This window comes from Leiobunum rupestre, chromosome 4, assembly GCF_980474605.1.
Source record: "Leiobunum rupestre chromosome 4, qqLeiRupe1.1.hap1, whole genome shotgun sequence".
NCBI classification, from domain to species: Eukaryota; Metazoa; Arthropoda; class Arachnida; order Opiliones; family Sclerosomatidae; genus Leiobunum; species Leiobunum rupestre.
Window position 1 is genome coordinate 41,316,414 of NC_143387.1, and position 288,358 is coordinate 41,604,771.

Genomic DNA, 288,358 nt, shown 5'->3' on the forward strand with positions numbered 1-288,358 from the left:
AGGGGGGGGGGGTTAGACACGGAAACCCTCCCCTTGTCTACGCCACTGAACCAGATAGTTTAAACCGAAACTAATCTGAGTTCATCGTAAACTGAGCAGATTTTAGATGCCTTATTTATCGATTTTATATATCCACCGATTTAATTCCTTTCGAAATTTGCTTTCCCCGAAGATTGTGCATTTCATCATAACTGTGATAACGTCCCGAGAATACTCCTTATATCCAGTGATGCCAGATCGAGAGAAATTTCCAACATCCAGGGAAATTTAGACCTGTAAAAGTCGAAAAAGGGAAAAGGGAAATCAGGTCGAAATTTAGGGAAATTCGAGACGGGGATAATTTTAAAGCGTAGCTATTAAAAATTCACAAGATCTGACAAAATTTATTAAATACAATAAAATTAGAAACTGATAGGATTTTAGACTTTGATCGAATTTGATTGAGTTAGCACCCTTTCAGTCTTAATTTGGTATTTTATTTAAGCCTTCGCAAAAGGCCTAAACTGAAAAATCAAACAATATTAGAAATAAATTGTGGGTATAAACCGTATAAAGTCCGATTTGGGAATATAGTTGTAGCTTTTTATTTTCTATTCGTGACCGAAAACTATCTCTGCGCCCTCTTTTGTTCGCCATTGAAACCTAGATAGGTAGCGGCTAAAGCAGACGCTATTAGTTTTTCCTCATCGTAATTCGTAAATTTGACTTTATAAATAATGATATTTGCATTTTAATATCATTTTTGCATCGTTTGCTTATATTTTGATAAGTTTATTTAAGAAAAAACGTTCTTATGAATTTTTAATTGGTCTGTAGCAGACGCTAGATCATACGCGCAATATCGTAGACGCTAGCGCCGTTAAGCCACCTATACTCGAATACTAGGTTCCTACAGGGATAATTATTTTCAAAACAATGAAAACCACTTTTCCCAGGATTACTTATGTAATTTTTATGTAAATAGTAATGTTTCTCGGGTTTTGGAAAACTAGGGAATATTTGGTCCGGAGAGGGAAATTTTAACGCGGTGAAAGGAAAATCTCAATTTTGCGATCTGGCATCATTGCTCAGAAGGAAAACCAAGAAGCAGAATCTCCTGACCGTATAATTCCTACGTTAGAAAGTCAGAAAGTGGCGAGGCTACTGTTTTAATCGGACCTCTTAAAAGCGAAGCGACGAATGGAACTCTTCTCGACATTCAAAATTTATTTATTAAAGATACGGAGAGCCGTTTCTATAGCGACCGCGAAACGAGTAACCTCAAAAGCCATTTTCCTTTCGAAAAATTAAAAAAAGGCGTGTGTTTTGAGATAAGTCTATAACGGCATTTTTCATGAAAGCCGCTAAGTTCTCGGGTCGCTCGGTTCCGCGCCGACCCCCTAAAATTTGCTTACGAAAGCGTATTATATCGGTATTTATAATAATATATGCCGGCGGTTCTGGAACTTTAATCGGCGCGACTTGGGCCATCAACTCGCAACGTCGGATTCAAATTTCTCCGATTAAATCGGCAAACCCGCTGGACGACACGGGGCCTCCGACTTGGGTAGGTTTCGATGACCAAAGGAGAGTACGGATGACTGATATTAATGTCCTACTAATTGCGCAGGGGCTCCTCGCGGGATGACCATTTGGGTTTCGACTAGAATCGAATTTCAAGCGGTACGCGTCCCTCCGCCGTAATTGCCAATGCACCCTGTCCGACGGCCAGAGGAGAGGCGGCTTCGATTTAATTATCGCTAGACCCTTTACTTCTCTGACGCCGCAAACCGCGCTTAATTGTAAATAAATGATATTAAGGCTGTAATTTAGTCTGTCTAACGCAACGTACGCTGCTATAGCCTACCTTTTATTGGTCGCTGTTAGACGCGTCTCTGTGGCGCCATTTCAATAGTACCATACGGAACGTAATCACTTCTAAGTATGCCTCCATAGATAAAAATTTCAAAGAGACCTTGTCTCACACGAATAATTATGATATTATTTTATGCTAGCGCCTATAGATCCTAAAAGAAATTGATTTGAAAAACTTCAACGGTTACATTGCAAAACTAGGAACTACTTTATAACAAGTTGAACAAGATATAAATAGAGTTCATGCTAGCGTCTAATAGTGAACCGTAAATGGAAAGTAAAAGGTACGTGTGACGCGGGAACAAGTGGACGCAAAACGGCGCCGTATAGCCCGTAATGAAGTCTGTCTCGTGAATAACTCTCACATTGTCAGTAAAACTTTTGCATGTGAAGAATATTAAGTGTCACACTTATGTAATAATATTATACACTTATGGTGTTTCCAATAGGATTCTCATTTAGGCAACACGACGTTTGGTTTATTTCACGCTTTGACTTGTTGTAAATTACATTATTTGCCAATATTTCACTTACTATTTCAATCAAATCGTTTCTGTAACTTTAAAGGCCAAAACCGACTTAAACTTTCATCATCCGACCAATCATATTCTGGGATTTTTACAGCATCATTTCCACCAACCTCGTTACTTATATATATATATATATGGTGCTATATAGCGCTTGTTTCAGATCGATATAGTTTTTTATTTTGACTTTATTATTTATGGCGCCTGAGTTTAAGTGTTTTCGGGTCTTATTTCCCAAGCTACCCATAGAAGTTTCACTACGATGTCGGAGAAGGCTTCAAATCGGAAAAATGTACAAGTTTAGGTGAAAATGCCCAAAGGCGATACCAGGATATAATATATTTACAAGATATATCTTTACTTGAACTTTAGGTGCACTTTCGTAAGTAAAATCTTGTAGGCATCAGTAAACCCCATATAGGTTTTCCCGCAAACATAATTTACGTTTTTATACGTCTTTAGGACTGGGTTCACACCATCGCTTGAAACCAGGTTTCATGACCAGTTCCTCTAAATTTCATCAGTGGTATTTTTGAGCAGGGAACTTTCTTGTCCTAGATTTACCCGCCAGCAGGTGGGGGGATAAAAACGGGCCATGCCCCCCCCTTTGATGAGCTTTGATTGCCCTAATGAAGGTATAAAGTTCCACCACCTTTAGACTATTTATGAAAAATGTCTGTGGCCTCCCATGAATTTGATTTGAGAACAAGAGGTAGGTATTCAATTTCGAACTGGAACCTTACTTAAGTTTTTATCAATTCACCATTTCATTGGTTAACACTAGGTGGTTTCGTTTCGCTTGTTCCGGGATTTCGGAGTAGGGTAAGAAGAGAAAGGCTATGACGTCATTTTACTCCGATTTTGTGGTGGCGAATAGTTTGAGTAGTAGTAGTAAAAACTTTTTTCCAAAATGGCTGCCTGTGGCCTTTTTAGCAGATAAATTCTGAGTAGCAGACGACCAAATCCGATTTACACCTCCTTTTCAGAAGGAGTAAAAAGAGTAGCCCTAATACTCCGGAACAAGCGAATAGTATTTTACGGGGAAGAGTAATTCTCATCCACGGAACAGGCGAATAAAACGTTTTATTTTAAAAAGAGTAACCTTTTAGACCGAGAACAGGCGAAAAGAAACCACCTACTGGCAATCAAACCGACTTAAAGTAGATTAAACTTTTGATTTGATCATGGCTTAAGAGTAGGCTAGGACAAGGCATAAGGAGTGAAACCCAACTCTCAAGCTCACCCGACCTGGAGAAGGGGACATGGTGGAAACAATTTCCAACAACGTTGTGAACTCCCAAATGTTTTACTAATTTGCGACCCCGATTTCTCGTCCCCCTAAGCGCTAAAGTACGGTCAAAGCGGATATCAATGTAACCCTCGTCTAAGTTCGACCGTTTCCCCTCCGTGGTCTTCTATAAGCGAGAGCTGGGCCCCTGAGACTAAAGTTTCCGCGTGTCACCAGCAGGCGAGCTTATGTTGGCTGCTTAATGACGCCTCTGGGCCAATCGGCGCGTAATTGGCGGGACTAGAGGCGAACGAAAGCCGAAATTGATCGACGTTAGCCGAAGTTAGGGTCGAGGTGCGGGGGCAAAAACGGTGGTATAAATTGATTATCCCCGTACGGGCCGCGACAATGACATTCGCCATCAGCCAAATACCATTGTCTAATTTTATGTCATATCTATTGATCGCTCTGTTTACCCCTCTGTTTGCGCGGCCTTGTCTAATCAAGCCATTTCGCTCCGCGAGACGCGAACAACTTTTGGATGGCGAAACCCGTTCCCAACCGCCTTCTTCATCGCAAACGCGACAGTTTTGAAATTTAATTAAAAATAACGCGTTTATTTTCAATTGACGAGCGTCGTTGACGACGCACCGAATGCGTACTGTTTAAATAGAAAGATAAAACCCCACAAAAGCCGTTGCAAGATTGTAAGTTATCAACGGTTTGTACCAGGTATAAGCGCTTTAGATGAGAGAGTCCCAGCTTAGACCAACAAGGCGAACAAGATCGCTCTCCAACACGCGTGTGAGAAAGGTAAATCTAAATGTCGTGATTTAGAGCTATAAAGGGCGGAAACTCGGCCATTTCCCGTTCCTTAGCGTCATCTTCCCCCGGTAGAGTTGTTTGTTTTCACCAGTGACCGGTTTTTTATCACGCGAAAGAACTGGTCACACGCACACACCTTTATGTATTTTTCACTCACTTTCCTGCAAAATACGTTCGCCGCTTCGCATAGAGACTTGCCAAGATTGACCATAAATTGTACCAAGAGATTGTACGGGATATTAACTGTATAATTAACATTTTATCAGCTCGGATATTGGTTAGTGCAAATTGAAATATTATAAGGGCCACACCGCCTTTGAGAAATCTTGTTAAAAATCGAGTAGCTCCTCCCCTTCCGTACCTCGTGATAGCGTATCTGACCAATCAAATTCGGGAGCTCCCCGGGAGCTTTCAAACGTGGGTGTGACCCTTTAATTTTATAAACAACTACACTTTCTAAATCGACCTTTCCACTTGACAAATCACGTTCGCTATCATCTCGGCACGAACTCTTGATTAGATTCGAGATTGTCAATGCCCAAATTCGAATTTACCAAAATAACGGATTAAAGTACGCGAAATTTACTAATTATCGGGGCCTGTTTAGCGAAAGATTGGTTTCTCGAGATAACTCGGCCTTAATCTATTACGAGTCTCAAAGTGAGGGTTTACGAGAAATAGTAATAAAACGGAGGCACCCTCGCCGCGATATTCGCTGTCCTTCCAACAAGATTAAACGCGACATCAGTCGCTATTCGCGCTAAGTAGAAAATCGAGTCACTGGCATCTCGGCGGCCTTCCTCAATCCGCAGTCGCGATCTCTCAATCTCCGCTGTTTATTAAGGTTCGAGTAAATTTAGGGGAGATAGGCCTTTTACCGATATATTTTGCCGCGTAAACGTAATCGAGAAAGAGTTATTAGGCTATTCGTTTAGCCTTCTGACACGATTACCTAAGATGTTTACCCTGTAGGAACGGTTAGAGGCGTTCGAAAAACCTTCGCTGATAATATGGCTGGATAAAAGGCTAGAAGACGTAACCGCTTGGTTTACCTAACGCGTTGTAGGTAAATAAACACGGCTATCTCCGGCAGGGGTCGAGCCCGGTCGACCAACCCGTAATTAAGGGCGCGAGATTTTCAGCAGTGCAGCGGCGTCTGCTCTAGATCAATCCGGCTCTTTCGCCTTGTCGGAAACTAAGTTTAGCAACGACGCGTTCTTTAATGAGACTTCCCTTTGGTGTCTTAGGCTTTTGGCCGACACCATGAGTTTGTTAAAAAAAAAAGAGACTTCCCGCGTTCACTCTCGCTGGCGAGGAAAAGCGATTACAAAAGGTGCGCAAATACGTACAACCAAAAGTAGCATAAGACCCAAAAGTGTGTCAGCTGTACCTTCGCGCCTATTAAAATTTCTAGTGAGACCTAGTCACACTATAGACTACATAACCTACTAGTTGGAATAGTACTTGCAAACTTTTTATTTAGTCTATAGTCTGGCGCGATTTTCTCTTTTCGATTTACTCGCCCGTTGACATACGTTCTAAAACGCCTCACTCGGTGGCGCTGGAGTACCTCGATTTTGATGACGTATTTTCCGACCCCCCTTCCTTTCCATTTTTACTTTGCGACAAACTCTCATTAGCTACTATACCGTTCTGACACACTTTTCGGTCTTATACTACTTTTGGTACAACGAACTAGAATCGCGGGAAAACAAGAAGATAAAATGAAAGCGTTGTACTCAAATTTAAATGAAATCGGGATCAAAACAGACAATAAAAGTCACGGGTTGCTGAAAAGCGGAAAACGAACCCAAATGGCTGAATTAAAAATGGTTTTAGGTTATCACGTAATTTAGAATTTTATTTAAGCCCGAGGAATTAAAAAAAAACATATTTGTTTAGGCATAGAGTGCCATTTGTGAATGAAAATGTTGTTAAGGAAAAAACATCATAAAATAAAGATTTTAAATTACCGCGCAGTATTTTGGAGGTACTTTTACCGTACTTATTTTTAAACTTAAGGCTTTAAACGCGTTTTGTGTGGGATTTCTCGTTGTTAACCTGAAGAGCTCTAAGAGACTTTTAGAACATAATTTTTAGAACGGAGATGGCGTCATTTAATTAATTCCTTCTCTCACGAGCTATGCCTTCTACACGGGGCGAGACTTCAACTTATGGGGACCAGTGGCGTAGCTGAGAACTCAGAGGCGATAAAACGACGATATAGATTTAACTAGGGTAAATACGCCAGGACGCGACGATGGGCATTGTATTAGGCTTACCGGATAATTTTTGTTTTGACGCTCACCGTCATGGCGTTTTTACCTTGGTGAAAACAAAGATAATATAACTACGTACCCTAGATTGGAAATCAAGCTCCTTGCACGTAATGCAGGCTCTTACCAAAGATAATTTAAACTCGTACCCTAGATTCGAAATCCATCTCTCTCGCGCGTTGCCGATAGCGTTTACCCACTTCCCGCCGGAACTCAGAAAAAAATTCGCTCCATGGTTTGCGCCGAGCCACAACCGATGGAGCCCGATTTTTCTGAGGTCACGTGCCGGAAAAGGGTAAACGTTTCGTAACAAAAACGTCAATGGGAGAGCTCTCAGTATTCGAATCTAGGGTACGAGTTTAAATTATTTTTGCTCTTACTGAGTTCCCAGCGGAAGTCGGAAAAAAATGCCTCCATAGAGCCGCTGCTGGCAGGGCTACCGACATCTAGTTAAAAAGTTTTAGTGAAAATTGCGCCGTGGTTTTTGACTTGCGGTATTCAAGATACCAGATATTTTTGCGTTATATTGTTTTAAAACAACAATGGATCATGCCTGTAGCTCTAAAAAAATTCTAAACGAAAGAAAACTAAAGGTGAGTATTATAATTTTGGGTTATCTATTGAAATTCCTTATTTCTCACCCTGCTATGGAGCCCGATTTTTCCGACTTCCGGCGCGAACTCAGTAAAAGCAAAGATAATATAACTACGTCACTCACGAGAAAACGGGCTATCGAGAAACGCCGAGATTTCTAATCTAGGGTACGTAGTTATATTATCTTTGGTGAAAATCAGACATCGCTTACTTCCGGGCGAACAGAATACAATTTCTGCTATTTTTCCAATTATTAATTTACCAAGAATCTAAGGGGACTCACTGTACCTGGTTTTGTCACGATGGTTATGGCCTTAATTATGTAGGAAGCTTGCTGCTGTACGTTAACTGATTCTATCAAGTTTAAGAATTCTTCAAGAGAATGACCACTAGAGGACTTAATATGGAAAGAAGTTTTCCGTTTCACTCTCGCAACCAAGTTTGCCCGAAATCAGCTAAAATTACCAGTATTTTCCTTGTGAGAAGATAGTGTCCTTAAATTTGGGTAAATGGTGTACTCTGGCATGTAAATTCGTATGCTGATTCAAATTGAGTTTACCAATGTAACCAAATGACACTTTTACAATCATTGAGTTACATTAAATGCCCCCGATATAAAATGCTTTCCACCAATACTAGTGTATATTAATTTTTACTTTGTGGAGTAATTTGAGCGCTGGGTATTTGAATTTTCCAAAATTCAAGCGTTTTATTACCGAGCTGAAATTTAACCCGAGAAAAATTTACTCAGAACTGAACCGAGCTAAGAAATTAAACAACTTGCGATCTCGATCCGTTGATCTGTTGAAATCGGTCAATGGAACACGAGAAAATTGACGGGAGCAGATACAAGCAGGCAAGTAGAACACAAAATTTTGATCGGGGCTATCTCGAGCGGTCGGGAACAGTCAAATGGAAAACACTAAGAAAGGGCTATCAGAAAAATCAAATCTCCCGCGCTTAAATAATGACAAAACACTATCAATACTTGTATTTTAAGTAACATGATCTATATAAAAAATTAAGTTCCCAAGGAACGACAACTCTTCGCTACTCGTTGCTAGCCTTTGGAACTAACAGGTAATTATTCTTCACATACTTTGCGAAATAATGATGAATAGGCGCTTAAATAAAAACATCTTCAAGGAAATCGTCAAGAAGTAATATATCAGAGAGCCAGGACCAGCATCCTGCAAGTTACTGTTTATTTGGTGCTTGTTGAAATAATGAAAACATTTCACATATAAACAGAATGTCTTGTTTTTGCTAAGTCTTAATATTTCCAAAAAAGCTACCTTGTTAAAAGGAAACACTTATTGCATACCGTACAGGTGAAAAGTTTCCATTATTTCAACTAACACTATATAAACAGTAACTAGCGGGTCCTGGCTCTAGGAAATACTACTTCGTGGAAATTTCCTTGAAGTGTGTTATTGAAGCGTCTATTGGAACCTTAAATTTTCTTTAATAAACGTTAAAATTTGGAGACACAAATTCGTATTTTCTAAATATTTCCGCGTGGATTACTTTTTTTAACGGTGTAAAGTGTAAATATTGTATATAATAAATATTAATTTACTTATAAAAAACCATATTACTTCCTTTTGAAAATTTATGATCTACTTTTATCCGCACAATTTTACTTCGGCGACAACAAGTGTACATGTTTCAACTAAATAACATTGGCAGGATAGCGCGATGGACCATTCTACTTCCGCTTCAATTAAAAAAATGAAGAATAATTCGCTCAGGGGATTATATTATAAGGAAAGTTTCTTTACACATACACGAAGAGTAAACAAGGCATTGCGCCTTTCTATATGTTATTTTTTTGGCTCGCTTGTGTGTTGGGTTCGCGGAGGATGGTGCCTTCCGCAGACGGCGACGTGAACCGAACTCATAGGTGACGGTCGAACCAAATATAGCTCCCTCTTCTCTTTTTCTCTCGGAGAAAATAGGGCCATAGCACCCATCTATCATCAAGTCGGAAATGTTTCGGCAAAAATCTCCTTTATTATATAGAAGTCCGCAATATCCCAGATTATAGATTGCCCACCTAGCTGCCAGAACTCCTCTGAGAAATTCGCTTTCACTGTCTACGCAACCCGGTCGTTAAGCTCCGACGCGCTGGTGGGAATACTCACGACTAGATTGTAGGACGCTTAAGACGGCTACAGAATCGTTTGGATATCAGTAGTTTCCCGCTCTACTCTACGAAATAGGGCTGGAAACAAAATTCCAGAATATGATTGGTCGACCCCGCTATCACGAGGTATGGGAGAGAAGAACCTACATAAAATTTGACTAGTTTTTGAAAGATTGTCCTCTCTTATCCTTGTCTGACCACGTCTGGCAAAATCTGGCTAGATGTTGCTTTTACGGACGTCGAGTACTGCATCCCAAAGACTACAGTTAAAGCTTTCTTCATGGAATAGTCTTTTAAATCGTCCTTGTATTGTGTAACTGCGATTATTTAGACACTAGTGATTTAAAATGTCAGATTACCACCTTTAGGCTCAGTGGCCCAGCAACAATATTTGGCGCCCAGGGCCACGGCCAACTTAGATCCACTGCTACTCGCACTACTCTAGTGCGAGTAGCAGTGGATCTAAGTTGGCCGTGCCAGGGCAAAATACTAAAATTTGCACCCCCCATCGCGCATGAATCATTATCAGTTATGAAAATAAGTGTACTTTTCTAAATATTAAACTTTTTAATTACCATGGTATTATATAATTATAAATAATAAAACATAGTCTCCAATTCATAAAATAGTTTATACCATGAGATTTCTCCAGTTTTATTATTTATAATTGTACTTTTCTAGTTTGAACAATAAAGATTTTAATATATAATCAAGAATGTATTTAATGGGTTCGTACAAAATTTCAGGAATTAAATTCCCTGACATTTCCAGGTTTTCCCTGAATAAATTGCCAAATTTCCCTGACCATTTTGGTAGAATAAATTTATGTTTTGAGGTAAAATCTTGAAAAATGTTAATTATGTATTTTTAATACATTTTTCAAAAATTTATTTGCCGGACTTGTTTTTGAGGTCATTTTAAAATTCCCTTACCTTTTGGAAACATTTTCCAATTCCCTGACTTTTCCAGGTTTCCCAGGTCGTGTACGAACCCTGTTATTTATACCTATGGAGAATGTCTATGTCGAGACGGTTTTTAGCCTCTCCCTCAATCCACCCGTTGGTCCCCCCAGTACGCTCCTCCGCTTAAAATAAAACGAATAGTCCCGGTATTTCATTGGCTGCTTAAAATTACGTCACCTAACGCGATGGAAATCAAACGCCGGTGACGTTTTGTCTTTCCCCCCGGGTGAGACGGGGGAAAGGCGTTCAACGTGCCCGGCGATTGTCTCAACATAATCATTCTTCCTAAATATAAATAAATACATTCTTGATATAATCCAACAAAGGCATTTATCGCTACGTAATATGGCTAAATGATAATAAAATTTAAACAACATTGAAATTTTTTAAAACACCTTTCTCAGCTTTATTAAAAATATTCATGTAGGTGAAGTCTTGAGAACTTTATTTAAAAGTACACAAGATTACTAACAAGTTAAGTCAAAAAGAAAAGTAGATATTATACATAATATTGAGTAAACAGCTTGTATTTCTCTTAAGCATTGGCACACCGGTTTCATTTGAACAAATTTTATTTTGAAGTTTCAAATATTAATGTGAAATATTTCAGTGTTTATTATACCCACAAATTTGGAAAAATGCATAAAAAGTAAAATTTAAAACTTTAGTTTAGGTATTATTTAAAAAATCTCAAAACTCTCTGAGAATTCTCAATAATTTCATATCTCTTGGCATGAGTGTTACGCGTTAAAAACATGTCAGATACCCGCAAATTTGGAAAAATGCATAAAAAGTAACATTTAAAACTTTAGTTTAGGTATTATTTAAAAAATCTCAAAACCCTCTGAGAATTCTCAATAATTTCATATCTCTTGGCATGAGTGTTACACGTTTTGCGTGTAAAGTAAGCAAATAGGATTCCTCCAAAAACTGTACTAAAAATGCTTCAGCACCCTCTTGTAGGGCGAGTAAAGAGACTCCTGTAAATCGCAAAGGCTGATCACTAATATTTTGTGCAATTTCCCTTACAAGGCGAGAAAATGGTAACTTGGCTATTAAGTGCTCAGTTGACTTTTGATATTTTCTTATTTCTTGTAATGCCCTTACGTTATTGCGAACAGGAATAGATTTCCTACTCTTTCTTCTGGAACTGTTGATCTTTGAAGTATTAGTAGGCTTGTTCTCGGTTTCATTGGTCAAAGGTAATTGTTGTTGAGTTGGTTGTCTCGCAATTTTCTTAACCATTCTTTCACTTAATTCACTTGAAACAGTTCCTTTTGCGGCAGTCCCTTTCATACCTGTAGGGTTTTTAAGGCTTATCTCCCGAGGTTGTTGAGAAACAATAACTGTTCCCTTTTTGCGTTCTGTTTCATTAAGTTTAAGACTTTTAATTCGATTTTGTTCAATTGGTTGAGACTCAGCTGCTAATTGATTAATTCTTGGTGACATTCTTATTTGTGGGTTTGAGTGCGTTTTTCCAACATTTGCTTTTTGCATTATTGGTTGTAGTTTTGTATGCAACAAATCTTCCCCGGATGAGTTTCTCAGGATTATTTGCTTCTGACGATTTATCTTTTCAGGCACATTTGATTTTGCTTTTTCTTTATTGGTTCCATCCCTTACATGCTCATCAGCTTTTTGTTTGTTCAAATCAGATTCACCAGCACGGTAGATGCGATGTGATGGTTCCACCTTTTTCTTCTTTGGTGATGGTTCAATTGCTACAGTATCTGCATCACTGTCTTCTTCATCTTGATGTTTGGGAAGTGGTTTTTTCTTGAGAACATTTGCAGATTTACCTTTTTTAGGGGCAATCAAAACATCCCCACTGTTAACTACAGAGAGTCGCGTAGTGCTTCGTTTAGCTAAAATCCCTTTCGTAAACGATTTTTTTACACCTTTTTCTTTATTAGTAATCAAATTTGAGGTATTCTGAAGAACTTCGACAATTGGTTTAGTTGGAAATTTTTGATGGTCAGTCAATGGGGAAAAAGTAGTTGAAATGGGTGAAATTCCCAGTTTAAGTCCAGGAAAACTTTTTAAACCAGATGGTGTACTGTTAAATGGAAAAATAGATTTGTCTGACTGTTTTACAAGTCTGATTTGTGGATCAGATGAGGATCCTGATGAGGAAGAGTGTGAGGATTCATCATCCTGGATCAAGCTCAAATATGTTCTAGAACGACTGAAAGATTTCTGGCTTTTTTTGCCAGTATTTCGCTCTACAGTGTACTCCATATTCTTAATGAATTGTCACATCAAAGTTATATAATATTTCGTATCTGAAAAATATCTGAGATATACAATAGGATTTTGAAAAGTTCAACTGATAAAACTTTCTCACCATAAATTCCCGCTTTATTTATTTAACATTGTTATAAGCAGACTACGCAGGTTTATCACCATGGACTAATGATAAAAAAAATGGATCACGTTTTGACCGAAATGAGTACGTGGTAGCCCTTAGCACCACAGACAGTAACCTTGGACTAATTAACACAGGGACGTTTCGGTGTAACTGAAATAGCTCTTTATATAAAATGCGAGAGCTCACGTGATTACGTTAGATTCATCGTGCAGTTAAAGTTAGAGAGCGCGCGCATATTTTTGTTTTTGTTGAGTTCGCACGAAAACGCACAAGACCCTCTACACGGAAATATTAGGAAGCGCGCGCTCCAAAAAATAACACTTTTTATACATGTATGCGTGTATATTATTTTATAGAAAGAGCTATTCCCAGCAAGCGCGCGACCCGGTTAGCCTCATTCTTCTATCGGGAAAAATATGCGTAACAGTTACTGCGCAAGTGCGGAGGTGTCACACGGAGTGGCCATGCTAAAAATTTCAAATCTTGAACGTAAGCTACGTCACCTCGTAGCTATTAAAGATATTATTTCTTATTCGGCAGACCGCTTAAAAATTGACAGGCGAATGCCAACAGAGGACACTACCTAACAGGGTCGCTCCGTGTGACACCTTCGCGCTTGCGCAGAGTAAGTAACTCATTTTTTCGCCAGTAGAGAGATGACCCTAAGTGTGGTTTACGTTTTAGGGAAGTCGAAATGTCCCTGTGTTAATTAGACCAAGCAGTAACCAACGTCTGAACTCATGGAAATTAAAATATCTATTTATACTATTCACGACCGAAACGAGTCTAGGTGGCGTAAAGGCGCTAACTTCTAAGATGTAAATCATGTAACGCCTATGATTAGCGTCTGCTGCAGATCAATTAAAAAGTCATCAGAGCGATTTTCCCAAAAATAAACTTATCAAAATATAAGCAAACAATGCAAAAATTACATTAAAATGCAAGTATCATTATTTATAAAGTCAAATTTAAGAAAAACGATGAGGAAAAACTAATAGCGTCTGCTTTAGCCTCTACCTATCTAGGTTTCAATGGCGGACCAAAGGGGACGTAGCGACTAGAAAATATAACGCAAACTAGAGTAATTTTAGATTTGGTAGTTCCTTCGAAAATAGTTTTAGAGATTTTATATCTATAGAGTGTTGTCGTCTGAAACCCTGCGACGTCACCATTGTAATTTGCCTATTGATAAAAAACGGTAACTGTCATGGCGGCCACTATTAACACTACAGCTGTGACGTTACAAGTTTTCAAAATCGTATCAGACGACAACACTCTATTATTATGTTTTCGGAGAAACCTGCACCATTACGCCACCTAGCGTTTCGGTAGTGAATTTCATCGTCTGAAACGTAAGATTAATTATTTCCAACAGCTAAGTTGTTCGTAGGCTCTCCATTTTTATAGACGGAATAAGTATTTCCATAAAATATTGTAGCTGACGTATTTGTGTTAATTTCATGATTGTTAAAGTTGTGAGCACACGCATTTTTCAATTTTAGTTAGCGCATTCAAAACCGGCCGAGCACTTTCACAATAATAAATTAAGAAGCCAACCATGCCGGCACGGCTTTAGAGGGTAGCCATAGAGCCTGGGCCCATCGAATTCGAATTTATTTTTACTTAAACCATTTAGCCAGTGCCGTTTTAAGACCTTCATAAATCTTGGGCACTAAGATCTTTGTATGCCTTATTTCTAAGAATACATTTTATAATTAAATTTTTTCATCAGTGGCGTAGCCAGGATTTTGTTTCGGGGGGGGGGGCACACCATTGAAAATAAAGTAAAAAAATAAAAATATTTGTACGTACGCCCATACGTTTCGGGGGGGGGGGATATGCCCCCTGTGCCCCCCTGGCTACGCCACTGTTTTTCATACTCATAACCTTTCAAACCTTTGAAAGCCCGGGGAACAGTGCCCATTGGATAAAACAGCCTTGAATTTAGCTCCATCGACCATCAACTTAGGATCTCTGAAACCGTGAAAAAATACAACAAAGATGATTACGCCTTTCTGATCATAGACAGCTTCGAGCTAACAGGGACTTTTTACAGTACGCTGTTTATAATGCTAAATGCGAGATATCGGCGTTATACCGTTTTGTGCCTTTCAACTAATTTTAAACATAAATTCTTTATATTCTACGCGCTTCGTGACATAGCTGCACGGGCTCCACTCAATAGGCGTTTCAATAAATGCCGCTCTCTTTTTCTTTCCTCCTATACGCATGCGCGCGAGTCACTGAATAAAATAATAACATGTTAATCAGAGATCCTTTTGGCTGTGTTCAGTTACTCTAAAAAAGTTCAGCGCTGAGCTCAACGGTCAGCGGATTTTACTGAACGGGTTTTTTGACTACGGGCTTTGAGACCACGTTACCCGTCCGTTGAGCAACGAAATCATCAGCTGTAAGAGCAGGTTTTTCCGTTGCTCAACGGTCACGTGACGCCGCTAAAGACCTACGTCACATTAGCAACGGTTTCAACGAAAATAATTTTTCAGATACTTCGTTGAGAGTTATTGAACACAGCCATAGCTACGCTAAGGGAGATATGCAAATTTTTCGCGAGGCCATAGACCCGTATCAGGGCTGTGTTAAGTAACTCTCAACGAAGTATCTGAAAAAAAAATTATTTGAGACCGTTGCTAACGTAAATTTTGTAAAATATCGTCTGTTGCGGTGTCTACAGCTAGCCTTACTCCGTGCTGCGACGGAAAAACGTGGTCTTACAGCCGATGGCTTTGTTCATTCGTTGCTCAACGGACGGGCAACATGAAGTTAAAACAAAACACGCGTTCAGTAAAAACCGCTGACCGTTGAGCTCAGCGCTGAGTGTTTTTTAGAGTTACTGAACATAGCCCGTCGCGCCATCTAGCGGAATACCGTAAAAAAAAACAGAAACACGTGATCATTTACGGGGAAAAAATGTTTTTACTCCCTGTCATTGAGGCGTTGCCGTAGCAAAGGGAAAAGGGGGTAAACACTGTACGCGATTTTACCATTTCTCTAGAGTAGTGTTTCATATCTCCCTTATAGGATCTCTGGTGTTTATGTTAGTTTTATTTGTAAGGTTAAAGTTGATAGCGCGCACATTTTTTCTTTCAGGAGGCGCGTGCGAAATTGAAGGAGCCCTTCTATATTGAAATTATATTAATATTTTTAATATAACGCTTTTACAAGTATGTCCTGGCTCTATGTATTACTATTTCTAGGCAAATCGTTGAACAAGTTTTATTTAAGCGTCTATTTTGAGATTAAGCGCGAGACACTTCATTTTTCTTTAACACATGAGTTTCAAGTTTGAATACCTAAATATCTAAAAACAATTGAGAACGAGCTCCAACTAAAACTATTTCGTTTGATATAATAGCTGGGCCGAGATTAAGTTTTCCCAAATTTATGAAACTCGCCGAGAGTCCAGTGAAGTATTTTAGTTACTGAGACGAGCATGAGCTCCATCTTTCTGCAGGAATTTATCTTTAAAATTTCAAATTGCAGGTGTGAGTTATCTAAATTGGCCGCTTGAATGTGTTTCGAGCCGAATTTTGCCGGTAGTGAGTTTGAAATTATCTAGTTACACCCTAGAAGCACATGCTGGTCCAAAATTGGTCGGTAAATGGTCATAGTTGGCAGCCGACCAAATGCCTACGTTTGTTAAAGTCCATTTTTAGTCGGTAAATGGTAGGAATTTGGACGCATGGTGATGGTTGGCAGCCGACCAAATACCTACGGTTGTTAAAGTAAATTTCTAGTCGGTAAATGGTAGGAAGTTGGACGCATGGTGATGGTGGGCAGCCGACCAAATGCCAACGTTTGTTAAAGTCCATTTCTAGTCGGTAACTGGTAGGAATTTGGACGCATGGTGATGGTCGGCAGCCGACCAAATGCCTACGCTGCTAAAGTTCATTTCTATTCGGTAACTGGTAGGAATTTGGACGCATGGTGATGGTTGGCAGCCGACCAAATACCTACGGTTGTTAAAGTAAATTTCTATTCGGTAACTGGTAGGAATTTGGACGCATGGTGATGGTTGGCAGCCGACCAAATACCTACGGTTGTTAAAGTAAATTTCTAGTCGGTAAATGGTAGGAAGTTGGATGCATGATGATGGTCGGCAGCCGACCAAATGCCTACGCTTGTTAAAGTCCATTTCTAGTCGGTAACTGGTAGGAATTTGGACGCATGGTGATGGTTGGCAGCCGACCAAATACCTACGGTTGTTAAAGTAAATTTCTAGTCGGTAAATGGTAGGAAGTTGGATGCATGATGATGGTCGGCAGCCGACCAAATGCCGACGCTTGTTAAAGTCCATTTCTAGTCGGTAGGTGGTAGGAAGTTGGACGCATGCTGATGGTTGGCAGCCACTCAAATGCCTACGTTTGTTAAAGTCCATTTCTAGTCGGTAGGTGGTAGGAAGTTGGACGCATGGTGATGGTTGGCAGCCGCTCAAATGCCTACGCTTGTTAAAGTCCATTTCTAGTTGGTATGTGGTAGGAAGTTGGTTGCATGAAGATGGTCGGCAGCCGACCAAATGCCTACGCTTGTTAAAGTCCATTACTAGTCGGTAGGTGGTAGGAAGTTGGACGCATGGTGATGGTTGGCAGCCGACCAAATATCTACGGTTGTTAAAGTAAATTTCTAGTCGGTAAATGGTAGGAAGTTGGATGCATGATGATGGTCGGCAGCCGACCAAATGCCGACGCTTGTTAAAGTCCATTTCTAGTCGGTAACTGGTAGGAATTTGGACGCATGGTGATGGTCGGCAGCCGACCAAATACCTACGGTTGTTAAAGTAAATTTCTAGTCGGTAACTGGTAGGAATTTGGACGCATGGTGATGGTTGGCAGCCGACCAAATACCTACGGTTGTTAAAGTAAATTTCTATTCGGTAACTGGTAGGAATTTGGACGCATGGTGATGGTTGGCAGCCGACCAAATACCTACGGTTGTTAAAGTAAATTTCTAGTCGGTAAATGGTAGGAAGTTGGATGCATGATGATGGTCGGCAGCCGACCAAATGCCTACGCTTGTTAAAGTCCATTTCTAGTCGGTAACTGGTAGGAATTTGGACGCATGGTGATGGTTGGCAGCCGACCAAATACCTACGGTTGTTAAAGTAAATTTCTAGTCGGTAAATGGTAGGAAGTTGGATGCATGATGATGGTCGGCAGCCGACCAAATGCCGACGCTTGTTAAAGTCCATTTCTAGTCGGTAGGTGGTAGGAAGTTGGACGCATGCTGATGGTTGGCAGCCGCTCAAATGCCTACGCTTGTTAAAGTCCATTTCTAGTTGGTATGTGGTAGGAAGTTGGTTGCATGAAGATGGTCGGCAGCCGACCAAATGCCTACGCTTGTTAAAGTCCATTACTAGTCGGTAGGTGGTAGGAAGTTGGACGCATGGTGATGGTTGGCAGCCGACCAAATACCTACGGTTGTTAAAGTAAATTTCTAGTCGGTAAATGGTAGGAAGTTGGATGCATGATGATGGTCGGCAGCCGACCAAATGCCGACGCTTGTTAAAGTCCATTTCTAGTCGGTAACTGGTAGGAATTTGGACGCATGGTGATGGTTGGCAGCCGACCAAATACCTACGGTTGTTAAAGTAAATTTCTAGTCGGTAAATGGTAGGAAGTTGGATGCATGATGATGGTCGGCAGCCGACCAAATGCCGACGCTTGTTAAAGTCCATTTCTAGTCGGTAAGTGGTAGGAAGTTGGACGCATGGTGATGGTTAGCAGCCACTCAAATGCCTACGCTTGTTAAAGTCAATTTCTAGTCGGTAACTGGTAGGAATTTGGACGCATGGTGATGGTTGGCAGCCGACCAAATACCTACGGTTGTTAAAGTCCATTTCTAGTCGGTAAGTGGTAGGAAGTTGGACGCATGGTGATGGTTGGCAGCCACTCAAATGCCTACGCTTGTTAAAGTCCATTTCTAGTCGGTAACTGGTAGGAATTTGGACGCATGGTGATGGTTGGCAGCCGACCAAATACCTACGGTTGTTAAAGTAAATTTCTAGTCGGTAGGTGGTAGGAAGTTGGACGCATGGTGATGGTTGGCAGCCGCTCAAATGCCTACGCTTGTTAAAGTCCATTTCTAGTTGGTATGTGGTAGGAAGTTGGTTGCATGAAGATGGTCGGCAGCCGACCAAATGCCTACGCTTGTTAAAGTACATTACTAGTCGGTAGGTGGTAGGAAGTTGGACGCATGGTGATGGTTGGCAGCCGACCAAATACCTACGGTTGTTAAAGTAAATTTCTAGTCGGCAAATGGTAGGAAGTTGGATGCATGATGATGGTCGGCAGCCGACCAAATGCCGACGCTTGTTAAAGTCCATTTCTAGTCGGTAACTGGTAGGAATTTGGACGCATGGTGATGGTTGGCAGCCGACCAAATACCTACGGTTGTTAAAGTAAATTTATAGTCGGTAAATGGTAGGAAGTTGGATGCATGATGATGGTCGGCAGCCGACCAAATGCCGACGCTTGTTAAAGTCCATTTCTAGTCGGTAAGTGGTAGGAAGTTGGACGCATGGTGATGGTTGGCAGCCACTCAAATGCCTACGCTTGTTAAAGTCCATTTCAAGTCGGTAACTGGTAGGAATTTGGACGCATGGTGATGGTTGGCAGCCGACCAAATACCTACGGTTGTTAAAGTAAATTTCTAGTCGGTAGGTGGTAGGAAGTTGGGCGCATGGTGATGGTTGGCAGCCGCTCAAATGCCTACGCTTGTTAAAGTCCATTTCTAGTCGGTAGGTGGTAGGAAGTTGGACGCATGGTGATGGTTGGCAGCCGCTCAAATGCCTACGCTTGTTAAAGTCCATTTCTAGTTGGTATGTGGTAGGAAGTTGGTTGCATGAAGATGGTCGGCAGCCGACCAAATGCCTACGCTTGTTAAAGTCCATTACTAGTCGGTAGGTGGTAGGAAGTTGGACGCATGGTGATGGTTGGCAGCCGCTCAAATGCCTACGTTTGTTAAAGTCTATTTCTAGTCGGTAAATGGTAGGAAGTAGGACGCATGATGATGGTCAGCAGCCGAAAGGCCTACGTTTATGAAAGGTCCATTTGTAGTCGGGAAATGGTTCAATTAGGTCAAATATTTCTTAATCTGTCATGTTCGATAAATGGGTCTTAGATAGAAAATATGGGATCGTACCTACCTTGACCCAACGCACACTTGGTTATACATAAATAAATAAGTAATTTTTTAAATATACTATTACTAAATAAAAAACATATAAGTTTTGAATACCGCCATTTTTAGGCTTAATGCGTATTTTGCCGCAGTAGTTTCGTTTACGCCGCTTGCTCGTAGGCAAATACTATGGTTACGCAACAGACGAAATTTTTGGAGTACTATATGATTGGCTGAATTTGAGCTCTGACTCCTATTGAATGACCAGTAGAAAAATTTAAATCCGGGTAACAGAATTGCTAGTTGTTTTTCTGATTTATTTCTGGTGAAGAAACGATTTAGTAAGAAAAAATGTATGAGTAAGGCTTAGGGGTATTATGCTACTCATGATAATATGAGCAAAAAAGTATTATTATTATAATTTTCCGCGCTATTATAAATAAATGTAACAATTATCAATTAAATATAGTATGTTTCAAAATATTACGATTTATCTTGCTTTAAAGGGGCTCCAAAGTTCGGTGGCAAAAAAGAAAAGAAAATTGAGCATGCTTTTCATTCCCACCAACCCCTCACTCCGCCTTGGTAGAGTCAACCGTAAATTTCGCACTTTACTGACTTTACACACATTTTGCCACCGAACTTTAGAGCCCCTTTAATTACAGTTTTTGGACGGTTTTCATACAATAGTTGGTGGGTAAGCTCTTCCTAAGCTGGCAACACTGCTGAGAGGAGAAAGATAACTAGCTAGAGCCCTGGCAAAATACAAGTTGGGAGGGGAGAAGGGAAAGTATGCCTTGGGGAGGGAAGGAAGTTAAAACACAAATAACGCCTCGTAGTGAGGAACGGAGGAACTCAGTAGCACTGGTCAAAGTTGGTGTATTTTTTGATTTTTCGTCGTTCTGCGGAGATGCTATCGTCATCTACCTACGATATAATACCATAGACTAAAAAAGATCCAGAAAGGCAACAATAAATAGTCTTTTATGTGGTCGATCTCGAGTCGAGCATTCATTAAACGTTTAGCATATGAAAGTACCGGGATTGTCACACTTTTGGTAATTATGTCACTTAATTTTGGCAAAGCGTATATACAGGGAACCCGTATTGTGGGAATTAGGCTGAGAAATAAGGAACTTTTTTAAACTGGACCTGTGGCCAGTAGAGCCTAGGTAGTTTAATTAAAAAACTGTCCACTTACCAATTTTAACCTTCAAAATCAGGCTTTCATAATTTATGGTCAAATTATCTATTCTTGACCCACCCGAGGGAAAAACTTAGAATTAATGAAGTGGTCACCAGGGCCACTAACACCCCAAGCATTTAATTTTTAAACTGGCCCAGCTAATTTTTAAACTGGCGATAGGCCTATGATAGTGCCTTATTTCTCACACTGGTGGGAATACAGTTTTCCATTCCAGGATACGGATAATTCATATTCCTAGGTCTAAGAAACGATAAATCCAGAACATGACCTTTATTGTTTCTTAGCCCATACTTAAAACGAGTCGAATCCCCAAAATTGTCTTTGTGAAAGTGAGCTCTAGCCAAGTTGAAAAGACTTTTACATAAAAGTACGAGGTGAGCCCGAGCTAAGTCATTACGGACATCTATGTTTCGTGATACTTTAGTGAAACGATGGTGGCGCATTTGTTTTATACTTTAGGAAGGTCCCATTACGCTACAATATTTTTAATATCTTTTGAGATGATTTGCTGTAGTTACTAATTTTGTGGATGTGCAGCCCTCTGGGTATTTTTATTGTAAACCTTAAGGCGAAATTTATTTCGTAAAATTTTAATACGCATCATTTTGATTGAAAGAAAATAGGTAAAAATATTTATTTATGATTATAAACTGATTTTGTAGTAGTAGTTCAGCTATTTTTTTAAGAATTATGAGTAGTTTTATTTTCTAAAGATACCAGACATCTTAAGGCTGGTTCACACTGGCAGTGTTTTCCTGATTTTCTCTATTTTCTCGTTTTACCACCTTTTCCCGTTGTTCTGGCGCACGGGAAAACGACTGTACACACGGAAAATATTTAACGGGTTTTCCCCCGTCAGCGCTGCCGGTAAACGAGAAAACGGAGAATTTTTTTTTGAAATATCTCTACTTTATTTTCCCGGTTTTTGAAGCTCTTTGAGTTCGACTAATCAGCGAGCGTTTCGCTGTCACGTGATATAAGGAGCGATTTTGAAAGTCTTTAAAAGTAGGCTTAAGAATTTTTGCGTCTACCACGTGACGACATAACGCTCGCTAACTGGTCGAGCCCAACGACCCTCAAAAAAAGGTTATCCGTTTTCTCGTTCCCCGGCAGCGCTCGCTGTGATAAAATCCGGCAAATTTTGTCTGTGTGTACAGTCGTGTTCCTGCGCGCCAGAACCACGGGAAAAGGTGGTAAAACTAGAGCCACCTACACTCGTTTCGGTGGCATTAAGGCAAAGCTAGTGCCATCTAAATTTATAAAATGTAACTTGATACTTTGAATTTGTGTGTTTGACTCGGTATTGGATTTTTCAGTTGATTGAGTGGTTCATTAAAAAAGCTTATTGAATGCGTAGAGCAAGCAAACATTAAACATAACATATTTTTACATTTCTTGTATGTTTCTATAAGTCTATAATAATTTTCAATTGGGAAATATTTACCGAGAGTTGTTCAACCAGCGACATGCAGCGATTTTCACAGGAAGAAAATCTCCTTCTATCACTAGTATGAACGAATTTCAAATTTCACGGAAGCTAAGGATAATTAGTGCTAATTACGTTGAAGAAAAGTCGTAACACGTGTTAGTAGACTATTTTTTTATTTAGTTCATACTCCCTTTAAGGATAAACCCAGCGAATGTGACAATTTATGTCAAGTTTGCCTGTTGTTTGGTTTCTTGTAGAAAGTTAATTTTTTATAACATGTGTTCTCGAATTTATTCAGAACAATGGTTTTGATTGGCCTCATAGTTAGTGTTTAATAAATCTTAAACTTGACGAACCATCTCAAAATCATGAACTTTTGAAATTTTAAAAATACACTGCTTTCAACAGAAGATAGATTCAAAAATGGACTTTCTACATCCGTGTTTCTTTTAAATCTTTTATTTTGATAACCAATGAGCTTCTTCTGATAAAGATTAAAACTTGTAGATCTACCTTATTTCATATATATGTGGGTGTTGGTAAATGATTGTGTTAATTTTCAACTCATTCGTACATGGAAATTTTTTTTATATGATATATATTAATATATTTAGTTTCAAATAACCTCAATTATTTCAGTTCGTTGCAATATGGATAATTTACTTTTCTCGTTTTAATGGCTTCCGCAGGAATCCATACCTCTACTTGGAATGCTTATCCTGCCGTATCGCGTATGGTAAGATCACTCTGACGGCTTTGGCCCCGCCTACGAGATAAAAAAAATCCCCTCTCACGTTGTTGCTTGTTAATTTAACATAGTGACGTCAAAAAAACCGTCAGCCACATCGAGACGAAAATCTGCGATAAGCATTCCCAGTAGAAGTTTGGATTCTTGGCTTCCGAGATATCTAATGGTCAATTTTTGGGGGCTCTTGGTTGCCCAAATTGATTTTTCAACCAAGAAGGTTTTTCATCTCATTGATGTAGCATCCCAATCCTGTAGCTTTGACTGTACAAAAGTGATTGCGTAATCAATTACAGACTTTGCACTACCAGAGGCTGTACTCACTGTAATCGGTGTACAGAAATTCAGGAAGTGGTTAGACCCTCGGGTTAACCTTACGTTAGATTTTAGAATTTTTTACGTAAATAACTATGATGAGTCGGTATTTGATATTTCCAAGACGTCACGGGGACGTTTGGTTAACTCACCCAAAAATGTATGTTCTTCGATAATTTCTAATATTCTAGGAGCAACAAACACAGCACCCCATACAAGGAGAACGCAACCCGTCAAAAGTCGTGCATTTTCTTGCGTACATTTTTCATTGGCTAGACGCTTTAGCGCCTGCTGCCGTCGGAAGGGGAAAATTCGGAAATTGTCATCCCCCCGCCCGTAAAACGTTCAGCGTAAACGCTCGTCCAATGAAATTTGTACACAGCACTGTGTTAGCGTGTTTAAAGGCTAGCTGCGTTCTCCTTGTGTTTGTTGCCCCTAGGCTGTAATAACTATTAAGCCAAATAAGCGCGTGCTTAGGGGGCACCTCAGACATTTTCATTTACCAGATTTGCCATGGTGCAAAACAGAAGATGTACAACTAAATGAAGTTCAGATTTATATGACAAAAATAACTTCTGTCTAGTTAGCTGTAAATTTAACTATTTAGTTGGTTACAAAAGAGCAAATGAGGTAAGAGAGCTTCTATTCAAGCTAAGGCCAATCTTAATTATTTTGGCCTGGTGACATCTGTATACTGAAAACGTAACTAAGAACAAATCCGAATACAGATAGTGCCAGAGACCCGTAGCCAGCCGGGCCCCCTCAAAAATAATTTGTGCCCCTAGAAAAATATCAAAGTAAGTAAACAAAATCAATAAAAAATATCCTATTCACATATTATATTAAGTTAAGTCAAACAGTTCAAACTATATTATTTACTTTGGTGTACCTTGCTTTATTATATTAAAGTTGAAAGTTTTTAGCTGTAGCAGAAACAGTAATATGGCACGTAATCGAGTAGAAATATTGATTGAACTATACTAACTAAGATTAATTTTCCGTAGTACTGTAGTCTGTATGATACTGTACGGTGTCGTCGTGTATTCAGCTTTACCCAAGTATACCAACTGCAGCTTGTTTCCCTTTATTCCCTCCTTCTAGTGACGTTCAATGGTTCACAACAATAGAACGTTTTCAATTGGTTCTCAAGTCCAAGCATGGATAAATGTGTGGTAAAAATTAAGACCAAACTAATCTGATTGGAAATTCAACTTCGATTTACCTATTATATAAATTTAATTTTTATCTATTTAAACCACGTGTTCCAATGTCAAACGCCAGTTTGGCCCGTGTGAACCTATAAGCTCATTTTAAAGTAGTCATAGCCTCATAGGTCTTAGGAAATAAATTAATTTTTAAGTGTGCCCCCTTAGGAATTTTTCGGCCCCCTCGACTCAAAAATCTTGTAGTGCCAGACTCGGACTGCCGGCTACAACCGCATGGTAGCAACTAATGAAACCGCTACTCCTGTTGGCTCTATTTCTTCCAAGATTTACAGGTGGAAACAGTAGCGTAGCCAGGATTTTAGTTCGGGGCGGGGGGTGTACACAATTGAGGAATAAAAATGTAGAATTCTGAAGGTAGCGTCGTAAGTCGCGCATACACTTAAGCCTCGGTCACACTAGAGCTTAAAACCCAGTTTAAATCGGTTTGAATGCCAGTTTTGACCGCCGACGATAATTCTTGGTTCACACGTGCGAAATCGCTTCACTCCCATTCGCTTATAACCAAAGGCTTAACGTCATTTCAAATTATGACCAGAATTTTGATAATACTAAGGTGTAGGTGCCAAATAATTAGTTAATCATGTTTACTATGGATACTGTATTATTATTGGACATTATTTCGAATTTTATTCCCATTATATTTGAAAATACGAGTAATTTTACTTCCTCGCTTTGTCGTTTTGAAAGCGATTCTAAGCGAACCGACTTGGACGAGTTGCTTCCCGAACCAACACGAAGCGATTTCTCACGTTGGTTTTGAAAACTAGTTATCTAAAACGAAGCGATTTTAGGGGTAAGTGTGAAGCTCGCTTTATAGTTTCATGGTAACATTATTTAACACGATCACGCGTGATCGTACGAAGCGATATTGGGAAAGCTCAACCGCCCTCGCCATGTGACGTTCGTGGGGAGGTGACGACGACGAAAGATCCCCCAGTGGTGGTGTTGTTCGGGAAACCTGTCAGAGTCGCGGGTTTTCGGATGGATATTTATACCCGCGACTGGAGACAGAAGCGATCGAGCCTCTCGCTGGGGACCCGAAAATAAAAATATCCCCGAACGCTGGAAGAATATCACGTACGCAATGTGCGGAATGATAGGCGGAAAAGCACTGGCGGGTAGATAATGCCCGAGCAGCTTCCAAAGAGCGACCTCTGGGGAGAGATTCTGACGGCGAAAAGTCATCGTTTTCGAGAGTGGTTAAACGCGACTGTACAACGACAAAAGCCGAAGGACATTCCGCTAAAAGTACAAAATAGAGTAGGCTTACGGTGGTAAATTGTTTCTGTCTCCGAAAAAGTGAATTCGCGTCACTTTGGGCCATCGAAAACGTCGGGATGCGCGCGATTACATTGTCGTTTAGAATCTTCGAATTCTTCCGTCTTCGCGGAGAATTGTTCGCGCTAATAAATGTCTTTCGAAATATTTCGGACTTACTACACGCTTCGAATACCGCCGCCATTTTGTTACTATTTCGTGGTTGTTCCGCTGGAAAATTGTGAAATTAAATCAATAGACATACCCGTTTGTATAATTTTCGAAGATCACGAGCTACGAGGAACGGTTTCAATTTCGTGTTTCGACAAACATGGTTCGCGCAGTTTTTAATATTTCTGGTACGTTGCTTCTAGAGTAATAATAATAATCAGCTAAACTAAAACCCTTGGCACCACCCTTGGCCCAAGTCATCAAGCGATTTTTAATGGCTTTAATTCAGGTGGCCGGGTTACAACGCGGAGGAGTGTGGTTGCCAGCCCTTTACGCCACGCGAATCTCACAATTACACTTCAAGCAAACTCAACGCTTGAATAACTCCGAGTTAACCTCAGTAAGTTTTGATGGAAAGGGGAAACCGATAAACTCGAGGGAAAATTCCTTTAACTAGTGGAGAGATAACTTTAAAACTCAACACAGTGCCATAAGCTGGGATCGAATCCAGCTCCTTTCGCTGCCTGCCGAAAGTGCTAACCACGACGCCACCACCACAGATGTTTTGCTAACCTATTACTAATTCCAATTCCAACTAGCTGCTCTCGGATAATATCACAACTTCATTTCATATTGCGGACAAATACGTTACAACACAATATGATGTGCGCAAGCGCAGTCACTGACAAAACAAATAGTATCAAATTTCGAAAAACTGACCTAGATGGCGCCGCTATAAATAGTGAAGCTAAGTACTTGGTGTCGCCTAGGGTGTCGCTTTGGTCGATTTCTGAAAATTAGAGTGGCCAGGTATAAGTGACGTCACGCAGGCCAAACGGAAATGACACTAGCCCCCCCCTTCCCGTCAATTTTAGCCAATTCTAAGGCAAATTTTCACAAAATAGAGTGGAAATTTATAGAAACGCGAATTTTCGGTCAAATACTTACTATATATAAACATTGACAAAACCGAAACAAGTATAATTTTTGTTTTAAGCAGAATTGCGGCTTGATATTAGGATAGTCACGCGAAATCCTTACGCTCTGGACCGAGGGGCTGATCACTCCGCGTAATCGGTGTACAGAGCCGTACCTTTGACTGTACTAATGGGACTACGCGTAATCTTTGAAGTCCCTGCCTTTGGCAGTGGTAGTCTAAGCGTAATCTGGTGTACAGACTTTCTAAGAGTGGTTAGCCCCTCGCTCTGGACTTCCGTGATGCCGCTATCGCCTCGTTGTCATTCAGTTTACACATTTGACGGTATAACCAGAGATCCTGGCAGTTATAGAGATGCGAAACTCCGTCGAAAACCTGACAAAAAATGCAAGCATCAGCGCCGCCCTTCGGCCGGAAGGAAGCGCCCGTTTCAAGCCGAGAGACGCAAAAATTGTAAACAACGGTAACAATCCTAGGATCTCTGCGATTACTCCCCACGTACAGGCGTCGCTGCGATCGGCAAAAATTTGAAAAAAACTGGTTTGCTTAGGGTATAGGGAGTTTCGCATCTCTATAACTGCCAGGATCTCTGGTATAACTATTCCCTAGACCGCTGGGCAGTCGCTTTTCGGTGGAAGCCACAAAAACAAGTAAAAAAATCCGCCTCTCACCTAAACTTTTTTTTCTTGCCGCGAAGCACTTTGAAAAGGAGCCCAATTGGGCGGTTTCCCACCCATCTGGCAACTCTGCTGGCAACCTCCAGTGGCGAGAGTCGAACGGAATACTTATTTTCATAAAATTATTGGTCACTCTCTCCAAGGATCCTATATGTTAGAAGGATATGAGGCGAGGGGCGAAAAATGGCAGCGCTGTCGGTGGGTCATGCGCGATAGAGAATCCGTCTTTAGATTCCGTCAAGGACAAAACATGGAGGAAGCACCGCCAAAATTTGTCCTTGAGGGAATAGAAACAAGACGTCCCACGGGCTGGCCGGAGGGCTACCTATCCTTCTAACATCCTTGCTCTCTAGTTCCTTGCGGAACATTGCTGCCAGAACATTGATAGCTTTAAATGCTGAAAAAAGCTCAGCTGCCATTTGTTGGAAATTCGTAGACGTTTTCGCGTTTTAAACGCGGTATCCGTGTGAATATCGAATTTAAACCTTCTACTGGCATAGTTGATAACTTCTAAGCTCCTCCCCTTGCCCCTACACTATAAATTTGATCCGGATACATTCCCATTAATCCGCGCTTGGTACTGGTAATCTTTTACGAGATAAGTATAAGGGAAGCGCGTGTTTTTAAAACCCTCGTACAAAATTCAGTAGTAGATTCCCATGGTTCCATAAGACATTTTTCGGATTTGGCCACGGAATCAGTAGCATCTACAATGAGAAATAACGTGTAGTCAATGTCATCAATCACCAAATTGTTTTGGCGTTCTACTAATTATTTCTAATTACTTACGAAACGGAAAGCAACGAAACTTTATAATTGGGTATTTTAAACGTAAGCGCTTCGTTTAAGGGGGAAGACTATAGTAAAAGCCTCTTTTTCGTTCAAGCTGAACGTTTTAGTTTTAACAATTACACAATCGAATTATATTTTTATTAATAGGCTGAACCTTCCTCTAGTGCTCAAAATAATTTTGATAATTCTAATATTAATAGCGAGATATAAGGCTATAACTAAAGGGTAGTTTGGGCGCTTGCCCAACATGTTTAGCTCCGGGGGGTCCGAACTAAAACGTAATAATTAAATAACTTTGAAATTTAAAATTGTCAAAATTATTTTAAGCACTAAACAAGAGGCTGTTCTACACATAAATATTAATTTTATAAGTTAAAACACAAAAATAAAACCATTCAGCTTGAAATAGGGCGAAACTAGACAATGGCCACTGTAGTCTTAATCCCCCTTAATAACAAAATTAAAGGCGGTAACGAATAATTTGCAACTTACTCTTTAAATGGGCGAATCTCTTGCGAATGTGATTAAATATAAATGTGTACTTTTTATTGATATCTATTTTCCTTGTTTTACAGATGCATTGGTAATTGATCAAACTCTTCATCGACCAAAGCCAATGAAACTGCATAAACCACATCGGTAAGTCAATTTCAATGATTCATATTATCCTTGGATAAATAGATTTAGACCAAACACGACGGTTTAAACTAAATATCACAGTGATATATCATGTAACCATGAGGCCATAATAATTATACTTATTAATAATAATTAATAATTTTTTATTTAAATATTTTACTGGGAACTATTCACAGAAATAAAATCGCCTCCTAGTGATGAATAGGAATACTTATGGATAAGATTATAAACAATTAGATATAGCGTGTTTGTTTTAAATATTTAAATATTCGCAATATTTTGCTATTTGGTAAATTATTCGACTCACTATTTGATATTTGATCGCTTAAACTGTTATTATTTCTCCCATAAAAATTCTTTATTATTAATAAATATTAATTAATCTCGGACAATTGACACATTACCTCTACATTATGAGGTCTAGTAAGTTTTCTTACCTGTTTTGTATTCTAACATGGCGGTGCGAAATTAATTCTGAGATCGACTCAAAGTATAGTTCACAATGTCACTACCGTGTTGCGCTATTTTAATATTTTTTACTGTTACTGTAAAAAAATTCTAAAACATTCACCCAAGTGTCATACTTACTGTCTATTATGTTGCTTAAGATTTAATTGACATTATTATTTTATTTAATATAATGTAATGTAATGTAACGTAATCTAATGTAATATAATAAAAATTCAGACTGGTTACCGAATTCTCATGAAGGATTTGAGGTAATGATCAATTAAATGATCATTGTGGTCCAGTAAGACAAATATAAAAAACCAATGAATTTTGTTTTCGTTACAATTATACACGTAACCATTGTAAAATATTGAAAAATTGAAACGACGATTGCTGTGCCACAGAACGAGTAACCAGCGAAATAGCTTTTCTAAGAACTAAAGACCAATATTAGAAAACTGTCTACCTTTTCGAATATTCGAATATTTGATCAGAAAAAAACAGATATTCTCAAACTTTCTGAAATATTCGATTTGGTATCCGGTAAAATTATTTGGTGCTAGCAAATATTTCGAAGACATTCAGTTCCTAAGCAAAGCTATTTAATTCGATCGGTGGCTATTTCATTATTCTAGGACAACACCATATGTCAGAACTAAAATCACAATTGATTCCTTTTCTGAGCATTACATTATAGTACGGGTAAAAGAGGCCCAAAAAGAGCTCTCCAGCGGCAAAATTCGTCCCAACTTGCAATGTGGCCTAAAAATTATATTTTGATGTCTACTTTAAGGATCCGATGAGTCCGCAACGATGCGGGGTGGACAACACAGTTTTTGGGGGGCAAGGGGGGCAGGAGGGGGCAGTTGCCCCAAAATTTGCTTTCACCGAATTGAGCCGTGTTTGGTATTGTTCCCGGTGTTACATTTCACCCTGAGTCGAATGCGACCAACCACATGCCCGTAAGATGAACCATTTCCGAGTTATGGCCGAATTTGTACTGAATCGCGTGGTGTTTTCTCTAATATGAAAAAAAATCCCCAAATGTTAAATTTAGCAATCCGGTAAAGTTGGGTATCGTTTCTGTACTATGTTTTAACGTTGAGTCGAATGAGACACGCCGCGGATCGCTGGGACTACTAGTTTTGGAGGTATGACCAAACGTACACTAAACAAAGGTTTTTTTTCGGAATTTCACTAAATGTTGAAAACCATTTGGCCAGGACCAACCATACTTTCGGATCGTACGTATTATTTTGTGCCGAATCGAATGAGACGAACCGCAATTCCGTAGGATGAATAGTTACCGAGCTATAACAAAATATGTGCGAACCATAAATGGTGTTTTTTTCAAAAAGTTCGAAAATATTCATTTAAATCCCACCCGTGTCTACAAAGTTCTCCCCGGACGACCACAATGTATTCATCTTTCATACTACTAACAAGGAGAGTACCCGAGGTGTTTATTGCCGAGTTTGTTCAAAGTCGGGCGTAATGTAGACCTATATGAAATATGAAATTTCCCAAAAGGAGACGTTGCACTACCCATTCGATTTTCTATGGCAACCGAAAATGTTTTTGATCACTTAAAACAATAAAATCTCCATTTACGAAAATTTGGAAAAATTTTGAAAATCACGAAAGTAGAAGGAAAGTGAGGTCGACACTCCGATCCCGGGGTCGGGGTCAGGTTCGGGATCGGGGTCCGGGATTTAAGGGGTGAAATGAGGGTAAAATAATCGAAAAGTCAATGTATTTAGGGTATTTCTCGCGACGATTTGTTTTCCCGTATATCAACATATTGTGTCCAGGCCAACTTGTTCATTTATCTACGCTTATCTCGAAAGATACTTGAACGTATATCTTATCAAGCTTTATCGTACGGAATAAGTTGAAATGATGTAAAAATTGATAACCTAGGCGACGCGTGCGCAGATTACCCCGGGGGACGCGGTTAATTTGAATTTAAGAGTGTTTTGACGTCATTGAATATTCGTTGTTAAAGTAGAATGGAAATATTTTTAAACTTCATTTTAATATCATTGTAGTACGCTTGACACTTGAACCAATCTCACGAGTATTTCTTAAAACGAATATCTCGATCGCGTTTTATCGTACGAAATAAGTGGAAATTATGTAAGTTGTATGATTAATAACCTAGGCAGGAAGATAGCGCGCGCGTGCGCGGATTACCTGGGAGGCGCGGATTGCCCGGGCGCGCGGTTAATTTGAATTTAAAACATGGATTCCCTCTCCGAAATAATTCATGTACCCAAAATTGGACCGCAAGTTTTTTTCTTTTAGGGGAATCTCTATGGGAGTTTAACATTACAATAAAGCTAATAGGTCCAGTTTGGGGTACTTTTGGTCCGAAATGGGGTACATAGGGCCGAAAATGGTGACTTTGGTCGTTTTAAGGGTACTTTTGGTCTATTTTGGTCCATTTTTGGGTACATCAGAAAAGCAGTTGGAAAAACGAAGAGCCTTATTTTTTTTTCCACCCATCTCCAAACTCCAAAAATTTATTGCTTTAATTTATTTATCGCTTCCGTAGGTATAAAATAAGATAAAAACCACTTACCTATATTTTAATTACGGTAAATTAAAAATACTTAATTAGTGTACTAAGTTACGTTTAAAAGAACCTTTTGTAACAATTCCAATATGTAAATATAGGTATAAGGATTGAAAAAATACTTAAAGTGGTTTTACTGATAAACTCTAAAGGAATTTAACTTTAAAGGGTATCTTAGATTATTGTTTTTAATTTTATTCAAGTTGAAAACGTATTAAGAGTCCTTCAAAGTACTATAAAAGGATTTTATTTACGAACTTAATTCATATTTTCTTCAAACTTTCAATTCGCTTTTATTACTATTTAAATACGGTAAAATATAATTCTTATACACAAATATAGTCAGAAAGATACTATAAAACACTAAAATTAAAATTAAATTAAATTTGTGTGGATAAGATTTGTAAATATCATTTTGAAACTAATAACTTTCACGCTTTATTTAAGTCAAGCCAATAAAAACAATTACCTATATTTTAAATACGGTAAAATATAAATACATTTCCGATATGTAAATAGGTAGAATAACACTATGAAAAGTTCCTTTTTCTTCTTTTAATACGACAACACACAACTCTGATACGCAAATATATAAAGAAAATATAAAAAAAAATGACTCTACGTTCGATACGTTAAAATACATTTCCGATACACACAAATATAGATAAAGAAATACTATAAAATGTAAAAAGGTAGAAAAATACTACACATTAACCATTATGAATTTAAGCTTACAACATCCTTCACGTATAGAGCATAACATATATGTTCAGAGTTAACTTGTTTCCTCGTTATCTTTATCGCATGTGTTTTAAATAGCGTATGGAATAAGTTAAGAATGTACTGAAATGGTGTATGTTTAAACCTCGTAGAATAAAGAGTAAAACATATGTTCAGAGTCGGCTTGATTACTAAAGCGAATAACACAGAGACGTTTCAGGTGTAGTCACGTAGGAAGAAAAATACTACAACACTCTCTATACTCTACATTCAACACGTTAAAATATACTTCCGAAATGCCAATATAGGTAGTAAAATACTACAAAATCTCTATACTTTACCTTCAATACGTTAAATTACATTCCAATATGTAAATATAGGAGGAAAAATACTACAAAAGCCTCTTTTCTTGGCGTTCAATATGTTAAAATAGATTTCTGAAATGCAAATGTAGGTAGTAAATACTACAAAATCTCTATACTCTACCTTCAATACGTTGAATTACATTCCAATATGTAAATATAGGAGGAAAAATACTACAAAAGCCTCTTTTCTTGGCGTTCAATATGTTAAAATAGATTTCTGAAATGCAAATATAGGTAGTAAATACAACAAAAGCCTCTTTTCTTGGCGTTCAATATGTTAAAATAGATTTCTGAAATGCAAATATAGGTTGTAATTACTACAAAAGCCTCTTACTCTACGTTCAATACGTTAAATTAATGATATGCCTCCGATCGAATCGTTTTTTTTCCTATTTAAATTAGAATTGCTTCTAGTGTTCGGCAGTCGATTAATTATTATCCACAAATTTTCCGATTTATTTAAAAAACGTTGGTAAAAAGAATATCATTTTAACTTATTTAATTGTTTTTTTTACCCAACCAAGCATTTATTTGAATAAAAGTGGTATTTATTTAAATAACCAATAGTTAAATAAAAATTGTTAAATGTTTAAATAATCGAAAGTGAACAAGCCTATTTATTAAATAAAACAAACAGACTTTAGAGTTGATAAGATTTGTAAATATCATTTGAAACTAATAATTTTCACGCTTTATTTAAGTCAAGCAATTAAATTTTTAAAAATGAAAGAAGTTAAACAATATAAAAATTTGTAAATATTGTAAATATTTTTAGGTAATAAAGAAATTAAGAAATGTTTTAATTAAAATATCTTTCATTTTCTACTACATTTTTAAAAATGAAAGAAGTTTAACAATATAATTATTCTAATATAATTTCAAAATCAGGTATTATTTAAAGTACAAATGCATAATTTAGTGAAGCAATTCTTATTTAAATACTTTTATTTAATTAATTTGTGTATCTGAAATGTATTTATTGAAAAATAAGTGGGTTTTACTATTTATCACGGTTTTTTATATATATATATATATATATATTGGAATTGTTACAAAAGGTTCTTTTAAACGTAACTTAGTACATTAATTTATTTTGGAAGTTCAAAACGTATTAAGAGCCCTTCAGAGTACTATAAAAGGATTTCATTTACAAACTAAATTAATATTTTCTTCAAACTTTCAATTGGTTATAATTTGAATTTAAATGAAAACATCATGGATTATAGGTGCGTAATCTACTATTAGACCGAACGGTTTAAAAAATACTTAAAGTAAGTGGTTTAACTGATAAACTAAAGGAATTTAACTTTAAAGGGTATCTTAGATTATTGTTTTTAATATTATTCAAGTTCAAAACGTATAAAGAGTACTTCAAAGTAATTTAAAAGAATTTTATTTACGAACTAAATCCATATTTTAGAAGTTAGTTTGTATGAAATACTTACTAATACCTGAAAAATGGACTTTAGAGTTGAAAAGATTTGTAAATATCATTTGAAACTAATAATTTTCACGCTTTATTTAAGTCAAGCAATTACATTTTTAAAAATGAAAGAAGTCAAACAATATAAAAATTTGTAAATATTGTAAATATTTTTAGGTAATAAAGAAATTAAGAAATGTTTTAATTAAAATATCTTTCATTTTCTACTACATTTTTAAAAATGAAAGAAGTTTAACAATATAATTATTCTAATATAATTTCAAAATCAGGTATTATTTAAAGTACAAATGCATAATTTAGTGAAGCAATTCTTATTTAAATACTTTTATTTAATTAATTTGTGTATCTGAAATGTATTAATTGAAAAATAAGTGGGTTTTACTATTTATCACGGTTTTTTATATATATATATATATTGGAATTGTTACAAAAGGTTCTTTTAAACGTAACTTAGTACATTAATTTATTTTGGAAGTTCAAAACGTATTAAGAGCCCTTCAGAGTACTATAAAAGGATTTCATTTACAAACTAAATTAATATTTTCTTCAAACTTTCAATTGGTTATAATTTGAATTTAAATGAAAACATCATGGATTATAGGTGCGTAATCTACTATTAGACCGAACTAATTAAAAAAAATACTTAAAGTAAGTGGTTTTACTGATCAACTCTAAAGGAATTTTGGAATTTTCTAGAATAGCAAAGTAAAACTAAAACGTAAACCAAGTTTAAAACGAAACTAATAACTGGGAGAAAGGTTGAAATAAGTAATTTTTTTTTGATTTTTCGTTTTTTAATTTTTGAGTTCCCTATATTATTATAAACTAAATTAAATATAATTTTTGAAAATTTGTGATAAAAGATCTGCTCCTTCGTGTTTTACATATATTTAAAAACTCGAGATTTTAATGAATTGTTTTCAAAGCATGAAAAATATAGCAGATCCTTTGATTTTAATTGTAGTTAGTATTTACTTATTAAAAAAGTCGCTAGCTGACTTGGAGCTGGTGTAGTTAAATTTTAAAAATGTGTATTTTAAATTTTGTTTGTAAAAGTTTTTTTTGAAAAAGTTTAGTATTATAGTTTAAATTTATTAAATAAAATAAAATATAAATTATACATTTGGTTTAGTATTTTACTATTGCAAGTAAAATTAATAGTAATTTCAATTACTTTTTTAGTTTTTTTTTGACAAATATGCAAACTATTTAGTTATTTCAAAAACAAATACGTCGAATTATTTGGTATTCGAAATACTATTGGTTAGTTTTTATATATTTAATTTTATTTTTCAGAACAATTTCTCTTTGTCTAGCTTCTTCTAACTTTAATTTAGATGGCCTTAAAGCCAAGTATTTAACAAATTTTGTAACCAAGTAGATGGAGCTTTAAACAATTTTTCTGTCATGTAGTCCGCCCCATTTCACATTTCAGACGTCGACGGAGGCTCGGGGCACCATCAGGGCGAGGGCAGTTCCATACTGGGCTATTTGACCATCAAAATGACCAAATACACGTATATTTGAACATTTCCTTGACTACATGACTGAAAAATTGTTTAAAGCTCCATCTACTTGATTACAAAATTTGTTAAATACTTGGCTTTAAGGCCATCTAAATTAAAGTTAGAAGAAGCTAGACAAAGAGAAATTGTTCTGAAAAATAAAATTAAATATATAAAAACTAACCAATAGTATTTCGAATACCAAATAATTCGACGTATTTGTTTTTGAAATAACTAAATAGTTTGCATATTTGTCAAAAAAAAAACTAAAAAAGTAATTGAAATTACTATTAATTTTACTTGCAATAGTAAAATACTAAACCAAATGTATAATTTATATTTTATTTTATTTAATAAATTTAAACTATAATACTAAACTTTTTCAAAAAAAACTTTTACAAACAAAATTTAAAATACACATTTTAAAAATTTAACTACACCAGCTCCAAGTCAGCTAGCGACTTTTTTTTAAGTAACTACTAACTACAATTAAAATCAAAGGATCTGCTATATTTTTCATGCTTTGAAAACAATTCATTAAAATCTCGAGTTTTTAAATATATGTAAAACACGAAGGAGCAGATCTTTTATCACAAATTTTCAAAAATTATATTTAATTTAGTTTATAATAATATAGGGAACTCAAAAATTAAAAAACGAAAAATAAAAAAAAATTACTTATTTCAACCTTTCTCCCAGTTATTAGTTTCGTTTTAAACTTGGTTTACGTTTTAGTTTTACTTTGCTATTCCAGAAAATTCCAAAATTCCTTTAGAGTTTATCAGTAAAACCACTTACTTTAAGTATTTTTTTTAATTAGTTCGGTCTAATAGTAGATTACGCACCTATAATCCATGATGTTTTCATTTAAATTCAAATTATAACCAATTGAAAGTTTGAAGAAAATATTAATTTAGTTTGTAAATGAAATCCTTTTATAGTACCCAGTTATTTTTCAATTAATACATTTCAGATACACAAATTAATTAAATAAAAGTATTTAAATAAGAATTGCTTCACTAAATTATGCATTTGTACTTTAAATAATACCTGATTTTGAAATTATATTAGAATAATTATAATGTTAAACTTCTTTCATTTTTAAAAATGTAGTAGAAAATGAAAGATATTTTAATTAAAACATTTCTTAATTTCTTTATTACCTAAAAATATTTACAATATTTACAAATTTTTATATTGTTTAACTTCTTTCATTTTGAAAAATGTAATTGCTTGACTTAAATAAAGCGTGAAAATTATTAGTTTCAAATGATATTTACAAATCTTATCAACTCTAAAGTCTGTTTGTTTTATTTAAAAAATAGGCTTGTTCACTTTCGATTATTTAAACATTTAACAATTTTTATTTAACTATTGGTTATTTAAATAAATACCACTTTTATTCAAATAAATGCTTGGTTGGGTAAAAAACACAATTAAATAAGTTAAAATGATATTCTTTTTACCAACGTTTTTTAAATAAATCGGAAAATTTGTGGATAATAATTAATCGACTGCCGAACACTAGAAGCAATTCTAATTTAAATGCGTATATTTAAATAGGAAAAAATGAACGATTCGATCGGAGGCATATCATTAATTTAACGTATTGAACGTAGAGTAAGAGGCTTTTGTAGTAATTACTACCTATATTTGCATTTCAGAAATCTATTTTAACATATTGAACGCCAAGAAAAGAGGCTTTTGTAGTATTTTTCCTCCTATATTTACATATTGGAATGTAATTTAACGTATTGAAGGTAAAGTATAGAGATTTTGTAGTATTTTACTACCTATATTGGCATTTTGGAAGTATATTTTAACGTGTTGAATGTAGAGTATAGAGAGTGTTGTAGTATTTTTCTTCCTACGTGACTACACCTGAAACGTCTCTGTGTTATTCGCTTTAGTAATCAAGCCGACTCTGAACATATGTTTTACTCTTTATTCTACGAGGTTTAAACATACACCATTTCAGTACATTCTTAACTTATTCCATACGCTATTTAAAACACATGCGATAAAGATAACGAGGAAACAAGTTAACTCTGAACATATATGTTATGCTCTATACGTGAAGGATGTTGTAAGCTTAAATTCATAATGGTTAATGTGTAGTATTTTTCTACCTTTTTACATTTTATAGTATTTCTTTATCTATATTTGTGTGTATCGGAAATGTATTTTAACGTATCGAACGTAGAGTCATTTTTTTTATATTTTCTTTATATATTTGCGTATCAGAGTTGTGTGTTGTCGTATTAAAAGAAGAAAAAGGAACTTTTCATAGTGTTATTCTACCTATTTACATATCGGAAATGTATTTATATTTTACCGTATTTAAAATATAGGTAATTGTTTTTATTGGCTTGACTTAAATAAAGCGTGAAAGTTATTAGTTTCAAAATGATATTTACAAATCTTATCCACACAAATTTAATTTAATTTTAATTTTAGTGTTTTATAGTATCTTTCTGACTATATTTGTGTATAAGAATTATATTTTACCGTATTTAAATAGTAATAAAAGCGAATTGAAAGTTTGAAGAAAATATGAATTAAGTTCGTAAATAAAATCCTTTTATAGTACTTTGAAGGACTCTTAATACGTTTTCAACTTGAATAAAATTAAAAACAATAATCTAAGATACCCTTTAAAGTTAAATTCCTTTAGAGTTTATCAGTAAAACCACTTTAAGTATTTTTTCAATCCTTATACCTATATTTACATATTGGAATTGTTACAAAAGGTTCTTTTAAACGTAACTTAGTACACTAATTAAGTATTTTTAATTTACCGTAATTAAAATATAGGTAAGTGGTTTTTATCTTATTTTATACCTACGGAAGCGATAAATAAATTAAAGCAATAAATTTTTGGAGTTTGGAGATGGGTGGAAAAAAAAATTATGCTCTTCGTTTTTCCAACTGCTTTTCTGATGTACCCAAAAATGGACCAAAATAGACCAAAAGTACCCTTAAAACGACCAAAGTCACCATTTTCGGCCCTATGTACCCCATTTCGGACCAAAGGTACCCCAAACTGGACCTATTAGCTTTATTGTAATGTTAAACTCCCATAGAGATTCCCCTAAAAGAAAAAAACTTGCGGTCCAATTTTGGGTACATGAATTATTTCGGAGAGGGAATCCATGTTTTAAATTCAAATTAACCGCGCGCCCGGGCAATCCGCGCCTCCCAGGTAATCCGCGCACGCGCGCGCTATCTTCCTGCCTAGGTTATTAATCATACAACTTACATAATTTCCACTTATTTCGTACGATAAAACGCGATCGAGATATTCGTTTTAAGAAATACTCGTGAGATTGGTTCAAGTGTCAAGCGTACTACAATGATATTAAAATGAAGTTTAAAAATATTTCCATTCTACTTTAACAACGAATATTCAATGACGTCAAAACACTCTTAAATTCAAATTAACCGCGTCCCCCGGGGTAATCTGCGCACGCGTCGCGTAGGTTATCAATTTTTACATCATTTCAACTTATTCCGTACGATAAAGCTTGATAAGATATACGTTCAAGTATCTTTCGAGATAAGCGTAGATAAATGAACAAGTTGGCCTGGACACAATATGTTGATATACGGGAAAACAAATCGTCGCGAGAAATACCCTAAATACATTGACTTTTCGATGATTTTACCCTCATTTCACCCCTTAAATCCCGGACCCCGATCCCGAACCTGACCCCGACCCCGGGATCGGAGTGTCGACCTCACTTTCCTTCTACTCACGAAATGTGTAATTTGGACCACATTTAGGTAAATTTCATCAAGTTTGGGTAAATTGAAACATTTTTAGGGTAAATTTGTAACAAATTTTGGGTAAAATAAGGAAAAAATCTTATTTTGGTTGTAAGTGGTCAAAAACATTTTCGGTTGCCATGGCAAATCGAATGGGTAGTGCAACGTCTCCTTTTGGGAAATTTCATATCTCATATAGGTCTACTTTACGGCCGACTTTGAACTAAATCGGCAATAAACAACTCGGGTACTCTCCTTGTAAGTGCTGAATCGAATGAGACCAACAGCAGCGCCGTGGAATGAATAGATAAAGAGTGATGACGGAATTTACATTAGATAATTGACATTTAATCCTCAAACAGGTTCTGAAAATGTTTTTTTCTTTTTTTAATTTATTTATAATTTATTTTTAAACATCATTGTATTCGATTCTATTTATATCAATAAACTGAATTGAATTGAATTGAATTGAATTGATTAATGTTTACTACCAAAAGCATATGTGACGTTGCAAGACGTTATATTGATATTCTTTAGTCGCGCCATCTTCATTTTAAACGTTTCTACTTGAATTTTTTACTGCCCCAAAAAATGCCATAGAAATTTCAGATATATTATTTATTATTATTATTTATTCATTCTATTTAGTTGTATTGTCTGATGCAAATGTCAACTAAGTAAAAATGTGTTCGATTGTACCTGTTTTTAAACATATCTTCATCATTTCTTGTAGCAAACACACAACAATGATGTTAAAAATTAACTTAAAAAATGAAAAAACACATTTTCAGAACCTCTTTGAGGATTAAATGTCAATTATCTAATGTAAATTCCGTCATCACTCGTTATCTATTCAATCCACGGCGCTGCGGTTGGTCTCATTCGATTCAGCACTTAGTAGTATGTAAGATGAATACATTGTGGCCGTCCGGGGAGAAATTTGTAGACACGGGTGGAGGTTTAAATGAATATTTTCGAACTTTTTGAAAAAAACACCATTTATGGTTCGAACATATTTTGTTATAGCTCGGAAACTATTCATCCTATGGAATTGCGGTTGGTCTCATTCGATTCGGCTCGAAATAATACGTACGACCCGAAAGTATGGCTGGTCCTGGCCAAATGGTTGATATACCTTTTCAACGTTTAGTGAAATTCTTAAAAAAAAACCTTTGTTTAGTGTACTTTTGGTCATACCCCCGAAAATAGTAGTCCCAGCGATCCGCGGCGTGTCTCATTCGACTCAACGTTAAAACATACTACAGAAACGATACCCAACTTTACCGGATTGCTAAATTTAACATTTGGGGATTTTATTTTCATATTAGAGAAAAAACCACGCGATTCAGTACAAATTCGGCCATAACTCGGAAACGGTTCATCTTACGGGCATGTGGTTGGTCGCATTCGACTCAGGGTGAAATGTACCATTCGGAACAACACCAAACACGGCTCAATTCGGTGAAAGCAAATTTAGGGGGCAACTGCCCCCTCCTGCCCCCCTTGCCCCCCCAAAAACTGTGTTGTCCACCCCGCATCGTTGCGGACTCATCGGATCCTTAAAGTAGACATCAAAATATAATTTTTAGGCCACATTGCAAGTTGGGACGAATTTTGCCGGTGAGCTACCCTCTTTTACCCGTACTATTACTTTCAACAAGATGGGGGTGTACCCTAAATTGGTCTATAGCGAATTTGGATACATTTCCAGAAATGATTGGTTGAATAGAAATAGGTATTTTCGGTCATAAACAAATATCCAAATGTATTCGCGATAAAGGCGAATGTTTTCAATGGACGTTGGTGAACCTTTTAAGTAACGTAGTGTACTTACGCGAAGATAAACCACTATATAAATAAACAGGCCAGGAAAAAATGAGAGAGTCTCCTTATAGGGTAGTTTCTCCGTAAAAGGAAGCCCGTAACGCTTATAAAGTCTGTTGATTCTTCGTATTCAAGCCACGTTGGAAACCTTTTTAAGGGTGTCTTTCTTCGCTACGAATACCCCGGGCTTCTTTCGCTTTTTCAGGAATCCTTCTCATTGCTTATTTCTTATTTTCCCTCCATTTTCTAGCGTCTATTTAAGAGTATACCGTGTTTTCTATTTTGCACTCGCAATATTTTAGTCTATTTACGTTTTACACTATTATAACTGTAAGTAACGTAATAATGAATTAACGATAAGCGAAAATTATCACCAAACTGATTTTCAGTTTGTCCGCAATCAGGGTTAGTAGTGAATAAAAGTGCTCGACGATAAATATACTATTAGCAAAGACGAGGTCGTATCCAGGATTTCCTTTCGGTAGGGTTTAATCTCCGCATCTCCTTCGAAAAACGGTTTGGTAAGACAAGTTGCCTTAAAACAATAATAAGTGGTTTCTTTTCGCCTGTTCTCGGACTGAAAGTGTACTCTTTTTACCCTAAAACGTTTTATTCGCCTGTTCCGGGGATGAGAATTACTCCGGCCCATAATCTATTCGCTTGTTCCGGAGTATTAGGTCTACTCTTTTTACTCCTTCTGGAAAGGAGGTGTAAAGGAGTAAATGGGACTTTGTCGTCTGCTAGCCAGAATTTATCCGCTAAAAAGGCCACAGGCAGCCATTTTGGAAGAACGTTTTTACTCAGACTCAAACTATTCGTCATCACAGAATAGTAGTAAAATGACGTCATAGCCTTACTCTTCTTACTCTACTCCGAAATCCTGGAACCCCCTATCAAGTGGCATACTTACGGTTATTATATTACTTCTACTATAGCTATCAGCATAAGTTACATAATTTTCAAAAATTCCCACCGAACGGAGTTTCAGAGTCATTGCGCAATCTAGGTTTAGTTCTCAGCACAGAGTCCCCTAGTGTCCAAATATGCATAAAGCGAAATATACCAAGGATGATATCACGCTACTCAGTTCGAGTGCGAATCCAAGTTGGAGCTTGCCGAGAACGTCAGTGTCGAAAAAAGGTTCGGTCAGGAAATTAGCGTTAAAACAATAGGAAGTGTCATACTTATCATTGGTTTAAATGGGAGTATTTGCGGCGTTTCGTGTAAATCATTCTGTTCCTGATCTAGTGATATAGTGTTTTCCATTTGACTGCTCTCGAGCGCTCTAGATCGCTCTGATCAACATTGCGTGTTCCATTTCCCGCTCTCGGGTGCGCCGAGATCACCCGAAACGGATCTGCTGTTTTCGACAGATCAACGGATCGAGATCGAGATCGGAGCAAATTTTTGCGTGTTCCTTTTAGATTTTTTGGTAAAATGGCAGACCAAGACGCGAAAATTCTAATTACTAGCAGACGAAAAACCAAAAAGCGCGGGAATATAATAATAATAATAATAATATTATATTGCAGAACACATAATATGGTTATTTTACATTTTGAGGGCATAGCGACTTTTATATTAATGTAATGTTCCATTTGCGGTTTTACTCTAGTCAAAGATAATTTGAACTCGTACCCTAGATTTGAAAACTGAGAGCTTTCCCATTGACGGTTTTGTTATGAAGCGTTTACCTTTTTCCGGCACGTGACCTCAGAAAAATCGGGCTCCATCGGTTGCGGTAAGGCGCAAACCATGGAGCGATTTTTTCTGAGTTCCGGCGGGAAGTGGGTAAACGCTATCGGCAACGCGCGAGAGAGTGATTTCGAATCTAGGGTACGAGTTTAAATTATCTTTGCTCTAGTCGATTGGGGCGAGGTCTATGACGTCAGAGACAAATTCGGAGTGAATCTCGAGCAATCAAATGGAAAACGCTATACGTAAAAGTGTACTTCGAGTGTAGAAAAAATAGCGCCCTCTGGTTTAATAGCTGTCAGTGAAGTGCACGAAGAAATAGCAGACGACATTTATATTTAAACGTGTCTATCCCGAAACCTTCAGCAGACAGCTTCCACGCATTCGATTAAAAATCCGGCTGGTAGGTGGCGGTACTTCTGATCGAAATTGAAACTACGCGAGAGGCCATAGAAAAGGAACGCGTTCGATTGGTCTTAATTGATTGGGTTGGCTAGGCTTACAAAATAACAGTTCTTCGAACTAATTTGCGCTTAATGTTGTTGATTCTTCGAGTAGTCGCTTAAATTGGAAATCTTTCTTTAATGAATTCTACTTAGATAGTTTTCCTTCAGTACTTTAGTATTCCTTAATAATAATAACCGGTATATTTGGCATTAATTATTTACATAAAGAGTAAGCGTTGAGTTTTTCTTCGAATTTAGGTAGAGAGTTTGCACCGCATTTTTCTTGGAAACGAATCGAGCGTAGATAATTTCTCTGGGATGCGTTTTAAAAGAAATATAATTTTTCAAAACCATTAAGTATTTAGAACGCGTCAAGTTTTAAACTACATATATGATTAACTCGATCAAACTTAAACTAATTTCAAATCAGATTATAATTATAGTACGTTGATCTCTAATTTGGCGCGATTTAAAGGATTCTTCAACGCGTTCAATTCTTGTTCCTGATCATTGTTCCATTTCGTTTCCTTGTATTCCGGAGCTGAGATTTCTTCTGGCGCGTTCACTGGGGGATTCTAATGAGCATTTTAATGGAAAATAGTCCCTAATTATTTCCCGAGCGTCAATTCCCCCCATTTTTACTACGACTAAATATAAATAACCATTTCCGATGTAATATATTTCACTATATAAGTAATTTTTAAATTGACCGGGAATATCCTATTTCGTAATAAACGGTTCGCGACTGAATTGATCAACTGGATTTCTACTCTCGGAATATCCAGTAAACCATTGAATTAAGTATGCCGTTTATTTAAACTTACGAATGGAAACGGATTATTTTTTAACTTATTTTTTGTTTTAAATTATAAATATTTTAAATAGTAATAAAATAATAATGGAGATGAAACTAAGCTTTTAGTGAAATTGAAATTTTTAAATAGTAAACGGGTGTTTATTTGAATTTTTGACGTTCTTGGCAAGGTCCGGTTTGGGGTTTTCCAAAACTCAAGTCGGGTCAGTTCTTCACCGATTCTAGTTCAAATCCAACTCGTTCGATTTTTAAATCGATGATCATTTTAATCAGAACAGCCAACATTCGCTATTCGAAATAATCTAATCCGTCCAATCCAATTTGTCAAAATCAGATCAAACCGTTCAATAAATTTGAACGCAAAGTTTTCAAACCACAAAATTTATATTTTTAAATATGGGAATATCGCAAGTGTTTCACAAGCTTTTTTATAGGTGATAAAAAGTGCAGATGCGTCCGGGTTGGCTGGATTAAACCACACTGGTTGGTTTAAACCATGGTTTAAGCCAAGTTATTTTTTTTTAAAAAACCAATGGTTTTTTAATAATTTGTTTTTATTAATTAACTAAAAATTATTCCAAAATGTTTTACATTATCTTACCGAAATTATTACATTTCCAAAACATTAACAAGGTGACCACATTACCTATATTTTCAATAATTTCTTATAAATTCCTTAGGTTTCCTCGTGCAGTTTATAACCCGAATTCATTCCATCGTCGTGTACCTTTCTTCATCCTATATTTCACTTTATTTTAGCTACTGTTTTTCGATAAGAATCCTTATTTTTGCGTATGGTTTTTTTTACTATATTTTTCTTTAATTCGCTTGAAAATTTAATATTTTTTCTATAACATTTTCGAGGCACTTTCCTGGTCACCCTGCATTTATACAAAATCCAAATTGAAAATAAAACTAAAACTTCGTTCTGGTGAGACTTGTAAATAAAACGAAACCAAAACTAAAACTTTGTTCTGGTGAGACTTGTAAATAAAACGAAACCAAAACTAAAACTTCGTTCTGGTGAGACTTGTAAATAAAACGAAACCAAAACTAAAACTTTGTTCTGGTGAGACTTGTAAATAAAACGAAACCAAAACTAAAACTTTGTTCTGGTGAGACTTGTAAATAAAACGAAACCAAAACTAAAACTTCGTTCTGGTGAGACTTGTAAATAAAACGAAACCAAAACTAAAACTTTGTTCTGGTGAGACTTGTAAATAAAACGAAACCAAAACTAAAACTTTGTTCTGGTGAGACTTGTAAATAAAACGAATCCAAAACTAAAACTTTGTTCTGGTCACATGAGACTTGTACAATATTACTCATTAATTTTAGTTGATTTGTAATATGTATGCACGGTTAAACAAAAGCGAAAATAGACTAAAAGTAAAATAAAGCAGTGTTTAAAAAACGTTTTTTGGGGTTACCCCTAATAATGGAAATTTAAATGATTTAAAAAAGGGGGGAATATGTATAATGCGCGTGTGCATCGAAATTATAAAATAGACAGGTTTTAAAATTGTGAAATTTTATATCAGTTGAAAAAGAGCCACGAGCTTTAATTAAAGTTCTATAATTTGAAATTAATGTGAATTTCTTCTTTTATAAATTTACTAACTTATCATTGGACCTCGTACCACCTCTAAACCAAAACTTGTACCACCTCCTTCCAACCCAAAACAAATCCACTCCTTTAAAGTTATAAATCAAAATCCTTAACCTTAACCAATCTAATCCTTTTCAAGTTCTAGTTAAAACGTCTATACTTCTTTGCTTTAGAGTGACGGAGTGGTTAGCACAAGAGAAGCCGGGTTCGATCCCTGCTTGTGGCACTGCGTTGAGTTTGCGAGTTATCTCCCCACTACTTAAAGGGGTTTTCCCACGAGTTCTTCGGTTTCCCCTTCCCATCAACACTTGCCGAGGTTAACGGTAATTAGTGAGTGTAGGGAGCTATTGGCTCATGTGGCACGAAGGGCTTTCCACTACCCCCCTTGGCAATTTAACCCGACCATCTGAAATAATGGCATTAAAAGTCGCTCGATGACTTGATCATTATTATTATTGTTCTTTTTCTTGAGGACAAGATCGTGGCCGTTTTGGGATTAACGTTAAGTCGGTTTACGATATCACCACTATCCTTGCCTTGCTTGCAAATTCTTTGTCAAATATGGAAAAAGATTCTGGTTCATCGAAGATCAGATTCAATGGCGAAAATACATTCAATATGGCGAACCGCTATATATCGATGTTCTCGAGGACGTTTTTTCACTGGAACAGTGAAAAGCGCTCTTTACTTTATGGATTTCCCATAAAATACCGGCGCTCCAAATATATACCTGTGGATCCCAATATTCTTCATTTGCAACTTTGCCCTTAGAAGGCATCATTTTGAAAAGATGCCCTTAATAGAGTAAAATCCGTTTACACGCTGATACTCGGCGTGTAAACAAATTCCAGGTTGGCGTCTCAAGAACCTTTTTACCGCGCGACCCTCGCCGTCCATAATTGAATCCAAATGGCCGAGCGCCGAGCGCTACCATTCGTTTATTCCTCGCGCAACTTTCACTCGACGTCATCGTCTCTATGGCTTTGGCTTGGTGAAGCCCCGCCTTCGAGCCGTGGCCGCCATCCGGGCCAAATGACTCGCGAAACCTTCCTATAAAAAGCGTACTGATTCGGGGGAAAAAATAGGCAGGCGTCCGTAGTACGAGCTCCTCGTGTCCGCCATCGACTGCGGAAAAGGAAAAACAAGAACTTATATCAAAACTCGAGACGAAGCTGAGATATAGCTTAATCGATCTAAAACACCCTCCCATATTCCTCTAATCGGTCATTTTTACTAGGCAGTAAAGTCCGGCTCCACACCACTAACGTCAACCCCGTTATCTTTATTCCAAGATAGACTGACGTCGTCTTCCGGCAATCTGACAGGGGCATTAGACCTACCGATTTATCGTGGGATCCGGAACCGGTTAGGTCCCATTGTCGCTGCATTGTGATACTGACTAAGCCACCACGACCTGAAATCTCCGCGCAACCCCTTAATGTAATAAAAGCGAGCCGTAGAGAATATATATATTTTTAATATTCTCAGCTTTTTACGAGCGCAGATTTCTGGGAACCTAGCTGAAACCTTCCCTCCCCTGGGAACGTAGCTACTCCGTGAAGCCTTCGCTCAGCCAAAAGGAAATTCGGAAAAAGAAGTGGCTCCAACGGACCAACTTTGAAGATAAGATTTTTTTGTGGCAAATTTTCACGGCCTTCCTCACTTTTTTTTATTCGTTCAATTTAAGTAATTTTCAATTAAGAAGAGTGACTGTTACGAGTAAACGAGCTATTTTTTAGACATATTTTGCCAGAAAGCGCTCTATTTTTTTGATTATTTTGTCCGCTTCGCTAGAGGCTAATTATATTTTTCTTTGATATAATGATTGCGCTCCGATTATAAAACTGATTCTGTTTTGGGCATCAAAGTTGAATATTTCAATTCAATATCTAACGTTGATTTTGTTCCTTAAAAACTGAACTTTTTTTAATAAGATGAATGAACTCTTTCCCTGGCATTGTCTTCGAAAATGTATCGATCTCGTTCAATCAATAATTTTGTTCCCAGTAATAGGCGTTTACCACGCTTTTCTCCTCCTTTCAAAATCCGATTTTCCCGCGTATTTTTAAACCTTATAGAGAATGGGCAGTCAAAATTATTTAGATTTGGTTTCGATTTCTCGTCGAAATGGGGAAATTAGAGCCGCGGTTGCAGCGGTTTTTCTTCCGGCAAACATGAGGGTGCTGTTCACACGAATACATTTTTCTTTCTACTTATCGGCGGGAGGTGGTTAAAACTATTGTGTTATGAAATGATTATTTTATATCAAATTTATAAATAGTCAGATTTTATTTTAGGCATCGAGGTTAGGAAATATAGCGCCATCTGCCTAAATATCCGTCAACTAAATACGTGAAAAAATAGCAGACGAATTTTGAATTTCTTTTATCTTACATCATACACAGGTGTCGTTTGTTAATTTAAACTTTCTTTAGTTTAATTAACCCTCTTATATAAATAATAATTGGTGTAAATATTTTCGGACTAATGATTTTAAAAGACAAAATTAAGTAATTTGTTTGTAAAGTAGCACAATGTTAATTGCCTTTGAAATTAGAGAGAAAGTTAAATATTATATTTTTGATGCATGACTGGTTGGTCATTGTCTTAACAGGGTAATTTTATTTGTCATATGTGTGCAACGCAATTGTCATAGATGCAACGCAATCGTCATAGATGCAACGCAATCGTCATAAATGCAACGCAATTGTCGTAGCTGTAACTCAAATGTCGTAGCTGTAACTTAATTGTCGTAGGTGTAACGCAATTGTCACAAACGTAACGCAATTGTCACAAATGTAACGTAACTGTCATAGGTAAATTACCTTTCTAACTGTATAAATAATGTAAAATTATAATTAAGCTATATACCTTGATCTTAGGAAACTTCAAAGAAGGTAAAATATATTGGGATGGCAATTTGAGAAACCGAGTTAGGTACAGAATTCCATTTGAGTCGCTGGAAGGGGTGCTTTGCCCTGCCCGCTACTTTCACTCCCAAACAATCCTTTTTGGAGGTCTGCGGAGTGAGAGATCTACGCAAAATGTGAAAACGATTTGTTTTTAATTCGAGTATTTGACCTTGAGTTTGGTATCCGAGGGACACGATCTGATCTTCTTTTAATACGATTCTCTGGCGCGCGTGATTGTCCCTTCCTCCTGGCCAAGGACGAGGTTTATAGGTCCAAACTGGAAATTATAGCGGATAGACGCTATTGTTCTGGGCTCGTCGGCTGGGCCCGGCCACGAGCCCAGCCGACGAGCCCCCCTATTTCTCAATTTCCTTTCGCGGGCCAGTCTCAATTTCAATTGCCATTCTAGCGTAAAAAAGCAATTTGTGCCACTTTCCAGCCGATGTCGCGGACCTTCGCCAGAATCAGAGATAGAGTGCGCTGCCAATTTCGGTTGTCATTTCCTAATAGATAGCGCGAGAATGAAAGAAAAGAGAAGGCAACTTAGGACCCCCTTCAATTTCCAATACTCGAAACGGCTATTTCTTTATTCGGCTTTCAAATCGATCCCGTTTCTTTTCCCCGTTCCTCAAATCCAGCCTATTTAGAAAAGTTGGTTTTTATCATGGTATATCGATATTATTTTATTTGTAAAATACCGCGTTAATCTTCAAAGTGTGCTTAGTGGTTAAATTAATTAGACGGATGATGTATTTATTTATGAATAGGGCCGGGTGACCTATATTTCCTATATTTTCCTATATTTTTAATGCCTTCCTATATATTCCTTTATTTTAAGGGGGAAAAATACAGTAAAAACCTCTTTTTCGTTCAAGCTGAACGTTTCTGTTTTAACAATTACATCATTGAATTATATTTTTCTTATTAGGCTGAACTTTCCTCTAGTGCTTAAAATAATTTTGATAATTCTAATATTAATAGTTAACGAGATATAAGGTCCTAACTAAAGGATAGTTTGGGCGCTTGCCCAACTTGTTTAGCTCCGGGGGTCCGAAATAAAACGTAATAACTTAATTTCTTTTAAATTTAAAATTGTCAAAATTATTTTAATCACTAAACAAGATTCTGTTCTACACATAAATATTAATATTATAAGTTAAAATACAAAATTAAAAGAGTTCAGCTTGAAATAGCGCGAAAGTAGACCATGGCCTCTGTAGTCTTCCCCCCTTAACCTATTTCCTATAATTTCACGGTTTTTTTAAAAGGAAAGAACTTTTTATACGTGTCATAGAACATCTGGTGAAACACTACCACTTTCGAACCAAATCTTAAAATGTGCGGGCTTTGTAAATCCGCTGGGTGATCCAATAATGCAAGAAACAGTACAAACAAAAAATTAACAATATTCTAGCTTATTCGAGCCAAAGTATACCGACATAAAATAATTACCTTATTATTTTTCCTATATTTTCCTATTTAGTGTCCTATATTTTCTTATAATTCGCCTATTTTATTCGTTATATTTTCCTATAATTCACCTCTAAAATTCTTATTTTTTCTATAACATTTTCAAAGCCTTTCCCTAGTCACCCTGATAGGGATAATGACTACGTTGGGTGACTTAAGTTTTAGGGAACCAATGAGATAATTTGATTTAATTATATAGATTGAATTTTTTCTAAGCACGACAAGATCTCAAATTGATAATTTTACTCGACCAACTTGTTTCTTTGTAAATGCAAGGTTTTAAACTAAATATTATGAGCGTTATCCCAATCAGAACATTTTACACATGAAAAACAATAAAGATACATGCAACTAAAAGTGAAAAATACTATTTTTAGGTGAAAATTAGCCGTTTTTCTATGTAACCAAGATAAATTTCATATAGGGGGTTTCTTGTCACCTGTTCTCGGACTAAAAGTGTACTCTTTTTACCCTAAAACGTTTTATTCGCCTGATCCGGGGATGAGAATTACTCGGGCCTACATACTATTCGCTTGTTCTGGGGTATTGTAAGGCTACTCTTTATACTCCTACTGAAAAGGAGGCGTAAAGGATTTTGTCGTCTGCTAGTTAAAATTTATCTGCTGAAAAGGCCACAGGCAGCCATTTTGGAAAAACGTTTTTACTACTACTACTCAAACCATTCGCCACCACAGAATCGGAGTAAAATGACGTCATAGCCTTTCTCTTCTTACCCTACTCCGAAATCCCGGAACAAGCGAAAAGAAACCACCTATTACTAATTGATACTTTTGAACTAGTACCTACTTTTTTATATGAAAATCCATAATTACCAAAAGTTTGTCAATCGGACCTATTTCTTAATGAATGTTAAGAGCGAAATACAAGTTGGGAGGGGAGAAGGGAAAGTATGCCTTGGGGAGGGAAGGAAGTTAAAACCAACAAATAACGCCTCGTAGTGAGGAACGGAGTAACTCAGTAGCACTGGTCAAAGTTGGTGTATTTTGGATTTTTCGTCGTTCTGCGGGGATGCTATAGTCATCTACCTACGATATAATACCATAGACTAAAAAAAGATCCAGAAAGGCAACAATAAATAGTCTTTTATGTGGTCGATCTCAAGTCGAGCATTCATTAAACCTTTAGCATATGAAGTACAGGGATTGTCACACTTTTGGTAATTATGTCACTTAATTTTGGCAAAGCGTATATACAGGGAACCCGTATTGTGGGAATCAGGCTGAGAAATAAGGAACTTTTTTAAACTGGACCCGTGGCCAGTAGAACCTAGGTAGTTTAATTAAAAAACTGCCCACTGGCCACTTACCAATTTTAACCTTCAAAATCAGGCTTTCATAATTTATGGTCAAATTATCTAGCATATGAAGTACAGGGATTGTCACACTTTTGGTAATAATGTCACTTTTGCTATTACTTATATCAAACTTTTTAATTCCAAAATAAATATCTATAATGGATTTCTCCGATATTTACCTTTAGTATAAGTATATAGTAATCGGAGTACATGAAATATAAGAGAAAAGTGTAAGTCTGAGCCTCGTTCAATTCCCTTTTATCTCCGCAGCAAATTACGGAGCTTTTTTACATCCTATTCGAGAGGGCTTCTCGGTGTCTTGGGATTGCCTTGTATAAATTGTATTTGGAGAAACAAAAAGACACCGGCCCCGAAAAATGGAGATACCCTCCACGGGGGAACGGCTGAGAAAAAATCGGGAGAGGGGGGTGGGGGGGTTCCTATTTATCTTAAGCCTGTTTCGCTCCCTGTAGGTTTTCGCTAATATCTCGGCCTTTTCCGTTTGATATTGTTCCTAACATTTTCTTTCCCGAATCCATTGTGTCGAAGCTCTTTTAGATTCCCCTTTTTATTTCGCTGGTTTCGTTCGCTCACCTTCTCGTAAGATGGCGCGTTTTAATGGAATGATGGACCAAGAATCAACAGGGGACTCGCTGTTCAGGCTTTAAAAGCACGCTTGAATACTGGGAATTGGAAAAATCAAGGATAATTTTAGTTCAATGTCGACAAACTTGGCGTCACTCAAGTCAATTTCCGGCGTAGTTTCGTCACGGCCAACTTTGATCACGCGCTGTTCGCGCTACAGTGGCCAAAGACTATATAACGCTTCGCTTACTAGACAGGCGTGTTCTATGGCTCAACTTGCATACCGATTGTGGCTCCATCTCGACGCTGGCCCAAAATTTCCCCTAGCTTGAGCTGTGTTACTAGTGGCGCCTCTAGCCGCGGGTCCAAATATTACCCCAGCTTTTACAGTGCTACAGAGGTGTTAACAGGTTTTTCCTAGGAACACGCCTGTCTAGTAAGCGAAGCGTTATATAGTCTTTGACAGTGGCCGACCCATTCGTTGAAGTTTCTATGTTAACCTATGAGCAAAAGATGTGTATGGTTTGAGCGTCCGTAGCGGAATATAATTTTTAGAATAGTTTTTGCATTGAAGCCAATATAAAAACGAGTGTGGCCCTGAACTCCTACAGGTTATAGTACAGTTTATAGGGGGAAATTTTGTGCTCACGGAATTTCGAAGAATGGGTTGGCCGCTGTAGCGTGAGATTTCAAAGTTGGCCGTGGTTTCGTAGAGAAGCTGGAGCGTTCACGTTCAATTTTGACAAAATGGCGCCATTGTGGACGGTTAAATGATTAGTAAATTATAGACCTTTTATTTTTGAAATTGGTTCTTTAAAAGTTTAAGTAATGGTAATTAACCATTGTGTTAAGTAAAAACAACCAGTTAGCCGCGTATGACTGTAGTTTTTTAATCAAATTCACTGGAATCCATTTCATTTCTAAACTCAAAAAAATTAATGAACTAAGCCTAAATATATACTTTATTGACATTTTAAGTGCTCAATGTTAACAGCAAGGTGCAAATATGGTGGCAAGCATAGTGATTACCAACCAACAAAACTTTGTTACAAATAGAGTTTAAATAACAAAATTTGTGATTATTTGGTTCGGCGCCAGAGCCCAGAAAACCCGGGATAAGACTAAGTTTATCGTAGTGATAGTTGAACAGAATTCTAGAGGCGCTTCAAAGCGGCTGATGTACCTCAGTAAGCCTTCAGATTTAGGCCACGCTTAATCGTGTAAAAATATAATAATAATAATTATAATAATATTTATTTCGCAAAGAAAAGGAAACCCTGCAGGCAACCACGGAGGCAAGGCTAGTGCTCGGAATTGTTTATTCATTATCCACAAATTTTTCGATTTATTTAAATAACGTTGGTAAAAAGAATATCATTTTAACTTATTTAATTATGTTTTTTACGCAACCAAACATTTATTTGAATAAAAGTGGCATTTATTTAAATAATTGTTTGTTTTATTTAAATAATAGGTGTTGAATAAATTTAATGTTTATCTTATTTTAATTAAGAGTATAATTAATTGCTTAACAATTAATATTAATTTCATAAATGTATAATGGAATTTGGTTTAAAATCGGTTGTGGAAATTTTGTATCATGTATTTTGTATTTTTTTCTTTCAAATGTATTTTCCCATTGTGTTTACTTCAATATCCGGCCGAGAGAAATTCCATCTTTGGTGACCAGTATGAATTCCCCCCTTTCTCGAATCCTCAGCAGCGACGGAAAGTTTTGGGCTTTCTGGTTTAGAACTGGTTTCGGGAAAGCCGAGGCGCCGCTCGAGTTGGGCTTTTTACTCGTCTGGATATTGAGCCCCTAAAAAGGGGGAGTGTATTTTTTGGTTACTGTCTCTTGGATATCATCACGAGTGGCTGTACCCTTGAAAGTTCGCGAACCCTTCTCGGAATTTGCTTGTACGCGGTACTTTCCCTTCAGTTTTTTTGTACAGTCGCGATTTGTAGTTAATACTAATTTTCTTCATTAATAAAGTTGTTATTTTATTAATCCTCGTATCCCCTTATTACGTCGACTTAATATTTCGCACTCACTCGCCCTACCACGTATACCCGAACCCAGTAATTTGAATTTGCCCCTTTAGATGTTTCAGTCCATCTAAAGTATAGTCTAAGGCTCTCCCACCCTGCTATTTCGGCGCTTTATTCCACAATAGGCTTATTCACTTTCGATTATTTAAACATTTTACAATTTTTATTCAACTATTGGTTATTTAAATAAATATTATTTAAATATCGCCGAGCTTATTTTATTCATGGATAAAAATTAATCGTAATCCGAGCACTAGGCAAGGCCTATACGTGGTGGTTACCAGGGAACAGTGAGTCCCCTTGGATTCTTGGTCCATGGTGGAATGGGAATGAAGAAAAAAACCGGTTGAGGAATACGCGTTATAGAGAGGGAGAGAGAGAGAAGCTATCTGGGATTACTGACCGTTAGAAAGTATAAAGTAAAGAACGAACTAAGTGTAAAACGTACGTTGTTTTAAAACTATCGTTTTATGCCGAAACAAAGAAATAATTGTACGCTTCCCCTCGCGTTTCGTTTTATTTTAAAAATGGAATTGGTCGGAAGCGATGTATGGCGTTCCCTGTCTGTCCGTCTGTCTGTCCGTCTGTCAATTCCACGTTTTAAGCAATTTTGGTTTTGCAAAGTTGGTGTTTTTTTAAATATGGATTTGATTTTAAAACGTTTTTATTTTATTGATTTTTAAACTTCTAATGTCATTTTGACCCGCTTTGAATATTTAATAAAAATTGCTATGGAATGGACTATTTTATAAAGTAACTTGGTGTTATTGTTCTATCATTCTTACTCTGGCATTTTAAGGTTCTTATTCGCCCATGAGCGTCTCAATTCATTTATAGAAAAGATTACAAAACTTTGCAATGCATTTATTTAAAATTTTAGTCCAAAATTTGCTGGGGAATAAAGTGTCCTTTAAAATATAGTGTTACTATGATGACATTACGCGTAAAATTTACTTGATCGGAGTGGAAGTTGAGAGCCATTTAGCACCTTCATTTTTAGTTTGAACAAAATTATTCTTTATCAGGTTACCGCCCACTTTTTAGGTTTTATCTAGTGCCATCTGGCGACCAAATACCGCACGAATCATATTATAGTTTACTAAAGTATACTACGTAACCGGAATGGCAGAAAACAGAGTTTTCAATCGGTAAACACATTAGTACTCGAAACGGGGACATTTCTAATCCCGTCCGAGGGCGTTACTTCCATAGGAGACCACGCCCTTCGTCCCGTTGCCCCTCCCTCTCGGACCACAACCCCGCCTTGTTTATCAACTTTTAATTCTAATCGCGCGACGCCTTGTTCCGTCGCGCTGTTTGGGGGTGTGTAAGAGGGGGTAGGGTGGGAAGTGAGGCCTTGTGGCATCAACGCGCCCGTAATAGGAGAAACGCTTGGAGTCCCAGCCAGAGCCTTCATCTTTGAAGGCCGGGGCTCGTGTTTTTGATAATGGTATTTCCGTGTTCCTTGGCCTTTGGACCGTGGAGACAATAGAGGGTCTCTCTTTCGCCCACCCACGCCCAACAAGCCACCAGTCTTTTAGCTTTCTGGCGCCTCCGCTGAATTCGCCCTTTTAACGGCCGGCTCTTTCTTAAGACCATCGCCTCACTCGACCCCCCCCGCACTACCTCCCCCTCGCGGCCTTTTTAATTCCCACCTCGACGAAAAATTTCCTTCTCAAAACTTTGTTTGACTTTTGAATGAACACGAGTAGTGTGGGAATAAAAAAACTCCTAAAATAATGCCTCATAAAGTGTACTTTTGCTTCTTTTTTAGGTAACTTTTTAGCTTAAGCTGGAACGTGTTTCGAAAAGCCTGTTTTTATAAGCGGTCTTCTTAAATTGTAGTTATTGGTAGTAGCGTAGGTCAAACGCCTGTAGAAGTGTTCCGCACTCAGTACGGTCGTGTACAGGGTAAAGCTAAAATAAGGGGAATGGTCTAGTAGTGCCATCTGTCTCGATGTAATTCATTTTCATATATATATACCGTCTTTATTTTGAAAAAAAAATTTACGGCACTTGTACATTCGAATAGCGAGAATGAAAAAATAAAAAATAAAATAAAATAAAACTAAAGACCACGGTATGTACAATAAACAGTTTTATTAAAAAACTAGACGACTACCTTATTTTTATTCACGTCTTTTTACATTGTTTTATTTATATCTATTTTCTGCAGTGTGTGTTCGTGGATTTTTAGAAAATTTGTTTTATTTTAATTATAATTAATAATTTATATTCTAAAACGACGAGCCAATCATTCGAATAATATGATTCAATCGTTCTAAACGTGATAGAATCTGATTTAATCGTTCTAATCGTGATACCATCTGATTTAATCATTCTAATCGTGATACCATCTGATTTAATCGTTCTAATCGTGATACCATCTGATTTAATCGTTCTAAACGTGATATAATCTGATTTAATCGTTCTAATCGTGATATAATATGATTTAATCGTTCTAATCGTGATATAATCTGATTTAATCGTTCTAATCGTGATAAAATCTGATTTAATCGTTCTAATCGTTATAAAATCTGATTTAATCGTTCTAATCGTGATACAATCTGATTTAATCGTGATACCATCTGATTTAATCGTTCTAATCATGATACCATCTGATATAATCGTTCTAATCGTGATACCATCTGATTTAATCGTTCTAATCGTGATACCATCTGATTTAATCGTTCTAAACGTGATATAATCTGATTTAATCGTTCTAATCGTGATATAATATGATTTAATCGTTCTAATCGTGATATAATCTGATTTAATCGTTGTAATCGTGATACAATCTGATTTAATCGTTCTAATCGTGATACCATCTGACTTAATCGTTCTAATCGTGATACCATCTGACTTAATCGTTCTAATCGTGATATAATCTGATTTAATCGTTCTAATCGTGATATAATATGATTTAATCGTTCTAATCGTGATATAATCTGATTTAATCGTTGTAATCGTTATACCATTTGATTTAATCGTTCTAATCGTGATACCATCTGACTTAATCGTTCTAATCGTGATATAATCTGATTTAATCGTTCTAATCGTGATATAATATGATTTAATCGTTCTAATCGTGATATAATCTGATTTAATCGTTCTAATCGTGATACCATCTGATTTAATCGTTCTAATCGTGATACCATCTGATTTAATCGTTTTAAACGTGATATAATCTGATTTAATCGTTCTAATCGTGATATAATATGATTTAATCGTTCTAATCGTGATATAATCTGATTTAATCGTTGTAATCGTGATACAATCTGATTTAATCGTTCTAATCGTGATACAATCCGATTTAATCGTTCTAATCGTGATACCATCTGACTTAATCGTTCTAATCGTGATATAATCTGATTTAATCGTTCTAATCGTGATATAATCTGATTTAATCGTTCTAATCGTGATACAATCTGATTTAATAATTCTATTCGTGAAATAATCTGATTTAATCGTTCTAATCGTGATACCATCTGATTTAATCGTTCTAATCGTGATACCATCTGATTTAATCGTTCTAATCGTGATACCATCTGATTTAATCGTTCTAAACGTGATATAATATGATTTAATCGTTCTAATCGTGATATAATATGATTTAATCGTTCTAATCGTGATAAAATCTGATTTAATCGTTCTAATCGTTATAAAATCTGATTTAATCGTTCTAATCGTGATACAATCTGATTTAATCGTGATACCATCTGATTTAATCGTTCTAATCATGATACCATCTGATATAATCGTTCTAATCGTGATACCATCTGATTTAATCGTTCTAATCGTGATACCATCTGATTTAATCGTTTTAAACGTGATATAATCTGATTTAATCGTTCTAATCGTGATATAATATGATTTAATCGTTCTAATCGTGATATAATCTGATTTAATCGTTGTAATCGTTATACCATTTGATTTAATCGTTCTAATCGTGATACCATCTGACTTAATCGTTCTAATCGTGATATAATCTGATTTAATCGTTCTAATCGTGATATAATATGATTTAATCGTTCTAATCGTGATATAATCTGATTTAATCGTTGTAATCGTGATACAATCTGATTTAATCGTTCTAATCGTGATACAATCCGATTTAATCGTTCTAATCGTGATACCATCTGACTTAATCGTTCTAATCGTGATATAATCTGATTTAATCGTTCTAATCGTGATATAATCTGATTTAATCGTTCTAATCGTGATACAATCTGATTTAATAATTCTATTCGTGAAATAATCTGATTTAATCGTTCTAATCGTGATATAATATGATTTAATCGTTCTAATCGTGATACAATCTGATTTAATCGTTCTAATCGTGATACAATCTGATTTAATAATTCTATTCGTGAAATAATCTGATTTAATCGTTCTAATCGTGATACAATCTGATTTAATAATTCTATTCGTGAAATAATCTGATTTAATCGTTCTAATCGTGAGATAATATGATTTAATCGTTCTAATCGTGATATAATATGATTTAATCGTTCTAATCGTGATATAATCTGATTTAACCGTTCTAATCGTGATACCATCTGATTTAATCGTTCTAATCGTGATACCATCTGATTTAATCGTTCTAATCGTGATACCATCTGATTTAATCGTTCTAATCGTGATACCATCTGATTTAATCGTTCTAAACGTGATATAATATGATTTAATCGTTCTAATCGTGATATAATATGATTTAATCGTTCTAATCGTGATAAAATCTGATTTAATCGTTCTAATCGTTATAAAATCTGATTTAATCGTTCTAATCGTGATACAATCTGATTTAATCGTGATACCATCTGATTTAATCGTTCTAATCATGATACCATCTGATATAATCGTTCTAATCGTGATACCATCTGATTTAATCGTTCTAATCGTGATACCATCTGATTTAATCGTTTTAAACGTGATATAATCTGATTTAATCGTTCTAATCGTGATATAATATGATTTAATCGTTCTAATCGTGATATAATCTGATTTAATCGTTGTAATCGTGATACAATCTGATTTAATCGTTCTAATCGTGATACAATCCGATTTAATCGTTCTAATCGTGATACCATCTGACTTAATCGTTCTAATCGTGATATAATCTGATTTAATCGTTCTAATCGTGATATAATCTGATTTAATCGTTCTAATCGTGATACAATCTGATTTAATAATTCTATTCGTGAAATAATCTGATTTAATCGTTCTAATCGTGATACCATCTGATTTAATCGTTCTAATCGTGATACCATCTGATTTAATCGTTCTAATCGTGATACCATCTGATTTAATCGTTCTAAACGTGATATAATATGATTTAATCGTTCTAATCGTGATATAATATGATTTAATCGTTCTAATCGTGATAAAATCTGATTTAATCGTTCTAATCGTTATAAAATCTGATTTAATCGTTCTAATCGTGATACAATCTGATTTAATCGTGATACCATCTGATTTAATCGTTCTAATCATGATACCATCTGATATAATCGTTCTAATCGTGATACCATCTGATTTAATCGTTCTAATCGTGATACCATCTGATTTAATCGTTTTAAACGTGATATAATCTGATTTAATCGTTCTAATCGTGATATAATATGATTTAATCGTTCTAATCGTGATATAATCTGATTTAATCGTTGTAATCGTGATACAATCTGATTTAATCGTTCTAATCGTGATACCATCTGACTTAATCGTTCTAATCGTGATACCATCTGACTTAATCGTTCTAATCGTGATATAATCTGATTTAATCGTTCTAATCGTGATATAATATGATTTAATCGTTCTAATCGTGATATAATCTGATTTAATCGTTGTAATCGTGATACCATTTGATTTAATCGTTCTAATCGTGATACCATCTGACTTAATCGTTCTAATCGTGATATAATCTGATTTAATCGTTCTAATCGTGATATAATATGATTTAATCGTTCTAATCGTGATATAATCTGATTTAATCGTTGTAATCGTGATACAATCTGATTTAATCGTTCTAATCGTGATACAATCCGATTTAATCGTTCTAATCGTGATACCATCTGACTTAATCGTTCTAATCGTGATATAATCTGATTTAATCGTTCTAATCGTGATATAATCTGATTTAATCGTTCTAATCGTGATACAATCTGATTTAATAATTCTATTCGTGAAATAATCTGATTTAATCGTTCTAATCGTGATATAATATGATTTAATCGTTCTAATCGTGATACAATCTGATTTAATCGTTCTAATCGTGATACAATCTGATTTAATAATTCTATTCGTGAAATAATCTGATTTAATCGTTCTAATCGTGATACAATCTGATTTAATAATTCTATTCGTGAAATAATCTGATTTAATCGTTCTAATCGTGAGATAATATGATTTAATCGTTCTAATCGTGATACAATCTGATTTAATCGTTCTAATCGTGATACAATCTGATTTAATAATTCTATTCGTGAAATAATCTGATTTAATCGTTCTAATCGTGATACAATCTGATTTAATAATTTTATTGGTGAAATAATCTGATTTAATCGTTCTAATCGTGATACAATCTGATTTAATAATTCTATTCGTGAAATAATCTGATTTAATCGTTCTAATCGTGAGATAATATGATTTAATCGTTCTAATCGTGATAAAATCTGATTTAATCGTTCTAATCGTGATATAATATGATTTAATCGTTCTAATCGTGATAAAATCTGATTTAATCGTTCTAATCGTGATATAACATGATTTAATCGTTCTAATCGTTATATAATATGATTTAATCGTTCTAATCGTGATAAAATCTGATTTAATCGTTCTAATCGTGAGATAATATGATTTAATCGTTCTAATCGTGATAAAATCTGATTTAATCGTTCTAATCGTGATATAATATGATTTAATCGTTCTAATCGTGATAAAATCTGATTTAATCGTTCTAATCGTGATATAACATGATTTAATCGTTCTAATCGTGATATAATATGATTTAATCGTTCTAATCGTGATACAATCTGATTTAATCGTTGTAATCGTGAGATAATATGATTTAATCGTTCTAATCGTGATACCATTTGATTTAATCGTTATAATCATGATACAATCTGATTTAATCGTTCTAATTGTGATAAAATCTGATTTAATCGTTCTAATCGTGATATAAACTGATTTAATCTTTTGAGGGTGTCATAATAATCGTGAAAGTGATCTGTCTCTCGTCCTTAACTGAATCCCTCTCAAATTACTCCTTATTATCTTTTAATAGTAAATATTTCATTTGATGATCAATCCCCGCATGGTAAACCAGATTGCGACTAGTGAAACAAAAACGGCGATCGTGGAATGTCGTTACGATAAAGTAAAGGTCTTTTATATTGGGATCTAAAGCCAGGGAGATCCACGCTCATTTTTATTTACATTGAACTGGCTTCGATGTTAAAATACGAAGTACATAGAACCGCGAGATAAAATTGTGATTTAGCGGCCAGCATTCATCGAGAGTCGCTTCTAGCAATAGGCGCTATAAATAGCCTCCAATTATCAACCTATGCCTTAATCGGCGCTACTCCCCCCCCCCCCCACTCTTCGCTCGAAAGCGACTAATTCCGTTATGGATTTTGACGGGCAAGCGCTAATCTCTAATCGAACTGTTTCCCCCCAAACCCTCCGGCATTACCTATAGCATAGCTCTATTACGAAACATATTAAGAATAATAAGGCCTTTAGAATTTTGCCTTATCTAAGCGTCCCATTCATTAAAACTCTCTCTATTCAACGGCTGAGACTTACTCTAGAGCTCCGCAAACGCCATCTTTCTATAAAATGGTAAATAGTCACGCGGAATTGCGGACGAATTTAGTTTTTAAAGCTTAGAGATTTTCCGAAACTAAACTTCCATCTCACGATTACCCCCGGCGATATTTTTGGTGTTTCGTTTGTAAGTCACGTACGGTTTTTATATTTGTTAAGGTTTAACGAGGAAAATGTGTACTTCCACCTAGGAGCAACAAACACAAGCCTTTAAACTAGACCCCTACGCCGCGAAAATGTTTCGGCGGCGGCGAGCCGGTCAATTTTAGGCGGCGGCGGCGTGAGCCGGCTTTTCTTTATAAATGTAAAATATTTTTATACTAGAAAGTAGAAATCAACCTACCTGTGGTCCTGCTCCTGGTTTAATTTATTCCGAGTATAGGCTTATTTTATTTACGCTAGTTTAGAATATAATTAACAGCATATGTTACATAATTACTCGTAAGTATGCCACTGAACCTTTATCCCATTAAAAAATCTTCACTAACGGTTTGTTTCACCACGAACCAGTAAAAAGGTGGATTACGTTAGATTTTAACCTTTTTATTCATCCTAGTAATTTTGGGAGTCACACTATTGGCTACTGACATATGTATTTAAGCCAATGGAAAACCTCTAAATTGATATCGAATTTTTTGTGTCGGAATTTTAGTCAGCCCAATCTAGGAGGATGGAAGTTATTAGGAACATCATGGTTCAATTAATGATATCATTATTTGGAAAAACGACTGCTAATTAAATAAATACACGTTGTCTGGACTACCAATCAAATAAAAAGGTGGTGTCTGCTTAGAGGAACTCTAGCTCGGTCCTGCCACTAGCGGCGAAAATTTCTTATCTTATCCCCACTAGTGTCTGGACTACCAATCAAATAAAAAGGTGGTGTCTGCTTAGAGGAACTCTAGCTCGGCCCTGCCACTAGCAGCGAAAATTTCTTCTCTTATCCCCACTAGTGTCTGGACTACCAATCAAATAAAAAGGTGGTGTCTGCTTAGAGGAACTCTAGCTCGGTCCTGCCACTAGCGGCGAAAATGTCTTCTCTTATCCCCACTAGTGTCTGGACTACCAATCAAATAAAAAGGTGGTGTCTGCTTAGAGGAACTCTAGCTCGGTCCTGCCACTAGCGGCGAAAATTTCTTCTCTTATCCCCACTAGTGTCTGGACTACCAATCAAATAAAAAGGTGGTGTCTGCTTAGAGGACCTCTAGTTCGGTCCTGCCACTAGCGGCGAAAATTTCTTCTCTTATCCCCACTAGACGAAATTATTTTTTTATCAAAATGTAACGTTCATTAAAACCCGAGAGCTCCGCCACTTCAAGGAATCATGTACAGGCCCTGTTTTCCCTATTCCGAATCACACGAATCTGGCCGGAATCCTAATTTTTTCCGGAACTAAAGAATCATTTTCGGTTCTGGAATCATAACCGAATCATGGAATCTTACAGGGTTTCAAATTCGAATCATTAAATCTTCTCAGGAATCTGGAATCATACCAGAATCGTGGAATCACCTGGGGAATCAAACTCTAGTGCAGATGGAATCTTTTCCGGTGAATCATGGAGGATATGAATCAGAATCGCGCCCGCTCGATCGCGCTGCTTCGTCTATTTTTTCTTTTGTTTGCTACGTAGTTTACAAATCCATAACGAGGTCGGTGTGGGGATGGGGCGTTAGCCTTCCAAGGCCGGTGGGGGTGGAGGTAGTGTCATTTTAAAGGGATGCGCAACCTAATTTGCAGAGAAATAGTAAAATTTGGGTGTAGTGGGAAAACGTAGTAAACGCTGATGCTGGTGGAGGGATACAAAACATCATTATCAGACTAATAATTTCAAATGCTGCAACGCAGGTTACGGATCCCTTGAAATACAAAATATTGCATTTTCCGTTCCCTTTAAAAATAAACAAATAAATAACTATAATCAGAATCAAGTAAGAGTATGAGGGATCAATTAGGAAATACGGAATTTACGTAAAATTGTGATTATTTGGAATCTTAGCAAAATCTCGAAATCAAGCAGAATTAACGGTTTTTTGAAGGATTCCACGAAATCAAAGGTGAAATCAGAAAAATCAATTTGGATTACGAAAGAATCAGAATGGAATCATGGAATCAAGGCGAAATCACGGAATCAAATGGAATAAATGATTTTTGGAATCAACGAGAATCAACTCTAAGATTCCTTGATTCCGAATCTTGTACGCTTTTTACACACAATCCTAAGGATTTGTGTGTATTATTCTCACGTACAGTGTAGCCGATGCCGATGCCGCCGATGCGGCCGTGTCGCGCATAACTCTTCAACGGTTAGGGCTAGAAGAGTCAATGATATCTCGTTCGAATGTACATACATCGCCATTGATAGCCTTTCAAATCGGAGCCCTAGAAGTTGGGCATTGCCCAATTTACTATTTTCGGTGGTTTCGCTTTATGTGGTAGATATTTTATATAAAATTAAGTTACGTTAAAAACTTATTATTGGATAGGTTAGGATTCAGCGGACGTACAACTTCGGTTATATCAGTAAATATTAAATTTAAGTATAGTTTTCAGGGTAATTTACGGGACCCCAATTTTCGAGGTTTTATATTTTGGTCTAAAAATCGACATACAGTTCCTTAATTTAAGTCTTGTTTTCATGAAAGTTATATCTTTGAATAGCTGTACTTTACATATAACCTAGAGTTGCAAATACGTTCCTTAATTTTAATTCTAAGTAAGGGTTTTTGTTCAGCGTATACGGACCCCCGCAATTTCCAACATTGTAAATCCGCGTGTTTATAGAGGTCTACGCGCCCGTTTCCCTCTAGCGTTTTTCAAAGCCGTTCAGAGTGCGCCGCGCTTTCAACGTATGACTAGAAGTAACAATTAAGTATGACACTGATCGACCTAGTTTTCGGCGTATGACCAGAAGTAATAAGTGTGACACTCAACGTAATAAATAAGTGTGATCAGAAGTAACAAATAAGTATAAAACGTATTGAACTAGTCTTTGTCGTATAACCAGAATAAATAAGTGTGACACTCAACGGCTGACTAGTAGTAACAAATAAGTGTGATCAGAAGTAAAAAATAAGAGTGACACTGATCGAAGGAATCTTCGATGCTTTCAAAGTATGACTAGAAGCATAAGTAACATAATACCCCTAAGTATGACACTTGTAGCCTTGCTCATGCATTTTTTATTACTACATCCTTTTTTCACTAACGATAAATCAGAAAAACGACTAGCAACTCTGTAACACGGAAGTTTAATACTCTTTGGGATTTGATTTTTTTTATTGGTCATCGAAAAGGAGTCAGAGTTCAAATTTAGCCAATCATATAGCGCTACAAAATATTATGAGGTACGAAATGTAAGAAATAAAATGGCCGTTATGGTAGTCGTCTTATTAGGCCTAACTCTATCGGAAAATTATACCTAAATACTAAATATTATTAGGGTCATTTTCAAAGTTTGAACAGAAAAAAATATTTTTATTGCGTAATTAGCAATTGAAAAAGTTATTCCAGAAGTTTGAAAAAGGTTAATTCTTACATTTTAATTCATCAATTCATTTTTATTTTGATCACAGCAGACAAAACCCGGCATTCATCCAGGTACAAAATACAAGTATATTCAAATTATAATAGTAAAAATCTACAGTATTTGGTGCGTAACATTGATAAACATCAATGAGATTGATCTTCTCAATATACTACACTAGTGATCCACAAATTTCGAGTTGTTGGTGAATTTCTAATATAATACCATTTGCCCGATATAAAGATTTAATATTGTTGGGGAAAATACATACAATTTCTTTAATTTCTTCCGTTGTTAAAGTTTCCGTGGCGAAAACGAAATTAGTGCGGCTATACGACTTAAGCCTAAAAATAACTTTTCAAAACCGCAGGAATCACGTTCCCGGAAGTTGGGTTAAATTAGTTCATGCCGCCGCTACCGAGTGCGTCACTGTGAAGAAAGGATGTAGTAGAACATTTTCCTAATGTCATACTTAGGGGTATTATGTTACTTATGCTAGAAGTAACAAATAAGTGTAAATACAATTATGTGTGGCCGTGGATATATATTGGCTGTGATACCGGCGTTGCAGGTTGCTGTGAATAGCTCAAACAAACTTAACACATTGGAAGGATTGTGTGTATTCTGACCGTGGCGTCCGTCTTGTTTCTTAAGTGGCGGACCCCTCACTAAACCCTAACATAATTTCATAAAACAAATTATTGTAGCAGCCGAAGAAGCCAAGATTGTACGTTCTTTTATTTCCAAAATATGACCGTAGATGGATCTACGTGTCTCAATTGAAGGGTGGCAAACAAGCAATTTTATCGACGTGTTAACACGTGGTAATCACGCCCCTTTATTAAATAGAAACCGGAAATCTAACTAGCGTTGTGTAGCGCCATCTTTAGTGTATTCGGAGTAAATATCTTCCTCGTTCAATCATTGAGTTCAATCATTTTATTTATTTACAAAGTAAACCAAGTTACAATTTGCATTTAAATATAATAAGATAAATTTAAGTTTTTGTTAGTTAGCGTTACGCAAAATATCAATCAATTTGGCAGAAAAGAAAAGACATTCAATGTTTAGAAATCCATAAGAACAGATAAAACAATAAACAATTTAAATGAAATAAATCTTTTAAAAAAAAAACAAAATTTTGGCTTGAAATTAGCTTTTATTTGGTCTTAAACCAATATTTTGAAAGTTCTATGTTTCTTTAAAGTCTCCTACTTTTCTATGAACCAATAAATATACCAAATCGAATGAAATATATTTGTTATTCATCTATTTATTTATACGGATAATGTTATTCCCGCGAAACACGTACCTTGATAAGCTCCCGTTGATTTTTCGAAAACATAAAAGATCGTTGTTAACTGTGTTCATTTTATACAAATTAGACGTACACTTATGTCCTAAGAGATATATTGTATTCTTATGAAAACCTTTTTTGGAGGGGTTTGAAAGTCACCGTGCAATATGACAAGGTCTTTAAACAAAGTACTATCAATATGATTTAAAAACGAATCCATTTATTTAGAACAACAAAAAAATCCGAAGAGGAAGAAATTTTCATTCATCAAGCGTAGAATCTTCTTCAATAGCCCGAAGATAATTCATTTAAATTAATACTCCTTAAATTTGGGCCATCAGTTTTCCGTCTTTTAAAAAAGGGGTAGAGCTGTTTCTTTTTCGGTTTTATCGGAGTAAGATGGTAACTTATGGGCGCAAACAATATCTTTGGGGGTTATTTATATTAATACAGAAGCCTATTATGAAATGGGTTCCCGAAAAAGAAAAACTATTTATTAAGAACCTGAGAGCCTTTAAGGCCTCGGCGGCGTCCGCCTGTAGGGCTCCGCTTAGTGCCCACCCACCCACGCTCCGTTGAGCTGCCCACACGTTTCTTTATGACCCTAATAATTCAATCTACGCTTTCTAAGAAGAACCTTCGGGGTAACCAAGATGCCCCACTTTTTTGTTTATCAAAGCAACGAAACACCTTATATAAGTAAACAATGCGTGGCGGTAATGGCTTTGGTTAATTCATATTTACGGCGAATACAGTTTCCTATTCCAAATAGTCATTTATCCGCTAAAAGGTTCGCCCCAAACTTTCTAAATTCAAATTTATATTAGACCGGCAGATGGTAAATATGTAAGGATCACTTTCCTCAATGAATTCGGTTAATACGCGTGTAGCTTTACAAATTATGAGCTGGTATTCTTGTAGAATCTTGCAGTGGCGTCGCCAGACCCTATTTGGGTGGCCATGGCCCCTCCAAATTCCAAATCCCCCCCCCCCAAAATGTTTGCAAATGCCGTATGGCGTAGCTCCCCCAACTGCAAAAGAATGTATAGACTACTAAGATAATACTTTCGTATCGATCTAGCAGCACATCTTCGGTGGCGTACCTAGAACCTTTGACGCTCGGGCCGGATCACGTATTTGTTAAAAACGGTAAAACTATGATACTATTTTTAACTATTTACTGGCTAACTTGTGCATAGTACTCAATTAACAAATAATCACACCACTGTTGCGCAATAATACCTTTATTAAGAAACGCCACAACGGTGCAACGTAACCATTACTAAAATCGCAATTTTTCGTAATTGAATGAACAATGCCGCCCATAGAAAATCCCGGCCGGGGCGGACTGCCCCTCTAGGTACGCCACTGCTTATCTTATTCTATCGGAAATCAATCTGCAGTCGGGTTGTTGTTAAGACCAGCGTAGATTCTGCCTCGCATTTTGTAGTCGAATGGTCCCTTGACGAATGACCCGTGTCTAGATATTCCGCTTTTTGTAAGGTGCAAAAAAGAGTGCCAAGGAAAAGGTGGACAGACCATAACAGCAACTCCTTGAGACCTTTAAGAACAACGGATGAACTCTTTACACTTCTTGGCGTAAAAACACGGGCCATTAGTGGCAGAATAAATGATATTTCTGGGATTAAGGACGTTTGATCTATAGGACAACCTGGAAAGACGTATAGCGGACATTTATTTGAATTAAAATTTCCATTCGCTCCTCCCGCGTTAACCCCCTCCCACACCCCTTCGCAACGCGGATATCTTAGCAACGGGAAAAGTCTCCGTTGGCCCTCTCAGAATTTTTCAATCGTCGCGTTTCTTATAAGCAGTAATGGGTTTTTAAATAGCCCCGGCGAAACAGCCCCGTCTTAGAAATTCCCTTTTAGAAGAGTAGACGGTCCTTTTACCGCGGGTGGGAACTCTTTAAGTTGATGGCCAAGGATTTCTCGCTTAATTATTTTCATTTCCAAATATTAATATTAAAATGTCTTGTCGAATTTTTATCGATTCTTCGAAAGAGTTCGAACGAAAGCTCGATAATGCTACGTCTCGTTTTCACGTTAGTTTCTTACCAGGAGAGCCTTAGATATGATCAACTCACCCGTCTGCAGGATCGTGCTTACAAAAAAAGAGTATCGGGAAACGAATGGTCGTCTAGCGTGAGCCTTTGACACGATATTTGGCACTCGTGTAAAGTCAGATTATTATAATTGCGCCGCGAAACACTTGTTCGCACGCTTCACTCGCTTTTATCCATTGTTACGGGTTTATCACCAAACTTGTCGAGGCCGGTAATGACCTTGATTTTTTGAAGCGCCTAAATCGATTGACGCGAAAAAATTCACGTTCTATAAAAACGTAAATTTGATTCGCGCTTAGCATTCGTACCTAACTTCACTTAAAACCATAAAGGCACACGTATTGTTCTGGAAATTTCGGGGTAATATTTTAAACATTCGAAATTATTAGTTTCAATTGCATTCTCCAAATAATTTGGTTATGGTTTGAAATTTTAACTCCTTCCGCGTTGAGTTTGCAAGTTCTCTCTTCACTGGTTTAAGTAGTTTTCCCCCGAGTTCTTCGGTTCCCCTTTCCATCAAAACTTGTAGAGGTTAACGGTTATAGTAAGTGTAGGGAGCTGTTGGCTCGCGTGGCATGAAGGGCTGGCCACCCCCCTCCTACGCGTTGTAACCCGACCACCTGTTTAAAGGCATTAAAATGTCGCTCGATGGTACCTTGGGTATTAGCCTAGCTTATTATTTTTTATTACCTTTGTAAATTCTATCAACGGAAATTATATTTTAATTTATGCTAGAATATATTGTGGAATATCTTTAATTGAAATAAATATTACATTTTTACCGTTATGGGCGGTTTTAGTGAATTTTGGTGGTGTATTAGATTTTGAAACGCGCTTTGACAGATCATAAAATAAAAATTAACACACTGTACCATCTTTGATGATACTAAGTACGATTATTTTAGTTTTCATTTGCCCAATTAAGTCCAACTGATAAAGGGGAAATGAGTTACAGTTTCTGATAACATTTAATAAAAGTATGTGAATGTTTCAACGATAAATGTTATTTTGTTTTTGAGCTATCAGGTACACTTTCCAGTAAATAGTTTCTAAAAATAGTGTAACGGTGTTCGTATCAGCGGCGGCGATCGGAAAACATTTCTGTGGGGGCACGGACCAGTATTTTTTTATCCAAAAATTCATATACTTAAAACTCAAGCAGGAAATGTACAGCTCTAAATTTTTAAGAGTATGTATATTTTTTAAAAGTGTTCTTTCTAATATCTCATCCGTCATTGAATACATTGATAATAAAAGTTAAGTCGATATCTTTAGAAAAATATCTGTGTACATGGATAGATAATTAAGCCTTTCTTGACCACATACTTTACGAAGGTATTTTAGGTAAAATAGGGTACACGATGCGGCGATTTTCTGTTTGGACGAATCTATCGAAATCAATTTTACGGTTATATCATCTTAATGTTACTCGCGTCTAATATCCAAGGCATCACCTTAGGCCTAAGTCATCAAGCGTTTTTTAAAGCCATTAAAAAGACTGAATTCGGACCTAAATAAAGGCAGTGAGATTATAAATATTCCCTGATTACTATTTTTCCTCAATTTTATTTCTGTGGGGGCTATGCCCTCGTTTGTTTTTCCCTGTGGGGGCTAGAGCCCCAGAGCCCCCACGGGATCGCCGTCACTGGTTCGTATGGTCAGTTTCTGCCATATTTACCACTTTTAATTTCAATTTATTGAGTGATTTCAAAGTTAATGACGATTTGGTTTCAAAATATCAGAATGTAGCTGTTTCGTAGCTAACTACGATTTTACGTTTTTATAAGAAACATTGATTTTTCCGGTCGTCGAGGTTATAAGGGACAAAAATCGTTGATCCCTATAGTTATCGGGGTCGAGTTTACCGTAAGACCGATCAAAAATCATCATGACAATCCCGAAATCCCACCCTAACCGCTCGGCTCTAAAATCTCGAAACCGACGGTAAAAGTACCTCGAAACCGGTTTTAAAATCATAGATCCGCATCAAACGCTTACTATTCGAGTTGAAAATTCATTTGAAATTCAGTCGAAAATCCTAAATCCATCTCGATCGGCTCGGTATCGTCTCGAGTTCTTCTTATCTAGCCCAATACGTCAAAGATCCGCTAGATGGATTGGCTCGTGAGACGTATTATTTTGCAAATAGCCACCTGTCAGAGAGCACTACCGCCGCCCAGCGGATTTCCAATGACAGAAATAACCTCATTGAAAGGCATTCTGCCCGACGCTCTTTTCGGAAAAATAAAAGCATATTTTTGAATTTTCGCCTCGCGCGCTGAAAATGGAGCTTCAATAAAACACTTTTCTGTCTTCCACCACGTCAAAACTGGATCACTGAACAAAATATTTTCGGTTGGTCGGTTAGCAGATCAGTATGGCTAGCCAAACTACAATCCATACTTGAGTCGAACTAACAAGTAAGTCAATTCGATTTGACCTTGTAGACCGTTGTCTACGTTATTAGGAAGAGATTCTTTGATTAATTTCGGAAAATTTAAAAGGCGTTATCATAAATTCTGCACGTCTTGTTCAACTTGTTAAAATGTTCCACGCGCTCTATAATATTTTAGCGTAAAAGGCTCGCGCATTTTTTTTAAATCACGGAGCACGCGCAAAATCGCTCGACCCGGTTTACGGAAAAAAATATCAAGACGCGCTTGGAACCTTGTAACAAGTTTAATAATACATAAATAGAGTTTATGTCTGCTAGGAGCAACAAACACAACACCCCACACAAGGAAAACGCAACCCGTCCAAAGTCGTGCATTTTCTTGTGTACATTTTTTCATTGGTTAGACGCTTTAGTGCGTGCTGCCGTCGGAAGGGGAAAATTCGTAAATTGTCTTCCCCCCCGCCCGTAAAACGTTCAGCGCAAAGGCTCATGACGCTCGTCCAATGAAATTCGTACACAACCCTTCGTTAGCGTGTTTAAAGAGAAGCTGCGTTCTCCTTGTGTTTGTTCCTCCTAGATGGCAGCGGCCACTAGGAGCGGCCACTAGGTTCTCTCGTATCTGGACCTCGTTGTCTAGGCAACCACGAATTTTCTAGTTTCAAGAGTTAAAACGGGAAAAAAATATGGCGTTGCAAAGTGCAAACTGTGGTTTTAGATAATTTGGGATGTGGTTTTCTCTTTTTTTAGCTTCATTAATAAAGAAGTTTTGTCTCGACAGACGCTCGGCATAGCGTCACTATTGCCCTATTAAAAACCAACCATTATTTGTGACAAGGACTAAATAGCGCGTCAAGGTCCTACCAAAAGTCAATATAAATTCGTACAAAAAGTCTCACTCGTGCTTGAATCATTATTAATTTTTATTATAAATTATCAATACTAAAATTAACAACCGTGGAATTTGGCGAATTTTGGAGAAATAACTTCGAGGGACTATTTTTCTTCTGTGTAAGTTGGTTTCAACTATGGCGGGAAAGCTGTATTTATCCGCCAGGAGGGAGACGCGTTTTGGGGAGCGGAGCGGTAGAAATATGACATTACGAAAGCTACAGCCAGAGCGAGACTTTTTGTACGAAGTCCTATTGACTTTTGGTCCCACGTATTAATACTTGATACCCAATTGCTGACTAGGCTTTTATTGAAGCGCCTATTAGAAGAAATTGGCTTTTCTGTAGATGTAGAAGTATCCGAATGATTTTGACGGCACTGTCGAGTGAGTACAAAGCAAGCTTAGCCTTTCTATAATATACAAAAAAACAACAGGAATGTTTTCCGATAAATTAAAAAAAAATGAATCAATGCTAATGAAGTTTAAGTAAGAAGAAAAGGCCTAACACGACCCGAACTGTCAATAACGCGGCGCGCTCAATATTCTGGAAAAGAAAAAGAAATCGAATTTAAGCTCTTTATCTCGGCGTAGATTAACCAGAGACTCGCGGTCAACTGCGGCTTTCTAGCGTCATGGGTACGTGGAATCCACCACGTGCTACTACCATTGAGTTGGGAATAATACTGCTAGAATTACAATTACGATTTCGTTTGCCATGGTTACGCGGGACCTGTTCTCTGTTCTGATAAGACTGTACGAAATTCATCTTTACAATTAGGCGGTAGCGCCATCTATATTTTGTAAAGTTATATGGCTAAAAATAAATAATTATTAGCTAACTCACCGTAACTTGAGTTAAAAAGGATCGTGTTGACATAATAAAATTATTTTTAAACAACTTCAAAGGTTTGTTTGTTACGAGTAATCATACATTTCAATTTCGCATCAGATTCGCGAAAAAATTAAATTGCAATATAGCTGCCACTACTAGAGACAGATGCCGCCACGGTAGAACGATATAGTTGATAGTCTCCTTATTGAACGAAATTGGTCCCACGCCAGCCAGATTTAGTTGTACCTCTATTTATTCCCAACTCAATGGCTACTACCATGAATGTTTTCATTTCAACCCTGAATATTGAACTCTTTCTACCATTCTGGAGTTACAAAAATAAAGGAGGGTGGGGAAACATAATTTCCAAAAAAGTCCCTAGATGTCGCTCTCCCGAGGCAAACGAACGCGGGAATTTCGAATTTCTGGGTAGTGTACAGCAACGGCCAACTTTGACACTCGCGCGATAGCGGCCAACCCATTCGCCGAAATTCCACGAACAATGATTTTGGCGCTATAAACCATGAACCTAGTGATATTTTTGTTCGTAGGTTAACATAGAAACTTCAATGAATGGGTTGGTCGCTATTGCGCGAGTGTCAAAGTTGGCCGTGGTACAGCAAAATAGAATAGGTGTTTCTATAAAATACGGGAGGTCACGTGTAAATGTTTTTTCTACGTCACTAGCTAAAGTTATTGAAGATAGAGAGTCGATAAAGATTTTGGTATTTGAAGTCGACGTGCGAAACGCGCGTGCCAATAAAGCACTAAAAAGCTTAAGCTCGTGACGCGGGAAAGAACATTTTATACATTTAAGTTTTTTATTGATTTATTTTATAGAAACACCTATTAGGTCCATTATCATCTATCGACAAGGCTTAGTTAAAAAAATTATGCCTAGACTATACAATTCTTAAGAAAATTTCGTTAGATAGCTAATAATGAATAATCCTGCTGTAACAAGTATTTATTCCTCAAATTTATACTAAATTATGGGAAATATAATTCTTAAATACCTGATAATTTCTTAGGCTATAATTTCCAACTGCGCCATATAGGAGATATAAAATACGGTAGGTCACGTGCTTAAGTTAGTTTTATTGCACGTGCTATTTTTTATTGAAGAAACCACGTGCAAAATTGCACAGCGCGTGCTAACAAAATACCACCGCGATCGTAGAAATAGAAATGAGACTAGAACCACTGCGCTAACCGGCAAGGCATGAAATAAGCACAGGACACTGGACATTGTCCGATAAATTTTGCATATGTCCGATAACTTTTTCAAAATCTTAGGGGGGTCATTGGATTACTTATTCAATAAACTGGGAATGTTTTTTTCTACAAAATAAAAAAAATGGAAAATTATTAGACAATGTCCGATAAAATTTTTTAAATTTAATTTCTTATTTCCTGCCCTGCTAACCGGTAATCTCAAGGAAAACGGGCAGGCTAGAAGGCTGCCATGAGAGTGGAATCGCTACGCAGGAGTGTGCCATCTATTAAAAAAATTTGAACTTTAAATTTTTTAAAATAGATGGCGTGCTCACACAAAGAATACTGGCGATTCCACTCTCATGGCAGCCTTCTAACTCGTACATCTCACCACAATCTAATCACGCTTCTAGTCTCATTTCTATTTCTATGTTCGCGATATGATTTTAACCACGTGGTCGCCAAAGAAAACCGCAACAGAGAGACACCTAACGGAGAATAGGTGCAGATTGAAAATGTCATATAAAAAAACCCCATGTTCTGCATTTCCAGGCGTAGTATTTAGAAGGCAGTGATCCGGGGTTAGGATGGCCGGTGCCTTTTTGCGTTTTACTTAATCACTTGAGCCAATCTGGAGACAGGCGTTTGTCGTTGACTCGATCCACAAAACGTTTCCAGGATTGCGCGATTTACCCGGCGAAAAAAATTACTCCTGTACTTTTACAAAATTACTCGATAATCATAATTAAAGGAATTTATTAATAACATTCTTACCTATTTTCTTTCAATCAAAATGATGTGTATTAAAATTTTAGGAACTAAATTTGGCGCTAAGCCTTGGCACGTAAATCTAGTCAATTAAGTTTCAAAACGTTGCGGCGCGTAACCAACGTCATAATAGCTAGGCCCCTCTCATCCTAGCGACTGAGGCTAGACTACCTAATACAGTTTCATATTCCTGGCTGAAACGAATACGTTATTCAACGTGATGTTTTTTCTCAATATGAATTTACCATCCAAAAATATGTGTAACGTATAACGAACATCCGCTCTTAAAAGTCTCTTTCGACACACTCAGCTGAAAAGGCGTAAAAATCACTCCTCGGGAAGTTGGCCTAAGTCTGTTTATCTATATTTGCTCGTAAAATCTGTCTGTCGCTCGCGGGGCCATAAAATAAAGATATAAAGTTTAATAATCCATTATTAACAGGATTCTCTGGTTTCTCTCTATCATTGAAAAGTTTTAGCCTCTTATGGCGATTACAGCATCGTATTTATAAGCTCTACGCCGCCAGCATATCCTAGAGTCGACTCTAGCGAGCGCCATCTATAAAGTTGTAATAACAATGTTTTATTTTCTTCTCGAGCCGCCTGCCAAAATCTACTTAGTCTTTTAGCTAAGTGACAGACCGTAATGCCAGAAGAAAAGTTCTCAGACTGCTATACTCCCCATGTTGGAGGCGTTTTCCTTATGAAGTTACATTTTGAACTCGAATTTGAAATTTTGCGCGCTCCTGGACCGAAAAAAAAAAGTTTTGGTTTTTATGAAACTATTTTTTATACATAGAAATAGCTATACCCATAAATTCCCTAGTGCAATTTATCGCGTAAAAAGACGGGGATGGAAAATAGCTTTTATTTGACTCGATTTTCTCATCATTTTCATTTGGAAAACGACCTCCGATTCTGAGCGCTATTTCGATAACTTCGGTTCATTTACTTCTGGTAATGCGAAACAAGAAGTCACTGTTGTATTCATTAGGAATTACGAACCACGAACTTCTTTAAACCTGGCGGTGCAGTGTGTTGTGGTATTTGGATGGGTTCACCGAAAGTAGATAAATCAAATAAACCATTTCGTAGCTTCTTTAATGTCTGTTGCTTTGGCCACGTTTCGACAGATGGCGCTGCTAAATTAATTTTATTAAAATCTCATAACTTTTTATAATAAATGTCGTGCTTGCTACGGTAGTTCACCTGAAAGATGGCGATAGTATAGTAGAGAGTAAAAATCTTTTAAATAAACACTTTTTACCTCTTTCTTTATGGTCTCAAGGGGTAAGACGAAAGCTCAAACATTTGTTTTCCATGTCACTGCATTCGCTAACTGGAACTGACGTATTCTTTATCGTCTCTTCGTGCGCTTAAAACATTACGACTGTTCCTCACGTACGATATGTCCAGATATATAAATAAATTTTACGCAGAGAGCTACGTTTTTCAATAACGTATACCTTCGACGCGCGCTGTCAACTCACCATGTTGGTTTTACTCGAAGGAGATTTTTATTCGATTGTTCGTAGCTCGATACTTTAAATTGCGCGATTGTAGAAAAAAAATCTTTTATCACGACAAACATTAACGGTGACATAAGCAGTAACAATAGCTTTTATTTAGCTAAATTTCCGACGTGTAATCGTTGAAAGTCGTTTCATTGCACAATGGATCAGAAAATGAATGATTTTATACAGGGTATTTCAAAAGGTTATGCAAAAATTTGAAGGAGTTGTAGGGGGTGAGTTGAGAAGTATGCCTGTTTTTCCCCCATTTTGCTACGGTGAGTTAAAAGAGTGCCAGAGAGCTTCAAAGTGTGTCCTACTAGCCCCTGGAAGTAGGCTGTAACCAGCGCAAAACCAAGCAGCAGGGACTTAAATTACTGTTTAGGTTTATTTTTTTTACACTGGTTAAAAAAGTCCTTTTGTACCTATCGTACGAACCCAAACCTTAACGTTCGCGTTTAAAGGGGCTAGTAGGCCACACTTTGAAGCTCTCTGGCGCTCTTTTAACTCATCGTAGGAAAATGGGGAAAAACAGGCATACTTCTCAACTCACCCCCTACAACTCCTGAAAAATGTTGCATAACCTTTGAAACACCCTGTATATGAAACTAGAGCTTGGCGGAAATCTCGGAAAAACTCCTTCTGCGTTGAGTTTGCAAGTTCTTTCCCCATTGGTTTAAGGGGTTATCCCCCGAGCTCTTCGGTTTCCCCTTCCATAAAAACTTGTTGAGGTTAACGGTAACAGTTAGTGTAGGGAGCTGTTGGCTCGCGTGGCTTGCAGGGCTTGTCACCACCCTCCTACGCATTGTAACCCGGCCACCTGAATTACAAGGCTTTAAAAGTGGCTCGATGACTTAGGCCTAAGGTGGTGCCTTGGGTATTAGCCTAGCTGATTATTATTATTTATTATTATTATATAAATCAACCGTTAAAATTTCGATTACTCGTAAAAATTACGGTAAACTGTTTATTTATGAATATTATTCGCGGTTAATTTTCGGTTATGGATAAAAATAAATAAAACGGATATTAATAATCCAAACCCCGAGCACTATATGAAACACATTGAGCGCGTCTTAGGAATAAACAAATATTTTGCAATAGGCGCTTAAATAAAACATCTTCCCAGAAATCGCCAAGAAGAAATATTTCCGACAGCCAGGACTCATAAGTTACAATTTATATAGTGCTTGTTGAAATATTAGAAAACTGGAAACTTTTCTCGAACATAACATCGGTTTTTTGCTAAGCCTTAACATGCCAAAAAAAGTTACCTGGTTAAAAGGAAACACTTGTTGCATACCGTACTGCAAAAGTAATACGTTTAGTTCTAAAGGAATTAGTTTTCATCTTTTTCCGAAAGATAATTTTATACGAAATGAATTAACTCTGCCTCCATGAGAAGCCTTAAAATTGCCCGGTAATATAAAAATATTCCGTATAATTTTAATTTATGATAATAATAATAATATTATCTTCTTATACTTAGTTTTAGTAACATTATATATTTTACCTTAACATATATAATCGAAAATTAATATTAGTACGTTCCTTATACACGTGAGCCGACGCGTTTCTTATCTGACGCAAAATTCTCATGAGGGCAAAAACGCGTCTCCAATTGGCTTAAATATGAATTTTTGGCTAGCCATTCTAACCGTTTAACCGACCGACCGGAAATAGCTCCTTCCCAGATGAATTTGGAGAGGAGAGTAGCAACTGAGTATCTTTTATTGAAGCGTCCATTGTATTAAAGATTAATTTCAGCACTTTCCTTAATTGTTAACGCAAGTATTTGGCAATTCAATCGTGGATACATGTACGCGAAAAGGATGTTTTACCGTCTACCATGTTATGTTCTTGGTTATGCCTTTTCTCTTCGACCACTGTTTACTCCGGAATTGTCTCGTATTTCCAGTTCACGACGGAACTAGGTGAGGTTTAAATGGACAACCCTATATTGGACTAAGGTACCTACACTCTTAGAAAAATTCGTCCATAATTGTATAAAACATGATCCAAATTCTTGTCACTGAGACGGCGCGTATTTTTGTCCAAAATTGCGCAAAAACAATACGTGCAACGTTGGACTTTATGTGGAACCAATATTGCACATTATTACAGGATATATTGGTAGTTAATTTGTCCAATATTGTATAATAAAGCATCAATTTTGGGACTCAAATTGCCGAAAATTGGGAGGTTATTCTCCGATATTGGAGTTTAATATTAGCTATTTAAGTTGTTATGTTCAACACTGGAAGGTTATTTGTCCGATATTGGAGTTTAATTCGTGTAATATTAGCTATTTATTTGTCCGATATTGGAATTTAATTCATGTAATATTAGCTATTTATTTGTCCAATACTGGAGTTTAATTCGTGTAATATTAGCTATTTATTTGTCCGATATTGGAGTTTAATTCGTGTAATATTAGCTATTTATTTGTCCAATATTGGAGTTTAATTCGTGTAATATTAGCTATTTATTTGTCCGATATTGGAGTTTAATTCGTGTAATATTAGCTATTTATTTGTCCGATATTGGAGTTTAATTCGTGTAATATTAGCTATTTATTTGTCCGATATTGGAGTTTAATTCGTGTAATATTAGCTATTTATTTGTCCGATATTGGAGTTTAATTCGTGTAATATTAGCTATTTATTTGTCCGATATTGGAATTTAATTCGTGTAATATTAGCTATTTATTTGTCCAATATTGGAGTTTAATTCGTGTAATATTAGCTATTTATTTGTCCGATATTGGAGTTTAATTCGTGTAATATTAGCTATTTATTTGTCCGATATTGGAGTTTAATTCGTGTAATATTAGCTATTTATTTGTCCGATATTGGAGTTTAATTCGTGTAATATTAGCTATTTATTTGTCCGATATTGGAGTTTAATTCGTGTAATATTAGCTATTTATTTGTCCGATATTGGAGTTTAATTCGTGTAATATTAGCTATTTATTTGTCCGATATTGGAGTTTAATTCGTGTAATATTAGCTATTTATTTGTCCGATATTGGAGTTTAATTCGTGTAATATTAGCTATTTATTTGTCCGATATTGGAGTTTAATTCGTGTAATATTAGCTATTTATTTGTCCGATATTGGAGTTTAATTCGTGTAATATTAGCTATTTATTTGTCCGATATTGGAGTTTAATTCGTGTAATATTAGCTATTTATTTGTCCGATATTGGAGTTTAATTCGTGTAATATTAGCTATTTATTTGTCCGATATTGGAATTTAATTCGTGTAATATTAGCTATTTATTTGTCCGATATTGGAGTTTAATTCGTGTAATATTAGCTATTTATTTGTCCGATATTGGAGTTTAATTCGTGTAATATTAGCTATTTATTTGTCCGATATTGGAGTTTAATTCGTGTAATATTAGCTATTTATTTGTCCGATATTGGAGTTTAATTCGTGTAATATTAGCTATTTATTTGTCCGATATTGGAATTTAATTCGTGTAATATTAGCTATTTATTTGTCCAATATTGGAGTTTAATTCGTGTAATATTAGCTATTTATTTGTCCGATATTGGAGTTTAATTCGTGTAATATTAGCTATTTATTTGTCCGATATTGGAGTTTAATTCGTGTAATATTAGCTATTTATTTGTCCGATATTGGAGTTTAATTCGTGTAATATTAGCTATTTATTTGTCCGATATTGGAGTTTAATTCGTGTAATATTAGCTATTTATTTGTCCGATATTGGAGTTTAATTCGTGTAATATTAGCTATTTATTTGTCCGATATTGGAGTTTAATTCGTGTAATATTAGCTATTTATTTGTCCGATATTGGAGTTTAATTCGTGTAATATTAGCTATTTATTTGTCCGATATTGGAGTTTAATTCGTGTAATATTAGCTATTTATTTGTCCGATATTGGAGTTTAATTCGTGTAATATTAGCTATTTATTTGTCCGATATTGGAGTTTAATTCGTGTAATATTAGCTATTTATTTGTCCGATATTGGAGTTTAATTCGTGTAATATTAGCTATTTATTTGTCCGATATTGGAATTTAATTCGTGTAATATTAGCTATTTATTTGTCCGATATTGGAGTTTAATTCGTGTAATATTAGCTATTTATTTGTCCGATATTGGAGTTTAATTCGTGTAATATTAGCTATTTATTTGTCCGATATTGGAATTTAATTCGTGTAATATTAGCTATTTATTTGTCCGATATTGGAGTTTAATTCGTGTAATATTAGCTATTTATTTGTCCGATATTGGAGTTTAATTCGTGTAATATTAGCTATTTATTTGTCCAATTTTGAAAGTTGTTACGTTCAAAATTCATCCTGATGATGGCAGCGTAATACGCGGTAGCCGAAACTGGTTGAGTCGCGTTTTTAATTTTTATAATTAAAAAGAAAAAATTATAGTGCACTAAAATACGTTGTTTTTATTTATTTTAACTATTAATTACCCATTATAAGACCACAAATTGGTTTGAAAAATCCCAAAAAATGATTGATTGGATCCGAATTCCCACCCAGATTTTCTTTTAACCGAGGAACTTGAGCCCCCAATTCCGTAACAGAATCTACGTCAGTCAACGCGCGCTGACATTGTATTCATTCTACGAAACGAGTGGCTTGACCCCGGGTCGAGGCCGCAGCAGACTCCGTAGTTGCGATTCCCAATATTAGACCGTAAAACAATACTCTCTTCTTGGTCGGTTCGACAGTCAGTCGGAAGCACGAACAAAAATAATAATAGCGCATTCGTCGTAAGTCTTTCTTCGCAGCGAGCCCTTTCCTTTTTATGGAAAATGGTGTTTGGGGGTCCGGGAATAAAAAACGGAGAAAAAAGCGGGGAGGGGGATCGGATTTTTGGGCTCGTCTTTAGCTAGGCTTCTGGCAGCCTATTGATATACGGCTCGCATTATGCATCTTCGCGCAAAGCCACTTTTATATCTCCGAAATCAGGCTGAAAGGATTTCAAGGGGCTTTGCCTCGCGTTTATGGGGCCGCTCGCGCCACTCAAATGAAATATCGCGAGCCCGGGACGGGGCTACGTCATTTGGCGCTCACCCCGAAAAAAGCCGGCCGCTCCTTTTTGACACCACGCCCATTTTTATGTCCTTCTCGTCCTCGCTCAGATTTCCCTTCTTCGCCCCCCCTACTGTTCCCCCCCCCCCCCCCCACTGTTGGCCCATTTGAACGCCTCTTTCCGCATTGCCCCAACGTCATGCTGGGATCGAATTGAATTCTTTATGTATTCCGGGGATCGAGAAATTTGTAGCGCGAACTGTGTGCCGTTTCGGGGGGACTTTTTGCCGAGTATAGTACGTTTTCAGTTTCTTACGATTGTTTTCTCTCCAAATCGAACGGGCGGTTTTTCTTCCAGAAATGGTTTTTGCAGAATATACCTTATACACTGTTAAAAAATAGAGTGTTTTAATGGTATATTGAGGGTGTAATATCGGAAAAAAAAACACTCTTTAATGTTAATTTCAACGCCCTAAAGGGATTTTTATTGTCCCAAATTAAAAACTTGAAAAGGTGTATAAAGGGTGTTATATTACCCCGTAAATTGAGTGATTTAACACCTGGTAAGGGTGTAGCTCCCTTAAGGCAGTAGTTTAGTGCCCTAAAAGGAGTATTTTAACACTTTAAAGGGAGTATTGTAGCACCCTTACGGCAGTAGTTTAGAACCTTAAAGGGAGTAGTTAAAAACTTTAAAGGGAGTATTATAGAACCCTTAAGGGAGTATTGTAGAACCCTGAAGGGGGTAGTGTAACACCCTGAAGGGAGTCGTTTGGTACCCTAAAAGGAGTGGTCTTGTACCCCAGAGGGAGTAGATAATAACCCTGAAGGGAATAGTTTTATACCACAAACTGTTAACAAAGGAACCAAAACGGAGGACATAAGCACCCCAAACAGTGTAAATAAACACCCTAGCAGGAAAACTGCTTTTTAATGTGTAGAATAACATCCTTTATAAACCTGTTAAGGTGTTAAATATGGGACAAGAAAAAACCCTTAAAGGTTTGAAAATACACCTTTTTTTAAGAGTGTACCAGGGGCTATATTACAATAATATTAAAATAATAATAAAAAATTACTACTGTAAATAAGGCGATCTCATTCTTGAAAATCGTGATCTAGATCATCCAATAGAGTGCTAGCAGTTGATGCGTTTTTAAAAGTTAGTGACGTCACAGCCGTAGCTTCCGTAGTGGTTGTCGTGAAAACTCGCGTTTTTTGTCAATAGACGTTTAACATTGGTGACGTCGCAGGGTTTCAAGCTGCTGGCACTCTATTGGCGATGTTTCAAATCGGAAATTTTATTAATAATTATAGGTTAATATTTGAATCTATTTAAGATTCGCCGTTAATTACCGCTTCAATAGACAAGTTTAACTTGGACTTTAGAGTGTTTTAACGAGTCCCTGTAACTCCTGAATAGCGACGTTCCCGTTGGTGGGGTGCGTAGCCTTTCTACTTTTCCAGGTGGGGGGTTCATTTTTCGCCTTTAGTATTTCGCTATAGTACATAATTCGCGAACTCCGCCTTTGAAGACCGCGCGAAACAAACTTAAATTACGTAAAAATAGAATCAAGATAAAAACGTGACGTGAAAAAAACTTTTCGCGCGTTTTTTTGGCGAGTGAATAAAGGGGGCTTAACCCAGATCCAAAAACGCTTTAAGAAAATTTTAATTTTGAGTTCTACGGAAAAATAGTTGTTGTATTTTTTTTTAAACAAGGAGGAGGGGGGGGGGGGAGTGTGTGAATTCCAAAATAATCTTTTAAGTGGAAATGAAGAAAGTAAAAATAATAATGTGTCCGCTTTCAAAGTCTCATCCCCAAAACGACACTTTTTCTTCGCTTCCGAAACTTGATCTCCGAAATTAAAAGTAATGCGTGGAAAAATGTTCTTGGAATGAATGTAAGCCCCGTGAAGGATCACGGGGGAAAATGGTACGGCTGAGATGGAAGAAGCCTAGTGTGGGTCGCTATTTTCTCGTCCAAGTTGCCCCTCTGGCTTTAATTATTTTCTATTCTATTTCTGTTTTCGGCGTGTTTTCAAAGCTCGAGCTCTAGCGCCTCTCATTAGAACGGTTTTTTTCCTTGAGCGTTTTTATTTAGTTATTTTTTGCGCTTTCGTGAAAGTAAAAATATTCCCATATTTACCAAGTGGTATTTATTTTTATAAAAACCGAATTTTTTAATCATGGCGCTTTAAAAAAAATTATGACGGGTTGAGATATATGTATGGAAACATTTTTAAAAGATGCTTTAATAGAAATCTTACAGGGAAAAAGATTTACTTAAAAATGGACGAAAATAATTACACAAAAATACCACAAATAGTTAAACGACTACTTGATACGTTAATTAACATTAATTAAAGTGTGGAATATTAATATTTTTATAATTTTTTAATTAATCGCGAAAGACATAAATTTAACTGATCGAAATTTAATCCTAGTAAGAGAAGTATTTTTCTTGTCAATTTGGAATCTCACTCTATGAAAAGTCATTCGTCACGCGTATTTAAACTTGGTTGAGACCTTATCGAAACATACTATCGATTTTTCATTGGTAAAAAAGAAGTCGATATTGATAAAACGGAGTAATTTTGGCCTATTTGTGGCCTACCAACCCCTGTAGAAGTGTTCTACACGCGCGACACTTATGCCCAGGGAGAAGCTAACATTTACCCTTCCACTTTTGCTTCGTAAATATGCCGAATACCAATTCTCCGTGTTGACTGTATCCAAATAAAAATCTGCCGAATTCAAACTTTTAAAGTGGACGAGCCCTGTACGTATTTTTTCTGGAAAATAAAAATTAATATATACAATTTTTTTTGGGTAAAAAGTTGGTATTTTTCGTTTGGCTACAGGTGGTGTGGTCAGGTTGCTTTAATCTTCTCTATCGCGAGCGCCCTCTCGGGGTGGGGCGCCTGACGAGAAAGTCTCCCGATTCAACAAGCTTCTTCGGCGATCGATTCCGGCTCGCGCGTGGCTATAGAGTACGAAGCGAATCCGTTCGTATTGAATAAAATCCAGAGTTCGGTCGCCTTTTCCCCTCCCAATCGCCGGTTAACTTGTCCGCGGAGTAGGGTTTCTTCATTTACAATGCGCGCTTTAAGTTGAAAGCGTTGTCGGGGGGGATGGGAGGAACCAATCGAAGATTTGAAATTCGATTCCGATCTCGCTTAGAAAAAATATTCGGAAACTTTTGAAGAATCGGCCGACTACGTCACGCTCCTAATACACTCTCGGGTTCTCTAGTAACCTAGCCTCTCTCAAAATGACTAAACTTTGAGTATGTTTTTTATTATTCCAATAAGCAAGCCCGCGGGGGTATATCGTATTGCCCAAAAAAATACATTTTTACATTATGGAAATAACTAGCGAATTTTTAAGCCTTTCTTATCAACGTTAACAACTGAATTACAAATTACGAAATGTGATATTTTTTTAAAATTACGTATATTGGTTACTTATTTTAAATTAGTGTTGTAAGTCGGAATATTTTCCGGAAAATGAGCGAGACCTTTTTTCCGGAAAAAATGAAAAGGGTTTTAATTTCATGATTAGTCTAATATTTTTTGCAAATTTAAATTAAGCGGCATTTTCGCCTCATTTTTTCGAATCTAAAAGTAAAACTAAACCTCTAGACTAGCTTTAAACTGATTAACAATGTAACACTATTAATGTTTTATAGTATGTTTACTTATAAATATATATAAAATAAAATAAATTTACTCGACAACGAATTTTTCTCGTGCACAAGCTTTAAAAGTTTATTGTAAAACTCGACCGCGGTTTCGGTTACCTTCATGGTAATATTTTCAAGAGTGAAACCCGATTCACCTTACATTGTTACTTATATACAGAGGACTATTAAAAAAATATTAATTCCAAAAAATGAAATTAAATCAAAAAGTAGATAAAATGCACATAAAAAGGTTAGGAACAAATTTTTATCCAATTCTCGAGATATTCGATTCCGGGGCCAAGATCTCTATTTAAAGATGTGTTTTTAATTTTATTATTTTTAATTAAATACGATTCTCTAATGTTTAATTCTAACCGATTTTTACATTCATTTTTAAGGGTGATATTATCCCAACGGATGTCAAGGTTTAAGTTATGACAATGTTCAGCTAAAGCTGATTTTTCTACCCTACCATGGTTGACATCAGCTTTGTGTTCTCTAATTCTGGTGCCAAGTTTTCTTCACCTCCCTACGTGTTAATATGCAGAGAAAGTTATGCCAACTTAAGTTCCTGACGTTGTGCAAAAATAAGAACATCACCCCTAATTTTATCACCGTAAACATTCAACCACACAACCGATTTACAACCAAGATCACTCACCGTTGTGAACGTAATGTACTCCGCTCAGTGATCAAAACGAAGAGATCAACTATTGCCCATTTGGAAAGTGAATTATATGGCCTTCACCAAAAACTTAGCAACACTCTCCCTACATTGGAATGGCAACATCTCGAATTGTGCAGTTGGTCCTTCGCCCAGAAAGAAAAAGAAGCATCCAGATCACGTCTCACTAACAAGCTTAACAAGCTTCGAACTCTACAAATCCCACAACAGGACGCTATCACGTTAAATTATAAACGCGTGTTTGAGTCTCTAAACCTTGAACAGAAGAAGCTTATTGATAACACTAAAGTCCTGAATCTCTCCAAAAAAACCTACTCAAGCGAACAATTGAAAACTCTGTCATTAGGACTTAATTTCTCGATTCAACCACAATTTTTGGATAAAATTGGCTTAATAAGTAGTGTCGAAAATGGCTTAGCATACTGTAGTGCTTCAATTGAAATTTCTTAAGATATTAGACAGAATATAATAAATGAAATTACTAACTCCAATTACAATTACAATCACAACTCCACCAACCTCAACAAAAGTGAAATAGGGATTTTTAAAAACTTTCAAAAAGATAATGACATCGTCATAACTAAATCTGACAAAGGTGGTCAAATTGTAATTCTAGACAAAACCACCTACACCACTGAAATAGAGAAATTACTAGAAGATAAAACTTATAAAAAACTTAAAAAAGACCCCACTACCTCATACCATTTAAAAGTAAAAAATGTAATTAAATCTTGTAAATCGCTAGATCCGAGTGTAAGCAATTACCTAATCCCAACCAATGTCGGAACTCCACGACTATATGCACTCCCAAAAACTCATAAAGAGTCACTAAAATTTAGACCAATCGTATCCGACATAGATAGTTCTAACCATAGAATTGCACAATACTTAGCTAAGAAATATGCCTTCCTAATTAAAGATAATAAATATAATGTAACAAATTCAAAAGAATTTGTTGACAAAATAAGAAATTTAAATTTAACTAACCAAGACATACTGGCTTCTTTAGACATTGTATCCCTCTACACCAAAGTACCAGTAGATGAAGCCATCACATGCTTCGAACATAGACTTAAAAAGAAGGTAGTCATAAAATTAACTAAATTATGTGTTACAAAACCCTTTTTTAACTACAACAATGAATATTACGAACAAACCGAAGGATTTCCCATGGGTTCTCCAATTAGCCCATTATTAGCAGAAATGTTTTTGAATGACTTTGAGACGAAGGCGTTGCACAATTCGAATATGTCCCCTAAAATCTGGATCAGATACGTGGACGACATATTTCTCATTTGGCAACACGGGTTTGAAGCGTTAAATGAGTTCCAAAATTATCTGAACAATTTACATGACAGCATCAAATTTACCCTTGAACTAGAAAACAACAGTTCACTCCCATATTTAGATATAAAACTTGAGAGGTACCAGAATCATTTAAGAACATCAGTGTACCGGAAGTCTTTTTCTGTCGTCACTATTCCACATATGAGATCCAATCACCCCCTATCACAAAAAATGGCTTCTTTTTATACATTCGTCTACAGAGCATTGAACATTTGCTCTGATAACAAAGGTATTGATGACGAACTAAAATTTCTTAAAGTAATAGCCATAGACAGAGGCTTCCCCCCTTCCGTGGTTGACAAAGCTTTTAGAAAATTTAAATATAAAAATGAAATACTAGTCCATACTAGCTTAGAACCAGACATTGAAATTAAAAAATACGTGAGTTTACCTTTTTACCCTCTAATCTCCACTCGAATAGGCCAAATCCTTAAAAATAAATTAAAATGTAATATTGCCTATAAACCTCTAGAAAAATTTAAAAACAAACTAGTTAAATTAAAAACCCCCTTTATTTAAATGATAAAAGTGGAATTTATTGCATTCCTTGCGAGTGTGGGAAAAAAATATATTGGTCAAACCCAAAGAAAACTTGGCACCAGAATTAGAGAACACAAAGCTGATGTCAACCATGGTAGGGTAGAAAAATCAGCTTTAGCTGAACATTGTCATAACTTAAACCATGACATCCGTTGGGATAATATCACCCTTAAAAATGAATGTAAAAATCGGTTAGAATTAAACATTAGCGAATCGTATTTAATTAAAAATAATAAAATTAAAAACACATCTTTAAATAGAGATCTTGGCCCCGGAATCGAATATCTCGAGAATTGGATAAAAATTTGTTCCTAACCTTTTTATGTGCATTTTATCTACTTTTTGATTTAATTTCATTTTTTGGAATTAATATTTTTTTAATAGTCCTCTGTATATAAGTAACAATGTTGGGTGAATCGGGTTTCACTCTTGAAAATGGTACCATGAAGGTAACCGAAACCGCGCTCGAGTTTTACAATAAACTTTTAAAGCTTGTGCACGAGAAAAATTCGTTGTCGAGTAAATTAATTTTATTTTACATATATTTTGCGCAAGTTACTTGCTAACTCTTAATAAATAGTATGTTTACTGTTATTAGACGTAATTAAAAACCCTTAAAAGTAATTTATGTTTCAATTTTTTATTTTTCCGATTTGCGGAAACTTTTCCGGAAAATTTCTGGAAATCTTTCCGTATTTTATTTTTCCTAAAAATTAACAACACTGTTTTAAATACAGGAAGTTAAATAAACATTACAACGCTAATTATAAGCATAAATTTAAAATAAACAAGAGTCGTTTCTTTAAGAAATATTTTACTCGGAGCTACGCGCAAAGTGACGTCATCGCGGGAAGAAAAACGCCCCCTAGCGGAACGCTGCAAAATGACTCGTGAGACGCGAAACGACATCGCTATAGGCGGTGTCACGTGAAAAATGTGTCAAACTGATGAAACAATATTAATGAATTATGTTTTAATTATTATTTTTTTAATTAATGGAAACAGGAATCCATACCTCTACTTGGAATGCTTATCCCACCGTATCGCGCATGGGAAGATCACTCTGACGAGAGAAAAAATCCCCTCTGCGCGCACTCTCCTCTCACGTTGTTGTTTGTTAAGTTGACATAGGGACATCAAAAAACCGTCAGCCACATCGAGACGAAAATCTGCCGCGATAAGCATTCCAAGTAGAGGTATGGATTCCTGATGGAAATTAGTGGCTACACTAGTGCTATTCAGTGTACCCATTCAGTGGTGGCGAAAGGGAGATATTCGGTGCGGTACAAAATTAAATATCCGGGCTCACCCACAGCGCCCCGAGAAAATTATATTGCTTTTTGTTCAACCAAAAACGCCCATGATTTGTATGCCCTATTTGTGAGTGATTTTCACGGCAATAGAGCATGTAGTGTTTAGAAAATAGCAAGTCAAATTCAGTATTGATTTAAAACACTTTCTTAATTTGTATAATTATATCAATATTTTAGTCTAATACTTTATTTATCTTTGCGGATCATTAACAGTCAAAACTATATTATATTACATTACATTAAATTAATAATACATTAATAGTGCATTAATAGTACATTAATATTACATTAACATTACATTAATATTACATTAATATTACATTAATAGTGCATTAATAGTACATTAATATTACATTAACATTACATTAATATTACATTAATATTACATTACATTACATTAATAGTACATTAATCTTACATTAATAGTATATTAATATTACATTAATAGTACATTAATATTACATTAATAGTATATTAATATTACATTAATATTACATTACATTACATTAATAGTACATTAATATTACCTTAAATTAAATTAATAGTATATTAATATTACATTAAATTAATAGTATATTAATATTACATTAAATTAATAGTATATTAATATTAAATTAAATTAATAGTATATTAATATTACATTAAATTAATAGTATATTAATATTACATAAAATTAATAGAATATTAATATAACATAAAATAAATAGAATATTAATATTACATTAAATTAATAGTATATTAATATTACATTAAATTAATAGTATATTAATATTACATTAAATTAATAGTATATTAATATTACATTAAATTAATAGTATATTAAAAATGAAATGAAATGAATTTATTTACAGTGAACTACAACAGTACAAAATGACCAACAAGGTAGAACACTACAACGTACAACAAATAAGAAACATATAGACAACTTGACAGTCGAACATGTTTAAGTTAATTGCATAATAGCGGTATATTTACAGGAAAATAAATCAACTTGGTTACAATAGGAATTAAATGTGTTTTGCATACTTCGAAGTGGTGAATCAGAAGATTTACCGGTAAACGTGTACATATGGCGGGTTTTATAATTTGGTACATAAAAATTTAGGCAAGACAGTAAGTCAGAGTGACAAGAGGTACGAAGGAGGTTCCATAAAAAGGCAATATTACATTAATATTACATTAATATTACATTAATATTACATTACATTAAATTAATAGTACATTAATATTACATTAATATTACATTACATTAAATTAATAGTACATTAATATTACATTAATAGTACATTAATAGTACATTAATATTACATTAATAGTACATTAATATTACATTAATAGTACATTAATATTACATTAATAGTACTTTATATTACATTACATTACATTAATATTACATTACATTAATATTACATTACATTAAGATTACAATACATTAATATTACAATACATTAATATTACATTACATTAATATTACATTACATTAATATTTTTACATTACATTACATTATATCACATCACATTACATTATTTTACATTATTATTACACTATACTACACTACATTACATTATATTACACTAAATTATACTACTCTACACTACACTACACTACACTACACTACACTTCCATACACTACACTACACTACACTACGCTTAAAGCGACTCTTATAACTATTATCAAATATTTCCTAATCCAACAGGGTACCAACAGCTCAAATATTTTCTGGGTTTTCATTCGTTCTCGTGGCCATATAAAATGAAAATTTAATATACAGTATTCTACACGCCGTCCGACTAGAATATATTCTACGGTATATATTTATGAAAAGGGTAGAACTAAATAAAACCCCTTAAAAAAGGTTTATCCCTAAAAACAAAATACGGCGGAATGGGCATCTCGAAGAATACGAAACCGAAACTGAAATAAAAGAGTGGCCAGGAGAGAAGGGAAGTCGGTCACCGAAAAACAAATTCTTTCCTCGCCAGTTTAGCATAAAAAGGACATATTTACGAAATACTGATACGCGTATACTCCACCAGACTCCGGAAAACGAAAGTCGAGTTTTTCTTTATATACGGAATCTTTAAGGACGCCATCTGGTATCGAAAGAGTGCGGACTGAGATCCACTCTTTCGCTTCCGCTGGCTTGTCTTTCCGACGCGCCTATTATTCTTCGGCGCGAGCGGCGCAAATTTACATTCCAAAAGAAAATGGCGCAAATATTCTCGAGTGATACGAAGTATATCGTTGACCAGGGTCGCGTCGGCCGCGTGTTACTCTCCAAAAAGGTCCACGGAGACCGGAAGAAACTCTTTTTCACTCTGTATATCGATATAAGACGAAAGGACTCTATAAATTGAAAAATATATCCCTAAAGAACAAAAATGAACCTAGAATGTTGAAAATATTCTCCGGGAGAATTACTAAAGCTTTGTACCAAAATAAAAGGTCGAGAAAAATTAAACGTGATTTTAAATTTTATTAAAATTTATAACTTTTTTTATGAAGTCTAATAATAATAATAATAATCAGCTAGCGACTTTTAAAGCCATTAATTAAGGTGGCCAGTTTACAATGCGTAGGAGAGTGGTGGCAAGCCCTTCATGCCACGCGAGCAAACAGCTCCATACACTAACTATTACCGTTAACCTCAACAAGTTTTTATTTAAAAAAAGATATTTGTGAAAAAATTTAGGAAGTTAGGTTAGAAAAATTGCAAACTATTATTAATTTATTATAATTGTGAGTTAAAATAATATTTTAGTTGTTAGCTGATATTATGTTCCCTGATTAGGTCAAAAGGACTAAAAATAGTGAGAATCGATCCAGTATAAGAGTAAATTTCCTTTTGTCGTTTATTTCCGACGGTTATTGTACCTAAGGGATAAGAGTACAGATAATTCGCAAAATGTCATTTTTAAAATATCTGTTTCTAGTTCCAACCAGAGATTCATTATTTTATCCAACGGGTTTTTTTTGTATTTTATTTAACGGCCTAAGGTACCGTATAATCATCATTAATCAATGCTTATACATATTGAAGAATACTTAGATATCTCCGGTACCATAAATTAAATTATTAATTTTCTTATTTTCTTGAATACTTAACTCTCCGCGAAAGAAATAATTAACATCGGACTTTATTGAAGAATGTCCAAGTGTTTATTCCCTCTTTGGGATTGAACTAAATTATTCCAATTTCGCGACTGCCTCCGTACGAATTGTAGAGAGAGAGAGAGAGAGAGAAATAACCATCTGTGGATTCCTTCACTCGATTCAAAAATTGTACAAAACGTTCGCTTCAATTCCGTTTGCCGTCGTAAATAGGAGCGAGTTAAATCGCTGACGGCGTGGCCACCGGATGGCGCTCTAGAAGGCGCCTATCTTGGACCAGCGCCGAATCTCTACATTAGCAGGTGAACGAAGACGCCTTTTAGCGGTTTATTCCGTTACTCTGGTCCATTTTATAATCGGACTGCATTAAAATAGAGAGGGTGGTTGCTATTCGAGTTCTTTTCAACCAAAAAGAAATATGAAAGGAAAAAAATGTTATAAATATAATAAAAAAAGGGTGGGGGGTGGAGGGGGGGGAATTCCTTTCTAACTCGAATGGGAAAGCTTTGGTCGATAATGGTACGCGGCCCATTTTGGCGTGTGGTTGGTCGGATTCTGATGCCGTTTGCTGTCACAATCACGGCTGTGGTTTTTGAAACGGACAGATTTGACTGACAAAAAATAGAAGAAATGCGTACGGTGAGTTCCGTCGTATGGCCGCTATTATTTAAATTAGAACGGATTTCGTCGGCTGGAGTATTTCGTTGTTAATTGGGGCTTAGAAAGACGGGTTTTCGCCTGACTGAGAATCGCGTCGGATTCGGTTAGATTGTTTTGGTTCCGTTTCGGTTGGTTTTTAAGTAAATTGTAAGTTCATTTCTTACGGAGAAAAGAAAATACTGAGTAAATATAAAGGTTTATAGTCCCTTTGACGTACAAATGAAAAGGCCAGAATAATTTAATGGGTTGGAATTTCACGTGAAAAAGATATATTTAAAGGAATGTGGTTTAATTGTTCAATATAAATTATTATGTTAGAACTGTTAGATATAAAAGTAATCTTTAATTAAATATTAATGACAAAATTCCTTAGAAAAATGAAGCTATTTCAGCTAAGGATTCAAAAGAAATATTTATCCCCGACTAAAACGTTTACTCAAACCCTCAAAGGTGAAATAACGTGGTATTTCTTTATTTCTTAATATGAAATAGACCTATTTAATAATAATAATAATCAGCTAGGCTAATAGCCAAGGCACCACCTTAGGCCTAAGTCATCTAGCGACTTTTAAAGCCATTAATACAGGATTATAGGTGGCCGGGTTACAATGCGTAGGAGGGTGGTGGCCAGCCCTTCATGCCACGCGAACCTTACTCTTTCTATTCTCGAAATGTCATCACTTTTAGCTAACGAAATTTTTAACTTATGTTTTCAGAGAAGCTGTCTGAGTTGCGGGCGAAGTATCACACTCGGATTTCCAACAGTTTCATTCAAATCTAGGATTCTATCCTTACATTCGGTAAGCTACACTTTACTTCATTTATTAAACCAGTCGGGGAAAATTTCATATTTTCAGCGTAAGAGCGTTAGAATTAGAAATGGACGGGATTATGGGAAAATCAATTTCGCTAGTACTGAAATTACTTACTAGACAAGTAATTTGTCCAGCTGACAATGTTGAAACGCACCTGCCAACGAAATATTACCTAAACCTAGATCTATAATTAACTTAGAAACTTAATACTTAAAAATACTGGACGCGTTCTTTTAGAAATATTTCCACCCAAACATTGACGGTTAGTCTAATATCTTTAGCTCGTCATCGACCGTTTTTAATAATCAGCTAGGCTAATACCCAAGGCACCACCTTAGGCCTAAGTCATCAAGCGACTTTTGAAGCCATTAATTCAGGTGGCCGGGTTACAATGCGTAGGAGGGTGGTGGCAAGCCCTGCATGCCACGAGATCGAGCCAACAGCTCCCTACACTAACTGTTACCGTTAACCTCGACAAGTTTTTATGGAAGGGGAAACCGAAGAACTCGGGGGAAAACCCCTTAAACCAGTGGGGAGAGAACTTGAATTTGGGTGGAAATGTTTCGTGATATGACCGGTAGGAGCGCTGGTGGCGATACAAATTGAAGAATGTTTTGCGTATTGTTATATTATTCCTTAGTTGATTAATAGATGTGTTGTAGGAGCCACATTAAACGCACCACCTTTCAGTTCAACAGTATGAATAACAAGAGTAAGCATTTTATTAAAAAAAAGGCCACTAGGGCGAGTTAGTATTAACAAAATTATACGCTGAGACCTCTGGCGACAAACACAGAACTAGAAGAGTAAACAAAGATATGCTTATCATTTATATTCAAATAGATATATACTGTATGATATTATGATATTAACACGTATGATTCCTGTTCATTACTTTATTTGTCCAAGCTTTATACATACCTATTGGACCTTCTATTGTCCTTCTAATATATAAAGATGAGTTTTAAACTTAGGTTGACCACTTTTGGTAAACTATCTCATGGTACCCTGACGGTGGTTTTCGACTGTTACAGACGGCAAAACAACTTAAATTAATTGAATTAATTTAATAATTAGGTATAACCGCTATATACAAGATACTACACTTTGATCTTAGCCAAAAGACCGAGTATCTTAATTCTTTAGGCATAAACAAGAAAAAAGCTTAAATTATTGCATTTTTTTAAAAGCCATCTTCAATAGACACTAGGCTGTATAATAAAAGGCAAATTATTACGTAATCAACGTTTAATTAGTTAAAATTGTCATTAACCAGTTGGATATATTTGGTACGGTGCCTTGCGTGGAGACAGCGTTCTATTTTCTTTAGGCATAAAGAAGAAAAAAGCTTTAATTATTGCATTTTTGTAAAAGCCTTCTTCAATAGACACTAGGCCGTATAATAAAAGGCAAATTATTACGTAATCAACGTTTAATTAGTTAAAATTGTCATTAACCAGTTGGATATATTTGGTACGGTGCCTTGCGTGGAGACAGTGTTCTATTTTCTTTAGGCATAAACAAGAAAAAAGCTTTAATTATTGCATTTTTTAAAAGCCTTCTTCAATAGACACTAGGCCGTATAATAAAAGGCAAATTATTACGTAATCAACCTTTAATTAGTTAAAATTGTCATTAACCAGTTGGATATATTTGGTACGGTGCCTTGCGTGGAGACAGTGTTCTATTTTCTTTAGGCATAAACAAGAAAAAAGCTTTAATTATTGCATTTTTGTAAAAGCCTTCTTCAATAGACACTAGGCCGTATAATAAAAGGCAAATTATTACGTAATCAACGTTTAATTAGTTAAAATTGTCATTAACCAGTTGGATATATTTGGTACGGTGCCTTGCGTGGAGACAGCGTTCTATTTTCTTTAGGCATAAAGAAGAAAAAAGCTTTAATTATTGCATTTTTGTAAAAGCCTTCTTCAGTAGACACTAGGCCGTATAATAAAAGGCAAATTATCACGTAATCAACGTTTAATTAGTTAAAATTGTCATTAACCAGTTGGATATATTTGGTACGGTGCCTTGCGTGGAGACAGCGCTCTATTTTCGTATAGACTGTGTTGCAGTTTCGTCACTGGCGTTTATTCCTGGGTATTCCTTGGTTCTTTTGATCAAGAAATGTTAAATTGTATTATAAGTATTTAATAAAATCCAAATATAAAAATCTTTATTTTTCCGGAAAATACCGGGTACGCCAGCTAGTTATCTATAAAAGTAACAGAGATTTAAGAATGTGTAATAATTTTAAAAAACGGCACTTGATAGAGCTAGACATGGTGCGAAGGAGGAGGCAGAAATTCGAGGGTAAAGAAACCCCAGCCATCCCCCAGTCGTGATCGGTGTCGCCAACGTCCGGCATGACGTCGAAAGCGGAAATTATCAAGCGAGTTTGCTTGTCGCATCTCCCGAACGTATCCGAGCCCCTCGACCCCACAGCGCCGCGTGGTTTTTCGACGCTCGGAAGGGGGGGGGGGGGGCGAGTTGCGGAGTCCCAGTGGACGCCGGGGCCACGGCACTCCTGTCTTCCGCTTCCGTTTTGGAGAATTTTCTTTCATCCGAAGTCTCCTCGATAAGAAAATAAGAAAGACGACTTTGTTCTAAGTGGTATCTTTCCTGGAGCCGGCTTCAAGTCGGCGTGTTCAAATAGAGAAATATATTTTCTACAAACGCGGCTTCTTATTATCGTCGTGTCAGGGTGGACACTCCTCCTGTAAGTCCCACCCACGGGACATTCGACAACAGCAAAAAAAAATAGGTCTATGGAGAACGTGTCATATGATGTACACACTCGATCCTCCTGACGAGGTTTTTTGAACCGCCTTAATGTCTCTAGTAGGTAATTCCCAAAGGAACGTTTAATCAGGGCTGGATTTAGAAATTTTCCCCTCTAGACACTAATGAAAATGGCGCCCTTAAAATTAAAAAATAAAACATTTATTTGAGCAAGGAAATATCCCACCCCTGGCCCAGAAATTTTTAACCCCTAGCCTATTGTTCCTAATGGGAAATCCCATACTGCCTTTAATACTCACGTAACGGTGTTATCAGGGTGAAATTTAAAATTGACAACTATTAGCTAATTTTTACGAGTCACCTTTTTCTTAAATATTGGTAGTAAAAAAACTTAAATTTTGGAAACTGGATCTCATTTTGACAAATGACCAAATTATGGGATGAAAGAGGCTCCACACCTCGTCTTGGTGTCTGGGACCTAATATTAATAATAAATAATAATAATCAGCTAGGCTAAAACCCAAGGCACCACCTTATGCCCAAGTCATCGAGCGACTTTTAAAGATATTAATTCAGGTGGCCGCGGGTTACAATGCGTAGGGAGTGGCTTTGGACGTCAAAGAAGAGAATAAATTTCCCCTTAAATGTTAATTTCTCCGTATCACTTCCCTCGTGGATGATGGATCTTGGGCCAAAAGAAAATAGTCAATTTAATGAGACTAACTGACAATCGCATTGGGGAAGTGAATATCATGAGTTTGAAATACTTTTATTTCTATTTTCAGTACATCCCTTGAAATAAATTGTTGATTTAATAGAAACGTCAACGTTTCAGGGTGGTGCTACGTAATCACGTGTTTTTGGCCCACCGCAGGTGAGGTGGCGGAGTGGTTAGCACTTTCACCTCGCAGCAAGAGAAGCCGGGTTCAATCCTATAGCTTGTGGCACTGGGTGAAAACTCGGAACAATTCCTTCCGCGTTGAGTTTTCAAGTTCTGTCCCCCTCTGGTTTAAGGGGTTTTCCCTCGAGCTCTTCGGTTTCCCCTTCCATAAAAAACTTGTTGAGGTTAACGGTAATATTTATTGTAAGGAGTTGTTGGCTCGCGTGGCATAAAGGGCTGGCCACCATGCACACTCATACGCATTGTAACCCGGCCCCCTGAATTAATGGCTTTAAAAGTCACTTGATGACTTAGGCCTAAGGTGGTGCCTTGGGTATTAGCCGAGCTGATTCTTAAGGGGAGGAGCTACGTGAAAATTTTTTAATTAGTCGACGAGTGTCTTTTTTGTTCGTGGAAGAAGTACTTGTAAAATGTTCTTATCGGCTCTTTTCCCCGAACACACGTCCCTGACGAAAGCCGCGCGTATTTCCCGTGAAACTAAATGCGGTAGCCACCGCGAATCATTAGGTGGTTTTTTTCCGCCTGTTCTCGGTTTTTTGAGCAGGTTAAAAAGTGTAGCCCTATGACGTCATTTTACTCCAATTCTATCTTGACGAAAAAAACGAGTTGGAGTAAGAAGGGAGTAGTTAAAGGTTAAATGTTATTTATTTGTTTTGTTTTTAAGATGGCGACCGGTGGTGAGATCATCAATATAGGACTAATTTTTCTTATTTATTTAATAGTAATAATAATTAGCTAGGCTAATACCCAAGACACCACCTTAGGTCTAAGTCATCAAGCAACTTTTAAAGTCATTAAATAGCATTTAACAATTGGATTTTCGTTATTAAAAGCTTGCCACATGTGAAGATGTTCAAAGCCCGTCATGATTTCTTGAAACGAAATTTAAGCAGACGAATTTTCTAAATAAGCTAGATTACTCCCTCTACACCTCCTTTCGAGGAGGAGTAAAAAGTGTAACGTTTGAGCTCTGGAACAAGCGAACAAAATTCGGGACAGGGTAAATCTTACCCCGAGAACAGGCGAATAAAACGTTTTAGGGTAAAAAGTTTACACTTTTTGTCCTCGGACAGGCGAAAAAAAACCCACCTAATGGGTATAAATACCGAGCAGTTTTTGTTATAGAAACGGGTCTAAATCGCGAATCGGGCTCATTCCGCGAGTTCGGTGTCGTGTGGAATGAGAGTCCGCTTGAAGACGGCGGCGGAGATCATTTGGGGAACTTCTTTTTACGGATCATTAGGTCAGGGCGGCTTTGTTTCGGCGGACTTGGATTAGACCCGCCAGACGGAATTCCGCGGATATTTGCCGTTCACTTCCGGCGCGCACCTTCGTCGCGCCGCCAGAAATCAAGCTACATTTCGGGCCACCCTGAAACCGCCGCCCAAAGAGAAATCTTCATTTTCACGCTTCGATACAGCCACTCGTTCCACTCCCCATTCGAAAGGAATCAACGGGCTACCTTGCAGCTACCCGAGAAAACGGCGGTCAGAGAATGGATTCTTCATTTTGCGATCACTTACTTTGATTAAAGTAACCGGAAGTTACTAGAGAAAACGTCGAATCTATAGTAACTGAAAGTAAGTATTGCAAACGTCGAATTTCTAATAACCGGAAGCTACTATTGCAAACGTCGAATTTCTAATAACCGGAAGCTACTAACGCAAGGCCGAATCTGAAATAACCGGATGTTACTAGAGCGAAAGTCGAATTTGAAATAACCGGATGTTACTAGAGCGAACGTCGAATCTGAAATAACCGGATGTTACTAGAGCGAACGTCGAATCTGAAATAACCGGATGTTACTAGAGCGAAACTCGAATCTGAAATAACCGGATGTTAGTAGAGCGAGCGTTGAATCTTAAATAAGATTATGTTACTAGAGCGAAAGTTGAATCTGAAATAACCGGATGTTAGTAAAATAACCGGATGTTAGTTGAGCGAAACTCGAATCTGAATTAACCAGATGTTAGTAGAGCGAAACTCGAATCTGAATTAACCAGATGTTAGTAGAGCGAAACTCGAATCTGAAATAACCGGATGTTAGTAGAGCGAGCGTTGAATCTTAAATAAGCTTATGTTACTAGAGCGAAAGTCGAATCTGAAATAACAGGATGTTAGTAGAGAAACTAGAATCTGAAATAACCTTATGTGACTAGAGCGAAAGTCGAATCTGAAATAACCGGAGGTTACTAGAGTTAAACTAGAATCTGAAATAACCGGATGTTACTAGAGCGAAACTCGAATCTGAATTAACCGGATGTTACTAGAGCGAAACTCGAATCGGAATTAACCGGAAGTTACCAGAGCAAAAGTAGAATCTCCAATAACCGGATGTTACTAGAGTTAAAGTAAAATATGTAGTAACCGGAAGTTACTAGAGCAAAAGTCGATAATTTCAAAACCAGCCGCAGTTTTTTAATTCCTCGAGCGAGGTATAGTTTCTATTCCTTATCTTTATTTTTTCAGCGTCTCCCTTAATCGCATTATTTATTGATTTATAACATTTGACAATAAATTTATATTTGGGACGCAATGTATATATCTAGTACATACTGATAAAAGTGATGTTATTTAATTGGTTTTCTGTTTGCTGTAATAATATAATAACATGAAAGTGACAGACTTCACTGGTAAAATTCAGAGTATACAATTTAACTAACCAGTGGCGCATCCAGGGGGGTTTCGGGGCTCAAACCCCGCAAAAAATTCAAATATTTTATAGTATTAACATTCAATTTAACGATAAAATTTAATTTAATCAACCAGTTAATACTATCTAATTATCATCCCTTTTGACTTTTTTACTATTTTATTTTTAAATCTCATAAAATTGTAAAAAGGTCAAATGGGTGTATTTTAATAATTTTGTTAAATATATTATATTGTTGATAAGAAAAGGGTCCTTTACAAATGTGCTGCTGCATGACAACACTGCTAAAGGTGGCATCAAGTAAAATGTTAAATTCTAGTTACAACTTAAAACCAGGATTGGTATTTTCCAACTCTCTAACGTCGCGGCTCTATTTCACTGTAATGCGGAGGAGTAGTGAAACATTCATAAGGGCTTCAAAGTGACGCCACCGACATCTTAATCTATTAAATCTATACTACGGAAAAAAGTCGGTCAACCATCTCTCTAAAATCTACTATTTCTTAATATTTTACTTTTGTTTTCGTTTTGGTTGCCATGGCAAATTTAATGGGTAGTGCAACGTCTCCTTTCGGGAAATTTAATATCTCATATAGGTCTACATTACGGCCGACTTTGAACAAAATCGGCCTTAAACACTTCGGGTACCCTTCTTGTTAGTGATGATGACTAATGGTCTAATATACTCCCGGAAGGAGAGGGGGAAAGAAAAACGTCACCGGAGTGTACTTCAATCGCGTCGGGAACCAATGAGATGCTGTGCTGATTTGATATTTTTGTTAGAGAGAAGGAGCTTACTGCTAGCGTGAGTGGGATTTGGCACAACTCTAAAAATAGTGCCCACATAGTCCTTCTCCCGAAATGGAAAAAAAATCCTTATTGTTCTTTTATACTTATCACAAAAATGTATAAAATACACCTATGTTAAATAAATTAAATTGAATTGAATTATTAATATTAATTAATACATTAATAAACGTAAATGAAGAATATATTTAGAACAGCTAGCGTTTCGAAATACAGTCGAGCTTAATTGGGACTCCGGTTAATTGGGACAACCTCTAATTCGGGCCAAATATTGAAGTCCCGAATCTAAACCATATGTTAACACTTTCCCTCCGGGCGCCTCCCTAGGTGATTGTTTGTACTCCCTGCCCTAAGTGTTCGTGTGGGTGTTTTTTTTTTATTATTATTATTTTTGTACCGTTTAATTTAAAGCATTAAAGTTTTTACAATGTTAAGTAACAAAATTTAGTTTAATCGGGACAGAAAGTTTTCAGTTAAAGTACAATTTTGAAAAAAAAAAAACGATAATAACACGCATTCATGTTTTAATAACATTAGTCCCGTACTCAAAGATTATTACCTCTCCGAGGAGACTATAACCTCGGAGGGGTATTACAATCACCGTGTCGGTCCGTCTGTCAGTCATCATTTTTGTTGCTTTGTTAATTTAATAACGTTTTTGGTCTAAAATGGATTTTTGTTCTATTGATATTTGTTTAAGGCAATAACATTTGTAATATTTATTTTAATTATAATAAAAAATATTCTACCGGTCGGAATAAGACCGGGATTACGTTTTTAGTAGGACGCTCTGAATATGGCGGTATATCCTTGAGTAGTTAATACGCTCAAAGCAAACTCTTCCGCGGAGAGGTATATTTTGGCTGGCCAACTTGTCTAATCAGATATACCTTTGAGCGTATACGACAATACTGCTCCCATACTAAGATGCCTAGAAGCTAGGAGCAACAAACCCAAGGGGAACGCATCTAGCCTTTAAACACGCTAACGCAGTGTTGCGTATAAATTTCATTGGACGAGCCTTTACGCGGGGGAAGACAATTTCCGATTTTTCCCCTAAAGCGGCTCACCAATGAAAACTGTCCGCAAGAAAATACACGATTTTTGACGGGTTGCGTTCTCCTTGTGTGGGGTGCTGTGTTTGTTGCTCCTAGCTAGAAGTGACTTAACTCTTGACTAGTTTGGAGGCAATCCAATTTACAGCGGTCTTACAGCGTGATTTCACGCAGATAGGCAACGACGAAAGCCCAACTTCCGCTCTTAATATATGTGCTGACTTTGTTAATTTGGAAAAATATTCAAACAAGCAGATATCAACGAATGATTCTTCACACGCAAAAGTTTTACTGAAAACTATTCACATTACGGGCTTCGTCGCCGTTTCGCGTCCGCTCGCTAACGCGTCACACGTAGCCAGTGCTTCCACTTCCAAAAGATCATTTTACCCAGACATAAGCTGAAAAATACCCACTTTTAACCATTTCAAATTTCAATAATACCCTTAAAATTCCCACAAGAATCAAACAAAAAAATATAGTTTAATTATCACAGTTTTTTCATTAATTTTTACAAAGAAAAAGACACTAATATTAATGGTACGTATGCAATTCGCTTACTAAGGGACGAAAACAATATTTTAGTCTGCTCCAATCGGCAAAGCTGACAACAGAGAAAGAACCAGATTTCCACTTACGGCCAACTTAGTTACACTTTGTCAAAAAGGGAAATTTAAGATAATTTTCAAAAATTTTAAATACCCTTAAATTTCCCATGAAATGTTCAAAATACCCTCATTTCACCCATTACCCTCAATCTCGAAAAAAAATCCCTCTCGAGGTCAATTTTACGCGAAAAAGGGTGAAATACCCTAAAAGTGGAAGCACTGCACGTAGCCTTTGACAGCGCCTCGCTAGGGGGAGATTTTCTTCTCGCGATGACGTCACTCCGTTACTAGCTCTCAGTAAAATATTCCCCAAAGTAACAAACTTATGGAACAATATTATAGACGTATGCCGTAACGTAAAAACTGAGACGTTAACGCCTAAATCGGCAACATTAGATAATATCGTTTTAAACTTTAATTTGTGCGCGAATAAATAATGAAGAAACGGTGATAGTTTCGGGGCGGAACGGCCGCGATAGAGACACCTCGACCAAATCGCTTAAAAGTAATAACGACGTGTTTTAAAAATTTACTAAAATAAGAAAATGAAATTCCGCGGGAAATAAAAATATCGAAAATTCCTCCCCTCCTCGACTTAACAAGGCTCGTAGTCATCCTATCACCATTTCTAAAACTATTTACAAAAAGGAGAGCCCTTCATTAGGGCCCGACGAATTTCCAGAAAGGGGTGGCGGACAAATACGCTTCTTTTATGGGCCGAAATTCCTCGGCCGTCTCGCGCCCAGGATCGTCAAATTATTTAGTGGCGAATGCCATCGCGGAATACGTTCCGTAGCCCTCCGAAATTTATAAATAGGCGCCACGCATCGGCCATCCTTGTAATTAAAAGATCGGCCCTCTGGCGGCGGGCAGACTAAACAATAAGGACTTCTAGCGTGATGTCCCCTTTGGGTTATTGTATTGGCTCCCGGTTTTCGGAACGCCTCGATCTTCTACGGCTATTGTTTCGCCAGACTTACACGCGCGCTACTTCTCCGACCGCTCTTTTAGCCGTACTCTTATTAAAACGCGCGACCCCCCCCTGCACTCCCCACCCCGCCTCGAATGGGGCTATTTGGTTTTATTATTTTTATTAATGCTTTACGGACTAAATTTCAATTAAGGCTTTTACGTCCCGGCTTTTCGATGTTTCCCGGTCTCGAGTTATTTCATTATTTTTATACTCGATTTTTCCGTTCTAGAAAAATATATCTTTCGTGCCGACGAAAATTGAGTTTAATTTAACCGCGGATGGTCAATATCCGGCAACGCTGCCGTTAATTCGCGATTTACTCAAACATTTTATTCCATTGAACGTTTCGCTGGAGTATTATTTTAAGCTTTAATTTCTTCAATTTTAATTTTACGCCACTAACAAGTAAGTAGAAGAAAATTTCAAGGACTACAGTTCTACCTTTTAAATCAAATTCTATTTTGAACTTATTTAATTCTAGTAATTCTTTGAACACGAATTGGCGCATCCTCAATTGCGGAAGCTTCCTATAAAAACTTGTAGAGGTTAAAGGCCGACTACATAAATCTTCGGTTTACTCTGTCTTTCACTGGAAGTAGGCTGACTGCATGCCACTCGTGTATTGCAGTAAGCCTACTTCCAATGAAAGACAGAGTAAACCGAAGATTTATGTAGATAATGTAGTCGGCCTTTAACGGTAATAGTAAGTGTAGGGAGCTGTTGGCTCGCTTGGTATGAAGGGCAGGCCACCACCCTACTACGCATTGTAACCCGGCTACCTGAACTAATGGCTTTAAAAGTCGCTTGATGACTTAGGGGTTAAGTAGACCTTGAAAGCTCCTAAAGGGAAAAGTTTCGATGGCCATTCGTTTTGCCATGGCAACCAAAAATGTTTTTCACAACTAAAGTTTAAATTTTAACTTCGTAAAATAGCATGAGAAAATCACGGATTGTAAGGGATTTTCAAAAAATTAAATCATTAAAATTTGGCAAAACAATTGGGTAAAATTTATAAAATTGGGTAAAATCGATAAAAATGGGTAAAATAAAAAAATCGGTAAAATCGTAAGGGTTTACAGTCCGTGATTTTGCCATGCTATTTTACGTAGAGAAAGTTTAAGCTGGAGTTGTGAAAAAAAAAATTTTGGTTGCCATGCCAAACGAATGTCCATTGAATCTTTTCCCTTTTAGGAGCTTATAGGTAAATGAAGCCTGTCTACTTAACCCCCGAGTTAGAAAAAAAACACCTCGGGATGTCTCATTGCAAATATTGTTCCGTGCGGGACTGAAATACGTTTTTCCTTCCCCCCTCTCTTTCGGGGGATAAATTAGACCTCAACATAGCTATTGTCACTAATTATAAATAAATACAATAATACCTTATTGTTAATACTTTTTGTTCTTCTCGAGGTCAGTAAAAAAATTGACTTTGTAATTTTTTTGCCGAATCTCTCTTTTATTTGAACTTAATTGGTACTTAAAAATACCTTTATCGGGGTATTACCGAATCCTGAGCGTGAGCTTTTTCTCAGGTGCACGCCAATTATTTTAAAATCAGAGCCTGAAGCTAAATTTTTTTCAGTAGCAAGATTAAAAGCATGTTTTTTTTCCAAATGGGCGGACTCGGTGTTATTGATCTCCTGCAAACATTAAGCCCATCGTTTTCGAAACCTAATCTTTATTTACGTGAAATACCTAGCTTTCGGTGGCCCTTCAAAAGGTTCGAGTTTTGTCCGGAGTGGGGTGGCGGAGTGGTTAGCACTTTCGCCTCGCAGCAAGAGGAGCCGGGTTCGATTCCAGCTTGTGGCACTGGGTGGCAACTGGGAACCACTCCTTCTGCGCAGAGTTTGCAAGTTCTCTCTAAACTGGTTAAAGAGGTTTCCTTATAAACTTGTATAGGATAACGGTAATAGTAAGTGTAGGGAGCTCGCGTCTCATGAAGGTCTGGCCACTATACCCTCCTACGCAATGTAACCCGGCCACCTGTTTAAGGCATTAGAAGTCGCTCGATGACTTGGGCCTAAGGTGATGCCTTGGCTATTAGCTTAGCTGATTATTATTATTAGTAATTAGTGTACTGTACTTAAATGATTACGTAATTTAGCAGTACATATTCGGTAATTTTATCCCTTCACAATGCAGTCCATAGGTGGTTCCTTTTAACTTAACATTGCGTATATAATAATACCCACCACTCTCCCCCTATTCGGCTTTCCGTTTCTATGCAACTCGTTTTGAAATTTTAATATTTAGGCTTAGTTTATCTTTTCGGTGTTATAGTCGCGAGCCAGATTTCCCGCACGGTTTCATCCCAAATAGGACGAAACCGGTCTACCGTTGGAATTTCTGGCTATTTTATTTAATTTAAGTTATTTCTTCACTCGAAGATCTATTTGGTCCGAGTTTCGCGTCTTTTTGTTTGCCCGAAGACCTATCGGTACGAGTTATTAGTAAGTTTTTAAATTTCTTCAAATTTGTTTAGGGTTTAGCTTTATTATCCCTTTTCATAATGGACTATTCTACTTATTCGGTAATTTTATCATCCTTTACAATGCAGTCCATAGGTGGTTCCTTTTAACATAGCGGTACCAAAGGCTGTATTCAGTTTCTTATTTCTGTAATCGATGATTTTGTGAAGCATTTAGCCTATCGTTTAGTGGTTTGTTACGAAGGTAATCCGTAAAATAGTGGTGATCTTCCGTAAAGAACGCTTTGGTTTGAAGGTTATATTATCTTTAAGAATATGATCAGTTTTATTAGAAATATTAGAGTTATTTGAGCCGGGTCAAATTTGTCATTCGCTATCGGCCAAAATTTGTGAGCGCGCGAGAAAGACACAGTCATTATCTTCTTAAAGGTCGTCTTCTAGCCAGATCTGTTTCGCGGTAAGAATAGATATAAATTACGTCGACCTATATATTCCTCGAGTGCAATTGTTGTTTTTGAAGGACAAAAGGGCAAATGGTGGCCTTCCCCCTCCCCCGCGAGACGAGAGGAGGCAGCTTCGATATTGGAGGGTATACCTCCGGGTCATATACGTCGCGGAGAGAAAAAACCAGATTCGGGCCAAAGACAAGGATTTCTCTCCGGGCACGAGCGCAACTCTTCCAATAAAAGAATATGACGAAAAAAGGAGATTCCAGAAAGGGGGGGGGGGGAGAGAAAAATAGTGGCGACCAATGTCTTTTCGGGCGAAACTTTTCAGGGGTTTCTGGCCCGCGTATAGCTGACGACGCGGCTGACTGGTCCCCCCGAAATATTTATGGTCGTACGCCTGTTGATTCGGCAGGGAGGCGAGCCCTCCTTCCAGCGCGCTGTCCGTCGTCGCGCGAACTCCGCTCGAGATCGATGGCTCGTCCTCGGCCTTCGATAGCTTGTTCCTCCGAACTGACCGCTGGCCGGAGGAAAAGTAATTACGCGCGCCACCTCCGAACAAGGACACGCTCTCTACATTTGGACCAACCACGCCCCCCGGCTCCGAAATACCGGACGCTTTTACTCGGGCACACATGCACGAACCGCGTGACCATACGTGTCTATCGGACGTCAATGACGCCGTGCTATTTAGATGTTCGCGTGTTCCATTAGCGCCACGTCCATGTCGTTCTGTTTGGAGATGGAATCATTCTCAATTTATTCAATTTGAGATATTCTTCGTAAATATATTAGGATTAATTAAATTAAATTGTTAAAAATGTGAAATTTATCCGTAATAGATCCCTCAGTCCGGTTACAAAAATTTTCAGCCAAATCCCCAAAACGTTTTTAGCCACGCCCCCTCCCAGCGGAGAACATCCCAAATATTTTCTCGTTTCGTAAAATTAAATTAAAAAAACTATTAGAAAATACAATTTTTTTTTAATCAGTTTGATTCACAAAAAGCTAATAGTCCGTTAATATCTGACGATTTCGAATACATTGCTAATTTGTGTAATTCTATGTGTGTGGCTCAGTGGCGTAGCCAGGATTTTGTTTCGGGGTGGCTATATATTTATGAGCCGCATCACTGTGGGTACTAGGCTAGGCTAGGCTAGACCTAGCATAGGGGGCGGCTGTCAGCATAGTAAATCAGTGGTTTTTTCAAAAAAAAATTAAAAACAATTTAAGGTAAAAAATCGCACAAAATCAATGATATTCGCTTAAAAATCTCTTTATCCCACACAGCCCAAAAAATTGGGTTTATCCCACACATTGGCAACATTTTTCTAAGCACCACCAAACTATTCTCAAAGACTATATGAGGTCAATTGGGTTTGCAAGTTTGTCAGATATGTGATTTAACTAATATGTGTTTTCTTTGATACGTTTTTACGTGCCAGTCATAAGGTTGATTTTTTTGCGTGTAGCTGAGGTAACCTACATGAAGATAGTATATTGCCAAATATAGTAATATTATTAATAGGATATTTACGTAATCATTGAGATTTCATTATTGCACTGTAAACAATGGTTTGTTTAAAAAATATAACCGATAAAAACATTTTTACTTAAAATTATTTAATCGTCAATTAGGTTTGCAAGTTTGCCAGATATGTGATTTAACTAATATGTTATCTCTCTTTACGCGCTAAACCATTTATATTAAATATAAATAAATACATTCTTCTTTTCAGCTTAAGTTTAAATTCAAAAATGACACTAAAAACTTATTGTAATAGACATTTCAATAAATCATCCTCCCAGGAAATCGCCAAGAAGTAATATTTCCGAGAGCCAGGACCTGCAAGTCACTGTTTATAAAGTGCTTTTAAAAATAATGGAAATTTTTCACCTTTATTCGCCACCGAAAACTACAGCTGCGCCACCTAGTCACACTGCCTAGAACTATATTTGGGTGATACGGGTAATGGCGTTATGCGAAAATGCGCGTTTTATAACATCAATTAAAACATTTTACCAGAAATTTACTAACGATTTTAGCTTTTTTTTTAAAGCGTGTTCTAATGTTTTGTATTAACAAAGGTGTATATACGACATTTATTTATTAATTTTGAACTGTCAATAGGTATTGAATTCGTAAATATAAGTATAAATATTCGAGTTTAATAACACTATGAGTAGGCCTTGGAGAATTCATACAAGGGATCAGTTTGAAAGCTAGTTTTAAAGGTATGTAGGAAATTTATTATTATCTTCACATTAGAACAAGCCCAGATTGTTCTAATTTCATAGACTAGTAGCTTCAGCATTTTGTATAATGTATAATGTATTTTAAATAATTTTATTTGGTATATTAGTGAATCGCTCCATGCTTGAAATTTTTAAGTATATTGGAGAGTAGTCTACTCTTGATCCATAGAATAAGGTGTGCGGATGCTTAAAACAAAAGTTAAAATTTGAAGTTGGTGATGGAAAACACAGCATTGAAAGGTCCATTGTTCATGCAATAGTGGGTAAATATATTTTTTATTAAAACCCAATTCTTTAATGTAACCTGTTTTATTTATTATTCTAGAAATTCAGGCTTTTGCAAACATGCAGTAAATTGCTGGTCTATTTTATATATAAAGATACTGAGAGCTATCCCAACTTTCTGACTTTAGAAGTGGGGTAAAATGAAGGAAAAGAACTAACTGTGCCTTCGGTATTGTACGGTAATAAAATGGTTAGAGTTGCGAGGGTTAAATTTGCCTGGCTCAAAAAGGTTTATGTACTCTTATTTGGTCACTTAGTTAGTCTCAAAAATTTATTTCTAGCTTTTAGTCGGGATGAAATATTTGTGGAGAGTCCATTTGTAGCAAAGATAATATCAATTGAAGAGGCAGTGGCACAAAATAACTAAGTTGGAAAGGAAGGAATCTACTGGATAACGACTGTAGAGGCTACTATGGAAAAATTCAGCTAGGCCTTTTAATTTTTTTGTCTATTCTCTCAAGGGCTATTTTTAATTGATATTAAGAGAGACTGACAATATTTGAAGAAAACGTTGTCCAAATATATAATTTTGATTTTAGATTTTAGTTAAAGAAAAGTTATAATTAAATTTACACTTCTAGTCAAGGAAAGTTATATTTTTAATATGTTAAATTAGTTCCTATTTTAAATTTTGGCCAATTAGTATTTGTAGATAACAAATGAACTGAACTATTTATGTTATGAATTTTCTACTCAAAGCCATGTTAACTAAAATGGCAAAAACAAATGTATTATAGAATTAATTCAAAGTTAAAAGCAATTAAATTCATTGAAGAAACCACTTAATTAGAAATTACAATAGAAGTTAATAAAATGTTAAGATACGCAAAAAAGTATTAAAAATAAAAAACATTTGAATTTACAGTATTATTTTTAATCATATTGGGATCTGCGGCAATAGCTCGAAATGTTATTAATCAACTCGAAAACTCATACCGAACCATCAGGGTGGCAAAGATAGGAAAATTGGGGTCCAATACAAAATAGAAAAATATGCCCTTTTAACGCATAATTTTGTGGGCCTCAATGTAATATTTTCCAGCGATAATGACAATCGAACGGCTTGAGCTAAAATTAATTTAATTCATTAGCATTTCCTTATTTTGCAGTATATAATAAAACAGATCACCTTTAAAACGATTCACAAAACGTAGGGTCCTTTCTTTTCATTTAGTTACATTGGATTTGTAATAAGTCTACATGGTAAATTATTGCTTGGAATGGCACTGCATTTCATGCGTCTCTTGAATTATCTTCATCTAAATGACAGTTATTATCATATATATTTAATAATATTAACTTTAAAATCAGTAATAACAAGTAAAATTTGTGTCTCACCATCTCTTTCTAAAAAGTCTTTATCTTTAAAATGGGCGCTGCAAATCTGTGCCCACTAACTAGGCATCTTCCCTGATTTTATATTAGTTAACCACACATTAAAAAGATTTTTGCATTTCGGAAAATTGTGAAACGATAACTCCAACGTTCTTTTCTCACCATTTACTCGAATTGTAATATTTTTAAGGGCAGTATTACTACAGAAAGGTACTTCGCAATTTATGCCACCTCTGCGCCTACAATCCGCCATATTAATCGTTTGTTTTGATCAACAAAGTACGCAGACAAACCAAGCTGCAGGGGTAGCGACTGTGGCGCCGCCTATACCCGTTTCGCTAGCGAATACGGCAGCAACAAGCGTTCCCTTTTAACCAGGTAGCTTTTTTTACATATTAAGACTTGGAAAAAACATGACGTTCTGTTTACAGGTGAAAGTTTCCATTATTTCAACAAACACTATATAAACAATACCTTGCGGGTCCTGGCTCTCGGAAATATTACTTCTTGGCGATTTCCTGGGAGGTTGATTTATTTATTGTAATGATAAAAAAAAGGACGTAGTTCGAAGGTCAACCTTTCAGCGAAATTCCATAATTTTCCTGTTGTTCTTCGTTCCGAGTTGTCTCCGCGAGTGTCGCCGAGAAATCTCGAAAATAAGATTCGCGGCGGAAATGGACAGTGGCCGAAGGGATTTTGTCCGTCGCCGCGGCGGTACTCGATCAAACGAGTGAAGATTAGCGGACAGGGCGTCCGGGAAAAAGAAACTGGACTCTCTATTATTTTCCATTTAAGATTCAGGCTCGAATGCGGCGAATCCGAGATTTGCGGAGAAGCGCTCTACTCATCGGGAAAAAGACGCGATCAGTTCGACGCCTTGTCCTTTGTACCTTCGTCCCGGAATCGTGGTTGTCGCCGAGAGGTCTCGCTGGAGAAAGCGGACCGGAAACTCTGGTTGTTGTCCCTTACCTCAAAGGTTTTTTTATCCGCGCCAAAAGTATGACGTTAGATTGATGCTCTCTGTTTGCTACGCGTGCTGGACTGGAAGCGGCGGGTGGAAGATGGACGGGGCCCAACGCGCACCCGACCCACCAACAACAACCAGAAGACTGTGCGGGAAGGGCAAATACGGAAGACAGTGTCTGCAGGCGCTGATGGTGGTCTGGCGGCCGGAGAAGAACCCCCTTTTGACGATTTGGCCGAGTGACGGTTCCCGATACGCGACTGACGTTGATGTTTCGAAGATAGACAACCGATGTGACGCCTAGTTAGGAACGTTCCCCTTTTTACCACTAACGCGTATAGAGACTTGGCATTCCGTAGCTTTGGCCATGGCCGCCATTATGGTAACATTTTTCTCCCCACGATAAAAACCATTGAAAAAAAAAAACTGTGACGTAGAACTGCCAAGTCCCTATTGAGTTCCCTTCTTTCGTTCAAATTATTTATGCCGAATCCAAGAATTTAAAGCGCCGCAGAATCAATAGAAAAATTCGACCCGAATTTCGTGGGGGTCATTCCAGATTATAGCGGATCGCTGGCCAATGACAAAATATTTAAGCGTCATTTATTTACATTCCAGATAATTAAGTTTTTTATTTTGATTTACATTACTTTTTATGTTTTAGTGCGGTTGGAATTTTTACAGTAGCTGCACAATTTGCATTTATACTTTAATTTAAAACTAATTCGAAGTTAAAAAAAATGCGTTTTTCTAGGTTTTACTATGATATCTGATATACTCAAATTCTAAAGACTAGTGGAGAAATTCAAACGATTCTGCGTCCCTTTAACATAAAATTTAACTAACTGGCGCTAGTTAGGTTTCGATTTAGAAATATGGAAATGGAATAAATTCCTTATATAATAAAGAAACATTTCAAAAAAGGCGGTCATGATAATATTTCTCGATACTCCAGTTCATTCTATCGATTGTTACCAATCTTGGGTTTTCCATTCTATATGTGCGTTATTTAGAGATTTTTGTTTAAAATGTTTTCACTATTTAGCATTCTTCATATTAGCCGATTTTTGATTAAAAAAGATTTTATAGCGATAGCTTAAGAGACATTTTGTAAATACCATCTCAAACATTTGATTTAACCTGGAAATAAAACGTATCGTTGTTGGCCATTAAAGACTGAAGAACTTTGTTTCTATAGATGTCACGCCTGAAACGATCTCGCGTCTGGTAACAATTCTGGGAATTTTTTTTTCGGGGAATAACCAAACCGAATTTTTCACACATTAACCAAATAACCTGTAGAGGGATTCGCGAATTAAATTTTTTCGACACGGTAGCCATGGCTGACACGCGGTAATATTTAATTTTCTTTGGCGTTTTGAAGGAACGATGTCTTGTTCGACTACGGCACCTGGAAGGCTATTCCGTAAAAATAAAAAATCTCGGCCAGTCAAAAATGGCAATGCGCGTGTGGAGAAGGGGCGGATATCGAAGTATGAAACTATCGATTGTGTAAGTTTAATTTTAAGTAGTGGCACTATGTTACACTATATCCGGTGCTTTAGTCGAATCATAAACTAAATGCTTAAGCGGATGTAAAATACCTGTTTACTTTTGGTTCCCTAGACTTAAATTGGCACCATCGACCGTATGTCGAAGCATTTCATTAAAATCACTTACGTCGGCATCACAGACCGCCAACATTCTGAATTGGACCAATACTATCGATAGTTTGATACTTAAATAGCAGCCTCTTCTGCACACGCGCATTGTCATTTTTGACGGATCATGATTTTTTTGGGAAAATATAAAAAAAATATTTAGCGATAAATTAATATTAAGCGATAAATTAATATTAAGCAATAAATTAATATTAAACGATAAATAAATATTAAGTGATAAATTAATATTAAGCGATAAATTAATATTAAACGATAAATAAATATAAGCATTAAATAAATATAAGCATTAAATTAATATTAAGCATTAAATTAATATTAAGCAATACATTAATATTAAGCAAAAAATTATTATTAAGTAATAAATTATAAGCATTATATTAATATGAAATTAATTGAACTAAAATAAAATAAAATAAAATAAAATAAAATAAAATAAAATAAAATAAAATAAATTAAAATAAAATAAAATAAAATAAAATAAAATAAAATAAAATAAAATTTAATTACATTAAAATAAAATTTAATTACATTAAAATAAAATTTAATTACATTAAAATAAAATTTAATTACATTAAAATAAAATTTAATTACATTAAAATAAAATTTAATTACATTAAAATAAGATTTCAGTGCTTTTCTCGGTTTCACGAATGTCAATGGTGAATTATAAGGTTAGAGTTTAGGGTAGGTGCTACATAATTACCTGTTTTGGGAAGTTATGACAGCGTTACATGATGAAAGAGGAGGAGCTACCTGAAGTTTCCCGCGACCCTTTGAACCGCGGACTATACTAATACATTGCCACTTGGGAACTGGTTTTCCCCAGTCGTTGCGTTGGTGGAAAGGCGGAATTGTTTCCTCGAAAGAGGGAGATTTTTTCTTCCCTGAGAAATATTATGATTTAGCGACAACTCCCGCAGCGGCGCCTTACGAAATTAGCCACTTTTCCACAAAAATAACCCGAAACAAAAAGCAGAATTTTCTTTCTTATAAGTACTTTTTTTATCAATAATAGACGGAGTATGGTTTAGAAATAATGGTTAAAAGCTTTTTATTCCGTTGGTCACAATTTCGGACGCCAGAGCGAGGAGAGTACAAATATCCATTGGAGCTCGCCTACAACCCTTTCCTTTTTGCGGCAACGATTGGGACGACCCCTACAGGGTGTTTCGTTCTGGGGACACTTTTATTGACGTAACCTGCATTATATACATAGTTGCATTGGTTAAACAAAATTGAAATATAAAACAATTCCCCTCCCTATTACCAAAATTGCTTTTTTTCCATTTATTTCTCGGGAGCCACCAAATCCGGCAAATAGCCTTGACAACCGATCAATGTACTTATTTGGTAACGTGGCTCTTACGTTTTTACACGAAAACGTACGCTGTTAATCGAAATAGGTGCTGCCCACAAAGTTGCTTTTTTCAATTATTTCTCAATGTACTTATTTGGTAACGTGGCTTTTGAAAACGTACGCTGTTAATCGAAATAGGTGCTGCCCGTTGGACTAAACCTCGATTGCGCTAACCGGATTGCTGGAAACTTTGCCCGTTCCGTGGCCATTACCTAGATACCAGCTGCCCAAAATCCCAATTTAAAAGATAGTTGTTACTTTTTATTGTAAGATTTTAATATATTTTCGAAATACATATTTCGAAGGTCGAGAACGCCACTTTTAAAGGTCAAGATCGACATTTTCATTCACTTCTTGAGTCGTGGATTTGTGAAAATGGGGCTTAAATGGAAAAACAATTTATAATTGTTCTTCTTTGTAATTAATTACCGCCGTTTCAAATATATAAATGAATGAAAAATTTGTGATTCCCTCCCACGCACAAGCTTATGTGGATTGGGTGAGATGCATTATACGTTATATCCTTTATTTTGAAATTTTGATATGGCATTAATAAATTATTATTATTATTACCACCATCTATCGCTTTCAAAATCTTAGCACTGAAATTAGTCTCGGGCAAAAGTACCTTATAGGTCGGTTTACAGTTCGTTCGACGCAGAGTTTGCTTTACAGGGGTACGCAAAAACTCTGATTTTTTTAGCTTCTTTCAATCGAGAGATGGCGCCAATAGTTACTATTGTAGCGGAAACGTACTAGTGGCGCCATCTCAAGATTTTCTGAAATTAAAAACAAAATTATAACATCGCCCTGCCCCTGTGACTTACTACCCAGTTATACATCAGTAAACCCACCTATTGGTCAATTGCAATAAAATAAAAGCGCGCGTTGAAACTATTGAAGTTGGCTGTACTTGTGGTATTTGAAAATACTTTTACATTATTAAAGGTGCTGAATTCACTAGAAAAATCTTATAAAACCTAAGCAGACGATTTGCTATTATAGAACGTAGCTTTTCATGTTGACCTAAATAAATAAATGTCCTAATTTTCCAAAGCTTCGGCTTTATTTAATAATATTAAAATAAATAAAAATAAGGTACCACCTTAACCTAAAGTCATCTAGCGACTTGTAAAGCCTTTTAAACAGGTGGCCGGGTTATAATGCGTAGGAGGGTGGTGGAAAGCCCTTCATGCAACGCGAGCCAACAGCTCCCTACACTAGCTATTACCGTTAACCTCTACAAGTTTTATGGAAAGAGGAAACCGAAGAACTCGGGGAAAGCCCCTTTAACAAGTGGGGAGATAATTTGCAAACTCTACGCGGAAGGAGTTGTTCCGAGTTTTCACCCATGCAGTGCCACAAGCTGGGATCGAAACCGGCTCCTCTTGCGCTAACCACTCGGCCACCCCACTATTTTTCAAGGTTAACGAATAATACAATCGATAATGAGGGAATTTACATTGCTATTTATTTCGACGACTGTTTTTGGAAATATCTATCACCCTGTCCGCGACCTTGTCTCGGGTAAAAATCCATAAAACACGTCGGGCGACGAGGAAAAATGGTTTCGCAAACACGGAATTATTCCGGGCCGACGTGCCTCTATAGTCATTCGAATCCTTTTGTTGGGCAGAGAGATACAGTCGCCGCCTAATTCAACGCGTATCAATTGAGCTGTTGTTGTTTGTATTTTCTTGGCTTTTATATTTCGCGAGGCAGTTTGCTCAGTGGCTTGTTGATTCTTTGAGAAAAAAACGGATTTGGCTCCTTTGATGCGTCGCTAATATTTCGAATAAACACGTCTTGTGCCCAGCAAGGTTGAACCTCTTCTTCATTGTACAATTTTGAAACATGAACCGTCGGAATATTAAATAGTAATTTTAACGAGAATAAGCCACCAAAGGTCATTAAATTATGAATAAAGTAAAACAATGGTCATAGAACCGTTAATTTTAATACTTCGACGAAATTAGTGCTTCAAACCGAACCCGTTATCTGTTACGCGCATAAAATAATCTGCCCCTTTTTGTATCAGATCGGTTTGAAGATTATCAGATTTTTTAATCCATCTGCAGATAACAGCTGCCAGTTGGTACTGGTCTGAAATCGTTTTACGTTATTCAGTTCTTTTATTATATAATCGGTGATAACAGCAGCCGAGTGGTTCGATAGGTATTCCCTATTAAAATATCTCTCTTATCTTTTTTATCTTACTTGGTTTCAGATTGCCCTTTTTATATAGAAACTTCAAGCACTAGGCAAGGTATGCCTTCGAGGCGTTTACAATATGAAGGCTAATAAATTGAAGAATTTAAAAAGTTTGAACGCGCGCAAATAATAATAATAATAATAGTGAGTGTAGGGAAAAGTTGGCTCGCGTGGCATGAAGGGCTTGTCACCGCCCTCCTACGCATTGTAACCCGACCACCTGTTTAAAGGCATTAGAAGTGTCTAGAAGACTTGGGCCTAAGATGGTTCCTTGGGTATTAGCTCGTATTAGCCTAGCTGATTATTATCATTATTTATTCGGAATTTTAATAATTTATTTTAATCTTTAATGTTTAAGAGTAACGAACCCTGCGCCATGAATCGTGTGTACTGGGAGAGCGATTATATTATTTGGTTCATTTAACACTGATCACTCTACATGACCTGATTAAGGTTATTTTTAAGAACGTTTGCATTAGTGCTTCCAACGTCAACTGATCAGGTTATTCAGATCGTAATTTTCAGATATCCAGTAATCAGGTTAATCTTTTACTGATTCCGAAATGTATCTAATTCATCTCAAGTAACCGATCTGAACAATTATTCCACTTCTACGTTTAGTTGATATTTTTAAACGTATAACTTTCCAGGAAAAAAATCAAAATAAACAGTAATTGAAATTTAATTTAATCGAGGGATATGTAAAAACTGCGCGGCATTTGAAATCTGCCTACGATGAATTCAAATTAGTTTGAATTAGTTGAAACTATCTGCTTTGCATTTTAGCCTATATCAACTGATTTGATAATATTTGAGCGTAAATGTGGATAGTTTGATACATCATAATTATTAACTCGATTCAGATAACTGTTAACTGAAAATCGGTTGGAAGCGCTAATCCAATTATTCCTTAATTCTGAACGTTCTTTTTTGGAACGGTGGATCGAAAAATGATTCCAAAAATAACTTACCTTCCTCGAAGGTAAGTTATGGTTTAAAAGAAACTTGAACTTAAGCCCTTAAAACAAGAGTTAGTATACTAAAAATGGGAAAAATTATTTATCATTTAAATCTCAACTAGAGTCTTGGCAGTCTCTCTATAAAAATTAGTTATTTAATTAATTAATTAATTAGGGCATACTTTATACTCTCCGTTACCTCTTGGAAACATTAGTTGGAATGTTGAAATATCTACCGGTACGTACGCGAGGGGTCCGTCACTTCAAGGAATCATGTACCGGCCCTGATTCATTGATTCCGAAACGCAGGAATCTGGGCGGGAATCTTCAATTTTCAGAATAATAAAATCGTGTTCGAATCATGGAATCATAGTCGAATTAACTTCGAATCATGGAATCATAGTCGAATTAACTTCGAATCATGGAATCATAGTCGAATTAACTTAGAATCCTGGAATCACCTCTAGAATCAGGAATCATACCTGGAATCTGGAATCATACCCAAATCATGGAATCATACCAAATCATGCTGGAATCATACCAAATCATGCTGGAATCATACCTGGAATCTGGAATCATACCCAAATCATGGAATCATACCAAATCATGCTGGAATCATACCGAATCATGGAATCATACCCAATTCATGGAATCATACCAAATCATGCTGGAATCATACCAAATCATGCTGGAATCATACCGAATCATGCTGGAATCATACCGAATCATGGAATCATACCAAATCATTTAATCATACCAAATCATGCTGGAATCATACCGAATCATGCTGGCATCATACCTGGAATCTGGAATCATATCCAAATCATGGAATTATACCGAATCAGCGTGGAATCACGGAATCACCGTGGAATCACGGAATCACTTAATCAGTGCGAAATCATAGAATCAGAGTAGAATCGCGGAATCAACGTGGAATCACGGAATCACTTAATCAGTGCGAAATCATAGAATCAGAGTAGAATCGCGGAATCAACGTGGAATCACGGAATCACTTAATCAGTGCGAAATCATAGAATCAGAGTAGAATCGCGGAATCACCGTGGAATCACGGAATCACTTAATCAGTGCGAAATCATAGAATCAGAGTAGAATCACGGAATCAACGTGGAATCACGGAATCACTTAATCAGTGCGAAAACATAGAATCAGAGTAGAATCGCGGAATCACCGTGGAATCACGGAATCCATTAATCAGTGCGAAATCATAGAATCAGAGTAGAATCACGGAATCAACGTGGAATCACGGAATCACTTAATCAGTGCGAAATCATAGAATCAGAGTAGAATCACGGAATCACCGTGGAATCACGGAATCACTTAATCAGTGCGAAATCATAGAATCAGAGTAGAATCGCGGAATCACCGTGGAATCACGGAATCACTTAATCAGTGCGAAATCATAGAATCAGAGTAGAATCGCGGAATCACCGTGGAATCACGGAATCACTTAATCAGTGCAAAATCATAGAATCAGAGTAGAATCGCGGAATCAACTTGGAATCACGGAATCACTTAATCAGTGTGAAATCATAGAATCAGAGTAGAATCGCGGAATCACCGTGGAATCACGGAATCACTTAATCAGTGCGAAATCATAGAATCAGAGTAGAATCGCGGAATCAACGTGGAATCACGGAATCTTCGTGGAATCACGGAATCCAGATGGAATGACGAATCTTTGGAATCAACAAAAATCAACTCTAAGATTCCTTGATTCCGAATCTTGCACACATTTTCCATAAGTTACGTACGCCTTTCGATGCGTCGTGCAAAAACTCGCGAATTTCGACTTTTATATTTATATATTCCGCCCGTGAAACCATAATAAGATTAGTTCAATAACCTCAAAAGACAAATACAATCGCCGAGGATAAAGACGGGGACTGCCACTCGTGAAATTAAATAGACAAAAATATAAACCTCTTCGGAGAAAGAAAAAATATCTCCGAAGTAATAATAATGGAAGAATTTAGTCGCGGAAGGGATGGAAAGGAAATACTTATAAGGTCAGCAGTTTTTCCCCTTTGGCCTTAAGGCGAAAGTTGAGTCGTATATCCTTTTGGCGCGATAAGTATTAGGCGTTCAGGGGGCCCCAAAGATGAGATTAGGAGGCGACTAATGTCCGAAAGGGCCCTCGGATTAGCCAGGAACAATATCCCGCTGTGATTCCGCTCTTATTTATTAAACAAGCCTACACTCTTTGCGGAATTGCCTTCAGACGCCGGTCGTCCGGGGGGGCGGCATTGGGGGGACCCTTTCCGGAGGCGTGAGAGAGGAAAGGAAGCCAGCGACGCCTGGTGAATGCTAAACGAAGCTTTATCTTTGGCTTTTTCCCTTAATCAGGCTCCGGTAAGCGGGATTAATTTCTACCCGCTCCGATAGGGGGCCCACGCGTCTATCGGAATTTTTGCCTTCGCCAGCACCAGCGACGATGCTGGAACGTAATCCTGGTTGGCTCGTGCGTGGTTGGACAAACAACGGCGGCTAGCTTTTTCCGCCGACGACACCACCACGCGGTAGAATTTCTAATAATGGGGCTCTTCTTTTTGCCGAATTATTTTTGAGGATTCTTCCCTTATTCGTCATTAATTAAGCGTTTTAATTTAATAAACGCAAAAAATGTATTACTTGATTAGCGTGGCGGAATCAGCTTCTAGCTCTTGATGCGGAATCAGCTTCTAGCTCTTGATGCGGTTGAAATTTCTCAACACTCATAACAACCGTTATGAAGCATTTGGTCTAGCTAAATTACGGTCCCCGCCCCTTTTAATGTTACCTAACGCTGTTTAATTTCGAAAACCAACGAAGGGTGAAATGATGAATCTTATTTGCTTTGCCAAGCGCGCAGGTAACACTCAGCAACTAGAATAATAATCGATAGAAAAAAAGGAATTATTTCTTGACGCCAAGTCCACTTATTTCTTTTTCGCTAGTTGAAGCAACTTTGCTAATAATAGTATTCTTCGGTTATGTGAGGAGCTAGACCCACCCCATCAGGCTATTAAGATCTTTATAATTTACTGAAAACTACGGGTAGCAGCCCCTCCACTAGTGCCCTACTTTCAGCTAGCGTAATTGCGTGAAATTAAACTATTGGCTCATCTGTGGTGCCACACTTTCAGCTAGCGTAATTGCGTGAAATCAAACTAGTGGCTCCTCTGTAGTGCCACACTTTCAGTTAGCGTAATTGCGTGGAATCAAACTATTGGCTCCTCTGTAGTGCCACACTTTCAGCTAGTGTAATTGCGTGAAATAAAACTATTGGCTCCTCTGTAGTGCCACACTTTCAGCTAGTGTAATTGCGTGAAATTAAACTATTGGCTCCTCTGCAGTGCCACACTTTCAGCTAGTGTAATTGCGTGAAATCAAACTATTGGCTCCTCTGTAGTGCCACACTTTCAGCTAGTGTAATTGCGTGAAATCAAACTAGTGGCTCCTCTGTAGTGCCACACTTTCAGTTAGCGTAATTGCGTGGAATCAAACTATTGGCTCCTCTGTAGTGCCACACTTTCAGCTAGTGTAATTGCGTGAAATCAAACTATTGGCTCCTCTGTAGTACCACACTTTCAGCTAGTGTAATTGCGTGAAATTAAACTATTGGCTCCTCTGTAGTGCCAAACTTTCAGCTAGTGTAATTGCGTGAAATCAAACTATTGTCTCCTCTGTAGTGCCACACTTTCAGCTAGTGTAATTGCGTGAAATCAAACTATTGGCTCCACTGTAGTGCCACACTTTCAGCTAGTGTAATTGCGTGAAATCAAACTATTGGCTCCTCTGTAGTGCCACACTTTCAGCTAGTGTAATTGCGTGAAATCAAACTATTTGCTCCTCTGTAGTGCCACACTTTCAGCTAGTGTAATTGCGTGAAATCAAACTATTGGCTCCTCTGTAGTGCCACACTTTCAGTTAGTGTAATTGCGTGAAATAAAACTATTGGCTCCTCTGTAGTGCCACACTTTCAGCTAGTGTAATTGCGTGAAATCAAACTATTGGCTCCTCTGTAGTGCCACACTTTCAGCTAGTGTAATTGCGTGAAATCAAACTATTGGCTCCTCTGTAGTGCCACACTTTCAGCTAGTGTAATTGCGTGAAATCAAACTATTGGCTCCTCTGTAGTGCCACACTTTCAACTAGTGTAATTGCGTGAAATCAAACTATTGGCTCCCCTTTAGAACCACACTTTCAGCTAGTGTAATTGCGTGAAATCAAACTATTGGCTCCTCTGTAGTGCCACACTTTCAGCTAGTGTAATTGCGTGAAATCAAACTATTGGCTCCTCTGTAGTGCCACACTTTCAGCTAGTGTAATTGCGTGAAATCAAACTATTGGCTCCCCTTTAGAACCACACTTTCAGCTTGTGAAATTGCGTGAAATTAAACTATTGGCTCCCCTTTAGAACCACACTTTCAGCTTGTGAAATTGCGTGAAATTAAACTATTGGCTCCTCTGTAGTGCCACTCTTTCAGCTAGTGTAATTGCGTGAAATCAAACTATTGGCTCCTCTGTAGTGCCACACTTTCAGCTAGTGTAATTGCGTGAAATCAAACTATTGGCTCCTCTGTAGTGCCACACTTTCAGCTAGTGTAATTGCGTGAAATCAAACTATTGGCTCCTATGTAGTGCCACACTTTCAGCTAGTGTAATTGCGTGAAATCAAACTATTGGCTCCTCTGTAGTGCCACACTTTCAGCTAGTGTAATTGTGTGAAATCAAACTATTGGCTCCCCTTTAGAACCACACTTTCAGCTTGTGAAATTGCGTGAAATTAAACTATTGGCTCCTCTGTAGTGCCACTCTTTCAGCTAGTGTAATTGCGTGAAATCAAACTATTGGCTCCTCTGTAGTGCCACACTTTCAGCTAGTGTAATTGCGTGAAATCAAACTATTGGCTCCTCTGTAGTGCCACACTTTCAGCTAGTGTAATTGCGTGAAATCAAACTATTGGCTCCTCTGTAGTGCCACACTTTCAGCTAGTGTAATTGCGTGAAATCAAACTATTGGCTCCTTTGTAGTGCCACACTTTCAGCTAGTGTAATTGCGTGAAATCAAACTATTGGCTCCTCTGTAGTGCCACACTTTCAGCTAGTGTAATTGCGTGAAATCAATTTATTGGCTCCTTTGTAGTGCTACACTTTCAGCTAGTGTAATTGCGTGAAATCAAACTATTGGCTCCTCTGTAGTGCTACACTTTCAGCTAGTGTAATTGCGTGAAATCAAACTATTAGCTCCTCTGTAGTGCCACACTTTCCGCTAGTGTAATTGCGTGAAATCAAACTATTGGCTCCTCTGTAGTGCCACACTTTCAGCTAGTGTAATTGCGTGAAATCAAACTATTGGCTCCCCTTTAGAACCACACTTTCAGCTAGTGTAATTGCGTGAAATCAAACTATTGGCTCCTCTGTAGTGCCACACTTTCAGCTAGTGTAATTGCGTGAAATCAAACTATTGGCTCCTCTGTAGTGCCACACTTTCAGCTAGTGTAATTGCGTGAAATCAAACTATTGGCTCCTCTGTAGTGCCACACTTTCAGCTAGTGTAATTGCGTGAAATCAAACTATTGGCTCCTCTGTAGTGCCACACTTTCAGCTAGTGTAATTGCGTGAAATCAAACTATTGGCTCCCCTTTAGAACCACACTTTCAGCTTGTGAAATTGCGTGAAATTAAACTATTGGCTCCTCTGTAGTGCCACACTTTCAGCTAGTGTAATTGCGTGAAATCAAACTATTGGCTCCTCTGTAGTGCCACACTTTCAGCTAGTTTAATTGCGTGAAATCAAACTATTGGCTCCTCTGTAGTGCCACACTTTCAGCTAGTGTAATTGAGTGAAATCAAACTATTGCCCCCCCCCCTTTAGAACCACACTTTCAGCTAGTGTAATTGCGTGAAATCAAACTATTGGCTCCTCTGTAGTGCCACACTTTCAGCTAGTGTAATTGCGTGAAATCAAACTATTGGCTCCTCTGTAGTGCCACACTTTCAGCTAGTGTAATTGCGTGAAATCAAACTATTGGCCCCCCCTTTAGAACCACACTTTCAGCTAGTGTAATTGCGTGAAATCAAACTATTGGCTCCTCTGTAGTGCCACACTTTCAGCTAGTGTAATTGCGTGAAATCAAACTAGTGGCTCCTCTGTAGTGCCACACTTTCAGTTAGCGTAATTGCGTGAAATCAAACTATTGGCTCCTCTGTAGTGCCACACTTTCAGCTAGTGTAATTGAGTGAAATCAAACTATTGCCCCCCCCCTTTAGAACCACACTTTCAGCTAGTGTAATTGCGTGAAATCAAACTATTGGCTCCTCTGTAGTGCCACACTTTCAGCTAGTGTAATTGCGTGAAATCAAACTATTGGCTCCTCTGTAGTGCCACACTTTCAGCTAGTGTAATTGCGTGAAATCAAACTATTGGCCCCCCCTTTAGAACCACACTTTCAGATAGTGTAATTGCGTGAAATCAAACTATTGGCTCCTCTGTAGTGCCACACTTTCAGCTAGTGTAATTGCGTGAAATCAAACTATTGGCCCCCCTTTAGAACCACACTTTCAGCTTGTGAAATTGCGTGAAATTAAACTATTGGCTCCTCTGTAGTGCCACACTTTCAGCTAGTGTAATTGCGTGAAATCAAACTATTGGCCCCCCTTTCGAACCACACTTTCAGCTTGTGAAATTGCGTGAAATTAAACTATTGGCTCCTCTGTAGTGCCACACTTTCAGCTAGTGTAATTGCGTGAAATCAAACTATTGGCTCCTCTGTAGTGCCACACTTTCAGCTAGTGTAATTGCGTGAAATCAAACTATTGGCTCCTCTGTAGTGCCACACTTTCAGCTAGTGTAATTGCGTGAAATCAAACTATTGGCCCCCCTTTAGAACCACACTTTCAGCTTGTGAAATTGCGTGAAATTAAACTATTGGCTCCTCTGTAGTGCCACACTTTCAGCTAGTGTAATTGCGTGAAATCAAACTATTGGCTCCTCTGTAGTGCCACACTTTCAGCTAGTGTAATTGCGTGAAATCAAACTATTGGCTCCTCTGTAGTGCCACACTTAGAGCTAGTGTAATTGCGTGAAATCAAACTATTGGCTCCTCTGTAGTGCCACACTTTCAGCTAGTGTAAATGCGTGAAATCAAACTATTGGCTCCTCTGTAGTGCCACACTTTCAGCTAGTGTAATTGCGTGAAATCAAACTATTGGCTCCTCTGTAGTGCCACACTTTCAGCTAGTGTAATTGCGTGAAGTCAAACTAGTGGCTCCTCTGTAGTGCCACACTTTCAGTTAGCGTAATTGCGTGGAATCAAACTATTGGCTCCTCTGTAGTGCCACACTTTCAGCTAGTGTAATTGCGTGAAATCAAACTATTGGCCCCCCTTTAGAACCACACTTTCAGCTTGTGAAATTGCGTGAAATTAAACTATTGGCTCCTCTGTAGTGCCACACTTTCAGCTAGTGTAATTGCGTGAAGTCAAACTAGTGGCTCCTCTGTAGTGCCACACTTTCAGTTAGCGTAATTGCGTGGAATCAAACTATTGGCTCCTCTGTAGTGCCACACTTTCAGCTAGTGTAATTGCGTGAAATCAAACTATTGGCTCCTCTGTAGTACCACACTTTCAGCTAGTGTAATTGCGTGAAATTAAACTATTGGCTCCTCTGTAGTGCCAAACTTTCAGCTAGTGTAATTGCGTGAAATCAAACTATTGGCTCCACTGTAGTGCCACACTTTCAGCTTGTGTAATTGCGTGAAATCAAACTATTGGCTCCTCTGTAGTGCCACACTTTCAGCTAGTGTAATTGCGTGAAATCAAACTATTGGCTCCTCTGTAGTGCCACACTTTCAGCTAGTGTAATTGCGTGAAATCAAACTATTGGCTCCTCTGTAGTGCCACACTTTCAGCTAGTGTAATTGCGTGAAATCAAACTATTGGCTCCTCTGTAGTGCCACACTTAGAGCTAGTGTAATTGCGTGAAATCAAACTATTGGCTCCTCTGTAGTGCCACACTTTCAGCTAGTGTAATTGCGTGAAATCAAACTATTGGCTCCTCTGTAGTGCCACACTTTCAGCTAGTGTAATTGCGTGAAATCAAACTATTGGCTCCTCTGTAGTGCCACACTTTCAGCTAGTGTAATTGCGTGAAATCAAACTAGTGGCTCCTCTGTAGTGCCACACTTTCAGTTAGCGTAATTGCGTGGAATCAAACTATTGGCTCCTCTGTAGTGCCACACTTTCAGCTAGTGTAATTGCGTGAAATCAAACTATTGGCTCCTCTGTAGTACCACACTTTCAGCTAGTGTAATTGCGTGAAATTAAACTATTGGCTCCTCTGTAGTGCCAAACTTTCAGCTAGTGTAATTGCGTGAAATCAAACTATTGTCTCCTCTGTAGTGCCACACTTTCAGCTAGTGTAATTGCGTGAAATCAAACTATTGGCTCCACTGTAGTGCCACACTTTCAGCTTGTGTAATTGCGTGAAATCAAACTATTGGCTCCTCTGTAGTGCCACACTTTCAGCTAGTGTAATTGCGTGAAATCAAACTATTGGCTCCTCTGTAGTGCCACACTTTCAGCTAGTGTAATTGCGTGAAATCAAACTATTGGCTCCTCTGTAGTGCCACACTTTCAGCTAGTGTAATTGCGTGAAATCAAACTGTTGGCTCCTCTGTAGTGCCACACTTTCAGCTAGTGTAATTGCGTGAAATCAAACTATTGGCTCCTCTGTAGTGCCACACTTTCAGCTAGTGTAATTGCGTGAAATCAAACTATTGGCTCCCCTTTAGAACCACACTTTCAGCTTGTGAAATTGCGTGAAATTAAACTATTGGCTCCTCTGTAGTGCCACACTTTCAGCTAGTGTAATTGCGTGAAATCAAACTATTGGCTCCTCTGTAGTGCCACACTTTCAGCTAGTGTAATTGCGTGAAATCAAACTATTGGCTCCTCTGTAGTGCCACACTTTCAACTAGTGTAATTGCGTGAAATCAAACTATTGGCTCCTCTGTAGTGCCACACTTTCAGCTAGTGTAATTGCGTGAAATCAAACTATTGGCTCCTCTGTAGTGGCACACTTTCAGCTAGTGTAATTGCGTGAAATCAAACTATTGGCTCCTCTGTAGTGCCACACTTTCAGCTAGTGTAATTGCGTGAAATCAAACTATTGGCTCCTCTGTAGTGCCACACTTTCAGCTAGTGTAATTGCGTGAAATCAAACTATTGGCTCCTCTGTAGTGCCACACTTTCAGCTAGTGTAATTGCGTGAAATCAAACTATTGGCTCCCCTTTAGAACCACACTTTCAGCTAGTGTATATGCGCAAAAAAGTCTTTGGGCTCCCTCTATAGTGCCACACTTTCAGCTTGTGAAATTGCGTGAAATTAAACTATTGGCTCCTCTGTAGTGCCACAGGATGATAAAATACGTGAAAAAGTAGATTAGTCCATAATTAAAAGGGATAAAATAGCTAAATCCTAAACAAATTAGTGCGACATTTTCGTTAGTGGCTTGAACTACACCAGAAAAACACTAGAGAATGAGAACTAACATTTTTTTTATTTCAATAATTACTAGGGGATATTTGTCCGAAAAGGGAACATTTCGTGAAAAGGCGGCGCCTTGAAATATTGGAATATCGGATTTCATTTCAAACTCATTTGTTTTCCCGATAGAGAGAGAAACTTCTGTATTTGGAGGTCTCTGCTTTGGTAAACAATAATGGAAAGTCTTTTAACAAGGTATAAATCCCGCGCGCGACAAACACTCCAAACATTGTTAAGTCCGGCTACGTGCCGGTATCGCCGTGCTGACCGAGAGAGGTGGGGAGGAGAGGCTAGCGAAGCGGATCAATAGGACGCCTAAAAAGCGTCTTGTTTGCAACACGTTGCCGTCTTACACGGCAGCGCTCTCTCTCTCTCTTGAAATTATAACGATCCGGCGGCGGCGAACAAGGCGCTCCCTTAATCGCCCAAACACGGATGATGACGCGGTCAGCGATCATTAAGCCTTTAAAAGCTACAATCCCGATAAAACAAATCGAGAATCCGGGTTCGAGGAAAATACAATTCGTAAAAATCATAGATCGATCGCTCTAAAGGTATTTTTCGCCCTGGGTTGTCGGGAAACGTTATTTGTATTTTGTACACTTCTAGTGGTGCCATCTATTAGTGGAAATTAAAGTGAAGGAATGCGAAAGACTATCGCGTCGTACGTTTCAATTATAAGTAACGTAATATCAAGAATGTATTTATTTATTATTAGGAAGAATGATTATGTTGCGACAATCGCCGGACACGTTGAACGCGTTTCCCTCGTCTCGCGCGGGGGGAAAGACAAAACGTCACCGGCGTTTTATTTCCATCGCGTTAGGTGACGTAAATTTTAAGCAGCCAATGAAATACCGGGACTATTCGTTTTATTTTAAGCGGAGGAGCGTACTGGGGGGACCAACGGGTGGATTGAGAGAAAGGCTAAAAATCGTTTCGACATAGACATTCTCCCTAGGTATAAATAAATACATTCTTGGTAATATCCATAAGAATGACTCTAATGTGAATTTGTTTATTGCGCCATTTCTTCGCAGTGAGATACGAGCAATATTTTAAATAAGACGACATTTACAAATAATCGATTTTCGAATTGTATTTATACTTATGGAAATCGTGACATTGAGAAATATAAAGTTTCTAAAATTTAAGACTAGTAAATTTTCACTTTCGCGTGTGAAACAGGTTGCACTCGGGTGGTGCGTATCGTAGCGAGAATATGCTTAATGAAACTTTAAGCGAAGGGCCGTGTGGAGATATTTCGAATTGAAATTTTAAGGATGGTGCTGATGTAGGGTAAGCCAAAAGGCCCCTATCGTACCGGGGCCCTTTTTCACCGGGCCCAAAGGGATTTTTACCCCTCTGCACGGCCCTGGAGCTGATCTCACCCAAACCGTTGAGCAACGAAAAAAAAACCCCCTCTCTTACAGCCAATGACTTTGTTGATCAACCGTTGACCAACGTAACGTCGAAAGCAGAGAGGCGATAAAGCGTACGAAACAACGTTGGCTCCGTTGAGCGTTACTGAGCGCAGCCATAATTGAAATTTGGAAAAGTGTCTATCGCGGTGAAAGTGAAGTCATCGGCCCAGCAGATGATAGTTATCCACGACGGAACTGGAGCGGCCCTAATGCTAATTCGCGGAGATAGCAGATTCTTACCCGCTGCTCGAACGTCATTAATCATTAATAAGCTTCCGTTTTGACGCTCGAAAGGTGAGTTTTCTGTTTGACCACCTTAACTACGTCGAATAAATAGATTCTCTGGCTGGCTCTTTTTTCCTTGGACGGCGCCGTTAAAGCTTTAGCTGCCGACAAAATAGATTACCTTGACGTCATTGCTCCCGCGCTCCCCCTAGTTAACTACGTCCGAAGCAGTTTCACTCGAGCGTCGGGCGCGCCCCCAGCGGTTTGGGAACGAACTAAAAGAGGGGAAATGGCAGAGAGGAATCCTCTCTTTTATTTTATTAAGCGTGAAAAATAAATAATGATACCTTGATGAGATTACGCGTCCAGGTTTTTTATGCTCGTTTTGTTTTCTGAGAAAGAGAGTGCTGCTGGCGGGAAGACCAAAAAAAAAAAAGAACAGACTGCAGACGGCGCTGTGTTTCGCTAATAACGAGTATTTTTCGCGGATGGCTTAATTTAAGTTGTTGCTCGCGTTGTTTCGGTGTGGGTAACGGCGAAATTAACTCGGGATTAATCAATATTGGAAAAATTGCCCCGCGGCGAATGACTTTTGCGGTGTTTCGGCTGCCATTCCACGAAATTGGATGTCGATGACGCCTCTTAGATTTATTCTATTATGGTACACGTTACCAAGAACGTATTTAAGTACTGAGAATTGTTGGATCGAGAATGGTCGAAAATCGTAACGTAAGAGGGTCTTCCATATTGATGGCTTTTAGAGAATATGATATGATCCAAATAATTAAAATATTATAATTAAGTATAATTTACCATATTAGATTTAGTACACTTATTTTCTTCAAATTATAAAAACGGTACTGTTACTGAAAAGATTTAAAAATTAAAATTTTGGATAATTTGTTTTTATTGATTACATAATTGACCGAGACATCACCGAAAACGCGTGAGACATTGCTGTAAATCACACACTGCTATTCCAAAATCAATAATTAACTGTACACAAATCTTGTCGATTGACCAAACACGATTAAATGTATGAAATATTTAAGTAAACTGCGAGGAATTCGATATTCTTGAAATCAACTAGAAAATCCTGAAATCTGGACGAAAATCAGTTCCGAAACCTCAAAATCAAAACGAAAATCCGGAAATCGGGGCGAAAATCAGTTCCGAAACCTCAAAATCAAAACGAAAATCCTGAAATCTGGGCGAAAATCAGTTCCGAAACCTCAAAATCAAAACGAAAATCCGGAAATCTGGGCGAAAATCAGTTCCGAAACCTCAAAATCAAAACGAAAATCCGGAAATCTGGACGAAAATCAGTTCCGAAACCTCAAAATCAAAACGAAAATCCGGAAATCGGGGCGAAAATCAGTTCCGAAACCTCAAAATCAAAACGAAAATCCTGAAATCTGGACGAAAATCAGTTCCGAAACCTCAAAATCAGTCTAAAATAGCAGCAATCAAAACGAAAATCGTTCTCTGCAATCTAAAAATCAGTTTCTAATTTCCGCAATCTGTTTGAGATTCAAAATCCGGTAGGCAAAATTTGCAAATGTTGAACCCCTCGGTAAACTGATTCTGAGGTTAGATACGATAGACAAGCGGGGTCAAAATCATAATGACGTTCCGATTGACAGTTTCAACCACCCAATCCGACTACATCTTATGGCGGGAAATAAAGAAGAAAGTTGGTTCCGAGATTGAAAAAGAGAGAGTTGGCGCCCCCCACGTGACCCCCTCGGCGGAATTAAGGCGCTTAGGTACAAAGCGACGGGTGGGTGGGGTCAGGCGTCTTTGTCGGCGGGCGCGAAATCGAATCCCTTTAATGGATGTCGTAAAGTAAAAGGGGCGAACGAGGGTCGCTCGTTAAATGAACATTGACTCCGTCCACCTATTTATAGAGAGGAAGCGGATAGAGGCGTCTATTAGCCCCTGCAAGATGGCTTTCTCGCGAGACGTCCGTCTCCGCCACTTCTCCTCGGTAGCCTGCTATGGGGGACATCAAATAGCGGGCGCGGCTTAAATTACGATTAGCTCTTCTTAATTCGTTTATCCGGGGACAAGTTCACCAATCTCGGATAGAAAAACGAAGACGCTTCTTACGGCTGACAGACGCCTAACGGCTTCGGGAGGAACTATAAAAAAAAGGTCTGCTATTTCTGGGAGACTCTTAAATAAATAACACGTTCGAAACAGATTCCTTCCATCTAACTTCTGTTTATCTCAATTTATCGTTATTCATATACCGGATGTTTCGAAAGGTTATGCAAAAGTTTTAAGGAGTTGAGAAGTATGCCTACTTTTTTCTCATTTTCCTACGATGAGTTAAAAGCGCCAGAGAGCTTCAAAGTGTGGCTTACCAGCCCGTGGATGTAGGCTGCAACAAGCGCAAAACCAAGCAGCGGGGAAACGCGAACATTAAGGTTTGGGTTTGTGTGATAGGTACAAAACGACTTTGTAAGCAAATTGAGGTAACCAGCGTAAAAATGTAAACTTAAACGCCTACTTCCAGGGGCTAGTAGGCCACACTTTGAAGCTCTCTGGCGCTCTTTTAACTCATCGTAGGAAAATGGGGAAAAACAGGCAGACTTCTCAACTCACCCCCTACAACTCCTTCAAAGTTTTGCATAATCTTTTGAAACACCCTGTATAATTCTTACGGAGTCAGAATCGTAAATAGGAACTTGTTCAAAATAAATTTTCCAAACTTGCCTTCTATAAATGAGTATACGCTTCGGGCGTTGAAAATATACCGCCATCTGTTGTATTATTTTTAAACTAGATAGGGGGAAATAACGGTCGATCATTGGTGTTTAACTCGCTCTATTTTGTTGAAAACTTAGCCATTACGCGGCGACACTGCTAGTCGCAAATTGAACTACCCGAGAAATCAAATTCCTTGAAATTCGCCTTTACGTGAAAGACATTTTCCATAGAGCGAATGACGGCGGCCATTTTGATTTTAGTCTTCTCGCGTAGCTAGAGGAGGGGTGCGTTGAGCAGCGCGGCATCAGTCGTTTGACGTTGAAGAGGGGAGACTCGGGCCTTAATGCGTTTTCGAATTATACGTTGATGAGCAATTTAGTTGACAGATTTAACTTCGGCGTATTTTCCTTTCACCTCTGACCTTGTTGCTTTTTGGGACGACGTTATTTGAGGAAATTTATCTTCCTTATCTTTGACTTTGACGTAAAGCCTCTCATTTATTATATAAAAATCGTGATTAGAGTGGGGGCTAATTATTAGCGAGTACGTCATCCGCTCCGTCCCATTTTTATGATTTCCACAATGTGAACAGAGTACTTTTACAAAATTTTGCGTTGAGCGCGGTTAATAGTGACACTGCGGAAAAAACATTACCTTGAATCTGTTCGTGTGAACTGGTTGGAAAACTGTATGAACTCTAGCAGGAATCCATACCTTTAGTAGAGGTATGGATTCCTGACTCTCTCGAATAGATACTGAAGCTTATTAAGTTACGTGGATAGTGTCCTTTAGAACTAATAGCGTGCATTAATCTGCTTAAGCCACGAATGAATCTATCTATAAAGATTTCCATAAACATCAAACAAGGTAAGAGGGTTGCAATGCACGTGGACTTTTAAGCGCATTCAATGATTTTGACGCTAGCATAAACTCTATTTATGTCTTATTCAACTTGTTAAAAAGTTCCACGCGCGTCTTGATATTTTAGCGTAAACGGGCTCGAGCGATTTCGCGCGTGCTCCCTGAAATATAAAAAAAACGCACGAGCCTTTTACGCTAAAATATTAAAGAGCGCGTGGAACATTTTAACAAGTTGAACAAGACATGAATAATTTACGCTAGCGCCTATTGACCGCTATGATGCATTCTGGCAGCTAGGAGCAACGAACACAAGGAGAACGCAGCTAGCCTTTAAACACGCTAACGCAGTGTTGTGTACGAATTTCATTGCACGAGCCTTTACGATGAACGTTTTACGGAAAGGGGGGGGGGAGACAATTTCCGAGTTTTCCCCTTCCGACGGCAGCAGGCGCTAAAGCGTCTAGCCAATGAGAACTGTACGCGAGAAAATCCACAACTTTTGACGGGTTGCGTTTTCCTTGTGTGGGGTGCTGCGTTTGTTGCTCCTAGCTGGCAAGAATATATTCGTGTTAACAGGGAATACGTGCAATTGTAACCCCTGCTTTCATGATTTTCGAAGAGAGAATCGCTTTGGCGCCCATGACACCACCATAAGCCCAAGTCAGATAGCCACGTTTAATACCATTATTCTAGGTCGCCGGGTTAAACTGGTGGTGGAAAGCTTTCATGCCACGTGAGCCAACAGCTTCCTACACTTACTATTAACCTTGACAACGTTTTACGAAAACCTTAGAACTCAGGAGAAGTCCCGTTTAATGGTCGGTTTTTGGTAAGAAGGGCTTTCTTTTAAAGGGGAACGGTCAAGCTTTAACCAGTTAGATAGCCCTATAGCCCATTAAAAACTAAAATTTATGGCGAAAACCGCATCAAAAAATATTGAGTGGTTTAATAAAATAAAGAAATTTCGGGAAATCAAAAAGCGAGCGTCCGCCGCGACACCTGGTGAGAAGTCGGTGAGACGGAAAAACAACGTAAAAGCGCGCATTGCTGAAGACGCGAAAAATCTGTTTTGCACGCGCGGCGCGTTCCAGTTATAAGAGACCTAAGCCTAAATTGCGCGATTTTAAAAGTTAGGATAGTTCGCAAATCGCTCATACGGGGTTAAGTTCGCTGGCGGTAGCCCCTAAGATGGCGGCGAAAATTCAAACCCAAACACCTGGCGTTATTTTTCGTTTCAACTGTTTAGGCCAAAAGCTTTTTTTTTAAAGACAAAAAAAGGTACATGTTAGTATATTGAACGTCTTGTTAATCTTTTGATACGGAAATAAGGCCTGTGACACTATGGCTACGCTGTGCAATTTTGTACAAAAATAATAGGCGCGTGCTTCTTATCATTTTATTTAGTGCTTAGCGCCAATAGACGATCCGTGGACATCATGGTTGAATTTCCCCTGGCACGAGAAGGGGGTAGGTTAGTGTTTTTAAACACAATCCCTAAGGGATTTGTGTGTACTATTTCCATCTGGTACGTAGCCACCGCCAGTGTTCCGGGCATAACTCTTCAACCATTTGTAGTAAAATGGTATGGTAAGTGATAGAAAATATCAAACCCTCGCTACCATTATTAATAATTTGGAAATCGAAGTATTAGAAGTTGGTCATTTGCCCAATTTAGTGATCTTTGCGATTTTCGACTTTAAATCTACATAATTTTTAAATGAAGACCGATTTGATTGAAATTTATTTTTTTTAGTTAATGCTGATCATATATGTAAGAAATTTTAATTTTAAGTGGGATTTCTGACCAATTCGCGGGACCCCACAACCAAATATTTGATCTTCGACCTTGGAATATTTTGGGTATTGATATACAGGTTTTGGCTATGATATTTTGGGTATTGATATATAGGTTTTGGCTATGATATTTTGGGTATTGATATACAGGTTTTGTCTATGATATTTTGAGTATTGATATACAGGTTTTGTCTATGATATTTTGAGTATTGATATACAGGTTTTGTCTATGATATTTTGGGTATTGATATACAGGTTTTGGGTATTGATATACAGGTTTTGAATATTGATATACAGGTTTTGTCTATGATATTTTGGGTATTGATATACAGGTTTTGGCTATGATATTTTGGGTATTGATATACAGGTTTTGTCTATGGTATTTTGGGTATTGATATTCAGGTTTTGTCTATGGTGTTTTGGGTATTGATATACAGGTTTTGTCTATGATATTTTGGGTACTTTCGGAAATTATTTTTAATGGTGTAAATTTTCTTATTCAGGGTGTTTGTACCAAAAATGTATTTTTCATTGGATGAAAGACAAGGTGATTAGGATTGTTGTTGAGAAAGTGCTGCGTTTGGTTGGTATAGTGTACATATCAAGTTAATTGAAATGTTGTTCCTAATAAACCGGATGATTGAAATTTTTGGTAAAGTTACTCTTCGGTTATTAAGAATTGGTGCCCTGATTATTTTCAAGGACAGAGTGATTAAGTTATTGTACAGGCCGTTTGATATTTTATTGAAATTTACACTTAGTTTGTTATAGTGCGCGTATTAATTTAATATACAAGGTGATTGAATTAATTAATGGACATGATGATTAAATAGAGCGTGGTCAAGGGATTTTCTTTGAGTTATAATTAGTCTTTGGGTGTTAATGATTAGTGGATTAGTTATGGTAAACGATATAGTCATTGAGGTATTTTTTAATATACAGGGTGGTTGAGAAAACGCTAAATTTGGACAAAATTCCTCTCGGGTTATTATAGTACGTTTATTAAGTTAATGGAAAAGATGATGAAAATTGTTTCCAATTTAAATGTAATATTCAAAATATATTGAATACACCGCGAGGGGGATTGTGTGTACTTAAATGTCCGTGACACATTGTTTCTTTTTTGCACGCACTCGGTTGAAACACTACACCTGTTATTAACTACTTAAGTTCAGAAGACCCTCGTATTTCTTTGATTTTAGTATCAGGTGACTTAGACGTTATCGTTCTATTTTGGTGTAATCTGGTATAACTCAAATATTTCACAGCCTTCATTTTAAAATTAAAGTGTGGTCAGCACTTTCTAAATAGTCTTTGCGCGTTTTCCGCAATTACAGTCAGCTTCTATAAATATTTCCCTCAACAGACGTTTATTACTTTTCAGCATAAGTATCATAATAACCGTAAGTATGACACTTCCTATTGATTTAAAAATAATTTTCTCACAATGCCGAATCTTTTCTCAGCTCCAACTTGGACCGGCAACCGAACTAAATGTGATATTACGATGACTTTGAAAATCAGTTCGGTGCTTATATCTGCTGATCTTCCTACTGAATGTTATTACGTTACTCGTGATTTCAGTTAAATCAACAATAACTTTCAACGAAAAGCCACCTTCTGGTGGCAAAGAAAAATGTCTCAAATATGGTGGCCAGACTGAAAAATTTGAATATTTCAAAAGCAATTCGTGGGCGAACCGCGTTCCACTTAAAGAACGCGCGATCAAAAGTGAATAATCTCAACACTTTTCTCTCTCTTCCCCCACTCACCAGCGACACTTTCATCTCGGCGCCGACCGAATAAATTGAAAGTTGGAGCAAATTTAATTTAACCTTTCGTATTTCGAACAACGCCGCAAATCTGTGACTGCACTGGATGAAAAACATACGAGATCCTCAAAGTGTTTTCCACGAGAGAAAAACATATTTATGGCAATTCCTACGCTTCGCTTTTTCGTTTTATTCGAGCGTCTTCCATTAGGGAAAGTTTCCTTCGAACGCCAACGGCGGGAGCGCGTCTTTTTCATTTTGGGAAACGTAGTCTTTGCCGCTCGACGAACCAGTAAACGGAGGTTCCGCTCAATATCTCTATCCGAGAAAGGGTCGCTGACGTGGTGGGATAGGCGTATATTACTTGGGAGGGGGGGGGGTCTCCATTTTGCTCGTTTTGGACATTTTCGGCGTATAGGTTTTCGGTGTGTACAACTGGGGTGTCCTGAAGCGAATGTTTTATACAAACGTTTTTACAATGCCCGGATTTCGATATTCCTGGCCTGTACGGAAAATTTGCATCTTGCATTATTCATTTCCGCCCCCCCCCCGTTTTTCCTTACAGCAACCTCCTCCTATCTCTTAGAAATAAAGAGTTTTTTGGCCAAAAGCATCGACGCGTTTTCCAAAAGTGACCTTCCAGGCGGAGACGGCTGGCTGCGATGTAGATTTTGGGCTTTTTGAGTCGTGTCAAATAAGGTGGAATGTAAATTGATATAGAAAGCGACGCCAAAGACAGCAGCGTCAATTTCAAAGCGCAAATGGAACTCGTAAATATAAACCTCGGCTCGCGGGAGTATATTGAAATGAGCTGGCCGTCGCTATTTCGAATCGCGCCATTCCGGAGACTTCCGCTATTGAAGATATATTTTCGCGTCTCGAAGAAATATGGCCGTCATGCTGTCGCGATACGCGGGCCCTCAAGGGGTCGGAGTGTGCAATAACTGGTGGCTTTACCGGGGCGTCGGGGTCCGGCTCTTGTAACCCGTGAGGGCGGTGGCGCACTGGGAGATGTTAGCTCCGTCCAAAGGGTCCTATCTCCGACCTCCGACTTCGGTCAGGTGTGGGCTGGATACTGGGCTTCGGCCCAGGCTAATGGAGAGGGGCCGGGCGAACTGGCCGCCTCGGCGGATTGAGTAGCCTGCTGTGGGGCTGCGGGCCTCCGTATGAGGGCACGGCGGACCCATCTCCCGGCCTTTTGGGCTCCCACCGGGATCTCCGGTGCCAGCTGTGCCGGGTTATGCGGGCTGCTGTGTGCCCGCCGTTCCCCTTTAGGAGCTCTCTCCAAAGGGCTTGGCTCCCTGCCTTTGTAGGTGGGGTGTCGGCCGGAGTTGCTAGAGCATCCGTTCTCTATCCCACTGCTGTGTGCGAAGTGGCGGGCTGGTCGTCCCATTGTTGCACCTTCTGCTGGGTTGAGCGGCTTGCGTCGAGGGTGCGACCATCAGTAGTGGGGTTCTGCTACCCATGCTGGTTTTGTCACCTGTCCGGGCTTGTGGACGCTGGCGTAGGGCATTCTGATGATAGGCCTCCGGTGGTGTGGTTCTCTTTACCGGTACACCGGGCTATAAATTCTGACAACATGTCGCGATACGCGGGCCCAAAATGGGGTTAGAGTGTGCAATAACTGGTGGCTTTACCGGGGAGTCGGGGTCCGTCTCTTGTAACCCATAAGGGCGGTGGCGCACTGGGAGATGTTAGCTCTGATCAAATGGTCCTATCTCCACCTCCAACTTCGGTCAGGTTTGGGCTGGATACTGAACTTCAATTCAGGCTAACGGAGAGGGTCCAGGCAAGCTGGCCGCCTCGGCGGATTGGGTAGCCTGCTGTGGGGCGGTGGGCCTCCATATGCGGGCACGGTGGTCCTGTTTCCCGGCCTTTTGGGGCCCACCGGGATCTCCGGTGCCAGCTGTGCCGGGTTACTTGGGCTGCTGTGTGCTCGTCGTTCCCCTTTAGGAGCTCTCTCCAAAGGGCTTGGCTCCTTACCTACGTAGGTGGGGTGTCGGCTGGAGTTGCTATAGCATCCACTCTTAATCCCACTGCTGTGTGTGAAGTGGGGATTGGTCCACCCATTGCTGCACCTTCTGCTGGGTTGAGTGGCTTGCGTCAAAGGTGAGACCATCAGTAGTAGGGTTCTGCTACCCATGCTGGATTTGTCACCTGTCCGGGCTAGGTGGACGCTGGCGTAGGGCACTATGATGATAGGCCTCCGGTGGTATGGTCTTTGTTACTAGGTACACCGGGCTATAAATTCTGACACACTGTCACGATACGCGCTGATCAAATGGTCCTCCAACTTCGGTCAGGTTTGGGCTGGAAACTGAGCTTCGGCTCAGGCTAACGGAGAGGGTCCGTGAAAACTGGTTGCCTCGGTGGATTGGGTAGCCTGATGTGAGGCGGCGGGCCTCCGTATGAGGGCACGGTGGTCCTGTTTCCCGGCCTTTTGGGGCACACCAGGATCTCCGGTGCCAGCTGTGCCGGGTTATGTGGACTGCTGTGTGCCCGTCGTTCCCCTTTAGGAGCTCTCTCCAAAGGGTATGACTCTTTACCTACGTAGGTAGGGTGTCGGCTGGAGTTGCTATAGCATCCACTCTTACTCCCACTGCTGTGTGCGAAGTGGGGATTGGTCGTCCCATTGCTGCACCTTCTGCTGGGTTGAGTGGCTTGCGTCAAAGGTGCGACCATCAGTAGTAGTAGGGTACTACTACTAATGCTGGATTTGTCACCTGTCCGAGCTTGTGGACGCTGGCGTAGGGCACTATGATGATAGACCTCCGATGTTATGGTCTCTGTTACTAGGTACAACGGGCTATAAATTCTGACACACTGTCGCGATACGCGCGTGGTCCTTAATGGGACAGAGGGTGAAATAACTGGTGGCTTTACCGGGGAGTCGGGGTCCGGCTCTTGCAAACCCATAAGGGTGGTGGTGCACTGGGAGATCTCCACGTACAACTTCGGTTAAGTATGGGCTGGAACCTGGACTTCGGCTCAGGCTAACGGGAGTGGTCCATGCACTGCCGACGCTCTGGCGTTGGTTTCCAGCTGTGTGGCGATGACTCTCCGTATGAGGTGCCGTGCCTCCTTGCTGGGTCGCGGTGTGCCCGTTGTCCCGTCTTTTGGTTCCTTTGGGCTTCTTGGCTCCCTTCCTAAGTAAGTTGGGTGTCCACTGGGGATGCTAGAGCATCCATCCTTATTCCCACAGCTGTGCGCAAAGTGGGGACTGGTCATCCCATTGCCACGTCTTTTGGAGGGTTGGCTGGCTCGCGTCAATGGTGCGACTGTCAGCAGTAGGGCTCTCTCGTTGCCCTTGACTGTTTCGTCACCCGTCTGGTCTGTGGACGGTAGAGCAGTGAATTAATGATGAGACTACCGGTGATCTAGTATGATACGATATCCCAGGTGCACTGGTATTTAAATTACTGACACAATGACTATATCTACCGCGTTGGTGGAAGTTGTATAAACGACGTATTTTGATACCAATCCGTAAACATATAATCTATTCCTGCCACCATAAAATATTTTAGAAACATTTTATGATATATTTACTTTAGCCAACATACTTTTCGTATAAATGCTTTTAAAATAACAATAAATACATTTATTCATATAGATTCTTTTACGCGCGTATTTCATTGGAGTCGCCATTACCGTGCTACACGCGAGAGAACGGGTTTTGAGGGAAAGAACTTTCCACGGTAGAGCTACGTGCAGTACGTCTATGGCAGCTGCCTGTGGAGCAAATAGTGGGAGGGTCCTTGATGGGGGGAAAGACGCGCGTAAAAGAGTGTATAAATTGACATATTTCGTAGAAGAAGAGGTATTTTTTAAATGATTACGACTAATTTCCTTCGTGGAATGTGTGAACGAAAATGCTACGTGTATTGTCGAAAACTATAGCACACCAACAAAGTTTGGTAAACATATTGGCCCGTATCAATAAGGCTTTAATGAACAAATTGTTTAACTTTGATTGAGTTTCCGGTAGTAAGGTATATAAACGATATCTGTTTTTGAACAAAGCTTCCTACAGTCGTTTCAAGCTGTTATTTTAACAATCTAGTAAATACAAGCGCTAAATTGCGACTGTAACTGAAGAATATTTGTTAATTTATTTATCGATGAATCATTTTCATCATTACACTTTGATCGTATACGTGCAAAGAAATTTTTTGCTTCATTCAAATTACGCTCGTTAAAATTTCCACTTTTATTTTCGCAACTGATCTTATACGAGGCTGTAAAACCCGGCAGATGCTCAGTTCTGGGTTTAGCTTGTTTTTGTTTCTTTTGGCAGGTTCGACAGTATAAATATGGTCGTAAAAAAATCTGGAACCCGCCAAATGAGGTCTGCCTATCCCAACAATTTACCCTAGGCACTATTGACCAATGTGATAATGAAAGTGTAAATAAACCATTCTAAAATTCTAAACTATGCATTTATTGGATCGTTTGTGAATAGTTGTTGGCGTGTGTACAGCCATCTTTTTAGTAAGTCAATTTCGATAGCTAAGGTAACCATCATGTAGATTGTATATTTTAATGCATAGCAATATTTTAAATGGATTAGTTACACAATCAACAATCGTTATACACCGTGTACAATGGTCTCTATAAAAATCATCCTTTCCACGATTTGATGACCCGAGATGAAGGTCAAAACGAGATAATCCAAGAAGACAGAAGAGCCTGTTGTGGTTAACGGTAATAGTTAGTGTTAGGAGCTGTTGACATGAAGGGCCTGCTACCACCCTTTCAAACTCAACGCGGAAGAAATGGTTACGAGTTTTCACCCAGTGCCACAAGCTTGGATCGACCCCGGCTCCTCTCGTTGCGAGGCGAAAGTGCTAACCAGTCCGGCACCCCACTAGCGGAGGAATTTATAGAATGGTCTATTGATATATTCGAGTATAGAAAGTCGAGTCGGGGAGAGGAAACGCGCCAGACTTGGCCTTTGAAGATTCTTTACGTTCTACGATAGTTTCCCGGGAAGAGATCGCGTGGGCTCAACCTTCTTCCTAGCAAAAGAATAGAAGCCGCCACCGTCCAATATTCGTGAAAAGGTCAATCTATTTTGGACGTTTCATCTATTTCGCGATAAAGGTCAGTTCGTATTTACCGCTTCGACTCGAGCGCTTTCATCGCTAATATCGTTCGGCTTTTGACACTTCCGAGTACGAACGGGCCGAAAATTTCGCGTCAATCGCGAATTTCAGGTTTCGAAATACCTAGCTTAGGCAAAAAGTATATACGGTCATTTCGAATTTTAGATTTTTAAGCGCCTTTTGCTTCTTTTTTTTATACAGTCGTGAACGAGTTGATAAGAATTCTTGCAAGAATAGCAAAATCCCTTTCGATCTCCTGGTCAGCTTGACGCTGTGACTGTGTCAACTACGAAAATAAGAACGAAGGTTTTTTGAATATTTTCGATTTAACAACTTTAAAAATTGAACCACGTATTATTAACGCGATTTATATTAAATTTATATTTATTTACTTATTATTTTATTATTATTTATTATTTATTATTACTTATTTATTTATTATTCTATTATTATTTATTATCTCATTATTTAATATTATTTCTTTTTTAATTTATTTTATTATTATTTAATATTATTTCTTTTTATTATTTATTTATTAATTATTTCTTTTTATTATTTATTTATTTATTAATTATCTATTTTTATTTTTTAATATTATTTCTTTTTATTATTTATTTATTTATTAATTCTTTTTATTTATTTATTTATTAATTCTTTTTATTTATTTATTTATTAATTTTCTATTATTTTTTAATATTATTTCTTTTATATTTTATTGTTATTTATTTGTTTATTATTATTTATTACTTATTAATTATTTTATTTTTCTTTATTAATATTATTATTTATAAGAAATTTAACCGTATTCGCCAGTGGTTAATTTCGTATTATTTCGCGTAACAAAGAACTCTTTATCGGGTGAAATTTATCCTTATTATTGAAATCATAAAAATGATTTTCCATTGAAATTGGAAGATGAATCACCGGCTTTTTGATTATTCCATATTTTATCCTCCAACAATTTTAACCCTATTCTTAGAATTAAGACTTGCCCCCCCCCCCGAAACAGAGGCGGCACCTCTGATGTTTGTGAATTAAATTCTCCGCCATCAATTTCCTATTCATCAATCCGCCCAAAACTTCGCGCGAGAGTTTTTCTTTAAATAAAATTAATAAAATTTTCAACTCCATATCACTCCAAAGATTATTTTCGTGACGCCGTTCTTTTGACAGCTTTATGAATAGAGAATTTCTTTAATCGCGCCTATTTTTGGGTCAACTCGATTCTAAAATTTAAATCATCGAATTCGCGAAGTTGAATATTAGGTTGCTGAAATTTAATTGTTTTTTATATACTGTTTCTGTATTTTTATACCAGTTATTTCTGACCCAATTTCATAATCGAACGAGCGCTTTCCAAGAAATTTCTTATAATAATATTATTTTATTTTATTTATTTCTGATTCGTGTTTAATATTATCATAAGTGGATAGTAAGAATAAGTATGACACTTCCTATTCACACAATGCAAATTTTTTTTGATAGTCTGTTTCGCCAATGACAACGTAAACCATTGCGTACCGACGGACTAACAACTTTCCGCGAACTGCTAAAAGTATTTGGAGGAAGCCCGGAACTTGGATTAATAATAGTAGTTCCTATCTGGATATATCACTTGGAAAAAATCTAACCAGCAAATGGAATTTGCGACAGCAGCGCCGCTTCGGCGAAGTTAACGGAGAATTTCCGAAACTCCCGTAACACGTAGCCTTCTACAAGGCAGAACCCGTAACAAACCCTTAGCAAATGCACGCGGAACGATAGAGTGATATATCCAGGTAGGAACTACTATTATTTATCCAAGCCCGGAAAATCGGCGACGGTCCGCCGGCAGCCTTTTCGACGGACCAGCCAAGGCCTATTGAAAATTGAAATGCTTTCAAAAGTGTAAATAACGCTTACTTTTGGAAAATTATGATGAATTATTGAAAATAAAAATAATTATTTTATATAAACATTGGCTCCATTTCAGAAGTTAGTTTTTTCATTTCAAACCTAAACGCGTGTACGCTCGTATTTCTCGCCATCAAACTAACCAACTATTTTGCCAACGGAAAGAGTAGGAAGGGACGAGTTTCCTGTTCGGAAACTTCCTATTCCGCAATCACTCCACGACAGACTATCATTAACCGAATTCGTTCGGTGCCATACTTAAACTTATTATCCACTTATGATATTATATATATCTCTTAGATAATTAATATTTATACAGGAAAAAATGCGATATATCAGCCAAATTTGCCTCGCACCGCTTCCCTAAATTTCCCTAAGACGAACCTAACAAATATAATTTTAAATTTTATATGAAAGTTTGGGTTATACAAAAATGTTTATATCATATAAGCCATTTCTCAAATAAGTTTCTTAAAACTCGAAATAATATTTAATCTGGCAAATCTTGGCTGAACCAGTCGCCAAATTTGATTTAAAAGGATCGGCGACACTAAGGTGGGATCGACGTGTTTCATATTTCCTGTCTTCAAAAAACTGCGACTTTAATATAAAGTTTATAAGTTGTTTTTCTTTCGGTAAAGACTTATTGAACGGGGGAATAAAAGCGAAAGAAGGTGGAATGAGAGAGAGAGGCCGACTTATCGGAGAAACATGGTCGAGTGGTCATTTCTGTCCACTCGGATGCTTCGATTTTCTGGCCGCCGCTGTCTCTTCTGGCGCTGACTTCTCTCCGGGCTTCATTCTTTTGGCTCCTGTCCTTTAATGCAAAGCCAACTGAAAAAAGACGGAACGTTGCCGGAATACAATGACGCTCATTGTAATTATTGACCAACGTCTCTCCTCCTTCGTTGGAATAATAACTATCCGCTTCGAACCTTCTTTTTTTTGTAAGCGGAGCCTCTCCATCAGTGATTTCGCCTTTTTTTCACGTCACTTGGTTCCTTTTTTCTTTGTGAACCCTTAACTTGGGCTCTGTCTCTCGCTGATAGTGAATAAAAAAATCTGGATCTTTTTGGATCGTGAAGAGTATTTAGAATTTCCTCTTCAATCGTTTCTTCTTTCATCATTTTTTAAAGAAAAAGATTTTAATTCGCAATCTGAAGAAAAGAAACGAAAGTGGGGCACTCGATTTTCATACGTGCCGCGCCCCTTTTTGGATTTTAATGAAAACGAAATTTTGGCTCCATAATTTATTTCATTATTTTCATTCGATTATAAAAATGGTCAGTATCCAAATACGTTTCCCGCCATTGGTAAGATATCGCGCTGTTCATTAAAAATCGAGCACCGTTTTCCGGTATTCCAAGGGTATTTGATATACAGTATGTTTGCGGATAATTTTTCAGTACAAAGAAATTTATATAAATCATAATAATACGAAAATGAAACTGGAAATTAAATAAATTTTTCCAATACGTTATACAGGAGGTTTCAAATGGTTATGCAAAAATTTTAAGGAGTTGTAGGGGTGAGTTGAGAAGTATGTCTGTTTTTCCCCATTTTCCTACGATGAGTTAAAAGAGCGCCAGAGAACTTCAAAGTGTGGCCTACTAGCCCCTGGAAGTAGGCTGCAACCAGCGCAAAACCAAGCAGCAGGGACTTTAAATACTGATTAAATTAATCTTTTTACGCTGGTTACCTCGATTTGTTTACAAAGTCCCTTTTTACCTATCACACGAACCCAAACCTTAATGTTCGCGTTTCCCTGCTACTTGGTTTTGCGCTTGTTGCAGCCTACTTCCTGGGGCTAGTAGGCCACACTTTGAAGCTCTCTGGCGCTCTTTTAACTCATCGTAGGAAAATAGGGAAAAAACAGGCATACTTCTCAAATCACCCCCTACAACTCCTGAAATTTTTTTGCATAACCTTTTGAAACACCCTGTAAAATTTTAAACGAATACTTTTGGTACGTCCCGGGGCTTACGTTTTCGAGCTAATCTTTGCCTGGCAGAAGTTGCTAATGGTTATAGGGTTGACGAAAATAATGCATTTTTGGGTATTGCTTAAGCGAATGGAAGCGCGACATTTGAACGACCAACTAAGTGATTGATTGCGAAATAATGGCGTGAAATTTAATATACCTAATTTTGCTTTTCTTTTCAGAGCTCTAAAAGGTTGAGGGTGCGTAAACGATACCGAAATGGCCGAGTTGCGTTCTCGAATACAGACTGCTGAAGGAGTGGGAAATTTTAGCGAGCGGTTGCAAGCGGACAGAAATCCTGACTGCTACGACACCCACGAGAAGACATAGAGACTTTGGCCTTTTGTACGTGAATTATAGGTAAGCTTCGCTGAACAATTGAATGTCCTTTTTAAAATGAGAAGAAAATAGGACATATTGGTGGTAGAAATGATCCTTTTATCTGTCGCTGTTCGATTAACGTTGAGCGCCTGGTTGTATCTTTCACGCAGAGCTCTTCCGATGACAATGTAATCGCGTTATCGTCGGAACGACACGAGACAAACGACAAATTTAGCGCAAGGTGGGAGTTCGGAGCTCCCCCTTTCAAGCGCCTTTCCAATCGAGGGGACTGATTCAATCCTCGAGTCACCGTGGGTCTGCTACTGAGCAGCCTACTCGGAGGGCCTTCGCCGGCGCCTCGCAACGAAATGGAAGGGAACTTCAGCAACGCCACCAACGGCTCCCTGCTCTATTCCGTCGACTACTTCTCGGAGAACATTTCCATCCCGACCAGCGGCGTCAACTTCTCCGAGTGGAACTTGGCGAACGGGACGGAGCCTTCGTTCTGGAACGGGAGCGGCGGAGGAGGAGACGTACTCGACGACAACGGGGGCTACGAACCGTACGGCAATTACACGCCGGTAGGATGGCCGGGGAATTCAATGTACCCGAGCGGCTACTCGGAGCTAAGGATCATCCTGACTTCTTTCTTAGTCACCATAATCATGATATTGATCGTGGTGGGAAACATGTTAGTATGCATCGCCATTGCTACTGAGAAAGCCCTAAAGACCGTCCAAAACTGGTTCATCGCTTCGCTGGCCGTTTCGGACTTTCTCTTGGGTCTGGTCATCATGCCTTTCTCGCTGGCCAACGAGCTGATGGGCTATTGGATATTTGGTCAGGTCTGGTGCGACATCCATTCCGCCCTGGACGTCCTCCTCTGTACCGCCTCCATCAACAATCTCTGCCTGATTAGCTTAGATCGCTACTGGTCCGTGACGCAAGCGGTCGAGTACTTGAAGAAACGGACGCCTTCCCGAGCCTTGTTCATGATCTGTTTCGTATGGGCCCTTTCGGCGCTGATTTCGCTGCCTCCGCTGGTAGGGTGGAACAAACGCAGCCAGAAGTCCGACTACCCGACTTGCGAACTGAGCGACGACATCGGGTACGTGCTCTATTCGGCCTTCGGCTCCTTCTACATTCCAGCCGTGGTCATGGTGTTCGTCTACATTCGCATCTTCATCGCGGCGAGGTCCAGAGCCAGGCGACACGTCAAGAAACGACACATGCCGGAACTGACCAACGACCCCGTCAAGGAGAAATCGACGACGACTACGACTTGCACTAGTTTTAGTAATCCAAGTCCTCCCGAACGGGGGAAGGACGACGAGTGCGAACCGTCGACGCCGAATGACCACTCGCTGCCCAGGAAGGAAAACGGAGCCGGGGGCAGCGCCTGCTCCGGCTCGGCCACGGGCTCGGCGGGCTGCGTCAGCGTCATCTCCGGCCGCAAAACGGACTTCCTTCCGTCAGCCCTCCCCCCCGCCAAAACGGAGCCCAAGAAGCCGCGCCCGACGTCGGTCGTGTTGAACGCGACCCCGCAAATCATCATCGAGACGCCGCGAGAAAGTCCGTCAACGTCCCCTTCACCCCGGCGCCGGTTCGCTAGCGAGGAAGGCGACGACGAAGGCTTCGACGAAGACCACGAAAGGACCGCTTTCTTCGGCGACGACGAGGCCGCCGAGGACTCGGACGCGCCGCGCGTTTTCCATCTCGGACACGACTTGAAGCGAGCCATCCCGGGACAATACGGCGGCTGCGGGCTGACGGTCAACGGCGGAAACGCGACGGGCTTGCCCGACCCGGCCGCCACTCCGGAACCCAACGCGAAAACGGGCTTGCTGTCGGCCAACAAACGGGGCAAGTCGCCGTTCGGGTCGACCATGTCGTTGGCGGACTACGAACGCTCGGACCCGGACGCTTACGACGCGGAGGAAAGCGGGAACTCTTCCGTCAAAGCTCCAGCCAAGAAGGCGAAGAAACTGAACAAGGTCAAGTACCAGTGCGACCCCTTGCCGGCCAGACATACGACTTCGGACGCGGAACGCCACAAGAGAAAAGTAGCCAAGGCTCGTGAGAGGCGGGCTACCCTGATATTAGGCTTAATCATGGCCGCCTTCATCTTAGCTTGGCTTCCTTTCTTCGTCTTGTACGTCCTGGACGCGCTCTGCGCCACTTGTTCCATCAACGACACGGGGTTCGCGGTGGCCTTCTGGCTGGGATACTGCAATTCGGCGTTGAATCCCATCATCTACACCATCTTCAACCGGGATTTCCGGCGAGCTTTCAGGAAGATCCTGTTCAAGTGACGCCCGCCACCCGAGAAGACGCGCTCGGACCACCCGCGAGTGAAAAACATTGTCTTCCACGTGACGGAAATAATGACGCGAATTCGACCTCAGTTCTCCGAGAACATAATCAATATTTCTATTACGCGAAACAAACAATGAAAATGGAAGTGCCTGTCGAGGCTACTCGTAGAGCCCGCAATTTGTATTATATATAATAATAATCACCGGTCTCGAAGACATTTGTACATAAATTATAAATCGACAAGGAGTATTAAATATAAACCTTTTTACCGACGCCCGATAAAGTGGGAGGAGTTACGTCAACCACGTCGTTACGTCGCTGACGTCATTTTGCGCGAATAATACACCGAAACCAATCAATACGGGAAATCGTGGATTATTTTGAGATAGTTCAAGGCGTTTTCCCCTCACTTTTAATATTCAATTTACCGCGCGATGTTTTAATTGCCACCCGATTATCTCGTTTCAATGATTACCTCGTCGGGTAATTTGTTAATTTGAAAATGGGGAGGGTTACGGTCATTTCATTTGATTCCGATTATCGCGCTACAGTGTTACCTTTACCATTTTATAGAAAACAAAATCTAGAAGAAACCATAAACCAAAAAAAAAAAAAAATAGTAATCGGTGGTTTTACCGACGGATGAGAAAATCTTGGGAATTTTCAAAATCGGGCTTTACGCAAACTAATATAAAACTTACCCAAAAAAATACAATTTTTTTTCAAAATGCAGATCTTTTTGAGTCCGCCCCGAACGGGCACTTTCCGGTGCTATATTGAAAGCTTGTTTTCAATTAGCCATATTTAAAATAAACTAATTATACGTAATATTTTACGTATTACATTCCGAATTTAGAGGAATCAATGCATTAATGCAACCGATTGAATATTTAACTCATTTTAATTTTAAAGGTATACTTTCTCGATTTGACGAACTTTTGAAGTGTTTAATTAACAATCCGATATTAATTATTAATTAATTTAATTAATTTTTTCACTATCTTTAATTGTGTTAATGCGGTAGTGTGTAATACGGAAAAATGTCGCCTAAAATTGATTAAGTTAGGGTTACGGTAAAATCTTATTTTTCTTACTTCGCGATTGACGTGGCAATAATTTGGAAATCGCTTATTGTAATGGCGACAAATTAGATAAGAAAATCCGCTATGACGAACCTAATTAGTGGTGGTTTCCTCCTATTTAAAAATGACGAGAGAAAAGCTAGTCTGTTAACGAGAAAGTGTGGCTTTAAATTGGAATTAGTGACCTGGAAACCTTCCAGGTCACGAGACGAGGTGGCTGCGCTGTAATTCCGTGAGGTAGCCATGTTTTCACTCAACTGAAGTAGGCATTCGGTTCACTGTGACTTCGCCGTTGTAATAGTGCTCGGTTCGCGATTGTTTATACTACCCTAATTGAAGCGCTTTTTACCAGGTTACTCTTCAAAATTTCGTTTTATAGCCTTATACACAGTAGTTGTATAGTGAAAACATGGCGCGAGTATCGCGCAATCTCTTTACCGCGAAACGTTTCTAAACTATGCAAATTTTTATCGAGGCTAATATTATAATAACTGTATACGTATATATAGGCTTGGTCACAGTGAAATTGATTACATTTTTAGAGTTTTAATTCTGGTAAGCGCTATTTAAATAGTTAATGAGATATCGAGTTACGAGCGAAAAATCAGCCAGCCAACCAGCCGCGGTACGGGTGTCGCGTTAATACTTTTCGCTAAGCAAGAGGTTGCGAAAAGTAAAACGTGACGTTTAATTCGCTTTCAAAAGTTAAATATTCAATCAGTGACACGTTTTATATGGTTATGAATTTTATTGACGCGCCATTGTTAGACAAACTATGTAAACGAGTTGAAAAGATGGTAAAATGTCATACCAACACAAATCCCTGAAAATTAACTTATTAAAAATATATATATATATATAAAAAAAAGACTGAAATATGAAAGTATAGACTCTTCTATTCCAAAAAAATATATTGAAAGAAAATGAATGAATTAAAACTTTTCAGGTGCTTCTAAACGGTGTTTTTTACGTGTATTTTGCGTGAAATTTTTAAATATATCTCTTTCATGAAACTTCTCGATTTAAAAATAAAAAAGCGTTTAATGTTTAATACACACGGAATCAAGAAAATAGCAAACCACGCACCAAAGATTATATATATATAATAAAATATAAATATGGATATTTCTAAAACGCGCACCACACTCGATCAACGAAAACCATTTTATATTTACTTTACCCTCTCGTCCTTCGGTGTTCGAATACGATAGAATCATACGTGCTATATGCAACGTATAAGTATTACCTTGATTTAGTTATATTTATAAATATTACGATTACCTTGGTCAAGCTACAAATGTGCTAAATATTTTGGAGGTAGGTAATTTAGGTGGCTTGGTTTTTTTTACAATTCATCTCCCTTTCATTTATAATACAAATACGGTTTTCATTGGGGTTTTTTATTTCTGGTCTTAAAATTAAGTAATTTAATTTAATTACTTAAACCGAATTATAACTGTGTATTAAATTCATAAATCCCAAACCACATTTAAATTTGTTCGGAGCTAACGTCCCACGAGGTTAAAGATTTGAATTAATATATTCATGATATTAATTTATTTTACAAATGGTTTTGACATAATGAGGCCGTTTGCAAATTTCGCTTTAATACATGGGAGGACCGTGAAAACCTGGTGATACCAAAAGTAAATGAGCCGCAGTTAACCATTTTTTATACATAGAAATAGCTATACCCCCAATTCCCAATTGCAATTTATCGCGTCAAAAGACGGGGATGGAAATTAGCTTTTGTTTGACTCGATTTTCTCATCATTTTCATAAGGAAAACGCCCTCCGATTATGAGCGCAATTTCGATAACTTCGGTTCATTTACTTCTGGTGATACGTAATCAATCATATTTTATTACTGGCACATCAATTTTATCTTATTTTAAGAAATAATAAACTAGTTATATTATATTATTTTATTTATTTATAATTTAGGCAAAAAAGAGCTGTATATTATTTACTCTTCTTAAGAATAAGAAATAATAGCAGGCTTTAATTTAAATGAAATTATAGTGTTATAATTATTAATAATATTTTTTACGTAAGTAACGGGGGAGGGGACGAAAAAGCAATATTTGTTGCAACGAAATTTGCAAACGATCTCATATTATGACTGCGCCACATAAAAAATTATTTAACTAGAATTAAAATAAATTATTTAAATATAATTTAATTATGATATTGGCTCAATGAATTTATCGGAAAGGTTTATTTATTTCTAAATTTATTTTTAATTTTATAGTCTATAAGAATACGTATAATCCATTTTATAGATATTTTCATAGAAGAGTAGTTTTTAATACTGTGGGGGAAAAAACGGTTCGATGGTTCGTGCAAAAAATAACGTTTTTCATTGGGTAAAAAGCGGGATATTTTATACGCAATTAATTTACGTTTGACCATTTTTGAGTATTTAAAAAAAATCCCGCGTAATCAATTTCCAAATAATCCGTGTTTAGTTTATTCCGTGCCGATACTTGTAAGGCAACGTGCACTCATGATCCGCACGGATTTGTTACTAGAGTACATACGTAGTGATGAGAATTATGCATAATATAAATCTCCTTTTCACTCTACCGTCGTTAATATTTTCACTCGAAAACTTCCAAGTTGGCAGCTATGATAAACTTCAAAACAAAAACAACAACAACATACGTATAAATACCAAAGCTCTGTGTGTCTTGTACCAAGTGGTCTTAACTTCAAATTATTCTCTAATTCCACAGAAACAAAAAATTAAATACGTAAAAATTGCAAACTGGTTTTATCTCAAACGTTTCACGTAATTTCCCATTTCTGGTTATAAAAGTGGATTTTAGGTGTCATCGTAAATTATATCTACGAAGCGCGTGTGCATTTGGAACGATGCAATATCACGAAAGGCCAATCAATCGATTCCGTTCTATTGAAATTTTATGTAGGTTAGCCGAAGGATTTGAAAATTTTATACATATTTCGTCTTCATTTCGGTGATGATTTTTAAGTATGTTAAATAAGTTTTTAAATTTATGGACCCATTTAGAAAGCTTTTTGGGCTCCACTTTTATCTCCCAAAGCCAGTTAAATACGATGATTCATTCCACTAATTTTTAAGTTGATTTAAAGATTTTATCAAATATATTTAAAACGATTTAAAATTTCGTACACCACTTATTTTAAAGATGATTTCAAGATTTTTTAATATATATATTTAAAAAAAGTGTATTGTTTTTAGCGAATGTTCGTCCGGAATCTCAAAAGAAACTAAAAGTATATCAATCAAAGAATGTCTGAAACGCTAAGACGACTTTGATAACCCTAAAGGTTATCTATTTAACTATAAGTCTATCATAAGGTCCCCATAAGCAAAGGTCTAGGCCAAATGTTTGACGATCACATACTCGTTATTAAGAGGTAGATATTCAAAATCTGCACCTCCTAGTGGCTACGTCCTCAACTACGCATTTCTGAAATAAATTTCGCGAAATGCATGATGAATGCGCACAAGCCGTGCGCGAACGTTTATAAACTTAGAACCACGTGGGAGAAATTTCCGCCGCGAGCCCTTAGCACCTTCGCCAAGGCTTATTCACTTATTCACAAATTTAACACTTACCTTTGCAAAATTATTCATCAGAACCTAAAATTGGCTATTAGAAATAAGAGTTACGTTTCTGAAGGTATTTATTTTTCAAATTTGAGATTTAGACGCGTTTTAGTCAACCAAGTAAGATAATATTTTAGTTGTACAAATTTTGAAAAAGCAGATGTCGCTACTGCCCAATCGTGAATTTTCTTATCTCCAGGACAACTCCGTTACCATGGGCCCCTATGGTAGACTACCTTATGGAGACCTTATGATAGGATTTTGATTTAACTTAAATTTCCCATAAACTAACTCAGATTTGAAACGCGTTTAATACCACGATTAACCCTTATTTAATTCTCGAATATTCGTCGCAATCTACGCCCGCTATGAATCATATCTTTGGGTGGTCTAACGTACGGCGCCTTGCAAACATGACGGGGAGGCCGACAGCGGCGCCTTTTAAGCGGCGTTTATTCTCATTGCGTTTCTTTCCGTAACGAGGGATAAAACGAGAAGAGCACGTTTCTGGCATTACGGGTTCGAGACGGCGTTTCGAGAAACTTTTCGGAGTCGCAATTTATGGAAAAGGAGAGTCTATTAGGAGGTCCGCCGTAATTGCGGACACGGAAATAGCTTTCGCTCGAATTGCCTCAAAACAACCAAAAAAACGTTGTCCCGCGACAAAGTGACTCGGCGACTTTGGCAGCGTTGCTATCGGAGGTAAATCGTGGCCGGTATCGGAGCCCCACCTGGTGGCCGGTCACGATCCCCGCTCGCGACACATTTTTGAGAGCGATTTGAATGCTGGTCGCGCTCCAATCTGCGGAAAAGACTATCGCGCGGTTTCCCCTCTCTTAATGATTTTTGAATCGTCGCGGACGCTTTCTTTAACGACATTCGGACTCGCTTATATCGCCGCCTCCACCCGTTCGACTCGTGTTTGCGAAAAAGGTTTCTATTTGCCTCGCTGCGAATTTGACGCGACTTTCGTGTCGCAATTTTAGCCCTTCGCCGCGGTGACATTCCTTTGTCGTGACAAACGCCGTTAGGATACGCTAATGGGCCCGAAATATTGACATTCGAGATTACGGCCCTGATTTTCTCGTCATATTTGCCAGGAGGATTCAAGTAAATCTGGAGTGGTCGTCTCCCGTTTTAGGCGGGGCAGTAAAAAATTCACGGACATCTTTACACTTTTAATCGGCTTTTCGTCTGCTAGTTTTTCTATTCGCGTATTTCTAGTCCCGTGTTTTTAGTAGGAATAGACAATGAATTTTAATATTCGAAAACTAGCAGACGAATTTTTTAAAAAACATGTAGAAAAGGTGGCGCTAAACTCGTATGTCCGCGATTCTGGCTCGTGCTGCGTTGCCGTAGAGAGAAAGGGGAGTTCGTAGTGGGGGAATACACTTTTCTATTCCAGGGTACCGAGTTTTCATATTCCTAGATATTTGCTCCGATTCTAATAGTCCACTCCATTTTTGCGTTAAAGGCCGACTACATAGCTATTCGGTTTACTCTGTCTTTCACTGGAAGTAGGCTCGCTGCAAGACGGTTGTGCTATGTAAGCAGCCAGCTACCAGTGAAAGACAGAGTAAACCAAATAACTATGTAGTCGGCCTTAAAGCTAGATGGGTCACGGAGAAAGGTAGAATACGGTCTTATTATGTTTAAGCGATGACTTGGTATTCAGCAAATTTTATTTCTTTCGGTAGAGCTGTTTTGCCCCCTTTTCTCAAGGTCGTCTCAATTTCCCAAAATCCCTTTAAAAATCTTTAAAAATAATATTATACTTAGAAGTGTGAATCAAGTTGTCGATATTGCGAGGATTTGCACTGGCAAATATAATAATTTTATAACTTGAAACAAAAGACCTAATAGGATAATAGGTTTGTCCAAATGTTTGATCTTAACTCGCGTTAAATTTTTTTAAATGAAACATTATTTTATTTCAGAAAATAAACAGATATATCAAAAATATTTTAAATGTGAAACTTTTGAGATAATTAGGTCGCGATAGCAAATTACCTATATTTGTATAAACAAATTTGCGGGGGGGATGGTATATCACTTAATTAAAAAAAACAATTTACGTACTAATAAAAGCCCAGTGAGCCTAAAATGAGTGCTGTTACAATTTCCTCTAACCAAAAAGTGTGTTTTTAGAAAACGAAAATTTGGTTTTGAAATTGTTAAATATTAAACAAATTTATTACATTGCTGTTGTTGCGTTTAAAACGAATAATAACGAAATAAACAGGGCTTAGTTCATTTAATTGGTGAGTAAATTTTAAAGCCCCATATTTATCACCAAATCCGAATTGAAGGCCTGCTTATTTTCAAAGCGTATTTAGGACCTGTTTAAAATTAAAATTTACTGAAATATGTTCTTACCTTAATACTAAATTATGCGGAATAATTCGCAACTTGTATTTATTTTTAAAATAATAAAGAAATAAGAAATTAAGTTCAGATAATTATTCGCGAAACAGGTCCGTTGAAATTTATAAGATCTTAGGAAGAAGCTGTTTCTGATTTATTTGGGTCGTTACGAGGTTATTATAATCTGATGCTCTTCCCTTGGATTTAAAAGCTGGAAATTTCTTTTCAATCGATAAAATACGTAAATTTCGGGACCATTCAAATCGTTAGTTTTCCATTGTTTTGGAAGGACAAACCTCTTTCCACCAATAAATAAATTATACAATTGACTGATCAGGTTGATAGATGTTACAAAAGATAGATAATTGAGAGTTAATTACATCGAAAGTGTGATTAAAAAATTCAATTTTCTTTCCCATTTTCAGAAAATGATTCTAGCCATTCTTTTCGTCCAATCGGATCTAGAGAAGTCTCAAACAATGGACAATTCGATGTTAATTACCTCAAAAATAAGTTTTATTCCTCATTTTAGTGGAAAATCTAAATTTGATCCCAGGAGTGTTTCGGACACTTATTTAACTTTTAATAAATTACTGGGATTTCTTTAATGCCACTAGCTGAATTAGATTGAATAGTAGTTCCTTGATTTAGCTGATTTTCATTATTCAAAAGCGGTTTTAATCTCGAAAAGAAAAGGGAAAGCTCCCGAAATGAATGGCCCCGCGATTTCTGTCGACATTTTCTCGATTTCTGCCGACTATTTGCGGCCCTTAAAGGCCTAGGTTTTCATCTGCCTGTCCCCCTTTAAATTAGGCCAACATGTTCAGCCTACCACCAGGGTATTTGCGCTCCACTAAGTTAATTTAAAGGGGCACAGGCAGAAAAAAACCTAGGCCTTAAACTTCAAGAGATGAAAAAATCAGGGCCAAACTTACACTTCTACCGCGTTAAATAGTTTAGAAGCAATGTCAAATAACGATAGTTTCAATTTGAAGCCACGAGCCTCACGAGGCGCCATAAACTGGATAAGAGTTCTTGCTATAAATTTTAAAACTACAGCGAGAACGTGGCATTTTTGCACGAAAATCCCAGAAATCTCAGCAACACGACGAACCCTCGTCAAATCTATCAAAGATACGGCTCCTTCCTAAAATAACTAATTTATCACTTGTTTATTCGTTAGATTAAATTTTTATAAATTTTAAGAATTGTTTAGGATACGATTACGTTGAATAAAAATGAAAATTAGGCTTAAGGTGTATATTAATACTTAACTAACTGACACTCGAAAGGCTTACATATAGCACACTCTATTGACTATTTTGCGTGTAATGTTATTTAATCAAATCGAAGAAATAGAGGGATTGGTTCAAATCCGGTATGCAAGTTAACATAAAAAACTATTAAACACTGTACAAAATGTATTTTATACGTTATATAAATAGATAACAAAATAAAACCAAAAGTTGAATAAAAAAAAACATCCAACTCACCATTTGAACTTTTACCAATTGCGTATTTTCTGTGTATAAAAAATATCGGTGTCCACATTTTGGGTGGATTTCGAAAATTTTAAAATAACCATATATATATATATATATATAATTAAAAAAACATAACGTCCCCTGACCCCTCCCATCGACTGTCAAAAAGCGACCGTTATTGTTTCGTGTTCATATGTCTAATGTGAATATTATATATACGTTCTCCAGGAGTTGATTAAGCGAGTGCAATAATATTTCAACTCTTATTATATGGTTAGGAATTTTTTATGTGTGTTACTTACTTATAGCGTAAACACCTTGTTGATAAAAACCTTTGAAAAATATATATCTATATTAAGGTAAAGGATACGCGTGGTTCTCGATTTAAAACCAAAAATTTCAAACAAATGTGCAATTGTTATTTAAATAAATAAATAAAAAGTTTCGAATGATTTTTAATTATTTAATTTTAAGCCCAAAAACTAATAAAATGTAAGCCTATTTTTTGCTTAATAAAATTCGTGATTGGTTCTAGTTTATGCCCGCGTAAAACGCCGTAATAAGCCACAGTGGCCCGAGGAAGAGAAGGTGACCTCAAATGAACGCCGGCCGAAATACGATTTTAACAAACAGGGGTACCATATTTAACGTTGTACCGAGGGATCGGACATTTGTACAAAATCCCGTACACTTCTCAAGAAGTCTCCGACGAAATCGTGAAATCCGTGACGAAATCGCAAAATCTCTGACGAAATCGCGAAATCTCTGACCAAATTTCAAAATCTCTGACGAAATCGCGAAATCTCTGACCAAATTTCAAAATCTCTGACAAAATCGCAAAATCTCTGACGAAATCGCGAAATCTTTGACGAAATCGCGAAATCTCCGACGAAATCGCGAAATCACAGAGATTTCGAAATCCCGTACGCTTTTTTTTGGGAATGTCCGACCCCTCGCGTTGTACAGTCCCTTTTCAAAAAATCTGATCTTTTAGTCCTGATCATTTTTGTAGTTTTTTGTCTTCTAACCCAAGGATTCTGTATAGAGGGATCGTGGCGATTTGGAGAACCTCACCACTGGCCACCCACCCCAATTTTAGTTTTTGAACTCTGAGTAAGATTTTGGCGAATAATATTCAAAATGTAATTTTTTGTTTTTCCTATAATGAATTTTAAGGAATTTAAAAGTTAACTCCCAAAATGTATAGTTTTTTTGTTTCCCCCCTTTAAAATTTGAAGGTAGGTCATGGCCTATCTAGCGCCGCCATTGAAAGAAGCATAGTTGACCTTGACCATTATCCCAGCAAATCACCCTCACATTTACTTCCTCACTTCTAATCCTTCTCTACAGAATCCTTGGGAGTTCTTCTCAACATTTTTCTATGAAGTGGTGCCTCCGAAATTGATAATATTATTAACAAAACAAGTCACAATTACGCGTCTGTATATATGATATTAAACCTAAGCCACTTCAAAAAATAAAATTTTTATTAATCCTTTTACTTTGTTAGAAGGTTTGAAATTTTTAAATTTAATATTTTATTTTTAATCACGGTCAAAAATTTTATTTTATATGATTACGCTTTTGTATACCATCTCCATAGCAACGTTTTCAATGAGTTCTCGATTCTCATGGATTGGTAAGTTCTAAACTGTTTTATTCGTGTACTTTTGGAAACTTACATCCAATTTAAAACCAATCAAGAAGCAAATTGAAAAAGGTTAAAGGTTCCTTAAATTTGGTTTCCCCACATAAAAGTTGGTGTCTTGTAATTCTTTACCCGTTCGAATTGGCGCAATTTACATCACAGCCCTTGAAAAATTAAGGAAAAGTGCTATAATGACCAATTTACGGGAGAGTACCCTTTACATGGACCAAGAAGCTAAGCGAACTCATTGTTCCCCGTTTTTATGATACGGTAGACGTATCCTAAAACGAAGGTTTGCTAACCATCGCTACAGTGAACTGACGTTTTTCTCGCTTTTACGGGGTAAAGCAGTGAGTTCACATTCGATACTTGGCTCATACTACCTATTAGTTAGAGCTCTTTCTTAGGTATGTTTTTCTCGGAACAAGTTGAGTGGAGATTGCTGCGGTACAAGGTGGACCAGCTCCGAATATGTTTACGCTTCACATATATTAATTATTCCGTTCGACAATCATCACTGGAACCTAGGAGCAACAAACACAAGGAGAACGCAGCTAGCCTTTAAACACGCTAACGCAGTGTTGTGTACAAATTTCATTGGACGACCATTTTCGCTGAACGTTATGTGAAAAGGGCGAAGACAATTTCCGAATTTTCCCTTTCCGACGGCAGCAGGCGCTAAAGCGTCTAACCAATGAAAAATGTACGCGAGAAAATGCGCAACTTTTGACGGGTTGCGTTCTCCTTGTGTGGGGTGCTGCGTTTGTTGCTCCTAGCTGGAACATTTCATCAATTACTTTTGTTTTTCAAAAACCACTAAATTGGAGGCGATACGAATTCTATATTTCAAACATATCGCTATATAACAGGTAGGTTTATTTAAAGTATTTTTATATGATGGCTGTTTTTTCCGTTTGCTCCACTTGATTTCAAAGTGCTCCGGAAGTAATCAGATTTGCTCCAGTTGGAGCAATGGAATAGGGATAAAGTTTTGATTAAATAATGTATTTTTTATGGAAAAAATGGATAGGTAAGAAGAGTTGCAAGTTATTCACGTTTGATTATATTAAAATCATAATCATGATCATTCTCACAGTTTAGAGGCAGATTATTTGGAATTTATAAATTTGAATTTTATGGAAAATGAAGTGAACTGGTATCTGGTTTAATCTTAATGGAAATTCTACGCAACTTTGCTACCCTATAATTAAAATTTAGCTTAAAATTGCCTCCGAAAAATTGCACCGAAAAACAGGGCGTTTCTCATTGGGAAATTGCTCTCGCGTGCTTCTTTGGAACAGCTAAATAAACCGCCACGCGTAACCCGAGGTTTCAAACAAAAATGAATCGTGTACGCAATATCAATGGAAGTGAATTAAAAGAACCACCATTTGAAGGAACATGGAAACAAAGCGATACTTCAGCGGTCTTTGATAACTTGATAACCCTAACTAGTTATTTTATCTATGTATTTCAGACGATAATTAATTATGATTATTAATAATAATCAATTAGGCACCCGCATAGGCCCAAAGTCAGCTAGCAACTTCAATTGCCTTTATTCCAGGTTTCCGGGTTACCAACAGCCATCTTCACTTACTTTTACTGTTAACCTCCAAACGTTTTTAGTACTACCAAAAAACTCTGGAGGAAAGTCCTTTAACAAGTGATTAGAGAACTTGCAAACTCAACGCGGAAGGAGTTGTTGCAAGCTTTCACCCAGTGCCACAAGCTGAGATCGAAAGAGGTTCTTCTTGCTGCGAGCTGAAAGTAATAACCACTTACGAAACTTATTTTAGTCAGTTAAAGTACTCCGTCTGTTTACGCAACTGATTCTATCAGCGAAAATGTTTCGCTGCTAGTCACAGCAACAAGATGGCACTAGCTTCTATAGAAGCTAGTGCCATTGTGGTAATTACTCGGTGTAAATTATAATTTACACCGAGTAATTACCACAATGGCCGCTCTATAAATATTTCGGTGCCGTAAAAACTTCGCGTATAATCAAGTCTGTAATTAATCAGGCCCTCTCGCGTATTTTCTATTAAGCCTGTATACCGAGGGATAGTATATACATGTAGACAAACAATCTTTTGAGAGATAAAGGTCATTTTTATCTGATCCTTTTGTTCGTTGGTGGATCGCTCGTTGGCCTAGTTGCACTCGTTTTTAACCCTATCTATCGCTACACCCCATAAATAAACTTTATTCTAGCTAAATGACTCCGAGGCGCGCTTGTTGCTTGTTGACCGGTGGCTCATCCACTTTTCCCGACCCCGTTTTGAATGTGACCACTGGGACTTGGCTCACTACCCTTTGCCGGAAAATGCCCCCTCCCATAAAATGCTCTCCATAACAATGTTCCCGTTCACGAATTGAATTTAAAAATTGTTCCTATTTCTCCAGTGGATATTATTATTCCGTTGCCGGTGCTCTTAATATTATTGTAGAGCTCTCCGTTGTTGGTTGCTTTGTTTGCCAGTCGAGCTATACGATGTCAGTTATCTTAACGCTAACGTCAAAACACGATGCCGAGCGTCGTTTATTTCCGATGTTCACTTTCTTTTTATTCTTATTTTTATGTTAATACGCCTAAGAGAGTTTTTGCTATAGTCGAAACTTTTACGATTACGATTTGCAATTCGATTCTGAGGAACCGTACCAAGAAATTGTATATCCTGAAGAATCTATAGCTCGTTTGTTCGAGTTACATCGACAGACTACTGTTTAAATTAACGTACTGTTCACTAACGCTCGTGACAACGAAAATAACCAAAATAGCAAAATCAAGCGTTTGCCGTCCAATATTAAATCGTTGTTATTTTGAAGGATGTAATTTTTAGATTGTTGTATGTAAAATAGTCATTCATAAGCACCATGATAATACCTTTATGAATGCTTCCGTTACATTTGCTAAAACCTCCGCTGCTTACGACCAGAATACAATGTTTCGGAGCAAAAGAAGGGTAGTTGGCAATTCAGTTTTGAATGACGATAACGTTAAGTTTTTACCATTGACCATGAAAATTTAATATTGACAGAATGACCAATAACGATCGATTACCTTAAACGATGCAAATTACAAACTAATAATTATATTAACCAACGAAAAATTGTTTCCATTAAGACGAAAACGCGTCTCTGTTTGAAACATCGCTCTGAATGCACCCAACAAATTTACGATACGGCTAATTTCCAAAAGTCAAATATCCAGCGCACCAGCGCACCAACGTCAGCAACCCGACACTATTGGTAGTATCCACCCTGTAATCGCGACATAACTCCTGCCGCAAAGTACGGGACACTAAACCACGGCCAACTTTGATTTCTCGCGCATCTCTCGCGCTACAGCGGCCATCTCATTCGTTGACGTTTCTGTGTTAACCTATGAGCAAAAGATGTGTATGACGTCAGCGCCCCTAGCGGATTATTATTTTTAGTATAGTTTTTACATTGGGGACAATATAACCACCGAGCGTGGCGCTGAACTCCTACACATTATAGTACAGTTTATAGGGGGAAAATCCTTGCTCGCGGAATTTCGACGAATGTGTTGGCCGTAGTAGCGCGAACAGCGCGTGATCAAAGTTGGCCGTGACTAAACAGAGCACTCGCGTATATTTCATCAGCCGCAGCGCTATTTATATCAACATAAAGCCGACCTTTTTTTTAGTCTGTATACAATTTTAATTAATGGTCCTCATTTGCTTGAAATATTCCGTATCCGCGCTGACGACGAGATAAAAAGAAGGCAGATCACGCCCTCTGGCGTTTCGCGTAGAAATTAGAGAGCTTCGTATTTAGGTTCGCTAAAAAAATATATATCTCAGAATGATTTCGTTTGTAACGTTCGTTGGTTGGTTCCCAACCCGAAATAGCGATTGTTGGATAACAGATGGCGCTCGTAATGACGTGACGTCAAATCCCTCCGTACTATCTCCCCCCACCCCTTATACGGCCCTTTTGGCCCAGATAGCCCCTACCTCGAAGGCTTCCTTGCCGTACAAAGGTACTCGCTTTTACAGGCTTCTCCACTCTTTGGCTCAAAAACACAGATGCGCCTAACGGTTATACGCGCAATTAATTCACGCTGGCCATTTTTCAGCCTTTCTAGAGATCTGCGTTGGTCCGTGGTCCTGGCGCGGCCTTAGCGTGGCCTGACGTTTTTTGCCTCGAACGGTAGAGGCTGCGGACAACCCACGTTCTGGGACGCAGAATCGTTTGAATTTCGGAAATAGTGATGCCAACTCTTTTTGCGGGAACTCATCAAGGGTGGATCGAACCCCTTTTCGAGTGGGAACGAAGGTAAATTTGCCAAATGATATCCAATATGCACCGTGTCACGTACGAAAGATCCATTTTACGGACTTTTCTTCTAAAAAAGACACACATTTTTGGATCTTCTGTCCTAAGAATACGTCGACGGAACGCAATTCACCTTGCCTTAAATTAAAGAGATTCCGAAGGTATAATAAAACGTGTAGAAATAGTTGCTAAATTCTCGACATTTTGAAGATAAAGTTTGAAAACCACCATATCAGAAATCACACAAAGGACCAAGGGCGTATCCAGGATTTTATTGCAGGGGGGGTTTTGAGGGAAAATCTTTAAGGAGGTTTCACTGATTTGTATTAGACCCCCCCCCCCCAGATAGTCAGCAGCATTTCGGGGGGTTTGTGGGTTCAATAAATACGCCCTTGCAAAGGACTACTAAAATGTTGAAGAAAATTACTCGTAATTTTTAAAATATATCTTTACTGCTATCAAATATGTCTAATCACATTAAATAATAATAATAATTAAAGTTTGGAAAAATAATTTTATTTTTTTTTCTTTCCACCAGAAGGATGTGTATGAAATTTATTAGATTTAAGTAATGAATTAATAATGCAGTTCTTCCAAACGTGAGCAACGAAAGCTTTTGTATGGCCGACACATTTGTGTAAATGGTTCTCTGTTAATACGGAGGCTCGTGTGGAAAGGCCTTAAGGTTTATTCACACGAGCCCACTTTGTTGGCGAAAGCAGATCGCAGCTCACTTTCACGTGCTCCAAGAACACGTTAAATGACAGAAAATTACTCACAAAAAATCAAAAAACTCTTATGAAATATGTCAATTGTTATTAATAAATTAATTAGGTTTATATTCATATTTGTATTTACTTTTGTTCAATCAAAAGGATGTGTTTAAAAAATATTATATTTAAATATGGCCGTTAACCTCGATTCTAAAAACCCCTCGTTCTTCAAAACTTGGCCATCAAGGCGTGTTTTAAGTACGCGGTAAAGTATTAAAATTGTGTAATTCATGTAAAAATGTCATTTGTAACGATCATTTCAGTGTATAAATTGTGTATAGCATTTTATAAATAATATCTGTTTTATATTTTGTCCAATAATGTCCAGAAAACCCCTGAGTAAATAATCCTTTGTAAATAATACTGCGCAATCCTTGATAGAGAGAAATAGCCGACACGTCGGAAAAAACCCAAAAGCGAAGCTTCTCTTTTCCTCTCTAATCCGCCTGACCTTCTACGCCACTAGGGTCAAATCATACACTCTCATGATCTCACCCCTATCAATTTATCTGCCAAGGAGTTAGTTGACGACCAAAATAAAAGGGTTTCTTGCCAAAACCAACAATTTCAGATGGCCAAAGTTTTAACCGTAACTTCTTTTAAATAAATGTTATCTTACAAGGAGAGATCCCGAGGTGTTTCTCCCCGATTTTTTTCAAACTCGGGGGTTAAGTAGACCTTCATGTACCTTGAAAGCTTCTAAAGGGAAAGGTTTCAATGACCATTCGTTTTTCCATGGCAACCAAAAATGTAAAATAGTATGGAGAAATCACGGTTTGGTTACCATGGCAAAACGAATGGACATTGAAACTTTTCCCTTTAGGAGCTTTCAAGGTACATGAAGGTCTCAGGCCCGTCTTAAGACCTTTTGGGGCCCTGGGCTAAATTATTTTTTAAGACCTTTGCGATCCCCAACGGTCAACCTTTGTATGTCCGTTGTCTAAATTCAACTACACAATAATCAAACCAAAACTTTTAATTTCAAAAGTATAACATAGGCCTACTGAAAAAAAGATTTTTACTGACAGTTAGTCACTGTTATGTTTTAGAAATTATTGGTATCTGTGATTGAGTGATTGAGAAAAATCATCTCACCTCGGGTAAGAATCGAACCTACCACTACCATTGGACTACCGAGGCCACGAATAATTCATAAATTGGGAGTCCGAGGCCTGATTAATCGTGGTAGTCCAATGGTAGTGGCGTTGGGACGGTAACCCAAACGTCGTAGGTTCGATTCCTACCCGAGGTGATATGATTTTTCTCAATCACTCTGGTATGGCACCCCACGCAGAGGTATTCCTTGGTTTAAATGAAACTTCTAATTAAAAAATTCCTGCGTAATAACAAAAATAAATACTCATTAATAGCGCAAAACCCGCGTATTAAAAAATGAAACGGATGTATCAATACGCGATCATCGTACTCCATTAGAGTATTTAAAATGCTGTTCTCGTAACTCTTTGATAAAAATCCATTTCGAGACGTGACTTTCCCGACGTATACGAAATGAACGTGGCGCGAAAGCTCGAGACACAGTTTGACAATGGCCCTAGAAGAACCGAGAGCCGCGAATGGAAAGTTGAAGCGTCAAAGGAGAAGAAGAGGCTCTCGGTGGTCTCGCGATAATTAGTACTAGCGACGGTATCTTATACGGGCCCATCCCTCGTGGGCCGACTTGGAAGGGAGGAACTGATTTCGTCGGCGCTTCTCGCTTTAGATCATTCTTGCTTTTGAAGCGTCTATCTTTTCCAGCACCCAGAATCGGGGAATGTCGAAGATTCTCCGCTCCAGCCAATACTATCAACAAGTACTCCTTTTACGCCTTCGCTCCGAGACATCCTCTTTCCTTTTCGGGTAATCACTGGCCCTATCGAACGCCGCTCTCTTTCCCTCCTCTGGGAATTAGATTTCCCTCTATACCTACGTATATATATATCTATCTATCCATAGCCGTTTCCCAGAAATCCAGTCCGCAAAAAATGTGGCCGGCTTTACGAAGAAATCCGCATTCTTCCGAAATAGGCGTGCCGAGAAATATTCGCGCTCCTTGATTATATATGGCATTTCACCTGATACTTCGCCCTGTCGAAGAATAAACGAGATGTCCAGGTTGGTACAAGTTCCACCGCCTCCCTCCTTTGGCTTATGGGACCCGGAACTGGACAAAAGGTAACGGGGTCGAAGTTACCACGAAGTCAGATAGGGTCCCAATGATGCTCGAGCTAAGGGACCCGTGTGGTAGTTAATGCTCGCAGTAACGTCCTCGCTGAAAATGGAGACCTGTAATCCAACATTTACGTCTAATTTAAGGTTTCTGTCCATCGCGCGTGTCCGGATATCGTATCTGTTCACTGAAATTTTAGATCTTAAAATGTGTAACGTTTAATGGAACTTACAATGCACTTTAGCCGAGGCTGCCCTTAGAGCAGCCCCGGCTTAAGTGCTTTCGGCGCTTTTACCGACCCAAGAGCGCGGGGCGTATTTCCCGATTTGCCATACGCGTTTCCAATCGCGTATTGTAAAGCGCAAGTTGTTTCCTACGCGAGATTAGTCGAAACGTTCGTTCCGATTTCATTCGCTTCGCCAGAAACACTCGGATGCGATGGCTAAAAATCGAGAAATAGATATTTAGGTCTCCGCTCGCTGCATTTCCTGGTGGGTTCTTTCGGCCCTTCCTTTGGACGAATAACCGCGGCCGTTGTCCGCGTTGGGTATAGCTGATTTCGGTCAAAAACACAGGGTTTGGTTTATAATAGAAGGGCTCGATCTTTCATAGGAACTCTCTCTCTTCCGCAATCCTGGCGCGTTCCTCCGCGACTGGATCCTGAGGGAGGGGGAGAGGGGGTTGTCGCTACTGTCTCCCGCTTCTTCCGCCTCCGAGAGGCTTAAGTCGTCGGGGTCATCAATCACGACCCAAAAGTAGGAATTTTATCTTCGGGCCAGCTGGACTATTCGATTGGGAGGCCGACGACGGGGATGTCGCGCGATGCCGATGGGTGGCTCGCTAAGACGTAGTAATGACCAACTATCACGAATGGGTTTGGCCTTTAAAAGGCACTAACTACCAAATTGACTATGGACTGATTTGCGGCTATAATCGCCGTTGAACCGTACCAGCTTTCGCTTTTTCTCGTCGAGGCGGCCCGGCTTTCTAAGCCTAATCGGCGCTGGCTCGCAAATTAGGATTAAAGGAAGCCAATTTCGAGCCGCTGGACAAATATTTCTGCCGCTGATTTACTGTTCCGCTCTATTGGAAAGAAATTATCTCGGTTTATGTCTTCTCGTTATTAAATTAAGCGGAAATTTTAGGAACCAAACTATTCGTAGGTCGTAAGACCGCTCCAAAGGCTTTTAGGCAAAGACCAAACTTCCAACTTTCAATTATAGTTAAACAAATTATATGATCCGAGTGTTTGTTCGTAGTTTTTAGGAAAACTCAAACAACGTTATCGAAAAAATTTAATTAGAATTTTTATCTGGTCCATATACGCTTGGTATATAGAGATTGAAGGGCCACGGGTCTGAAAAAAAATTATATTATGATCACGAGGTACTTATTAGGAAGAGCTACATGATTTTCATGAAATGTTTTTCAAAAACAGGCGTGGTCTTTGAAGTTACTCTACGTACTAGGACGTAGGTAGCTAAAACTAGCTAATACCGGAATGACATTGCCGAAATAGAAATCTAAGAGCCCTATATGTAGTTAAATAAAAAATGAAAATAAAATCAACTAGGCTAATACCCAAGGCACCACCTTAGGCCTATGTCATCAAGCAATTAATTCAGGTGGCCGGGTTACAATGCGTAAGAAGGTGGTGGCAAGCCCTTCATGCCACGCGAGCCAACAGTTAACCTCAACAACTTTTTATGGAAGGGGAAACCGAAGGACTCGAGGGAAAACCCCTTATCGTTGTTGAGTATTTATCTCCACCAGAACAAGTGAATATTACGAAACTAACAATGTCAAAATGAAGACAGTTATAAATTTATATTGTCTTGCTACAAAAATTGAAAAGCTATTTCGGTTTCAGATGCGTAATCACGCGGGTAAGAATTATTCCAATAACAATGCTTTAAAATATAGACTCTTTATTCCACATACATTTGTAACACTTTGAATAAAACAATATCAAATAACTTTGATATATTGTTGTTTAAATTCCCAGCCAAACTGCCAAGACACGAAGCGTCCATTTATAAAATCAGTTAAATTTAACTGAATACAAATCCAATACCCGACACTTAAAATATTCAGATGGCTGCGTGTGCCCCTTCGATTAGCCCGCGATTCCCTGAAACACTCGTCAGTATTGTAAGCATGCCCGTACAGAAGGGAAAACGAACCAGGCACCGCTTTTAACCATCAACGCGAACAAAATAGAGAAAGGAATAAAAATTTCAGCTTGGATGAGATAGAGCTACACTTCAGGTAATGTTCTAACGTGAGCCTCGTCTAAAAAAGTTATATCTTTCTGAACGCATCCCGTAAGTTATAATTTCTACTCCTCACCTATATTTTCATTTATGTTTATTAAGATACTTAGGAGATAAAGATTAACTTGCAGTAATATTCACACACCATTCACTCTTACATGTCAGCCCATTCGCTCACCATTCAATCTTACATGTCAACCCATTCACAAACCATTCCTCTTAAATGTCAGCCCATTCACACACCATTCAATCTTACATGTCAGCCCATTCATAAACCTTTCCTTTTACATGTCAGCCCATTCACAAATCATTCATCTTACATGTCAGCCGATTCATAAACCTTTCCTTTTACATGTCAGCCCATTCACAAATCATTCATCTTACATGTCAGCCCATTCACAAACCATTCACTCTTACATGCCAGCCGATTCACAAACCATTCACTCTTATATGTCCACCCATTCACACACCATTCACTCTTACATGTCAGCCCATTCGCTCACCATTCACTCTTACATGTCAGCCCATTCATAAACCATTCCTCTTACATGTCAGCCCATTCGCTCACCATTCACTTTTACATGTCAGCCCATTCACACACAGATTCATACAGAGCGGGTGGGACAATTTAGTCTGGTTGTCTCTGCCAGAGATCCAAAAGGAAAGGGGCAGGACACCCTTGTCTGAAGTATGACAGCCATCCAATGACCCACAGAATTCTTTGTCTCGCAGGCGCATGGGATTACAAATGTTCGCCACCTCCGTGACCCTCGCGATCCACACCACCCATGTTTTGGCCCAAATTTTCAAAATATTTACCCTCAAACACTAACCTTTTTCTTATAATAGTAAATTTTACGTTAACGATAAAATAATTGTTCGTTATTTTGCTTTTGAAAGCAGGACCGAAGTCAGAGTTGCGGTGAGTTCTCTGGTTAAAACATGTAGAGGTGAAAGGTAATAATGAGGCATTGTAACCCGACCACCTTAAAAGTCGCTAGATGACTTGGGCCTAAGGTGGTGCCTGGCTGATAAAGACTAAGAGGGACTAAATAAGCGTGAAGGGCTTAGATCCAAAAGGCTCTTGATGTTCGTTTCATTTTTACAAATTATTAACATCTTTAGTCTGATACGGTTTGGGCGTTGCAAACACGATATTTACGTCCCTCTGCCGCAGTGTGCACGATATGCTAATCTCCTCGCGTTGTCCTCGGGTATGGTATTTCCGAATTACGCCCCTTTTACACAAATCTACTGACCATTTAGTAACAGTTTCCAACCTTGATTGTGAGTCAAAATTAGCTAGTGAAAAAGATACTTCACAATGTGACCACGAGGTTTATGGTTACTTTAAGACGGGTTTTTTCTCTTGTTTGCTTACTTCTATTTACTTTAACACTTTTCACAATTTACATTACAACGAATAAATTCTATTACTTTTTAAATAAAACTAGAAACACCGAAAATTTTATTTCCTTTCAACCCCAATTAGAGAGGTTTTACGACGCCACTGTTTGTTTTTGTTTCACTCGAACAAAATGTTTCATCCTTTTTAAATAAATAAATAAATCAATCTGTTTCGTTTAAAATTCATCCCTAATGTCGGTCCTGTTTATATTTTAAGTTATTTTTGTAAACTTGAGTATTTACAAAATAATGAATTAAAACGAACTTTGCTCCATCGATTTAAGACTACGGTATTTGCGCAAAGAATCTACCGCCTTACTTTCAACTAGCGCCATTAATGGCGTGTTTCCTAGCTTGGCATATTTCAGTAAAAAAATATTGTGTGGAAACTCAGGTTAAATTTACATTTTCATGCTCGCAAGTATCGGGTAAAAGTGCATAAATTGGGCTTCCATTACTAGATTATGAATTTTCCACTTTCACTTGGTCAACCCACTAAATTTGAAACACTATTTTGATACTGACAAGTAGTGGAAGCTGTTTTTTACCCGCTACGTATAATAATTAAATTATCATTCTTTAGGCTTGGTTTCCATTAGCGCGCGTAGTGCTTGGTTTCCACTGGCATTCATAATGCTAAGTTCTACTAGTAATATTAATGCTAAGTTCCACTAGTAATATTAATGCTAAGTTCCACTAGTAATATTAATGCTTGTTTTCCACTGGCATTCATAATGCTAAGTTCTACTAGTAATATTAATGCTAAGTTCCACTAGTAATATTAATGCTTGGTTTCCACTAGTAATATTTATGCTTGGTTTCCACTAGTAATATTAATGCTTGGTTTCCACCGACATTTATAATGCTTGGTTTCCACTGGCATTTATAACGCTTAGTTTCCACTAGCAATATTAAAGTTTGGTTTCCAATAACATTCATAATGATAAGTTTCCGCTACCACTATTAATGTTTGGTTTCCACTGGCATTCATAATGTTTAGTTTCCACTGGCACTCGTAACGGTCACAGCCTTGGGATGTACAAATGTTTCTATGCTCCTAAAGAAAAATACGATATTACGCTATCTAGTGGAAACAGCTTAAATCGTCCGTTTCTTTAGGGGATCAACTAGCTTTCACTCGCCCCAGCTCGCTGCAACTAATATTCATATCTAGTAGTTGCTGGGGGGGGGGGGGCTGGTTAGTTTTCCCATTCGTACGAGCATACTTACAATACAGCGAAGCGTATAGGGAAAGCGCGGGCTGATCCCAGGGGCAACGCAACACTCGCTATCTGGGCGCGTGTATAAACCAGCGGCCGAAAGCCTTCCCGAACACCTCGTTTACAATTCCGCGCTATTTCATCCATCACCGTTTTATTGATTTCAGCCAAATAGTAGCTCCTTTCTCAATCTTCTCGGGCCTTTAAGTCCGGACGCTGCTGTAGCGAGAGCTCGCCATTCGCACCATAATCAGCGGAAAATACACACTGGATACGTTGTACCGAGGTCTAGTCCAGAAGTCTATTACATGCTTCTTTGAAGTTTCTGCCTTTATCTTCGATGAACTAAATCTGACGCAAAAAAACCGCGACTATTTGACGCGGTTTTCGATTTTAAATTACAAATTTGATGCCTTCTAGTGTTAAAACTATTGTTACGTCCAAAAGTTGAGTGACCCACCGTTACGCACGCTAGTGAAGACCGGAGCTAAGACTCGGTTACCACTAGCGCGCGTAACGGTGGGGCACTCGACCACCTCAGTTTCCACTAGCGCGCGTAACGGTGGGGCACTCGACCACCTCAGTTTCCACTAGCGCGCGTAACGGTGGGGCACTCGACCACCTCAGTTTCCACTAGCGCGCGTAACGGTGGGGCACTCGACCACCTCAGTTTCCACTAGCGCGCGTAACGGTGGGGCACTCGACCACCTCAGTTTCCACTAGCGCGCGTAACGGCACGTCAGTCGACCACCGCGGTTTCCAAGGACAAGGGGATGGGACTGCTGGTGAAGGGCAAGGGGATGGGGTGCTGGTGAAGGGCAAGAGGACGGGGGTGCTGGTGAAGGGCAAGAGGACGGGGGTGCTGGTGAAGGGCAAGAGGACGGGGGTGCTGGTGAAGGGCAAGAGGACGGGGGTGCTGGTGAAGGGCAAGAGGACGGGGGTGCTGGTGAAGGGCAAGAGGACGGGGGTGCTGGTGAAGGGCAAGAGGACGGGGGTGCTGGTGAAGGGCAAGAGGACGGGGGTGCTGGTGAAGGGCAAGAGGACGGGGGTGCTGGTGAAGGGCAAGAGGACGGGGGTGCTGGTGAAGGGCAAGAGGACGGGGGTGCTGGTGAAGGGCAAGAGGACGGGGGTGCTGGTGAAGGGCAAGAGGACGGGGGTGCTGGTGAAGGGCAAGAGGACGGGGGTGCTGGTGAAGGGCAAGAGGACGGGGGTGCTGGTGAAGGGCAAGAGGACGGGGGTGCTGGTGAAGGGCAAGAGGACGGGGGTGCTGGTGAAGGGCAAGAGGACGGGGGTGCTGGTGAAGGGCAAGAGGACGGGGGTGCTGGTGAAGGGCAAGAGGACGGGGGTGCTGGTGAAGGGCAAGAGGACGGGGGTGCTGGTGAAGGGCAAGAGGACGGGGGTGCTGGTGAAGGGCAAGAGGACGGGGGTGCTGGTGAAGGGCAAGAGGACGGGGGTGCTGGTGAAGGGCAAGAGGACGGGGGTGCTGGTGAAGGGCAAGAGGACGGGGGTGCTGGTGAAGGGCAAGAGGACGGGGGTGCTGGTGAAGGGCAAGAGGACGGGGGTGCTGGTGAAGGGCAAGAGGACGGGGGTGCTGGTGAAGGGCAAGAGGACGGGGGTGCTGGTGAAGGGCAAGAGGACGGGGGTGCTGGTGAAGGGCAAGAGGACGGGGGTGCTGGTGAAGGGCAAGAGGACGGGGGTGCTGGTGAAGGGCAAGAGGACGGGGGTGCTGGTGAAGGGCAAGAGGACGGGGGTGCTGGTGAAGGGCAAGAGGACGGGGGTGCTGGTGAAGGGCAAGAGGACGGGGGTGCTGGTGAAGGACAAGAGGACGGGGGTGCTGGTGAAGGGCAAGAGGACGGGGGTGCTGGTGAAGGGCAAGAGGACGGGGGTGCTGGTGAAGGGCAAGAGGACGGGGGTGCTGGTGAAGGGCAAGAGGACGGGGGTGCTGGTGAAGGGCAAGAGGACGGGGGTGCTGGTGAAGGGCAAGAGGACGGGGGTGCTGGTGAAGGGCAAGAGGACGGGGGTGCTGGTGAAGGGCAAGAGGACGGGGGTGCTGGTGAAGGGCAAGAGGACGGGGGTGCTGGTGAAGGGCAAGAGGACGGGGGTGCTGGTGAAGGGCAAGAGGACGGGGGTGCTGGTGAAGGGCAAGAGGACGGGGGTGCTGGTGAAGGGCAAGAGGACGGGGGTGCTGGTGAAGGGCAAGAGGACGGGGGTGCTGGTGAAGGGCAAGAGGACGGGGGTGCTGGTGAAGGGCAAGAGGACGGGGGTGCTGGTGAAGGGCAAGAGGACGGGGGTGCTGGTGAAGGGCAAGAGGACGGGGGTGCTGGTGAAGGGCAAGAGGACGGGGGTGCTGGTGAAGGGCAAGAGGACGGGGGTGCTGGTGAAGGGCAAGAGGACGGGGGTGCTGGTGAAGGGCAAGAGGACGGGGGTGCTGGTGAAGGGCAAGAGGACGGGGGTGCTGGTGAAGGGCAAGAGGACGGGGGTGCTGGTGAAGGGCAAGAGGACGGGGGTGCTGGTGAAGGGCAAGAGGACGGGGGTGCTGGTGAAGGGCAAAAAGCACGCATGAGGATAAAATTGCATGATCCGTATGTAACTTTAAATTGAATATTTCCCTCTTTCGTGTACGTAAGCTTTCAAGTAGATTTATTAAAGATGTCAACTTCAAAAGCACGTATTTAGTAATAGACTTCATCCGTTAGTTAGTATTGACTAGAAAAGCAAAATCCGGGAAACGCCATTTAAATATCCCGACGTGTTTGATCTATTTATTTCCACCAAATCAAAACGAATTTTCGGGGCGTTTGATTAAAACGCGGCACCAAATGCTGTTTAATGTGGAACGGGAAATTATTTGCCCAAAGTAAAGTAAATTAAATCGAAATCTAGACCGAAATTAAATTATAAAAGTGGCGATTTTCGAAACTAGTGTCTCCGATGGCTGCGCGGCGGAAGAGAGACTGGGGAGGGGGGAGGGGGAGATATTTTATGATTAAATCTGCGGATGCGAGAGGGCGAAGTGAGGCTGGTGTTTGCGAGCTTCAAAATTTAATTTTAAATCCGACGATGAGGTAGTTTGGTCGACAGAGACATTTTAATATTCTGGGTCGACCAATTATCGCGGCCTCGAGTTGCTCGCGGCTACAACAAAATTGCGCCAATTTTCGAAAGTCTAGATAAGTCGGGAGACATCTCACGCTTGAAATCGCTCGAAACGCCATTGATTTGGAGCGCCGGGGAAAAGCAAACTTTACGGAGCGAGCTCTGCCGCCTTCGTGGAAACGCTCCGGGCTATTGTTAGATTAGAGAGTCTCGTCTATTGAAGAATGTACGGTTCCCAGGCTCGACCGAGATACCGTCGTTTTTTTAATACTAAATCAGAAACTAGCTATTATTGTAAAAGATTCCTCTTTCGATTTCAAACGTCCTTTGTGGCCGCGTAAAGTCCGCTGAAAATCAATATTACTACATTTGGAGAAAGTTTCTTTGTATTGAAATAAGTTTATCTTGAATTTATATAGGCACTTTTTAGATATTCCTATCGGTTTTTGATTTGATTCTACATCTAACGCCCTAGTTTTTCGTATCGGAGGTTGTTTTGAAAACGCACTTTGCTTACCATTGACTTGGAAAGTAAACTGTGAAAGTTTGCGAATTTGTTTAAAGATCAACATTTTTAATTAAAATTGAGTGACGCGAATATTGAACACTCCAAAAGGTAGCCATCTCAAGAAAATATTTGATTCTTAAAAAACATGGTAACTAGCTTGAAAACTATGAAATCATCTCCTGGTTGGGATAAAACCTTGAATCCGCAACAAAATCGTCCTCTGAAGTCTCGAAATCCTTTGTACCACTGACTGAATTCACTAACGAGCTGAATTTAACCAAAATATTTACTCCGAGAGAGAGAGAGAGAGATATATATATATATATATATATATATATATATAGGTATTTCCGTTTAGCGCCTATTCCTTAATTGAAAAAGATAATTTGCACCCCTCAATTGTCACCCCCGTTTCGGCTTGACATCATCGAAACCCGATTACTCAAAACGCACCGATCATTCCTCCCCCCGAAGTACGCGGCGTAATTTAAGTCGCCTACAGGCCAGATCAAAGCGACGATTCACCTTAATTGGAAAGAGGCGGTGAGATTCGCTAACCAAGCGAGGTTTCTACCGTTTAAGATAGGCGTCAATTTCCACGCCGAACTCTATTACAATAATTGCCTCCGAAAAAAACGAGAGCGCCTTCGAGAAGAACCTTTGGCTTTCCAGTGAGTCAAGAGCCCACACTCAGTCGGGAGGCGGGGCGGACGGGGCGGCTTCTGAACTGGAGAGGGCAGACAGGGGCATAGTTTACGGAAGGCTCAAGGTGCATTAAGTCCATTGACGTCATCGCAGTCGTTTCAAATCCTGGACGAATGACGTCATAGGGCCCCGGGATGCTCTATCGATCCCGGGTCCTTCTCCTCTCCATCTCGACAACGAGCCTCTCTTCCTCTCCGCTTCTTTCCTCTTCCATTTGTTATTTTCGGCTGCCCGATTTCTTATAATCCCAGAGTTAATTGTTCCTCTCTCCGTTGCTAGAAATGAATCTCCCGATTGGTATCGCGGATGTCCTAAATACACTCCCGTACTTCTTAGACCAGCGCGTGGAGTTGTTGAGGAGCTTAACGAGGCCTATTGTTGACCTAATCAAGATTTTGAGGCCCGCGGATAACCCGAACGTTTGAGGATTCTTCATCTTCATAAGTGCTTTTTACGTCCGCGGATGTCAGAGGCTTTCTGTAAAGTTTCGTGGCGAAAGTATCTATTTGTTGGGCTGAAATTGGAATGATATTTTCTCATTATAGATTCTTGTCTAGAAATAGCGCCATCTGCTTTACCGTTTGCGAATTAAATCGTATTCAAATAGCGGAGGGATGATTTCAAAGGTTCACAGAATCATTTGGAAATTTCTGTCGCGAATGTCGGAGTAATGCAAAATTATTAAAATATATATTTACGGGTTTTACGGAGCACGATAATTTGAACTGGGGTCCAGTTGCTTAATCAATTTTATAAACCCTCGTCTAGTTAGCCTAGCCACCATTTTGTTTTATCAAATGTAAATCCTAATATTTAAATACAATTTTATGTATGAACGAAAAATAACACATAGTTATAAGTATTACGCATTTTTATTCTACCAACTCTAATTATTTAATGTTGATCAGTTTATCCAAAAACAACATAAATCATTACGTGACCTAGGACTGACAACGTTCCGAATGTTGTTACTAGTCTTTTAAACTTCCAGGTAGCGATCATTGAGTTGGGAATAAATAGAGGTACAACTAAATCTGGCTGGCGCGGGACCAATTTCGTTCCATAAGGAGACTTTATCAACTTTATCGTTCTACCGTGGCGGCATCTGTCTCTAGTGGTGGCAACTATATTGCAATTGAATTTTTTCGCGAATCTGATGCGAAATTGAAATGTATGATTTCTCGTAACAAACAAACCTTTGAAGTTGTTTAAAAATAATTTTATTCTGTCAACACGATCCTTTTTAACTCAAGTTACGGTGAGTTAGCTAATAATTATTTATTTTTATCCATATAACTTTACAAAATATAGATGGCGCTACCGCCTAATTATAATGAACAGGTCCCGCGTAACCATGGCAACCGAAATCGTAATTGTAATTCTAGCAGTATTATTCCCAATTCAATGCTCGCGATATCCGAGAGCCAGCTCTAATTATGGAGCAGCCAAGGCTTACTGAAAATTGAAAGGATTTGAAATGTAAAAGTGATGTTTATTTTGACCAACACTGAAATTACTTTGAGACCTAAACGCGTCTTGGCACGCATCTATTGCCATCAGAATAACCTTTCCAACAAATGAAACATAGAGAGTGACGTATTTCCTGTTCCTACGTAATAACTCTACGACAGACGACCATTATCCGATCAGTATCATAGTAACGTTTTGTTAAGTTACACGTGGTTCTATTAACGGAAGAATTTGTAGCCCGCTTTGGCAATATTACTCCGCAAAATCTATTCAGTATTAAGCGAATTTAGTAGATTGAAAATTTAAACGTCATTTCATTTTCTTAAAAGGTCAAATAGGGACTCTTCGCGGTTCTTTTCGCTTTTTATTTTAAGCAAAACGCGGCCCATCAGGAAATTGGATTTTAAAAGTTAAATGTTTACAACGTCTTTTCGCGGCGCTATTTCGTGAATTTTACCGTAGCTATAAAACTATAAGGCCGCAGTGGCGTAGAAAAGAGGTACTTTCAACCTCGCTACTTCTCCCATTTGCCGTCCAACGGTTATTACTACAGTTTCTAGTATCTCTATAAGGCGGCTCCCTAGATGGCGCTAGTACGTCTGAAAAAGATTAATTACCTTACCTATAGACACAATTACAAGAATGGAAACTCGAGCACTATTAAATTTTTTTAAGTAATAGAAAATAACCCATATCAAGGTAGTACATAATTCTTAGCCCATGAAATATGGGTCAAACCTATTTCTAAATTCACGCAAAGTACCTTTTAACCGCTCGTTTCGTGCCAAAAAATACCTTAATCGCTACTAGTATCGAAGGCTAAACGACCACTCCTACGTGTAAGCTTTTAATTTTCATGTAGATTTCTTTTTTATCGAAGCATGTAGGTTATTCTTGCTTAATTGTAACGAAAGCCGTATACTATGAAGAAGAAGAAAGTGTGTGTGTGTATCTGGGTTTCACTTTTCTTTGTTTTCTTTATATCTGGCGAATGAGGACGCGAAAGAAAAGCAACCAGGGGGGGGGGGCGGCTAATCCTGCAAAAAGCCCCGAGAGCGGACTTCATGCGCCGCACGTCGCTTTAAGAGTGCCGAGGAAACAGCGTACGCGACTGAAATATAATCAGCTCTTGAATTAGGGTCTTACCATTGCCACCCTCACGTATTATACCACCTCCCTCGCTTTTTTCATTTCTTATTTCTTACGCCGCCTTAAGTCCCTCGAAAATTCGACCTCCCCCCTCCCCCGTGCTGAGCCGAGGCTGGAAATCCAACAAAGCCGCCATGTTCGAGATTTTTATTTCCGCGCTGGGGCTAAAATCATCCTTCGGTTTTGTTTACGTTCCTGGATTATTGCCCGCGAGTGCCAACTATCATTTCTAATCCAACCAGGCGGGGAGCGAGACATTTTTCTCCCCTCACCCCTCACCCTTTTTATGGCTGACTATATTTTTCGTATCTTTAGCACTCTCGCCTCGCAGCGAGAGGAGCCGGGTACGATCCCAACTTGTGGTACTGTCCTGTGGAAACTTAGAAACACTCCTTCCGCGTAGAGTTTACAAGTTCTTTCCCCACTGTATATAGGGGTTTTCCCCGAGTTCTTCGGTTTCGCCTTTCCATAAAAGTTAGTTGAGGTTAACGGTAATAGTGAGTGTAGGGAGCTGTTGGCTCGCGTGGCATGAAGGGCTTACCACCACTATCCTACGCATTGTAACCCGGCTACCTGAATTAAAGGCTTCAAAAAGTCGCTTGATGACTTAGGCCTAAGGTGGTGCCTTCGGTAGGTGGAAGTTGGCTGTAGTCTATTTGAAATTGCTTAAGGCTATGAGATATAAACTAAGCTGAACTAAACCTTAATTTATTTATTCTGCTCGACTTTGTATTTCGTATATACGGTATTCAATAAGTGTCAAATAATTTTCCTAAGAAGTTCAATGATTCATTATTATCATAAGTAACATAATAGATTAAGGATCACAATTAGAGTTATTTTGCAATCTAGGTGTAGTTCTCAGCACAGAGCCCCCTAGTGTTCAAATATGCCAAGGACTGAGTTCGAGTGCGAGTGCGAGTCCAAGTCGGAGCTTGACGAGAATGTCAGTGTCGAAAAAAGATTAGGTCAGAAAATTAGCATTAATATCATAGGAAGTGTCTACTAATGGTTATTATGTTGCTTATGCTATTATTATAATTTTCCAATGGGTTACGGTAGTGAGTCTCATTTATTACTAAAAAATTTCGTTAGTACTTTGAAAATCATTATTATATAAATACGGTAAAAATATAAATATTTAATATTGTTTCTCTCAGTATATTTTAAATGCTGAATTATTATTGATCAGATCAAAGTTCAATTGTGCCCTGGGCTTTAGAGAGTTCAAGAAGATCAGAATTCGTTTTAAACTTAGTTTTTCATAGCTGACCCTAAAACACTTTTTGAGATTAAATTTAAAAGAATTGCACTACAGCAAAAATCAAGAAAGTCTTAAAATTCCCTATTTAAAATAATAAAGATAATAATTGAATAATGAAAATATAATAAAATAAGGGCAAAAAGTATTAATTAAAATTAAGTAATGAGTCAGTAGGATTCTTGCTTTTCGCTCTTCGATAATCAAAACTACCAGTAATTTCTCAAGGTCCAATCATAATTTGAACGAGAGCAGCTTCTGATAATTTGGTTTCTTCAACAATAAAAGTAAATTATAACGTGATAGCATCCACCAGTGGTCCATTTACTTATCAAAGAGCGAATCACTGCATCTCTTGCCTTGGGCGTCTTATTGTCATGGCTGACCTATACGATTGACCATGGCAACGAGTGCCAAGTACACCCACGAGCAAGCTACGAATTACAATCTTCTGGAAATGCGTTAATTCCAAGAATGTATCGCGGCTGGACAGATAATATGAGGTCAGAACTCTGATGCCCCGAGATCTCCGGTAGAAAAACCACGCCTCCTTTTCCCCTTTCTACCTATAAGAGGCGAAGACACTTCGGGACTATCTCAGGTTCTTAATCCGTGTAGGCGGAGCCTATCTTCCGGGAATCATGCAAACAAAGGCTATAGTTGCAGTTTTCTCTACTAACCATTCTTGGTTTGTATATTACGGTACTTACGCTATAATGAAAAAAAAACCGGTTATTATATAATGCCGTGAAGTCATCGAACAGAAAGAGGTCGACCTGGGACCTTTAAACGACTGGCTCGGTTTCGTTTGGAAACTTTGTAGCAAAAGAGAGCGTAAGTAATGTCAATTTATGAGCCTCAGAGCGTCGACAGACAAACGAACCACTAGAAATAAAATGTCCCCGAAGACAAACGACGAAGTAGAAAATCTTTTCTGTTGCTACGATCTCTGGAAATGAGGCATTTTTTTTATAAAAACACTTTCCGCGGATGATTAAATATCGAATGACAGCCTCGTGCTACGCCGGGACTATTTGCAGCTCGTAATTTGAACTGGCCTCATTATTTATTGTAGATCCAAAACAGATTTTGAAAATCCTGGGCCTGTGATTTTGAAAACTGAAAATAAGTGTGGAATTTTACACTATGATTTTGCCGCGTCTTTTCGATTTGGCCTGAGAATTTACATTTCTAGATTTTTAACTCAAATTTAAAGATATTGGAAGCGATTGTAACGATAATCTAATAATCTGTTTTCTACATCTTATCGTACGCGATTTTGACGCCTGTCCCAGCACTCGTTCGCCGGATTATCGATTTTGGTTTTAGAATTTTGAAAGCCCCGCGTGTTGTCATGCAACTTTTCCTCCATGCAACGACGATTATTTTAGTCAAATAATTCTCGAAATTCTGTCGCTGTTATTGGCTGTCAGTGGCATTCTGAACACGGCATACGATATCTTTGTGGTTTATCTTTATGACGAGTTGGAAAACGCATTGACTCAATTCGTCGAAGCTCGAAGCTTTTCACACTCGATTCCGCAACGATTTCTCTTCCGAAATTGAATTATCATTTCCAAAAGGGGGAAGGGGGCTAGGTGAGGCGACGTCGAGGCGGACATATCCAGGGTCCCTCTCACTCCTTGGCCCCCTTCTTGGCACCCCCTCGCTACCAATTGAATCGGAAACCATTTCCCCCCTCTTTGATCGACATTGATTTCTATCCGGCTCAACAGGCAACACTTGTTCGGACAATAGGAGGCCAAGAATCTTTTTCAAACATTTAGACGATCGTCGTGGACTTTCCTTTTTTCAATTATTTGCAAGATGGATTTTCCGGAACAAAAAAAAATACAACTTGTATAGGATTCCGAACTTGATGGTCGTTGAAAGTTTTCTTTCGTTTCAGTTTATTTGTTTATCGGCTGATCAAATATTTATGGCGAATAGCACCTGGATTTTTTTAACTACATTTATATCAGATTAATGGGTAACAATGAACTGGTTCGTGGTAAACTGAATGATAATATAAAAGTAAAAACTCATCTTTTTTATTTAACTGAATTTATAATCTGTGTTTTATTTGAGATATCAGATCACAGTGTCAACGTTTTTAAACTGTGATCTGATACCTCAGATTAAAGGCAGGTGACAAATTATTTATATCACGTGATATAATGCTTCTAAAAAAAAGCAGTTTTAGCGCAAATCAGGAAAACCCTTCTCTAGATGTTTTTATACTAGTTAGACCAAATAATATTATTTATAAATACCTGTAGCAAATAGGAGCTTAATTGACGGATTTTTAAATGAAAAAGCAGTGCAGTTAAGATATTCAGATCTGATTTAAGGGGTGTACACAAATATACCTTAACAGATAGAAATGAAAACCACTAGCATTCGCGAAGGACAAATGGCTAACTCATTTGGGTGCCTTGACATCCACCTTCACTTGTAATGCATGGCCCCCTGCTTTTGGTGGGCTCCTAGGATTTAGCTTATCTAGCCTAATGGATAACGAGGCACTGCTAAACAGATCATATTAATGTTGTTTAACAACAAATTTTCAATTTTCTACCGCAGCTCGGCTGCAAAGCTCCCCTGTTTACATGACGAGGGAAAATCGGTGTTACAAAGCAAAATGTGGATTTGTAAACTACATATTACAGCAATACCATGGATACAATTTACAACATGCCAAGCAATTTTTATCTTAAATAATTTCGTACAGTACTCAAGTCTCAAGGTATAGTACACAATATTATCTTACGAGGTAAGTATAAAAATGGAACGTGTATCTTCACAGGTTCGAGCCAGTTTCCATTGATGGAGAAATACCCTACTTACGGTTTACTCCATCTGAAATATAATATGTAAATTACAAGTTGCTTAGGGAGATTTACATATTGTTTTAGTAAGTAACTAACTGATTGACTTCACACCGCGCGATTTTTAACTCTAAACTATACAGAGTGTTTCAAAAGGTTATGCAAAAATTTTAAGGAGGTGGAGAAGTATGCCTGTTTTTTCCCATTTTCCTACGATGAGTTAAAAGAGCGCCAGAGAGCTTCAAAGTGTGACCTACTAGCCCCTGGAAGTAGGCTGCAACAAACGCAAAACAAGCAGTAAGGACTTTAAATACTGTTTAAGTTACCTTTTTACGCTGGTTACCTCGATTTGTTTATAAAGTCGTTTTTTACCTATCACTCGAACCCAATCCTGAATGTTCGCGTTTCCCTGCTGCTTGGTTTTGCGCTGGTTGCAGCCTACTTCCAGGGGCTAGTAGGCCACACTTTGAAGCTCTCTGGTGCCCTTTTAACTGATTGTGGGAAAATGGGAAAAACACAGGCATACTTCTTAACTCACCCCCTACAACTCCTTCAAATTTTTGCATAACCTTTTGAAACACCCTGTATACTTTGCATGCTACGTAAATTTGTTTAATATTTTTTATTGACTTCTGGTTAAATCTTAATAAATAAAGCTCCTAAAAGTGAAAAAGACCAACAATTTGGTGAGGGGAAAAAGTGTTTTCCTCTAAATAAACCCGGCTCTCTCAGAAATGGTTGGTCCGTTTCCCTTCTCGTCGTCTTACGTGGCTCTCCTTATTTCAGTCGTCCAGAAACGTAATAAACTCAAACGTTCGAGCATCGGTTGAACAATACAGTAAGCAGTCAGGAGATATGTCCTTTTACACTTACGTAAATAAAGAAAGGAAGGACAGTGACCAAAGCGTCGAGTGGCGGCAATTTTTCGTCCCTCGTCTCCCAAAGGTGATTTCGGGGATATTTCCCCTGAGGAGCCCGAATCTCGTTGAAAAGGGTCCGGCTCAGTGGCTGTGACAAATGAGCTCCGCTAATGACCACGGCGACTCCCAGTGGGCAGTACGCGAACTAATAGACCACTTTTAACGGGCATTCTCGTTTTTCTTTCCGGGAATGGGTCGCCCCCTTTTTTTCGATCAACTAGGACCCATGTACCCCTGCTCGCGCTATATCACGTATTAATGGATTCTTGGGAGGTTCGCGGGGTGGTCGTGCCCCTTCCCCCGGGGGTGTTAGTTCCCGTTTTTCAGAGTCCCGGGCCGCTGAATTCCGTTAATTTCTTACACGGTTCTCTCTTATTTGGCTCCTCATTTGCAGCCACTGATTCTTGGAAATGTTAATCAGTCTTGATTATATAATTACACGACAAGTTTCGTGTTCAACCTCCCTCTTAATGGTCACATCTATCAATTCAATTAAGTTAAGCGTAGTTGCGATATTCTTCAGTCACCATTTCGTTTGCACGGCGTTGGTAGGTGTATCTCTTGTTGGTAAGTACTTGGAGTTACTTCCTCCGATGAAACATTTTAATTTTTTTTTAATCCGACGAGCTATCACACTTTGAAGAAATTAATTTTTGCTTTTATTTCTAAAGGTCTCGAAAAAACAGGAACCCAGTGATCCCGTTTCATTTTCGGCTTCAAACCTCGCGGGTCAAGCAGTGCCGTCTTTACCTATTCGGAGGCCCCTGGGCAAAGCTGTGGGCGATCCCCTGTAACTCCACCCAAGTTTATAGCCTCCAGTCCATCGTCACTCTAATCTACAACTATCGGTTTAAATAGTTTCACTTGTCCTACTAAAGGTTACTAAAGAAAGAGCTTATTCTGAATTTAAAAATACTAGCAACCAAAAGTCTTTATTCGTTTTAGATTTACCCTGTCTATAGACGCGACTAAATACGAAGTTTGGGAATTTCGAGCAATGTTAAATTTATTTATTTTTATTAAAATTTCTTTTGCATTTCACAATTTTAAAAATGGGGCCCTCCAGAATCTTGGGGCCCTAGGGCAGTGCCCTTTTTGCCCAATGGGAAAGACGGCACTGCGGTCAAGGTGACCTTCAAAATGTATGATCGTATAAGCATTTTTTTTGGACAACTGTTTTCCACTCCAACCCTTACCAAAATGCAGCTTCCATGCTCAACAAAATTAAATTTTTTTGTACATTGTAACGTCCAAATGTCGAGTAGTGTTGTAGTCGAACATTCAGTATAAAAATAGAGAGATTGTGCTCGTACGTAGAACTCCTGTGTTAAATATCTCTACACGAATCATTTACCTAACGCAATTGCCCTAATATTTAAAATAATTGTGACGAAACTGTGAACACAATGTTGACAATATTAATCGCCATCTTCTCGTTGAAGCTACACGTTCTTTTAAAAGTACTTAGTCTCTCTAATAAAAAATGCATTAAATAACGTAACTTCATCTACGTTGTTTTGTCGATAAAGTTTTAACTAGTTTTCCCACCATTTGCCTAATAAGCCTATACGCTAAAAAATGACCCTTTCATTAATTACAAAAACAGCACCGGATGCCTTGTTTCGCCTCGGGTCAATTTCATTAAAAATTGGGCGGGCAGGGGACTCTCATTATGCTTGGTTTTTCTCTTTTTAATTAATTAAGCCGGAGTCCTAATTACAATAAAAATATTGCATTCTTAACTCTGGGCTCTAATTACTCTTCTATGCTAAAACTCTTATAACCTCATCAACGAGCCTGAGGAATTGAAATATTTATTCCAAGGTTCGTCTACGTGGTACGCAAAGTTTCTGGCCTGGTAAACAACACAGGCCATTACAAAATTGAATTAGTTCATGTTTAAATTTGTAGTATAGCGTATTTTGTACGATATATTGTTAAATTACGTATCTTAGAAAAAAAATATTGTGATGTTCAATGCCAATGAGCCCCTTTGAAAATTATTTCGGCCGAATGTGATATTCTCCATCAACGGAGTAAGCTCATTTAGCGTGGTTTTTAACCGAATTTAACTGATTTTTCTTAAAAATCCTGGTGTTTCGCGTATTGGATTACCTGTATGTATATTTTGAAAGCACTCTAAGAAATTAGATTGTTTACTACCTATGTAAATTTAATAATAAAATTCGAAGAAAATCTAAAATATGTTCTTAAACAATCGCAAACAAATCGATATTTCAATTATCTTAGTTCTTCAGTTTAAACTCCATAGCAAATTCTTCACATTTTTTAATAAACGTTCTTTATATACCGTAGCATCTCTATAATTCCCATCTTTCAATTTAGTAAAATGTCAACTTCAAAAACTTAAATTGAATCCAGGAGAGCATTATGATCACCGTTTATTTAATGGGGGGAAAACTCGAAATGAGGAGGCCCTTTCGATGTTATTTTTTGGGTCTTTGACTGTGTTCTGTATAATTTAAAATCATCCGAAGTTTATGTAATTCGTTTGGCTGGTACCGATTTAATAAGAAGAGTAGTCGAAGGAAGAGCCGCGGTAGTTGAAGGGTGGGATTGCCGATGGAGTCGCAATTTGAGGATGGGGATATACAACCATCAATCTTTTAGTAGACACTTAAGCGAGTACACTCTTCATCCTTCCTTGGGAATATTAAATTAAGGACCCTAAGAAAATCTTTGGGCTTCATTCATTTTTTTTGGCTCTTCCCATCCTCGCGCTCAATTAATTTATTTCCTAGAAAATTTGGACGAAGCCCAAATTCCGAAAGGTGGAAACTGCTATAATTCGATCTTGTTGTCGGCGACTTGGTTTTCTTTTTATACCTCTCTCCTGTGTACAATTTTTTTTTCTTTAATGCAAATATTTTACGCGTAAAAATATTTTAAGAACGTGGACGGAATGATGACTTTTAGAAAATCCATCGTGATTAGTCCGGGTTGCAATTTCGCGGGACATGCCAAATATCTTGAAGGTCTAGATGATTAAATTTTGCGTCAAATTAATATTTTTTTGTTGTAGTTTTTGCCGGAAGAATTAATCCATATTTATTTTTATAATAATATTTTTAGTTATTTCGGAAAACTCTCATCGGAATATTTGAAAACTTTTAACTTAGAAACCGTATACCTCTTCTCTTGGATTATCAATGTTATTTTCGCTACATTTTTTAGTCGTCGCAACCAAATATTTAAAAAGACTGCGAAACTTTAGAACCGCGAACGTCTGTGAACTTTCAAAAAGTTCGGTTCTTCAAATAATTAAGTAAGTATACCCGTCGGGATGTCAAACTTTTAAAGAAGATTAAGGAAGTGGAACACCAACTTCCAAAAGTCTGTAAAATTCATTTAATTTCGCTTTTTAAATTCGACACCCAATTAGCTATTGGAAAGCCAATTAAGTGTCTTGATAAAATACTTAACGTAAAAGTCGTCTTCAATGTTAAATCAAATCAAATTTTTTTCAAATAAAAAACCAAAATCTTAGCAGACTTTTAAGCCTTCTTAGTTACATAAGTAGGTGATTAAATTAAACTAAATTAAATTAAATTAAATTAAATTAAATTAAACTAAATTAAATTAAATTAAATTAAATTAAATTAAATTAAACTAAATTAAATTAAATTAAATTAAAATAAAATAAATTAAAGTAAATTAAATTAAATTAAATTAAATTAAATTAAATTGAGTTAAAATCAATTAAATTAAATTGAATTGAATTAAAATCAATTCAATTTAATTCAATTCAATTTATACTTCCGAAACAAAGTTCTTATTAGTTTTTTAAATGTAATGCTATATGTTAGAGTTTGGGCATGATTTGGATGTGAGTTGTAAAATATAATGCCTTAATACATATCGATTTACGTTTTTAAGATGTATTTACAAGTGGTACAGGTAATATGTTATTTGACTCAAGATTACCTTTACTAATAGTTGAGGGTATAAAAAGATAACTATCTGTACCAGACAATGACATCCGAATAAAACTAAATCTGCGTGGATTAATTAACTACCTCAACGCGAAAAAACTGTTAGCTTTGTGTTTCGAACGCCACCTAGCGAAATAGGTTGTTTTATGGATCCAACAAAACCATCACTATGGTTACGAACAAAGATCCACTTCCACTTGGTCCAGCGTGACCATGGGCGATGGAAGCGAGAATTCTGAAACAAAAAAACGCGAACTCAGTTTGAGGTAAGTCTAATATTTCAGGAGACTTTTCTTCCACTATTTCAATTTCTAACGTCAAGGTTACAAAGTCCAGATGCCAGCAAATCCGTGAAGTTTTCCCTCGAAGTTTGCGTTGGTAAATTGAACGGGGGGTTCAAATATGGGGGGTAATTGAGGGTCACTGTTTCAATATTTTACCGCGGAGGGTCTCCTCTGTCGGTAAAACTGAAAAGGGTCCCCAACACACGCGTCGATAATATAATGAAAAATGGTTTTTTAATTGGCGTCGTTATCGCGTCGTATTGCCTTCCTAATGTTTATGGCTAAATTCAAAACTCGATTAAAATGCGCCTCCTCTTTAATCATCCTGCCGCCCGCAGCGCCACCACCCGAACACCCCCGAAATATTTAAATCCATCTCGAGAGCCTGACGAAGAAGGTTAATTAAAAGCCATTCTGACGACGGCCGGGAAAGCCCGCTTGTCGGGGTGGGCGGGGAACGCGCGAGCGGGTTTTTCCCGCGGAAATAAAGAGAGTTCGAAGTGAAAATTAGTTCGGAAAATTTCGGAAAGGTCAGCGGCGGTGGTGGCTCCCCCTGGGAATCCACGGAAAATAAACTTGCCGAGAAAAGCTAACTGGATTTGGCGGCCATTAAATTAGGACTGGCAAGTGGTCAACTTAACGAATTCGCCGAATGGACTCGGTGCGTATAGAGAAAGACTTATTATCTCTACCTCGCGTTTAACAGGCTCTAGAATCGCATTATTTTCTAGTCTCAATTTATTATCTGTGGTAAGCTTCGCGTCACCACTGATTTCATTATCTTAGCCTTAGGTTATTTTAGGTAGTAGCAACTGCTTTTTTATGTCGTAATATCTAGGTAGTACCGAAGGGTTTTTTTACATGACTTAATATCTAGGTTGAACCGAAGGGTTTTTCCCATGACTTAATATCTAGGTTGAACCGAAGGGTTTTTCACATGACTTAATATCTAGGTTGAACCGAAGGGTTTTTCACATGACTTAATATCTAGGTTGAACCGAAGGGTTTTTCACATGACTTAATATCTAGGTTGAACCGAAGAGTTTTTTACATGACTTAAAGGGAATATAACCTCAGGTATTTGGTGTGGAACACCAACGTTTGCAGCTCTGGTCGCTCTTGCCTTGGCTTTAAAAATGTTTGGCGCCACTGTAGAAGGCAGTTTGAAAAATTGAAGGGATCTTCCGTAAAGATTGCTTTGCAGGTTATATTCCCTTTAATATCTAGGTTGTACCGACGGGTTTTTTACATGACTTAATATCTAGGTTGTAGCGACGGGTTTTTACATGACTTAATATCTAGGTTGTACCGACTGGTTTTTTACATGACTTAATATCTAGGTTGTACCGACTGGTTTTTTACATGACTTAATATCTAGGTTGTAGCGACGGGTTTTTACATGACTTAATATCTAGGTTGTACCGACTGGTTTTTTACATGACTTAATATCTAGGTAGTGCCGACTTGTTTTTTACATGTTTTAATATCTAGGTGTATTGTTAATAGAAAAAAGAGATTTAGTTTTTCACTTAATCATAGACGATGAGTTATCTCTATAAAAAAAGTACTCCCACGATAACGATTGTATATATATATTGATACCTTTTGTTGTACAAACGCAGAATGAGTTCCATGATCACGTAATAAACTTAGTTATGATTTTAACGAGTGTTTTCAATCAACCAACTTTTTTTTTTGGCATCCACACATCGCTGTCAACCGAAGGCCTTAGACACCAGCACAAAATAACTGATTAAGCAGGGGGAGATATGTGTAACGGACACGCCAACGGGGGGATACGTGGGGACAAGGGTGGGGACACCCGCGGCGGAAGTACCCCGACCACCCGTTGAGGGATTGGTGGTCGTCCTCACACGGCCATCCACAAACTCTGCCTCCCAGACGCTTGAGATTACAGGAGTACGCCACTACTCCCGGCTTCAATCAACCAACTAAAAAGTAGTTAGAGTAGGGTTCGGATAAGGGAAAACAAAACATGGTGTCAGAATCGTGAACCACCTCTCAACACGTCCGGCACTTTGGTCACTCATCGATGAACGGGCTCAAGGCACCTCCGGAACTGCACTTCTCGGGGAACGTATTTCTCTAAAGGTATGAACTCTTTGAATCGGCGACAGCGTCTGGAGACGGCAGAACTGATGCGCAGAAGCTATCCCTACTCCCGCATGCGGCTGGATAAGAAGTGATCGATGTCTTTAACACCTTCGTCTTTACGACAGCAGTGCCAAAGACATACGGCCACACAGTGGCCAAGTTTACGGCATGCTGTACACCCAAGAAGAATGAACTTTACGAACGATTCATCTTCCGGGGCCGTATGCAGTGTGTCCGAATTGATAGCCCAGTGTACCTAGTAACAGAGACCATACCACCGTAGGCCTATCATCATAGTGCCCTACGCCAGCGTCCACCTAGCCCGGACAGGTGACAAATCCAGCATGGGTAGTAGTACCCCACTACTGATGGTCGCACCTTTGACGCGAGCCACTCAACCCAGCAGAAGGTGCAGCAAAGGGTGGACCAATCTCCACTTCGCACACAGCTATAGCAACTCCAGCCGACACCCTACCTACGTAGGTAAAGAGTCAAACCCTTTGGAGAGAGCTCCTAAAGGGGAATGACGGGCACACAGCGGTCCACATAACCCGGCACAGCTGATAACGGAGTTCCCGGTGTGATTCCAAAAGGCCGGGAAACAGGACCGCCGTGCCCTCATACGGAGGCCCGCCGCCCTACAGTAGGCTACGCCGAGGCGGCCAGTTTGCACGGACCCTCTCCGTTAGCCTGAACCGAAGCTCAGTATCCAGCCCAAACCTGACCGAAGTTGGAGGTGGAGATAGAACCATTTGATCAGAGCTAACATCTCCCAGTGCGCCACCGCACTTAAGGGTTACAAGAGCCGGACCCCGACTCCCCGGTAAAGCCACCAGTTATTGCACACTCTAACCCAGGGGCCGTATGCGGAAGAAAGGAGAGGGAATCGAACAGTACGTCGTCGATCTCCGACTTAAAGCCAAGACCTGTGGATTTGGCGACTTAGAGGACTCGCTCATTAGAGATCAAATTGTGCATGGCGTGCTGGATCAGAAGGTACGCCGAACGCTTCTTGCTGAAGAAAACCTTACATTGAAACGGGTGGTACAACTTTGCCAAGCAACAGAAACAATGCTGCAGCAAATGCAGAACTGAACCGGGAGTGCCACTAATCTCGAAAAGGTCGATGCCATAACAAGCGAAGGTTCCAGATACAGAGGGAAAGATGACTCTAGGCATCAGCAAAATTCAAGCTACGGTCAGTTCGGGAAGCAAAATCTACAACGCCATAGCAAGCCGTCGCAGCGAGTGTTGGCCAGAGAATTCTTTTTGAGCCACCCTGGTGCATGGAAAATCGGGCCAAGCCTTCTGCCTCTCTATACTCAAAAGTAAATAACCACATAAGTAGTATTTTATAGAATGGTCTATTGCCTTTTACGTACTCTGGAGACTATAACTGCCCAGTCTGACACTTGTCAGACTATTTTTTAGGAACTCAACGCCCTTTTTTTCACCTGAAACACACCTTCAAGTCTTTTGTACTAAAATGTTGATGAAATCGCTTGGCATCAAACGCGTTTAAAAGTATGTCGAAAAGTAAATTTCGTTTTATATACTTTAGAGCATTACCATTTTATATTAAAACAGCTAGAGCAAAACACGAAAATCACCAATGGGCGATCAAGAGAGTTTACAGTTCGAGTTTTTACTGTACCATTTAATATTATTTACAACTGTCGAATTTCTGAGCCAAATTGTTTCGAAGTACAAAGTTTCCACGGTGGTATTGAGCATTAAGAGTCGTCGACTGCGCGAATGGATTTCAAAGGAGGCTCAATTCTTATTCAGAAACGCATTTTTGAAATGGAAAGGCGAATGAAATGGAAGTAATGACAGTTGCCGAATGATTCCGACAGAGCCCTAATTGGCACTAATGAGCGGTCGCTTTTGTCAATGAAGACATTCAGCGTCGTCGTCCGTCATCGCTTACCCCCCCCCCCCCCTATTTCTATTTTGAAGCTCTTGTCCGTTCTTATTCGCCGTCCTCGGATCGAATTTTTGAAGGCGTCTTCCTCCGGGATTGTTCCTAATTTCGCTAATTAGGGCTGTCAGAATCGCCTCTGGCTAATAGCTTCGCCGAGTGCTACCGTAAAGTCGTTAAAGTCCAAGTGGATTTCTGTCCCATTCCCGTCTTATTGGACTTTCTCTCGTGTCGGCTCAATTCCCCGAAATAGACCGGCCTGTTTCTTTTCCCGCTCATTTGCCATTTTAAATTTCACTTTGATTGTGGAATAAATTCAATAGCCGTAAAATGGCCGCCACCTTTAAAGGGGAACGGTCAAGCTTTAACCAGTTAGATAACCCTATAGCCCATTAAAAACCAAAATTTATGGCGAAAACCGCATCAAAAAATATTGAGTGGTTAATTTTTAATAAAATAAAGAAATTTCGGGAAATCGAAAAGCGCGTGTCCGCCGCGACACCTGGTGAGAAGTCGGTGAGACAGAAAAAGCGCGCGCTGCTTAAGACTCAAAAAATATGTTTTGCACGCGCGGCGCGTTCCAGTTATAAGAGATCTAAGCCTAAATTGCGCGATTTTAAAAGTTAGGATAGTTCGGAAATCGCTCATACGGGGTTAGGGGCGCTGGCGGCAGCCCCTAAGATGGCGGCGAAAATTCAAACAATAACTCCTGGCGTTTTTTTTCGTTTCAACTTTTTGGGCCAAAAGCTATTTTTTCAAGACAAAAAAAGGTACGTGTTAATATATTGAACGTCCTGTTAATCTTTTGATACGGAAATAAGGCCATATTTCGAAAAGCTTGGCCGTTCCCCTTTAAACGCGTATTGGAAAAATTATATTTTATTTATTGCAAAATACGAAAGGTGTTATTTTTACATTTTAATCGTAACTCTGGCCAATAAATAATAGTAGGCCAATAAATAATAGTAATAATAATTATTATTATAATTTTATATTGTTTGTCATCAAAAACTTAACATAAGGAAGTAATATAGTAATATAGTAATAATGTGTAAAATTTTACAGAAATTAAATTTAAGTGTTATACATAAATCCTATAATATAACTAGCCAAAATTATATAATTTAAATTTTTGTTTGAAAATATACTAAAGAGAAGCTTTGCTCTTAGACCGGCTGGTTGGAAATGACACCGTTCAGTTAATTTGATGAACACAACCTATTAGTGTTAATTTTCACGCTCGTGATTTATATAGAGAATTTTCTTCTGCTAATGGGAAAATTTTCCGGAAAATGACCGAGGCCTTTTAGCCGTATTTTTCCGAAAAAAATAAAAAAAGTTTTCATTCCATGATTAGTCTAATCATAAGCCTATCAACCCTAAGTTTGAATCGAAAGGCAGTGTTGGTTCAAGCAAACGACTGGCGAAAGTACAGCGCTAAATCCACCCGGTGGCGGAAAAGAGAAACGTAACGCGTCCCGCAATGCATGATGCCAGCTGCTTTAGTAAGAGAGAGGTGCGTAGAGAGAAAGGGGGAAGGAAGAAGCTTCAATTTATCTCTACCAGGTGCCGATCCTATCGCCTGATTTCTTCTTTTTCGCCCGTTCAGTGGTGGTACAAAGGGCGCTATGCGCGTTTCAAACTTAGAGGATATAGGCTTATGGTCTAATATATTATTTGCAAATTTAAATACAGCGTCATTTCCACCTCATTTTTTCGAATCTAAAACATCTAGACTAGTTTAAAGTCTTTTAAACTGATTAACAAAGTAACAGGTACTATTAATGTTTTGTAGTATGTTTACTGATATTAGACATTTTACATTGATAAAAAGTTAAAAACATTAAAAACCCTTAAAAAGTAATGTATTTTTCAATTTTTTATTTTTCCGATTTGCGGAAAATTTTCTGGAACTTTTTCCGCATTTTATTTTTCCGTAAAATTAACAACACTAGTCTTAAAGGCGAGATGTCAAAGGTGGTGTCATATTTGCAAAACATTATTGGTCAACAATGTTGCTCCGTGCGAATATTTCGACAACGTGTTGGCCGCGCAAATGCTTTTGTTGGACAAGTTTTGAAGAACGGCCGGTTTTTACGACCGAGGCTTAGCTCCAAAAATTTCAATTACATCCTTTTGATTATACGAAACTAAACTCCAATATTAATATTAAGAACCTTTATTAATTTGACTTGACATATTTTGTAGTAGAATGGGTATTCTTAAGACTGATGAGCCAGTTAACTCGTAAAATCTCGACTATGATCACCGACAAAGTTGGTCAAAATGTTGGCTCTTGTGACTACGCATTTAGACTGAAGCTACAAGCTCATTATAACTCAAGGCATATTAGATTTTTGAGATCAGAAAACCAGATTAGTACCGAAATTTGTCTTAATTACCAAGCAGTTGTAGCATTTTTAATAAAAGATATAGGCCAAGTTAATGACGATTGACAGGACGGAAATGAATAACTGCGTTTTCACAAAGGATTTAAAGACCCGCGCGACATAGTTTGCTAATTATCTTTATATCATAACCTTGGTTAAAAAATATATGTATACAGGGGGTTTCTACGACTTTGCTAGATCGGGCCCATTTTTCGAGAAGCGTATTTATTGTGAACTTTAATACTTTTTTATGCCAGAAAATGTTTTAAATGTACTCACGTTTAACAGGAATCCATACCTCTACTTGGAATGCTTATCGCGGCAGATTTTCGTCTCGATGTGGCTGACAGTATTTTTGACGTCACTACGTTAACTTAACAAACAACAACGTGAGAGTGGAGCGCGCGCAAAGGGGATTTTTTTATCTCGTAGGCGGGGCCAAAGCCGTCAGAGTGATCTTACTATACGCGATATGTCAGGATAAGCATTCCAAGTAGAGGTATGGATTCCTGCGTTTAAGCATTCAACAAAATATTTTCCATTCTAACAGACCTGATTTAATGAAATCGCTTATAAAAACATTCTTTTAGACACGGTTTCCCACATTTTAATGTTTCTTAATTGTCCGTCAGATTCAAAGGTCAGTGATTCGTTTGAAGCTACAAAGGTATCAAGTCACCGACACGGAAACACTGTACCAGTTTGCTTGGTTACGTATCATCGGTACATTTGTTGACAGTCTACACAAGTTCCATCCGTACCGTGTGACCCTATATCAGGTACTTTATGATGGAGATATGTAAGACCTATTTGACTTTTGTAACCGGTTCAGTAACATATATTTTGGTCGTCAACTCTTAGTGTTCGATGTATATTCTTACTCGAGAGATGGACCATTCAATCGCCAAAACAACCATATCCGAAATAATGTAAATCCAGTCACTCTCATGTACATTTTAATAGAGTAAACGTCTGGGCTGATCTGGTCGGGGATCGTTTTATTGGAATTTTTGTTTTAAATCTTTTTAATGGGCAGAGCTACTTCGCCTTTCTTCGAAACATAGTAGCGACCGAGATGGACGACGTGTTATTGGCAGATTACGCAAGACATTGGTTTAAGCCTGACGGTTCACCAGCACATCAACATCGTGATGTTGTGGAGCTCCCAGCCTTTGAATGATCTTGGAGATACCCAAACCTGTGGATCTTTAATGGGAGGAGGGGCTTTATCAAGGAGCCTGCATGGAAGGCTTACGAAATATAATCTTGTAACTCCAGATATAACACAGAGGTCTTTCGTCATGTGCTTTTTCGTGATTGTGTTGTTATCAAAATATATTTGTAATATTATTTAAAACTTTGTGACCCAGAAAAATGTGGTGGTGAATGCTGCTACATAAAAACAGACAAATTCCAAACATTTTATGACAAGTCTACGCAAAAGGTTATTTTGAGTAGAATCAAAGTTTTTCCATAACCTGATATTTTAGTGCAAAATAGACCGCTGTTGATCGAAGAAACTCAATTTGAAAATTTTTATGTTCTATATTATTCTGATTGAACGTTTTGTATACCACCTACCGGTACGGGAAAAAAACTATCTAAAACATATATCCCGAAAATTATTCTATATTATATCTTTTTTTTATACAGTGGAATCATTCACGACTGCGCATAGGGTGAGGAAATAGAGTTTAATTTCAACATAGAGACAATGGTTTTTTCGAATGCGTCTCCATTTGAGGCTGTGTTTTAAAAATAATGAAGCTGAATATAAAGAATATTGTTCTATGGGAAATTATTTTAATAGATATTTTCAATTTGAAATAAATTATTAAGCATGATCAAAGAAGAAAAATTTTCCATTGCCAGTTTTTCCTAGGTCCCATAGTGTCGGTGGTTGATGTTGGACCAAAACTTAATATCGTAGTTGTTTAATGAATTATGACCTTCTGTTTAGCCAAATTACTTTAATTATAATTTTTTTGTTTAATATCGTTGTGAAATAAAATTAAACAAATTAAAAATAATTTGAAGTGAAACAACTTATTTATCAAAAGAACTCCATACAAATAAAAAAATAAAAATGTTACCTGATTTAGGTTTTTCTAAATTCATTATTATGAACATCTGACGTTGGCCGCATTTTTATGATATTTATGAGGGAAGCCATGGAAAAAAATCCCATCGGACTGTAGTTAATTTTTAAAATTTCATCGTTGTGTATCCGGCTTTATTATTTAGTATGGAAACCTGACTAATAGTAGTAAATTTTAAATTTAAATTTTAATCAGCTAGGCTAATACCCAAGGCACCACCTTAGGCCTAAGTCGTCAAGCGACTTTTGAAGCCATTAATTCAGGTGGCCGGGTTACAATGCGTAGGAGGGTGGTGGCAAGCCCTGCATGCCACGCGATCGAGCCAACAGCTCCCTACACTAACTATTACCGTTAACCTCAACAAGTTTTTATGGAAGGGGAAACCGAAGAACTCGGGGGAAAAACCCTTAAACTAGTAGGGAGAGAACTTGCAAACTCAACGCGGAAGGAGTTGTTCCGAGTTTTCACCCAGTGCCACAAGCTGGGATCGAACCCGCCTCCTCTTGCTGCGAGGCGAAAGTGCTAACCACTCTGCCACCCCACTACTAAGCGTAGACTGTGGTACTATTGGCTATAAAACCATCAGTAAGGTTTTACTCTCGCCTCCAACCTTTAAATGAGGGTAGGAATATCCTAAGTCGTTTTCTTGACCATTTATTATTTATTATACCTTTCCGTTATCAAAATTTACCCCGCCAAATCACGCGTGTGTACAATTGCACCACGGTCCAAAATTTACCGAGCTGATTAATTCGCTTAAAGGTGTAAAATGTAAAATTTACACTGCGCGCTGCGTGGGGATATTTAGCTATTGATAAAGCATATTCTGCCGATGAAATAGCATTAGAAAATCCATATGTGACGCGATGTGACGGTCTTCACTGCGCACTATTTTTTCTTACCAAACGTGTTTTGAATAATCAATCGGAGCTTGCGAAGGTACAGGTTTCAAGCGAATAGGTATTTGAATACTTATCTCAGTGGCGTAGACAAGGGGGGGGGGTTCCGGGTCCAGACACCCCCCTTTGGCCTACCTTTGACTGTACTAAATTCCCACTACCCTTCTCGACCCCTCTTAACATTCACATATTTCGACCCCCCTTGAGGAATTTCTGGCTACGCCACTTTATCTCGTAAGATATATTTTATACTTATGGTTTTATTTATATAGTTACCCTTAAAGGTAAAATTATCCGTACTAAAATTCTTCGTATAATAAGCTGATAGAAAAAGATATAATAAATTCCGAAAGTCAAGGCTACGTATTTATTTTATAATTTATATGGCGTTATTCAAAGTTGGGATTTGGTGTTTATAGGCAATATAGCCCCCAACGCGTTCTTTACTGAAAACTCCAACAATATTAAGGTTTACCTTAGCAACAAACCTCTAAGCGGCGCCGAAAATATCAAAGGGATAAATATTGGAATCATTTGAGGCCGACATAAATACTTGCGGTTATATTCTATTCCTTTCAATGTTATTTTACTCAATATAGAATATGGCAAGAAATATAAAATAATGAATAATAAAAATCGACTTTTCCGGAAATCAACCAACGCTGCGGGCTAGAAGGTAAACATTAAATCGAACTTCTTTTTAACAAATAGACTATACTAAATTTTGGCCAACATTTGCCCACTGATACTGGATAAACTATGGGACTTAGGGAAACGAACAATATTTCTTCTTTGATCGTGCTTAAAAATTTCCATTTAAATTTAATTTTCTAAAGATATTTGTCGCAGGCAAACACATTCTAGAGTCTACTAGTTTTATATTCGTCTGGAAAGCTTACCGAAGAAAAACCACTTTTGTTTCCCAAATAAAGCTTACTTCCCTCCTACAAGCTGGTCTTTTCTACTTGGTTTTGCATTTTTATTTATTTCTCTCTCCAGTTCAACAGTGGTTCCGCTCTTTTCTTCTTTAGCAAACAGATGCTTCATTTTGATCTTAGCCAAATTTCCAAGAAGCTATACTGGAATTGGTACGTAAACAGATACTACAATTAATATCGAACACTTTTATAAAAATTACATTTATGAAAAGTTAAGTTTTATAATTACTTTTAAATATTTTAAAGCAAACAACGGATGTTGACTGTAAATTTTGCGAGTTGCAAGATTATTATTATTAAAGGTGATTATTAATTATCTGAATGTCTTTATTTGACGTGTTGGAAATAAGCTTTTGTTTATACACTGTTCAAAGTGATGTATCGAACCAATGCTAACGTGAAAAGTTTAGCTTTTTTACTACGTATTGCTGTAATTAGTCTTACTATTTCTCAAATTTTATCATTAGTAATCCTATATAGAAGTATAATTGCGGGTACAAATTATTAGCCGAATGATGATAGGGATCATAGGGTATTGATATTCTACTACGTTTAATCTCGATTGGGTTTTCGCGGGGGGCCCCCGGAGTTCCTAGTTACGCCACTGCAAACTTGACCCTCAAAGTGTTCATTATCAGTACGAATACCGAGCAAAATAACGGACATTGCAAAATTTTTGCGTACGGGATTTTGAATCTCAAAATGATTTGAGATTTGCATTCAGATTTCAGGAATTTCAAGTTGATTTCCAGATTTCTAAAATCATTTTTCTCTAAAGTGTACGGGATTTGTACGAATGTCGGATCGCTCAAAAATAGTAAATCTTAAAATAACAAAAGATGTACGGAATTACCCGTTCTCACCTTAAATTAATTTAAATTATTAACTGAAGATAATAATTTGACACACGCGGTTTTTATAATGAGAACTTTAAAATAAACAAGAAGAAAATCCGTTTCAACTCGCCTTTCTTGGTCAAGCTATAACTTTTTATCTCCGCGTAAAAAAACCGAGATAGGAATAAAGTTAGACTAGACTTACGCCACGGTTACCTCAGAATCCACCCATAAAATTACCCATTAATTAAGCAATAAAGCTAATTTGTTCACAAACTAGGTAGTAATTCCTAACCAAACTCGAACTTAATTAATATCCGAAAAAGGCACTGAAAGCGACGCAAAAGTCACAAAACAGCATTATTCAAAGACAGCGTAAATTTCGCTCAAAATCCTTTCCAATTCTCGGAATATATTTACCCGCGCCTAGTTGTAATTAAGTAGAATTTCCATAATAACAATCGGCGTTGCGCGACTGGCCCTTCTCCCCGACCCCAGAGTCTTCGCTTATTTCAGCCGCTCCAAAATCGATAGGCAATCGAAATTGTTGCTGTCCGTTTCTCTAGCGTGCGAGGGACACCGTGTTCCCAAATCTTTGTTTGGTCTCGCTAAATTAATCATTTTGAAAATGGGACGAAAGGGGGCAGAGCAGGGGCTAGTGTGGTTGGCGAATCGGAAACACGTGCTCTTCTCCGAAAATCATTTACTAATTGAATAAAATATATATTCGGACTGTGTTTTGGCCGCTAGTTGTGGCTGTCCTTGAGACTTCGCCTCCGAAGTTAAGAGCGTCAACGAACCACCTCTTTTAAAAGTGCGAGCCAGCTTTTGCAAAGTTGCTCTTGTAGCTGACGAGCCCAGCCGTTCCCCGGGGTCTTAGGCCTAATGGCGTTACATCCTTCTGCTTTCACTTTTACCTAATATACCGTCTACGCTCTAGTTTGAGTACACATTCGTTTTCTCTCTTCAAATTTAGGCGAGTGTTTTAGTTTGGATACAACGAAACAGTTTGACCTGTTACGATCTAAATTTAAGATTAGGTCTAATCGTTGCCCACGTTGTTCAAAAAGCATGTGCACTCTAAATTTCTGGAATTATATTCCACCTATGCTGGCCGCTAGGTATTCTATTATGTGGACTCCGTTGTCTATGCAACACCAAGGTTTGAAAAATCAAATTATGGCTTTACAAATTGTGGCGTTATTACAAATTTGGTATACCTTTACGATTTATTTAGCTTCTTTTAAGAAGTTTAATTCAAAGAATGTTTAGAAAGGTGGTGAGGACACATATTTTATTAATTATAAATAATCACCTTGAATACGTTCACGACGAACCTCGTGAAAATCTTTTATTGGGTCAAGATCAGCGAGTCACCTCTCGTCAATCAGAAGCCGATGTTTGTGAATTACGGTTCCATTTTGAATTTTAGTTAGCTCACTACTTCCGTTTGTAACGCTTCCATCCAGACTCGACAAAAAGCAACTCAAATTCAAAATCCACTTGACATTTTCAATCGTTGCGTTTTATCTCAGTATTTTCCATATCACATTTATTTTCATTTTATTTATGAATCAATAATTAAATGGTTATGTAACATATTTTTCCATTTAGGCGTCCATGTAATCAATAATAGATCAGTGACGCACGAAAACAAAATCCAGCTTCATCACGATATCTGTCTTGATTAGCAAAAGCTTCAGGCTTCTTCGATGTGTTCAGATCAGAATATTTGAATTAAATAGTCGAATATAATTTTTAATGCGATTTTAAAAGGTATTTTAAAACGAAAGTTTCAAACATATCATCAGCGCGTTACATTACCTCTTTTAGACGCGTAGGTAAAAGGTTTATCCTCTTCACTGGATAGCTGATAATTGTAGTTCGTAATGGACGGGCTCCCGAAGCTTTCACGTCTCAAAATACTCGAGATTCACCAATATTTCGGAACTATTTTCCAATTGACCACTTAAAGCCGGGTTTTCATGGACGCTTGTAGCTTGAAAAAGAAAAGATTGAGATTTTTCCATTTTACGGGAAGCGTATACTTTATTTTATATTTCGCGCTCAAGCTGCAAGGAAAGCGGTTCGCGTTTTCATGATGCAAGATATTTCTAGCGTGCCGCGTGAGCTGGCGGCTGCCGCGTTTATTTTTTGCCGAAATAAATACGGCGGTTCCGAATCGCAGACGTCTTTTGATTAAGAAAAAAATGTTATTACTTAAACTTTTAGTAATTATCAAAGCCAAAAACAATAAAAGAAGGTACAAAACAAACGATGGTGGGTGCACCCTATTTGCATAATTTTGCTCAACTCTATCCATGCAACATTTACTGCTTTTGTATTTCATTTTCGGTTCCAAATTATTGGGTTATCCTTTACATGGCTTATAAAATAGTTTTTCACTGTTTTTTCTCTTCTTTCTCTTTTCTTTCTATTTAATTTTGTTGCTTTTTCGTTAATTTGGTTGTGGTTGAACTCATTGTTATTTGTTTCGAACAGCGTACTATAGTGTGATAAGCCTCGGTACTAACATACTACATACCCATTGGCTGGCTGAAGTCACATTGACCGACGTCACGCGCGAAATTTTCGCTTGGGCGTAAAAATACCTAGTTGGATTTGATCGGCGCTAGAAGCGTGTTCCAATCTATTTTCACAAGCGCACACTCCAAGCGCAAAATACACGTGTTCTTGAAAACAGAAGCGATCGCAGCGTGAGCGCGAACTTTAAACTATTTCTAGCTCAAGCCAATTTTTTTCAAGCTACAAGCGTCCATGAAAACCCGGCTTAATGGAGGCTATCGGAACTTTGTGTATGCAGAATACAACACAACCCCTGTAGCACATGAAGTCGTTTTAGGGTCGGGGTACGGTCGAAAAGTCGCTTTATAATCGACGACCAAATGCCGACCTAAAACGTCCGAACGTTTTTCGACACTAAAACCGTAAATCCTTTTTTGGGACTATTTATGGTCGGTATGCCGACCATTATCTGACTTAAAATAGACCTTACATTTAATTATTGGATTCAACATTAACTTTATGAAACAGACCATATTTATTTAGGAAAAGGGGATATTTTTATTATTTTCTGACTATTTGATGATATTCTGAGATAATTTTTTATTCACTTTTATTTCTTCTTCAAACTTATTTATATTCGAAAAACGTGGCATCTAATAATTAGATCAGTTTTGTGTCGGAAATAAGCATTAATATAAAGTAAGCCTGACGTCTTTTCGGAGTTGGTTCTTAGGTCTATTAAAAGGCGGTAAAGAGTCGACGTATTGTAGTCGGCCGACGGTCGGTCGACCCTTTCCCTAGGACATTTCGACCCTCAATCCAAAGGTCGGCCGACCATCGGCCGACTTTAGTGTTTAGTACCTTTTGCCGACGTCGGCCCGACTCTAATTTGCTACAGGGGAAGCAGCAGTTCATCAAGACATCTGATACTCTAATGACATCGTGGTTAAAAATGAACTTGTAATTGAGACTGACTCGCTTCTGTCCCCTCGGGTTGTGGGTAAAATTTAAATGTCACCACAGACCACCTACCCCAACATGGACATGTATCGGTGGTAGTAATAATTGTTTTTTGGTCTCGAATGTGAAGCGGCTTTTTTATGAACGCGCCATCTCACGGCAAGTAGAGGCAGTTTTAAAGGTAAAATACGAGCACGCGCGAAAATAAAAAATGTATTGTAGAAGCACGACTTTTAATTTTTTTGGAAAAATAAAGCATTTTCACAAACTATTTTCTATTTGCTGCAAAAAAAGCCGCATCACTTTTGAAACACCTTTTTTCGAGATTTATGCTAGACCTTCTTGGGGTAGATGGTCTGTGATGTCGCTAGTAAACTGTTTGAGAACAACCGTTACTCTGACCTCTTTATTTTAGAATTATCTAATGGCATTTTTATTTTGGATGCTCATATTGCTACCGGAACACTATTACTATAGGCTTCGAGCTTAGGAAATATAGCGCCATCTGCCTTAGTATCCGTCAACTAAATAAATGAAGAATTGAGTAGCAGACGACTTTTGAATTTCTATCTTTTTCGGTTGAACTTTCAGCGGTTGCGCAGAGATAATTTTGAACGAGCAGACAGCTTTCATATTCAATTTATAACTTGGTCGGTAGGCGGCGATACTTATGACCAAAATTTAAACTACGCACGAAGCCTATATAGTGCCCATATCGATCTCGTGTTAATAATTACATCACGCGTAAAATGTACCCGATCCAAGTGGGAATTGAGAGCAGTTTCGGAACTGCTAGTATCGAAAGTTCCCATTCTCTGAATATAGTTTTAGAGCGGCATTAGTTCACTAACGTTAAAACCATAAGTGTATAATATACTAGCACCCTATAAGTTAGAATCCGCCATAGATCTAACGTTAACAGCGATTTATCCCATAAAAAAATCAGACCCGGTGCGGCGACTGTTTGCCCTATCTTTTAAGCTTCTTCAACTTCCGTCGATAGCGGAAACGGCTATCTCCATGGATACGAGACGCACAGGCAACCTCATATATCAATTTTCCGTCATCAGATGGCGACACGCCGTGACTTCGACGTCTTGGGATAAATCGCTGTTAACGCACAGCCTATTTACTATTCTAACTTATAGGGAGCTAGTATATTATAAATCATGAGACTATCAACGGCCCCCTAAGTTTGAATTGGGCATAAAGTCTCGTGTATTCGCACTAGACAAGTGCGAGAAAAAAATACCACCGATACTACCTCTTGCCATCCGGTAGCATGCATTGGGGGATTCGTGCTTAAGTTTCAGTTTTTCACCACCAGATGGATTCGTGTAGCCAGTTTGTCCAGTCATTAGCCTAACGTTAAAATCCCATTCGTTTCAAACTTAGGTGGGGACTTGATAGTCTTAGGTATAAAACTGAATTGATTTTTGGTGACGGTAAATTATCGCTTCATTTTGAAATTGACGACGTTGACCGGGAGAGTCTTAATTTGCATAATGATAATAATTCCCAATTAAGGGACGTTCTATTCGATATATTCTAAGACGCAATTGAATTTAATATTGATGTCATTCGCCTTACGCGACATATGTGGCTCGCAGCGACAGGCAACTGTACCCATCTGAATCTATCTAGAGCGCTAAGGTGTGTCTGGCTGTTGCATTTCCCAGATCCCAGTTTCGCTTAGCTGGACGACACTAAGTGTGTATATATTAAATTGTTATTGATTCGCCAAGTAATTGTTTCTGGCAAAATAAGCCTCCATTATTATCAGACAGCAGCCTATAATGTTACCCTACTTTTGTATATTTGGAACGTCCTAATATGATGTTATTAATATAGCGAATTCTCTAGATGTCCCTTTTCCAATTCGCAATATCGCTGCAGCTCCCGCAAATGACGTTATCTTTATTGAATTTGACAAGCTACGAGATCTTTCTATTTTCCCTCGTTGCACGACGGATAACTTCTATATACCACTTTGGGTGCGTTAGGAGCCCGCTATTTCGGATTGCAGATCGCCTTGAGTGGGCTAGGGCCTAACTATTTTGCATTGTAAGATCCGTTCCAGGACCTACCGTTTCGCTTGACAGTATTTGTTGAGTTGGAGAGTTAGGCCTAGTAAATTAACTTAATCAAATCGTGTTGGCGCCATCTATCGTGTTAGTGGAAAACTAAACCGTAATATAATTTGCCAAATTGTCTGCTTATAAAAACAGATGGCGCCAACACGATTGGATAAAGTTGAAACTTAAGCCTAATTCTCCTACTCAAATAAAACGTGGCCTGCGAATCCCAGATTTGTTTGGAACTCTATTTATACTACCTCATTGGTGGAAACCAGACTTAACATCCATGCAGTGCAGCACAGGTCCTCGCCGGGACTAGGTTTACACCATAGATATAAGAAATGTATATAAAGGTCTAGATAAATTTCGGGGCATCTAAGCCTAACATAAAATACGGAATTGACACTTTTCAGTATAAAAACTGCAGAAGTAAATTTGTTAAATAGATTATTGAATTATTTTAATTAATAATAAGCTAGGCTAATACCCAAGGCACCACCTTAGGCCCAAGTCATCCACTGACTTTTAATACCACTGAGACAGTCATGAATAATAAAAAGATAAATGTACAATCTTCACCCAAGGGCAAATCACAATTTAAACAAGCCTTTGACAAGTTTTTTTATGTAGAAGTTTATCTCATGCTTTAAATGAATGCAATTCAAATGAATTTGTATTTGTATAAATATAAATATAAAAGTATTTCATATTATGATTGTCATTTTAAATAATTGGTTTCAATGTCAACTTATTTTACTTTTACAACATCAGTTTGCCCTTAAAAGCGTTTATATTTTGTTTGATGTGATATTTAATGTTGTAAAGATTGCTGTAAGTCGCAAGAAGACTTGGCCCTCAAACATCTACTTAACTGTATCAAACATTTTTATAAAAAAGTATAGTCAGAGTGGGTAACTCTGAACAGTTCTAACTTCGAACACTTTTCGTTTAAAAATTCATATCATGAAATTGGTTTAATACAAATTTACAAGGAAGACAATGTTTTAAAGCTTAAGAACCGTGAAATGTCATACAAAATATTTTAGAGTTGTAGAAAACGATTCGAAAATTGTACGACTTAAAAAACAAAGTACCCCCAACTTGTTCATTTTAAAAAGTTTTAATTTTGATTCGCGCCAACGACTTGTGGGAAAAAAAGATAAGCTTTTTCTCTATGAAATCCATATTTTAAATTATGAATTGCTTCAAAGCTAAACACTTCGCGATAAAGGTATGTTGCGCCTTATTTTACTTATTTAATAAGCCAAAAAAAAACACACAAAAAATTCGATCAGCTTCTAAAACATTCATATGGATTAAAGGTCTTGGACATTTTTGAATTTGGTAAAAATCTCAATGATGGTTTATCGCAGAAACAGGGGGCGATAGTGCCTTGGGTTCTCGAGATATTTTTCGGATGACCTTGAATATTGTTCCATAAGTTTGTCACTTAGGGGAATATTTTACTGAGAGCTCTAGTCACGGAGTGACATCATCACAAGAAAAAAAATATCCCCCTAGCGAGGCGCTGTCAAAGGCTACGTGTGACGCGGGAGCAAGCGGACGCAAAACGGCGACGAAGCCCGTAATGCAGTCTGTCTTGCGAATAGCTCTCAGTAAAACTTTGCTGCGTATATACTAATCTCCACCACTCTCCCCCTATTCGGCTTTCCGTTGCTATGCCACTCGTTTTGAAATTTTTAATATTTAGGCTTAGTTTCTCTATTCGGTGTTATAGTCGCGAGCCAGATTTCCCGCACGGTACTGACGAGTCCCAAATAATACGAAACCGGTCTACCGTTGGAATTTCTGGCTATTTTATTTAATTTAATTTTTCACTTGAAGATCTATTCGGTCCGAGTTTCGCGTCTTTTTGTTTGCTCGAAGACCGATCGGTACGAGCTATTAGTAAGTTTTTAAATTTCTTCAAATTTGTTTAGGGTTTAGCTTTATTATCCCTTTTCATAATGGACTAATCTACTTATTCGCTATTTTTAAATTTTTCTATGTTAAGAATAGGAAGTTGCACACTTATGTTACAATATACTTATGGTCAAGGTCATTGAAATGTTCATAGTCGGCTGTCCAAATTTCAAATTCGTAACTAAAACACATTTTGAGATAATCGCCCTGGTTCGGTTCTTAATTTACAACCTGTATATACAGTATGTATACGCATACGGTAAGTTCATAAGCTAATAGAAAATAGAAAAGTTCATAAACGTACCTTACCTAGAAAATGGGCAATTTCTTTGGTGTTTAGAGTTACCCGATGGTGTTCGGAGTTTCACGGATTTGTTCGCAGTTTCACGGATTTGTTCGCATTTAACCTTCAATACTGTCTTTGGGGTAATTGATTTAATTTAAATTTAATTAAAGTTAGAGATCTAAAATTAAGGGATAAAGTGTATAAGGAATGGTTCTTAATATCCCCCCTTACATTTTTTCTTTCGTTAAAAATCATTTCTGTTATTAAACGATTTGTAAAAAGTGTTCGAAGTTCTACTTGCCATCAAATAGTTTTAAATCCAACCCAAAACGTTTGATTAAAAATTCCACATGTCGCTTTGTTGACATTCCATTGTAAGCACGTGATTTTCACTGGCGCCTCAGCGGTGGCACTTTGGGAAATCTTCGATCTCGGCGGGAAAATCGAATTAGAAAATTTTGAAAAGGGGTATAAATCATGCAAAAAGTTTTATTCTACCTCTGACATTGACGAATATGTCGAATAGCTTTCAATAATTTCCTTAAAGTAACGAAAAACGATTATTGTACCATTCGATTCAATGCTTATAGTTAGGTCCGGAGGTGGCGCCAGCAAAGAGCGAATTTCGCTAGTTTTGACCTTTGGGGCAGGCCGCCTGGTGAGCGCGCGCAGTGGGCCATGGTACTTCGGAGTCGAATATTTAGGAACTTCAAGGCGGTGTTTAAATAATAATACTGATAATTTTAATTTTCCAACTCAACCAATAGAGACAGAGTTATGACCACTTACAATTTATCTAGTTAAAAAGCGAAAATACTTGTTAGAATTGAAATACGTCTAGGCCTTGTACAATTAGGACCAGTGGCGTCGCTAGGCTGTTTTAGGTAGCGCTTGAGCCACCTGAAAAGTTTCTTAAGCGCGTCCTAAAATTCCCGAAATTGATTTCATTGTTTTGATGAAACTCATAAAAGGGTTTCTATTACAATTTCGGAAATAAAAGGGTTTCTATTACAATTTCGGAAATAAAAGGGTTTCTATTACAATTTCGGAAATAAAAGGGTTTCTATTACAATTTCGGAAATAAAAGGGTTTCTATTACAATTTCGGAAATAAAAGGGTTTCTATTACAATTTCGGAAATAAAAGGGTTTCTATTACAATTTCGGAAATAAAAGGGTTTCTATTACAATTTCGGAAATAAAAGGGTTTCTATTACAATTTCGGAAATAAAATGGTTTATTTTCTTAAAACGTTTCGTTATATACCTTTAATTTAGGTGGTTGGTTTCGGGAGAGTGAAGGGAGGAGAGGACAGAGAAGCTTTAACTTTTCCAACGTTATCTGAATTTGAACGAAGAATTCTTGATAAAAATTATTTCTTAAGTCATCGGTTTGCTTAAGCGCCTCCAAGACGGAAATTCTGGCGACGCCACTGATTAGGACGACTTGTCGAAATAAGTACGAGTATACAAAGAGAGTCATTCGCGGTACACCCGGGCACGCGAAGAAACAAATAATTGCATTTCGACAAAACTCATTCCCAAACAAACGCCCCTTTCAGTATTGTTCAAACGACGTTATTAACTCTTTGTGAAATCTGGGTTAGCGAAAGGTGTGCCATTTGTTAAAATTCGATTGCAAACGTACTTGATTGCATTAGCCGGAGAACTTAAAGCGAGCTTAACGCGTTTTAAACAATGTTCCTCCTCGAACGTCGAGATACTTCCTACGTTGTTGCAGGGCTCCCAGCGAACCTATAATACCTATATTTACCTATAATTCTGAAATGGTCCTATAAAAACCTATAATTCCTTTTTTTATCCTATATTTTTAACATTTTAAAATTCTACTAAGACAGTTTGAAAAAATTTCGGTTGTTTACGGTTTTTTTTATAAATTTGTGCCAAAAGTTTTATTTGAAAATGGCAGATTATCTGATCAAAAACTCTCAATCTCCAAAAATATCTTTACAAATTTAAAACCGAGTGAAATCAAGAAGCCTATTAGCTTAGAGAGATGCGTAAGAGTGGCAAAGTCTCTACCATTCGATGTTGATGTAAAGTTTTCCAGTAATTCAGTCGATGATTTTAAACTACTACAATTGGAAGGGTTAAAAGTTAACGAATCTCAGCGGATCGACCACCTTTGGCGTGAGGTAGGAAGAATTGAAACAAGTGTGGGATACAAAATATGCTAGCATTTTAAAAGTGGTCCAGGCTGCTTTATGTATTCCAAAAATGTAAAAATGTGATACTTTTAGTCATAATTTTGTGATATTGTTTTATTAAAGTTTAAGTATCCGTGAATTTTGATCCTATAAAAACCTATATATTGATAATTGTTTACCTATATTTAACCTCCAACCAACCCCCTTAAAGAGAGAGTCACCGAATGGTACGATATCGTACATCACTAAAATTGTAATACGCCCTAAAAATTGCGATGAAATCATCGCACTGACGCTTCTTCAACTGATTTCCTACTTCCTATAAAACAAATCGGTTGCCAGTGTGGTGCTAATTAAAGTGTTTCCTCTTTGTGATCCTGATGGTGGGCGGCATCCACTCTTTAACTTAGGATGGCAATTTATATATCAAACCATAAGAAATCACGTAGCCTCAACAGCTTTTGTATTAGTTTCCCTACCTGTGTCTACTAAGGGTGTATGGGTTTGCCCACCCGAATACACCGATGTGGAACTAATATTATGTCCTGGGCCGACTTGTTATACTTAGAACCACGCGTGAGAAATCTCCACCGCGAGCCCTTAGCCAAGGCTTATTCACAATTTTATCGCTTTAAAACTTAAAATTAACACTTATCTTTGCAAAATTATTCATCAGAACCAAAAACTGACTATTTATTTAATAAATTTTAGATTTAGACGCGTTTTAGTCAAACCGAGCGTGGCTGCTCTACCAAGTAAGAGAATATTCTAGATGTAGAAATTTGGAAAAAGAAGATGTCGCTACTGCCCTATCGTCGTACGTTCATTTACTTCTCTCCAGGGCAACGCCGTTACCATGGGCCCCTATGGTAGACCTTCACTTATGGGGACCTTATGATAGGCTTATGTTATTATATATTTTAATCTTAAAATTATATCATATTAACATTTTATTTTTTTTCATTTAATATCAGTGTCTATTAAGTTTTAGAAAAAGGAGTCGCCCCTCTTAGCAAAGAACCGGTTAGGATAGAAAAATTGCAAAGTCAACCGCCACTTTCTTTGTTCGTTCTATATTCTATTCTTGTAACGGGTTAAAATGACGGAAAAGTGAATATTTCTTTTGGTCCACGGAGTTTTTCTTTGACTTGTACTCTTTGAAGAGTAATTGCATGTCAAGAGATATCACGCACTCCTTTAAACGGTTCGTTTTTGTAGAAAGTGAATGCCAAGAATATTGAACGGCGACACTTTTTAATCTTGCCTAGACGTTGCTGGAATTGAACCGATTATTTCTGTTGGAGGTTGATGAACTTCTCGTTAATAAACATGAATACACTTTCGTCTTGGAACAAACCTTTCTCTTCACTTTTTCTCTTGAGCTTAATTATTTGTTTCAAATCTTTAGAGTTTGTTTCGAGCTAAAATGTGGCCGCCGCCATTGTCGGCAACACTACTATCGTGAGTGTTTTTGTAGGCAATACATTTCGTTGGACGCCCATTAATTAATTATTTAACTTTCTAAATGGCCATCCAAAGGGTCGAATCTTTGAATATCCAGAATATTGATTTATCATTGAAAAATTATTTATTTAGACGCGGGAAAGATTTTATTAAATTTGTAATTAACTTTTTGACGTTCGAGGTTGAGCCTTGAGTATCAAAACGCTATTCAAACTAATAAGAAGGATTTATTGATCACTTTGAAATTTACGCAATAGGCATTTCTAAAATGGGTTAATATAACACGCGTAAAAACCTTTAGGAATTCAACAGAAAATAGGCGAAATTCGAAATTGCCGCTGACGATTTACGGTCGTGACAGTGTGTCAGAATTTATAGCCCGGTGTACCTAGTAACAAAGACCATACCACCGGAGGTCTGTCATCATAGTGCCCTACGCCAGCGTCCACAAGCCCGGACAGGAGACAAATCCAGCATGGATCCGATGGTCGCACTCAACCCAGCAGAAGGTGACAGGGAAAATTTCGACCGTGGTATAAGCGCGCGGATCCCTTAACCAATCGTTCTCCTTAACTATAAATAAATACGTGCTTCATATTAGTGTCAGCAAAAATGACATAATTACCAAAAGTGTGACAATCCCTGTACTTTCGTATGCTAAAGGTTTAATGAATGCTCAACTCGAGATCGACCACATAAAAGACTATTTATTGTCGCCTTTCTGGATATTTTTTTAGTCTATGGTATTATATCGTAGGTACATGGCGATAGCATCTCCACAGAACGACGAAAAATCAAATAATACACTAACTTTGACCAGTGCTACTTAGTTCCTCCGTTCCTCCCTAGGAGGCGTTAATTGTTGGTTTTAACTTCCTTCCCTCCCCTTCTCCAATCCCAACTTGTATTTCGCTAGTACATTCATTAAGAAATAGGTCCGATTGACACACTTTTGGTAATTATGTCGCTTTTGGTGTCAGACAATATATATTTAATTACATTATTAAACAAACTATACAAGAAGAGTAGAAATTCATCAAGCGGGTAGCCTATGTACATTTCCAGTGGAAATGGAATAAAGTATAGTCAAAACTACGCTATAGGGGGGGGGGGACTAACCGATCCCCCCTCTATCTACGCCACTGGACTATATTATCGAAAAATCTCTACCTTTGGCAATGGCCCCTAGCAACAGAGATTTCGATTATATATGATTTGCATATCGGCTAAAACTAAGTTAAGAGGGCCTGTTCTGTCAGATAATTAAGGTCATTACGGAACAAAATATCGCGATAAACGCAACACTGTCACCAGCACCAAACCAAATTTACCCGCTTCTCTTCAAAGGTTGTAATCAACTTCGAAAATACCGCAGACGGAAATATCCAATTTTGAAACAGATGGCGCGCGCGAATTTTAGCTAAGCCTTCACCGCGCTTAGTTTTGGAAAATTCATCTTTCTCTTTCGATTAAAATATTTAGCAAAAATATAATATTCCTTATGAGAGAAATCTCATTAAAATGAACCACATCGGAGGGGGGAGGTTTCCCAATTTGGGTGGCGGGTGCCAAGCCCTCCATTTTATCCCAATTTTGGAAAGCGATTATTTCTGGTTTGTTTCGGGTAATTCGATTCCTCGCTCTTTTCCCGGAATAGTGATATAGAACCCAATAAAAAGAATGAAGGAGGGATATCTGCCATAGTTTTAAATTATCGAATGCATAGTGAAGTGGATTCGCCTCTCTTCGTAGTGAAAGTACAGTGTCCAAGCAGGGGGGGTGGAATTTAATTTCCTTTCCATTGAGTGTCCGCCCGCGAAGGTGGGCATGGTGCGAGTTCGGCGCGGGCAAAGCCATGGCCCTTGGGATCCAATTTCGGATATCGCGTGATATCCTTCAGTTTCATTTTTACTCCCAAATGTAGGACGTGACGAAGATCTATCAGAATATTCACTCCCCCCCCCCGCACACTTATCTCCCTCTTCAACCCCCTCCCCGTTTAGTTCTCGGAACTTCGTTGTCTCCCCCCCCCTCCCCTTCTACGTCATCTTTCCTAATTTTTTTTAACATTTTTTTAGAAGAAGATGGTGATTTCCGCCCGAGGCTAGAAGGTTATTTGCATTTTGAAGAAGGGCTATTTTGGTTGATTTTTGTTTAGGCTTCCTATATCGCGACCTATTCTTGCCTTTAGAAGAACAGCTTGTAATTTTTTATTTTATTTTTCTTGCACCGTTGAAGAGATCTGAGAGTAGTGGTACTGATTACTAATACTCTCAAGCTGGAGCGAAACGTTTAATATCAGGATAAAACAAGTATTTATGTAGTTCGGCAAATAATACTTTCTCCGCTTTTGGAACAGTGAAATTGTAGCTCCTCTATTTTTCCGCCCTTTTTGGAGCGATGTAATTGTAGCTCCTCTATTTTCCCGCCCTTTTTGGAGCGGTGAAATTGTAGCTCCTCTATTTTTCCGCCCTTTTTGGAGCAATGTAATTGTAGCTCCTCTATTTTTCCGCCCTTTTTGGAGCAATGTAATTGTAGCTCCTCTATTTTCCCGCCCTTTTTGGAGCGGTGAAATTGTAGCTCCTCTATTTTTCCGCCCTTTTTGGAGCAATGTAATTGTAGCTCCTCTATTTTCCCGCCCTTTTTGGAGCGGTGAAATTGTAGCTTCTCTATTTTTCCGCCCTTTTTGGAGCGATGAAATTGTAGCTTCTTTATTTTCCGCCCTTTTTGGAGCGATGTAATTGTAGCTTCTCTATTTTCCCGCCCTTTATGGAGCGATAAAATTGTAGGTTCTCTATTTTCCCGCCCTTTATGGAGCGATGAAATTGTAGCTCCTCTTTTTTATAGCGGTGAAAAATGCAGTCCTCCCATTTCTGTGTAGAGCTCTTTTAAAAAGAAATTTTATAGCCCAATTTCTTTCAAAATTAAAAAGACGCTCAAAAAGAGAGGCGCCCCCCATCACTGCACTGATGACGAATCAAATACTGTCTAGCGCTCTCTAGAGGCAGATATTATCACTTAAATTCGGTTTAAGAATTGTAAATGACAAGACTACGCGATACGCTTTAAAATGAGGTATTACAAGCATATACTGTTAATAAAAACCACAGATGATGAGTTTATACTTGATCAGCGCCGTCTAGTGGCTAATGTTACAACTGTATTTCTAACATTCAAAAGCTTAATTTATATCTAAAGAGGTTTAAAAAGTGATTGTCCGACGCTCGATTTAGAGACACGATTAATATTTTAGCGTTTTCCATTTGATTGCTCGAGAGTCGCTCCGAATCTGCCTCTGACGTCATAGATCTCACCCCAATCGACTGGAGTAAAACCGCAAATGGAACATCCCATTAGCATATTCCCGCGCTTTGTTGTTTTTCTACTGCTAGTAATTTTAAATTCCGTGTCTTTTTCTGCCATTTTGCCAAAAAATCTAAAAGGAACAAGCAAAAATTTGCTCCGATCTCGATCTCGATTCGTTGATCTGTCGAAATCGGCAGATCTGTTTTGGGCCATCTCGGAGCACCCGAGAACGGAAAATGGAACATAAAATGTTTATCAGAGCGATCTAAAGAGCTCGAGGCCTATTAGGGAACCGGCGGCCATCTTAATGACGTCACAACTTAAAAGGTCAAAGTGACCGCTCTGGCACTCGTCAGAATGGTGAACGGCGCCGTAGAAAATTCAAGAATCAATCAAATAGCTTTGTCGTCATACATTTCCACGTTCGAATCGAGTACAATCTCTTATGAAATCCGAAGTTTCATTTAAATCAAGGAATACCTCTGCGTATTGTTCCATACCAGAGTGACTGAGAAAAATCATATCACCTCGGGTAGGAATTGAACCTACGACCTTTGGGTTACCGTCCCAACGCCACTACCATTGGACTACCGAGGCCACGAATAATCAGGCCTCGGACATCCAATTTAAGAATGACTCGATCTGGTTCACATTATTGACGGGATATATTTAACCCGTTGTTGACGGTGCCGTAGCATTTAACGTCAACTAATTTATAACAGGACCTTGATAGCCTGTAGTCATAACATAGAGATAATTTTATTTTATTATTACGCAGGAATTAATATAATTCGAAGTTTCATTTAAATCAAGGAATACCTCTGCGTATTGTTCCATTAAATTATCTCTTATTTGAAAAGGCCGACTTGGAGCTCTCCATTATTTATCCGGGATAAAATGAAGTGAGCCATCGTGGGTAATTTAGTACAACTAAACAACCGCTGATATTTATTTCCGGAATCTCAGCTGCGCTCTGGTCCAAACATCTGTCTCGCGATAGACTAATTTCTTTCGCGGCTCAGATCAATCATTGTTCCCCCTAAAGACGTCGACGCAATCTTGACCCCATTTTCGTCAATTTACGAATTTACTCGGACTTTCTTAGTATAATTTCATTAGTTAATATTAACACGTAGGCGATTTACGGGGCGCGTCGTGAAAAATAGAGCAAAATACGTTAATAGTCTGTTTTAGGAATAATTCAATTAAAGGGAATCCAAGGCTGGCTGGCTTAGCTTCTTCGAAGAGGCCTTTTTTCGGCTCTCTTTGCAAAAGCGTGACTCGGTTGCGAATAAGTCCCCTCGAGGTGTTTAAAGCTTTAAATTTAGCACACATTTTCCTCGAAAATGCAGCTAGCTGAAAACGTTTAGCTAATAGCCGTTAAGCACCGCGCCACGAAACTTTCGGAAATATACCTGAAATGAAAAAACCGATCGAAAACTGGGAGGCTTACTGTTTGTACACTTTATGTCTGTCGACGTGAATGAGCTGTGCCTTAATGCAATTTTGAAAACCAAGGTGCTGATGACGTTGAGTTTAGCTGTACGCCGAGATTACGCGAAGAGTACGCGAAGTAAGTTTATGTAAAGTATAAAGATTACACCGAGATTACGTGAAGTAAGATTATACGAAGTACGCAGATTACGCGAGCTAAGTTTATACGAAGTAAGCAGAATACGCGAAGTTTATACGAAGTACGCAGATTACGTGAGCTACGTTTATACAAAGTACGACGCAGATTGAGCGAGCTAAGTTTATTCGAAGTACGCAGATTACGCGAGCTAAGTTTATACAAAGTACGTAGATTACGCGAAGTAAGTTTATACGAAGAACGCAGATTACGCGAGCTAAGTTTACACGAAGTAAGCAGAATACGCGAAGTTTATACTAAGTATGCAGATTACGCGAAGTAAGTTTATACGAAATACGCAGATTACGCGAAGTAAGTTTATACGAAATACGCAGATTACGCGAAGTAAGTTTATACGAAATACGCAGATTACGCGAAGTAAGTTTATACGAAGTACGCAGATTACACCGATAATACGTACTTTTTAAGGGAAGCGTGTACACCGATTTCCAGAAGTAATAATTAAATGATTAAACATTAAGAAAACAATCAATTAAAAAACAAATATAATTTAAAGACGATAACTTTTACGTAAAAAATCCCAAATAAAAAAATACACTTTGGTCCAAATGCGAATATTGTAGAAAATGATGATTCCATGAACAATAGTTTTAGGGATTTTTCAGAGCGCAGTTATATTTGCTCTGCAATACCTTGAATTGCTTGACCTAGTTGTGACGAGGTTTTCCAACCTACCTCACTTGCTTACTTGACATAGCTTAACAAGTTACCATCAAAATATTTTAAGATAGGTATGTAGCTTATCACCTTTGCAAGCTAGTAAACCAATCACATTTTCCAAACTTGTATATGAAAACCGGTGGATTTCAAAAGCCAACCTGGCCCTTCAAGTAAAACTTTAATTGTTCCTCTAGAGTAGTCAAATGTTGAGCCCGTGTTGAGTCTCAATCTCCAAATATCTCATGTCACTCTCTAATGCCAACAAAGAACGGTTAACAGGAAACAAAAGAGTGAGTGTTAACTGCTGGGAAAAGCAAAATTCCTTTACCAACTCCCTGCCTTTGAATGTATTTGGGTCTACAGAAGACTAACATGTTATGGTACTACTATGTTGGTGGTTGATTATAATAATATGTCAGTCACCTTTCTTTAGATAGTACTTAGGGCTAAATAACAGCGCAATTAATGATAAAGATATCAAAGCAGCTATGAATTATTTCTAAATCCCCAATGAAACTGAAGGATAACTTTGAATGTTGGAAAACTGTGTTATAGGGAGTCGTAACTAAATCGAAAAAATTATCTCTAAGCACGTACTACGAAAGGTTTTTAACGTAACTAGCGCCAATCACCCTAGCTTCTGTTAAACCTGGTGGCAGAAATGAGAAATTCGTTGATCGCTCTGAAATATGGTAGTTCATACTTTAAAGGGGAACGGCCAAGCTTTTCCAAGTTTGGGTTTGAATTTTCGCCGCCAGCGCCCCTAACCCCGTATGAGCGATTTACGAACTATCCTAACTTTTAAAATCGTGCAATTTTGGAACGCGCCGCGCGTGCAAAAATAATTTTTGCGTCTTCAGCAGCGCGCGCTTTTACGTTGGTTTTCTGTCTCACCGACTTCTCACCAGGTGTCGCGACGGACGCTCGCTTTTCGATTTCCCGAAATTTCTTTATTTTATTAAAAATTAACCACTCAATATTTTTTGATGCGGTTTTCGCCATAAATTTTAGTTTTTAATGGGCTATATGGCTATCTAACTGGTTAAAGCTTGACCCTTCCCCTTTAAGGTTATTTGTAGTCGATTAAGCATTGTAGAAAGCGTAAAGAAAATAATATGAAATTGTCACTTTATATTAGCAAGTTGCGATAAATCACTGACAGTGAACAGGCGTACTAACGTATTAGGAGTGTCTACCCCCTCGGTGTCGCCATCTGTCTAATTACGGACGAACCAGTCGATAGTAGGTATATTAAGCAACAAAGGGAATGAAGTTTTTAGTGGCAATCAGAGCCAAGGCGTCCAGGGCGCCAACTTTAACATGAAACGAGCCAACTTGTTTCGAAGAGATGATATATTTACGTAAACGAGCGATTCCGTGTCTCGGATTTAGCGCGAATATAAAAAGAGAGTGGATGTCAGAATTCTTCATTAGTTTTGGATTCTCGCGTGATCGTGCACCGTATTCGTGGCCCGCAACACGTACACGCTCTCCCAAACAGAGGGAAAACTTTCTCTATAATGCTAGAAAGACTTAGATTAATAGTTTCCAGGAACAGATGCCGATGGAAGTAAGAGTCATTTGGAACTTTCTCTATAGTTCAAGAACTACGGGAGATCGTAGTTTAAATTAAGCCCCAGTCATTCGATCCTCAAATCGTACAGTCTCTACCGCGTTCACGATTCAATGAACTGGTTTACTATTGGAACGTAATGCGAGTGAACAGAAAATACGCCGGTTGGGATCGTGATCCCCGTAACAAAAACCACGCCTTTCTCCTTTTATGAGCTATGCATATACTAATAAAAGTATGAAGATTGCCCCCTACCTTTTAGAATATATCTTAAGATTCTTCCCCCTCCTTAGGAAAATGTCTGGTTTTTCGGAAATAATTCATTAATAGAAATAATGGGGTAGGTACATTTGTTCGAATTTCAATCGTTCAAACGGTGGAACAAATGTTCGAATTTCATTCGTCCGAACTGCCGGATTAACAAATGTTTCAATTGTTCGAATTAGACAACTTGTTTGTTTCATTCGTCCGAATCGGTAGCATCACTTGTCCGAATTCTGTCGCTAAATTAGTATTTCTTATTGCTGTTTTTTTTTTGCTCCGAATTTTTTTAGAGCAAGAATTAAAAATTTTTCCTTTGGCCGATATAGTAAGTGGGAATTGCGTTGAATGTTGTGGATATTTTAGGCTAGGTTAGGTTAGGTTCACGTTAATGTTACTATTTTCTTATATTATCAATATTTAAAAAAAAAACAACCAATTCCTAATGTTCGAAAAAACGGACAAACGATTATTCGAACAAATGAAATTCGCCAGTAAAGTTAACATAATGTGAAAGACTAAATCACCAACAAAAGCAAATGAAATACGTTTTCGGACATACGATCCTGTTTTCCGGCATTCGGACAAATGATCATTCGGACATTTGTACCACCGTTCGGACGAATGAAATTCGAACAAATGTACCCAAATCGAAATAATGGTTCTTTTATAATTTGGAAGTCTAAAGTTATTATTACGCAGTATAAACAGGCCGCCTTAAATTATTTAATTCGTGAGTAAAATACATAAGAATTGTATTTGTCAACTGAAAATCACACTCGTGTCGAAAATGTATCGGTTACCGAGTTATCGCTCATGCCCAATAGGCGATACTATAAAGTAAATTTGGTCTTAACCAACTTGTTAAAACGAGAAAACAAAATCACGTGACTACCTTTTCACAGCCAACTTCGATTCGGTACCTCGTGTAAATAGTTGGCCGTACGACGTTAAAGAAAAAAATTATTCCTTCCAGATATTGCAGACAGCTAATTAACTTACACTTTTCTATTACAAAATGTTTTAAATAATTAAAATAAATAGATCATTTTGACGAACCTATCAAAATTTAAACCACCATTAGCAAAATAAAATGAATAATAGTTCGTATTTCTTAGGATAGATGGCGCTGCAGTTCTCCACAAAGTCACGTGACTACCATCTTTTCAAAACCCCTGGATTTTATAGTTTCGCCTATTCTGGGACCGTGGACCGAAGTGGAATGATGAAAGCCGGTTTGAATACCAGTCAGCAGTCATGACCACTGGTTTCAAGCGATAGCGTGAACGTGGCTTTATTTTACTGAACTTTTGCACCCCTATTTTCTCAATATTCTTCCTCTAATTTAACGAAACCTTTGCGCCCCTATTTGTTCGACATTCTTACTCTGATTTCAGGGCCGGATTAACCAATAGGCCGAATAGGCCTGGGCCTAGGGCACCAAGCCTACAAGGGGCACCAAGCCTACAAGGGGCACCAAGCCTACAAGGGGCACCAAGCCTACAAGGGGCACCAAGCCTACAAGGGGCACCAAGCCTACAAGGGGCACCAAGCCTACAAGGGGCACCAAGCCTACAAGGGGCACCAAGAGGGTTCAAAAAAAATTAAAGTACAAAACTTTAATCATTTGCTTTTCACAAAATATTTTCCGGAGTAATTTTAGTAAATGCGTCCACCCCTATGAACCAAAAACGTTTGATTGTCACATTCACTGACGGACTGCCGTTAGCCCCTGACGACATACTAAATCTGGCAGCAAAATGAATTTTCCTTCCATTTCTCAATTATAAATTAAGGAAGCGCCTAGCTCGCTTCGCTTGCTATTGAAAGGGGGCACCAAAATTAACTTTAGCCTAGGGCCCCATAAAGTCTTAATCCGGCCCTGTCTGATTTAACTGAACCTTTGCGCCCCTATTTATTCGAAATTCTTACTCTTATTTAACGGAACCTTTGCCCCCTATTTGTTCGAGATTCTTACTATTATTTAACTGAACCTTTGCGCCCCTATTTGTTCGAGATTCTTACTATTATTTAACTGAACCTTTGCGCCCCTATTTGTTCGAAATTCTTACTCTTATTTAACGGAACCTTTGCGCCCCTATTTGTTCGAGATTCTTACTATTATTTAACTGAACCTTTGCGCCCCTATTTGTTCGAAATTCTTACTCTTATTTAACTGAACCTTTGCGCCCCTATTTGTTCGAAATTCTTACTCTTATTTAACGGAACCTTTGCGCCCCTATTTGTTCGAAATTCTTACTCTTATTTAACGGAACCTTTGCGCCCCTATTTGTTCGAAATTCTTACTCTTATTTAACGGAACCTTTGCGCCCCTATTTGTTCGAGATTCTTACTATTATTTAACGGAACCTTTGCGCCCCTATTTGTTCGAGATTCTTACTATTATTTAACGGAACCTTTGCGCCCCTATTTGTTCGAGATTCTTACTATTATTTAACGGAACCTTTGCGCCCCTATTTGTTCGAGATTCTTACTATTATTTAACGGAACCTTTGCGCCCCTATTTGTTCGAGATTCTTACTCTTATTTAACGGAACCTTTGCGCCCCTATTTGTTCGAAATTCTTACTCTTATTTAACGGAACCTTTGCGCCCCTATTTGTTCGAGATTCTTACTATTATTTAACTGAACCTTTGCGCCCCTATTTGTTCGAAATTCTTACTCTTATTTAACGGAACCTTTGCGCCCCTATTTGTTCGAAATTCTTACTCTTATTTAACGGAACCTTTGCGCCCCTATTTGTTCGAAATTCTTACTCTTATTTAACGGAACCTTTGCGCCCCTATTTGTTCGAGATTCTTACTATTATTTAACGGAACCTTTGCGCCCCTATTTGTTCGAGATTCTTACTATTATTTAACGGAACCTTTGCGCCCCTATTTGTTCGAGATTCTTACTATTATTTAACGGAACCTTTGCGCCCCTATTTGTTCGAGATTCTTACTATTATTTAACGGAACCTTTGCGCCCCTATTTGTTCGAGATTCTTACTATTATTTAACGGAACCTTTGCGCCCCTATTTGTTCGAGATTCTTACTCTTATTTAACGGAACCTTTGCGCCCCTATTTGTTCGAAATTCTTACTCTTATTTAACGGAACCTTTGCGCCCCTATTTGTTCGAAATTCTTACTCTTATTTAACGGAACCTTTGCGCCCCTATTTGTTCGAAATTCTTACTCTTATTTAACGGACCCTTTGCGCCCCTATTTGTTCGAGATTCTTACTATTATTTAACTGAACCTTTGCGCCCCTATTTGTTCGAAATTCTTACTATTATTTAACTGAACCTTTGCGCCCCTATTTGTTCGAAATTCTTACTCTTATTTAACTGAACCTTTGCGCCCCTATTTGTTCGAAATTCTTACTCTTATTTAACGGAACCTTTGCGCCCCTATTTGTTCGAGATTCTTACTCTTATTTAACGGAACCTTTGCGCCCCTATTTGTTCAAGATTCTTACTCTTATTTAACGGAAACTTTGCGCCCCTATTTGTTCGAAATTCTTACTCTTATTTAACGGAACCTTTGCGCCCCTATTTGTTCGAGATTCTTACTCTTATTTAACAGAACCTTTGCGCCCCTATTTGTTCGAGATTCTTACTATTATTTAACGAAACCTTTGCGCCCCTATTTGTTCGAGATTCTTACTATTATTTAACGAAACCTTTGCGCCCCTATTTGTTCGAAATTCTTACTCTTATTTAACGGAACTTTTGCGCCCCTATTTGTTCAAGATTCTTACTCTTATTTAACGGAACCTTTGCGCCCCTATTTGTTCGAAATTCTTACTCTTATTTAACGGAACTTTTGCGCCCCTATTTGTTCGAGATTCTTACTATTATTTAACGGAACTTTTGCGCCCCTATTTGTTCGAAATTCTTACTCTTATTTAACGGAACTTTTGCGCCCCTATTTGTTCAAGATTCTTACTCTTATTTAACGGAACCTTTGCGCCCCTATTTGTTCGAAATTCTTACTCTTATTTAACGGAACCTTTGCGCCCCTATTTGTTCGAAATTCTTACTCTTATTTAACGGAACCTTTGCGCCCCTATTTGTTCGAGATTCTTACTATTATTTAACGGAACCTTTGCGCCCCTATTTGTTCGAGATTCTTACTATTATTTAACGGAACCTTTGCGCCCCTATTTGTTCGAAATTCTTACTCTTATTTAACGGAACCTTTGCGCCCCTATTTGTTCGAAATTCTTACTCTTATTTAACGGAACCTTTGCGCCCCTATTTGTTCGAAATTCTTACTCTTATTTAACGGAACCTTTGCGCCCCTATTTGTTCGAGATTCTTACTATTATTTAACGGAACCTTTGCGCCCCTATTTGTTCGAGATTCTTACTATTATTTAACGGAACCTTTCCGCCCCTATTTGTTCGAGATTCTTACTCTTATTTAACGGAACCTTTGCGCCCCTATTTGTTTGAGATTCTTACTCTTATTTAACGGAACCTTTGCGCCCCTATTTTCTCGAAATTCTTCCTTGTATTTTATAGAACGCTTTCACCTATATTTTTTACGCCACTTTCTATCTGCCTGTCACCTACAAGTGACTGAGGCAGTAGCGTAGAAAATAATTCGGTTCGGGGGGGGCCTCACAATTGAAATAAATAAAAAAACAAAAACAATTGTACATAACACAATACGTCTTGGGGAACTCATGCCCGCCAGTGCTCCCTTCCTGTCTACGCCCCTGATGTGAGTTATGATCCGGTTCCTAGCTGCAGCAGCCTACTAACCTTATCTAGGTTTCGCTTAACCATTGTATTAAATACTTAATTCGCGTTTGTTATGAACAATTTCTGAAATTTTACATTAAATTATTAGTTTATTATGGAAACCGGTCAAAACATATTACGTGGGCTATACCCCGCGCTAAACGCGCTGCTCTAACCCGTACCATCTATATTAGGATGGAAATTATGGTACTAGTCACTCTATTTAAGCAATTACCAGCGACGTACAAGGTTTATTTGTACGGAACTCCACGCGCTAATAAGAAAACTTGATCTACTTTCGGATCTTCATCATTTAGGCCACGCTTATTATTGTACGGGAAAACTTGCGGAAATAATTTCCGCGATCTATTTGATTAACCCAATTAGAATAATTTTAATTATCAGCGGTACGTCGGGATTAAAATTATCCTTCAACCGAATTACACTTTATAGGTGATCTATAATTAGACCCCATTTCGTTGAAATATACTAGCTATCACAAAGTTCGATAGTGTTTTACGGCACCTGTCAATTCCGATCGCGTTAACATAAAGTGCAGTTGTTTCTTGTCCATACGAATGTAATATGTGTGAAGCCTGAAAATTTGTCGGCTTATGGTTGAACCATGTACGAGAGTCAAACTATAAAATAATTTTATTTATAATATATATTTACCAGCTTTGGGGTAGCATAAGACAAAGTACAGAATAAACTTCTCTAGAAGAGAGAAGATTAAGAAATGTCCAGTTCGCACTCCGGAACGAAAAAAGATATAATCCAGTGTCCCGACGCCCCTTATATAGAGGGCCCCTCGGATGCCGTTACCGGTCCCCAACCTAATTGGCTGGAGAAGCAAGCCCGCCAAGAAATCTTAGCAGACTCACTGTGGAGTGCATGCGACTTGATGATTTGTTATTACACCCATAGCTCAAGATGTCTTTTAGCGACCCCCACCCCCCCCTTGAGTTTTTTCTGTATCCTCAACTGCTTTTGCCCCGCTCTAAATGATCGGTTATTAGTTTGCAAGTAATATCGTAATTTCTTGACCCCGTAAATAAGTGACAAGGCATGTTTTTCAAGCTGCGAGTAATTCTTCTTCGCTACAAATGAGAGTACTTGAAGCGAGCGAGATTGTGCGTTCTTGTCCCTCCATGAGGTGGGATATAACAACTCCGATTCCAACACTATTATCTTAACTTGAGTCGAAATGTACGATGAAATTAGATTTTGTCAGCAAGTCTGTGGCCCTGTTGAATTTTTGACTTTACTCTTGGTCCCATTTCCAATGATAAACGGCGACAATTCTGTAGAGTAATTCGGCTTGAGCTTTGACTAATAGTTCAGAAGGCCCAAGAACGATCTCCGTTCTTCAGGTTCTTGGGCTCCGGTGGTTCAGTGATTGCCAGGCCAACTGGAAACTTTGAAAAGCTGAAGTAGTGAGTCCACTTTCTTCAAATGGTGTTTGGAATCAGTTTCTTCAATTGAAATATCGTCTTGGAATGGAGTTACGTCTTCTTGATTACTCAGACTCCCATGTGCTTTTGAGGCACAACAGATATGCGAACAATATTCCATACGGCCAGCATTTGCATTAGAACCACCCTTTCGGTGTTGATTACTACGAGATTCTTAGATGACTCGTCCTACTGCAACTTAAGTTACGTCAACCATGTTGAGTCTTGTTAATATTTTTCACACAGTAAAGTCGCCGAAAATTTCTTTTTCTTTTGGCAAGGAATACTTCTCCGTTTCAAATTTGTCGATTGGCCGTGACTATGAAATCGCCGAAAATTCTGACTTTGCCGTTTGGTTGCAATACAGGAACTATAGTTGCTGCTGATTGTGCAAATGGTATCGGTGAAATGATTCCAGCTTCCTCCAATCTTTGAAGTTCTTCATCAACCTGGTCTTTGTACGCGTATGGTACGGTTCGCGCTTTGGTTTCATATCCGGTTTTAAGCCTTTCAGACAACCTTTTTGTTTGAATACTGAAACAACCTGAGCTTTTTTGGCTGAGTCTTGGAATTGCAGCTTTCTCATGGGGCTTACATTCAACGTAGCGTGCTCCATAGCTTGCGCTAATGACATGGCCTTGCCAAAAGTTAAGTTATCTTCCACCAACAGTCGTTTCTCTACATACAGAGAAGTCCCGTAATTGCCAAATTCACTCATTCGTTGAACTTGAATCGTTCGACAATGTCTAAAGTAATCCAGTTGAGGCACTTGGTGAGCGGATCAACGAGTTCAGCGTATTTCTTCTCTGTGGGCTTAGCAGGTCCTACAACGATCTTAGCCTCGTCACCAAATGTCGTTTGCGTTCAATTTTTGTCGTAGTCTTTCTGCATAGAGTATCCATGATCAACGAACGGATTGAATTGAGAGGGGACTAAAATTACTCAACTTGGTACTTGTCGTCGTATACAGCCCTCAGGACTATCTGGTCAATAGCAGCGATACAGCTTCTCGAAAATTTAGCACGATCCAATCTCTGTCGTCAAATCGTTGTGTTTCAATATAATATTAACACTACACGATATACGATAGAGAAAAGGGTTTATTGATGATACTATTTACATGATGACTAGGTAGCTGGAGAATACTACACTGAAGTGGGCTTAATTATAATACACCGTCCTATTTATACTATTGCCTATCGAGCTATACAATCGTGTTCCGTAGATAAAAAATATGTCAATTTTATTTTAAAGACAACATTTTATATACTAAAAAATAGGGATAAATGGTGGATGATTCTTAAAACACTTATTTGCACCATCTTTTTAAATATATAAAAAATAAGTTAACCCCCAAAGGTAGCTTTATTTTTAGAGGTTCAAATTTCAAGCCCCTCCCACGTACCGTCACTGATATTGAGAGCTGAAAATATGTAAATTATTGAAATCCGTACATAACGGTTTGTTTTCCGAAATATGGTGCAGGCGTACCAAAGTCACGAAAGCAATCACTCAAAATATTGGCGAGTCATTGATCGAAAAAAATGGAAATATTTTCCCCCGTCGATCGAAAGATGGGGCACTTACGCAATTACGCATAGTCTCAAGAAGAGAACGACGAAGGCGTTGAAGGTGCATCAATCATTCTGTTCACTGAGGCAGCAGTCGAGTGGCCGAGTTGCAAATTAGTTGACGCCGAGTAGGAACCCCAAAAAGAACATTCAAATGCGCTATTTTGCTGAATGCTGAAGTTCTGAACTCAAAATTTCAACAACGCATTTATAGCCGTCAGAATGGTTCTGTCTGAACTTTTTGACAGAAATTCGGCATTCAGCAAAATAGTCAAAAAGTTCAGACAGAACCATTCTGACGGTTATAAATGCGTTGTTGAAATTTTGAGTTCAGAAATTCAGCATTCAGCAAAATAGTCAAAAAGTTCAGACAGAACCGTTCTGACGGCTATAAATGCGTTGTTGAAATTTTGAGTTCAGAAATTCGGCTTTCAGCAAAATAGTAAAAAAGTTCAGAAAGAACCGAAAGGAAACCGTACAGAAGCCGAAAAGAAGCGATTTTGAAATTTCGAGTTCCGAAATTCAGCATTCAGCAAAATAGTCAAAAAGTTCGGGTAATAGGATTTATAGAAGGTTTCCTTCTAAATTCAGCAGTTCAGACAGTTCAGAAATTCAGTAAAATAGTCAATCCCTTCAAGCGGTACATCGAATTTGAAATCCTTGCCGAAAATTTGGCGAATAGCGTATTTCGGAAAAAAGTTAACAATATACTTTTTTCGGGAATTCTGCCCTCGATTGTACATTTAAAAGTACAATCAATTATTAGATAAAAGAAGGGTCAATTCAAACAATGTTATAAAATACAATATTAGGCCTATTTTATACAGCTTTATTTGTTGAAGCTCTATTTCTGTTATTTATATTAAGTTTTAAACTCAAAAAATGGCATAAGAGTCTTAGATTTTTAAACTTGAAGGTTTCGCGACACCTATAGAGTTTGATCTTCGACGCGACCCCAGAGTTGGAACCCGTTGTCGACGTTTTTTAGGACAAAGGTTCGTCAACAAATCAGAAAATATTTCCTTTTCAAAAAATGCCCTAATTTAGGAGTGTTAGATTGAGAGCCTTAGATTTTTAAACTAGAAGGTTCCTCGACACCTATAAAGTTTGATTTACGACCTATAAATGACGAAAATAAATATTTTTCCTTCCATATAGCGTGACAGCATTTTCGAGAAAGTCTTACAAACGAAAAATTCAAATCCAGTTCTTCGAGGAAGAAATAATAAAAGCGTATATAACTGTCCTAGAACGGAAATACGCTCTCGACATCTGTTACTTAACTAATTAAACGCTCCAGATGGAGAGAGGAGATTTTATTTCGATAGCGCGACTTATATCTTGTCCCCTCATTTCAGACTTTCTCTCTCTCTCCCGTTAACCTAGTTTGTCTTCCATTCGCAGCTAGGCCCCCGACGACTACTCCTTTAGAAGGGCGTCTCTTTTAGAAGGACAACTCTCCGTCCTACTCTAGCGCAGTCTCCGTATATTAGGAGCGACCAAGCCGGAAATTAAGTTTATCTTCACTTCCTCGGGAATTTCTTTATCTTTTTTATCTTCTGTTTCCGCGTCTTATCCGAACCAGCGCGGCCAATAATATCTTTATTCGTACTCTCGTGTATAGGTCATCCTCGCCAGTCGAAGAAAGTGGAACACTCTTCCGAGGAAATGGTATTTGTCCCCTTCTAGCCATTTCCTTCTGCGACGAGGACATCACTGACCGGTTCTGTGTTGGCGGATATCTATATTGAGAGAAAGATGTCACATCGACAAATTTCTATCCGTTTCTCTCTCGCGTCAACTCCTTCTCTACCAGTTCTTTAATTTCATTGTCTTTTAGTAATTATAGAGTTTGACATTTTGCCTAGAATATTTCCACGAACCTACTCTCGAAATTCACCAGTTTACCGAAATGGTAAATTACAGGTGTCAAATAATGTGGTAAATAGTATAAAATACCGACTTATTAACTTAATAAGTTTGTGTCAAATGATCTCAAATCTTTAAAATTTTACATCATTATAATGCAGTACAAACTATTTCGGGCAACACTGCTAGGATGGTTGTTTATATGTCCATTGAATAAATTACAGAAGCTAAGAGATTCTACTGCTGTCCACTCTGTAGAGCTGGATTACAGAAGGCTATTACAGCTACTAAAGACCTAGATTACAGAGGGCTAACAGGTAACTGAGAAAATACGAAGTGAGAAACTTAACTATTTCAAAAAGAACATTCATTCTGAGAGCAGTAACAGATGTGATGTTTGGAGCTAAAAAGTCTAATATCGATATAATTGATCATAATGGTAAGGTAATTACCACACCTAAAGACATTGCCACGGAATTCAGTAACTACTTTGCGTCAGGGGAACAGAATATAGCAGGGATAATAGATCCCTTTCCCCCATTGGATCAGCAGGAAAGTAAAGAAAAATTTAAATTTCACTTGGTAAGTGAGGATACAGTTTTTCGCTACTTAAAGAAAACGCCGATAAAGAAAGCTACTGGTTTGGATAACATACCACCAAAGTTTATACGATGCCTTGCAGGAATAGTAACCCCGTTTTTTACCAAAATTATAAATATCTCTTATGAGACTTCAGAATTTCCTACTGACTGGAAAATAGCCAAAGTAGCACCCATATATAAAAAAGGAGACCGGACTAAAATGGAAAATTATAGACGTGTTTCTATCGTACCATGCTTTTCGAAGTCTATTGAGTACTTTTCTCTCAAACAACTACACGACTTTCTTGAACAAATTAATTACTTATACCGACTACAATCCGGCTTTCGACCAGGCTATTCCACGACGACAAGTATATTCTACTTGTTGGAATCCATAGTGGACAGATTGAGTAATGGTCACTATGTAAGTGTCCTGTTTGCTGACCTGAGTAAGGCCTTTGATACTGTGGATCACGACATTCTTTTAACTATACTTAAGAACAAGAATTTATCTACGGAGGCACTGAAATGGTTCAAGTCCTACTTTACTAATAGAAAACAGGCTGTGGTAGTCAGTGGGGAAATCTCAGATTACCAGAATGTCCAGCAAGGTGTTCCCCAGGGAAGCATTCTCAGACCGACATTATTTAATATATATACCAGTGATATAAATCAATCTCTGGCTACAAGTCTCTCTAAGGAGTACGCGGATGATAATGCTCTTATAAATTCGGCAGCAACAATTGATGAGTTAATGAGGGAATTGGAGAAAGAAACACAAAATTTTAAATCCACTTTGAAATCTAGGCGCTTAGTACTAAACGAGGGGAAAACTGAATTTATGATTTTTTGCCCCAATGGAAATCATTACAACCAGATGATCATAACACGATCGTAGGTACTGAAATCAAGAGGGTATCGTCCTACAAATATCTTGGGGTCATAATAGACGATACACTAACATGGAAACATTACATCGATTACGTCATTAAAAAGACTAACAGTCGGTTAGGTATACTAAGACCGCTACAAGCATATCTTGACACAGACACCCTAAATATATTATATAAAGCCCTTATACAGCCAATTTTCACCTATGGTGATATTTTTTATAACCCGGCCAGTCAATCCAATTTAAAGAAAATACAAATTGCTCATAATAACGGTGCACGTTTTGTGGCCAGAAAGAAGAAAGGAACCTCAGCTACATATACACGAGACCAATTAAACTGGCTCACACTGAAACAGCTTTATGTTAAAAATACCTTGATACTTATGTATAAAGTGTCAAAAAATCGCTGTCCAGAATATCTTTTTGACTTTTTTAGAAAACCTGCTGAAGTTCATAAACACCAAACCCGCGGTTCTAAACTAATCTTTTATTCTGACCATCTAAAACATCCTTACGTAATAAGAGTTCTACACATCGTGGTATAAGTTTGTGGAACAATATGAAAAGCGAATTAAAACAAATAGACCATTTTAAACAATTCAGGGAAGATGTGACAAAATATATTATTAGCATGGACATATAATTGTATTGAGACTATATTTCAGAGTTTGAATTCCTTGTTTTGTTTTTATTTTATTTTTTAAATTAATACTCGGGACCTCTTTGTAAATCAGATTTTTTTTCCTGAAAGAGACATCCAATAAAGCCTTTTATTATTATTATTATTATTAAAGACCCTTTGACTCTGGAGCCAACATTTTCTTCAGATACACTTTAACTCTGGAGCCAACATTTTCTTCAGATACACTTTGACTCTGGAGCCAACATTTTCTTCAGATACACTTTGACTCTGAAGATAGTTTGGGCTATTGAGACAACATTGTCTCCAAAGACAATTTGACTCGGAAGACCGCTTTGGATATGGAGACAACTTTGACTCTGAAGACAGCTTTGGCTATGGAGACAACATTGTCTCCAAAGACACTTTGACTCTGGAGATGGCTTTGACTCCGGAGACAACATTGTACCTAAAGACGCGTTGTCTCTGGTGAAGACAGCTATGGAGCCAATCGGATCCAAGAGATGTTAAATTTAAATATCACGCAATACTTTCCAGAAAAATTCACAATGAGAAAGTTCCGATCTGCCACAACAAGGTAGGAAGATTTTTACCCATATTTCTCAAAGCCGACGAGGACCTTTAATTTTTACCCGAAGAATTACGTATTCAAAACATTTTTCAGGTAAAACTCTCGACTTCCTTCCGATACGGAAGATGGCGCTAACGAGGGAACAACTTTATTAGCTCATCATTCTGTCGCGGAAGTTTCACGAGACTAAAATAGAATCGTCAGCCTTCCTATTCCCGGTGTAGGGGTGCAGGGGGGGGGGTGTCGTGGCAGCTAGTGGCGGTCATTAAATTAATAGCGACGCCTGTCCAATATGTAGGCCTTTCTTTAATTGAGCCCTTAATTAATTGATGTCGGGTCGATCCGAGCGGCCCCGTTTTTTGTTCCAGCGGGAGGTTGGTTCGCTTCTTTTGAGGCAACGTTCGCAGCCTCACCCCGAAGGAGACACGGCGCGCGCATCTAGCCTCGAATCTCCCAATATCATTAATCGAAAGGGCGTATTTGACATAGCATCCATTGATCGCGGATGAATAAGTGATGGATTCTTTTAATTGTTTTCAATTCAAAAGAATCCGCAGGGGGCAGCTGAAGCTGCTGAAAAGAGGTTTTATTCTTCTTTAGCTTTTAGCTGTTAACGTTCAAAAGTTATAAAAAACGAATCAGTTTTGTCAAAGGATATACAGATAAGTCGTAGAAACTCTGTTAACTTACGTCATAACATCACGGAAAGCCAGAAGTACCAAGAATGTTTTCAGCGTAACATATAATGTATGGTCGCCGCTGCTATAACCTCTGTTTTCATGATACACGGAACACTATCACCGCATACATGGAGAAAGACCCGCCTGCTACCCCCCTCACCGAGAGGAAAGGGAGATTACTACAAGAAATGAGGCGTGGTTATTCTTCTGGGGATCACGAGGGGCACGCGGTGCTCCCCATATATTCGGGGAAAAGGCTAAGGGGCGTGGTTATGCTTCCGAGGATCACGAGAGAAACGCGGTGCTCCCCATATATTCGGGGAAAAGGCTAAGGGGCGTGGTTATGCTTCCGAGGATCACGAGAGAAACGCGTCGCTCCCCATATATTCGGAGAAAAGGCTAAGAGGCGTGGTTATGCTTCCGAGGATCACGAGAGAAACGCGGTGCTCCCCATATATTCGGGGAAAAGGCTAAGGGGCGTGGTTATGCTTCCGAGGATCACGAGAGGAACGCGGTGCTCCCCATATATTCGGGGAAAAGGCTAAGGGGCGTGGTTATGCTTCCGAGGATCACGAGAGAAACGCGGTGCTCCCCATATATTCGGGGAAAAGGCTAAGGGGCGTGGTTATGCTTCCGAGGATCACGAGAGAAACGCGGTGCTCCCCATATATTCGGGGAAAAGGCTAAGGGGCGTGGTTATGCTTCCGAGGATCACGAGAGAAACGCGGTGCTCCCCATATATTCGGAGAAAAGGCTAAGAGGCGTGGTTATTCTTCCGAGGATCACGAGAGAAACGCGGTGCTCCCCATATATTCGGGGAAAAGGCTAAGGGGCGTGGTTATGCTTCCGAGGATCACGAGAGAAACGCGTCGCTCCCCATATATTCGGAGAAAAGGCTAAGAGGCGTGGTTATGCTTCCGAGGATCACGAGAGAAACGCGGTGCTCCCCATATATTCGGGGAAAAGGCTAAGGGGCGTGGTTATGCTTCCGAGGATCACGAGAGGAACGCGGTGCTCCCCATATATTCGGGGAAAAGGCTAAGGGGCGTGGTTATGCTTCCGAGGATCACGAGAGAAACGCGGTGCTCCCCATATATTCGGGGAAAAGGCTAAGGGGCGTGGTTATGCTTCCGAGGATCACGAGAGAAACGCGGTGCTCCCCATATATTCGGAGAAAAGGCTAAGAGGCGTGGTTATGCTTCCGAGGATCACGAGAGAAACGCGGTGCTCCCCATATATTCGGAGAAAAGGCTAAGGGGCGTGGTTATGCTTCCGAGGATCACGAGAGAAATGCGGTGCTCCCCATATATTCGGAGAAAAGGCTAAGAGGCGTGGTTATGCTTCCGAGGATCACGAGAGAAACGCGGTGCTCCCCATATATTCGGAGAAAAGGCTAAGGGGCGTGGTTATGCTTCCGAGGATCACGAGAGAAACGCGGTGCTCCCCATATATTCGGAGAAAAGGCTAAGGGGCGTGGTTATGCTTCCGAGGATCACGAGAGAAACGCGGTGCTCCCCATATATTCGGAGAAAAGGCTAAGAGGCGTGGTTATGCTTCCGAGGATCACGAGAGAAACGCGGTGCTCCCCATATATTCGGAGAAAAGGCTAAGGGGCGTGGTTATGCTTCCGAGGATCACGAGAGAAACGCGGTGCTCCCCATATATTCGGAGAAAAGGCTAAGAGGCGTGGTTATGCTTCCGAGGATCACGAGAGAAACGCGGTGCTCCCCATATATTCGGAGAAAAGGCTAAGGGGCGTGGTTATGCTTCCGAGGATCACGAGAGAAACGCGGTGCTCCCCATATATTCGGAGAAAAGGCTAAGGGGCGTGGTTATGCTTCCGAGGATCACGAGAGGAACGCGGTGCTCCCCATATATTCGGAGAAAAGGCTAAGGGGCGTGGTTATGCTTCCGAGGATCACGAGAGGAACGCGGTGCTCCCCGTATATTCGGAGAAAAGGCTAAGGGGCGTGGTTATGCTTCCGAGGATCACGAGAGAAACGCGGTGCTCCCCATATATTCGGAGAAAAGGCTAAGAGGCGTGGTTATGCTTCCGAGGATCACGAGAGGAACGCGGTGCTCCCCATATATTCGGAGAAAAGGCTAAGGGGCTTGGTTATGCTTCCGAGGATCACGAGAGGAACGCGGTGCTCCCCGTATATTCGGAGAAAAGGCTAAGGGGCGTGGTTATGCTTCCGAGGATCACGAGAGAAACGCGGTGCTCCCCATATATTCGGAGAAAAGGCTAAGGGGCGTGGTTATGCTTCCGAGGATCACGAGAGGAACGCGGTGCTCCCCATATATTCGGAGAAAAGGCTAAGGGGCGTGGTTATGCTTCCGAGGATCACGAGAGAAACGCGGTGCTCCCCATATATTCGGAGAAAAGGCTAAGAGGCGTGGTTATGCTTCCGAGGATCACGAGAGGAACGCGGTGCTCCCCATATATTCGGAGAAAAGCCTAAGGGGCGTGGTTATGCTTCCGAGGATCACGAGAGAAACGCGGTGCTCCCCATATATTCGGAGAAAAGGCTAAGAGGCGTGGTTATGCTTCCGAGGATCACGAGAGGAACGCGGTGCTCCCCATATATTCGGAGAAAAGCCTAAGGGGCGTGGTTATGCTTCCGAGGATCACGAGAGAAACGCGGTGCTCCCCATATATTCGGAGAAAAGGCTAAGGGGCGTGGTTATGCTTCCGAGGATCACGAGAGAAACGCGGTGCTCCCCATATATTCGGAGAAAAGGCTAAGGGGCGTGGTTATGCTTCCGAGGATCACGAGAGAAACGCGGTGCTCCCCATATATTCGGAGAAAAGGCTAAGAGGCGTGGTTATGCTTCCGAGGATCACGAGAGAAACGCGGTGCTCCCCATATATTCGGAGAAAAGGCTAAGGGGCGTGGTTATGCTTCCGAGGATCACGAGAGAAACGCGGTGCTCCCCATATATTCGGAGAAAAGGCTAAGAGGCGTGGTTATGCTTCCGAGGATCACGAGAGAAACGCGGTGCTCCCCATATATTCGGAGAAAAGGCTAAGGGGCGTGGTTATGCTTCCGAGGATCACGAGAGAAACGCGGTGCTCCCCATATATTCGGAGAAAAGACTAAGGGGCGTGGTTATGCTTCCGAGGATCACGAGAGGAACGCGGTGCTCCCCATATATTCGGAGAAAAGGCTAAGGGGCGTGGTTATGCTTCCGAGGATCACGAGAGGAACGCGGTGCTCCCCGTATATTCGGAGAAAAGGCTAAGGGGCGTGGTTATGCTTCCGAGGATCACGAGAGAAACGCGGTGCTCCCCATATATTCGGAGAAAAGGCTAAGGGGCGTGGTTATGCTTCCGAGGATCACGAGAGGAACGCGGTGCTCCCCATATATTCGGAGAAAAGGCTAAGGGGCGTGGTTATGCTTCCGAGGATCACGAAAGAAACGCGGTGCTCCGCATATATTCGGAGAAAAGGCTAAGAGGCGTGGTTATGCTTCCGAGGATCACGAGAGGAACGCGGTGCTCCCCATATATTCGGAGAAAAGGCTAAGGGGCGTGGTTATGCTTCCGAGGACCACGAGAGAAACGCGGTGCTCCCCATATATTCGGAGAAAAGGCTAAGGGGCGTGGTTATGCTTCCGAGGATCACGAGAGAAACGCGGTGCTCCCCATATATTCTGAGAAAAGGCTAAGGGGCGTGGTTATTCTTCCGAGGATCACGAGAGAAACGCGGTGCTCCCCATATATTCTGAGAAAAGGCTAAGGGGCGTGGTTATTCTTCCGAGGATCACGAGAGAAACGCGGTGCTCCCCGTATATTCAGAGAAAAGGCTAAGGGGCGTGGTTATGCTTCCGAGGATCACGAAAGAAACGCGGTGCTCCGCATATATTCGGGGAAAAGGCTAAGGGGCGTGGTTATGCTTCTGAGGGCCACGAGAGAAACGCGGTGCTCCCCATATATTCTGAGAAAAGGCTAAGGGGCGTGGTTATGCTTCCGAGGATCACGAGAGGAACGCGGTGCTCCCCATATATTCGGAGAAAAGGCTAAGGGGCGTGGTTATGCTTCCGAGGATCACGAGAGAAACGCGGTGCTCCGCATATATTCGGGGAAAAGGCTAAGGGGCGTGGTTATGCTTCCGAGGATCACGAGAGAAACGCGGTGCTCCGCATATATTCGGTGAAAAGGCTAAGGGGCGTGGTTATGCTTCCGAGGATCACGAGAGAAACGCGTCGCTCCCCATATATTCGGAGAAAAGGCTAAGGGGCGTGGTTATGCTTCCGAGGATCACGAGAGGAACGCGGTGCTCCCCATATATTCGGAGAAAAGGCTAAGGGGCGTGGTTATGCTTCCGAGGATCACGAGAGGAACGCGGTGCTCCCCATATATTCGGAGAAAAGGCTAAGGGGCGTGGTTATGCTTCCGAGGATCACGAGAGAAACGCGGTGCTCCGCATATATTCGGAGAAAAGGCTAAGAGGCGTGGTTATGCTTCCGAGGATCACGAGAGGAACGCGGTGCTCCCCATATATTCGGAGAAAAGGCTAAGGGGCGTGGTTATGCTTCCGAGGACCACGAGAGAAACGCGGTGCTCCCCATATATTCGGAGAAAAGGCTAAGGGGCGTGGTTATGCTTCCGAGGATCACGAGAGAAACGCGGTGCTCCGCATATATTCGGAGAAAAGGCTAAGAGGCGTGGTTATGCTTCCGAGGATCACGAGAGGAACGCGGTGCTCCCCATATATTCGGAGAAAAGGCTAAGGGGCGTGGTTATGCTTCCGAGGATCACGAGAGAAACGCGGTGATCCGCATATATCCAGAGAAAAGGCTAAGAGGCGTGGTTATGCTTCCGAGGACCACGAGAGAAACGCGGTGCTCCCCATATATTCGGAGAAAAGGCTAAGGGGCGTGGTTATGCTTCCGAGGATCACGAGAGAAACGCGGTGCTCCCCATATATTCGGAGAAAAGGCTAAGAGGCGTGGTTATGCTTCCGAGGATCACGAGAGGAACGCGGTGCTCCCCATATATTCGGAGAAAAGGCTAAGGGGCTTGGTTATGCTTCCGAGGATCACGAGAGGAACGCGGTGCTCCCCGTATATTCGGAGAAAAGGCTAAGGGGCGTGGTTATGCTTCCGAGGATCACGAGAGAAACGCGGTGCTCCCCATATATTCGGAGAAAAGGCTAAGGGGCGTGGTTATGCTTCCGAGGATCACGAGAGGAACGCGGTGCTCCCCATATATTCGGAGAAAAGGCTAAGGGGCGTGGTTATGCTTCCGAGGATCACGAGAGAAACGCGGTGCTTCCCATATATTCGGAGAAAAGGCTAAGAGGCGTGGTTATGCTTCCGAGGATCACGAGAGGAACGCGGTGCTCCCCATATATTCGGAGAAAAGCCTAAGGGGCGTGGTTATGCTTCCGAGGATCACGAGAGAAACGCGGTGCTCCCCATATATTCGGAGAAAAGGCTAAGGGGCGTGGTTATGCTTCCGAGGATCACGAGAGAAACGCGGTGCTCCCCATATATTCGGAGAAAAGGCTAAGGGGCGTGGTTATGCTTCCGAGGATCACGAGAGAAACGCGGTGCTCCCCATATATTCGGAGAAAAGGCTAAGAGGCGTGGTTATGCTTCCGAGGATCACGAGAGAAACGCGGTGCTCCCCATATATTCGGAGAAAAGGCTAAGGGGCGTGGTTATGCTTCCGAGGATCACGAGAGAAACGCGGTGCTCCCCATATATTCGGAGAAAAGGCTAAGAGGCGTGGTTATGCTTCCGAGGATCACGAGAGAAACGCGGTGCTCCCCATATATTCGGAGAAAAGGCTAAGGGGCGTGGTTATGCTTCCGAGGATCACGAGAGAAACGCGGTGCTCCCCATATATTCGGAGAAAAGGCTAAGGGGCGTGGTTATGCTTCCGAGGATCACGAGAGGAACGCGGTGCTCCCCATATATTCGGAGAAAAGGCTAAGGGGCGTGGTTATGCTTCCGAGGATCACGAGAGGAACGCGGTGCTCCCCGTATATTCGGAGAAAAGGCTAAGGGGCGTGGTTATGCTTCCGAGGATCACGAGAGAAACGCGGTGCTCCCCATATATTCGGAGAAAAGGCTAAGGGGCGTGGTTATGCTTCCGAGGATCACGAGAGGAACGCGGTGCTCCCCATATATTTGGAGAAAAGGCTAAGGGGCGTGGTTATGCTTCCGAGGATCACGAAAGAAACGCGGTGCTCCGCATATATTCGGAGAAAAGGCTAAGAGGCGTGGTTATGCTTCCGAGGATCACGAGAGGAACGCGGTGCTCCCCATATATTCGGAGAAAAGGCTAAGGGGCGTGGTTATGCTTCCGAGGACCACGAGAGAAACGCGGTGCTCCCCATATATTCGGAGAAAAGGCTAAGGGGCGTGGTTATGCTTCCGAGGATCACGAGAGAAACGCGGTGCTCCCCATATATTCTGAGAAAAGGCTAAGGGGCGTGGTTATTCTTCCGAGGATCACGAGAGAAACGCGGTGCTCCCCATATATTCTAAGAAAAGGCTAAGGGGCGTGGTTATTCTTCCGAGGATCACGAGAGAAACGCGGTGCTCCCCGTATATTCGGAGAAAAGGCTAAGGGGCGTGGTTATGCTTCCGAGGATCACGAAAGAAACGCGGTGCTCCGCATATATTCGGGGAAAAGGCTAAGGGGCGTGGTTATGCTTCCGAGGGCCACGAGAGAAACGCGGTGCTCCCCATATATTCTGAGAAAAGGCTAAGGGGCGTGGTTATGCTTCCGAGGATCACGAGAGGAACGCGGTGCTCCCCATATATTCGGAGAAAAGGCTAAGGGGCGTGGTTATGCTTCCGAGGATCACGAGAGAAACGCGGTGCTCCGCATATATTCGGGGAAAAGGCTAAGGGGCGTGGTTATGCTTCCGAGGATCACGAGAGAAACGCGGTGCTCCGCATATATTCGGTGAAAAGGCTAAGGGGCGTGGTTATGCTTCCGAGGATCACGAGAGAAACGCGTCGCTCCCCATATATTCGGAGAAAAGGCTAAGGGGCGTGGTTATGCTTCCGAGGATCACGAGAGGAACGCGGTGCTCCCCATATATTCGGAGAAAAGGCTAAGGGGCGTGGTTATGCTTCCGAGGATCACGAGAGGAACGCGGTGCTCCCCATATATTCGGAGAAAAGGCTAAGGGGCGTGGTTATGCTTCCGAGGATCACGAGAGAAACGCGGTGCTCCGCATATATTCGGAGAAAAGGCTAAGAGGCGTGGTTATGCTTCCGAGGATCACGAGAGGAACGCGGTGCTCCCCATATATTCGGAGAAAAGGCTAAGGGGCGTGGTTATGCTTCCGAGGACCACGAGAGAAACGCGGTGCTCCCCATATATTCGGAGAAAAGGCTAAGGGGCGTGGTTATGCTTCCGAGGATCACGAGAGAAACGCGGTGCTCCGCATATATTCGGAGAAAAGGCTAAGAGGCGTGGTTATGCTTCCGAGGATCACGAGAGGAACGCGGTGCTCCCCATATATTCGGAGAAAAGGCTAAGGGGCGTGGTTATGCTTCCGAGGATCACGAGAGAAACGCGGTGATCCGCATATATCCAGAGAAAAGGCTAAGAGGCGTGGTTATGCTTCCGAGGACCACGAGAGAAACGCGGTGCTCCCCATATATTCGGAGAAAAGGCTAAGGGGCGTGGTTATGCTTCCGAGGATCACGAGAGGAACGCGGTGCTCCCCATATATTCGGAGAAAAGGCTAAGGGGCGTGGTTATGCTTCCGAGGATCACGAGAGGAACGCGGTGCTCCGCATATATTCGGAGAAAAGGCTAAGAGGCGTGGTTATGCTTCCGAGGATCACGAGAGGAACGCGGTGCTCCCCATATATTCGGAGAAAAGGCTAAGGGGCGTGGTTATGCTTCCGAGGATCACGAGAGAAACGCGGTGCTCCGCATATATTCGGAGAAAAGGCTAAGAGGCGTGGTTATGCTTCCGAGGATCACGAGAGGAACGCGGTGCTCCCCATATATTCGGAGAAAAGGCTAAGGGGCGTGGTTATGCTTCCGAGGACCACGAGAGAAACGCGGTGCTCCCCATATATTCGGAGAAAAGGCTAAGGGGCGTGGTTATGCTTCCGAGGATCACGAGAGAAACGCGGTGCTCCGCATATATTCGGAGAAAAGGCTAAGAGGCGTGGTTATGCTTCCGAGGATCACGAGAGGAACGCGGTGCTCCCCATATATTCGGAGAAAAGGCTAAGGGGCGTGGTTATGCTTCCGAGGACCACGAGAGAAACGCGGTGCTCGCCATATATTCGGAGAAAAGGCTAAGGGGCGTGGTTATGCTTCCGAGGATCACGAGAGAAACGCGGTGCTCCGCATATATTCGGAGAAAAGGCTAAGAGGCGTGGTTATGCTTCCGAGGATCACGAGAGGAACGCGGTGCTCCCCATATATTCGGAGAAAAGGCTAAGGGGCGTGGTTATGCTTCCGAGGATCACGAGAGAAACGCGGTGCTCCGCATATATTCGGAGAAAAGGCTAAGCGGCGTGGTTATGCTTCCGAGGATCACGAGAGGAACGCGGTGCTCCCCATATATTCGGAGAAAAGGCTAAGGGGCGTGGTTATGCTTCCGAGGACCACGAGAGAAACGCGGTGCTCCAAATATATTCGGAGAAAAGGCTAAGGGGCTTGGTTATGCTTCCAAGGATCACGAGAGAAACGCGGTGCTCCGCATATATTCGGAGAAAAGGCTAAGAGGCGTGGTTATGCTTCCGAGGATCACGAGAGGAACGCGGTGCTCCCCATATATTCGGAGAAAAGGCTAAGGGGCGTGGTTATGCTTCCGAGGACCACGAGAGAAACGCGGTGCTCCCCATATATTCGGAGAAAAGGCTAAGGGGCGTGGTTATGCTTCCGAGGATCACGAGAGGAACGCGGTGCTCCCCATATATTCGGAGAAAAGGCTAAGGGGCGTGGTTATGCTTCCGAGGACCACGAGAGAAACGCGGTGCTCCAAATATATTCGGAGAAAAGGCTAAGGGGCTTGGTTATGCTTCCAAGGATCACGAGAGAAACGCGGTGCTCCGCATATATTCGGAGAAAAGGCTAAGAGGCGTGGTTATGCTTCCGAGGATCACGAGAGGAACGCGGTGCTCCCCATATATTCGGAGAAAAGGCTAAGGGGCGTGGTTATGCTTCCGAGGACCACGAGAGAAACGCGGTGCTCCCCATATATTCGGAGAAAAGGCTAAGGGGCGTGGTTATGCTTCCGAGGATCACGAGAGAAACGCGGTGCTCCCCATATATTCTGAGAAAAGGCTAAGGGGCGTGGTTATTCTTCCGAGGATCACGAGAGAAACGCGGTGCTCCCCGTATATTCGGAGAAAAGGCTAAGGGGCGTGGTTATGCTTCCGAGGATCACGAGAGAAACGCGGTGCTCCCCATATATTCGGAGAAAAGGCTAAGGGGCGTGGTTATGCTTCCGAGGATCACGAGAGGAACGCGGTGCTCCCCATATATTCGGAGAAAAGGCTAAGGGGCGTGGTTATGCTTCCGAGGATCACGAGAGGAACGCGGTGCTCCCCATATATTCGGAGAAAAGGCTAAGGGGCGTGGTTATGCTTCCGAGGATCACGAGAGGAACGCGGTGCTCCCCATATATTCGGAGAAAAGGCTAAGGGGCGTGGTTATGCTTCCGAGGATCACGAGAGAAACGCGGTGCTCCCCATATATTCGGGGAAAAGGCTAAGGGGCGTGGTTATGCTTCCGAGGATCACGAGAGAAACGCGTCGCTCCCCGTATATTCGGAGAAAAGGCTAAGGGGCGTGGTTATGCTTCCGAGGATCACGAGAGAAACGCGGTGCTCCCCATATATTCGGAGAAAAGGCTAAGGGGCGTGGTTATGCTTCCGAGGATCACGAGAGGAACGCGGTGCTCCCCATATATTCGGAGAAAAGGCTAAGGGGCGTGGTTATGCTTCCGAGGATCACGAGAGGAACGCGGTGCTCCCCATATATTCGGAGAAAAGGCTAAGGGGCGTGGTTATGCTTCCGAGGATCACGAGAGAAACGCGGTGCTCCGCATATATTCGGAGAAAAGGCTAAGGGGCGTGGTTATGCTTCCGAGGATCACGAGAGGAACGCGGTGCTCCCCATATATTCGGAGAAAAGGCTAAGAGGCGTGGTTATGCTTCCGAGGATCACGAGAGGAACGCGGTGCTCCCCATATATTCGGAGAAAAGGCTAAGGGGCGTGGTTATGCTTCCGAGGACCACGAGAGAAACGCGGTGCTCCCCATATATTCGGAGAAAAGGCTAAGGGGCGTGGTTATGCTTCCGAGGATCACGAGAGAAACGCGGTGCTCCCCATATATTCTGAGAAAAGGCTAAGGGGCGTGGTTATTCTTCCGAGGATCACGAGAGAAACGCGGTGCTCCCCGTATATTCGGAGAAAAGGCTAAGGGGCGTGGTTATGCTTCCGAGGATCACGAGAGAAACGCGGTGCTCCCCATATATTCGGAGAAAAGGCTAAGGGGCGTGGTTATGCTTCCGAGGATCACGAGAGGAACGCGGTGCTCCCCATATATTCGGAGAAAAGGCTAAGGGGCGTGGTTATGCTTCCGAGGATCACGAGAGGAACGCGGTGCTCCCCATATATTCGGAGAAAAGGCTAAGGGGCGTGGTTATGCTTCCGAGGATCACGAGAGGAACGCGGTGCTCCCCATATATTCGGAGAAAAGGCTAAGGGGCGTGGTTATGCTTCCGAGGATCACGAGAGAAACGCGGTGCTCCCCATATATTCGGGGAAAAGGCTAAGGGGCGTGGTTATGCTTCCGAGGATCACGAGAGAAACGCGTCGCTCCCCGTATATTCGGAGAAAAGGCTAAGGGGCGTGGTTATGCTTCCGAGGATCACGAGAGAAACGCGGTGCTCCCCATATATTCGGAGAAAAGGCTAAGGGGCGTGGTTATGCTTCCGAGGATCACGAGAGGAACGCGGTGCTCCCCATATATTCGGAGAAAAGGCTAAGGGGCGTGGTTATGCTTCCGAGGATCACGAGAGGAACGCGGTGCTCCCCATATATTCGGAGAAAAGGCTAAGGGGCGTGGTTATGCTTCCGAGGATCACGAGAGAAACGCGGTGCTCCGCATATATTCGGAGAAAAGGCTAAGGGGCGTGGTTATGCTTCCGAGGATCACGAGAGGAACGCGGTGCTCCCCATATATTCGGAGAAAAGGCTAAGAGGCGTGGTTATGCTTCCGAGGATCACGAGAGGAACGCGGTGCTCCCCATATATTCGGAGAAAAGGCTAAGGGGCGTGGTTATGCTTCCGAGGACCACGAGAGAAACGCGGTGCTCCCCATATATTCGGAGAAAAGGCTAAGGGGCGTGGTTATGCTTCCGAGGATCACGAGAGAAACGCGGTGCTCCCCATATATTCTGAGAAAAGGCTAAGGGGCGTGGTTATTCTTCCGAGGATCACGAGAGAAACGCGGTGCTCCCCGTATATTCGGAGAAAAGGCTAAGGGGCGTGGTTATGCTTCCGAGGATCACGAGAGAAACGCGGTGCTCCCCATATATTCGGAGAAAAGGCTAAGGGGCGTGGTTATGCTTCCGAGGATCACGAGAGGAACGCGGTGCTCCCCATATATTCGGAGAAAAGGCTAAGGGGCGTGGTTATGCTTCCGAGGATCACGAGAGGAACGCGGTGCTCCCCATATATTCGGAGAAAAGGCTAAGGGGCGTGGTTATGCTTCCGAGGATCACGAGAGGAACGCGGTGCTCCCCATATATTCGGAGAAAAGGCTAAGGGGCGTGGTTATGCTTCCGAGGATCACGAGAGAAACGCGGTGCTCCCCATATATTCGGGGAAAAGGCTAAGGGGCGTGGTTATGCTTCCGAGGATCACGAGAGAAACGCGTCGCTCCCCGTATATTCGGAGAAAAGGCTAAGGGGCGTGGTTATGCTTCCGAGGATCACGAGAGAAACGCGGTGCTCCCCATATATTCGGAGAAAAGGCTAAGGGGCGTGGTTATGCTTCCGAGGATCACGAGAGAAACGCGGTGCTCCCCATATATTCGGAGAAAAGGCTAAGGGGCATGGTTATGCTTCCGAGGATCACGAGAGGAACGCGGTGCTCCCCATATATTCGGAGAAAAGGCTAAGGGGCGTGGTTATGCTTCCGAGGATCACGAAAGGAACGCGGTGCTCCCCATATATTCGGAGAAAAGGCTAAGGGGCGTGGTTATGCTTCCGAGGATCACGAGAGAAACGCGGTGCTCCGCATATATTCGGAGAAAAGGCTAAGGGGCGTGGTTATGCTTCCGAGGATCACGAGAGGAACGCGGTGCTCCCCATATATTCGGAGAAAAGGCTAAGGGGCGTGGTTATGCTTCCGAGGATCACGAGAGAAACGCGGTGCTCCCCATATATTCGGAGAAAAGGCTAAGAGGCGTGGTTATGCTTCCGAGGATCACGAGAGAAACGCGGTGCTCCGCATATATTCGGAGAAAAGGCTAAGGGGCGTGGTTATGCTTCCGAGGATCACGAGAGAAACGCGGTGCTCCGCATATATTCGGGGAAAAGGCTAAGGGGCGTGGTTATGCTTCCGAGGATCACGAGAGGAACGCGGTGCTCCCCATATATTCGGAGAAAAGGCTAAGGGGCGTGGTTATGCTTCCGAGGATCACGAGAGAAACGCGGTGCTCCGCATATATTCGGGGAAAAGGCTAAGGGGCGTGGTTATGCTTCCGAGGATCACGAGAGAAACGCGTCGCTCCCCATATATTCGGAGAAAAGGCTAAGAGGCGTGGTTATGCTTCCGAGGATCACGAGAGAAACGCGGTGCTCCCCATATATTCGGAGAAAAGGCTAAGGGGCGTGGTTATGCTTCCGAGGATCACGAGAGGAACGCGGTGCTCCCCATATATTCGGAGAAAAGGCTAAGGGGCGTGGTTATGCTTCCGAGGATCACGAGAGGAACGCGGTGCTCCCCATATATTCGGAGAAAAGGCTAAGGGGCGTGGTTATCCTTCCGAGGATCACGAAAGAAACGCGGTGCTCCGCATATATTCGGAGAAAAGGCTAAGAGGCGTGGTTATGCTTCCGAGGATCACGAGAGGAACGCGGTGCTCCCCATATATTCGGAGAAAAGGCTAAGGGGCGTGGTTATGCTTCCGAGGACCACGAGAGAAACGCGGTGCTCCCCATATATTCGGAGAAAAGGCTAAGGGGCGTGGTTATGCTTCCGAGGATCACGAGAGAAACGCGGTGCTCCGCATATATTCGGGGAAAAGGCTAAGGGGCGTGGTTATGCTTCCGAGGACCACGAGAGAAACGCGGTGCTCCCCATATATTCTGAGAAAAGGCTAAGGGGCGTGGTTATTCTACCGAGGATCACGAGAGAAACGCGGTGCTCCCCGTATATTCGGAGAAAAGGCTAAGGGGCGTGGTTATGCTTCCGAGGATCACGAAAGAAACGCGGTGCTCCGCATATATTCGGGGAAAAGGCTAAGGGGCGTGGTTATGCTTCCGAGGGCCACGAGAGAAACGCGGTGCTCCCCATATATTCGGAGAAAAGGCTAAGGGGCGTGGTTATGCTTCCGAGGATCACGAGAGAAACGCGGTGCTCCGCATATATTCGGAGAAAAGGCTAAGGGGCGTGGTTATGCTTCCGAGGATCACGAGAGGAACGCGGTGCTCCCCATATATTCGGAGAAAAGGCTAAGGGGCGTGGTTATGCTTCCGAGGATCACGAGAGAAACGCGGTGCTCCGCATATATTCGGGGAAAAGGCTAAGGGGCGTGGTTATGCTTCCGAGGATCACGAGAGGAACGCGGTGCTCCCCATATATTCGGAGAAAAGGCTAAGGGGCGTGGTTATGCTTCCGAGGATCACGAGAGAAACGCGGTGCTCCGCATATATTCGGGGAAAAGGCTAAGGGGCGTGGTTATGCTTCCGAGGATCACGAGAGAAACGCGTCGCTCCCCATATATTCGGAGAAAAGGCTAAGAGGCGTGGTTATGCTTCCGAAGATCACGAGAGAAACGCGGTGCTCCCCATATATTCGGAGAAAAGGCTAAGGGGCGTGGTTATGCTTCCGAGGATCACGAGAGAAACGCGTCGCTCCCCGTATATTCGGAGAAAAGGCTAAGGGGCGTGGTTATGCTTCCGAGGATCACGAGAGGAACGCGGTGCTCCCCATATATTCGGAGAAAAGGCTAAGGGGCGTGGTTATGCTTCCGAGGATCACGAGAGGAACGCGGTGCTCCCCATATATTCGGAGAAAAGGCTAAGGGGCGTGGTTATGCTTCCGAGGATCACGAGAGGAACGCGGTGCTCCCCATATATTCGGAGAAAAGGCTAAGGGGCGTGGTTATGCTTCCGAGGATCACGAGAGAAACGCGGTGCTCCCCATATATTCGGGGAAAAGGCTAAGGGGCGTGGTTATGCTTCCGAGGATCACGAGAGAAACGCGTCGCTCCCCGTATATTCGGAGAAAAGGCTAAGGGGCGTGGTTATGCTTCCGAGGATCACGAGAGAAACGCGGTGCTCCCCATATATTCGGAGAAAAGGCTAAGGGGCGTGGTTATGCTTCCGAGGATCACGAGAGGAACGCGGTGCTCCCCATATATTCGGAGAAAAGGCTAAGGGGCGTGGTTATGCTTCCGAGGATCACGAGAGGAACGCGGTGCTCCCCATATATTCGGAGAAAAGGCTAAGGGGCGTGGTTATGCTTCCGAGGATCACGAGAGAAACGCGGTGCTCCGCATATATTCGGAGAAAAGGCTAAGGGGCGTGGTTATGCTTCCGAGGATCACGAGAGGAACGCGGTGCTCCCCATATATTCGGAGAAAAGGCTAAGAGGCGTGGTTATGCTTCCGAGGATCACGAGAGGAACGCGGTGCTCCCCATATATTCGGAGAAAAGGCTAAGGGGCGTGGTTATGCTTCCGAGGACCACGAGAGAAACGCGGTGCTCCCCATATATTCGGAGAAAAGGCTAAGGGGCGTGGTTATGCTTCCGAGGATCACGAGAGAAACGCGGTGCTCCCCATATATTCTGAGAAAAGGCTAAGGGGCGTGGTTATTCTTCCGAGGATCACGAGAGAAACGCGGTGCTCCCCGTATATTCGGAGAAAAGGCTAAGGGGCGTGGTTATGCTTCCGAGGATCACGAGAGAAACGCGGTGCTCCCCATATATTCGGAGAAAAGGCTAAGGGGCGTGGTTATGCTTCCGAGGATCACGAGAGGAACGCGGTGCTCCCCATATATTCGGAGAAAAGGCTAAGGGGCGTGGTTATGCTTCCGAGGATCACGAGAGGAACGCGGTGCTCCCCATATATTCGGAGAAAAGGCTAAGGGGCGTGGTTATGCTTCCGAGGATCACGAGAGGAACGCGGTGCTCCCCATATATTCGGAGAAAAGGCTAAGGGGCGTGGTTATGCTTCCGAGGATCACGAGAGAAACGCGGTGCTCCCCATATATTCGGGGAAAAGGCTAAGGGGCGTGGTTATGCTTCCGAGGATCACGAGAGAAACGCGTCGCTCCCCGTATATTCGGAGAAAAGGCTAAGGGGCGTGGTTATGCTTCCGAGGATCACGAGAGAAACGCGGTGCTCCCCATATATTCGGAGAAAAGGCTAAGGGGCGTGGTTATGCTTCCGAGGATCACGAGAGAAACGCGGTGCTCCCCATATATTCGGAGAAAAGGCTAAGGGGCATGGTTATGCTTCCGAGGATCACGAGAGGAACGCGGTGCTCCCCATATATTCGGAGAAAAGGCTAAGGGGCGTGGTTATGCTTCCGAGGATCACGAAAGGAACGCGGTGCTCCCCATATATTCGGAGAAAAGGCTAAGGGGCGTGGTTATGCTTCCGAGGATCACGAGAGAAACGCGGTGCTCCGCATATATTCGGAGAAAAGGCTAAGGGGCGTGGTTATGCTTCCGAGGATCACGAGAGGAACGCGGTGCTCCCCATATATTCGGAGAAAAGGCTAAGGGGCGTGGTTATGCTTCCGAGGATCACGAGAGAAACGCGGTGCTCCCCATATATTCGGAGAAAAGGCTAAGAGGCGTGGTTATGCTTCCGAGGATCACGAGAGAAACGCGGTGCTCCGCATATATTCGGAGAAAAGGCTAAGGGGCGTGGTTATGCTTCCGAGGATCACGAGAGAAACGCGGTGCTCCGCATATATTCGGGGAAAAGGCTAAGGGGCGTGGTTATGCTTCCGAGGATCACGAGAGGAACGCGGTGCTCCCCATATATTCGGAGAAAAGGCTAAGGGGCGTGGTTATGCTTCCGAGGATCACGAGAGAAACGCGGTGCTCCGCATATATTCGGGGAAAAGGCTAAGGGGCGTGGTTATGCTTCCGAGGATCACGAGAGAAACGCGTCGCTCCCCATATATTCGGAGAAAAGGCTAAGAGGCGTGGTTATGCTTCCGAGGATCACGAGAGAAACGCGGTGCTCCCCATATATTCGGAGAAAAGGCTAAGGGGCGTGGTTATGCTTCCGAGGATCACGAGAGGAACGCGGTGCTCCCCATATATTCGGAGAAAAGGCTAAGGGGCGTGGTTATGCTTCCGAGGATCACGAGAGGAACGCGGTGCTCCCCATATATTCGGAGAAAAGGCTAAGGGGCGTGGTTATCCTTCCGAGGATCACGAAAGAAACGCGGTGCTCCGCATATATTCGGAGAAAAGGCTAAGAGGCGTGGTTATGCTTCCGAGGATCACGAGAGGAACGCGGTGCTCCCCATATATTCGGAGAAAAGGCTAAGGGGCGTGGTTATGCTTCCGAGGACCACGAGAGAAACGCGGTGCTCCCCATATATTCGGAGAAAAGGCTAAGGGGCGTGGTTATGCTTCCGAGGATCACGAGAGAAACGCGGTGCTCCGCATATATTCGGGGAAAAGGCTAAGGGGCGTGGTTATGCTTCCGAGGACCACGAGAGAAACGCGGTGCTCCCCATATATTCTGAGAAAAGGCTAAGGGGCGTGGTTATTCTACCGAGGATCACGAGAGAAACGCGGTGCTCCCCGTATATTCGGAGAAAAGGCTAAGGGGCGTGGTTATGCTTCCGAGGATCACGAAAGAAACGCGGTGCTCCGCATATATTCGGGGAAAAGGCTAAGGGGCGTGGTTATGCTTCCGAGGGCCACGAGAGAAACGCGGTGCTCCCCATATATTCGGAGAAAAGGCTAAGGGGCGTGGTTATGCTTCCGAGGATCACGAGAGAAACGCGGTGCTCCGCATATATTCGGAGAAAAGGCTAAGGGGCGTGGTTATGCTTCCGAGGATCACGAGAGGAACGCGGTGCTCCCCATATATTCGGAGAAAAGGCTAAGGGGCGTGGTTATGCTTCCGAGGATCACGAGAGAAACGCGGTGCTCCGCATATATTCGGGGAAAAGGCTAAGGGGCGTGGTTATGCTTCCGAGGATCACGAGAGGAACGCGGTGCTCCCCATATATTCGGAGAAAAGGCTAAGGGGCGTGGTTATGCTTCCGAGGATCACGAGAGAAACGCGGTGCTCCGCATATATTCGGGGAAAAGGCTAAGGGGCGTGGTTATGCTTCCGAGGATCACGAGAGAAACGCGTCGCTCCCCATATATTCGGAGAAAAGGCTAAGAGGCGTGGTTATGCTTCCGAGGATCACGAGAGAAACGCGGTGCTCCCCATATATTCGGAGAAAAGGCTAAGGGGCGTGGTTATGCTTCCGAGGATCACGAGAGGAACGCGGTGCTCCCCATATATTCGGAGAAAAGGCTAAGGGGCGTGGTTATGCTTCCGAGGATCACGAGAGGAACGCGGTGCACCCCATATATTCGGAGAAAAGGCTAAGGGGCGTGGTTATGCTTCCGAGGATCACGAAAGAAACGCGGTGCTCCGCATATATTCGGAGAAAAGGCTAAGAGGCGTGGTTATGCTTCCGAGGATCACGAGAGGAACGCGGTGCTCCCCATATATTCGGAGAAAAGGCTAAGGGGCGTGGTTATGCTTCCGAGGACCACGAGAGAAACGCGGTGCTCCCCATATATTCGGAGAAAAGGCTAAGGGGCGTGGTTATGCTTCCGAGGATCACGAGAGAAACGCGGTGCTCCGCATATATTCGGGGAAAAGGCTAAGGGGCGTGGTTATGCTTCCGAGGACCACGAGAGAAACGCGGTGCTCCCCATTATTCTGAGAAAAGGCTAAGGGGCGTGGTTATTCTTCCGAGGATCACGAGAGAAACGCGGTGCTCCCCGTATATTCGGAGAAAAGGCTAAGGGGCGTGGTTATGCTTCCGAGGATCACGAAAGAAACGCGGTGCTCCGCATATATTCGGGGAAAAGGCTAAGGGGCGTGGTTATGCTTCCGAGGGCCACGAGAGAAACGCGGTGCTCCCCATATATTCTGAGAAAAGGCTAAGGGGCGTGGTTATGCTTCCGAGGATCACGAGAGGAACGCGGTGCTCCCCATATATTCGGAGAAAAGGCTAAGGGGCGTGGTTATGCTTCCGAGGATCACGAGAGAAACGCGGTGCTCCGCATATATTCGGGGAAAAGGCTAAGGGGCGTGGTTATGCTTCCGAGGATCACGAGAGAAACGCGGTGCTCCGCATATATTCGGTGAAAAGGCTAAGGGGCGTGGTTATGCTTCCGAGGATCACGAGAGAAACGCGTCGCTCCCCATATATTCGGAGAAAAGGCTAAGGGGCGTGGTTATGCTTCCGAGGATCACGAGAGGAACGCGGTGCTCCCCATATATTCGGAGAAAAGGCTAAGGGGCGTGGTTATGCTTCCGAGGATCACGAGAGGAACGCGGTGCTCCCCATATATTCGGAGAAAAGGCTAAGGGGCGTGGTTATGCTTCCGAGAATCACGAGAGAAACGCGGTGCTCCGCATATATTCGGAGAAAAGGCTAAGAGGCGTGGTTATGCTTCCGAGGATCACGAGAGGAACGCGGTGCTCCCCATATATTCGGAGAAAAGGCTAAGGGGCGTGGTTATGCTTCCGAGGACCACGAGAGAAACGCGGTGCTCCCCATATATTCGGAGAAAAGGCTAAGGGGCGTGGTTATGCTTCCGAGGATCACGAGAGAAACGCGGTGCTCCGCATATATTCGGAGAAAAGGCTAAGAGGCGTGGTTATGCTTCCGAGGATCACGAGAGGAACGCGGTGCTCCCCATATATTCGGAGAAAAGGCTAAGGGGCGTGGTTATGCTTCCGAGGATCACGAGAGAAACGCGGTGCTCCGCATATATTCAGAGAAAAGGCTAAGAGGCGTGGTTATGCTTCCGAGGACCACGAGAGAAACGCGGTGCTCCCCATATATTCGGAGAAAGGCTAAGGGGCGTGGTTATGCTTCCGAGGACCACGAGAGAAACGCGGTGCTCCCCATATATTCGGAGAAAAGGCTAAGGGGCGTGGTTATGCTTCCGAGGATCACGAGAGGAACGCGGTGCTCCCCATATATTCGGAGAAAAGGCTAAGGGGCGTGGTTATGCTTCCGAGGATCACGAGAGGAACGCGGTGCTCCCCATATATTCGGAGAAAAGGCTAAGGGGCGTGGTTATGCTTCCGAGGATCACGAGAGAAACGCGGTGCTCCGCATATATTCGGAGAAAAGGCTAAGAGGCGTGGTTATGCTTCCGAGGATCACGAGAGGAACGCGGTGCTCCCCATATATGCGGAGAAAAGGCTAAGGGGCGTGGTTATGCTTCCGAGGACCACGAGAGAAACGCGGTGCTCCCCATATATTCGGAGAAAAGGCTAAGGGGCGTGGTTATGCTTCCGAGGATCACGAGAGAAACGCGGTGCTCCGCATATATTCGGAGAAAAGGCTAAGAGGCGTGGTTATGCTTCCGAGGATCACGAGAGGAACGCGGTGCTCCCCATATATTCGGAGAAAAGGCTAAGGGGCGTGGTTATGCTTCCGAGGATCACGAGAGAAACGCGGTGCTCCGCATATATTCGGAGAAAAGGCTAAGCGGCGTGGTTATGCTTCCGAGGATCACGAGAGGAACGCGGTGCTCCCCATATATTCGGAGAAAAGGCTAAGGGGCGTGGTTATGCTTCCGAGGACCACGAGAGAAACGCGGTGCTCCCCATATATTCGGAGAAAAGGCTAAGGGGCGTGGTTATGCTTCCAAGGATCACGAGAGAAACGCGGTGCTCCGCATATATTCGGAGAAAAGGCTAAGAGGCGTGGTTATGCTTCCGAGGATCACGAGAGGAACGCGGTGCTCCCCATATATTCGGAGAAAAGGCTAAGGGGCGTGGTTATGCTTCCGAGGACCACGAGAGAAACGCGGTGCTCCCCATATATTCGGAGAAAAGGCTAAGGGGCGTGGTTATGCTTCCGAGGATCACGAGAGAAACGCGGTGCTCCGCATATATTCGGGGAAAAGGCTAAGGGGCGTGGTTATGCTTCCGAGGACCACGAGAGAAACGCGGTGCTCCCCATATATTCTGAGAAAAGGCTAAGGGGCGTGGTTATTCTTCCGAGGATCACGAGAGAAACGCGGTGCTCCCCGTATATTCGGAGAAAAGGCTAAGGGGCGTGGTTATGCTTCCGAGGATCACGAGAGAAACGCGGTGCTCCCCATATATTCGGAGAAAAGGCTAAGGGGCGTGGTTATGCTTCCGAGGATCACGAGAGGAACGCGGTGCTCCCCATATATTCGGAGAAAAGGCTAAGGGGCGTGGTTATGCTTCCGAGGATCACGAGAGGAACGCGGTGCTCCCCATATATTCGGAGAAAAGGCTAAGGGGCGTGGTTATGCTTCCGAGGATCACGAGAGGAACGCGGTGCTCCCCATATATTCGGAGAAAAGGCTAAGGGGCGTGGTTATGCTTCCGAGGATCACGAGAGAAACGCGGTGCTCCCCATATATTCGGGGAAAAGGCTAAGGGGCGTGGTTATGCTTCCGAGGATCACGAGAGAAACGCGTCGCTCCCCGTATATTCGGAGAAAAGGCTAAGGGGCGTGGTTATGCTTCCGAGGATCACGAGAGAAACGCGGTGCTCCCCATATATTCGGAGAAAAGGCTAAGGGGCGTGGTTATGCTTCCGAGGATCACGAGAGGAACGCGGTGCTCCCCATATATTCGGAGAAAAGGCTAAGGGGCGTGGTTATGCTTCCGAGGATCACGAGAGAAACGCGGTGCTCCCCATATATTCGGAGAAAAGGCTAAGAGGCGTGGTTATGCTTCCGAGGATCACGAGAGAAACGCGGTGCTCCCCATATATTCGGAGAAAAGGCTAAGGGGCGTGGTTATGCTTCCGAGGATCACGAGAGAAACGCGGTGCTCCGCATATATTCGGGGAAAAGGCTAAGGGGCGTGGTTATGCTTCCGAGGATCACGAGAGGAACGCGGTGCTCCCCATATATTCGGAGAAAAGGCTAAGGGGCGTGGTTATGCTTCCGAGGATCACGAGAGAAACGCGGTGCTCCGCATATATTCGGGGAAAAGGCTAAGGGGCGTGGTTATGCTTCCGAGGATCACGAGAGAAACGCGTCGCTCCCCATATATTCGGAGAAAAGGCTAAGAGGCGTGGTTATGCTTCCGAGGATCACGAGAGAAACGCGGTGCTCCCCATATATTCGGAGAAAAGGCTAAGGGGCGTGGTTATGCTTCCGAGGATCACGAGAGGAACGCGGTGCTCCCCATATATTCGGAGAAAAGGCTAAGGGGCGTGGTTATGCTTCCGAGGATCACGAGAGGAACGCGGTGCACCCCATATATTCGGAGAAAAGGCTAAGGGGCGTGGTTATGCTTCCGAGGATCACGAAAGAAACGCGGTGCTTCGCATATATTCGGAGAAAAGGCTAAGAGGCGTGGTTATGCTTCCGAGGATCACGAGAGGAACGCGGTGCTCCCCATATATTCGGAGAAAAGGCTAAGGGGCGTGGTTATGCTTCCGAGGACCACGAGAGAAACGCGGTGCTCCCCATATATTCGGAGAAAAGGCTAAGGGGCGTGGTTATGCTTCCGAGGATCACGAGAGAAACGCGGTGCTCCGCATATATTCGGGGGAAAGGCTAAGGGGCGTGGTTATGCTTCCGAGGACCACGAGAGAAACGCGGTGCTCCCCATATATTCTGAGAAAAGGCTAAGGGGCGTGGTTATTCTTCCGAGGATCACGAGAGAAACGCGGTGCTCCCCGTATATTCGGAGAAAAGGCTAAGGGGCGTGGTTATGCTTCCGAGGATCACGAAAGAAACGCGGTGCTCCGCATATATTCGGGGAAAAGGCTAAGGGGCGTGGTTATGCTTCCGAGGGCCACGAGAGAAACGCGGTGCTCCCCATATATTCTGAGAAAAGGCTAAGGGGCGTGGTTATGCTTCCGAGGATCACGAGAGGAACGCGGTGCTCCCCATATATTCGGAGAAAAGGCTAAGGGGCGTGGTTATGCTTCCGAGGATCACGAGAGAAACGCGGTGCTCCGCATATATTCGGGGAAAAGGCTAAGGGGCGTGGTTATGCTTCCGAGGATCACGAGAGAAACGCGGTGCTCCGCATATATTCGGTGAAAAGGCTAAGGGGCGTGGTTATGCTTCCGAGGATCACGAGAGAAACGCGTCGCTCCCCATATATTCGGAGAAAAGGCTAAGGGGCGTGGTTATGCTTCCGAGGATCACGAGAGGAACGCGGTGCTCCCCATATATTCGGAGAAAAGGCTAAGGGGCGTGGTTATGCTTCCGAGGATCACGTGAGGAACGCGGTGCTCCCCATATATTCGGAGAAAAGGCTAAGGGGCGTGGTTATGCTTCCGAGAATCACGAGAGAAACGCGGTGCTCCGCATATATTCGGAGAAAAGGCTAAGAGGCGTGGTTATGCTTCCGAGGATCACGAGAGGAACGCGGTGCTCCCCATATATTCGGAGAAAAGGCTAAGGGGCGTGGTTATGCTTCCGAGGACCACGAGAGAAACGCGGTGCTCCCCATATATTCCGAGAAAAGGCTAAGGGGCGTGGTTATGCTTCCGAGGATCACGAGAGAAACGCGGTGCTCCGCATATATTCGGAGAAAAGGCTAAGAGGCGTGGTTATGCTTCCGAGGATCACGAGAGGAACGCGGTGCTCCCCATATATTCGGAGAAAAGGCTAAGGGGCGTGGTTATGCTTCCGAGGATCACGAGAGAAACGCGGTGCTCCCCATATATTCGGAGAAAAGGCTAAGGGGCGTGGTTATGCTTCCGAGGATCACGAGAGGAACGCGGTGCTCCCCATATATTCGGAGAAAAGGCTAAGGGGCGTGGTTATGCTTCCGAGGATCACGAGAGGAACGCGGTGCTCCCCATATATTCGGAGAAAAGGCTAAGGGGCGTGGTTATGCTTCCGAGGATCACGAGAGGAACGCGGTGCTCCCCATATATTCGGAGAAAAGGCTAAGGGGCGTGGTTATGCTTCCGAGGATCACGAGAGAAACGCGGTGCTCCCCATATATTCGGGGAAAAGGCTAAGGGGCGTGGTTATGCTTCCGATGATCACGAGAGAAACGCGTCGCTCCCCGTATATTCGGAGAAAAGGCTAAGGGGCGTGGTTATGCTTCCGAGGATCACGAGAGAAACGCGGTGCTCCCCATATATTCGGAGAAAAGGCTAAGGGGCGTGGTTATGCTTCCGAGGATCACGAGAGGAACGCGGTGCTCCCCATATATTCGGAGAAAAGGCTAAGGGGCGTGGTTATGCTTCCGAGGATCACGAGAGAAACGCGGTGCTCCCCATATATTCGGAGAAAAGGCTAAGAGGCGTGGTTATGCTTCCGAGGATCACGAGAGAAACGCGGTGCTCCGCATATATTCGGAGAAAAGGCTAAGGGGCGTGGTTATGCTTCCGAGGATCACGAGAGAAACACGGTGCTCCGCATATATTCGGGGAAAAGGCTAAGGGGCGTGGTTATGCTTCCGAGGATCACGAGAGAAACGCGTCGCTCCCCATATATTCGGAGAAAAGGCTAAGAGGCGTGGTTATGCTTCCGAGGATCACGAGAGAAACGCGGTGCTCCCCATATATTCGGAGAAAAGGCTAAGAGGCGTGGTTATGCTTCCGAGGATCACGAGAGGAACGCGGTGCTCCCCATATATTCGGAGAAAAGGCTAAGGGGCGTGGTTATGCTTCCGAGGATCACGAGAGAAACGCGGTGCTCCCCATATATTCGGAGAAAAGGCTAAGGGGCGTGGTTATGCTTCCGAGGATCACGAGAGGAACGCGGTGCTCCGCATATATTCGGGGAAAAGGCTAAGGGGCGTGGTTATGCTTCCGAGGACCACGAGAGAAACGCGGTGCTCCCCATATATTCTGAGAAAAGGCTAAGGGGCGTGGTTATTCTTCCGAGGATCACGAGAGAAACGCGGTGCTCCCCGTATATTCGGAGAAAAGGCTAAGGGGCGTGGTTATGCTTCCGAGGATCACGAGAGAAACGCGGTGCTCCCCATATATTCGGAGAAAAGGCTAAGGGGCGTGGTTATGCTTCCGAGGATCACGAGAGGAACGCGGTGCTCCCCATATATTCGGAGAAAAGGCTAAGGGGCGTGGTTATGCTTCCGAGGATCACGAGAGAAACGCGGTGCTCCCCATATATTCGGAGAAAAGGCTAAGAGGCGTGGTTATGCTTCCGAGGATCACGAGAGAAACGCGGTGCTCCGCATATATTCGGAGAAAAGGCTAAGGGGCGTGGTTATGCTTCCGAGGATCACGAGAGAAACGCGGTGCTCCCCATATATTCGGAGAAAAGGCTAAGGGGCGTGGTTATGCTTCCGAGGATCACGAGAGGAACGCGGTGCTCCCTATATATTCGGAGAAAAGGCTAAGGGGCGTGGTTATGCTTCCGAGGATCACGAGAGAAACGCGGTGCTCCCCATATATTCGGAGAAAAGGCTAAGAGGCGTGGTTATGCTTCCGAGGATCACGAGAGAAACGCGGTGCTCCGCATATATTCGGAGAAAAGGCTAAGGGGCGTGGTTATGCTTCCGAGGATCACGAGAGAAACGCGGTGCTCCGCATATATTCGGGGAAAAGGCTAAGGGGCGTGGTTATGCTTCCGAGGATCACGAGAGAAACGCGTCGCTCCCCATATATTCGGAGAAAAGGCTAAGAGGCGTGGTTATGCTTCCGAGGATCACGAGAGAAACGCGGTGCTCCCCATATATTCGGAGAAAAGGCTAAGAGGCGTGGTTATGCTTCCGAGGATCACGAGAGGAACGCGGTGCTCCCCATATATTCGGAGAAAAGGCTAAGGGGCGTGGTTATGCTTCCGAGGATCACGAGAGAAACGCGGTGCTCCCCATATATTCGGAGAAAAGGCTAAGGGGCGTGGTTATGCTTCCGAGGATCACGAGAGGAACGCGGTGCTCCGCATATATTCGGGGAAAAGGCTAAGGGGCGTGGTTATGCTTCCGAGGACCACGAGAGAAACGCGGTGCTCCCCATATATTCTGAGAAAAGGCTAAGGGGCGTGGTTATTCTTCCGAGGATCACGAGAGAAACGCGGTGCTCCCCGTATATTCGGAGAAAAGGCTAAGGGGCGTGGTTATGCTTCCGATGATCACGAGAGAAACGCGGTGCTCCCCATTTATTCGGAGAAAAGGCTAAGGGGCGTGGTTATGCTTCCGAGGATCACGAGAGGAACGCGGTGCTCCCCATATATTCGGAGAAAAGGCTAAGGGGCGTGGTTATGCTTTTGAGGATCACGAGAGGAACGCGGTGCTCCCCATATATTCGGAGAAAAGGCTAAGGGGCGTGGTTATGCTTCCGAGGATCACGAGAGGAACGCGGTGCTCCCCATATATTCGGAGAAAAGGCTAAGAGGCGTGGTTATGCTTCCGAGGATCACGAGAGGAACGCGGTGCTCCCCATATATTCGGAGAAAAGGCTAAGAGGCGTGGTTATGCTTCCGAGGATCACGAGAGGAACGCGGTGCTCCCCATATATTCGGAGAAAAGGCTAAGGGGCGTGGTTATGCTTCCGAGGACCACGAGAGAAACGCGGTGCTCCCCATATATTCGGAGAAAAGGCTAAGGGGCGTGGTTATGCTTCCGAGGATCACGAGAGAAACGCGGTGCTCCGCATATATTCGGGGAAAAGGCTAAGGGGCGTGGTTATGCTTCCGAGGACCACGAGAGGAACGCGGTGCTCCCCATATATTCGGAGAAAAGGCTAAGGGGCGTGGTTATTCTTCCGAGGATCACGAGAGAAACGCGGTGCTCCCCATATATTCGGGGAAAAGGCTAAGGGGCGTGGTTATGCTTCTGAGGATCACGAGAGAAACGCGTCGCTCCCCATATATTCGGAGAAAAGGCTAAGAGGCGTGGTTATGCTTCCGAGGATCACGAGAGAAACGCGGTGCTCCCCATATATTCGGAGAAAAGGCTAAGGGGCGTGGTTATGCTTCCGAGGATCACGAGAGAAACGCGGTGCTCCCCATATATTCGGAGAAAAGGCTAAGGGGCGTGGTTATGCTTCCGAGGATCACGAGAGAAATGCGGTGCTCCCCATATATTCGGAGAAAAGGCTAAGGGGCGTGGTTATGCTTCCGAGGATCACGAGAGAAACGCGGTGCTCCCCATATATTCGGAGAAAAGGCTAAGGGGCGTGGTTATGCTTCCGAGGATCACGAGAGAAACGCGGTGCTCCGCATATATTCGGGGAAAAGGCTAAGGGGCGTGGTTATGCTTCCGAGGACCACGAGAGAAACGCGGTGCTCCCCATATATTCTGAGAAAAGGCTAAGGGGCGTGGTTATTCTTCCGAGGATCACGAGAGAAACGCGGTGCTCCCCGTATATTCGGAGAAAAGGCTAAGGGGCGTGGTTATGCTTCCGAGGATCACGAGAGGAACGCGGTGCTCCCCATATATTCGGAGAAAAGGCTAAGGGGCGTGGTTATGCTTCCGAGGATCACGAGAGGAACGCGGTGCTCCCCATATATTCGGAGAAAAGGCTAAGGGGCGTGGTTATGCTTCCGAGGATCACGAGAGGAACGCGGTGCTCCCCATATATTCGGAGAAAAGGCTAAGGGGCGTGGTTATGCTTCCGAGGATCACGAGAGAAACGCGGTGCTCCGCATATATTCGGAGAAAAGGCTAAGGGGCGTGGTTATGCTTCCGAGGATCACGAGAGAAACGCGGTGCTCCCCATATATTCGGAGAAAAGGCTAAGGGGCGTGGTTATGCTTCCGAGGATCACGAGAGGAACGCGGTGCTCCCCGTATATTCGGAGAAAAGGCTAAGGGGCGTGGTTATGCTTCCGAGGATCACGAGAGAAACGCGGTGCTCCCCATATATTCGGAGAAAAGGCTAAGGGGCGTGGTTATGCTTCCGAGGATCACGAGAGAAACGCGGTGCTCCGCATATATTCGGGGAAAAGGCTAAGGGGCGTGGTTATGCTTCCGAGGACCACGAGAGAAACGCGGTGCTCCCCATATATTCTGAGAAAAGGCTAAGGGGCATGGTTATTCTTCCGAGGATCACGAGAGAAACGCGGTGCTCCCCATATATTCGGAGAAAAGGCTAAGAGGCGTGGTTATGCTTCCGAGGATCACGAGAGGAACGCGGTGCTCCCCATATATTCGGAGAAAAGGCTAAGGGGCGTGGTTATGCTTCCGAGGATCACGAGAGAAACGCGGTGCTCCCCATATATTCGGAGAAAAGGCTAAGGGGCGTGGTTATGCTTCCGAGGATCACGAGAGGAACGCGGTGCTCCCCATATATTCGGAGAAAAGGCTAAGGGGCGTGGTTATGCTTCCTAGGATCATGAGAGGAACGCGGTGCTCCCCGTATATTCGGAGAAAAGGCTAAGGGGCGTGGTTATGCTTCCGAGGACCACGAGAGAAACGCGGTGCTCCGCATATATTCGGGGAAAAGGCTAAGGGGCGTGGTTATGCTTCCGAGGATCACGAGAGAAACGCGTCGCTCCCCATATATTCGGAGAAAAGGCTAAGAGGCGTGGTTATGCTTCCGAGGATCACGAGAGAAAGGCGGTGCTCCCCATATATTCGGAGAACAGGCTAAGGGGCGTGGTTATGCTTCCGAGGATCACGAGAGAAACGCGGTGCTCCCCATATATTCGGAGAAAAGGCTAAGGGGCGTGGTTATGCTTCCGAGGATCACGAGAGAAACGCGGTGCTCCCCATATATTCGGAGAAAAGGCTAAGGGGCGTGGTTATGCTTCCGAGGATCACGAGAGAAACGCGGTGCTCCGCATATATTCGGGGAAAAGGCTAAGGGGCGTGGTTATGCTTCCGAGGACCACGAGAGAAACGCGGTGCTCCCCATATATTCTGAGAAAAGGCTAAGGGGCGTGGTTATTCTTCCGAGGATCACGAGAGAAACGCGGTGCTCCCCGTATATTCGGAGAAAAGGCTAAGGGGCGTGGTTATGCTTCCGAGGATCACGAGAGAAACGCGGTGCTCCCCATATATTCGGAGAAAAGGCTAAGGGGCGTGGTTATGCTTCCGAGGATCACGAGAGGAACGCGGTGCTCCCCATATATTCGGAGAAAAGGCTAAGGGGCGTGGTTATGCTTCCGAGGATCACGAGAGAAACGCGGTGCTCCCCATATATTCGGAGAAAAGGCTAAGAGGCGTGGTTATGCTTCCCAGGATCACGAGAGAAACGCGGTGCTCCGCATATATTCGGAGAAAAGGCTAAGGGGCGTGGTTATGCTTCCGAGGATCACGAGAGGAACGCGGTGCTCCCCATATATTCGGAGAAAAGGCTAAGGGTCGTGGTTATGCTTCCGAGGATCACGAGAGGAACGCGGTGCTCCCCATATATTCGGAGAAAAGGCTAAGAGGCGTGGTTATGCTTCCGAGGATCACGAGAGGAACGCGGTGCTCCCCATATATTCGGAGAAAAGGCTAAGAGGCGTGGTTATGCTTCCGAGGATCACGAGAGGAACGCGGTGCTCCCCATATATTCGGAGAAAAGGCTAAGGGGCGTGGTTATGCTTCCGAGGACCACGAGAGAAACGCGGTGCTCCCCATATATTCGGAGAAAAGGCTAAGGGGCGTGGTTATGCTTCCGAGGATCACGAGAGAAACGCGGTGCTCCGCATATATTCGGGGAAAAGGCTAAGGGGCGTGGTTATGCTTCCGAGGACCACGAGAGAAACGCGGTGCTCCCCATATATTCTGAGAAAAGGCTAAGGGGCGTGGTTATTCTTCCGAGGATCACGAGAGAAACGCGGTGCTCCCCGTATATTCGGAGAAAAGGCTAAGGGGCGTGGTTATGCTTCCGAGGATCACGAGAGAAACGCGGTGCTCCCCATATATACGGAGAAAAGGCTAAGGGGCATGGTTATGCTTCCGAGGATCACGAGAGGAACGCGGTGCTCCCCATATATTCGGAGAAAAGGCTAAGGGGCGTGGTTATGCTTCCGAGGATCACGAGAGGAACGCGTGGCTCCCCGTATATTCGGAGAAAAGGCTAAGGGGCGTGGTTATGCTTCCGAGGATCACGAGAGAAACGCGGTGCTCCCCATATATTCGGAGAAAAGGCTAAGGGGCGTGGTTATGCTTCCGAGGATCACGAGAGGAACGCGGTGCTCCCCATATATTCGGAGAAAAGGCTAAGGGGCGTGGTTATGCTTCCGAGGATCACGAGAGAAACGCGGTGCTCCCCATATATTCGGAGAAAAGGCTAAGAGGCGTGGTTATGCTTCCGAGGATCACGAGAGAAACGCGGTGCTCCGCATATATTCGGAGAAAAGGCTAAGGGGCGTGGTTATGCTTCCGAGGATCACGAGAGAAACGCGGTGCTCCCCATATATTCGGAGAAAAGGCTAAGAGGCGTGGTTATGCTTCCGAGGATCACGAGAGAAACGCGGTGCTCCGCATATATTCGGAGAAAAGGCTAAGGGGCGTGGTTATGCTTCCGAGGATCACGAGAGGAACGCGGTGCTCCCCATATATTCGGAGAAAAGGCTAAGGGGCGTGGTTATGCTTCCGAGGATCACGAGAGGAACGCGTGGCTCCCCGTATATTCGGAGAAAAGGCTAAGGGGCGTGGTTATGCTTCCGAGGATCACGAGAGAAACGCGGTGCTCCCCATATATTCGGAGAAAAGGCTAAGGGGCGTGGTTATGCTTCCGAGGATCACGAGAGGAACGCGGTGCTCCCCATATATTCGGAGAAAAGGCTAAGGGGCGTGGTTATGCTTCCGAGGATCACGAGAGAAACGCGGTGCTCCGCATATATTCGGAGAAAAGGCTAAGGGGCGTGGTTATGCTTCCGAGGATCACGAGAGAAACGCGGTGCTCCCCATATATTCGGAGAAAAGGCTAAGAGGCATGGTTATGCTTCCGAGGATCACGAGAGGAACGCGGTGCTCCCCATATATTCGGAGAAAAGGCTAAGGGGCGTGGTTATGCTTCCGAGGATCACGAGAGGAACGCGGTGCTCCCCGTATATTCGGAGAAAAGGCTAAGGGGCGTGGTTATGCTTCCGAGGATCACGAGAGAAACGCGGTGCTCCCCATATATTCGGAGAAAAGGCTAAGGGGCGTGGTTATGCTTCCGAGGATCACGAGAGAAACGCGGTGCTCCCCATATATTCTGAGAAAAGGCTAAGGGGCGTGGTTATGCTTCCGAGGATCACGAGAGGAACGCGGTGCTCCCCATATATTCGGAGAAAAGGCTAAGGGGCGTGGTTATGCTTCCGAGGATCACGAGAGAAACGCGGTGCTCCCCATATATTCGGAGAAAAGGCTAAGAGGCGTGGTTATGCTTCCGAGGATCACGAGAGAAACGCGGTGCTCCGCATATATTCGGAGAAAAGGCTAAGGGGCGTGGTTATGCTTCCGAGGACCACGAGAGAAACGCGGTGCTCCCCATATATTCGGAGAAAAGGCTAAGGGGCGTGGTTATGCTTCCGAGGATCACGAGAGAAACGCGGTGCTCCCCATATATTCTGAGAAAAGGCTAAGGGGCGTGGTTATGCTTCCGAGGATCACGAGAGAAACGCGGTGCTCCCCATATATTCGGAGAAAAGGCTAAGGGGCGTGTTTATGCTTCCGAGGACCACGAGAGAAACGCGGTGCTCCCCATATATTCTGAGAAAAGGCTAAGGGGCGTGGTTATGCTTCCGAGGATCACGAGAGGAACGCGGTGCTCCCCATATATTCGGAGAAAAGGCTAAGGGGCGTGGTTATGCTTTCGAGGATCACGAGAGGAACGCGGTGCTCCCCATATATTCGGAGAAAAGGCTAAGGGGCGTGGTTATGCTTCCGAGGATCACGAGAGGAACGCGGTGCTCCCCGTATATTCGGAGAAAAGGCTAAGGGGCGTGGTTATGCTTCCGAGGATCACGAGAGAAACGCGGTGCTCCCCATATATTCGGAGAAAAGGCTAAGGGGCGTGGTTATGCTTCCGAGGATCACGAGAGGAACGCGGTGCTCCCCATATATTCGGAGAAAAGGCTAAGGGGCGTGGTTATGCTTCCGAGGATCACGAGAGGAACGCGGTGCTCCCCTTATATTCGGAGAAAAGGCTAAGGGGCGTGGTTATGCTTCCGAGGATCACGAGAGAAACGCGGTGCTCCGCATATATTCGGGGAAAAGGCTAAGGGGCGTGGTTATGCTTCCGAGGATCACGAGAGAAACGCGGTGCTCCCCATATATTCGGAGAAAAGGCTAAGGGGCGTGGTTATGCTTCCGAGGACCACGAGAGAAACGCGGTGCTCCCCATATATTCTGAGAAAAGGCTAAGGGGCGTGGTTATGCTTCCGAGGATCACGAGAGAAACGCGGTGCTCCCCATATATTCGGAGAAAAGGCTAAGGGGCGTGGTTATGCTTCCGAGGATCACGAGAGGAACGCGGTGCTCCCCATATATTCGGAGAAAAGGCTAAGGGGCGTGGTTATGCTTCCGAGGATCACGAGAGGAACGCGGTGCTCCCCGTATATTCGGAGAAAAGGCTAAGGGGCGTGGTTATGCTTCCGAGGATCACGAGAGAAACGCGGTCCTCCGCATATATTCGGGGAAAAGGCTAAGGGGCGTGGTTATTCTTCCGAGGACCACGAGAGAAACGCGGTGCTCCTCATATATTCTGAGAAAAGGCTAAGGGGCGTGGTTATTCTTCCGAGGATCACGAGAGAAACGCGGTGCTCCCCATATATTCTGAGAAAAGGCTAAGGGGCGTGGTTATTCTTCCGAGGATCACGAGAGAAACGCGGTGCTCCCCGTATATTCAGAGAAAAGGCTAAGGGGCGTGGTTATGCTTCCGAGGATCACGAGAGGAACGCGGTGCTCCCCATATATTCGGAGAAAAGGCTAAGGGGCGTGGTTATGCTTCCGAGGATCACGAGAGAAACGCGGTGCTCCGCATATATTCGGGGAAAAGGCTAAGGGGCGTGGTTATGCTTCCGAGGACCACGAGAGAAACGCGGTGCTCCCCATATATTCTGAGAAAAGGCTAAGGGGCGTGGTTATGCTTCCGAGGATCACGAGAGAAACGCGGTGCTCCCCATATATTCTGAGAAAAGGCTAAGGGGCGTGGTTATTCTTCCGAGGATCACGAGAGAAACGCGGTGCTCCCCGTATATTCGGAGAAAAGGCTAAGGGGCGTGGTTATGCTTCCGAGGATCACGAGAGAAACGCGGTGCTCCGCATATATTCGGGGAAAAGGCTAAGGGGCGTGGTTATGCTTCCGAGGACCACGAGAGAAACGCGGTGCTCCCCATATATTCTGAGAAAAGGCTAAGGGGCGTGGTTATGCTTCCGAGGATCACGAGAGAAACGCGGTGCTCCCCATATATTCTGAGAAAAGGCTAAGGGGCGTGGTTATTCTTCCGAGGATCACGAGAGAAACGCGGTGCTCCCCGTATATTCGGAGAAAAGGCTAAGGGGCGTGGTTATGCTTCCGAGGATCACGAGAGAAACGCGGTGCTCCGCATATATTCGGGGAAAAGGCTAAGGGGCGTGGTTATGCTTCCGAGGACCACGAGAGAAACGCGGTGCTCCCCATATATTCTGAGAAAAGGCTAAGGGGCGTGGTTATGCTTCCGAGGACCACGAGAGAAACGCGGTGCTCCCCATATATTCTGAGAAAAGGCTAAGGGGCGTGGTTATTCTTCCGAGGATCACGAGAGAAACGCGGTGCTCCCCGTATTTTCGGAGAAAAGGCTAAGGGGCGTGTTTATGCTTCCGAGGACCACGAGAGAAACGCGGTGCTCCCCATATATTCTGAGAAAAGGCTAAGGGACGTGGTTATGCTTCCGAGGATCACGAGAGGAACGCGGTGCTCCCCATATATTCGGAGAAAAGGCTAAGGGGCGTGGTTATGCTTCCGAGGATCACGAGAGAAACGCGGTGCTCCGCATATATTCGGGGAAAAGGCTAAGGGGCGTGGTTATGCTTCCGAGGACCACGAGAGAAACGCGGTGCTCCCCATATATTCTGAGAAAAGGCTAAGGGGCGTGGTTATGCTTCCGAGGATCACGAGAGAAACGCGGTGCTCCCCGTATATTCGGAGAAAAGGCTAAGGGGCGTGGTTATGCTTCCGAGGATCACGAGAGAAACGCGGTGCTCCGCATATATTCGGGGAAAAGGCTAAGGGGCGTGGTTATGCTTCCGAGGACCACGAGAGAAACGCGGTGCTCCCCATATATTCGGAGAAAAGGCTAAGGGGCGTGGTTATTCTTCCGAGGATCACGAGAGAAACGCGGTGCTCCCCGTATATTCGGAGAAAAGGCTAAGGGGCGTGGTTATGCTTCCGAGGACCACGAGAGAAACGCGGTGCTCCCCATATATTCGGAGAAAAGGCTAAGGGGCGTGGTTATTCTTCCGAGGATCACGAGAGAAACGCGGTGCTCCCCGTATATTCGGAGAAAAGGCTAAGGGGCGTGGTTATGCTTCCGAGGATCACGAGAGAAACGCGGTGCTCCCCGTATATTCGGAGAAAAGGCTAAGGGGCGTGGTTATTCTTCCGAGGATCACGAGAGAAACGCGGTGCTCCCCGTATATTCGGAGAAAAGGCTAAGGGGCGTGGTTATGCTTCCGAGGACCACGAGAGAAACGCGGTGCTCCCCGTATATTCTGAGAAAAGGCTAAGGGGCGTGGTTATTCTTCCGAGGATCACGAGAGAAACGCGGTGCTCCCCGTATATTCGGAGAAAAGGCTAAGGGGCGTGGTTATGCTTCCGAGGACCACGAGAGAAACGCGGTGCTCCCCATATATTCTGAGAAAAGGCTAAGGGGCGTGGTTATTCTTCCGAGGATCACGAGAGAAACGCGGTGCTCCCCGTATATTCGGAGAAAAGGCTAAGGGGCGTGGTTATGCTTCCGAGGACCACGAGAGAAACGCGGTGCTCCCCATATATTCTGAGAAAAGGCTAAGGGGCGTGGTTATGCTTCCGAGGATCACGAGAGGAACGCGGTGCTCCCCATATATTCGGAGAAAAGGCTAAGGGGCGTGGTTATGCTTCCGAGGATCACGAGAGAAACGCGGTGCTCCGCATATATTCGGGGAAAAGGCTAAGGGGCGTGGTTATGCTTCCGAGGACCACGAGAGAAACGCGGTGCTCCCCATATATTCTGAGAAAAGGCTAAGGGGCGTGGTTATGCTTCCGAGGATCACGAGAGAAACGCGGTGCTCCCCGTATATTCGGAGAAAAGGCTAAGGGGCGTGGTTATGCTTCCGAGGATCACGAGAGAAACGCGGTGCTCCGCATATATTCGGGGAAAAGGCTAAGGGGCGTGGTTATGCTTCCGAGGACCACGAGAGAAACGCGGTGCTCCCCATATATTCGGAGAAAAGGCTAAGGGGCGTGGTTATTCTTCCGAGGATCACGAGAGAAACGCGGTGCTCCCCGTATATTCGGAGAAAAGGCTAAGGGGCGTGGTTATGCTTCCGAGGATCACGAGAGAAACGCGGTGCTCCCCGTATATTCGGAGAAAAGGCTAAGGGGCGTGGTTATTCTTCCGAGGATCACGAGAGAAACGCGGTGCTCCCCGTATATTCGGAGAAAAGGCTAAGGGGCGTGGTTATGCTTCCGAGGACCACGAGAGAAACGCGGTGCTCCCCGTATATTCTGAGAAAAGGCTAAGGGGCGTGGTTATTCTTCCGAGGATCACGAGAGAAACGCGGTGCTCCCCGTATATTCGGAGAAAAGGCTAAGGGGCGTGGTTATGCTTCCGAGGATCACGAGAGGAACGCGGTGCTCCCCATATATTCGGAGAAAAGGCTAAGGGGCGTGGTTATGCTTCCGAGGATCACGAGAGGAACGCGGTGCTCCCCGTATATTCTGAGAAAAGTCTAAGGGGCGTGGTTATTCTTCCGAGGATCACGAGAGAAACGCGGTGCTCCCCGTATATTCGGAGAAAAGGCTAAGGGGCGTGGTTATGCTTCCGAGGATCACGAGAGAAACGCGGTGCTCCCCATATATTCGGAGAAAAGGCTAAGGGGCGTGGTTATGCTTCCGAGGATCACGAGAGAAACGCGGTGCTCCCCATATATTCGGAGAAAAGGCTAAGGGGCGTGGTTATGCTTCCGAGGATCACGAGAGGAACGCGGTGCTCCCCATATATTCGGAGAAAAGGCTAAGGGGCGTGGTTATGCTTCCGAGGATCACGAGAGAAACGCGGTGCTCCCCGTATATTCGGAGAAAAGGCTAAGGGGCGTGGTTATGCTTCCGAGGATCACGAGAGGAACGCGGTGCTCCCCGTATATTCGGAGAAAAGGCTAAGGGGCGTGGTTATGCTTCCGAGGATCACGAGAGAAACGCGTTGCTCCCCATATATTCGGAGAAAAGGCTAAGAGGCGTGGTTATGCTTCCGAGGATCACGAGAGGAACGCGGTGCTCCCCATATATTCGGAGAAAAGGCTAAGGGGCGTGGTTATGCTTCCGAGGATCACGAGAGGAACGCGGTGCTCCCCATATATTCGGAGAAAAGGCTAAGAGGCGTGGTTATGCGTCCGAGGATCACGAGAGGAACGCGGTGCTGCCCACCCGAATATATAGATAGAAGATTGTAGAGATTGTGGTTTCACCTATTATACCAATTACTTATCTTAATATTCAAAACAATTACCTTTAAATACATCAGGCAGTATTTCTAGTCAACTTATAACAGTAACTCATTTCGAACTTTTTAGCGGTATCGTTTACCGACTGACGTAATAAATTAGAACCAAGGTAATAGAAATATGTTTCCGGGCCTACGTTGAACGTTATATTCCCAAACATAATCCAAATATAGGCGAAAATATGATAACTCGTTTCCCAAACAACAACAATCCGATTAAGTAACGGCGCGGTTAAGATCGCGGAAATTTCGCGATTTTGAAAGAGATTGGCTCGAAGTAATTAGAAATATCTTCCGGACACAGTTTCCCAAACCTCGCCTCATTTTGGTCGCGACGCGGCTTGTTAATTAATTGAGAAAATAGTCAGAACGCCAACTTCTCGTACTTGGAGTGTAAGAATGGCATTTGCTCGTCGCTAATTTGTATTAATAGAGTTGACTTCGTTGTCGTTGGGGCAGCGCGATCTCGGTCAGCTCGGTAACCCCGTCACGTTTTGATTTGCCCGACGAGGAGCAACGGGTAAAGATACCTTCCGCTCTCCCGCGTCTCTTTGAAGGAGCGGCTCCTACGGTTACCATGGCTACCATCTTCGACTTTACCCCTTACCCCCCCCCCCCCTCCCACTCTTTCATTCTGAGTCCTTATCGCGTACACTCGATTCCATCTCGGCGTGGAGGGCGCGCTCTCTCCTGGAGTGTGAAACTTGATTTTGCGGTTTCTTGCGGCAAATATTGAAAGGAACTTTCACCTTAATATACTCTTTTCTGGCACGCGCCGCTCTTTGCTCTATTTAAACACTGTCAGGCGTTTCTGCCGGTTGAACGCTCAAATTTAAATTCCCAATAGCGAGGCAATTTCGAAATTTCTAGAAACTCTGCTTTCGGCCATTCGTACGTATACAGTGTGTTCAAAAGGTTATGCACAAATTTGAAGGAGTTGTAGGGGGTGAGTTGAGAAGTATGCCGGTTTTTTCCCATTTTAATACGATTCAGAATTTTTAAATACTGTTTAAGTTTACTTTTTTTACTCTGGTTACCTCAATTTGTTTACAAAGTCCTTTTTCACCTATCCCACGAACCCAAACCTTAATGTTGGCGTTTCCCCGCTGCTTGGTTTTGCGCTTGTTGCAACCTTCTTCCAGGGGCTAGTAGGCCACACTTTGAAGCTCTCTGGCGCTCATCGTAGGAAAATGGGAAAAAACAGGCATACTTCTCAAATCACCCCCTACAACTCCTGAAAAATTTTGCATAACCTTTTGAAACACCCTGTATATCTATGGTCTATAAGCTCAATCTCAATTTCCGTTACTTTAAAGGGGAACGGCCAAGCTTTTCCAAATATGGCCTTATTTCCGTATCAAAAGATTAACAAGACGTTCAATATACTAACACGTACCTTTTTTTGTCTTGAAAAAATAGCTTTTGGCCCTAAAAGTTCAAACGAAAAATAACGCCAGGTGTTTGGGTTTGAATTTTCGCCGCCATCTTAGGGGCTGCCGCCAGCACCCCTAACCCAGTATGAGTGATTTGCGAACTATCCTAACTTTTAAAATCGCGCAATTTAGGCTTAAGTCTCTTATAACTGGAACGCGCCGCGCGTGCAAAAAAATATTTTTCGCGTCTTCAGCAGCGTGCGCTTTTACGTTGTTTTTCTGTCTCACCGACTTCTCACCAGGTGTCGCGGTGGACGAGCGCTTTTCGATTTCCCGAAATTTCTTTATTTTATTAAAAATTAACCACTCAATATTTTTTAATGCGGTTGTCGCCATAAATTGTAGTTTTTAATGGACTATAGGGCTATCTAACTGGTTAAAGCTTGACCGTTCCCCTTTAATAACTTTTCCTCATTGGTGGTTATAATAAAATAATCAGCTAGACTAATACCCAAGGCAGCAACATTTTATACGCGTTACGCGGTTAAAGCAGCGTCACCAACTTGGCCTTGTAGTCGGACAGACAAATACGGGAAAGACATAAACACGAGTCGGCTGGACCAAGGGACAATGTCTTTTTCTCTTTCGAGACGCCAATGGCCATAAAAAGCTACAGTGACGGGAGACGATGTAATAAATAAAAGGCAAAGAATGCGGCTCGTAGGCCACAGTACAGTCCAAATAGAACGGAATATTTGTGTGGCAGAGAGACGAGGACTATGAAAGAGGCACCGGAGAAATAAATAGCCCTGCATGGATCTTAATAGGGACCCGTCTTGCCTTCCCTTTTTTGCCCAACGAAGGTCTTCCTCTAAGTCCTTGTCTTACTCAACGGCGTCCTCAGACCACAGCGGCCATAAGAGCCATCGTAGTAGGTTCATTGATTGGTATTTCAGTAAACCCTAAAAGAAACGAGGACAGTCAAGGTTTATCTAGCCTAAGGACCTTCTAACCAAGATATCGCCGATCTGCTTTAAACTGGCATTCAGTTATCCGGTTATTCTTCATTGAAAATCCCGACAGAAATCGGTTATCCTGTTATTATCAATTGAAAATCCTGGCAAATACAAGTTATACGGTTATTCTCTATTGAAAATCCCGGACAATATTAGTTTTACGGTTATTATCTATGGAAAATCCCGGCAAATATATATTTTACGGTTTTTCTCTAAAGAAAATCCCGACCAATATCAGATATACGCTTATTATCTATGGACAATCCCGGCAAATATATATTTTGGGGTTTTTCTCTAAAGAAAATCCCGACCAATATCAGATATACGCTTATTATCTATGGAAAATCCCGACCAATATCAGATATACGCTTATTATCTAAAGAAAATCCCGACCAATATCAGATATACGCTTATTATCTAAAGAAAATCCCGACCAATATCAGATATACGCTTATTATCTATGGAAAATCCCGACCAATATCAGATATACGCTTATTATCTATGGAAAATCCCGGCAAATATATATTTTACGGTTTTTCTCTAAAGAAAATCCCGACCAATATCAGATATACGCTTATTATCTATGGAAAATCCCGACCAATATCAGATATACGCTTATTATCTATGGAAAATCCCGACCAATATCAGATATACGCTTATTATCTAAAGAAAATCCCGACCAATATCAGATATACGCTTATTATCTATGGAAAATCCCGACCAATATCAGATATACGCTTATTATCTATGGAAAATCCCGGCAAATATATATTTTACGGTTTTTCTCTAAAGAAAATCCCGACCAATATCAGATATACGCTTATTATCTATGGAAAATCCCGGCCAATATCAGATAACCTCTAGACTAGTTTAAACTGATTAACAATGTAACACTATTTATGTTTTGTAGTATGTTTACTCATAGTAGACATTTTATATCGATAAAAAGTTAAAAACATTAAAAACCCTTTAAAAGTAATTTATGTTTCAATTTTTTATTTTTCCGATTTGCGGGAAAATTTTCTGGAAATTTTTCCGCATTTTATTTTTCCGTAAAATTGACAGCACTATTATCTATGGAAAATCCCGGCCAATATCAGATAAACGCTTATTATTTATGGAAAATCCCGGCCAATATCAGATATACGCTTATTATCTATTGAAAATCCCCGCCAATATCAGTTATACGCTTATTATTTATGGAAAATCCCGGCCAATATCAGATATACGCTTATTATCTATGGAAAATCCCGGCCAATATGAGATATACGCTTATTATCTATGGAAAATCCCGGCCAATATCAGATATACGCTTATTATCTATGGAAAATCCCGGCCAATATCAGATATACGCTTATTATCTATTGAAAATCCCCGCCAATATCAGATATACGCTTATTATCTATGGAAAATCCCGGCCAATATCAGATATACGCTTATTATCTATGGAAAATCCCGGCCAATATCAGATATACGCTTATTATCTATGGAAAATCCCGGCCAATATCAGATATACGCTTATTATCTATTGAAAATCCCCGCCAATATCAGATATACGCTTATTATCTATGGAAAATCCCGGCCAATATCAGATATACGCTTATTATCTATTGAAAATCCCCGCCAATATCAGATATACGCTTATTATCTATGGAAAATCCCGGCCAATATCAGATATACGCTTATTATCTATGGAAAATCCCGGCCAATATCAGATATACGCTTATTATCTATGGAAAATCCCCGCCAATATCAGATATACGCTTATTATCTATGGAAAATCCCGGCCAATATCAGATATACGCTTATTATCTATGGAAAATCCCGGCCAATATCAGATATACGCTTATTATCTATGGAAAATCCCGGCCAATATCAGATATACGCTTATTATCTATTGAAAATCCCCGCCAATATCAGATATACGCTTATTATCTATGGAAAATCCCGGCCAATATCAGATATACGCTTATTATCTATTGAAAATCCCCGCCAATATCAGATATACGCTTATTATCTATGGAAAATCCCGGCCAATATCAGATATACGCTTATTATCTATGGAAAATCCCGGCCAATATCAGATATACGCTTATTATCTATGGAAAATCCCGGCCAATATCAGATATACGCTTATTATCTATGGAAAATCCCGGCCAATATCAGATATACTCTTATTATCTATGGAAAATCCCCGCCAATATCAGATATACGCTTATTATCTATGGAAAATCCCGGCCAATATCAGATATACGCTTATTATCTATGGAAAATCCCGGCCAATATCAGATATACGCTTATTATCTATGGAAAATCCCGGCCAATATCAGATATACTCTTATTATCTATGGAAAATCCCCGCCAATATCAGATATACGCTTATTATCTATGGAAAATCCCGGCCAATATCAGATATACGCTTATTATCTATGGAAAATCCCGGCCAATATCAGATATACGCTTATTATCTATGGAAAATCCCGGCCAATATCAGATATACGCTTATTATCTATGGAAAATCCCGGCCAATATCAGATATACGCTTATTATCTATGGAAAATCCCGGCCAATATCAGATATACGCTTATTATCTATTGAAAATCCCCGCCAATATCAGATATACGCTTATTATCTATGGAAAATCCCGGCCAATATCAGATATACGCTTATTATCTATGGAAAATCCCGGCCAATATCAGATATACGCTTATTATCTATGGAAAATCCCGGCCAATATCAGATATACGCTTATTATCTATGGAAAATCCCGGCCAATATCAGATATACGCTTATTATCTATGGAAAATCCCGGCCAATATCAGATATACGCTTATTATCTATGGAAAATCCCGGCCAATATCAGATATACGCTTATTATCTATTGAAAATCCCGGCCAATATCAGATATACGCTTATTATTTATGGAAAATCCCGGCCAATATCAGATATACGCTTATTATCTATGGAAAATCCCGGCCAATATCAGATATACGCTTATTATCTATGGAAAATCCCGGCCAATATCAGATATACGCTTATTATCTATGGAAAATCCCCGCCAATATCAGATATACGCTTATTATCTATGGAAAATCCCGGCCAATATCAGATATACGCTTATTATCTATGGAAAATCCCGGCCAATATCAGATATACGCTTATTATCTATGGAAAATCCCGGCCAATATCAGATATACGCTTATTATCTATGGAAAATCCCGGCCAATATCAGATATACGCTTATTATCTATGGAAAATCCCGGCCAATATCAGATATACGCTTATTATCTATGGAAAATCCCGGCCAATATCAGATATACGCTTATTATCTATGGAAAATCCCGGCCAATATCAGATATACGCTTATTATCTATTGAAAATCCCGGCCAATATCAGATATACGCTTATTATCTATTGAAAATCCCCGCCAATATCAGTTATACGTTTATTATTTATGGAATATCCCGGCCAATATCAGGTATACGCTTATTATCTATGGAAAATCCCGACCAATATCAGATATACGCTTATTATCTATGGAAAATCCCGACCAATATCAGATATACGCTTATTATCTAAGGAAAATCCCGACCAATATCAGATATACGCTTATTAACTATTGAAAATCCCGGCCAATATCAGATATACGCTTATTATCTATTGAAAATCCCCGCCAATATCAGTTATACGCTTATTATTTATGGAAAATCCCGGCCAATATCAGATATACGCTTATTATCTATTGAAAATCCCGGCCAATATTAGATATACGCTTATTATCTATTGAAAATCCCCGCCAATATCAGTTATACGCTTATTATTTATGGAATATCCCGGCCAATATCAGGTATACGCTTATTATCTATGGAAAATCCCGACCAATATCAGATATACGCTTATTATCTATGGAAAATCCCGACCAATATCAGATATACGCTTATTATCTATGGAAAATCCCGACCAATATCAGATATACGCTTATTATCTATGGAAAATCCCGACCAATATCAGATATACGCTTATTATCTATGGAAAATCCCGACCAATATCAGATATACGCTTATTATCTATGGAAAATCCCGACCAATATCAGATATACGCTTATTATCTAAAGAAAATCCCGACCAATATCAGATATACGCTTATTATCTATGGAAAATCCCGACCAATATCAGATATACGCTTATTATCTATGGAAAATCCCGGCAAATATATATTTTACGGTTTTTCTCTAAAGAAAATCCCGACCAATATCAGATATACGCTTATTATCTATGGAAAATCCCGACCAATATCAGATAAACGCTTATTATCTAAAGAAAATCCCGACCAATATCAGATATACGCTTATTATCTATGGAAAATCCCGACCAATATCAGATATACGCTTATTATCTATGGAAAATCCCGGCAAATATATATTTTACGGTTTTTCTCTAAAGAAAATCCCGACCAATATCAGATATACGCTTATTATCTATGGAAAATCCCGGCCAATATCAGATAACCTCTAGACTAGTTTAAACTGATTAACAATGTAACACTATTTATGTTTTGTAGTATGTTTACTCATAGTAGACATTTTATATCGATAAAAAGTTAAAAACATTAAAAACCCTTTAAAAGTAATTTATGTTTCAATTTTTTATTTTTCCGATTTGCGGGAAAATTTTCTGGAAATTTTTCCGCATTTTATTTTTCCGTTCAATTGACAGCACTATTATCTATGGAAAATCCCGGCCAATATCAGATATACGCTTATTATCTATTGAAAATCCCCGCCAATATCAGTTATACGCTTATTATTTATGGAAAATCCCGGCCAATATCAGATATACGCTTATTATCTATTGAAAATCCCGGCCAATATCAGATATACGCTTATTATATATTGAAAATCCCGGCCAATATCAGATAAACGCTTATTATTTATGGAAAATCCCGGCCAATATCAGATATACGCTTATTATATATTGAAAATCCCCGCCAATATCAGTTATACGCTTATTATTTATGGAAAATCCCGGCCAATATCAGATATACGCTTATTATCTATGGAAAATCCCGGCCAATATGAGATATACGCTTATTATCTATGGAAAATCCCGGCCAATATCAGATATACGCTTATTATCTATGGAAAATCCCGGCCAATATCAGATATACGCTTATTATCTATTGAAAATCCCCGCCAATATCAGATATACGCTTATTATCTATGGAAAATCCCGGCCAATATCAGATATACGCTTATTATCTATGGAAAATCCCGGCCAATATCAGATATACGCTTATTATCTATGGAAAATCCCGGCCAATATCAGATATACGCTTATTATCTAAGGAAAATCCCGGCCAATATCAGATATACGCTTATTATCTATTGAAAATCCCGGCCAATATCAGATATACGCTTATTATCTATGGAAAATCCCGGCCAATATCAGATATACGCTTATTATCTATGGAAAATCCCGGCCAATATGAGATATACGCTTATTATCTATGGAAAATCCCGGCCAATATCAGATATACGCTTATTATCTATGGAAAATCCCGGCCAATATCAGATATACGCTTATTATCTATTGAAAATCCCCGCCAATGTCAGATATACGCTTATTATCTATGGAAAATCCCGGCCAATATCAGATATACGCTTATTATCTATGGAAAATCCCGGCCAATATCAGATATACGCTTATTATCTATGGAAAATCCCGGCCAATATCAGATATACGCTTATTATCTATGGAAAATCCCGACCAATATCAGATATACGCTTATTAACTATTGAAAATCCCGGCCAATATCAGATATACGCTTATTATCTATTGAAAATCCCCGCCAATATCAGTTATACGCTTATTATTTATGGAAAATCCCGGCCAATATCAGATATACGCTTATTATCTATTGAAAATCCCGGCCAATATCAGATATACGCTTATTATCTATTGAAAATCCCCGCCAATATCAGTTATACGCTTATTATTTATGGAAAATCCCGGCCAATATCAGATATACGCTTATTATCTATTGAAAATCCCGGCCAATATCAGATATACGCTTATTATCTATTGAAAATCCCCGCCAATATCAGTTATACGCTTATTTTTTATGGAATATTACGGCCAATATCAGGTATACGCTTATTATCTATGGAAAATCCCGACCAATATCAGATATACGCTTATTATCTATGGAAAATCCCGACCAATATCAGATATACGCTTATTATCTAAGGAAAATCCCGACCAATATCAGATATACGCTTATTAACTATTGAAAATCCCGGCCAATATCAGATATACGCTTATTATCTATTGAAAATCCCCGCCAATATCAGTTATACGCTTATTATTTATGGAAAATCCCGGCCAATATCAGATATACGCTTATTATCTATTGAAAATCCCGGCCAATATCAGATATACGCTTATTATCTATTGAAAATCCCCGCCAATATCAGTTATACGCTTATTATTTATGGAATATCCCGGCCAATATCAGGTATACGCTTATTATCTATGGAAAATCCCGACCAATATCAGATATACGCTTATTATCTATGGAAAATCCCGACCAATATCAGATATACGCTTATTATCTATGGAAAATCCCGACCAATATCAGATATACGCTTATTATCTATGGAAAATCCCGACCAATATCAGATATACGCTTATTATCTATGGAAAATCCCGACCAATATCAGATATACGCTTATTATCTATGGAAAATCCCGACCAATATCAGATATACGCTTATTATCTATGGAAAATCCCGACCAATATCAGATATACGCTTATTATCTAAAGAAAATCCCGACCAATATCAGATATACGCTTATTATCTATGGAAAATCCCGACCAATATCAGATATACGCTTATTATCTATGGAAAATCCCGGCAAATATATATTTTACGGTTTTTCTCTAAAGAAAATCCCGACCAATATCAGATATACGCTTATTATCTATGGAAAATCCCGGCCAATATCAGATAACCTCTAGACTAGTTTAAACTGATTAACAATGTAACACTATTTATGTTTTGTAGTATGTTTACTCATAGTAGACATTTTATATCGATAAAAAGTTAAAAACATTAAAAACCCTTTAAAAGTAATTTATGTTTCAATTTTTTATTTTTCCGATTTGCGGGAAAATTTTCTGGAAATTTTTCCGCATTTTATTTTTCCGTTCAATTGACAGCACTATTATCTATGGAAAATCCCGGCCAATATCAGATATACGCTTATTATCTATTGAAAATCCCCGCCAATATCAGTTATACGCTTATTATTTATGGAAAATCCCGGCCAATATCAGATATACGCTTATTATCTATTGAAAATCCCGGCCAATATCAGATATACGCTTATTATATATTGAAAATCCCGGCCAATATCAGATAAACGCTTATTATTTATGGAAAATCCCGGCCAATATCAGATATACGCTTATTATCTATTGAAAATCCCCGCCAATATCAGTTATACGCTTATTATTTATGGAAAATCCCGGCCAATATCAGATATACGCTTATTATCTATGGAAAATCCCGGCCAATATGAGATATACGCTTATTATCTATGGAAAATCCCGGCCAATATCAGATATACGCTTATTATCTATGGAAAATCCCGGCCAATATCAGATATACGCTTATTATCTATTGAAAATCCCCGCCAATATCAGATATACGCTTATTATCTATGGAAAATCCCGGCCAATATCAGATATACGCTTATTATCTATGGAAAATCCCCGCCAATATCAGATATACGCTTATTATCTATGGAAAATCCCGGCCAATATCAGATATACGCTTATTATCTATGGAAAATCCCCGCCAATATCAGATATACGCTTATTATCTATGGAAAATCCCGGCCAATATCAGATATACGCTTATTATCTATGGAAAATCCCGGCCAATATCAGATATACGCTTATTATCTATGGAAAATCCCGGCCAATATCAGATATACGCTTATTATCTATTGAAAATCCCCGCCAATATCAGATATACGCTTATTATCTATGGAAAATCCCGGCCAATATCAGATATACGCTTATTATCTATGGAAAATCCCGGCCAATATCAGATATACGCTTATTATTTATTGAAAATCCCGGCCAATATCAGATATACGCTTATTATCTATGGAAAATCCCGGCCAATATCAGATATACGCTTATTATCTATGGAAAATCCCGGCCAATATCAGATATACGCTTATTATCTATGGAAAATACCGGCCAATATCAGATATACGCTTATTATCTATGGAAAATCCCGGCCAATATCAGATATACGCTTATTATCTATGGAAAATCCCGGCCAATATCAGATATACGCTTATTATCTATTGAAAATCCCCGCCAATATCAGATATACGCTTATTATCTATGGAAAATCCCGGCCAATATCAGATATACGCTTATTATCTATTGAAAATCCCCGCCAATATCAGATATACGCTTATTATCTATGGAAAATCCCGGCCAATATCAGGTATACGCTTATTATCTATGGAAAATCCCGACCAATATCAGATATACGCTTATTATCTATGGAAAATCCCGACCAATATCAGATATACGCTTATTATCTAAAGAAAATCCCGACCAATATCAGATATACGCTTATTATCTATGGAAAATCCCGACCAATATCAGATATACGCTTATTATCTATGGAAAATCCCGGCAAATATCTATTTTACGGTTTTTCTCTAAAGAAAATCCCGACCAATATCAGATATACGCTTATTATCTATGGAAAATCCCGACCAATATCAGATAAACGCTTATTATCTAAAGAAAATCCCGACCAATATCAGATATACGCTTATTATCTATGGAAAATCCCGACCAATATCAGATATACGCTTATTATCTATGGAAAATCCCGGCAAATATATATTTTACGGTTTTTCTCTAAAGAAAATCCCGACCAATATCAGATATACGCTTATTATCTATGGAAAATCCCGGCCAATATCAGATAACCTCTAGACTAGTTTAAACTGATTAACAATGTAACACTATTTATGTTTTGTAGTATGTTTACTCATAGTAGACATTTTATATCGATAAAAAGTTAAAAACATTAAAAACCCTTTAAAAGTAATTTATGTTTCAATTTTTTATTTTTCCGATTTGCGGGAAAATTTTCTGGAAATTTTTCCGCATTTTATTTTTCCGTTCAATTGACAGCACTATTATCTATGGAAAATCCCGGCCAATATCAGATATACGCTTATTATCTATTGAAAATCCCCGCCAATATCAGTTATACGCTTATTATTTATGGAAAATCCCGGCCAATATCAGATATACGCTTATTATCTATTGAAAATCCCGGCCAATATCAGATATACGCTTATTATATATTGAAAATCCCGGCCAATATCAGATAAACGCTTATTATTTATGGAAAATCCCGGCCAATATCAGATATACGCTTATTATATATTGAAAATCCCCGCCAATATCAGTTATACGCTTATTATTTATGGAAAATCCCGGCCAATATCAGATATACGCTTATTATCTATGGAAAATCCCGGCCAATATGAGATATACGCTTATTATCTATGGAAAATCCCGGCCAATATCAGATATACGCTTATTATCTATGGAAAATCCCGGCCAATATCAGATATACGCTTATTATCTATTGAAAATCCCCGCCAATATCAGATATACGCTTATTATCTATGGAAAATCCCGGCCAATATCAGATATACGCTTATTATCTATGGAAAATCCCGGCCAATATCAGATATACGCTTATTATCTATTGAAAATCCCGGCCAATATCAGATATACGCTTATTATCTATGGAAAATCCCGGCCAATATCAGATATACGCTTATTATCTATGGAAAATCCCGGCCAATATGAGATATACGCTTATTATCTATGGAAAATCCCGGCCAATATCAGATATACGCTTATTATCTATGGAAAATCCCGGCCAATATCAGATATACGCTTATTATCTATTGAAAATCCCCGCCAATGTCAGATATACGCTTATTATCTATGGAAAATCCCGGCCAATATCAGATATACGCTTATTATCTATGGAAAATCCCGGCCAATATCAGATATACGCTTATTATCTATGGAAATTCCCTCCCAATATCAGATATACGCTTATTATCTATGGAAAATCCCGACCAATATCAGATATACGCTTATTAACTATTGAAAATCCCGGCCAATATCAGATATACGCTTATTATCTATTGAAAATCCCCGCCAATATCAGTTATACGCTTATTATTTATGGAAAATCCCGGCCAATATCAGATATACGCTTATTATCTATTGAAAATCCCGGCCAATATCAGATATACGCTTATTATCTATTGAAAATCCCCGCCAATATCAGTTATACGCTTATTATTTATGGAAAATCCCGGCCAATATCAGATATACGCTTATTATCTATTGAAAATCCCGGCCAATATCAGATATACGCTTATTATCTATTGAAAATCCCCGCCAATATCAGTTATACGCTTATTTTTTATGGAATATTACGGCCAATATCAGGTATACGCTTATTATCTATGGAAAATCCCGACCAATATCAGATATACGCTTATTATCTATTGAAAATCCCGGCCAATATCAGATATACGCTTATTATCTATTGAAAATCCCCGCCAATATCAGTTATACGCTTATTTTTTATGGAATATTACGGCCAATATCAGGTATACGCTTATTATCTATGGAAAATCCCGACCAATATCAGATATACGCTTATTATCTATGGAAAATCCCGACCAATATCAGATATACGCTTATTATCTATGGAAAATCCCGACCAATATCAGATATACGCTTATTATCTATGGAAAATCCCGACCAATATCAGATATACGCTTATTATCTATGGAAAATCCCGACCAATATCAGATATACGCTTATTATCTATGGAAAATCCCGACCAATATCAGATATACGCTTATTATCTATGGAAAATCCCGACCAATATCAGATATACGCTTATTATCTAAAGAAAATCCCGACCAATATCAGATATACGCTTATTATCTATGGAAAATCCCGACCAATATCAGATATACGCTTATTATCTATGGAAAATCCCGGCAAATATATATTTTACGGTTTTTCTCTAAAGAAAATCCCGACCAATATCAGATATACGCTTATTATCTATTGAAAATCCCGGCCAATATCAGATATACGCTTATTATCTATTGAAAATCCCCGCCAATATCAGTTATACGCTTATTTTTTATGGAATATTACGGCCAATATCAGGTATACGCTTATTATCTATGGAAAATCCCGACCAATATCAGATATACGCTTATTATCTATGGAAAATCCCGACCAATATCAGATATACGCTTATTATCTAAGGAAAATCCCGACCAATATCAGATATACGCTTATTAACTATTGAAAATCCCGGCCAATATCAGATATACGCTTATTATCTATTGAAAATCCCCGCCAATATCAGTTATACGCTTATTATTTATGGAAAATCCCGGCCAATATCAGATATACGCTTATTATCTATTGAAAATCCCGGCCAATATCAGATATACGCTTATTATCTATTGAAAATCCCCGCCAATATCAGTTATACGCTTATTATTTATGGAATATCCCGGCCAATATCAGGTATACGCTTATTATCTATGGAAAATCCCGACCAATATCAGATATACGCTTATTATCTATGGAAAATCCCGACCAATATCAGATATACGCTTATTATCTATGGAAAATCCCGACCAATATCAGATATACGCTTATTATCTATGGAAAATCCCGACCAATATCAGATATACGCTTATTATCTATGGAAAATCCCGACCAATATCAGATATACGCTTATTATCTATGGAAAATCCCGACCAATATCAGATATACGCTTATTATCTATGGAAAATCCCGACCAATATCAGATATACGCTTATTATCTAAAGAAAATCCCGACCAATATCAGATATACGCTTATTATCTATGGAAAATCCCGACCAATATCAGATATACGCTTATTATCTATGGAAAATCCCGGCAAATATATATTTTACGGTTTTTCTCTAAAGAAAATCCCGACCAATATCAGATATACGCTTATTATCTATGGAAAATCCCGGCCAATATCAGATAACCTCTAGACTAGTTTAAACTGATTAACAATGTAACACTATTTATGTTTTGTAGTATGTTTACTCATAGTAGACATTTTATATCGATAAAAAGTTAAAAACATTAAAAACCCTTTAAAAGTAATTTATGTTTCAATTTTTTATTTTTCCGATTTGCGGGAAAATTTTCTGGAAATTTTTCCGCATTTTATTTTTCCGTTCAATTGACAGCACTATTATCTATGGAAAATCCCGGCCAATATCAGATATACGCTTATTATCTATTGAAAATCCCCGCCAATATCAGTTATACGCTTATTATTTATGGAAAATCCCGGCCAATATCAGATATACGCTTATTATCTATTGAAAATCCCGGCCAATATCAGATATACGCTTATTATATATTGAAAATCCCGGCCAATATCAGATAAACGCTTATTATTTATGGAAAATCCCGGCCAATATCAGATATACGCTTATTATATATTGAAAATCCCCGCCAATATCAGTTATACGCTTATTATTTATGGAAAATCCCGGCCAATATCAGATATACGCTTATTATCTATGGAAAATCCCGGCCAATATGAGATATACGCTTATTATCTATGGAAAATCCCGGCCAATATCAGATATACGCTTATTATCTATGGAAAATCCCGGCCAATATCAGATATACGCTTATTATCTATTGAAAATCCCCGCCAATATCAGATATACGCTTATTATCTATGGAAAATCCCGGCCAATATCAGATATACGCTTATTATCTATGGAAAATCCCCGCCAATATCAGTTATACGCTTATTATTTATGGAAAATCCCGGCCAATATCAGATATACGCTTATTATCTATTGAAAATCCCGGCCAATATCAGATATACGCTTATTATCTATTGAAAATCCCCGCCAATATCAGTTATACGCTTATTAACTATTGAAAATCCCGGCCAATATCCGATATACGCTTATTATCTATTGAAAATCCCCGCCAATATCAGTTATACGCTTATTATTTATGGAAAATCCCGGCCAATATCAGATATACGCTTATTATCTATTGAAAATCCCGGCCAATATCAGATATACGCTTATTATCTATTGAAAATCCCCGCCAATATCAGTTATACGCTTATTATTTATGGAATATCCCGGCCAATATCAGGTATACGCTTATTATCTATGGAAAATCCCGACCAATATCAGATATACGCTTATTATCTATGGAAAATCCCGACCAATATCAGATATACGCTTATTATCTATGGAAAATCCCGACCAATATCAGATATACGCTTATTATCTATGGAAAATCCCGACCAATATCAGATATACGCTTATTATCTATGGAAAATCCCGACCAATATCAGATATACGCTTATTATCTATGGAAAATCCCGACCAATATCAGATATACGCTTATTATCTATGGAAAATCCCGACCAATATCAGATATACGCTTATTATCTAAAGAAAATCCCGACCAATATCAGATATACGCTTATTATCTATGGAAAATCCCGACCAATATCAGATATACGCTTATTATCTATGGAAAATCCCGGCAAATATATATTTTACGGTTTTTCTCTAAAGAAAATCCCGACCAATATCAGATATACGCTTATTATCTATTGAAAATCCCGGCCAATATCAGATATACGCTTATTATCTATTGAAAATCCCCGCCAATATCAGTTATACGCTTATTTTTTATGGAATATTACGGCCAATATCAGGTATACGCTTATTATCTATGGAAAATCCCGACCAATATCAGATATACGCTTATTATCTATGGAAAATCCCGACCAATATCAGATATACGCTTATTATCTAAGGAAAATCCCGACCAATATCAGATATACGCTTATTAACTATTGAAAATCCCGGCCAATATCAGATATACGCTTATTATCTATTGAAAATCCCCGCCAATATCAGTTATACGCTTATTATTTATGGAAAATCCCGGCCAATATCAGATATACGCTTATTATCTATTGAAAATCCCGGCCAATATCAGATATACGCTTATTATCTATTGAAAATCCCCGCCAATATCAGTTATACGCTTATTATTTATGGAATATCCCGGCCAATATCAGGTATACGCTTATTATCTATGGAAAATCCCGACCAATATCAGATATACGCTTATTATCTATGGAAAATCCCGACCAATATCAGATATACGCTTATTATCTATGGAAAATCCCCGCCAATATCAGATATACGCTTATTATCTATTGAAAATCCCCGCCAATATCAGTTATACGCTTATTATTTATGGAAAATCCCGGCCAATATCAGATATACGCTTATTATCTATGGAAAATCCCGGCCAATATGAGATATACGCTTATTATCTATGGAAAATCCCGGCCAATATCAGATATACGCTTATTATCTATGGAAAATCCCGGCCAATATCAGATATACGCTTATTATCTATTGAAAATCCCCGCCAATATCAGATATACGCTTATTATCTATGGAAAATCCCGGCCAATATCAGATATACGCTTATTATCTATGGAAAATCCCGGCCAATATCAGATATACGCTTATTATCTATGGAAAATCCCGGCCAATATCAGATATACGCTTATTATCTATTGAAAATCCCCGCCAATATCAGATATACGCTTATTATCTATGGAAAATCCCGGCCAATATCAGATATACGCTTATTATCTATTGAAAATCCCCGCCAATATCAGATATACGCTTATTATCTATGGAAAATCCCGGCCAATATCAGATATACGCTTATTATCTATGGAAAATCCCGGCCAATATCAGATATACGCTTATTATCTATGGAAAATCCCCGCCAATATCAGATATACGCTTATTATCTATGGAAAATCCCGGCCAATATCAGATATACGCTTATTATCTATGGAAAATCCCGGCCAATATCAGATATACGCTTATTATCTATGGAAAATCCCGGCCAATATCAGATATACGCTTATTATCTATTGAAAATCCCCGCCAATATCAGATATACGCTTATTATCTATGGAAAATCCCGGCCAATATCAGATATACGCTTATTATCTATTGAAAATCCCCGCCAATATCAGATATACGCTTATTATCTATGGAAAATCCCGGCCAATATCAGATATACGCTTATTATCTATGGAAAATCCCGGCCAATATCAGATATACGCTTATTATCTATGGAAAATCCCGGCCAATATCAGATATACGCTTATTATCTATGGAAAATCCCGGCCAATATCAGATATACTCTTATTATCTATGGAAAATCCCCGCCAATATCAGATATACGCTTATTATCTATGGAAAATCCCGGCCAATATCAGATATACGCTTATTATCTATGGAAAATCCCGGCCAATATCAGATATACGCTTATTATCTATGGAAAATCCCGGCCAATATCAGATATACTCTTATTATCTATGGAAAATCCCCGCCAATATCAGATATACGCTTATTATCTATGGAAAATCCCGGCCAATATCAGATATACGCTTATTATCTATGGAAAATCCCGGCCAATATCAGATATACGCTTATTATCTATGGAAAATCCCGGCCAATATCAGATATACGCTTATTATCTATGGAAAATCCCGGCCAATATCAGATATACGCTTATTATCTATGGAAAATCCCGGCCAATATCAGATATACGCTTATTATCTATTGAAAATCCCCGCCAATATCAGATATACGCTTATTATCTATGGAAAATCCCGGCCAATATCAGATATACGCTTATTATCTATGGAAAATCCCGGCCAATATCAGATATACGCTTATTATCTATGGAAAATCCCGGCCAATATCAGATATACGCTTATTATCTATGGAAAATCCCGGCCAATATCAGATATACGCTTATTATCTATGGAAAATCCCGGCCAATATCAGATATACGCTTATTATCTATGGAAAATCCCGGCCAATATCAGATATACGCTTATTATCTATTGAAAATCCCGGCCAATATCAGATATACGCTTATTATTTATGGAAAATCCCGGCCAATATCAGATATACGCTTATTATCTATGGAAAATCCCGGCCAATATCAGATATACGCTTATTATCTATGGAAAATCCCGGCCAATATCAGATATACGCTTATTATCTATGGAAAATCCCCGCCAATATCAGATATACGCTTATTATCTATGGAAAATCCCGGCCAATATCAGATATACGCTTATTATCTATGGAAAATCCCGGCCAATATCAGATATACGCTTATTATCTATGGAAAATCCCGGCCAATATCAGATATACGCTTATTATCTATGGAAAATCCCGGCCAATATCAGATATACGCTTATTATCTATGGAAAATCCCGGCCAATATCAGATATACGCTTATTATCTATGGAAAATCCCGGCCAATATCAGATATACGCTTATTATCTATGGAAAATCCCGGCCAATATCAGATATACGCTTATTATCTATTGAAAATCCCGGCCAATATCAGATATACGCTTATTATCTATTGAAAATCCCCGCCAATATCAGTTATACGTTTATTATTTATGGAATATCCCGGCCAATATCAGGTATACGCTTATTATCTATGGAAAATCCCGACCAATATCAGATATACGCTTATTATCTATGGAAAATCCCGACCAATATCAGATATACGCTTATTATCTAAGGAAAATCCCGACCAATATCAGATATACGCTTATTAACTATTGAAAATCCCGGCCAATATCAGATATACGCTTATTATCTATTGAAAATCCCCGCCAATATCAGTTATACGCTTATTATTTATGGAAAATCCCGGCCAATATCAGATATACGCTTATTATCTATTGAAAATCCCGGCCAATATTAGATATACGCTTATTATCTATTGAAAATCCCCGCCAATATCAGTTATACGCTTATTATTTATGGAATATCCCGGCCAATATCAGGTATACGCTTATTATCTATGGAAAATCCCGACCAATATCAGATATACGCTTATTATCTATGGAAAATCCCGACCAATATCAGATATACGCTTATTATCTATGGAAAATCCCGACCAATATCAGATATACGCTTATTATCTATGGAAAATCCCGACCAATATCAGATATACGCTTATTATCTATGGAAAATCCCGACCAATATCAGATATACGCTTATTATCTATGGAAAATCCCGACCAATATCAGATATACGCTTATTATCTAAAGAAAATCCCGACCAATATCAGATATACGCTTATTATCTATGGAAAATCCCGACCAATATCAGATATACGCTTATTATCTATGGAAAATCCCGGCAAATATATATTTTACGGTTTTTCTCTAAAGAAAATCCCGACCAATATCAGATATACGCTTATTATCTATGGAAAATCCCGACCAATATCAGATAAACGCTTATTATCTAAAGAAAATCCCGACCAATATCAGATATACGCTTATTATCTATGGAAAATCCCGACCAATATCAGATATACGCTTATTATCTATGGAAAATCCCGGCAAATATATATTTTACGGTTTTTCTCTAAAGAAAATCCCGACCAATATCAGATATACGCTTATTATCTATGGAAAATCCCGGCCAATATCAGATAACCTCTAGACTAGTTTAAACTGATTAACAATGTAACACTATTTATGTTTTGTAGTATGTTTACTCATAGTAGACATTTTATATCGATAAAAAGTTAAAAACATTAAAAACCCTTTAAAAGTAATTTATGTTTCAATTTTTTATTTTTCCGATTTGCGGGAAAATTTTCTGGAAATTTTTCCGCATTTTATTTTTCCGTTCAATTGACAGCACTATTATCTATGGAAAATCCCGGCCAATATCAGATATACGCTTATTATCTATTGAAAATCCCCGCCAATATCAGTTATACGCTTATTATTTATGGAAAATCCCGGCCAATATCAGATATACGCTTATTATCTATTGAAAATCCCGGCCAATATCAGATATACGCTTATTATATATTGAAAATCCCGGCCAATATCAGATAAACGCTTATTATTTATGGAAAATCCCGGCCAATATCAGATATACGCTTATTATATATTGAAAATCCCCGCCAATATCAGTTATACGCTTATTATTTATGGAAAATCCCGGCCAATATCAGATATACGCTTATTATCTATGGAAAATCCCGGCCAATATGAGATATACGCTTATTATCTATGGAAAATCCCGGCCAATATCAGATATACGCTTATTATCTATGGAAAATCCCGGCCAATATCAGATATACGCTTATTATCTATTGAAAATCCCCGCCAATATCAGATATACGCTTATTATCTATGGAAAATCCCGGCCAATATCAGATATACGCTTATTATCTATGGAAAATCCCGGCCAATATCAGATATACGCTTATTATCTATGGAAAATCCCGGCCAATATCAGATATACGCTTATTATCTAAGGAAAATCCCGGCCAATATCAGATATACGCTTATTATCTATTGAAAATCCCGGCCAATATCAGATATACGCTTATTATCTATGGAAAATCCCGGCCAATATCAGATATACGCTTATTATCTATGGAAAATCCCGGCCAATATGAGATATACGCTTATTATCTATGGAAAATCCCGGCCAATATCAGATATACGCTTATTATCTATGGAAAATCCCGGCCAATATCAGATATACGCTTATTATCTATTGAAAATCCCCGCCAATGTCAGATATACGCTTATTATCTATGGAAAATCCCGGCCAATATCAGATATACGCTTATTATCTATGGAAAATCCCGGCCAATATCAGATATACGCTTATTATCTATGGAAAATCCCGGCCAATATCAGATATACGCTTATTATCTATGGAAAATCCCGACCAATATCAGATATACGCTTATTAACTATTGAAAATCCCGGCCAATATCAGATATACGCTTATTATCTATTGAAAATCCCCGCCAATATCAGTTATACGCTTATTATTTATGGAAAATCCCGGCCAATATCAGATATACGCTTATTATCTATTGAAAATCCCGGCCAATATCAGATATACGCTTATTATCTATTGAAAATCCCCGCCAATATCAGTTATACGCTTATTATTTATGGAAAATCCCGGCCAATATCAGATATACGCTTATTATCTATTGAAAATCCCGGCCAATATCAGATATACGCTTATTATCTATTGAAAATCCCCGCCAATATCAGTTATACGCTTATTTTTTATGGAATATTACGGCCAATATCAGGTATACGCTTATTATCTATGGAAAATCCCGACCAATATCAGATATACGCTTATTATCTATGGAAAATCCCGACCAATATCAGATATACGCTTATTATCTAAGGAAAATCCCGACCAATATCAGATATACGCTTATTAACTATTGAAAATCCCGGCCAATATCAGATATACGCTTATTATCTATTGAAAATCCCCGCCAATATCAGTTATACGCTTATTATTTATGGAAAATCCCGGCCAATATCAGATATACGCTTATTATCTATTGAAAATCCCGGCCAATATCAGATATACGCTTATTATCTATTGAAAATCCCCGCCAATATCAGTTATACGCTTATTATTTATGGAATATCCCGGCCAATATCAGGTATACGCTTATTATCTATGGAAAATCCCGACCAATATCAGATATACGCTTATTATCTATGGAAAATCCCGACCAATATCAGATATACGCTTATTATCTATGGAAAATCCCGACCAATATCAGATATACGCTTATTATCTATGGAAAATCCCGACCAATATCAGATATACGCTTATTATCTATGGAAAATCCCGACCAATATCAGATATACGCTTATTATCTATGGAAAATCCCGACCAATATCAGATATACGCTTATTATCTATGGAAAATCCCGACCAATATCAGATATACGCTTATTATCTAAAGAAAATCCCGACCAATATCAGATATACGCTTATTATCTATGGAAAATCCCGACCAATATCAGATATACGCTTATTATCTATGGAAAATCCCGGCAAATATATATTTTACGGTTTTTCTCTAAAGAAAATCCCGACCAATATCAGATATACGCTTATTATCTATGGAAAATCCCGGCCAATATCAGATAACCTCTAGACTAGTTTAAACTGATTAACAATGTAACACTATTTATGTTTTGTAGTATGTTTACTCATAGTAGACATTTTATATCGATAAAAAGTTAAAAACATTAAAAACCCTTTAAAAGTAATTTATGTTTCAATTTTTTATTTTTCCGATTTGCGGGAAAATTTTCTGGAAATTTTTCCGCATTTTATTTTTCCGTTCAATTGACAGCA

At 39.8% G+C, this 288,358-nt stretch overlaps 2 protein-coding genes, 1 long non-coding RNA gene and 1 other non-coding gene across 5 annotated transcripts; 2 read left to right on the forward strand and 2 right to left on the reverse strand.

Annotated features, from left to right (window-relative positions):
- Nucleotides 1–10,901: 10,901 nt before the first annotated feature.
- LOC149947836 (uncharacterized) lies at nt 10,902–12,913 on the reverse strand. Its single transcript, XM_090171248.1, has 2 exons — nt 12,757–12,913; nt 10,902–12,694 (listed from the first exon to the last, which is right to left on the reverse strand). Exon 2 carries the CDS (start codon nt 12,648–12,650, stop codon nt 11,247–11,249), a length of 1,404 nt encoding a protein of 467 aa, XP_090027374.1. The 5' UTR covers nt 12,651–12,694; nt 12,757–12,913; the 3' UTR covers nt 10,902–11,246.
- Nucleotides 12,914–29,248: 16,335 nt separating this feature from the next.
- LOC149947837 (alpha-2C adrenergic receptor-like) lies at nt 29,249–148,576 on the forward strand. Of its 2 annotated transcripts, none has more exons than XM_090171609.1 (4): nt 29,249–29,312; nt 94,280–94,363; nt 145,540–145,717; nt 145,849–148,576. In XM_090171609.1, the coding sequence occupies exon 4, from the start codon at nt 146,047–146,049 to the stop codon at nt 147,988–147,990; it is 1,944 nt and encodes a 647-aa protein (XP_090027735.1). In that variant the 5' UTR covers nt 29,249–29,312; nt 94,280–94,363; nt 145,540–145,717; nt 145,849–146,046; the 3' UTR covers nt 147,991–148,576. The 2 variants fall into 2 exon arrangements, with proteins under 2 accessions (XP_090027735.1, XP_090027736.1); XM_090171610.1 differs by lacking the exon at nt 29,249–29,312 and adding an exon at nt 93,507–93,542.
- On the forward strand, nt 108,910–109,991 carry LOC149947838 (uncharacterized). Its single transcript, XR_016480491.1, has 3 exons — nt 108,910–109,513; nt 109,576–109,725; nt 109,817–109,991. It is a non-coding gene; the product is annotated as an uncharacterized LOC149947838 (long non-coding RNA).
- Nucleotides 148,577–212,916: 64,340 nt separating the features above from the next.
- On the reverse strand, nt 212,917–212,989 carry TRNAT-GGU (transfer RNA threonine (anticodon GGU)). Its single transcript has one exon. It is a non-coding gene; the product is annotated as a tRNA-Thr (tRNA).
- Between the last annotated feature and the right edge of the window lie 75,369 nt (nt 212,990–288,358).

What these genes read in the sequence shown, in the direction of transcription:
- LOC149947836 (XM_090171248.1), bottom strand. Translation starts at nt 12,650, where the DNA reads ATGGAGTACACTGTAGAGCGAAATACTGGCAAAAAAAGCCAGAAATCT.
- LOC149947837 (XM_090171609.1), top strand. Translation starts at nt 146,047, where the DNA reads ATGGAAGGGAACTTCAGCAACGCCACCAACGGCTCCCTGCTCTATTCC.